The sequence below is a fragment of the Strix uralensis genome, chromosome 4, assembly GCF_047716275.1.
Source record: "Strix uralensis isolate ZFMK-TIS-50842 chromosome 4, bStrUra1, whole genome shotgun sequence".
NCBI classification, from domain to species: domain Eukaryota; kingdom Metazoa; phylum Chordata; class Aves; order Strigiformes; family Strigidae; genus Strix; species Strix uralensis.
In genome coordinates, this window is record NC_133975.1 from 10,124,628 (window position 1) to 10,329,557 (window position 204,930).

Below are 204,930 nucleotides of genomic sequence, written 5' to 3' on the forward strand. Positions count from 1 at the left end.
AAAGGAGGTATGACAGTCATCAAAAAGGCTCTGTGATTTCTGTTTGAACAAATGCTTATGAGGACACATTTTCTTATAGCTGTGGAGCTCTAATCCTCATCTATTCAGCACATTAGAGAATAATATCAAATTACATCCCCTATCACTGCATCTAATTTCAAATGAAATCAAATAAGCGTAATAAAGAGAATAAACACAAATAATTAGTGACAATGATAACATAGGAATTGGGCTGAAATAATATCTTTCCCTTGGAAAACACTGGAAAGCAGTGTCAGAGTTGTTGATTAATTTAACAGCCATTAAAACATCTTATTAACTCAAGTGCTAATTGAGTGCTTGGCAGGAATAACAGAGCAGTGCCAACCATACACATGCATAAAATTTGCTAAAATTTGAATTCCACGGCTTAATATTTTATTACTTTTATAACTTGCTTTTATAACATGTTTGGCTGGCTTAGGTGGCCTTACCTACCTCCTTTGTGCCTGTTTTGAAGATGCCGTGCTCTGATGGTACACAGTCCCAGCTGTCCTAAGAGAAAGGTAAGTCCATTTGCAGTCCTTTTGGTTTAGATCTTCCAGATCTGGCTGAAACATGTGCCTTGCAGTGATGCCTGAGCTTGCAGGCTGAAAGGTGCAAACCGCTGAGCTTTGGGAAGTCTCAGTGCCATGACTGCTGACGTGATGGGCACTGAAGGACGCAAGGTAGGCACTGAGGGAACAACTGCTCCAGCTGTTTCAGTAAAGGACCCATGACCATGCTGACCACCACCTTCCCAGGACTGGTGTTTGGTTTCCAGAGTACCAGATAATTTTTCTTTCTTGTACACGGACATCTACAGTTTTTAGGGAGAAGTTAGACTAACATTACTTCCTCTTCTACATTTGACCACCAGCTGTGATGGTTTGTGGTTGCCACACATTGCTTCCTGGCTCTTCTCTTCCTTTGCACCCATAGCCTGTGAAGGAGAGAGGACAGCCACATATTGCTGTACTTTGGTTTTGCAGAAGCACAGAAATCACTTCCACTCCCTTCCCCACCATCGCTCCCAGTGGGAGGAAAGCAACTAGTTTTTCCTGTTCAGGCAAAGCCGAGACATCATATTGCCTGAATTTTGCTCAGGGCCTCAAGGGAAGTATATCCCACTGCTGAAAGTGTTGCAGGGACACTCAGCTCCAGACCGTTCCCCTTGGTGACTACAAATGGAGGTGGGTGGTAGTGACCTCTCTCCTTTAGTGCAAGCCGAAACTTCAAGTCACATAGTCTAAATTTCTTGGGCACAGGCAGGAGATATTTTGAGCTCAGCACATCCTAAACACACTACAGATACTTTGAGACCAAGTGAGAGCCAGCGAAGTGGATGAAGAGTTATGGGTCATGAAGTTTGTCAAGCATAAAACGACCTTAAGTCTGTTTTCTAGCCCTCAGCAGAGACACACCCCAAGTGATTTGTCATTAGATACACAGAGAGCAATGGTTGAAGCCAGGATTTACAGTCAGACTATCACTGCCATCAGTGACCCAAGCTCCTGACTTGCATGTGGCTTCAACACGTGGTCCCATACGCTGGGAGTCTTTGCTTTTACTGCAGTATCTGCAGTGAGTGTGGCTTCCTCCAGCTCAGCAGCTGCAGCATTAACAGTTTTACACAAAGCTGCCTCCAGTCTGTGGTTAGGAGCCCCTGAAAGATTATTTAGCTATAGCTTAAAAGCTGCTAAACTGCCCTTGTTGGTTTGTTTGCAGCTCCAGTGAAGCATGGGTCAGCAAGCATGAACTACCAGGGCAAGGTTGGAAGCTGACAGTGTTTAGGCTGCCAGGCTCGCACAGCTACCCAGTAAAGGTTATAAAATGCTTTGAGTGGTCAAACCCACTGGGAACCTTGTTCAGAGGAGGGAGGGATGTTGTGCTGCATATATCATCTTCCCCAGCCACCTAGAAATGACCAGCCACCAAACAACTAGTGCTTATTAATAAACTTGCTTAAGGAAATTGGCTGGAGTCTTACTTTTCATTGTGCTGAATGAATGGAGCTAAATATAATCCAGAGCTCATTTTGCTGGATAACAATGCAAGAGAAACTTCCTGTTCTAGCAGAAATCCCTGCGTTTAGAAGTAGGAGTTTCTCTAGGCTGGGTGAAATTCTTCAAATCCCAAGAAACATTAAGGTCACTCTCTAAATTCCTCTCTCCTCCCAAATACAGATATTATTTTAATACTCTGTGTGAAGGGTAATGTCTTTATTAGAACCCAGCTGGAAGCACAAGATGTTTTAATCAATGAGCACTCAGAAACAAAGGTACTTCTTGGCTTAAGACCCAAATTCAATAATTATTTTTTCAGCTGAACTGGAATAAAGACATTACTTAAACATGTATCTGTCATCTCACACTGCCTGCGGCTTGCTGTTGCATATCTATTTCTCAGGAGCACTGTGGCAGCTCCTTATGTAAAGGGAAAAAAATATAACCATTTCCTCACATGACTTCATTCGGGATTATGTCTCCTCACATCTCCTTCAGTGGAGCACCATGTCAGGAGAGGGTTTCAGGTGCTAACAAAGCCCTTGGTGGGTGTGTAAGTGTACCCTGGTCTTTTCAAAAAGAGGCCTGTTTGTGTTGCAGATTTGCAAAACAAAGGGCCTCAGTGTTTGATTTTTCCCTCGGTGCTAAATAAATCACAGGCCAGCTGGGCTGCAGGAGAGTGGGGATCACTGGAGAACCAGGAGCTCGGCAGTGGCACTGCTGCCAGGACTGGGACTCTGGAGATTCAGCGAAGTAAAAACTCTTTAATCCTGTCAGGCTCCTCTCCTTCATTTTGCCATTGGTTACGCTATCAACCCATCAGCCTTTCTGATGAGTTCTCCAGGAACAGCTTCGATCCCTCAGTGCTGCCAGCATGAGCAACCTCCCTGCAAAGACCTTTGCTCTAGGAGAAAAACAAGGAGCTAATCTGTGAGTCCTTTCGAACTCTGCAGGTACAAAATCTGGTCTTTTCCCTTTGTGACAGTGCCATGCATAATGGACCTGAACCCAGTATTGCCAATAAATACCAATCATTCTACAGCTCAGGAGGCTCCTGTGTGCGTAGCTCCAAGATGATGTTGGGTTGCATTCAAGCCCCACTGGGCTGCGGCAGATTCCCCTTAGAAGAGGTGTTCAAGGAAGTCAGGAGAATCACAGTTGTTGTGGGTGGGGTGGACACTTAATGCCTAATGGGTGATGAAAGTTTTAAGAGGCTGCTAAAGCCAAAGTGAGAAGCTTTGGCAGAGATGAGGCCCCTGGGCAGAGCCAGCTCAGTCCTGTTGGGCTGCACACATCTGGGGCCAAGGTGCTGGGTCAAGGGATTCAAGCAAGGAGGAGGAAGAAGCCGTTGGGGTGTAAATGGAGGTATATGTTGGAGGTGAAGAGGAGAGAGGGCAGGAGGCCATGACCTTGGAGTAGGAGTGAGAGGAAGTGGAAAACAAGACACACGTTGGGTACCTGCTGGTGATCTCTTGGGTGTCTGCTGTGTAGAAGCACTCCTGCGAGGCCGTGGGCTTGCTGTCCTCCCGTGTCACATCTGTAGGGCTTGCATAGACAGATACTCGGGTCTGCAAGACTTTACCATGAGGGCAACAAACTATTTGCTAATCCTTTGCTTCTGAAGGGCTGCAGGTGTATACAGATGACAGACAGATCACCTTACCCTCCACCAGTGAGACCTGGGGTGCTGCTAGTCTTTTCAAGCCTGAGTGATAGCCACACTCTGATGCAGCACACCACTTAGGGGAAAAAACACCTTGGTGGCCTTCAACCCAAGGCAGCAGCACTCAGGTAGAAACTACTGCCTTTGCTGGCCCTTGAGCATAATTCCTGATAATGACCCGAACCTGCAAGAGAAACTCAACATTACCAGTTGCTCCTGCAACTCCAGTGAGCTGGATAGTTAGAAGCAGTTTTGAAAAACTACATGTGTGCTTTCTACATCACCTGTCCACCAAGTGGTGTTTGGCCTCTCAACCTGGCTCATACCATGGGCTCTCTCCTTCATGGTCCCATGGCTGTAGTTCTCCGCAGGGGACCTTCTATGCGACATGGCCCTGAGGAGCTCCTGGTATAGGGTATGGGGTGTTTTTCAGGGTGAGGGGCACGCTGTGGGACTACCTCTACCTGCTGGATGAGGAACACATCGGCTCGGGCTTGGGTTGTTCCCTCAGATGGAGGCTGAGATGTTCTGGCACAGCCACGGTCCCTGAGTATGGAGAGAGGGCTCAAGGAAGACTGGGTGTGCTTCTGTCCATGAGTAACTGAGATGACTTTTTGTACCTCAGATGGGCCCTGCAGAAACTGCCGAGCTGCAAGGAGGACACAGGGGCGGATTTCATGCTCTTGCCCTGTGCTTTGATGCTCTTGGCTAATGAGTTAATCAACTGCTTGTTGTCATGCCTGATGGGAAAATAACAACAAACACAACCAGAGGATGAACTGAAGAGAGCAAAACATTTTCTGGCATGTGCTCCTTTGACTGCAGCATGAAAGATCACATTAAGATTTTTCTAGAAGATTATTTATCTGGGTTTCTTTAGCTCTGAAATTATCAGGAATGTCAAACCCCATTTGCAGAAAGACCTTCTGGGGAGGAGGACACCGCTGAAAGGGTAGAGATGTTTAATATTTCACGAAGGGCATGCACAGACTAATGCACAGTTCTCAAAACATCCTCATTAAAATGATTTAATTAACATTGGTTCAAGTACTAGCAGACGTGGAGCTTCATATGTCTCAGATACATTGGGGGTGCTGGGCACCATTCAGGACCCCATGGGAGCATCATTTCCCTCTCCCATAGGAAGGATGCATCTTGAATCACCTCACAACCTCCTTTCAACACCAGATGAGTTCCTTCATCTCAAAGGACCAAGAGACTTTTTTTACTTGACCATATGCTGGCCCAGTACCATCTATGCAAAGCAAACAAAGTCAACAGTGTGAAGGGAGCAGCAGAGATGATCTTTTCCCTTTCAAAGGCTGTAATTTCAGTTCCCCAATGCCACAATCTCATTAACTGTGACCCAGCATCCAGACCAGGCACCCTCCTGCTTCCGTTCCGGCACCAGGAGCACTCATCTGTCCTCAGCCACCTTGTCAGGCTTTTGGAAAAGGGATGACTGCTTCAGACCAAGCCAGACAATGGAAAAGCAGGGGCACAACCTCATTTTGCCACAAGGTCATTTTTAAAAAGGAAAAAAGAGGCTTCTTTCCTAACCTAATAAGAGATAGAACACCTTATGTTTTCTGAAGAACTTGGCTGATGGAATAAAAAAACAATATAAGGAAAGGTGAGTGGGAAAATAGCCCCTGTATTTTTTTTTTTTTTTTTTTTTCTCCAGGAAGGGTTTTGGGGCTCTCTAAGGCAGTGCCCTGCCCTAGGGGTACACAGTTAGGCGAGGGCTGAACATCCAAGCAGCTGTGGGATACCTGGTGCTGCCCACCCCATTGAGGGTGCTCACTCCTGCCTGGAAGCTCCAGTCTGCCTCGATTTCTGCATCTGCACAGACCACAGGAAAGTTCAACAACTAAACGTGCTGCCAAGACTGCTTGAATTTGCCGACGGCAGCAGCTCACGAGGAAGTGCGTTTTGCCACTGACTGCTTGATTGGCATGGAGATAAGAGAAAGGGTCTGCTCTCTGGGCAGTGAGCTGCTGCCCTTCCCAACCACTGCTGCCACCCCACAGCAAAGCCACGGAGTAGGTGCATGGTAGCTCATTTTGCACAGCCTTTTGCTGTGATTATTAGCCTGCATTGGAGTCACACTCCCAGCAGCTTCCTTCGGTCAGCACTGACGTGGCAGCAAGCTATGGTGAGCCAGGTCTGCTGGAGCACGTGCACCGAGCAAGCAGCTGGAAGGCGGCATCTCAGCGTGCAGGTTGGCTGGACCACGGCATCCCAGCCACGAGCTTGCACTTCAACCTGCAATAGATATGAATCTCCATTCCAGAGAAAATGCATTTTAGTTATGCAAACTCTATGCGCATTTTTTAAATATAAGGAAAGAAAAACAGGACCCTGTCTTATCTTTTTGTGTAATCACTATTCGTTTTGAAATACATGGATAATTAACAACATTATCATACAAATTTAAGTGATTTGAGCTGGGTGAATTAAACTGACTTCACCTACCTAGCCATAAAAATTGCAACATGGAGCTGTTGCAATGAAGCTCTGAGCACTATTTTTAGTGCAGCGCTGTAAGAAAGGGCCTGTGGGAGGGCATCTTCCAATGGAATGCAGACAGTATCTTTTAGGAGGAATTAATTCCTAGGAAACTCTTACTGGCTCTCACGAATGACCAGAGGATATTTTTCTGACTCACTGGAGTTTATACACAGAGCGCCACATGCACTGAAAGAAAATCGTGAGTCATTGAATTTAAGGAACAATTTACTGAAGCCAAATTTTCAAGTGCTCCTCCCCTCGGCTCCTTCTCCCTCAGCTCTCTGTCCTTGGGGGACACCAGCCCTTTATCAGTGGTAAAAACAAAGTAAAAGATTCCTATTTATTTCCTCTGAACTGGAGCAGTCAATCTTTTTCAGTGTCGCAGCTCTGCAAAGCTCTCATGTCATACTTTTAGATGCATGAAAAATACCCACCTACTGAGATCAACTCATTTCCACTTCCTGTGATTTTACAGCATCACATCTTTGACCAGCAGGTTTCAGACATCCACACTTAAAGAGGACATGCACGAACATCTCCCCTCATCGAAAAAGACCATGTTAATGCTCCTTGGAAAACAACCATCCAAAACAGACCCTGAATGCTCCCGTGATTTTTCCATACATATTTTGGGGATTTTTTTTGACCTGTTCACATGTTAAGTTTGACGTCTGTAAGACAGTTACAGAACACGCTTAGGAAATACCTCAGCTCTTGTTCAGTTGCAGGTTGGTGTGGGGTAACCCTGTGTGGTCATCCCTCCTGGACACCGATGGGGATTTCTGGCACACTGGCATTGCAGAACGGTGCCAATCACTGGGACACAACATGTTGGCTGATTGAAGATGCTGTTTTAATGAACATTGTCCTTAGAGATTTGCAAACAGGTAAAACTGTCTATTTTTTTGCCCCAAATACCTATAAACACATAAATTGAGTGGAGGCCTATATAGGCTGAAATGTTTCATTAGTACTTCTAAAGCGTCAAAACCATTGTCATATAAACTAACATTTCACTGGTATATAAAGTACTTAGCAGTATCACCTTTGAAAAAGTAATAAATACCATATAAATTAACAATTTTAGATAAAGGTTTTGGGGTTTTTATAAACATCTCTCCCTCATTCTCCTCTCCCATATATATTTTAACTGAAAAACATTTGACCCCAGGTGCAGTGTTCAAGAATCTTTAGATGAAGAAGGAAATGATGTGCTTCTTCTTCCAGCAGCAAAGGGATCCAGGAATTCCCATCTCCCTGAAAGTCACTGGGACTTTGGTTACCCAAGTGACTTCAGAAAACATGACTTCAAAGCTTTCCAAAATTGTATGACTGAGAAAAATAAATAAATAAAGGCTATAACTAGGCTAAGTTTTTTAAACATTTAATGACTTTTCATGGAATGCATTTCCATTTATCGACCTTACCCAATGCTTCAAAGAGTGAGCAGTGGTGGACAGTTTGGCCAATTGTCCCTAGCATCAACCCTTTCTTTTAATTTTGTCTCCCGCTTGTTGAATCTTGCCTTTGATTGCACATCCACAGGGAAACACATTTTCCTACCCGTCTGCAAAATGCCTGTCACAATGCCTGAGCCCTCTAGATGCTACTATAATATAATAATAATTATTATTATTATGAGCATGATTCCCAGTGCATGCAGTGTGCAGTAAGGTGGCCAAGAGTCCTGCCATGAGCAGCTTTGCAGTCTGCTATCTGATTACCGGCGAAGAAGCGGGTGGAGAAAGACTGGCTATAGCAGGGGAAGAGGGAAAGGCTCTTGGGAGAAAACATGAGTGTTTTACAATGTAGACTTGCTCTCCTCACCTGTGCTTAATGAATATGCTGCACCTTTAAGGTATCACCCCAGAGAAAAACCTTTTTTTCCTGCTGGGAAAGTTTGTCTGGGTGGACTTTGAGATCCTTTTCTGCTGCCAAGGGATTTCCACAGGCTGGCTTAAGACCTCAAAATGCTCTGAAGCACCAGCAGAAATCACAGAGCAGCAAATGTACAGAGACTGCCATGCTGTCAGGAAAGGCCAGGCAGACCACAGAATCATAGAATAATTTGGGTTGGAAGGGACATTTAAAGGTCATCTAGTCCAACCCCCCTGCAATGAGCAGGGACATCTTCAGCCAGATCAGGTTACTCAGAGTCCTGCCCAACCTCGCTTTGAATGTTTCCAGCGATGGGGCATCTCCCACCTGTCCGGGCAACATGTTCCAGTGTTTCACCACCCTCATCATAAAAAATTTCTTCTTTGTATCTAGTCTGAATCTACCCTCTTTTAGTTTAAAATCATTGCCCCTTGTCTTATTGCAACAGGCCCTACTAAAAAGTCTGTCCTCATCTTTTTTATAAGCCCCCTTTAAGTACCTTTAAGAAGGCCACAATAAGGTCTCCCTGGAGCCTTCTCTTCTCCAGGCTGAAGGATCCCAACTCTCTCAACCTTTCCTCATAGCAGAGTGTTCCATCCCTCTGATCATTTTTGTGGCCTCGTCTGGACCCACTCCAACAGGTCCATGTCTTTCCTGTGCTGAGGACTCCAGAGCTGGACACAGTACTCCAGGTCGGGTCTTACCAGAGCAGAGTAGATGGGGAGAATCCCCTCCCTCGACCTGCTGGTCACACTTCTCTTGATGCAGCCCAGGATATGGTTGGCATTCTGGGCTGTGAGCACACATTGCTGCTCATGTCCAGCTTTTCATCCACCAGCACCCCCAAGACCTTCTCAATCCTTGCACCCCTCATCCTGTATTGATACCAGGGGTTGCCCTCACTCAGGTGCAGGACCTTGCACTTGGCCTTGCTGAACTTCATGAGGTTCACGTGGGCCCACTTCTTGAGCTTTTCCAGGTTCTCTGGACGGCATCCCATCCCTCTGGTGTGTCAACTGCACCACTCTGCTTGGTGTCATCTGCAAATTTGCTGAGGTTGCACTTGATCCCACTGTCTTACACATTCTTTCTGTGCATCCTGAGATGCACAGGGGGTAAGGGCAGGCGCAGGAGATCTGCCAGGTCCTGAAACCCTCCTATTTATCATGCTGGTGCAAAACATCTGCCCAGCACATGGCCAGTTGACCTGACACAGCTAAGAAATCCCACATGGAAATCCAGAAGCCTGAGACACAGGGTGAAAGGGACCATCCTGGTCATAAATATAGCTCTGTGTTTTTTCAGGGAACCGAGTTACATATTTCATTCAGAAGAGAGAGCTGGGAGGGAGCCAGGGGTGGGTTTTTTTGTTTTATGAGAAAAATCTGCAATTTTGGAATTTGTTTTCCACTTCAAAGCAGGTAATAAATTTGTCATGGATTGCAATTCCAAAATTGTTTAACTTCAGGTAGCTCAGAGTGTTTCTATCAAATCTGATGCAGACCTTTAAAATTATAGATTATCTTTTTCTATAAGACTGAAAGATGCTGAGCGTAAACTAAATTTGCTCTTTCTTGTTACTGTTTTTTCCTATTTAAAAGAAATCTTGTCCAATTCAAAGCATTTCTACAAGATAATTAATTTCTCAACACATCAGCATTTCCAAGCAGAGGAACACTGGTCCCAGAGTTTCCTATCCCTGGTGCTGTTATGGCACTGCTGCTAGAAAAGACCTAAAGAGTCTGAAGCTAGAGAAGCCGGGGACCTGCAACTGCTCGTGCTGGCAGCACCTTTCAGGGATGGTCCCTGTACACTGATGCGGGCTCTGGTTGGGACACACTGGGATCACCTGGGATACCTGGAGTGGACACCTAGGCATTCACCCTGTCAGTGAGGCACACGCAGCCAGCTGGTTTCTGTCACTGCAGGCAGAGCTGGAGGGTGCTGCACATGCAGCTGCCTCTGCACAGAACAGTATCCTGACAGGCATTTTCTTGTCTTAACAAATTACCCCAAAGTGCCCCTAACATATTCAGTTTGCTGGAAGGAATTGGAGAAACGTGAAGATGTAGGATGCTTCTTGCTGAGCTGACCAGAAAACTGGTTCTGCAAAATGGCACAGCATGACGTGGCACAGCAGCAAAGGGAAGGTGCGATGAAACAAATGTTTTGCAGTGACATGTTGCCCTGGAGTGTAAATTAGGAGCTGGAAGGGCTCAGTGACAGCCCAACACGTGCCGACAGCAGGGTCTGAGTGTGCATTGGGAGCTGGACGCAGCAGCCCAGCCTGCAGGACCAGCTGCTGAAGTGATGCTAAAAGGTATTCTAAAAATAAAGTGCTTATCAGGGCGAGAAGGGCCAAGTATTTCATCACTCTGCCTCGATCGATGACTAGCAAAGCACAGGCTAGGAGGATTTCTGTTTTGTTAGGAGATGTATTCTGATTCACAGTTTGCTGGGTTTGGACAAATATCTTCTGTTGACTTAAGCCTCGCGGGAACGTTGATGCAACCACTCGGCTGCACCATCCACCACCCGCCAGCGTCTCCACTCCTTGTGATGCAGGACAACAAAACACAGCATTTTGTAGAGAAAGCACAGAAAACCCACAGAGTCATGGCTGGCCCAACACCTGTAAGAAGCAACAGGTTTGGGGTTTGAAGCTCAGTTCCCCCTTGCCTACTCACCCCACAGGAAAATGCAAGAGAAACTTCCCCCACAAGGGAAAAGAAAAGCCTCAACCTCATCCGAGCAACTTGACTGACTCTGTCCCAGGCAGATAGGTTATTTAAGGGACATTTCATTGAGCACAGGGGTAGGTTTGATTCTTTGGGCCTTGCATCCCTGAGGGACAGGCTAAGAAAGGGCAAGGAGAGGTGCCTGGCAAGGGCAGAGCAGCAGCAGCAGGGCAGCACTGGTGGCAGTACTGGTGGCAATGCTGGTGGCAGTGCTGGTGGCCGCACCCGCTGCTCAACCCACCATCCCATGACCCCTCTCCGCAGGCAGGGCTGGCTGTGGGCAGGCTCCCCACCACACCGTGCAGCTTCACACCCGTGTCTGCACCAGGCTGGGACAACCTATATACACCTTGTGGCATCAAGCGACAGCAACTCCCGCAGCTCAGATCCTCTGGCTGCTTTTACAGAAGCTAAGCCAAAGAAGAGCTCTCCAGCCCAGCTGTGCTGGGGCGCACATGAACCCCAGGGGACGGCGCCGGCGTGGTGACACACTCACTGCTCGCCGCTACCGCACGAGGCATGTTGCCACTGTGCTGGGAGCCCTCGCCGTGGGAAAGCCTTTGATCTAACCAGATCTCCCAGGGATGCCTGCCGGACTCTGCTTCCACTTTGGTACCTGATTTTGTAAACATCGGTGCCGGTGCCGGCGCAGCTGCCGCGCACACAGAAGCCACATCCTGTCACCCCTTTTTGCAATCTGCAGGGCCATCTCCTTGGCCACAACACAGAGGGGTTGCGACACCCGGGGAGCAACACATCTGCATGGAGCAATGCAGGGCTGGTTCCCGTCAGGGCACGGCACCGGCTCTTTGCACCCGCACGCACCCGGGGTTTTATTTTTTCAAGTGACTGAAGCAGGCTACGTGCATCAGTAGATGATTTCTGCGTGTAATTCTCCTCTCCGCAGGAACATATATCTGACTTTATAATTCATGCATGCCTGGGAAGTTCAATCCAGTCCCACTGGAGTAGCAAGCTCAGTGGGAGTTTATTTATTTAAAAGAGTACATGCAGTAGCACGGAAAAAAAAAAATCAAATCTATCAGAAACCATAAGTCTTAATCCTAAATCAGCTTTACTTTTCTTAAAATATGGTCTAGGGAAACTGCTTTTAAAATGTGGCTTCCATGGAGCCTTGGCTTTAGCATTGCAATCCCTACAGAACAATATTATAGCATAATAATTAAAACATTTACAAAATGAAGATAATCTATGGCTGATCCAAGTTTCTATGGAAATTTGGAGGCTATGGTGTATGCAGCTGTTCTCATCTAATGCAACGGTTGGCTGTAGTTCTACTTCTGAGCCCATTTGTAACTTAGGGGATAATTTATCTGTTCTGTTTACACAGCTCCTAGCTTGCACAGCCTTTGAGTGTAACTTTTCTATGGTTCCCAAGAAAAAGGGTGTCTTAACCTCCCTGCTCAGCCTAAGCAATTAGTGTTCTCAAAGTTAATGACATGCCTCCGCTGAAAGGTGTGGGTGCTTCCGCCGGTGTCTCAGACGTTGCACTGCATGAGATGTATCAGAACATCAGACACACCAGCAGAGAAATGGAAACACTTGCTCACGCTGGCCTGCGGTACCCACAGATATGGCCCCATGAAGACTCACCCAGGTCGCTCTCCTTCACATCCGCAAGGCCTTTACCTCCATTTTGCTCCCCTTTGAGCTCCTGCATCCCTCACCTGGTGCTGCTGGCAGTGCCAGCCCGGAAAGGCTCATCCAGCTGTGGAAGGAGCTGGGAGCGGCTCAGCTGGCACCAGAGGTTCTGCCAGATGTTCGGCTGTGGGTATGGGTCCATCCCTGTGCCCTTGCTCCTGAGCTGATGGTTCCTGCTAACCCCGCTAACATGTTTTTGTGAGCCCACGCAGGATAAATACAGACCAGAGGAGGCTGAAGAGAAGGCAATTTCCCCATAGGATGAGGCTAGCACCTTAAGGACAGTTAAATATTTTTATCTAAAGCCTTGGGCATCTTTATATGAGTTGCCTTATTAACACTTTTACAGACACACACAGGTCAGGGGATGGTGTTGGGTGACAAAGTAAAAGGGTAGAAACACCCAAGAAAGGATCTTAAACACTATGATGAAGGGCTTTTTGGGCTGATACCACTATCTGGTACTTTATAAATCAGGCTGATAAAAAGCTGCACAACCTGCAACTGCTTATGGGGGAGCTGAAAGCAGACATTTGTTACCTGCTATTGTCGTGGCATGATGATGTTTTACATTCACAAACTTATCTCCAGTGAGTCCATGGCTGATGTAAGCAGTTTTCATTTTGCAATGTTAAATTGCTAATAAGGAAAGTATTAATAACCTCTAAGCAAAGAAAGTTTGCCAGTAGAGCAGAGCTCCAGCAGCTACGCAATGGCCCCAGGGGTGCAAAACCTTCAAGTCTCATTGAAACAACAGCATGAAAATCTGCTTTTTACAGAGGGAGAGGAAAACTCTGTCAGTCAGGAGTGCACAGAAGAAACTCTTCCAGCTGAAGCAGTGCTGGAGGTTCCCATCCTGAGCAAATATTTAGTAGCATTCACTGAATGATTCCCTTAGCATTAGTTTGAACTCAGAGACAGAAAGACATAAAGTCTCAGTGCCTCCCAGTAAGAATTAAAAAAAACCAAACCAAAAATACCCAAAACACACAAAAAACCCCAAACCCAGTATTTTCATTCCTGGTTGTATTTAACTGCTGCAGGACAGCTGAGGTACAGTTGGGATGGAGGTGGTGATGGCTTAAAAGTGTCATTGATTTTAGAGAACAGCTGTATCCAGAGGCCCTCAGTCATTTCTCAGTGAAAATTATTTGCAAATAAAGATACATATCCCAAGACACTAAAAAGCCAGTCAAAACACAAGGGAACTCAGAAGCTGAGATAAGTCTCACTTTATATGGCAGGCCTTCACTTAAGAAGAAATAATTTTGCTCTGTCATTGAAGGAGTCTGTGTCTCAGCCAGCTTCAGCTCGAGAGGCTCCTGCAACCATGCTGATGGACAATGGCCAGAAAGGGAAGGGCATGCAGGGACCCTGAAATCACAGAAGCAAGATCCTAGATCACCTCTTTCAGCGGAAAACAAGAAAAAGAAAGAGGCATAAAATGCCTGCAATTGCATGTCCCAGCCTTCAGCCAGGCTGCAGAAGAAGATCAGGAAAAACTGTTCCTTGTGCTCAGGGCTCAGCAGGGTCAGCTGCACCACCAGGGCCTGGCTGTTCACGGAAATACTTGGAGAAAAAAGCATTTCCTGCCATCTCAAGAATACTAATTTGGCTCATGTGTGATATCACAAAGGGTCATGCCAATGGAGAGAAAACTCTGCCGATAAATTTATGTGCAGGGCTTGTGGCGGGAGTGCTTATCTGTATCACTGCAAGGGAATGGTTGTGGCATTATTCATGGTAATTATGGGGTAGTTGTTTACTTTACACTGTTCTTCAGTGCTTATAAAAGACATCCTGAGCAGAGGAGGGGTGTAGTATTTTTTTTTGTAGACATCTGAGTATAGAAGATTTGAATATATGTATTTGGTAGTGCAAAAAGATGTAAGCCAGGCTGAGATTGACCTGAACTCCTCCACTTCCCTGAAGGGCAGGATCACAGCTTGGCTTAGCCCCAGCAGACATAGACACCCGGAGATGTTCTAATGGAGAGCAATGCCCCATTCACCCTCTGGCCTCCACTGACTTGTGGGATCAGGAGTAAGGAAGGGTTTTTGACGTGACAAAAGAGTGATTTCCTAGAAGACAAGGTTTGCCTAGCTGTCTGTGCTGAGGGGTTGTTTGCAGGAGTGCAGGTCTGTCTGTGTCCATGCCAGGGTTTGCAGCAATAAATCACTGGTTTGCTCACATGCATTCCTTATTCCCTGTGGGAACCCTGTTGCTAAGTCACACAACTATGTCACTGTGGAGCATCTATGAATTTTTGTAGTTTGTTGGGGTTTTTTGTCCCCAGCAGACCTTCTGAGCATACAGTTTTCCTTAAGTCAAAATCTTAAATTTCCAGTTGGATGTTAGCTGGATTTTGGTCATCGTCTTACTTGCAGCCCAGACACGCCATGAAAACATGTCTGCATATGCTTCTGCTGCTGGGTTATAACATCAGTCACATCCATCGGAGATGCTCCCTCTCCTTTTTGGGACAGGAGGGAGGACCGGACTTTCCACAAGGCTGCCATCCCTCCTGCACCTGGTCTGAGGGCAGGGGGAAAAAGCCCTATCCATAAGGGACAGTTGTGGACAGTTGCACAGATCTCTGGGCAGCAGGAGTGGGCTAAAAAAAGGGTAAGAGACTTTGCTGTCCTTCCTGCGCACCTAGTGCTCAGCTTGTGCCAAAATGCTGTGCTGAATCAGAGATTTACCCTGGTGTCAGTTCCTGCAAGAAGAGAACCAGGTCCTGACTGCAGCTCAGCTGTTAGTGTGCTGATCCTCTGCTTAGGCAAATCAAAGATAAAATATTACAGGTTTTAATAGCACTTTATCCGTTTCCAGCAGACCTACATCAGTTCCTGATCATCATCATCATCATAATAAACTGTAACAAAACAAGAATTAAACTTAGATTTAGCTTAGATTAACCAACAAGTCTCCTTCAACACTTTAAGAAATCCATTAGAAAGCAATTCACACAGTATGCTTTCTTTCTGGTTTGCAGGACACCACCTCTCTCGCCCGTATGGCCAATTTTGTTGCTCCTGTGATTAGACTGTTTTAAACCCAGAGCCTAAAAAGCTCCGTGCATGTTTACGTCTCTACCTATACATATAAAGGCTTCAGATTTTTTTTTTCCAAGTATTTAAATTCTGGTAGAGTATTTTCTTTGTAACTACTACTGCTACACGCATTAAACCGGCTCTGAAGTTAAACAGCAATTAGAGCAAATGTTAAGATCATCAGCCACTCAGGTCTATTAAAGCAGAAAACTATTTTTGAGGCAATCCAAGAAACACAGCCCCCCCGGCCAACGACAACACACCTTCCTCGTAAAGACGCAGGTTTTTGTGCAGTTAACGAGCAGCTGCATCTGACCGCTGAGCTCAGAAGAGCATGAGTGCCAACTAATAATGCAGCTGCAATGTAGACATATTCTGGGAGCAAACTGTGCTTCCATTTGCTTCCCCAAAAAAGAGATGGTGTGTGCAGCGTCAGACTGTACTGTGAGTGCATACACCCGTCCAGAGAAACGCAAGGGAAACATGCTTACAAAGAGCAAACTGGAGCCAGACCTGAAACTCTGTCAAGACGGGTGCGAGCCCAGATCCAGGAGTACATGGCCTTCTCTTGCAGAACGAGCCGGCCTCACACCATGTAGCTTTGGCTGGGATTTCCACTGAAAGAGAAGATCCTTTTCTGTCGTACACAGAAGACAGCACATCCTTCACCAGGCTGCGGCACTTGCAGTGCAGAATGTATTCCTGATTAGAAATAGCCACAAATTTCCAATTAATTTACAGTTAAAATTGAGTTTAAAGAGATCTTTAAGATGTCTTTTGTTTTTCTTCCTTTGGTCCCCTGGAAATTTAATAAAAGAAAAACCCAGTTTAAACTTCTAGGGTTTTTTAATTCACTTTAATTCTCAAATATATCCCAGACTTCTAAGAATAAGGGCAGTTGCCCGATGTTCATCTCAACTGAAAAGGCATCTTTCAGGCCATAATGCAAACTGCAAGGGGTCGTTAAGGAGAAGTCTACACGAAGAGCCCTTCTTCCACGTGGCCGCTCTTGCCTGGAGCTCCTGAGCAGCACAGCCATGGTGTTCCCGGGACCCAGCCCCAGCAGCCCCAGAGCAACAGGGTAGGAGGGCAGGAGCTACCTGGTGGGAGCTGCAAGGGAGCTCCATCAGCATGGCGGAAGCCTGTGGCCATTGTGAAATGAAGGAGGGTTTCTGGTATGAAAACTGACCTTTATGAATACTGCTGGTATTGTCTGCAGAACCTCACAAGATGCCTGTTGGGAAGGAGGAAGGAGCAGGACATGTGCATACATCCTGGGCACACTGGGAGGCAGAGGGGCTGAGGTTAATATAAACACAACGCTCCTGAACATATAGGTTTAACTGTATTTCAGCTTTGAAGCACCTGCCTTTAAATAATTCAAACCATGTTCTTTCAACGCTACCTCTATTTTAACATTTTTAAAATTAAGAAATACAAATGCGATACAGTGCAATATTTTAATTTATTTCTTTACCCGGACCCCTGGGTTTGCCTCCTCCTGCCTCAGGCAGGCCTCTGCTGTGCTGCCTGGCACCTGCACACCAGCTCCTTGGGGTTTAGTCCTGCAGTCTGCATCCATCTTCCCCTCTCCTGTTTAATCAACAATTTTTTAAAATGCTGATTCTGCAGCGATTTTTTCATTTTTCTCTAAAATGAAACTGTCATATGGAAAGGAGAACTCATGCGTTGTACCAATAGGTGAGATAAAAAGGATGCAGATTGCAGAATGGCAAAATAATAAAAAGCGAAGACACCAAACCCACCCTTAAAACAAAAGGGAGTAGTATTGGGTTGGGAAGAGATAAATACCTCTTCTAGATACTCCTCTAGTGCCTGTTCCTTTGGGGAGAAAAAAAAAAAAAGAGATCTGGATCTTAATATTCTCACGGGGATATTAGAAGATCATTACACTTGTAGACTTTCCGTCTTCCCCAGTCCATTAACGTCCCATCCCCACACCTCATGAAAGATTTCTCTCAAGATGTCACCTTCTTTCATCACATCTGATATCTAATAAAGACATAAGAGAATTTAATAACAGACTGCACAGGGGAGACTTCTGTTCAAACAGCCAAGGCTGCTGCTGATGTGCTGTTACTAGAGATGCTGAAGAAGGATAGGAGTGACCAGGAAACCATGGGGTGTTTAATTTTGGAGCTTGTGCTGGTGAAGCCATTGATATCACACCAGCCAGCCCAGACTTTGTATGAAATGAGGCATAAAAAGCTTTTCCAGCCTTTCCAGCTTCATCTGAACCAATCCAGTTCCCCATCACTTAGCTCTACACATTTACACAACTTTTTGGAGGGGGTATAGCTGCTTCGAAGGATTCTGAGACAGCAGAGCAAGTGAAGGAAACCAAAGTAGTCAAAGTGAACTTGCGCCCTTTTCAATCACACTTGCTGAATATAACATAATATTCCTAGATTGCTTTAAAAAAATCCCCTGCCCTGCTTGAGAAACCATCCCCAAAAGGTACCTGGTTGGTTTCCTACTGGAATAAGTACTTGCATGAAGAGCACAGTGCTTTTATGACCCCTCTCTCCCAGCCCTGATAGTTTTCACAGGCAAAATTTTCAAGAATGACCATTGGTTTTGGGTGCTTAAATTGAAACAGCTTGAGAAGCTAATTCTTTTTTTCATCTGGAGGTGAGCAAGCATTTTCACAGCAGTGGTCTTGTATAAAATTGTCTCAAATAAGAAACTGAAAAATGAAGGTTGCAAAAATACCACGTCACTTTTAAAAGTTGTGGCAAGATAAAATAAAGCACGCTGACCTGATTGCTGGGCCTTGAGGTTCTTGTGTGGCTTGTACCTGCCAGGTCCTCTGTCATTCAATTCTAGTTCATCTTTTACAAATCCACGTTCATGTATTCGTTTTGAAGAGACGTACTGGAACATTTTCTAGAAACGCTTTTATTGCTGGTGACGGGCAATTGGCTTCACTGCAAATTGTTTATGATTCTTCTCAGGTGTGTGTTTAAATAGAGAATGGAATAAGGAAAGTATAGAGAGATACTTGGTTACAAATCTATTAAATATACCATAAGGTAAATATAGATGAGAAATAGAAAATATTTATTTGCCGAGAGCTGAGCCAGGTACCCAAGGGTGATGCCAACTGTGACCTTTAGAGTTCAGCTCCCGATTTCGGTTCTAGTTTGCCGAGGAGCCATGACTCCCATGTTTCACAGTGACTGTGTGCCAGGTCTAAACAACAGCCACCTCTTGCTTTCCACAGCCTCCAAACCTCAGCCATGTAGGATGCAAACCTGAGGCTGCCAGGCTTTCTCCCCTGGGATGAGATCTTTTTTAGTAGTTTTAAATGCAGACAGAAGGGAAGGAGTAAAATCCTGCTTTCAGGATTTCAGGATTACTGCAGAAAATGCGACATCATTTAACATAAAGAGAAAATACACATTAAGGTACTAAACTGGGTTTTAAGAGATTTGGTCTAAGTTTTCTCCCTGATCGTGTCTGATGCGGGGTGAATCATTTAGCCTCAATGCTGATGTACATATGAAGCTCTGCAGCTCAGAAAAATTTTGTGGGTGCATGAATACTACCAGATGTTCCCACACCACTCTCATGATGAGCAGCATGAGAACAGAAATACCCCCTTTTTAGCAATCAAATAACATAGCGAAGCATGGGAACTGCAATTGCTGACCTCATGCAGGCGGGATGCGATGGCCCCTAGCACTCTCTGCAGGGCACAGCGCAATGCAAGGTGCTCAGATAAGGTTTTAGCCTCCATGGAGTTGCAGTCATTGCTATTTTTCTCTGGCTTAGAGAGAGTTTGTAAATGGTACTGTTACTTTTTAAATTCTTTGTTATTGAAGATTTTGGTAATAATCTGTTTGTCTGGGATACGTATTCAAGACATTGCTGGTAGCTGCACCAAGGTTATTGGTACGTAAAGGATTCAGGACCCTTTCAAACCCCTTTCTCACTAAATCTGTGAATTCAGTTTTTACTACACTAAAAACATCTCAACTTTTGCTTTTCAACTATTTAACATAAATTGCCAGCTTTTGTACGTGCTTCAGGAGATTCCTTCCAAAACAGAGGAGGGACGGGATTAATTTCCGAGCTGTTTTCTTCCAGCAATGTAACAGTATATTTCTTGTTCCCGCACAGTCGTGTTGCCTCCCTCATTCTGGGCTCCCTGCACTTGGTGTCCTTATTCTGCCTCTGGAGACCCGTCCTCAAGCCATATGGACCTGCTGCATCATCCAGTTCTGCAGCTCCAGGGAGTGCCCATCACTTTGCTGCCGGACCATTGAGCCACAGGGAAGAAGAGGTTTGCAAAATCCAGAAATAATCTTAGGGAGAAGAAAGGAAAAAGCCGAGTGTTGGCTACTTGGCAAAGGCTGTGTGTTTGCTGCTGATGTGGAAAATGCCTGGGAGGCACCATTAACTCATAAGCTTATTGCTATGGGCTGGCTTATGTCCACACCGCTAAGGACCAGCACTCTCTGAAGGGCACTGGCCACCTTCATGCTGTACAGCACTTGGCCTGGGTCTCCTCTGAGCTCTCTGCAGAGCTCCACAGACCCTGGGTCAATAATTCAGGGACTTTTAAAATTTATTTTAAAATTCTACAAATAATGAAAGGACTGGATGGCAGCCTGCCAGCATGATGTTTTTGCAGCAGGACATGAAGGTGTTTTGGGTTCTGCAGCATGACATGGAGGTCAGGGGACATGAGGTCTCCTGGGGTGGTTGGACCACTGTCCAGGGTAGAGTCTGGTCCAGCTCATGACAGGTTCTTCTGTCTGGCCAATGCTGGAAAAAAACACCGACAGTCATGTCGAGGTTTCTCCTTGGAGAAACCAGTTGGTTTGCTCCAGAGCAGAGACAGGAGGGAGCTCATATGCATGCCGTGGAGACAGCCGGTGAGCAGAGCCCGGGGGGGAACAGAGGCAGCCAAATTGGCTGTGCAGACAAAAGGTGCTTTCATACCCCCATCATGGTCTCACCGAGCAAGATGCTAAACACAGAACAAGCAATGCAATTTTTCCTCACCCATCACCCACAGGATCAGCATGGCTGGTCCCCGCTTGCCCGCTGCTGTCACAACCATTGGTCTGGAGGTGTCTCCAGCATGTGGCTTTTCAGCTGCCGTGAACAACTAGAGCTTTGCCAGTTGAAAATCTTCGTGCCTTGGCTCTGCAATTTTTAAAAGTTAATGTGACTAAACAGCAATTCTTTATCTCTTTCAATTGCCTTAGCCTTTGATTTTGGGCCTGCATAGGCGTTTAGACTCAGTTTTAACCTTAAGATGAAAGATACATAAAACTCCCATAAAAACAAATTAAATAGCACACAACTGACTGATTTCAATAGCTCCCCCATCCCATTTACAGTCCATGTTTTCAATAATGCAGCTCTGGCTGAAAAGCAGTATGAGACAGCATTATTCTCTATACATAGTCTATTTACAGCAATACATGAAAATGTTTACCTTAAAATATAAATGTAATTATAAAGGTATAATTACAGATAAGACTGTGCCTCTTTGAGCCACCTCAAATTATAGCTTCAAATTGTAACAATAAAACAGGATGAAATTAATGACCCTGATTAATTTCATTACGGAGCAAAGCAAACGCCAGTCAGCACGGGATAAGCTTATGTTGCCTGACCTCATTTCATCCGTCCTCTTCCCCTGCAACAGAGGAGCGCCCGATAACGCATCAGGTGAGCTGTTCCTCCCAAAGATGTTGCTAAGCAATCAGCTGCAGGGTTATAAATGTTGAGTGCTTAATATACAGTACATGGGAGTAGAGATTAACTTTATTTTTTTTCTTTCCAGGTATTAAGGAAACAAGGATGGCTCAACTGAACTGCACTGAAATAGTTTGGAAACAGAAATTAACCCAGATTTAAAGCAGTCATCAGCATTTGTGTACAGACTGAACTGATATCGTGTGTGCTATGTGCTGAATTGCAAAACCTTGCTATATTAGTAATTTAACAGGAGGAACAATTTGATTTGTCATTACTAATAGGGATGTAACTAAATTAGTCTCCCACATACTTTATGCTGATGAGGTCATGCTTAGATTTCCCTTTGTAGATTTACATTCTCACTAGCTTTAATCATAGCTAAGAAACATATCATATGAGTAACACTATTATGAAATACTGAAGTATTTTCAGAGGGGTTTAGAAACCCAAGAAAATAATGGAAGTCAAAATCAAAGATAAGCTTTAATATTCAGCCCTATGTTGTACATTTGATTAAATATTAATTCACAGCAATGTGTTGGGTACTTACAACCAAGCTCTCTTGACCCATTTGAAATGCACAGTCACGTATATAAACTTGGCATTTGAAAAAGGACAGGTCAACGCTGTAGATCCCACTTAAATCTTTCCTACAATTCTTGCGTAATTAGTAGCCTAACTCTACCCTTATAAGTTGTTGACTTGATTTCAGTTGTGGAGTTAGGAAAATATTGCCATAAGATAGATATGCAAGCTTTGAAAAATGCAGAGTCTCTCTGCAATATTTTATTTTTGTGATTTTTTTAGCAAAGCAACAAGGGATGAAAGGATGGTAACCAAATCTGGTTTATTCAAATAATTTGACTTTTACTACCAACAGCAGAACTGCCATCCAGATGGGAACATTGGGAATTGGGCTGCTTTCTAGTTAAAAAGAGAAAAAAAAGAAAAAGCCACTGGGTAGATCAGCTTCCTGAACTACTTAGTGGGATACAATGTGTGAAAAGAAGCAGGAGGCTTGTAGTGCAAGCTGGGAAGCTGAAACATCCAAACTACAGCAACACACCTCAGCATTTGTCTTCACTGAGGAACTTGGGAGAAGACGGTGCAGGTTAGCAGAGTACTGCCTCTGCTTCTGCCCTGCAACTTCTCAGATGGTACATTACATCCTTGACCATGGCCAATACATCCACAACTATCAGTGAATGGCTTGCTACCATCAGCCCCTGCTTCGACCGTCAGATAAAGTCAGCACTGGGAGGAAGCCACTTTTTCCCCATCCACAGCCATTCCTCTGTTTCAATGTCTTGCACTGAAATTTCTTGCAGATTTTTGCTTGTGCAAAATTGTTAATAGCATTTCATCTGGTATCAGTGCTTTGATCTCCCCACTTAAAAACCACATTAATTCAGAGCTCCCCTGGGTGGATGAGTTCACTGTATTAGTTAACCTCTTCTGTTGGCAGTCTCAAATATGATTTAGAAAGAATTCCGTGCATTGTGACAGAAACAAAAGCTCATCCTTAATTAAAAGTATAAATAAAAGGGATTTCTATCCTTAGACTAACCAGAATTCAGACACCAGCTCTTTGAACTGCTTTCTCACTGCATTAAAGCAAAATTTTGAATTCTGCATGATCAGCCTACAAGTCTCCTTTCTGGTCAGAAAACAGGGCATTTTCCTGAATACCATAAAGCACCTGTGAGCAATAAGCTAGCCAGGTCCTTAAAACACTTCGATTTTGATCCTTCTTTTGGGAATAGAAACTTGAGCTTCAAATTTTGGGAACACCCAAATTCCATTACTGCTGTCAACTTGTAAACTGTTTATTGCTATTTTCAACTCCTTTAAGAAGTCATTCAAGGTATTATTAATTGGATCCACAAAGGGATCAAGCTCAAGTTTTGCAAAGAGCCTCTCAGATGCTACCCATGGATTTCTGACTTCTTACCAAGAACATGCTTGTGGGTGCCTGACCATGTAAATCCCAGCAGTGCAGAGCTGGCTGGAGCATGAGCTTTCCACCTTTCTTCCCAATAGCTGTTAGGTATGCCCCAAGCACAAAAGGGGGTCGATGGTGACTTTACCACCCAGTACCAGAAGGCTTTTTGCTGGTGGTGGTGGTGACTTCTATGTAGGACTCCAGTCTGTACTTCCTGGCATTTTAATTTTTTTAAAAATCTAATTACATTTTAATGTTTTATTCCCAGTTTCCTATCTGTAACTAGTCAATCAAATGCTGCAATCACTAAGGCCTGTGCTTGGTTTCATGCTCGTCCTTCTGCCCCATCATTCTTGACAGCCTGGTCCCGGGCAGGACCAAGGTTGCTGTGGAGACTGCGGGGTCAGTCCTGCAATCCTCTCAGCCTATCTGTGAGCTGGCAGAGCCCAGAGTCCACATCTCGTTGGGATGAATCCTACAGGTGCTGGACCATTGTATGAAAGCAGGGAGCATCACCACTAGCACATACAGCATCGTCCTACCACCGTGACGCTAAGGTGGAGTGAATCCCAAGTTAATTCCACTACCGATGTCTCCTTATCATCTCAAGGGAAAAACAAACCCCTCTTTTGAGTGGACAGGGCTGCCACCTGGAGGCACCCCAGTTTTCCTACATAGTTTGTGAAGGAAGTGTCTGTGGGAGACAGACCGCAGGCTCCAGAGATGTCTGACCGGTCACGCAGGACCTGTACGCAGCCATGTTATGCAGTCAGGAGATGGAAATTTTGGCACCTCAGTTAAGTAGAGGCTTTATGCTAGAGGCTTCTCTGGGGTTAAGGATTTAATCAGGGAGCAGGGTGGTTATTTGCTCCCACACTCAGCCAAAGTACTCACAGGAGTTTTCTCTCTTAGGCCCAGGTTCAGGCAGGACCCTACATCTCAACTCCCCACTGATGTAAGAGTGTTAAATAAATGAGGACCTAAAGCACTTCCATCTTCCCCAGTGATCACAGGCACCTCACAAAACCCCTCATCCTTAACTGACTTTTCCCTGGTCAGTACCAGATGCTGGTTTCTTTTTCAGGACAAGTCTTGCAGAAGTCTCGGCATTACCCAACGGCGCCGGGTTCCCATGAGGACCAGCAATGAGCACGGCAGGGTTGCAACAGGGCTTGTGGCAGCGCGGTGCTGCGTCAGAGCCCACACTGGCCAACATCAGGTGGTTTGAGCAAGAGGAAGCAGCCTCAAAAACATTAAACTGCTGCAGATTTCTTGAGAAGTCAGTGACGACGCAGAAACGAAAGATGTAACCAAGTACCCAGAAATTCGCCCTGTCAGCATATAGCTACTACCTTCAGCCCAACACCCTTCTCCTGCCTGGGGACGATTAGTTCTGCCATACACAGAGCAGCTCTCTCTGTGCATGATGTTCTGGGCAGCAAAGTAGCAGAACAAGGAAGTGGAGGGGAGTTGTGGAGGGGAGTTGTGGTGGGGCTTGCTCCTGCCGCCTCACCTGGTGTGCTGGCCAGGGTGTTTTCTCCACCTCTGTGATTGCAGCTGTGTCCTGGTCCTTTTGTGATACCTGGAAGCACAGTTCAGCAGCGGTTAGGGGAGGGGCAAGGAGAGGAGGGACCCTCCCAGGGGAACACAGGAGGTCTGCGACAGGAACAAGAAACCCTTCAAATGTTCACATCTCACCAGAAAGTCACCACCAGCCTCTGCTGTTCAGAGGGCATCACTGGGGGATGCACCCTGCGCAGCCGCCTCTAAGAAAGGGCTGTTCCCACAGAAACGTGGCTCTGGGCTTTATTTTTCTTTCCTAAATAGCCCATGTGGGTAAAAGAAAAGCATGACTGTGGGATTTCCAGGGTTCATAGAAACAGCACCATTTTGGCATCCATTTCTGTTTCATACACAACATGGGGAAGATGGACCCTGATACCTTCACTCTTTTTGGGCTGTGCCTTACTCCACAGGTGACATTTTAGGCACTGTCTGTAAGGAGATGCTCCAAATGGCAGAGGTCTTTCAAGCCATCACCTGGAAAACAAATAAGCAGCTGCTTCTTTGTTTGCCCAAAGAACAGATTTATTCCCTCACATCCAAAATATTGAACGAACAAAAGGCTTCCCTCAAACCTCACTGTTAGCATGGCTCGACAGGGTTATATTCCCAGAGGAGAAGCTGTTTTAACCCATCTCCTCCTAGTCTGGCAGTAGGAAACCCTCCCAGCAGGAGGCCTAGGATAGACCACCATGATGTAAGCAAAAACAGAGAAAAAAAAAGAACTTTTTCCAAACCAGGCTTATTTTCATTTTTTAATAAAAATTATGAAGGATATTAATTTTTAGGCAGCCATCAAGTAAATTCACTAAACTGGTTATGGGACTCAAATCTGACTATATTACTTGACTTACCTAGAGGAAACCTTACCTTTCATCTCCCCTGCCCCTTGCCTTGCTCCTAGTTTTCTGTTGGCTCTAGTTTCACCAACCATGGGAAATTTTCCCTCTCCCTGGGTGGGTTTCCTCAGTTTGCCAAGGCTTCCGCTTCTTGTGCTCTGCACTTTTGTGCTAAAAAAATCATGTGGAGATACAGATCTGAACTCAAACCAACCAACCTCATGGAGCGGCTGAGGACTCCAAATCCAAATCTTCATTTGAACATTCACTGCCACATCTCTTCCCGCAGAAGCAAAGACCTTCTCAGCCAAGATTGCTTCTTGATGTCCACACTTTGCAAATCACCTGTGGAGGGTCAGAGCAGGGGTCAGTCTGACCCCCGCATTAAATGGGGGAACTTCAGCTGAAGCAGAGGACATCAAATCACAAGGTCAAACCAGATAACAGACTACCTCCATCTCAGTCTTAGCTCAAAGTGACAGCATTTCTCCATCCCCTGGAAATTAAAAGTAGAATGGTATTGCACCACAGAGCACTAAAGAGCCTGCTTTGCCCACCAAAATATCCTTTCTAACTGGTAATTCACTACCACCTTAACATATGTGCACAGTTCTGCTAAGCAATAATCTTACATACAGCCTTTAAGGCATGGTTCTAACCGTCTGTCCCAGGGTTTATGCAGCATTTCCACTGCTCGTACAGCTCTTGTTCAAACACACACCTCTTTCTTGCTCGCCTCAATGCCATCACAGTCCCTCTCACACCACGCAGCTGCGTCTCTATACCCGACAGCAGGCAGAATTTTATCACCTTATGTTCACAGACTGCTAATGTGCAAAAACCATTTTCTCCAGTTTGTATGAAAACATTCAGCATCTTTTTTTAAAATTTATTATTTCATGTGATTTGTCGCTCATTCCTCACAACTCAGCTCCAGCATCTCACTGGGGCTGGTTCCTCTCCCTTCACTGGCCAGCACCATCTTGGTAGCCAGGGTCTTAGTGGTAATGCTAAAGGAGAGGCAGTTTTAAATTCTCTTTCCACCTGTCCTGAAGACGGGAGATTATGGAGGTAAAGAAACATAAAGGGTAATACAGTCACCATGCAGGGATTTGAAAAGCAAGTATCAAAAGAAACCTTATTCTGAAATATATTTACTGAGTCCTTTTAAAATGAGTGAAGATTTCCCATCCCATAAGAGCTTTCATTCAGTGCAGACTGGCAGCAGTCCTCCAAGGGGAAATCAGAACATAAATGGCAAAATAAATCATATTTCTCTACTCAAAATAGGCCAAAGATAAGAAAGTTATCCTTTATCGCATTCATGTGGTAAAGGCAGGTGCCCAGCCAGTACAGACTTGTATGTTCAAGGGACAGTTGTGCCATTTAACTTGGCCGATCTGGAGGTTTGGTCGTTTCTCAGCAAATACAGTCGCTTGCATAAAATAAAATAAAACATTAAAACTGTCATTTTATTCCTGACTCGGGTTGAGGGATGGGTGATGCAACTCTGTCAAAACGTCCCCATTGGGTTTTGTCGAGAGACAGTTTCTTCATCCTTTCAGTGCACTGTGGGTGTCCCTGGGGCAATACAGCCACGTCAGGACAGCGCTTCGAGACAAAAACCCTGCTGCTATGCAAACACACTGTCTGGAGCTGGGGTTTTAACAGGCAGTTTTCCACCATTTTTAGCTTAGCCATATCCACAGGTGTTAGGAAAACCAGCATGAAACTGTCCTCCACAGGATGCTGCAGACTTAGGCCATATTAATTTCTCTGGCTGTGGAGATGTCCCTCTCACATTGACCTTGCAGAGGGTGGGCTCGCTGCTCCAGGTTTTGAGGAGGAAAAGGTGATACTCTCCCAGATGTGAGTTGGAGGTTTGCCTGAGGAAGAGCAGCTGCACTGTCCGTCAAAGACTATTCTTTTTAAAATAACACATCAAGATTATTTTTTTTGCAACTCTGTTCCCATTTTAAAGAGAAATCCCAGTGTAATTTCCATGCTAATCAGATGAAAGCTTGCAAAATACATTTCCTTCAAGATGTAGGGACATGTATTGTTAACTCTGGATGACCTGCCACTCTGTCAGTGACACACACCACTTAGATCCATGCAAATGAAAACCTTGCCCACACCACAGGCAAATTCTTTGCTTTTCCCATGCTGCTTACATGGAGCTAGAAATGTTCGATGAGCGAAGTCTTAGTGATGCATTTCAGCAATAATTCATACGCTATACATAATTTAGGACCTCGCTGCAGTCCCCCCCATAACACACATTGTACAGCGTGTACACACAGGGCCCAGACGGCAGCTTTAAGGAGGCTCCAGGCATAATCCACAGTAAGAAGAAGTTTGATCCATCTCCAATTTGCACCTGCCAGATCACGCAGGGAGCTAATTGGATTAAAATATTGTAATTATCATTTCATTTACGTGTGGTAAAACCTTAGGGAAACATTTTAAATGGCAGAAAATTTGAGGATGCAGTCTCTGAAGTCTACTTCTTAAAAGTCTAATGCTCTCTCCCTCCTTCATTGCCTGAGACCAGAGTTTTTATTCCTAGCAAAAGGTGATCTTGATGAGCAATGTGTGTGTGGCTGGCATAGCACGCAGACCACAAAACGCTGCTTGGTGTCATCATGGTCATATTTATCAAGGCTACTTGGATGCCTTTGATATCATCAGTCTGTGGTGACTGTGCTCAACTCTCCCTGCTGCCCCTACCCAGGCAAAATTAGCCTTAAAACATCTGTAAGGGACTTGATCCTGGAGTCCAAAGGACAGCCAATTTCAGGGGTGACTGAGTCCAGAGGAGGAGTGGAGAGACCATTTCTTGGGCTATAGTAGCAGCTCCTATTTCTTCTCCACAGGGAGACAGTCTCATATTTTGCGGCCAAGAAGCTGCCCCTGGATGCCCCAAGGAGGGTTAAACCAGGAGCAGCACCCAGCCCCACAGACCTACCTCACAAGTGGGACACACATCCCCAGATGGGGCTGGAAAAATGACCCATGTCCCAGTGCATCTCCCAGGAGGGTGTTCACCAGGTCCGCAGCAGTCCAGCACCGCCGTGCCCTCTGAAGCAGTAGGGAACAGGGATGATGTGCTGCATCTGTGCTGATGGCTGCCACCAAAGAGCAGGGAAACTACATACACATGGTGCCATGCAATCAATTTCAGGGACTAATGAAGCAGAATACAAGAAAGGCCAAAAATAAACCAAACCCAGGTCTCCTCGCACCTAGTGCATGCCCTTTAGAAGAGATAACTTTGTGTAAGGCAGAAGATTTGCTTGACAGATTTACAAGCCAGACCTGGGCTTTCCTCACTCCTGCATCAGCTGAATACCGCAGCCTGGATCAGGTATGAAGCCACTCCTCTCAGCTGGGTACTGAAGACCGAGTTCTGTGTCAGAAGACATCTAATTAACTTCTGTGACACTGATTCAGGAATAAACAGTCACAGCCATGATGAGAAATAACATATAATGTTGCACTGCTCCTGTGTTCACAATAGCCTTAGGGTCTGCTCTGGCCTCCTGGGGAGCTGACATTGAGCTACTGATCAAGAACAACTTCAAGCCTCAATGAATGGTCAGGCCTAAGTGTGTAGAAATTTTATGTGTTCATCAAGAGCAGAAAGGTGGTAACAGGAGAACAAATATTACCTTTACAAGGGAAAAAAAACAGAAGAAAACTCTATTTTAGGGCGTATATTAACCCTTTACATGAGGACACAAGGCTTTGAAAAGTCTAGTTTGTAATTCAGGCCCTGCTTATGTCAATGGTGAAGCATGGGAGCACACGAGGGCAGCTTTAGTAGCTGACTCAGCACCTTGCATGACTGTTGGAAGCCTGGAGCCTTCCGATGACACACTTACCTGATCTCAAGGTTACGGTTTCTTTTTTGGGGCAGCCAACTCAATACACAATACATGGATCTGATTTTCAAAGGGCAAGTACCCCACCCAGTCTGGAAACTGGAGACTTTGTAAGACATGTCCCATTAGGCAGAAATCAATGCCTGCTCGCTCATTAGTCACTCTGGAAACCTCCACCTCGGTGAGTCAGCCGAGGCGCCTGGCATACCTGGCAAGCTGGAAGGGAATCCGGTTTGGGGATTATTTCTTTTTCCACCACCCCAAAGTTTCCAACCTGAGCTGCACAGGCAGCAGTCAGTCTCCCTGGGAAACTGCCCCACAGGGAACATGACATGAAACCCATTTCTGGTCTTATCGTGTCACATCTAACATGTCTAAAGAATATTTGACTGATGAGTTCCTTCTCTCGAGAAAAAACAACAAACAAGCAAATCTCACCAAAGCAAATCATTTGACAATCTTCTGTTAAATGCGTAAGCCGAGGGGAAAGGATAAAACGACTGAAAAGTAGAATTTGCTGTTACCCATTTTTTGCTGGGATATCTCCAAGAGGGGCAGCACCAAGGACAGTTGTGCAGAACCACACCAAACACAGTTGGTTCAGTTGGAGCAGAAACAGCATTGCCATTCACGCAGTTCCTCCAAGCTTTACGTCAGCCACGACAGTTCTAGCCTGGATTTTTATTTTCCACCTGGCCATCCCACAAAATCATCAGGTCTGCCCATTTCCAACAAGCATAGCATGCTATGGACTGCAATGGAAAGATCAGCAGTGTAGTTGTTGTTACTAGAACCACCACAGCTGCTACAGACGTATGCAACATGTAAAGGTGTCTTACAACTGTCACTGCTTACTGTTGAATTTCCTTGCCCTAACTGGACACCATGCAAGAACTTTGGCCTTCCCAGGTTTAAGCCACCAACACACCTCTGTATGCAGCCAGTGCATCCTCCCCAGGGCTGGAGCATCCACACATTCACAACCATTTTACATCCCCAGTCAAGAGGCTTTTGCCTATTCTGTGTGTCACTTGTGCTACAAATGTATGTTTGGTCTTCCAGGTCTCCACACTTGAACAGTGTTGATATAAAACTGTCTTTGTAGCAAAGACAAAGCAGGTCAATGGAAATAAAACTTTCAACGTTTAGCTGTCAAACGCACGCTAATCGTGATTTGTAGCTGTTGTATTTCTGTGAACCAAGGGATATGACCTAGGTGCTTTGGAGTGGAGAGCAGCCCATCAGCACAGCTGTTGCCTTAGTTTCCTTGAGACACAACAGTAAGTGTCCATTTCCATAGTACAGGAGCTTCTGACTGTCCAGCAGAACTGCTTAAGTGAGCACCAAAGCTTACCAGCAAGCTGACAAAACCCTGAAAGGCAGGGAAGCTCAACACATCAGGGCTCTCCCAGCTCGGCTCAGCTTCACTACATTGGATGATCCAGTGGCAGAACTGGCTGGGAACCATGATACGGCTGACTCTCCCTGATCATGGATGGCTGAGGAGCCAAAGGCTGTAAAACTTCAATGCCGTGTTAATCTAGAGATCCCAGCACCAGTGGTGTTGGTCTCATGACCGTTGCACTCTATATATTGCACTGCTGTAAGGCAGCATCTGAGTTTTACGCCATGATAAGGTTTCCACCACTGCTGGCTATGGTGCCCTCCACAGCCCTACCACAGTCCCTACCAGGATCAAGGGATCATTTTTTTTGCAGATGTGATGATGCTGTTCAGGTCAGAGTTCTTAGCACGTGTTGCTTTGCCTCACCAATGACAAAGGCTTGCCTGCTGTGCTGGCTGCCAAGGGACACTTGAACAGCTCTTTAAATATCATTAAGTCTTTAGCACTGCTCAGAAGCAGCCCAACTCTTTTCTTTGTGCTGTAACGTAGCTCAATATATATATATTTTTTACAGTGCATAGCATTTAGTTGGCAATGTGACTTTCCTATCTCCTCTCCTCGGAGGGCAGTGGGGAGATCCCCAGGAGATTGCTTCCCCAGAGAAGTGTATTTATATGGTCACCCATGAAATGTGCCTTCCCTTCGTGATGAGACAGGGAAAGGAAGTGGCATGCAACTGGGATGTGAAAAGGATATTCTTTAACATAGGAAGGAAAACAGGGCAGCTAGAACAAGACTTACCTCAGCCTTCTCCTAGGGGTATGCCCAGCTCCAAGCTGCATCAGACTCTTGCTATTTCACAGCAAGAGACCAGCAGGAGGATGAAAAAGCCTGGTCAGAGGGACACAGATGGCCAACCCTGGTCCTCTGTGCTTCAGAAAGGACACAGACATGATGAGAGAGCCGCTGCCTGACACCCCACAGAGGAATTTCGCTTGCGACGTGAACTGTCTGCCTGAGCACTGCGGAATGGATCACTCAAGGTTAAATTGGATTAAAGAGTTACAGCTTCACTTTCCCACATGTGGTTTAATTTAAAGGCTATAAATTTCATGGTGAGTTATTAAAACCTTCTTGGCAAGGATAACTCATCTCTGAAAGAAAAAAAATTTTCTTCAAGTTTGCAAACCCACAGGGAGGCCTTAAGTCAAGTTAACAGTGAGATTTCCAAGTGGAGGGGAAGGAAGAACTGAGGTATTTGATCAGCGGCGTGTGGGAGAGGGAGCCTGTGGGGCAGCCTGGCTCTGCTCTGCCATGTCAGCTGCTCACCAGGTTTTCATGGTCAGCGCCTTGGTCCCACATGTTGTGCCCAGCGGCACAGATGCTTCTGGAGCAGAAGCCAAGCATCACGCCGTATGGCATATTTGGAGACAGCAGGATGTTCTGGGTTAGATGCGTGGAAACTTTTGTAAATACTTGTCAGCGTAAATTAACAAACAAGTAGTATGAGAGGCCTTGAAATGTCATTCTTCTGAGAAGTCTTGTCCTTACAATTCCTACTGGTATCATCCAGCCATGCAGTGATCTTTGCATGGGGAGGGTGTAAAATGTCACACCGAGTTTCAGTAGAAGCCACACAAAGATGATCACAAGTATGCACAGGGATGGCTGGTTCTGCGTGGCTGCTGCTCCCTGCCGGGCTGGGGAAGCCCTCCGAGAGGAACGTCTTGCCCTACTGCTCCCTGAACCTACTAACCAAAAGCCATAAAGCAGACCACTGGCGAGTGCAGTAAGAGAAACAAGTGGAGAACTATAAGGATAAAAAGGCCTAAACCAAGCGTTTGTGGCAGGGCAGCAGCAAAGCAGACCCTTCTCCTGCTCCCCGCCCCAGGGGAGGACATTAAAGGCTAGCCCCGGCAAGGACAGCACAGCAGACGCTCGCTCTGTGCTCTCCAGGCTCTACGCTGAGCCTCAGAAAACTGAGCTGCAAAATGTTCAGAGCCGGTTGCTGTTCTCAGCTGTCACAACTCAGCAGGAGCAGCACTGGCCCAGGCTGTCCTGCTCCACACGCTTCCAAAACCTGCCTCACACGTGCTGCTGTCAGAGCAGATGTTCACAAGCCGCTCGGGTATTTTTGGTGGCTGAGCGGTTTTCTGGCCTGAAGCCTCTGACAGGCTCCCACATCAGCCCAGGCGAGCATGGCCATCGCCTTTGAGAAAGTGACGTGCAAAGCTCCTGCCCTTGTCCTTACGCAGCCAGCGAGGAGATGAGGCAGCCCCACGTGCTGCTGGCTCCGCCATGGAACCCGAAGCGCAACCCACTTTGGGCACTGAGTCTTAGCTGAACAACCTCAACCGCTGATTTCCATTTCAAAACTTTTTGAGACTGAAAAAATACTAAACCGCCTCTCACCTCCAGCTGTAATTGCAGGGGGATCTGGAGGCCCGGCTGCTTGCGGGACTCGTTGCTGTTCTGCCTGTTAACCGCTGCAGCTGCCGCAGGGGACAGCAGGTTGAATGGTGCTGGAACCTCGGCGGATGGCGAGGCACCCACTCGTGGCTACGTGGGCTCGGGGGCTGTCAGAAGGACCCAGCTGAGGGCTGAGCTCTCAGATCTGGGCACTGGCACCCCTGCGTGACACGAGCCGTGATTATTTAGGGGACATCCATCCAGCCCTGGGGCCTGAATTCACCTAACAGAAAACGAGAGTTTGGTGTTTTGGTTTTGTTTGGTTTGCCTTTTTTTTTTTTTTTTTTTTTTTTTTTTTTAAATAAGGCTGGAAGATAACTGGACTGCAATGGGCTGAAAGCTGTATTATTTCGGAAATGTCACCCTCTGGCCTGTGTCCCCGGGGAGAGCAGCACCGCTCGCCCGCAGCCGGGCTGCCCCCCCCGCCCCGGCACTGCGCCTGCCGGCCGCACGGTGTCACACCGAGCCTGCGCCTGCCTGCCCGCTGCCTGCGCCTGCCTGCCCGCTGCCTGCCCCGCTCACCCGCCATCTCCACCCGCGGGGCTGACGGCCCCGGCCCGGGGCGATGCGGCGGCGTTGGCAGGGCCGGGCGGGGAGGGCAAACGTCGGCTGCATTTTGTCTCAGAGGAGTTAGAAATGAAAATCAGAACTGCTGCCTTTATCCCACCCGGGGAAGCTGCTCCCTCCCCAAAAGGCTCTGGTGGCTTCGCGCTGCAGCTTATGGTGTCCGGTGGGTTCAGGGAGCATTGAAAATCTGACTGAACTTCTCCCTGGAGCAGCAAGGCGGGAGCACGGCCAAGCCCCGCAGAGCCCCGGCATCCTTCGGTGGCACCGAGGGGGAGCGGAGGTCTCTGAGGCGCTGGGGCTCCTGCCAGGGCCCACAGCCACAGTGCTCCAGTGCCGCCAGGCCAGGGACGAGGGCTGGGGAGGGCCCAGAGAGGCTGGCGTGGTCCCTGTTCATGGGCGAGGTGGGAAAGCTTTCTGGACTCAAACTGCTTACATTTGACCCAAATATCATGCTTTGTGTTGGCAATACGGAGGTTTTAAGGCTCCTGTGTGGAAGTTAAGCAGAGAACAGGACTCGGCACTCACCCCCCCAATGCAATCAGCTTCCACGCAGCTCAAACACTTGACCTAAAAGTCTAATTGCCTTGGCACAGCCAAACCCTGGTGCTGTGATGGCAGGTAAAGCAGGCTCCTTCGTGAAAGCCCTGCTTTCTGCCTGCCCTGAGCTGCTGGGCCATTAAAGGAAGAGAAATTATGATTTGGCAGGAAGACTTGGAAAGAATAGCTTTGTTGCATTTTAAATATGAAATGTTTGTTTTGTTGGAAGATGACTTTGGGATGCCAGGCCAGGCCTTAAAAACATGCAAAGGCCCCAGTGGAGAAACCACGAAAGAAAAAGAAATAAACCTGGTAGCTGTTAGATGCAATGCAAGGTCATGCCCCAGCAGAATGGGGGCACAGGGGGCTGTCGGTGGAGGTGGGAGAGAGGGGAAACGCTTTAGCACGTGGCAGACTTGGAAGGGCTCGTGCAGATTGGTCAGGGCAGCGCAGAGCCTCTGCACACCCGAAACACCGTGAGGAGCCGTGGTGGGAATCACACACAACAAAAATATGCTGACTCGGCAGCACAACTGCCCGCTCCCGTGGGTATGGTGTCACCTGAGCACGGTGCTGTGTCAGCAGCTCCGGTGCCTAGGCGTCCCCAGGAGGAGCCCGTGCTGGCACAGGCACCTCTCGTGCTGTGAATCAGTGCGGTTAACATTTAACACGAGGAGATAAAACGTGTTTGAAAAGAACAAAACAAGCCAACAAGGGAGCTGGGGAAGCTGAGCAGCCCAGACAGCTCACATGTGCTTAAGTAGCCCAGGATCCTCAGGGCAAGCCTCTAAGATGCTTCCCCAAACAGCTGGGCAGAGCCAGCCATTACCAAGCGCAATTAACTGCTTCATTACCACCTAAGCAAAACAAACCAACCAATCTCTGCTGTGTTTACCCAGAGACTGACGTTGAGACACAAACATCATCCTCCAGACAGCAGCCGTGACCCACACCCTCCGGCCTGGCATGGCGGCCCTGCTCCCCAGCCAGTCCCTGGGCGCAGATTTTAGATGTCCTCCACTGTTTCAGATGTGCTGACACCACACCAGCGAGCCAGCCCTCAGCACCCTCATGAGCTGAGTCACCCCACAATGTTGATAAATACCTGCCAACATAGAGCTGTAGACCCAGATGGCTACGATGGAGAGAGCAGAATTTAGCCTTCAGAGGTCCACCTTGACCACCAGCACCTGTGCTTGATGCGTCCAGCAGGTCTGGGAAGTTTCAACAAGCCAAATGAAGGCCAGAGACCGCTTTTAGGATGCAAGCAGCCTGCCAAAGGGAAAGAGAACCTATGGCAGACCCATCACTTTCAGAGGACCAGGAGAAGCTGCAATTTTCAAGCTGGAGCCCAGAGCCACCACAGGCCTCAATTTACATGGCACAACACCCTTCTTTTACAGCAGCATAGAGGTTTCCCACAAGCTCTCTTCTTCCCAGCAGACACATCTCTAAATAAGGGTCCAGGTGACAGGCGGAGAGCAAAATGTCCCCTGGCATGCAGAAGGAACAGCGAAGATTGACTCTGAGATCCAAGGGTAAGCTTCAAAGGGCCACTAAAACATCAGAGTCTGGAGACTTCAGCATCTCTAAGACCTTCAGTCTACTGAGAAGATTAAGGTCTGAGTAAAGAAAACTGCACTTACCTCTGTGATGAGGTGCAAGTGATTTATGAAAGGGATTATTCACGGTTGTTTGAGATAGCAGGACAAGACAATCCGATCTTGTGTTCCCAAGTCTTTTAATAAGCTCTTCTGTAGGATGGAGATAACATACCTACAGCAGTGACATAAGCAGGACCCACACGATGCCACATTAACATGCTGGTATCGTAGTTAGCAGGGAAAGATAAGGTTGAGGAAGGAATTACTATACAATAACCTACAGACTCCACTATGGCACAGTACTGCAATGCTTCCGCTGTGGGGACGCCCAAACAAATGCTCACAACAGGCCCTTCGGCCTGAACGTCTCCGAAGGGAAGTGCCTGTGGGCTGGGATGGGGGCTCGGCAGAAGCGGTGGGGGGGCCAGCAGCCCGCTCTCCACGCTCAGGCAGGGGAAAGGCACGGTTCTCCCCTCCAGTCCTTCAGGGCTGATGTGCTCTTCTGGGCAAGGACACAGATAAATCCCTTTGGTGTATGGTATTTACTTACGTCCTCCGTTGTACCTCACCACAGCGTCTGTGCAGCATCAGCCGCTGTGATCCATGCCTGGTTCCTCGCGCAAACAAGCATCCCCCCTGCTCTGTGGTGGGGAAACCGAGGCACAGGAAGGATTTTGGGGTCTGATGCAGCATCCCCAGAAGTGGTTGCAAAGGCTTTGCCTGAATCCCAAGTCCCAGAGCAAGGACACGACTCCCAGCTCCCCAAATCCTAGCTCACTGCTTCCATCGCCCAGGGCCCAGCTACAAGGGCTAGCTCAGCTGAGCAGCAGTCACATCCATCAGTTAAAGGAAAACAAAGCAAAAGGATCATTCCTTCTTTAGCTGCAGGCTGGGTTTGGGAAGGCAGTGATTTTACACACCCAGCCCTGCTCGGCTCCTGTGTGTGGCACACTGATGGTACCCACACTGATGGTACCCACAGCCCAGCTTGGTCATTTGCAGGAGTGATGCTTTCAGCCCGATGCCAGTACTGATGAGCACTGTGGGAAATCACAGCCAGCTCACAGGACAGCACAACTACCATTGGCAAACTAGGAAGCAGTTCCTTTAGCTGATTATGAATTGCAAGTAAGGAAATTTTTGTGGTCAGGGATTTTCCTTCCCCTCCTTTAGACACTGAGCTCCCAAATGGCAGTGTATTTTCCCCTGCTTCCTTCTTTCTTGCATTTATCTATTACCTCTCTTCCCCTAATCGTTACGGTCCAATGACCCTGTGACTCCAGCCCCAGCCCAGGATTAACTCCAGGGTGAAACAAGGAAATGGGGAGCACCGAGTGGCTTTGCCTGTGCTACTGCATCCCTCCCACATGTGAGCCTGCAGCGAAATCCCTCTTCTTGGTAATTCCTGAATTGATATATAAACTTGAGACCACCATGACTAGCACCTCCCTTGACCTCTGGCCCAGAGCAGCCCCACTGAGTGTTCATTTCTGCCTTAGTCCCAGTAAAGGTGGCCACAGTGCTGTGGCTGTAGGAAGCCCCTGCTGTCGTGTTAAAAATTATAGCGATCATAAGTAGAGAGTTCACCACTATTAGTTCATTCTTCCAACAGTGATTATCCACACCAGAATTAGCCTCTTCTTTCTCGTGTGGATTTCTTCAAGTTGGCTCAACCTTTGGCTGTTGGTTCCCATTAGACACCCACCAGCTAGGCAGAGGAGCCCCGCTTATCAGATTTGTGCGCCCTGTGTAGGCATTTACAGGGTAGTCGATTGTGTGTGCAATTAGTCTTCTCTTTGATACATTCAATAGATTGCAAGCCTGAAGATTTCCAATCCCCTAGTCATTCCCATGGCTCTTCCCTCAAAGCAAAACACACCAGAAATGCTGTTTTTAGCAGTACGCTAGCTCAACACCTTCCCCCACTCAGCTACATCTTCCTTTTTGCCAGGTGCTTAAGTCATTTTATAAAATATCGCAAATAAAAGCAACCCTGCAGAGGCTCACAGAGCCATCAGTGCTAAACCCCAGCAGCACACAGAGCAGCAATGAAGATACGATTTGGCAAGAACCGATTTCCTCTGGCAGCTAACGCCCTGACAACATCTGAACCTTAGGAGGGCACTGGCAAGCCTCCAGGAGCAGCACGCCAGGCAGAGAGGGTTTTATCACACCACACTGGTATTCGCGATGGCTTCTGAGCTGGTTGTACTCAGAGGAAGTGCTTCTGTAATTGCTTGATTTGGGGTTAATGATTTTTCTGTTTAAAACCAAACTAATACTATTTAATGATTGGTATTCATTTGCACTATGCAATTAGATCATATTATGAGAATTATGTGTTGCACAAATGGGAATTTGAAATTTTTAAAAAGTGAACACTTTTTGTCTTTTAATTTCTTACTGCAGCAAGCAAGCAGAAAAAAGGATTAAAAAATATAATAAGCAAATGAAAAGACAACAGCCTCTCTCTGTCCCCCTCCACCTGCCAAGAAATAGCATTTCTGTTAGCACTGGGTGGGAATATCGAAGTAGCACACCTAATGCACTTGAGTGGATTTTTCTTCAAGCTGCTTGAAAATACCCTCAATGCAGTAGGTAAGACAATACCTCGAATTCCTCCTGGGATTTGATTTTAGCAAAACAATGGAAAAAAAAAAAAATCCCCTCGGGCTGTGTCCCTTGGGCTGGCCTCTCCTCCCCTCCTCCGTTGAGCCTGGCCAAGTCCCAGGTCCCCAGCCCAGGGCTGCAACACCTGCAGGCTCCTGCCCTTCGGTGACTGAGGGTGGCTCTCTACTTGGGTACTTTTAGCAAGCACCTTGCAGAATCTCTTTCTAAGAAGCCCTTATGCCTTCACACCGGCCTGATTTTGGTTTCTTGTCTGCAGTAACTACATTGCTCTTGGTCCAGTGTAAGACAAAAGTTGCACGGAGGCAGCATCTGAACGCAAATTCACATTCAAAACTTCAGCTTTTCACAATGTAAGTTTTTGAGATGGACACTAGTCCCAGAATACCAGACATGTTTCAAATGTTGCCTACAGGAAGCAAATACATAAGTATTTTCCCTGAGACTCTGTTTAGAGTCTAACTCCAATATTATTCCTTTAAAGAAAGAAAAAAAAAAAAAGAAAAAAGGCAAAAAGCAGAATGTGAGGAGCAAACATGATGGAGAAAACCTCCTTTTGGGAGTACAGATGGGCAAGATTTTCCTACCTTGTTCTCCAAGAAAGGCTGATGTCCTGTCCTGAAACAAACTCTCAAAAGCGTGGCAATTAGAGGCTATAAAATTGGTCACTGAATGATTTTGTGGCAGCTTTATATTCTGTTGCAACACACTTGGACTTTGAATCTTCTTGTTTGAATGGAGCTTCTTTACATGGAAAGTATAGCAACTTCCTTCATTATTTTAAAAAATTAGGGAAGAGTTATTTCTGGACAAAGATGAGTTACAATCACAGTCTCAAACCTCTCATTTTTGTTCCCCAGTAGAGACCATTTCCCCCAGAGATCATCCAGCCACATTACCCTTTCCAGTAGCTACAAGGAGTCCTAGACAAAAACAGACACTTCAGAGACTGACATTCAGACTTCTGAACTACTTGAGGTTCATTTTTTTCTGTACCATCTCTCAGTGTTTGAGAGGCAAGGGATCATAGGGTCATTCTCTTCTAAATATATTTATGAACTTGCAGAAGTGATTATTTTTCTGTTTTTATCAATTATTAATTTCCAGCTTTTTGCAGATAAGCCAAAGAAAGTGAAATCAATTTAAAAAACCAAACCAAAACAACCCCAAACCAGCAGGCTTTACTGCTGCATAATCAACTGAAAAGCTGCTAATGAAGCAACAATCACAAATGGTCTTGGCCAGAAAAAATTATTATCAACTGCCTCAAAATTTGATCACAGAGTCTCCCCAAGCATAAAGAAAGATGGCATGGTACAAGTCCTTTGCTAGTAAAGCCAGCACAGTCTCATTGCACTTAACGATCCTGACAGGCAACTTCAGGATCTCCATCTGGGACAGCCCAAGGTGGAGCCACCCTCCCAGCCCCTGAAGGTCGAGGGATGACTTTTTCCAAACCATCCAAAAAGGCTGAGGCACTTCAGCATCATTTTCAGACACATCTTTTAAGATAGATGGGTATTTTCAGCACGTTTTACAGGACATCATCAGAGAGAAGTTACCAGCACAAATGCCATTCAAGGCTACTTCTTCCCAGCATTTTCCCCTGTACTGACAAGCCCATGGGTACTGCAGACCAATTCCAGCTAAAAAACTGAAAGCTGGCCACTGCTGAAATACTGCGTAAAAAGCAGTCACCTTAAAAACCCTCCCTGCCGCTGTTTTATTTCTTATTATTAACTCAGCAAATAAAAAAAGTCATGACAGTAACAACATTTTATTGCCCTGTGAAGAACTACGTAAAACTGCAAAAATATGTAAATAAGACTTTCTAGAGTAAGACAGGTGTTTAGTACTTGCTTAAGCAGTATGAGTGCCTAGCCTGGGGTTACTTCCAGAAAATAAAATCTCTGTAATGTCTGAGGTAGTTGCAGCTAAATGTGGACTAGCTCTGCCGTTCCCAGGCACGGTGGCCCCTTGTGTCCCAGGCCGTGTCAGACATCTCGAGCTCATGAGAAAGAGCAGATGGCAGCATCACTCAGCAACTGGGCATGAGCAGCAGCCCCCTTTACAGTAGCCTGGTGGCCACAGCCCCAGCCAGCCACCCCTCACTGCTGCTCAGGAGTGGCCAGAGCAGGAGGCCGGGAGGCCCTGCTGTGGGCTGCATCGCTTTGGACGCAGAATTTTCTTTTGCAAACAAGCTCAGTCAGAGCCCTAACAGGATGGTGGTTGCTTGCAGAGAAAAATTGAGAAGACAAATCAACTTCATACCTTTGAGTGAAACATGAAGGAAAAATCATACTTTACACTTTTGGAGCCTTCAGATTTGGTGAAAACAAGGAAGGAGTTCATGAAAGACTGATTGCCCAGTTTGTTTTATGCATGAGCCCCAGCATTCCTAGCACGTGCAGTTACAGCTTGTTTTCAAAGAGACCAATTATTTCATTAAAACATCATCTTCACACTTCCACACATTTGCTATAACAAGTCTCCTCTTCATCCTTCTGGCCTGATAGTTTGCCGTTCTTTTTTGGTTTAAAAGCAATGAAAAGAGAGCCAAATGAAAAAAATCAGTCTTTGTAATATCTATAATTTACTAACAGCTAGTAAAATCTGGGATTTAGGATCTGTCCCTTCTCCTCTGCAAAGTAAAGGAATACTGCAGGACTTCAAACACCTTGGTACAAGACCCATGGCAGCTCAGGCAGCCAGGAAGGATCTGTGTGGCAGGATGCTCTTGCAGGTACAAGGACATCAAACAAGGGTTTGAAACAAGCCTGTGCCTGGGAACTTGAAGGGTAAGATGAGGAAGCAATAGGAGCAAAAGCTCCTTGAACTGTCTAATACTGCCTCTAATGTTTCACTATCTGTAAGACACCCAAGGAGGCTACATAAGATGTCTAGTTTATACACAGCAGAAACAGAAAGCTGGCTGATGGGGTGGGGTAAAGGGAGAAAGAGGGGAAGGGAAAATAGCTGAAGAACCCTCAAAAGTAGTCAAAAGAATGACTACAGAGAAGATTTCTTCCAGACAAGAAACATAAATAAAGCATAATACAGTAAAACGTTATAATCAGAAAATAGAGTTCAGAGTAAGCATCTCACTTTGCAGCATAAAACTTTGATACAAATAAAGATGTTTGAGCAATCACAATCCCTGTGACGAAGCAGAAAGCAGAAGCCTCGGTGCCTGCCTGTGCAGGAATGAAGTGCTGCAGTCTTGGCACTCGGTGGAGAGATGCTATCAGGGGTTGCCACGGAAACTGGAGGATGCAGACCCAGCAGCTTTGACTTTGCATATACTGACAGTGAGTTCAGCTGGAGACGAGACACCGAGAACACTGGTGGTTTCCTCCAGCTCCCAGGCAGGACTGAGATGGGGCTGTATTTGGAGCTTTCCTCCAGTCAAGCCTCCTGCCTCCACAGCCCACCTTCCGTGTGCTCCCATCCGTGTACTGGCACAACCGCCCGTGCATGCACCTCATTTTCCTCCTCCTTCCTTGCAGGTTAGACAATGCACTCATTTTCCCCTCCCGTTGGTTCCATCCAGGTTCCTCCTCACTGAGCTGCCATGTGACAGCTTTTAAGTAGTTTTGAGTTTTCTGGACAGGGGTATTCTCTGGAAGCAGAGCTAATTTCTAATTAAAGTTCCTTTCATGGCAGAGGGAGCCCTGATATCCCACCTCCCTTTACAAACCTGGAGAGAGCAAGAAATCAGATTTGTACAGATCTGGAAAGGATCACTTTAAGAGTTTGCTGTAATTTTTTTTTTTTTTTAATGAAAACAGCCTTGATTCAGAGGGAACATGTCATACAAAAGAGTCCACCACCAGGTGAATTACTGACACCTTTAGCAACATTGCTCTTACCTTATTATCTAATCTGCTACGGAACACATTGTTGTGGGTTGGAGAAGAGATCGCCTTTTTCCCCTCAAAACCCTGAAGCAATGTAAATTTAATTAAAAATGTCCCTTTAGGATAAATTTCTACTTATTCACTTATTTATACACACCTTAAGGCAGCACTATTTGCCCATAAATGTTATGCATATTAATCCAAATGCAATCTTAAAAAATTTGCGTGCAGGTTTTCCTGTTGTTGCACCACTGAAGCTGAGATCCTAATGTCACAGAGCTGTAACATAGTTTTCCTTCAGTGAAATGGCATTCCAAAGCCCTGCATTAGGTCCTCCAGAAAAATAAAATTAATTCTCATAAAACCTACAACAGTTATATCTCATACAAGGAGCAGAACAAATCAGCACTGGGCATTTATGCTGCATAAGAATAACTGTGCAGGCAGATCCCAGCAGCATTATTTTCATTGCAGATTTGCATCCCCCTCCCCCCCCGAAAAGATTATTCAGATGTGACACAGGCAGATCAAATATGCCTAATGTGTGAAGTGACCACCGACAAAAGATATTTCTGGAAGGGAGATTTTTAGCTGGTGGCAAGAGATAGCACAAGGCAATTTTAAGTGACAGGCTAGTACTCCTGCTTTGATTTACCACCCCTTCTCTGTACAGGTGACTTTCATTTTCAAATTTAGACTCATTTCTTTCATGTTATTTGCAAAGTGAGAAAGACTTAAGGCCAGTTTGTTTGACAGGATGGCAGCTGTCACTCCATGTAAGCAGACCCCGAAATGAAAGAGCAATCCAGCACATGGAAATAGAAAGTCCTGACACTTTAATTATCTGAAGAGATTACAAGATGAAAGTCTTCCTTGAGGCAAATGTATATTAGTATTGATATAGTCATTGTGCTTTTCAGTAAGAGAAATAGGAGTCTGTATTTACATAAGAAACTATAGTGTCTGAGATCTTTAAATATATTTATGGAAATGATTCTGAATTACAGCATTTACAAAATAAAAACAAGCTTGAATAAATATTCAGTCCATTAAATAAGATTTTTTTTTTCACAGAAGCAACTTTTTGTGCATATTTATTTCACAATTGAAGTTTGTTGTATCTTTATCCTATAAAAGAAGCATTAAATTTGTTGGTTTCTTTTCTAAAAATAAAACTGCAATAATCATTGCAATGTGAAGCCTGAGATTTAAGCCTGAATAAGTATCATTGCTTGCACCACATTACCCACCTCCCACCAATCGCCCAACCCCACGCCTTTCCAAACTCTGGTGATTCCATGGGAAGGATTTCAGGGAAATCATAATAATAAAAAAATATAAATAAGGTGAGGATAACACATCATAGCTGACATTGTCTACAGACAGCATCATAAGGCTTGTGCATTACACATAAACTAAGTGAAGCTGTTTCATCTGATTCAAAACGACAGTAGTGCCAAACTGTTCTACCCTTATATGGCTCATTAACACTGAATATTAAACCATTTAAAGGGAACGACCCCCCCCCTCCAATAAATTAAAAAAAAAATAAAAATCAACACTGGCCAGTTTTGCTTTATCATTTTGAATTACGACCTTTCTTGAGCATGGTACCGCAAACAACTTCCTTTTTTGTATTTATCACTTTGAAACACAGTGTGTAACACTGCGAGTCAGGAAAGGGGATACAGCAAAGAGCTCTTGATCTCGTTTCCTCTGTAACCACAGCACTCACTGTCTTGCTTTTCATGTGGCTAACTCAAAGCATGTCCAAATGCCTTTGAAACCTCAGTGCTCAGGGAGCTCTTACTGCAAATAGTTTGTGCAAGATCAGAGCATGAATCCATGTGAGTCTTACTTCTTTCCAAGTGGAGATAAAAATTAATCCCTGGTGTTTCAAATAAATACAAACATTTTCTGAGTTGTTAGCATGAGTGAAGTAACAGTATGCAATATTTTACACAGTTACTCTGCCAAATGTGGACAACAAGTACCCTTCTCTGGTTGACCATTCTGTAGGACCTTTTGAATATATCATTACATATTTGTCATTTTAAAAACCATTTTAAAAACTCAGTGTGGGAGAAATACTTTGTCACATCTACTGAATTTTGCTGCTAAGCTCTTTAAAAAATATGCATTTAAGTAGTAATTCATTCGGTAACCATTTCCTCTGAAGTTTAAGTTTTAAATGCTGATATAGAAACCAAAGCTCTGTGTTATACCTTTATTAACACAATATAGCATAAATGATGAAGATTATAAATACCTCCAAAACTCCAAAATATGGAACTGGAAGTTGTAAAACTTAATTTTTAGAAGACAACTTGGAGTTATTGCTTTGCTTGGTAAATGAAAGGCAACAGAAATATACTGCTTCAGGACCTTCAGTGCTTCCTATGTGATTCACAGAACATTTTGCCTTTGTAAATACAAATATGGATTTGAAATAGTTTTGCTTTAATTAATCCTAGCATAGGTAGCAAAAATCTAGTAATGGGAACGTTAAACCGCAGCAGGAGGGAGAGCGCTGACATCCACAGCCATGCTGGTATTCTAGTGAGCACAGAAGTGTCCGAGCTTTGGGACTAATTTGCTGGGATGGACTAGTTAACCGGCTACTCTGTTCCTAGCATGTAAGATAAGCAGCAATGCTTGTTCAATTCTGAGCCCTATTTCCTTCCACACAGTGCATTTGTTCTGCATATGGCATCGTAACATTAATGTTATAAATTTATGGAAGACTGTACTGTAGCCTTAGAGCTACAGACGCTTCATACTTCCCTTTAGCAGCTTAGTAAAATGCAATAAAAACTGTCTGTACAAAATTTATAATAATGGATGTCAAAGCCTACATGCCCTCACGAGGTCCCTCTTTCAAGATAATTCTTGGCTTAGGTCAAATATATCAGTCCGTGTAAGACTCCAGAAGACACACCAGTAGTTTAATATGTCAGATACCAGCTTTGTCACTATAGAAAGGAGTGACATGGAACATGTAACAGTGAGTGCAAACACGGACAGGCTTCATCTGACCATAACGAGGTAATGGAGCAGAGTGGGAGGAACAGCGGGAACAGAAGATCTGAAAAACAAGAGGGAAATTTCACCTTAGTTCCTCTGAAGAACTGAATGGGACAAAACTGATTTTAAAAGAGGGGAGAGAAGATTGTACCAGCTGGGCTTTTGTGCATTGGCAACACCACCCTCCTCAGCATAGCAAGTGAAAGCAGGCAATTCACAGCCTGCCCACCGATTAACCTGACTGTGCTTAGCCTCCCTGACGCTGGCGCCCAAGCACTGACATTAGCCAAGGCAGCTCCACCAGAGATGAAAAGATGCCTGTCTCTCCATTGGTTTTAAAGAAAGATTCAGGGAATATCTGTGAATATCTCCAGAGTTCCTACTTCTGCAAGTCCACTACAAAGTTAACAAAACCAGCTTCTCTACACTCTTCCTTTTTAACTTGTACAGCAGCAAGCAAGCGAAATGGAATTGCAGATTTTGGCTTCCACAGGCACATGATTGCTTTATTCTCCCTCGCTCCCTCTTCCTCCCCCACAAACTTGCAAAGCAGCAGCCCTACACACCACAGTCATCCTGCAAAGGTTTAGAAAGAAAGCAAAGGACACGTTGTCCCTGCAGCTGAGCTGCGCATCACCCCTCACAGTGCAGGCTGCTGCAGCTCGTTAAAGCTTAGAGCAGTAGCCCACAGTGACTCTGGATTTGGGGCATTCGTTCCAGGATCTCAACAGGGAGCTCTGCTTTTTAGCAGACAAATGCTCATTGCTGTATAAATGTCACCCCCCCCCCCCCCCTTCCTAAACATAAGCTCAGCAGTTGATAGCCAAGACATACAAAAACACTTGTGACTTGAAAACCCTGGCCAAGCACACACATTTTGCTGTGCAGCTGAGTTTCTGTGGTACGCATAAATTTTCTGTTCTCTTTGGAGGATAGTTTCTCACATGTTTGACTGAGTCATTACCTTGCCACAGCTCCGACAGTGGTGTTTCCTGCGAATGACTGTGAAAGGAGCCTTGCATGCAGTGCAGAAGCTGCAAACTTCATCTGGAACCCAGTCAGGAGGATCTGTCAGAAACAGAGCCACAAAAGGGAACATAAATCAAAAGGGAATAAACACAAACATGTGATTTCCAGATCCTCAAGAGAGTAGGGAGAATAAAATATAACAGCAGCTGCTTTCATCTGAGTTTCTCCAACTGCTTTGTGAACAGGCAGCTAGGTGAGTTTGGGATGCCCAGGAGGTCTTGACTCCCCCCTTCCTCTGCCAGGTGCCCACCTTTGGGCAGAGCACAGCAGGCACTGAAACAGCACACAGCAGCTTTGGACTCGAAATGAAATATATCCTGTTCAAATGAAAGTGACAGAGAGAAGGCAGTGAGCAAAATAAAGAATGAAGACAAGAGACTGTTAAAGCAGAGCTGGAACACAGGTGTTCGTCAACACAACCAGCCATCAAAACAAGCTTAGAGCTGAGATCATTCCCAGCCTCTTCAGCCCTCCCTACAGAAAGGCTGACAGCTTCTCTGCAATTAGGCAAGCAACTGTACAGATAATAAACTCGAAGCCTGATTACTATCTGCTAAACTATTAGGACTCTTACTGGAAGTCAGCAGTAACTACAGCAAAACCACAAAATCAAGTGTACGAGACGTAATAAAGGAAGATTTTGACCATTATCCCGAACAGCATGTTTCAGTTGTTTATTTCTTCTGCGAGCTCTCTAACCTCTCATAAAAGCCAAGCAGGGAAACGATTTGGTTTTGGCAAAGCAGAAGGTATTAGGCTCACTTCTGTTGAGCTGCTTCTGCTAGTGACAGGCTGACATGACCTCAGAGAGTCTAAAATTACAAGTGTAGAAATGATGTAGCCGATTGCTTAATTAAGTTGTTAAAAATCTAATGAAAGGCAAAGCAAGTTCTATCCAGAAGGAATCCATGGACACAGCAAACAACTGCTGGATGTATTTACCCAAGTTCCCTGTAAGCAACTTCTCTCTGAGTATTACTTACAGTATGCAACCCATGCAATTGCTGATTTATAAACCTGACAAGCAAGATCCCTGCCTCAAGGAGCATATTATCAAACAACAAAATATATGGTGCAGTTAATGCAGAGGTCAAGAGGGCTACAGGTACACACAGAAAGATAATTAAAAATCCATTGTATTGTTCAAATACAACCATGACCAGTTTTCATGTTTGTCACATGGCAACATTTGTCAAATTTGTTAAGTAAAAAGGATATAGCATTCAATGCAGTAAATGGTCAAAAAGCAGATTAATAAAAACAAAGAGAACTTTGAACCTTGACTCATCTTTTACAAGCTTCTCTCAACTATTTTGGAAGTCAAGCGAGTTTAAGGAAGCAGTCTTTCACTTCATGAACAAAACTAGTCTGATAAAGGTCACAACTATAGGGACAGCAACCAAAACCAAAGTCTGTGTGCAGAGAAATGACCAATGTGAAAAAAAGGAGATTGCACATAGCAGCCTTCACCTCAGGCCTGGGAACAGTTCACCAGAAAATGTTCTGTGGGGACACAAGGCTACAAATTCCCACTTCAAAAGCAGGATTCCCTTCAGCAGCAGAGATGCAGGACTGCCAGCTTAAGTCGAGGCATTAATACCAGTGAAACCAACACATTTTCTTTCCCAATTCTTTTTGTTCTCTGCAACCTCCCTACCTACTACATGTTACTTGCCCAGTGAAACTTACTCCTGTTACTCGTTTATGATGTCAATTTTGAAAACTCCCTATCAATTTCACAAGAATCTCTGATCAAAAACCATGGCAAGCCTGATGACCTTGGAGCAGCTCCATGTTCTCCATCCAGGAGGTCCCTTGGGTTATCACATATATTCCAAACAAAGCCAAAACCAATATTCCTGTTTAAAACTTGCCATTAGACTACATAGCCTTTATTACATTTTCAGGCATTTAACTATCCCATTGATTCTCACTAATTTTAAAGACAGCAAAATTTAGGAAGTTATTCAAGCTCCCAGGTCTCCTTCCCAAACGAACACAGAGCTGGTGGAAGCAGGTTTGGTGAGATGCCTATTTTGCTACCGATGCTTTATCAACTGCATTATAATGTGGGTTACCACGTTCATCTAGATACTAATTTTAAAATTCACAGAAAAGCCACAAAACACAGGCCCTTTTTGTACAAACTGCAGCATGCCAATATGAACCGCAACTTCTGCAGCAGCTAGTACCATAATCACTCCTTTCCTTAGATCATAATTAGTCCAGACACATTATGAGCTAAGCACAACCTCACCACAAAGACTCTGGAGCTCATCAACAGAAACCAGCTTTCTTATCAGGTGTTTAAGATTTGATTGTCTGTCCGTCCCCACCCCCCCCCCCCCCCTTGACCTTGAAGTGCAATGTTGAAAAAGCTATTTTTTAATTGACCATGTATGGATTTAATTTTCTCCAGTGATAAATAAAAATTGCACCACCACCATCCCCCCCCAAGAAACAGCAAATTTATTTTGGAAACAACCTTATAAACTCGTAATAGTCATAAATCCATAGTTCCTGGTAACAGCATTACTGGACTGCCAGATGAATTAACCTGCAAACTTTGTTTTTATAATTGCATTAAAAAAAAAAAAAAAATCACATCTTAGTGGTACTCTATGTATAGAAACCGTATAAGCCTCTCTACAGAATGTTCTCCCACATTAGAGGCACTCTCTTTACCTCCACATTGGTGTCATGGTCAGCTGATTCACCACATTAACACATCAGTAGAGTGAGCTAAAGGGCACATTTTCCCCCAGACAGTGACTCAACAACAGTAAGGCCCTCTGACGGGGCTACAAGGCCAGCCCTGTGTCCTGTTGATTCTGGGTTTTAGTGCCCTCCTAACATCCCAATTGCTCACACCAAGATCTGCTGCACTGCAGCACACCCCCAAATAGTAACACTTAGTTATGTAACAGCTTTTAACATTCAAAATGCTGTACAAACATTAATTGCTTTAATCCTCATCACCCAGCTACAGTCAGTAAGTGTGTGGGGAGAAATCAGGAGTGAAACATCTTGCCCAAAATCATATAGTGGTGCTGGCTTAAGATAACATTTGAAATAAGAAACTTTGGGCCATCAGCCCTATGCCTTTGCTTCCAGTTGTGACCAAGAAAGTCCTTACACTGAATACAAACACAGAGGCTCCATTTTGAGAGTATGCCCTTAGAAATTAAATGCAATCCCGGATGGGAGCCGCAGTGCTCACACTGGCAGGAAGGATGAAGCCCTGAATGACTCAGTCTCTCTGAGCCCATGCAAGCCCCAGTGGCAGTGGGATCACACCCCCAGGTCCCCTTCACAAGCCTCATCTCACTCAACCTTGGGAGCAGCCTCTCTGACTTACATATATTAATGATTGAGTCATCAGGCTTTTTATAGAAGAGGTTTTTGAAATATTCTCTGAACAGCAGTCTCATGAGGGGATACAGCTTCAATATGAGGAGCAGAGTGAGTTACACAAATTAAACCCCTAGCATTAGCCTGAAGATGTGCGGGAAGCAGGGCAGCAGCACTGCACCCATAGGCTTTTTATGTTATAGTCCTTCTCCAGGCTATGCTGCTCGATTAGCTCTGCATGCAGCAGCAAATGGAAACATCCAGCCTCTAAAGCACTATCTGCCTGTGCTTCAGGGATTTGTATAAGGAATGGAGGGAAAACCTTGTTCGTGGGATAATTGGCCAACTGCTTTATCATGCAATGAGAGGTAAGAGAAGTCTGTTGGGAAGCAGATGAAGACCACAGCACAAACATCAAAGAGGAGGAGAAAGGAAGGGAAGGGATTAACGAGACAGGAAAACTACAGAAATAACTTTTAGAAAACATTAAAAGCGTGTACGGAAAAAAAAAAAAATCAGAGAAAGAAAAAGAAACAAGTATTTAAATGAATAAGAAACAAGTTTAGGGAAAGGATAAGGCACAAGATAAAATTAAATAGCGTGAAGACTGAAAAAGACATTTAAAAAGGAAAAACAGTATTCCCAACTCTTAACTATTCAAAAATCTTGCACTACGGTATCTCTTAAATCATGAAATTTTATGGCCTTTTTAGTAGTTTTATGCTGTAGCTTTTAAAATTCACCTTTGCATGTCTATGCAACCTCATTAGCTAAAAGAGTTTTCTGCTTTTAAAAAAGTTAAGTCTCACATAAATCCAAGATGCTGCAGCTTTAAGAAAACCATAATCATGATAAAAAAATCATAGACATTGTAAACTGTCAAAAAGCACATGCGAATTAATTTTGCTTAAATATGTGCAACAGACCTACTGCAATTCCATCTAATCTTAGAAAATCAAGAAGAACATCTGTGTCCCAGAACACAAGAGGAAGAGAGCCTGGACCTGGACCCATCAACAGTGTTGACTGAAACAACATCAGACCAGAAAGGTTAAGTTCATTTGGTGATGCTGGGACACAAGAGACTGGGGCGGGGAGGGAAACAATCCCAAAGTTGTTGGAGCTTGCAGAAGGCCTAGTCTAACAAATCTATACTCTGGTAGAAAACAAAAATCAGAAAACATGCATACCATGACTCCCTGTTGAAGAGCAGCTACTAAACCCTAAGCTTGTGGTGGCTGCATTACAGCCAGGCAATTCAGAGAACAGACCCTTTCTGCATCTTTTGTTTTTATCAAAGATTCCTAATGCAGAACTCAAACTGGAAGTTCCTCCTGCATCAATGTGTATTAGATTTTAGAGCACATCATGCATAACCCTGATTATATTTTACCAAACTGACATTAAGAGGGCTGTTCCTACAGCAGCCTGTGGAACTTACACCGCTGCAGCCGTCAAAGCGCATTATCCTCACAGCTGCGAAAAAAGGTCAGATGGGCTTGCTGCAGCTCTTCTGATGAAAGCAGGAATTGTACATTCTCACAGTTTTAAGTATGGAAAGTAGAGAACTAAGGCAACATGACTTCACCCCTCACTTCAACTGCCACGGTAAGATGAGCCTTTTCGTCCCTTATCACAGATGATTTTCCGCATGTCATTCTGAGCAATCTCTGACTTTTATATAAGAGTCCTAGGAGGCAATCGTACCAAAGTAATCTTTACCTTTGCACAGTAGATTCAGTGTTGATTACAGCTGGCTTGACATTTTTCAATAAAAATAAATTTTCTGCTTCAACAATATTGTTTGATTAAAATTTCAGGGGTGAGGGAGAACACAGAGGTACAGACTTATTAGGTTCAAGTACAGCTCTTGTCAAACAGTTTTCTTAAGATGGAGTTTCCATGCAAATCTAGAAAGCTTTCACCAAAGCATGGAGCTTTGCAGTCTGGGGCTCAAGCCTCCGCTCTGCCTGACTCAGCACGACCTTGAACAATGACATCCTGTGTCCATTCTGTACAGGTACATGATCAGCAACTCATTCTTTGGCAAAATAATTATTTACATAAAATGGAACAACTCTGGTAGAAAACACTGACTTCCACTGGGATATAGTTCGAATCTTCACTTTAAATCAGATGGACCAGAGACTTGGATCTTCTGTATAACTGTTACTAGGAGTCTTTCTCTGTAAGAGCTACCAACCATTATAAACTTGAAGCAAGTTGATAATGTAGGTCTACATACTACATACCAGAAGAACACTCACTACATGTATTTTTAGGGCAAAAAAATTTCAAACCTAATCAAAATCCCAGCTATGTCACTGTGGACCTGAATAAGCCTGTGCTTTACAGTACCTTACAGGATATTTTCTCCTCCTGCAATGAAGTCTCAACAAGTTCCATGCGGTGCTGACAGAGAGGGAGTCTTCAAAGAGGTAAAAGGCTCTCAGCAAGTTCTTAAAATGTAAGTCAGATCAAATTATTGCAATACAACCTAAAACCTGTACAAAATCCTGTAATTTTACATGCGTGATTAAATATGTTCAGTTGATTATAAAACATTGCCTCAATATGGAAAACTTGATGCTAGATTATTCTCTTGCAGGGTAAGCAGAGCTGCTGAATAAGGAGAAAGCAAAAAGTTATGCAGACAGAGTATGTTTGGCCACTGAACTGTGCAACAATTTAACTTCTTTCATTTAGAAAGTGTTGCTGGTCATCATTATAAATAATAGAGTAGCCATAGGCGTGTAGAGGACAAAGGAAAAATTGAAGCATTCAGCTAGGGTTGACAGCTAATTCTGGACTCACGGTGATTAGATTCTGCACAGACAGTAGCATGGGTGGGTTTTCTTGACCTTGTGACTTCTTATTGCAACAAGAACAAGAGCCTGAGCCTTGGGACCATAAATTACTGAACTGTGGTCGTGCTGCTGGTTGGAGAGCAGGGAGGACTTGTGACTAGACAAGAGCTGGTGGGCTGGAATATTACAAGATGGAAAGGGACCAAGGAGAAGTAGCGTGCTGTTCGCAGCAAACAGATGCTAACACCATTTGGCACAGACAGATATTTGTACTGGCAGCCACAGCAAATCCATTACGGCTGGAGTTACAACTATGTGGTAGCAAGCAAGGCAGTTCTGTATAGATGCTAGAGGGATAAGGAGTGAAAATGAACGTATGGTTGCAGAGAGAGGTGCAATGCTATGGCAAATATTTTCATGGAACACAAACAGCTTCATAATGCTTTCTGTTTTTCCTTGAAAAAAATCTTCTGATATCTAGATGTCTCATGCTTATTTCCCAGACAAGAAGTGTAACTCACTTTTCTTAGCCAGCCTGCAGCTTCTTGACATTGACAATTAAAAATTTCACCTTCCCTCAATCACAACAAATCTTCCTGAGTAATAAATTGCCAAAAATTACATGTATGGTCAAAACTCAGATTTGCCAAAGTTCACTATTAAAATCATCAAGCCAACAAAGATAAACATAATGCTCCCAAATAGGGTGAGCAGGGGGACTTATGCTTGATCACATTCACAGATTGATAAAGAAATAAATACATAAAAATCCTTATCAAGACAAAAAAGAAGTTACTCTCTGTGTATACCTATGTATATATATGGGAACTCATTGGCAAATACAAAGCATTTTTTGTGTTGGGGCTAGAAATACCATCCCAGACATCTAAATGGCAGAAAGACATCAAACTTCTACTTCACTGATGTTTGGGGTTTTTTTTTAAAGCTGTAATACACATTAAGAACAACGCAGCTCTGTCCCAGCAAGGATACATTTATACTAGGTTACCTAACAGTAATTTTCTTACATTTTCAAATGTGGAGGTTTCCTTTAATTCGTGTGTGACCCACGCTACCCACTCTCAGCCCTGTGCAAACTTCGTGGCCAGCTTATTATCCAAGAGTGGTTTGTCCCAAACTGGAGCTCAGGAACTCTCCAATAACCTTCTCCCCATGCTGCCTCGTAGCTCACCAGGACACAGGGAGAAAGGCATTACCACAAAAGGTCCTGGAACACAGGCCCCTTCCGCTGTTACTGCAATTCAGAGCAAGCACCACTGGTAGCAAAGAGCCCAACCTGCTTTTTTCTGAGCAGCTGCCACTAAAATTTTCTCTGAGTTTATACACAGAATTTTGTCCCCACTGGCTGCCATCTCCATAATACAACCAGGGCACGAAATTTTACTATATTTAAAACTTATTTACGGAATATTGTATAAATTCATCTTACATTCTAGGAAAATATAAATGTATTTGTTTTACATTCTCTCCCTATAAAAATACAGCACTTGTTATACTCTATGAAGTATAAATATATATGCTTCCTTGGAAAAAAGTCCTAGACCATTAGGACAGCAAAGATGAACATATAGACCATAGGCTCATCTGTCCTTTCAAAAATGCTTTTGTTTTGGAATGCCAATTAATCTCTAGTTTACTGCATTTCAACCTTCAGAGGGTCACAGGATTTAACTCTTACGCCCTTTCCAATGTCAGTTTGCTCATAATAAACACTCATATTTGTTTTACAACCGAGACCAGCTGGTGGGTTTTATATACAGCAAGAATGAGAAATCTGACAAAAACAAGTGATTCATCTTCATAATCTGAGTAGAGGCTGGAACCTTCAGTAGAATCTTAAAACTACTCATTTATTTGTTCAGGTTGCTGGGCTTGCTTTCTTTTTTTTATTACCATTGATTGGATGCAATCTGAGACATTTGGTACTTTCAGTAAGAGGGATTTATTTGATAAATGGAAAAAGCTTTCCTGGCAGGTAGCTTGCTGGACTTTCTCAATTTGATACATGCTCATGTTCTGCCACAATGGCAGAAGGGAGGAGCTAGTGGTGTGCTCATTTGCTTTAAATTGTCTTCACTTTCAGTTGAAATCATTAAGAGTGACCCGAAGTATAGAAATGACGTACAAAAAAGGATGTAATTAATTTTGGTGCAATGCTGTCATATTGGTGCAACGTTCTCAGACATTGCATTGAACCCATTTACAGTGATAACTGCGGTATACTCCTGTTGGTGGCCTGTGGCCCAGATTTGGCCTGGAGGACAAACCCATCAGGCTTGCTGCAAGAAATAGGGCACAATGTTCATGCAACAAAGGTTGCCTTAACCACCATACATCTTCCACCTGCACTCAAACATCACCCAAAGCCAGAGGCTGTTGCTTCCACAGTGGCCAGCAAAAATGAGGTAGGTGGGAAGGGGTTGTAAGAGGGAAAAGGCACATGGCTGTTGAGATTAAAATATTGCTGTAAGTTTATGCCTCATGTTGGATGCCTTAGGGATAGCAAAACCATGTATCCTCTTAACTATCACTGCATACCTCAGTAGAAGAAAAATCTGTACAGCATTGCCAGCAATGACAACTTGTGACCTGAAGGGACAGGGGCCTGCAGTGTATTGGAGGTGAGGGGACAGAATGGGTGTTTCTACAGTTCCCACAGATTCAACAATTGACCCACTTAGATGCCCCTTTTTGTAGACCTTTTGTGGTTTGTTCTGGTTTGGAAGGTGGAGCTCATCTCCATGCTCCCCAGCACCCTCTGTCTCTTTGTGATACAGAAAATTCTTGCAAATGTGAAAGCCAAATAACAGCAGAATACACTTGTTAGTTCACATAGTGAGAGGAGCTGTGCTGATGTGTACAAGTACGTATTTACAGCATAACCACTTACAAGTCAAGTAAGACTCCCAGGGAGAGTCTGCAAGGAGATTGATTCCAACATGCCCAAGCGTTCCCAGTGAGCAAGCATGGGTATCAAAAGCAGAGTAACTGCAGGAGCACTGGCTAACTGGCTGTTTAGAGGATGTGCTAGCATGGGAAAACATTGTGCCAAGGCAGCCAAGTTCATTCTGGCATCCAAGTCTACTTATTCAAAAGGGACTTGGTTATCCCACAAGGCTCTGCTTGCCGTTATGCAGGCATATCTGAAGCACCTGCTATTTCTGAACAAAGATGCAGGCAAGAGGGCTGTTTTTGCTCTAGTTATCTGCATATGCTATTAATACTACACGTTGGGTTTTACCATTCACTTATGGCATGGACGTAACTGATTCACACTGCCCGGGTGCTGCAGGTGCCTCCGTAATTCCAAAGATTCCCCTTTACTGCACTCCTATGCAGCCATAACATCACCTAAGCACCCACACTGTTGTCTTCTATTTCAGTAAATAACATCCCAAGCCATAGGCTGTACTTCTCCAAACAGAAACCTTCCCTGTGCCAACAGAAGATGCCATGAAAAGCTGAAGAACCTTAAAAGCCGAGTAACATGCCAGGAAAGTGAAGTGACTTTGTTGTGACAAAATGTACATCCGCTGTGAGAAGGTTATTCAGCATCCTGCAGTTCAGAATAACCTGCTTTCAAGTTCTGTAAGTCATATTCAGAGTTATCAGGCATTGATTCAAAACAAAAGAATACGAACTGAAACGGGAGAGAATGAATAATCTCTTGCATTCTTTTCCAATACAGACTATACATGGTAAGGATTTAGCTTCAAGATTTGTTCTTTACTGCACCTTCTGTGACATTCTGAATTATGGCACAATAGAAAAATCAATTAAAATGACTACTAAATAGTTCCTTATTTGCCACCAAATCATCTTCCTCCAGAAGAGATAATATTTCTACAGTGCATTACACATGAATTAGCCTTACTGTTCTAAATAGATTCGAGATCCTTTAGCCAGCAGCTTCAGAAGAAGGGTGAGCAAGCAAACTATGGGTTTTATATAAGCACAAAATACCTTATAAATATGCAGCATTACTCTAAAACCTAATCTTTTAAGAGGTTTTCCCTCCCTCTGTGATGTCTGATCTTTACTACAAATGACATGAACCAACATTACTTTTCTGTTGGTCACCCCCCCTCTGCATACAAGCAGAGATGTACACTGCTTAGTTCTCAGTCATCCTGCATTCAGAACCTCTCACTGGAAGAACAGCTGTGTATGTGGACAAATAGAAACCACAGATCAAAGTTTTAAAGCACAGGGAAATTACTGCATACTTGAATTTCTGGGAAGCTCAGATACAGTTTCACAGTTGACTTGCATTTCTCACTTGACCAACAGAGATACCACCGCTCTGATAATTGGGCTCCTGGTGTGCTGAAACCACCACTTAGCCCTGAAGATCAAAGCTGATTGCCTTCTTGTTTGCTCCATCTCATACATTTACTTTCTCTTTTCTTATTCTCTGATTGCAAGTGCTCCAATATCTTTTAATCCTTTTTTTATACAACATTTACCATACCAGGGAAATAGTCCAGAACTGAGTCCTAAGCACTCCTGCAGCAGCTCAGATAAAAAAAGAAAAAAAAAAAAAAACACTTTTGAGCTCTCAGAATGCTCAAGTCCTGACCAAAACTTTTGAGATTTACATATGCACTTTCCTTCACTCTTACTACGTATGCAGTGAGATTTGAGTAACCTCAGCAGCCTTACCTAAAACTAACTTTTTCTTTGAAGTAATATGGTGAAGAATATGAAAATAACCACCAAAATTTTTTGATCAAAGACAAAAATCAAGAAAATACAAAAGGTACTTTTACCATGGGAAAAAGTAGCACCTCCACATATAGCAAACAACATAAAAGATCTCTTTAGATTTAGCTGAGACAACCTTACTTAAGGCTTTGCATTTTACACAGCCCTCTGAAACTTGTCAGATGTAATGTCATACACCATATTAAAGCCTTTACTATACAGAACCCTTCTCCACTGATACAAAGGAATTCATACTGATACAACAATTTGTAGACCAGCGCTTCATGAGGCTGTTAGAAAAAAAAATCTGAAAGAAATACGCTCAGTTTATCATCTGACTTTGACTCTGAACAACATTTTATATGACAACATTTTATAGTCACTTGCCAGAGCCAAATTTTAAGTTTCTTTTCATTTTAATGATTACTTTTTTCTACATCAGTGTTGTCTCATTTTACTTCTCAGAAGAAAAGAAAGTACCTTCAAAGTCCCCATCTCTGGCTTTTGCTGCAAGTTCTGAGGATGATATACTTTCTTGACATAAAGCACAGTCTTCCAATGCTGCATTCCTTAAACCCTGATTAACTGTAAAACAAACCAAAAAGTACTCAAACTCTCATTTTTCCAATTTGCACTTAAAATATTCATGTTTGGATTTCTGGGATTAGATTACAGTAGCATCTATATGTACCTTTTTAGACTTCTTGCTTTTTCTTTGCCCTGACACAAACAGTGTTTTAAAAGTCTCCTCTACTCTTTAGAATGACAACAGAAATGGAGGATGCTGCTATTACAGGACATACAGTCCTCTTCTAGCAGTTTAGCTGCATCCTGTCTTTTATTTCCCAATTCTTAACTTGGATCCTTTACAAAGAAGTAGATTATGAGAACAACCAGAGATTCCCATGGTGAATCACACACATCAAATCACAGATATCAAAGAGAGCCTTCATCCCAAAAGTCCCTGACTTATTTGCTCATTTTGTTTATGCTTACTTTTGTCAACACCTTTTAAAGTGTAATAGTTCATCCATAAGAAATTATTCCAACCAAGTACTGTTGACTAACATATATTTCCTAGTGATAATTTATTACAGCTCCAGTTTCTTTATTACTCTTATTTAAATGTTCAGGAGCTCTTTGATCCTCTCTTTAGCAAGTCTAACTCCATTTTTTTTTTCCCCAATTAAAAAAACCAGTCTCAACATTATGACATCCTGCCACCTTAAAAATGTTGTGGAACTTTCAACCAGAAGTAATAGAGGACTAATGCATGTTGTGCAGAGTTGGGTTGGAGGTTTTTCTGCTAACTTCAACCAATTTTTAACTTAGTGTTTCATATAAAATCTTCAGTGCTTTTAAATGAAACTGGGAGAAAGGTAAAGTGAAAGTTTTCAACCATGAGGAAAGGGAGAAAAAAACCCAGCTCTGATCACCTTCAGATGCTGATAGTTCTAATCATAACGAAGGACAAAGGTAATTGCAGTCTTGCTGGGATGACACGGTTATTTTTAGGTAAGTTAGAAGACTTGCCTCTTTGAAAAAAGAAATAATCAAAATGGTGACAGAACAAATGTCTTGCATTGGCTCATGATCTAGTTCTGGTTTGAATTCTAGATAAATAAGATAATGAAAAGTGAATATTTTTCTATTTTGAAGCCAAATTCAGCATTCTGCAATTTCTTCAGGACAGGCCAGATTTCAGCATCTTATTGAGCATTCTCATCTTATTGTCTGCTTTTTTTACATAGCTATGTAAACTTCAGAATCAAAACACAGGCATCTTGGTAAATTAAAACACGTCCAGTGTGAAACAATACCGGGGGGATATGTGTGTGTGTGTGGTGTGGGGGGGTGGTGTGTGTGGGAAAATCTATGGAGTCCAAACCCCGCATACATTATGTTATGACTATATGTGCTACAAACACTGTTCTGTTATTACATAGGAATATGGAAATGAGCAGATGCACTCTGAAGGCTCTAACTCTTTCAACATTTGCCTCAAGGCATACTCCTGTGTACCTATACTTCCAGTGACTTCAACCTGTTTACAGTCTGTTTCCATGACTATTTTTTAAAACTTAGGTCAAATCACTATACAGTGAGTCCTGTCAAGAAGTTCACAAAATGTTAAGGAAATTCTAGTCAAATAGTTCATGGATCCCCATGAGGTTACCAGCAGAAATACAGAACTATACAGAACAAATGTTTACATCTGTTTACCTTTCTTTTGTTTTTCCTTGTCTTCCGTTTCAGGTTTGGTTGCCATAACTTCAAACAAGGTCTTTAAGATACTTCTCAGATCACTAGCGTAGTTTGTCTGCAGTTGGTCAGCAACGCCTAGGAGTTTGAGAAAATGGGTAAACCATTACTAGACTATTACACCGCCCTTAAAAAGTATTTACATTTGCCCATTGCTACCAGTAATGGCCTCAAATTTATTTCTGAGGGGATCACTTGCTGCTCGTGTTAGGAATAAAAAAAATAAACATTTAAACTAATTTTCTATAATGGCTAAGTTACATTCTCATCCTTATGCTACCTGCAATTTCATACATATCTTCCTTGTTCTTTGGCAGGAAACAGAGATTCCTTTTGCATCAAAATACAACTGCTGCAACAAATTTCTTCCCTTGAGCACATAAGGGCATCACCAAGAAGAAAGAAGCACTTTGAAGTCAAACCTGTTGCATGCCCAACCTCTTCATCATTATAGGTTTAAGATGTCTGCATTGCTGATGCTGTAAGTTCCCATCAGGTAACAGGTCTTTCTAGACCAGTCTGCAGCTTAGGCCCCAAAACACAGCCTTCCTGCAACTTCATCTCTAGTTTGTTCTACCATAACTTTACGTGCACCAAAACAAAAGGATGAATAGTTTTTACGTTCAGAACAAAAGCCTACTCTCCTACCTGAGATACAGACAAAAAGGCGGTGAATAAGATCATTACTGCCATGAAATCTGGATCTGATCTTTTCTCGTGTCGCAATTTTAGCGGCCTGCAAAGCGAGTTGGATTTCTTCCTGATCGATGTCATCAGATGAGCAAGAACTTGTCATTAAACTGCTGTCAGACAAAAAAAAAAGTAATGTAAATCTTCACTCAGTTGTTCAGGATGTTCAGCAAATCCTAAAGGATTTATGACTCAGGCAAGACACTATAGCAAACCGGAACTAATTGCTGTAAATTCTTTTTGAAGTTAATCAACATGCATCTAATCACCATCACATTTGATTTTCCCTCTGTAGCATAGCTGCAAAAAACTTTTAAGCAGAAAATAATTTGTCTGTATTTTACTGCATTTTCTTTAGCTATCACAAAGTGCTCTGCCATTTTTCACATTAAATTCTTCTAGAAGTTCAGTCCTGAGAGCATAACTCCACCAAAAATCTGAAAGGGGAATATCAACCTGAAAATGAGAAGGTCAGTTCTGAAGTCAACTTAGAAATTTATTAATGGGAAACTTAATTTGAAAAAAAGAATTTCTGAATTATGTTACCTTAAAATAGTGAGAATAGAATCTAAATATAACCTGACATAAAAAAATAGAAAGAAGAGTTATAAAATATAATTTACACAGTAGAAAGGTAGATTAGTCCCCTTATATACTTAACTGTAGAAATTGCTGAAATGTCAAACTACTGTAAAAGAATGGCTCATCAACTCAAGAGATTAAAATGCATCACCAAATGTCCACTAGAGATTTAAATTTCCTTTTAAAAACAGATGCATGGTTGCCAGCATTTCTACCACCACACACTGCCTTTATGGAGAGGAAGCTTGAAACAACCTGAGACTGCAGGGACACTTTGGTGGGAATCCTGCTTCTTCAAATATCAGGAATTATGTAAACTATTTGTAAATCCAGCTGTATTTTGGAAAAAAAAAAAGTACTTGGGGAAAAAGTAGCCCTTTGCCAATGGAAAAACCCTTAACTGGGAGTAGAACGCAGGATGTAATTACATTGAAGTCCTAAGGATTCACTGTGTTGACTGAAGATGTGCCTTCTTACTCAACTACATATAGAGACAGAAACACTAAACCATTTTCACCACATATTGGAAAGAAATTAATTTCTCCAATGATACAAAAATTAGAATATTTTACTTAAAATCATACCTTGGCTGTCCAAAACTCCAGCACTTTCTACTATGCAGACAACTACTATGTTAAAAAAAGTTACTGACTGCATAAATAGCATGCATAATGAAGTAGTTTCTAACATATTCTGAGTTTAATCTGCTTTCATTAGGTGCTGAAACATTCACCACCTTGCAGATCCCATCCCTATGGCAATATGCATGAACAGTTATTGCAGGATAAGACATGTAGGTAACATTTATAATTATTTATAACAAAATTTTATAGGATAGAGTTTCGAAATTCTACCTGTAGACTATACAGGTAATCCTTTAAAATGTAAAAATGAATTTATTAGGTTATACAATCTTAAAAGCCCTAGTAAAAACAGAACTGGAAATAAATAAATACATACTGGAGATTAGTTATTGATCAAAATATCAACGGAAAATGTGTAGCGTGAGTACTTTAACCGGCTTCCCATCCTTTCAAAGACAGAGTAAAGAGCAGGCTTGCAAGACATTCATTTTGTTCATGTTATCTACTGCTATTAACAAAAGCAAATTCTTGTAAAAAGGTGTTAGTTCTATGTTTACAGTTCCATCTGCACCACAAGTAAGAAGGTTTATTAAGATACTGAGAACCAAGTGAGAATTATCTCTCTCAATTTTTCCTTTGCTTTTCCATAGGGAGTATAAAATATATATATAATAGCAAGCCTGTCAGTGTGGAAAGGTCTGTGTTCAAGACAATGAAAAGGTCATGTAAGAATGTGGTTTATGAAGGAGTAAACTGAAAGGTAGTAAGAGCCAGGAAGCAATTCCTGAATGGCAATGGTATACAGTTAGATGATTGTCTGTTCACACAAATGCTCACATACACAGATAAAGGAGTTGGTCTGCCTTGTAACTTGGCTAAATGAGGTCTACATTTTTTTTTTTTTTAAATTAATTGATCTTATAGTGCAAATGTGTGTTATCACTGTAAATTGATCTCCAAGGCAAGCACGGACCTCATGACAGACACAAATGCAGTCTGTGTGTGTAATTATGTAACCCCTATACAATGGCCTCTTGGAAACTCCCAGTAAGCAAAAACCTCAGTGCAGGGGAAAGCAGGGGTGCCGATTCAAGGATGACTCTTCGCTTCAAATCACAGTTGAAGAAATATTCCAAAGTAAGTTGTTAAGTGGGCAGAGAGCTATGAAGAGTGCTTTTCAAGAATATAAACTCCTTGGTCCTTACCTGTTTTGCAGAAAGGAAGAAAGGCTCATTCCACAATTCTGACCAAGCTCTGACCAATTTTAATAACAACATTTGCCTTTCCGAGTCTCCTCCAACTGGGAGGAATGAAGTTTTACCTATTTCCTAATTCCTCCAAGGAATGTGGTTTGACCTACTTCTGTTCCAGGCTATTCTGTGTTAGGTTTTGTGGTGTGTCATTAAGACTGGTCATGCCACACCACAAGACTGACTTTTTTGTCCTAAAAATCCCTAGCACAGAGCACATACAAATTGCTTCAGCACTGTGGAATGGAAGGTCAACATGTATGCACACTCACATTTATAACATACTTTTATATGTAGAGTCACATGTCAAGTACAATATCCACATAAAAGAGGTTCAGAATAGAAGATACTTTGCATTTGGGATTGCTTGTGCCACTGCAAAGAGAAAAGTGAATGTTCCAGAATAATTTAAAACTGGACCTAAGAAACACTACAGAGTTAGAAACAATTACTCTGCCTTTACCATCAGGACCAAGTTAGATTTAGACAAAAATGATTTTCAGAGAATGACTAATGACCATCTGTTTCTTACTTTAAAATGCATCTTGTTGTTAGAGAACATAGCCAGAAAATTAGTATTGTAGAGGCAGTCAGAAATACTGTTAAGAACAGAAACATTGCAATTGTTTCAGATAAACAGGAAAAGACAGCTTTTCTTGTAACAAGGTATCTCAAACAGCAGCACTTGCATCTATGCAAATATTGAAGATACTAATGATTTTTAAAAATGGATACTACAGAAAATAAACCTGAATTTTTATCTACAGAGTTCAGCTTGCTTGTTCTCCAAATTATTCTTTCAAATAAGTTATTTTTTTAGTTCAATAAGGAATACCTTTCCTACTTGGCTTATCTAACATGCATAATTTGGCTCAAAATTCTCAGCTGATACCAGATGTGTAGGAAGCATTTCATTAATATCAGACTACACTCAGATCTGGAATGTTTAACTGCTGATATGTACAGAATCAAGCATCACTGCAGAATACAAATAGCCATACTAAGATCCTCATTTTCTCAACTTCTTGGTTGAAGGGAACCCTGCATTACCCGAGAAATGAGGTTAAGAAGAGATAAGACCAAAATAAGCATGGAACTCCCCTTGCAAAATATTTATCATATAAACAATGCTCACATGTATTTGTTTTTCAGACTGTAAAAACATTGCAAAGTTAACATGTCTGAAGGTGAATATCAAGAAATAAGATGTTATGTCAAAGGTGGATTCCAAACAGGGAATCTGCTTATACATGATAAAAGAACAGATACCCTTTGGCAGATACAATTAATTAGCTTTTTACCTAACTTGGCTAGCATTTATCTAGCAATTTTAAAATTACTCTCCATTTGTCATGTTAGAAGAGTAGCAAGCTTCTCTCAACACTTCAAAGATGCATTTCTAGAGCAGTTACTGGTCTCAAGGTTTGACTGTAAAATTAGTCAAATATGTAAAAGCAAATAAAAGCCAATACAGTAATTGTACATAATGTCACCTTTTACCTGTAAAACCAATCTCTTCACAGCTTTTAAGTGCTAAAAGATACTTGTGAGCCAGGTTAAGCAGTAGTATCCATACAGAATGGAAAACAGGGCAGGAACAAGGTTATGACTGACAGTTTCAGAAGTAGCCAGCCATTTTAGGTAACCATCGGTGATACTGTAGGCTTTGAGGTGTATTGTTGGTCATTGACACTCATCCAAAAACAGTAAAAGCAGCAAAGGCTAAAACCGAACGAAGTCAAATGATACAAAGTTGGTCCAAATTTAGGTATTTTACATTTGTGCTCAAAAAATAGTCAACAGTGGTAGAAATCTATGACCACTCATAGATGTTTCCTTCCAAATTTGTCTGGAAGTCTTTGTTTCATTAAACCTAAATTCTGCTCTGAACTGAATGCAGAATGTATGAGATTCTCTGAAAGAATTTCTCATTATTCACAAACTCTCAGAATATCTTAAGTATCCATTAAATATACAGCAGTGGCAGATTAAAAAAATGTAAAAGCTCACTGTATCCCACGTAATGAATACAAAGAAATCAACTGAATTATGTTTTCAAAAGAATAATAGAAAACTTTTTAAGAAGTGGTTTGGTTTTGTTTCTTTGTCTTTAGAAATCTTATATCAAAAGCAGTAGGTGGTCACTACTTGCAAAGGAGAAAACCCAACACACCTATTCTACTATATATGATGCAATTATGGCACCGAATTTAAAAGGAAAGTAAGACCACCTTCTAAGTCTCTGAATTCAGGCAAGGTTTTTGATTACAACTATTTTTCAGGTATAGATTTCAGGAGATTGTCAGTGGTGCCTTTAAACTGAGAAGGTTCAAGTTCCAGCAAGACAAACTCATCCCAGCTAAATCTAAGAACACACTTAGAAGTCTGATGAACAACGCTACAAATGTTTACTAGAAAAGCGTTAACACATAATTCAGTGACCATCCTTACACCATTTATATTACACAAATACCTGTGACATCAGTGATTCCTATTCACTTGCTCTAGAAATCTCCAAACTACACAAGCATAGACAGAAGTAGGACACAACTATTTGCAACAAAACAGGTAACACCTTCCTGCTGTAGCATGAATTCAAAGCTTGTGAATCCACTTCACAGTGAATTAAAAATCCATGTATTAAATGGTACCATTCTGATGCAGGTGTTTACCCACTTTGCAAAAGGGGGGTACGCAGAGGGATGCATTTTGAGACAAAAGTTGCTCTTACAGTAGCAGCCGAGACCCCTTTCTATAATAGGGAAATGTGAAAACTTTGCAAAAGGTTTTCTATGATTTCACACATTCCTATTGACATAGAAGGCCACTGCAATTATAAACTATGCTGAAAGTTTTTACAAAGTGACAGTAGTCCAATTCTTAAATATCAATTATAGTTCATTAAAAAAATTGATGAGACACTGCCCACAAATGATAAAACAGTGTGGTTCTTTGGACTCAAATGACACCAATTCATTTGCACTAGTTGGCCTTAATGAATCTCTCATGTCCATTACTTAGAATGTCACACATTTTGAATAACTAAGATAAAGATATATACATGTATAGCTATATCATGTACATGAATTTCCCTATATATATATGTATGTATATTTTGAATATTCTAGTTCTTACAATATTTCTCAAAAAATATTATCATGAGCTCCCCGGCTTTCATTTTTGTTCATACAGATTTTAGCTAATGGCCACCTTATGCTCTGTGTACAATATCAACTTTTTATCCAACCTATATTTAAGATTTTCTTTCCCATTTGAATTTTTTCATACTTTAAGTAAATAAAAATTTCTAAACCAACTTCAGTAACAGGTACATTCATCCCACTGATATTTGTGTAGGCTGTAACTGGAAATCCCACCACTAACCTGTCAACCTGTTTTTCCCAAGCTGTTACTGTTACTTTTATACTTCATAAGGCTGTAGTCAACTCTGAGTTCCAATTTGAAAAAAAAGGATGAAATAGTTGCTCCAAAAGCCATCTAAAAGTTCAGACAATAGTTGGGAAAAGAGAAAGGTTGTATACATGAGGAATGACAAGAGGAAAGTGATAGGGATTTGGTAAGAGAAGTATGACTCCATGGCAGTAAAAAAAGTTACTACTTCCCATTCTGCTTTTTGTATACCTCTGGCATTTCTTTTTGGATAACCTCACAAGAAACACAATAAACAGCAGGTTAAAACCCTTTGGTTTCTAACACGTACTAGCTTTGATACAGTTCAGAGGAAAATGGTGAGATTAATGGTTTCCTGCAGTTATTTTAAGACAAGGGGGTGGCTACACACTCTATTTTAGAGTCATTTAAACCAAATCCAGAACGTCTTATTATTTCAGTAATAGCATATAATTATTTAGCTAAGGACTATATTTTAAGGAATGACCCCAGAAGCTACATTTAAAGCAGACTAAGAAAAGCTTTAATTCAGAACTTTATTTCTTGACTTTTTAATCCTAATATTTTAAGTCAAGAGGGTTTTAAAATGCAATCTCTTAGGTATTTTCTCCCTATTTTAAGAGAAAAGGCTACAGAGGGGAAAAAACCCCAACCTCTGAAGTGTTGACAAGGCTTCAGAACTTTGTCTTAAGAAACAAATAATACAACTGCATGCAAATCCCTCCACCAGTCTATGCGCCACCAGAAGGAGTGGTCTTGAGCAGCATTATCACATGTATTAGTGATACCCAGCGCCATACATGGTAGGACATATGCTAAAAGCCCCATCTGCTGTCAGCCTTCTGAATTCCACAGTAAATTATTTTTTATTCACTGCAAGATTTGCAGAAGCCCCTTCTTAGCTTCTTTTGCCCCAGTAGAGGTGGCCAATCCAAGGTCAGCTGATTAAAATAAGTAATTTGGCTAAGGGGATTAGCCATGCGTCCTAAATGATACCTTCCATCAGGAAAAATTCCTGAGCATTGAAGTCTACTGAATTTGAAATCAACAGCAACAACTTCTGCTCTGCACCCTGGCAGATTCTGCAGCTGCCTACTCGGTTGAAAGAACATCTTGAATCCTTCCTCAGCTCTTCAAACCTCAAACTGCAGAGCATTCTCACTGTACTTACCATGTTGGACTTCTCAAAGAACACAGCTGTGGAAGCAGCATCTTGCTAAAGAGATCCACCATAAGAGACTCTACCTAGACAACTGGTTTATTCAAATTCATTACCACTCTGGCCTGGGTTTTCAGAAGTATGCAAAGATACTGTATTTCAGATGGGAATTAAGATAAACAACATTGCTAGTGCAAGGTTTATCAACTTTAACAGTGCTCTCTCACAAATTGCTTTTTTGGTCATCATAGATAAAAATTCGTAAGAGTTCATATGAACAAATAACTTAAGAGCATTATCAACAGGCCTGCTTTCTAACCATCAAATTGGATGTCAAATCCTTGCAAGGTACTTCATTTACTGTTTTTCTTAGAACTGAAACCAAAAGGGATAAATCTTGCAAGATACAAGTACTGTAAAAGTCAATAAAAATCAGAACTGAAAATATAAAGTAGAATATTGTTTAGACTCTACTAAGATTTTCTCAACTCCACCATGACTTTTTTTTCCTAACACTTCCTTGTAATCAAACATTCATTTAAAGCTCTCAAACGTTCACTCACAGTGCAAAAGGACAAATTATGAGATTAGAGCACAGAAATACTTAAACTTCAAAAATAATCCTGAACTAGAAGAACTGTAAGTGAAAAACAGAAATTGTGTAGTACTTATGAAAAAATGGTATGTAGTACCAGCTCTGGTATCTGATACAGGGATAGAAATGCATCGGTCTCAGCTTCTACACCTTATCCAGAACTTGACACAGAACAAACAGAACCTGGATACAAATACTTCCAAGGGTAAAGAGTTTAATTTCATTTCATATAGCTCTTCAGCCATGTCCTCTGCAATATGCAAGCAACTACTGGCATAGTAAAAAGTGAATTAATTTAGCATCCCATTCCAGCAGATACTCTCGAGTTGCAGCTCGTGGCAGACAAAGATGGAGAAGCGGCACTGAAAAACATTTTCCACCAAGAGGAACTCTAAGGGATAAGGAAAGTTATTAGCACAGCATTTTCATATCACCTCCATCAATTCCCTCAAAAAATAATACAGAACAACCAGCTGAAGCATTAAAGTATCCTAGGGTCTAGGAGAATCCCACAGGAATGCCATATCCAGCTATGGAAGTCAAAGCTAATTAAAGTATTAGGTGGAGTCTTAAAATTTTAATTAGAATAGAAAGTTTTCTCTTCATTTTTCACCTTCAATGCAGCTGCAAGTATAAGGAAATCGGCTCTTTTTTCCTTCAACTGTGGTTTTACGACATGTCTTGGTTTTAGGCATTGCAAAAGCTCTGCAAAAACTGAGGTTACTATAGTGATTTTAGTTAATTACACATAATCTCAAAACTCCCAAACATGCTATTCTAAGGGTTTTTCTGGGGGAAAAAAACAATCTGTAAAATAAAATCTAATTTCTGAAAGCTAGTAATTTTTGTTCTATTAGTAGCATAGGGAACACCAAGTGACATTCAGCAACAGATTTTTACACATCATTAAAATGAACACGATTGTAAATGTGTTCAAATTACTATAAGTGAAAATTACAAGTGAACTATGTAGAAACAAGAACACAAACCCATTATTAACACTTTTGTCAGTCTCCAGGCAGATGATATGCCACCTGGAATACAGCCCCCAAATGGCAAATTTTGGGGTGTCTATCAATTTTGCTAGAACAGACTTATTTCCTCTGCCACTGATGCTAGTCAGCTTAAAATACTAACCTATTTCTTGATTTACACAGAGAGGAATATATTTTAGATTTAATTTACTTCAACCATATTGGATATTTTAACATTGCTAAAATATGAAGTTTACCATTTTAATAGGGAAAGATCAAAAAACTTCAAACAACTGAATTTTCACCTTCCAACTGTAATAAGCGCTTGTTAACAAGTACTTCACAGAAGCTCCCTGGGTTATTCCTTGAGAAAATAAAATCTGCATCAGTTACTTGTTACTGAAGACAAAGATATGCATAAAATATACCCAAAAATACCTTGTGGAATTTCCTAAAAGGGAACGTTATAGCAGAGAAAATGCTGCACCATTTGGAGATCTGATTTTTGTGTCTTGCAGGGTGAAGAACAAGATAGGCATGAAACATATCAAGAAGAATCCTGGCGGTGAAAAACTAGAGACATCTGCTTCATTCACATATGTCTCACTGACTAAAATCATAAGCAAAAGCTGACAGACCTCATCAATGCTGACTTTTTGTTTTACTGGTACTGCTCAGTGGTTATTGGGGCAAGTCATTTAGCAACAAAGCAAGAAGACTGTACACAGCAGCCTGTTTATGACTGTATTAATATGCATATTAATTTCCCTCACACCGCTTGAATGACACAGCTATACAAAACAGCACAGACTTACAGTGCCTAAAACATACAGTTTGCAGTTCAACATCATTAGGCAGGAACAGCATCTATTCTAGAAGTCATTCTGATTTGCTCAGGGTATAAACCCCTTTCTCTTCCCACAACTCTTCTCACTGAGCTCTTCATTTCTGTGATTCCAGTACAGTACATGTAAAGCCATTACCACCAGCCTTTTTCTGGTTATGAGCAGTTTTTCCATAAAGAATTTTACAGAAAAAAAGGGGAAAGAAAATCTACAGTAATGCATTGCTCAAAACAAAAATGTCAGTACCAAACATTAATGCAGAATTAATCTGTCATTTTACATAGCTTAAATATAACCTGTCCAAGTTAACAATGGTAAAACTGCAAGACAGGAGAACAAGAGACACAGCTGATCAGGTAGACTGTGACATACCAGTTAAAACACGTTGTTAAGGTATTTGTTGTCCTCCACCCTATCACCTACAGGATCCCCAGAGTAGTTGTGATCTCATTATTAAAACTTGTAGCTTTGATAGCACAGCTCTGGACCATGAGATGAAAGAACTGAATTCTCCTAGTATAATTCACAGTCTTGGTGAATGACCAAGTTATTACTCTTTCTTATTCCTCTTTGAGGCACTGAGTTCTACTGATGAAAAAGCACAGTATAAAAATCTGGTTTTGTAAGAAACTGTCCACCCACCAGAACTTCACTTGGCCTGCAAGATGGGCAAGGAACTGGCTCATAGGTCACACTCAGTGCTGATCACTGGATTTTACTCAGGCTGGCAGCCTGTCACAAGTGAGGTCCTCCAGGGATTGATACTGGGCCTCATGCTATTCAACATCATCATAAATTACGTGGACGATGGGATTGAGAGCACCATCAAGTTTGCTGATGACACCACAGTGGGTGGTGAGGTGGATGCGTCAGAAGGCAAAGCCATCTTACAGAGAGACCTGGACGGGCTGGAAGAGTGAGCTGGCAAGAACAGTATGGAGTTTAACAGAGACAAGTGCAAGGTCCTGCAGCTGGGATGACACAACCAAACAGGCCAGGGTCTACGTGGCTGGGGAGCTGCCTTGCTGAAAGGGACCTGGGGACCTGGTAGACAACAAGCTGAACAGGAGTCGGCAGCAACAGGCTGCTGCAGCCACGAAGGCAAATCGGATCCTGGGCTGCATCCACAGGGGCATCACTAGCAAAGAGAGAGACATGATCATCCCAACGCACCAAGCGCTTGTCAGGCCACACCTGGAGGACTACTGTGTGCAGTTCTGGTCTCCACAATTCAGGAAAGACACAGAGAGACCGAAAAGGGTCCAAAGAAGGGCCATGAAGATGATGGAGAACCTGCCCTACAAGGAGAGACTGAAGGAGTTAGGTCTTTTTTCCCCTCAGAGAAAAGAAGGCTCGGGGTGGGGGGAAACCTCATCACAGTATTCCAGTATGTAGAGTGGCTACAAAGAGGACAAAGGCTCTTTCTTCACAAGGAGCCACATGGAGAGGACAAGTTACACCAGGAGAGGTTTCATCTTGATATAAGAAAGAAATTTTTTACACTGAGAAAAATCAATCACTGGAACAAACTCCCCAGGGATGTGATAAGAGTCCCCATCGTTGGAGGTTTTCAAGCTGCAACTGGACAGGGTGCTAGAAAAATCTCATTTAGGCTCCCCTTCCCATGATAGTTTGGACCAAATGATCTTTTGAGGTCCCTTCCAACCTGGGCTATTCTATGACTCTGCTCTGACTGGCAAGGTAGCTTCCAACTGTCTCCTACAAAACACCCTCTATTTCTGAAGCAGGTAATCAAAATTTCATCTCATTTATATACTAAGATAACCTTCCCTGCCTTATTTCACAAGTGTGTTTATGCTAACAGGGATATACTCTAAATGTGTAATAAAGTAAGCAATATCCTTCAGCTATATCCAGCAAGCCAACGACCTTGGGCTCTCCTCACATGTATGTAAATACAGATACAGCTATATAAAATGTCCCACTCTACTTGCTGGCAGAGTCTTGCTGTTTTGGCATAGACTTGAGTCACAATACATTGCAGATACCTCCTTTTGCAGACTGTAAATAACAGCCTAAAACTTCACCACCAATTTTATAAATGCCTAAGTCTGTTGAAAAAATATACCACAAAACACCAATATTTAAGCCATAATGACATATCTAAAAAAAAAAAAGCGAGTGCTGACCAGGGAAGTCATCTACTATATCATTAAGGTTAGTTTTTATAGTTAGTATTTATATTTAAAGTTATCATTTATTGGCTTATCATAACCTTTAAATGAAGAAGTAGGCTTTACCATGTACTCTAGGCAGGTAAACACTTGAATACAGATTCATCAGTATTTCTTCCTCCCATGCACTGTCTTACACCAAAAACTCCAATGAAGCTTGAAATCATCTAATTATAACTACCTTGTTCTTCAGTTGTCTCACTTTCCCTCATCATTCCCAAAACACCACTTTTCTTCCATTTTCTAGCTCCAGTCTTTCAAAGAACTTAGGTTCATGCCTGACTTTAAGCATATCAAGTTATCTCATTCTGTAAGCTTATGAATAGCCTTCACTTATGTTTCCACTCAATTAATGGCTATATCAGGATTTTGCCCAATAATTCATGCATGATGAAAGCTGACAAAGTCCTGCAGTTTATTTTTAAAAAGCTACTGACTTTACTACTTCCAACACTGAAATGGATAAGATTCCAGCACTGTTTTTTATTAGCTGCCTATTTACAATTCAGTAAGTTATAGTTATATTAAAAATTGTTCTAAAAATTACATTTATGAAAAAAAATTAAAAAGGAAAAACTGGATGGATTGTTTCCTGGAGCTAAGATAAACAATGGACCAATTGCCACTTCCCTGCTGTAGTTAAACATCTCATTTTCACTCAAGTCAACAGCATTATTCAACAGTCAGACTGATTTAACAGAAAACTTCCGCATGCTCTTGCGAGTCTGCATAAAATCAGAGTTTCTCTGAAACCTTCTGAAATACATGGAATATCTTTATTCTTTGCTGAGAAAGCTGACTACCAATATGGGCATCTCAAGTCTGGATACTGCTTAATGAACGTTTTTCAAAAAAAACATCTTCTGAACTGGGCTGAACATTTAACTTCCTGACCATCAGACCTCTGAGACTTGAAGGAGGAACCTTTTACACAGATCAGGTACCTATGAAATAATAAACCTTTCCTTAACAAAATCATGAGAAGCATTCTGTACCTTTTTTTTTTTTTTCAATTTGTGCTCTAGAAACCTTGAGCAAGGTTTTAAAATGTTTTTCAAATTACTGCATGAGCACAGTCAGTAATCAGAGCATGCAATCACAGTTCTCATTTAAGACTGAAAATCTTTGGCCCAGATGGATTTCAACAAATTATACGCTTAACCGAGGTTTCCGCTTTTCTCCATTGACTAAACAGGAAACCTTCGGCAACAAGACTTCTAATTTAGGTATATCAGTTTGGTGCCTAAAATTAGGTGGGATGAATATAGCTCAAAAAATTACACAGCACTGGTTGATGATGGAAAAAGTCTAAGGCAGTAAATCACAGGCTGACTTGAAGCAGCCTCCTTTAACAGGTCTCAAATGGTTCCTACAGTGCTAGCAGCTTTTTTCTCCCAATAAAAACCACAATGGCAAACAATGACCCATAGGTTGAACAGTGTTCTGGGATCCAAGGAGTGGGAATTTTCTTCCTGATTCATCATTTGAAAAACAATAAATGTATACCTATATAGAATTCCATATATATAATATTGTTTCAAATCCATTCAGTCTACGCTATTTAATACGTTAGTAGTTCAGTTCAACACACTCTGCTACTCTGGCTAAGTTGGTTTTGCTACCAGACCCAAATTGTTTGAAGGCACTTGGGTATTTCCAAAACATGCTGCGATCTGACAACACAACTGTGAGCCTCAGTGTTGATTATTTAACATCACAAAGGAATTGTTTATGATTCACAGGAGGTTGAAAGGCCAAATAAATGCATTTCAAGAACTCTACATTTAGCTAATTATTTTTCAGATAAAATTGCAGATTTAAATTTCTAATTGTTGTTAAATGAAAACAGCAAGAAATTAAGTACATTAAAATGGCACCTTTCAGAGGAAAAAGAAACAATAAAAAAATCAATGCAGGTATTTTGGATATGCACATGACATCAGGAAGAACTCTAATTTCAGAAAAGCACATTTTGTAGAGGTTGTCTTTGCAAGGAACATGCTTGTTGTAGTAAACAAATGATACAAATCTAGACAAGTTCTTTAATAGCCAAATAACACTCAACAGGGGAGCCCCTTAAAAATAATATATAATACAAATAGATGTACTGAATATTACATTTCTATGCACACAGATCTAGGAACATACTACTGTGAAGCAGACTCCTGAGCGCTTTTTTTTTTCTTAAGTCATTGAAAGGAGTTTAAACTTTTTTTAAACTAAGTATTTCAAAAGAGGAAGTGCATATCAGTATAGTCAAGTGGGCACTTAGCTTTTTTTTTTTTTAATTGGATCATAAACTACAATAGCTACATCTCTAGCAATATCAATCAGATACAGAAAAACAGGCAACTTAGATTTCTTGCACGACACCCAGGGATGATATAATGCTGTAGTTCAGTGGACAAGACCACAAATGCATATGTACAATTACTGCCTTATAAATCAAACATCAAGCAAAACAAAATTTGAAAAAAGGGAAAAGAGAGATCTAATTTACCTAAGCATCGATACAGTGGCAGCTACAATACTAACTTACAAAGGCAGTCCAGTTAGGCCTTGAAAAGAGGAGGTGCATCTAAGGAATACTTACTTATTCTCACTGCTCCAGTTATCCCTGAAGAATAACTGAGGTTACTTCTATTGTCCACTCAGACATCCCTGTGTGAAATAGTCTTTGATGTATACAGTATTTAGAAGAGGGCAACTGTTGCATGCAGGTAAATTGTTTATTTTTGGAAGAACAGTCAAAAGGAAATGTGTTTCAAAATTAAACCACGAAAAACAGTTTTAGTTGCATCTTTCTGCCCTTATTTTAAAAATATGAAACTAAAAAAATTGAGCCTGAAAATGGATACATCCTAAAAAACCAAAATTATTATATGTACTATTTCCTCTATCACTATTAGAAAAGAAATTTCACCCCCTCTTTCTATCCCCAACCCTAGACAAAATTTGGAATTCCTGAAGTTCAAATGAAGTGCTGGGTAGAGATAAACAGATGAAAAAGGGAGGACAAGAAGCAGTGGAAGATGATCTACCTTCACTGAAATAGTGGTATTTCAGTCTGCCTGTACCAGACAAAAAAATGTTACTGCATACAAAGTATGCAATACATCACATACATGTATGTTATACAAATGCCGAAAAAAGCGAAAAATTAATATTTCTGCTTTAGTTACATTCTTCTGCCCTAAACTTTATTCCTCTATTATTCTCATTAAGTGCTCAGAACAAAACTAACTGAAGTTAAAACTCTCATGCAGTTTCAGAATATGAGAATACAAACTAGTATTCTTACCAGTTTTGGCCAACAACACTGTGGAAGTTAAGTTATTGTCAAGTGGAATTCTCCCCTCATTTTACTAGGTGAAACAAAATGGAAAAAAACATGTTTTCTAGAAAGCCAAGACCTAGCTAAGACAAACATTTGGTACTTTTCAAGCTAAAGCCTGAAGTCTCTCAAGAAATGCTATATGGGCAAATAAAAGGGAGATCATGGACATACATAATTCACTGCTGTATGGATTAAAACTTTTCTGTAAATAGTTGCCTTTCAACTGACACAGCACAGAAGAAAACTGCTAGGGGTAAAAAAAGCACCTGCTGTTCAAAAGGAAAAATACTCAGAAGTGTTGCTGTCACTTGATTGTAAATTCAATGAAAATTTTTAACCAAGCATAACCCAATACCATTTGTCAAATCTGACTGTGAAGTGATGTTATTACCTCAGAGCGTATATGCTGGAGAGACTACATGTAGTGACAGAAACACTCTCATAGTCACTGCTGGAGATGGAGCTGAGGGGGGAATCACATAAGCCATCCTGAGAACTGAAAAAACATATGGAAACAAAATGAACTGCTGAAGCGAACAAAGGTAAAAAAACAGAGCACTCTGACAACTCATGGCTTGTCATGGATTATACAGAAATAAGAGTAAACTGGCAGTTGTACTTTCTGGTCTTTGGAAATGATACAAACCTATTCTGTTTTCTTCCCAAAAAGGACAGACAATTTGGCAAAGTCAGCAGGTACACATATTATAAAAATCTTCAATTTAATTCATGCTATACAGTTAAACCAATCAGCAAAGAACCAAGGATCTTACATTTTCATAGGGTATAGGCTATGGAATAGCATGCCCATGCTTCCAAGTGTCATTTAACATTATAACACAGACATAACAAAACTGAGAGTTCTTAAAGTCACTGCATGTTTCAGGCCAAGACACCCTAAACAAGGAGCTTCAAAAACTTTTGAAATACTGTGTCAAGTTAGATCTATGTTTCCTTCCAACAGGAAGGAAAAAGTCTGTGAGAAAGCAGAAAGCTGACTCTTCAGTGAAGGACATGAAGATAACACACCTACCCCTAAATTTGGTCAGTCCCTGTAACTACCACATATGTACCTCAAATTTTGTGCTGGAAGGAGCAGTCCCATGGTAAACCACTAACACTTCATCAGGGGAAATCCACTAGCTACTAAGTAAAATGATATGAATAATTTAAATGAATGGTACACAACTTGTCTCTGACGTCCCTGGGCTAATGAAAAGCTTTTAAATAGTACATAATTTTACATTTTACATCATGTTATCAACATATATTAGGATTAGAAGATTAGAGTAGTTCCGTAGTGCTTATAAAACTGTCTCGGAAAGACCAGTTTTTTGTTTCAGTAGCAATTTACTGCTCACTGCTGGAAATTCCACAAGCTCAAAAAAATTAAATAACACTAGCAAAGAAAATATGTGGTCCTGAGCAGAGGTATCAAAGCTGTATTGGCTCTAGGCAGTGCAGAAGAATCATTCGAGCCTGCTGAACTCAAATGTTCAGTTCACAGAAATCTTTGGACAACGCAGAAAGAAACCTAAGAAATACCTTTAGTTAAAGGAGATGTAATTATATAGGTCAGGATTATTTTACCTCAATTCTTCACAACTACTAACAGGTTTTTTTTATGCTCTTTTGATTTGTAGGCGTATGCGGGGTACCTATTCAAACCAGCTACGTTCCAAAATCTCTTCTTCAATTAAATTTACTACTGTGGCTATTTTTGCAGCTAGAAGTCTGGAAGAAGGCTTAAGGGGAAAGCAGTGTACGGAAGGTATGTGCTCTAATCCCACTAAGAAATAATAGGATTTGTTTGCATACCTCCCACTAATCGCTTGGAAAATGTACCCCTTCATGTTCCTCATTTCTGATTGCCAATTTGAAAATAAATCCCAAGTGTACTACACTTTAGTTGAAAGGAAAGCAGTCACAACTGGAAAATAATTTTATCGGACTTGAACAAAAATCTATTTAACTTTCATTCGCTTTATATAATTTCCCTTGCTAATTCTGCTCATTATGAAGAGATAGATGCATTTAAACAAAGGCTTACTCTTTTATAGCTCATCACCTTTACCCATCCAATCTGACAATATGGTCATGCTACTAAAATGTACTTTTACTATCTGTTTTATGGCAGCCAGATGATATTAAAAAACCATTAGCATGTGATTTCCCAGCATGATTGAGCAGGAGAAACTGTCTTGCAAAGACGAAATATATTGTTATACACTTTTCGTAAGAACTGAACCTTCTCATACTTCTTTGGGGAGTTAAATGCTATGCTAAAACATAAACCAAAGCAACCACCACCCTAAGTACTATCTCTCTATTAGAAGCAGATTTTATTGTCATCATTGTCCCCAGTCATGAAATCACCTTCTATCCTGAGCTAACTTTGTGGAGTGGACAGTCCAAGCCAGAAGGCAAAACAATAAAGGCGGCACAAAGTGCTAGACCTTGATGGTAAGTAAACCTGATGAGTAACCTCTGAACATAATGGCCCACAACCAGCTTACATTATCAACGATCTCAATGCTATCTTTCATTTTCATCTTCACAGATGTTCTCTGACCAGCTTACAAGCCTCATCTCAGAGCTCTTCTCCATACTTCTTATCCCCTCATTTGAATCCTCTCCCACATCTAACCAGTCACTATCAGCATAACTTCTCATCAGCTCCACTATCTCATCTCTTTTTAAGCCTTGTCATAACACCGTTTGCCATTCTAAACTGCTTCATAAATGTCTTCATTTTCCATTACTCCATCTTTTAATCTGTGCGCAAACCTGGCCATGCTGAGCCATCCACTGATTTCAGGATTAGATATCCATCTGGTCAGTCATCCTTTGGCAATATAAAGTATTTGGACACACTTGACACAAATAATGCTCACAGAGGTTAGGTTTGTTGTAATAAAGGATGTGTAGCTTGGACTATTACCAAGTGTAAACATTTTTCTCACTCCTGTGTACCAATACAGACTGAATTTTTGTACCAGAAATAATATTTGCTATTTACAAAGCTTATTTCTGTTTCATATTCAGGCTGTAACTCTTCAGATAAGAAATTCTGTGTTTATTTAGTACCAAGAAATGGGACTCCAATAATAACTCTGTTTATACCTTCTCGGTGTTATACTAAATAACTTTTTTTTTTTTTTAAAGAAACCAACCAAAAAAAGAGACTCCTGACATACTCACTGCATTCCTTCTCAGTACACACAGACTCAGGATACCTCTTTGTAGAATTTTCTTCTCATTAGTATCTGACTGAAGATTTGCTCAGCTTTTCTAAGATGCTGGTAGATCCTGAGGTGAATTGACCTGCTTTTCCCAACTCATGATTCCTGTCATCAGCTGATGGTAGCTTGGCTCATGTGTTCATTAGCATAATTATAAGAAGAGAAGGTATGTGCACACAGACACATTTTGTAGCTGATAGCAGCTAACCCTTTCTTCCCACACCAGCCCACAGGCGACCTGAACTTCACCACATCTCATGCTCATTTGAAATTAATGCCATGTTGGATTGGGATCCACAGGACTGTTTAAACTGAGTAAGGTGGCACAAGTTTGTTTCATTTGTGAGGTCTTAAACGCCTACAGTGCTATTTTAAAGATTACATTCTAGCATGGGATAAAACAAGCATCCACGCTCAAAATAGTATTCTTCAGCACTTCCAATAAGAATACAGAAAATAAAGATTGGAGGCAACAGAGCAAAGTGACATGGGGTGATGTGGCTGCCTCTTTTCATGGAATACTGGCAGAATGAACTAACAAACCATTTATTTAAAGCTGTTGGACATTTTTTGTAACTATTTTAGGCAAAAAACAAACTGAAAGCCACCTTTATCCTGGGTTTGGGCACTTTTCTACTGGAATGTGTTTCCAGCCTCTTACATTAAATTAAATCTCTGGCTGTTTCAGGGGAAGGTTTCTTCATGAATGTTATTACTTGAGTTACAGTCACATTCCATGTTACTTTAGTTAATTGGCACAGATCTTCCCTATGCCACACTACGTGAGAGCTAACTCTAAAGCTTCATGTGTCACCTATATCAAATCCACTCAAATAAGTGGCTCTTAAAACTCTATTTTACCTCCTATACTCATTTCAGGAACCCATGTTGACAGTTAATACAGTTCACTGTTGCTGCATTTGATATATGGACCTAGTAAAAGGGAGCTGGTCAAAACACTGACACCTTTTATTTGCATGCTAAAGCTTCGTAACAGCAGTTGTATCAGATACTGCACAAAATCAGCATTCAACAGACAAGGTCAAACACTACCACTTTTGAGATGTGTATCGTTAAAAAGAAGGGGAGGAGGGATTGAAAAAATTCATTTATACTGAATCTGAATTTGGCCAATTGCACAAAGAAAAGAAACAGAATACTAGAAGGAGAACAGAAGAATTTCAGTCAAGAGCCAAAGGATTGCTTAAAGGAAATTTTGCCATTGGAAGGCTGATATTTTTTTCCAAATCTACTACTTCCTTCTTGCTGATTAGAAGTTTTCTTATACCTGAATAGCTAATCGATTCAAGACACTAAGCAGATATGTTTTTATTTATGTGAATATGCACAGCTGTCCATTAAATTTTATGGAAAAGGCCACTTGGTCATGTAAAGACACAATTTTCTTAACTCTTACTGTGATGGGAATATTATAGGGAAAGCATGAATTTAAGACATTTAATCAAGTTAATTTGCACTGCAATATCAATTAATCTAGTTTTGATAAAGAAACACTTATAGAATCAAATGCTATAAACCGAAAAACAAGCTAGAAAGGTAATTTGTGGTGTTTTGGGTTTTTTAAAATGTAAATGCTAGCCATGCCAAAAATATAAATGCTTCTTTTCCATGCATTTATAAAGGTGGAATGACTTATCTTATAGCTGTTGTACTGAAAACATGCACACGTCACATGTTGCTAAGGAGTGAACAAAATAAAATACAGACAAAAAACAAAATTAGAAACCAACTACATAAAACAGGTGTTCATCTTCTTTACAAAGTCATTCTAATATGTTGAGGAAGTAAAATTTTAAATATATTACAATATAGACTATTGTAATATGTATTACAATATATACAATTTTAGACTACAGAATTGCAACACTAAGAAACAGGACAGCTTGAGTACCAAGCTGGACAAGAAGAAATGATTCATTTTATTCTAGAACTGCAATACAGATCAGCAAACAGCAAAACATACTTTTCCAAGGATGCCTCATTCCTCCTCCTTACACTGCAAAAGCATATGGAAAAATAATCTATTTTTTAAGCCCCCACAAATAAATGCAAACAGCACCAGCATCTAACAGCCAATGGACACAGCTAGAGCTTGTAGAAAGTGTGAAGATAAGTTTTCCTCACTACCAATTTCAGCTTGATTTGCCAATTCTCAGGTGCAATGTAAAAGACTTCAAGACTACACTCGCCAAATAGATCAAGGAAGATGGGAAAAAAAACCAAGGGTATAATTTAAGCTATGCATAATAGACCTGCAGCAGAAAAGAGAGAAACTATGCTTCAGAAACCTTTTTTATATCAGACCTGTTTTAAGGTCAGTATGTAGATAAACAAGCATGCAACAGAACCAGGTATTTAAAACAAACATCAAAACACTAGCATTGTGTGACAATATGAAACAAGCTGCCAAAACTTCACAAAACATGTAGAAGAACGAGCAATTTTACAACAACCCTTCAAGTCTGGAAAGAACAGAAAGGCAAGTATTTCCAAAACACCAAAAAACCCATGATCTTCACTCTCTGTAATTTTCTTTCCCCTTGGAAAAAGCAGGCAGAATACTATGACAGAATGAGCACTTCAAAAATCTGCATAGCTTGCTTCCACTTGGAAAAAAGACATACTAGATACAGATCTAAAGATTGGTTTAGGGGTTAACTTATGTCCCTTTTTACCCCAAATGCTGCTTTGTCATAGGTTTATGATCTTCTGTGCTATTCTTAGATTATTTCCCCCCTTTAACAGTTTGTTTTGCATATAACAGCCTTTACTTATCACATTGTCCCTTCAGCAGATCAGATACTGTCTCATATTTGCATCTCAATGCTGCTCCCCAAGACTCTCAGTGTCCTTTGTGTTTTATGTCTTTGAGATACTGAGAAGCAAATAATGGAGAACGATATAACATCAGCTATGACTTCAAAACCGAAGTAGTAGACATGTCAATACCCAAATCTTAAGTAGAATAGTATTTAATCTGTATTTTAAACCTCACTGAATATTGAGGCTAGATAGAGAAGCCTGAAATACCAAGTATTTTAGGTTTAAGGATTACAGTAAACCTGACTGGACCATGGAAATTATACCTACAATGTCATATTGCATAGTATAAGAACTGATTTACTAAAAGAAACAGTTTGTATCAGAACACTTGACAGCTGTTTGATTCAGACAAGGGAAAGAAAATTTTCTTCTCCTAGTTGGTGACTTACAGTAACTAGAAAGTAAATACATTTATCAATTTGATGAATGAGCATATCCTGCAGCTATTTCATATATATTAGAGTGCTTATTGTTCTAGCTAATGGGTCCATCATTCTGAAAATAGTCTACTGTCTCCAACATTTCCCCTATGGTTAAGTTGGTATTCACAAGCATGTAATAGGGAGCAGTCGCAGAAGCCTAATGTGATCTTCCAATTTAAAAATACCATTGAAAAGCAGTGATTAGTCACTGCGCAGGCAGAATGAGTAAGAAAAGGTCCACAAAGTTCTGTTTTGTAACTGAATTATCTCTTTTACTGATGACATGACTAGTGATTCAGAGGCAAGAACCAAACCTATATATAGACATATGAGAAAACTAAGGATCTACACATGTATAATTTTTAATCTAGTCCTCAGTAGATCCCCAGCATCTCTGTCTCTCACAGAATATACTGAAAGAGTTAATATTAGAACATTTCTAAATAAAGGAGCAACAATCTAGTAACAAAATACCTCCATCCTTATTTCTCCACTTCTGGGAAGATGGAATATTTGCCAATTAGTAACAGATGTACTGTAGTCCAATAACAAATAGACAGAATTGGAAGTAATCAACAAAGTAGCAGTGGAAGACACAATGGTGAAAACAGACAAAACTCACTAATTTGTTAAAAAAATATTCAAAAATATTCACCCAAGAGTTTTAGAACTCAAGAATTAATTGGATGAATTAAGTTCTCATTTAAAACTTTGTTGATGCCTGGAGTTTAAAGGTGGCAATCTCTAAAAATTATAAAGACTCCAAGGGGATTCAAACAACTCTAGTTCTGTGAGCTGAAGTTCGTACCAAGCAACTTAGCAGAATATATCAAAAGCATAAATAGGTAGGCAATAATGAGGAAGTCTGCCTGGAAAGAAGTAACATGGCTTCTGCCGCAGGAACCTCTTGGGAGCTCTCTGAAGGGGTCAAGAAGCTTGTGAAGAACTGTGATTCAGCTGGTAGCCTCTGGATTTCCAAAAAGTTTCTGTCAAAATACCTCACTAAAGGCTTTTCAGAAAACTAAGGACCTATAGAATAAGAGAAAGGGGCCCAAAATGGAGAAATAATTCTTAACTATAAATAGGGAGGAGCTGTTACATGACCACTTCTCAGAAGAGCAAGATGTCACCGATGAAGTTCATTTGGGAGTTTGTTTTCACATATGATCTGCAAAAATGGGGATAGCAATGAGGTCTGAAAGGTTCCTACAGATGCAAAATTATTCAGGGTAATAACAACAAGAGCAGACTGAAAAACTGCACAGGATCTTAAAGTCTGAATAACAGGCAATACAGCAAGGTGATATTCAACTGGTAAACACAGGGAGAACAACTTTAGCATCAGATATAGAATGACAGCCTCTGAGCTCACAATCAGGATCTTGGGGCTTTGGCACACAACTTCAGAAAACCCATCAGCTCACCACCTGGCAAAATATCCGAAGTCAAATATTGGGAGCCATTGGAAAAACAACAGAAAATAATTATGCCACTGTGCAAGTCCATGGTTTGCTCATATCCTGAGTAAGCCTAGTTCCGATTCACTTATTGCTAAGAGGAAATAGTATAATTGAAAAAGGTTTAGAGCAAGACAAAAGGAATGATCAAAGCTATAGACAACTTCTGATCAAGTAGGCTGGGACTTTTCCAACCTGAAAAAGTAACCACATAGGTGAAGTGTGACTGAGATCTACAAAAATCACAACCGGCACGAAGAAGCCAAACAGGAACTAGGAGCCATTCAACGAAGCTGTAACAAGCCAGGTCCAGAACAAACAAAAGGACACAGAGGAACACAGACCTATAGAACTCTCTGTAAAAGGACAATTCTCATACAAAGTTTTTATATAATATTAACAGAGGCTGGACGAGTATGTGAAGAAAAGGTTATTACATCCACAAACCATGAGAGGCTGAAAAAAAGCTTATATATGTAATTTTATTTTAAAGACTTGATCTCACAAATTTCATGTAATATCCTATTCAAGGCAAAAATTAGTAAACAAACTGAGTTTTATAAACAACGTATGATTTATTAGGACACTAATTAAGCATAATTACTTTTAAGCAATATTCCACTTCAAGTGTTGCAAAAGCATGAAATGTCCAAAGGATTTGTGAATTACTTCTTAAAATGAAGTCCATTCAGGAACCATGTTGCAAGGCCTTGAATATGGTAAGACTTGCAAGCCTAAGATAGCAAATACACAGAATAATGAGGAAGATAAAACTACTTTCTCAAAAGTCAAGTTTTGTGCATCCTAAATTGTGTTTTGCTGTAAGACAAATTAACTCCAGTGCAAAAAATTCTAGATTCTATTTCCACTACCAGTAAAATGTTTCATAATTCAATTGGTATGTTACTAAAAAAAATGTTTATTTCTGTAGCCTTTATATTGTGGTAGTGCTTCACAGTTCAGTCTATCCCCACTGCATTGTCCTGAGCTCTATACACCTGTAACAGAACCTGCATCACACAATCTCCACAGAACTGACAGTGAGGCACAAAGGAAGCAAGCTGCCACAGAAATACAGAGAACAACAATAACTTCTACTTAATTTCTTCCCTCTGCTTTATAATATTAATACTTCAGGGAAACTGAGGACATTACTCACTACAAAACAAGTTATCACCTAAACAGTAAACCAAAATGAAGTCTGTTTCCTACTGATGTGTGTAGGATCCCTAATGTCTAATCAAAGTTGACCTGAAGCATGGCGTTTTCTTTAACACAACTATTGTTATGGTCTCTCCCTGTTATCTGGTTCCTTATTGTCATTAAAGATGTAGAACTGTAATCCATGACCTCTATTGTTCTATCAGCTTTGGTTGAAATGATTCAATAGGTTTAAAAGCTGCTTCTGCACTCTGTTAGGCTCCTTCAGCACCAAAACATTCACAAATACCCTTGTGCCCACAAGTAATATGATCAGATCAACCCCATTCTCTCAGAAGAAGATGTGTTTAGATCCCAATTTAATCCCATGCATTGATGCAAGTTAACTTTATAGTATCTCAGACACACTTTTCCTGCAAAACAGCAGAGTACAATAGTTAATGACCCCGATAGTGTTGAGCAGCAATGCACTCTTTGTTACATTGAACTACTAAGATTAGTGTACTTGATTTCAATGATATAGAGACATTATATGATTAAAATTCATGTGTTCTCCAAATGTTTTCCAAAAAAGCTGATTAAGTCCAACAAAAAGCTACTCATATTAAAAAAAGTATACTGAAAAATTCCTTAATCCTTCAAAACACTATTTTCTTTAAAAGCAACATTAATTATACACCAATCACTAAAGGATATAAGAACTTACATGCAAATTACTACCAAAACTTCAAGTTGCTCTTACCTTGAACTAGATCTTGACTTCACATCTTCCTTTGCTGTCCTTTCACTACTAGCATCTTCATTGTTGTCTAGTTTTTTCTCACATGGTTGTTTTCTCTTCTCCCACTTCTGCTGATTTGAGATGCTTTCTGCTTCTTGTGTGTCATTTTCTGCTCCTACCTGTGAACCTGAGGAATGTGCCAGGCACTTAGAGGAGATTGGCAGTTTTTGCTCTTCTCTGCCAAAGTCTCTTTCTGCTAACAAAGCAGAAGTTTCAGGTTTTAATGTTTCCTGTGCAGGGACTGAATTGTCCAAGTTATCTACATGGTCCATTTCTTTAGACTTTACTAATGCGTATGAAGCATTTACAACACCTCCTGCAGAATGTTTAGTCTTTAAACCTTCAACACTGTCCTCCCTGCTGTCTTCACAGCTGCCACAACACACACAGGAATTAATTAGACAGTTTGTGGCAGCTATACTGAGTTTATGGGATTCATCCTCCTCCTCATTTGCTAATGGATTAGCAGATCCAGGAACACAACTAATAGCTGCTTCTGGAGTTGTTACTGGGGATTCTGAGCTAGAGGGAGATTTAGGATTGAATATTACGGTAGCAGATATTTTCATTCCCCCTGTCCTGTGAGCTATCACTTCTGCCATTTCTGCATCATCAGCATATGCATCCCAGCCATTGAGGTATAACTGTGAGTCCGGACCTTCTAGACAGCTGCATGAATTCTGAACTGAAATGCCAGACATCTGTTTGCTATCTTCAATATTGTTATTATTGCTTAAGTCACTTGCAGCATCTTTTAAAAGCAAAGTTTCCTCTGTCTGATGGCTGTTCTCCGACAGCAAAGCATCTCTATATTGCAGGTTCTGTTTTGAATCATGGCAAGGGTTATTCACCCAAGCAAAAGTATCACTTACTGAATCCAACCCAGCAAGAGCTTCTCCTGCTCCATCTAGGTCATCCATAAAAAACACTCTGTCCTCTTCATCAGTTAAATTGTCAAGATGGTGTCTTGTTGGTGAAGCTTCTGTGCTAGAACTATTTCTTAGGCTAGGTCTGTGAGCTGGAGACTGACAGATGCTTGGAGGGGAAAGCAGAGAAGACATTTCATCTCCAACTCTGTGTACCATCCTATTCAGCTGTTCTAGCTCCTGTTCATCATACTGCATAGAACAAGCCAGCTCAGCCTCTGTGTTTTCAGCTTTTGCTGAAAGCTCCTTAGCAGGCAGAGTCGTAGTTATGCCCGGTGTAATGACAGAGGGTACTTCAGGATTCGCTCTGACAGGAAAGTCCACATCTTGAGAGATGCAGAGGTTACGTTCCAGTGTGTGCAGTTCATCCTCAGTTAATGTCTGAAGTAGATCCCTGAAAATTAAGAAATACACACATCACTTGGCATTTACAATCATCGGAGGCACTGATGTTACAGGTTTTAAAAAAGCTTTTACTGTTAGTACAGAAATCCGGAACTTGGGGGCACAGAGTACTTTCAGCTGTATAACTCAAGGTGCATTTGGTATTCATATTCAGAACACAATAGCTGATGCCTGAATCTGAGATTACTCATGCAAATACAAGGTACCAACTTATTTATCTCCTTGCAACGAAGCTCCAAAATAAATCAAAACACACCCAAAAATGGATCTTTCCCCCTCCCCATCTACTTATAGTGAAAGTGTTACCCACAATTAGATATAGTCATTTTTTTAATTCACAAATTTGACTTCGACTAACAAACCAATTTGCCATCCTTCATACTAGATTCTGAAAATTATTCTGCAAAAAAGTACTGCAGAAGTTTCATACCATTATATTGTCAGATAAAAAGAATTCATTAAAAATAGTAATATCGCTTATGCAACACTGACATCTTGGAAGCCTGTTCACTGAAACAGGGATTGGAAGTGGGTTCTCTCCCGCCTCAAACACTAACTCAGTCATTAGGGAGTTAAGCTCCTGCATGATGTTAAGAATCAGGCAGGCCTAAAAGCAAATGTTTAGGTATTTACTAAACTATATTTTCTTGAGGCATGCAGCATCTCCAGTGTTACCAAGTGTCATCAGTATTGCAGTTCAGGACTATGAGCACCTAGAAACAAAGTGTTATTTGAGGTTGTTTAAGTGCTGTACAACTTTAAAACAAATACACAGACACAGCAGCACTTAATTTTACCTCTGAATTTGATTTACACTGTGCTTCTCAACTAGAAACCACATATAAAAATATCCTCTGTCAAGAACTGTTGTCAACATTTTCAAAGGCCAGCAAGTATATTTTGGCATAAATGAATGGATGGGAAAAGCAAGATCCTCTACTTAAAGAGAGGCTAGGAGTCCATTATTCCTCATGTGGTTAGAAATCATTGGCTAGCAGGTGACGTAGAGCTGGCACATTGATAATAAGCTCATATTAAAAGAATTCCCTTAAAGCAGTAACTTCAGTCTAAACAAGAGGACCAAAAAAAACCCCTAAGAAACATTCAACACATCTCACATCTTGATTTCCAGTCAATGGCTTTCATTCTTAACTTGTTAACTCAAAGATTCAATATTTTTCCAAGTACTATCACTAAAAGATCAAATTGCCCCAAAAATAAGTCACTAGTATCTGACTTGTATATCAGCTACTCTACAATTTTTAAAAAAAGGTAACAGTTTAAATAAGCATGCTCAAGTCAGAATAAGTATAGAACACATTTTTATGGTTATATGCATTCCATACAATTAGCATCTTCATTTTTTTTAAAAAAATACACTTTTATATAGGAGTTATATGGCCCTGAAAAAAATTCTAGTACCTTGTAAGATCAATTGCACCATTCTATCCTCCTCTTTTCACTCGTTCCCATAGTCTCTAATAGAGAAGTCAGTATTTCTTTAAATCATTCCATATGTATCTTTGCGTGTGAAGTTGGACAATTTTTTCAATTATAAATGAGTAAGAAAGGGAAATAGCCAATCTGGTAGGCCCGCTTACCTAATAAAGCTGTAAACCAGTATTGCTATCTGGCACACTCGAACGTTTTAAAATACCTACACATTCCTTTCTTTTGTCTAAACAGTATATGACAATACCATCTCATTACTCAGATTTTTTATTTAAACAGTAATCAGTGTCTGTAAGAGATTAAGCATTTTAACATCACCATAAAAACAAACTGACAGAGAATGGTTTATGTTTTAATGTCAACATAAAAATAGCTGTGTTCTTGTTTATTTTTGAAAGAATGATACCAATATAGTAAATACAAACATGGAATAACATGATTTTTGCCATGAGGCTTTGTATTATGAATTTTCAGTTTGTCAGTTTTTACAGAAATGTTGTGATGTAAGTTTATATAAGCAGAAACAAATTAATGTGGGGTTTTTAGAAACAGTTGCGTTTTTAAACTTAAAAATCCACAACAGAGTAAGAACACAAACACAACAGTGGAGGGTTTAAGTTTGTCCCTCCCCTATGAAAAGCTATTAAAAACATAAGATATTTCTGGGTCAGGTCAGGGTCCATAAAGCAGAGAAGCCTTTCTCTGACAACAGATTCTAAGGAAGAGTGTAAGAATGGGACAAGCACACAGTGATCTCTGCTAAGTGCATCCTAACTGGCTTCCAGCAGCCTGTAGGTCAGGGATTTCTGAACTAAGGTGGCATTCTTGCATGGATAAAAATGTGCATGTCGAACTGATCAGAAGCCAACTGCTTAAACATCAGCTATGCTTCTCCATACACCACAGTCATACCCTCTTCTCAAAACAGAAGAATTAATGACTTCTACAAATATAGACTACACTAGCAACATTCAAAGGAATTTGCTTTCCATCCAAGCTCATTAGCATAACTGGGAATGAAATGGGCCCATCTAAAAATCTAAGATTGAATCTTCTGACTTTCAGCATCTGGCCTGGGGTTTTATTTAGTTTCCAGAACATTGCATGGCAGCACCAAGGATTCCTGAATGTCTGGGTGCTCAAAACTGCTCTGATTCCTTTCTGAAGGCACAGAGCGCCTGACTGCTCAGACGTATCTGATACAGGTTTCACACATTCACTGTAAAGTAAGGACTGGAAAATACACATTTGCTTTATGCTGGCTAGCTTCAGCGACTTGAGTAATGAACTCTTTGTCTCTGCCAATAACAGTACCTCAAAATTTAACAACAATTGCGTGCAGTTTTGAGGATAACTAAATAAAGCTGATAAAAATTTAAAAAGTCAATGAAATCAGCTGACCGTTCTCATGTCTTTCTAGGTGAGTCAGATCTATGCTGCCTTGCAAGAGTTGCTATACATAATCAGTTGGATTACATGTGGTAGTTCACCACCCCTGTTATTTCAGTAGAGAAATAATCCTGCTTTAAATTCAAAAGAAATACGCTCTTTTTCCCAAATCAAACCCCAGAAATCTTGCTGTTAACAAATACAGCTTGTTCTAAAATAGGTGCAGACAATTATCTTCACTTCTTTGCATAAAAACCCCTAGACTTACTGGGCTGTTCTAAATACAAGTTTCCTTGCAAGATGACAAATGTTTGATCAACAGTTATCTTTTGATACACTGTATATTAGATTATACAGGATTCACTGCCAACAGTGAACATTGGTATGTTTTAAAATGCTTATGTAGACATTGTGAATAAAAATTAACGTCAACCAGTATACAGAAAGAAATGTTAAATCTCACTACTGAAGGTTTAAAACTAAACATCAGGCATCATTACTGAACCATAAGGTTTAATTGGACTGTAGCTACTTCCACAGTTCACGTCCTTTCTGCTGAAGCATCTGTAACTCATCATTGGATCCAAGCAAGTGCTAGAAAAAAGAATTTCTCCCTCTGCTTTCATTATTTAGAAGCCGCAGGTAAAGAGAGCTTCTGCAATCCACCCTGACAGCAGCGGTGTGCTTCCTTCTCGCAGGTTTTAGAAAACACTGAATTTTAAAAAAGCATGTTGAGGTTTCACCTGCTTTTACTCTTTTTGGCATAACAACACAGGAAGGCAATCTAGCCTTTAAAATATGAAGAACATTTTTCTTCCAGTGGCTACAGCCACTGGCAGAAAACAAGGCAAGTTCTTGATATGTACTCTGCTTGTTACAAGCAGTAGCAGAAATTTACACTCCCTATTGCAAAACCAATAAACATATTTTATTCTACTGCCAATATTGAGGGTGCAGAAATTACTTATTCAAAGATCTGAGGCCAGAAGTCCATTTAAAGACAAATTTGGCTAAATAGATGACCGGGCCACAAAAACCCAAGTGCACTGATCTCACACATTCTCCAGGTCTCCTTCATTAACTTTGTTCCTATTCTAACTAGAATTTTAAACTGTCTGTTTCCAGAGAACAGCATCATAGTTATTGCCAGCCTGTGCTTCAGTTCATGCTCTGAATGGAGCATAAACAGCTGTCTATGGAGCTGCCATCATAAGAACACGATGCAGGTACAGGAATGCAATTTGCATCCTCCCGCTTCCGCAGTGCTGAGCACACCAAGGTCTGCAGATCTGCTCTGATACAGCAACACTGAGAAATCAACACTGACCAATATCACTGGTACTCCTTTACTGCAAAACTTTTAAAACCAACTCAAAGTCTTAAACACGGACATCTTGTAAAAACTAACCAGTTTCCCCTCAATCACTGTGCACACTTTAAAAGCATATGAGTTTCACACCCACCCCCTGCGAACATTCTTGAACACACCGACAACAGGTATACTGCATTTGATTTCTAGTCAATGATACAGAAAGCTTTCAGTGTACTTAAAATGGTACAATCCTCTGATTCTGCACGACTTGATCTGCAATCTGCTTGATTCTGCACCATCAAAATTCATAGGGACCCTACCATCAATTCTAATGGTCCAGAAACAAGCAGCAGGCAAGCAGAGGGCTCTGAAAAAAAGGGCAGAATGAAGGAGTACTGCAAAATCCCAGGTTTGCTCAGCTCTGAAAATCTCCATATAATAGCCTCAAATGTACATATAGCATAGGTATTTTTAATCACAAGAATGTTTAGTGTCACAGGCATCTAAATTAAATACCTACACATATACCAGATGACATGTTTTGTATACTTACTAGGCAGATTACAGTCATTTGGCAGAAATGGTTCAAATGGCTTAGTTTAAAAGAAACAGAGATAACACCACTATATTATTATGCATTGGTAGATATATAAAATACCAATGTTCATGTTTCACATCAAAAATAACAATCAACACAAGCACCTGCTTAGATTTTAATTAAAACATTCAAAGTCATCATCTGCTGCTCAACCTTACCAAAACCTAAACAAGAACCCATACTACTTTTGCTCAGAGAGTCTCTACAACCTCTATTGTTTCCAAAGTTGCCAGACACCAATAGGACACCAAAAATTTTCCTAGCCATTTGATATTTTTCTCTGCTAGTTCTGATTTAATTATGTGGATCCATATTAATACAGTACTTATCATTGCCTTTAACAGTAGGGATGTTTAAGGATAATACAGCTTACAAATTACCTGTAATCCTACAATGTAAACTGTATATTTGCTGTTACTCTAAGTTAAAATATTTAGTTGGCTAAAAAGTTATAGAACTTCAGAAAAATTCACTGGGAATCGATCGTATTCTGCAATAATATGCTGTTCTATTTTCTTACAACAGGCACACAACTACAATAGAATATACAACGACTTTAACAGAAGACTACTTGAATCTATTTTCACTCCTTAACTACTGGTGAGGGAGACTGAAGACTCCTGGAAAAAATGCTCCCCTTTTGCTGGAGAACAGAAATATCAAGTATCTCATTCCATCTTCCCTTATAGGTTTCTGTGAACATTCTCACTGAGTTGGAACTGCAGCCTTATAAGTTGAAAAAAAAAAATCTGTGATAACAAAACCAAGAAATAAATCTAGACAGCTTAGGTACTTTAACAGTAATTTAATTACCCTACATGAACCACACAGTTATTTGTAACTCACTGCTATTTTCATTCAATGTATTTTTCATTCAAGAATATTACTAAATGATCTTTTTGAGACCAGTTCTTCAAAATATTCAAGTTCCTTGACACTCCTTCAATTCAGAGATCTCACTGCCAGACATAAAATTTCACATTATGTCTTAACTTGCTTTAATTTTTGCTCTGATCGATGTTATCTCACTAAGAACACTTCGCAAACTTTGTCTCCTAGACATCTGAAATCACATTTCTTAATGCTCATTTAACAGAATAAATATGTCTAAAGTTTATCAGAACTTTTTCCAAAAACTAATCTGAAAGAGTCTTATCATTTTTTGAAGTCTGCATTGAAAATTGTAGTTATTGAACAAACAAGCATTTTACTAATGTGTTTTCAACCCAAGCATTAAGTTCAGAGTAACTGAAAATTAAATGGACTAAGCAATAAACTGACTTCATTGATTTTCATTTTCTGTGTTGTGAAATGTAAGGAGTAAGCAGAAAGAACAGATTATAAGTAGTATATTAGCTTTTAAGTATTCTTTTTGCTTTAGACAGCCATTGGAATGCTGGTGAAAATTTCCATGATAGCTATCTTTTGGGAGTAAGGTATTTTAATGTAAACTTCATGAACTTTTAAAGCTTCAGTACCATTAAAGGTTTTTTTTCCCCTCTAACTTAAGGTTTGCTCCTCAATTCATGTTGTTCTTTACTCAGTGTTTTATAAAACCGCAATCACTCAAAAAACCCCAAACATGTTGATTTGTCTGAGATTAATTCTGAGATTTCAATATGAATATCATTAATGTACCTAAAAATAAAACTGTATTCCTTCAAGACAGAAATATTAGGAAATCTTTAAGGGACACAAAAGGATGTGGTCTGGCTATTCATAAAACCTGACTTCAGAAACAGGCTCCTCTCTGAACCATCCCTGACAGATTGCATTCTCCCCCAGGAGATGCCCCACCTCTAACAGGTGAGAGGAAATTAATCGGGATAAACTTGTGTACATCAAAACTGTTCTTACATCAAACTGTCATCATAACATACAGGGAAGGCGATAAATAGGTGAAAATTGGACACACTAATGAAAAACTTCTGTCAAATTATCTCTAGAAATTTCTAGGAACAAAATTTGCAGTTGGCATATAAATTTGAATTCTAAGGAAATAATAGGGCTTAAGGATTTAAAAAACAGGTTTTTTGTTTTAACACTCGGATAAAGTATCTTAAGGGTGAATATAAAAAAACCTGAATATAAAGATCCTTTAAGGATACAGCTTCATTTCTCCAAAGTAATGGATCAGTCTTCTAAAGACCTCAACTATGAAAAAAATATTTTAATTCTCTTTATACTTGAGCCAAAGCCTACATATCTCCAATGGTTACCAAGACTGAAGCACTGTGAAAACAGGTATATATAAAATGATCCATCCTGTAAAAACAGACCCACAATATGAAAAACCAATAGTAACTTCTATTAAATTAAGAATCATCTGAGTACTGCATCACAATGTAATGAGAAAATGTCATAAGCATGGCTAAACAGAAACATTGATGCTAATTAGAAACAGGATCTCCAAAAATAAACTGCAACTTCAGTATTTCAGGCATCATCCAACCATAAGGAAAATCTGAAATGTAATAAAATAGTATTCAGAAAAAAATAAAACTATCAGAGATGAAAAGTTCAGAAAACTCCCATAAAATGAAAAACTACATTTAGTTATTTCATGGGTGTATCAGGCAGATGAGAGGAAAACACAGTTTATGGTTAACATAGCAAACAAACACTTTTCTAGGCATTTATGATTTATTTTTAAGCCTCTGATATTCACTTCAGAAGAGAAGCAGTTACAACTATCTTTTATTACTTGCCTTATTTTTCTTAGCAAAGTGTGAAAAGGTCTGAAGAGCTCAGACATATCTTCTGGTTTATGGTCCAAATTTAATGGTCCCTCGGAGTAGACAACAAGGCCACTGTAATTCAAAACACATGCATGAACACACACAAAAATGAAAATTTCATTATACAGAGCAACTACTAAGGAGTCAGAAAAGCAACTGTACATAAACATTAAAACTACACTCAAATTACATATTGTTATGTTGTTTTTTGTCATATTCACCCACAAGTAGAATTAAATGCTATTTAAAGCAACAGGAAAAAAATCCCCTTCCTTCTGTCCACCCTCCCTTAAATATGAGACAAAAAGCAATGGAAGCATAAGGGGAAGAACGTATATTTATTTCATTGCTACAGCTGACCCATTAAAAAAAAAAAACGACAAGAAACTGATTATCAAGTAAGTTGTGGAAAGTCCACTGAATTAAGAGAGATTGCAAATGGCTTTTTCTTTCCAGTCTAAATAATTTCTAGGTAAGATAGTTGACTCTTGTGCTCCTATTTTCTACCTCTAAGATAAATACAACCTGGCATTAACATGTGGTAAAAAAGAACACACATTTTCTAAATCACACAAAACACATTTTGATAATACCATGCTCCTAAATCAACGCAGGATTTGTAGAAATTTCCTTGGAAAGAGGTTAGTTCATGATCCTGAAAACATCCGTGTCCTTCACTGTAGATATCTCAATAGTTCCTCCTGACCAAATCACTACTGCCCAAACCTGTTTGTGCGTCAGGGATTAAACAAAATTCACCTTCTTCACCATATCTGCTGCATCGTACTGCATACTCATACTATGTCTGAGAAAGCGGATTCTACCCATACCAGGCACCACTGTGCTTAAAACTATTTAATCCTCTGCCCACTGCAAAAACAATGTATGTTTCTCAAAGGCAAATCCATCACCTGTTCTCACACTCGAGATAACACAGATTTTAGTTTTTCCAGGCCATTTTCCCCTTCTTGCCCTTACAGTCAGTGCTCAGTTACCCACAGTAGTTCAAAGGTATGCTCCTTTTCTTACACTCACATGTTGCTTCAGAGAGCTTTCTAGCCACTTCACATCCAAGTCATCCAGAGCAATGGGGCCTAACAAGATTGTTCGTATCTTTTGTTCACTGGCTGTTCGCTAGCAAGCACCCTGCATGACCACTGAAGGCTCTCTGAGACACAGTGGCAAAGCTGATGTCACAAGTTACACGAATCCCACTGAAGTATTTAAAAAAAAAAAAAAGGACCACTTACACTCTGTTTACCATCTGGGAAATACTGCTCTTTTTCTTCTGTTTATAAACCCAGAGCCTGGCTTATGCCCTGGTAGCAGTATAGTACCGTGGTCTCCCATCAGGCTGGAAGATGGCCACCAGAAAGTTCAGAATTGTCAAGGTAACAGAGGGTCCAAGAAATCTGACCATTAAACTTGATCAACACTGCTTTGGGGACTAGGGTTTTGAGGGCAGGAGCAGGGAAAGGGGAGAAGAGAAAGAGAAAAGTTGCTTCTTTTGCAAGTCACCTCTTTTTTCCAATGGCTTAAGAGAAATTATCCTGTTACCAAGGATACTTAACTTCGATTTATTTTTTTTTTTAAGCTTTCTGATCTTCAACAAGCAGGCTACCACAAAGCAAAGTAGTTATTGCTGACTCATGTCCTATGTTCTGCCCAAATAAATGTTACTTCTTTGTTTGGAAGCTTGAGGCTGCTCTCACTGAACTTCTAACTGATGCAAAATCACCATTCCTTTGGCTTTCAGGTACAGTTTGCTTTCCATAGGGTTTAACTCTCAGAAGAAATAAAAAAAAATTTAAGTGGGCTGGAGTGCTACAAAAAAACCTTATGAAATGTCCTTTGTATATGTATGACCTTTGAAAAAGTTCTGAATCAATGCTTGAATATAGTTGTAACACGGAAAGAACTAAAAATTGGAGAAAACTGTCTTAATATTTCCTACTAGGTTCAAAGTTCACCGACACCTGTTAACATACTAGGCAACATACACTATATTGTCTATTGTAAAGTGATGTCTGGAAAGAAACCTTAGACAAAAATGACTCTGAGAAGTACTCCTTAAAGCTTTGCTATTAGAGGACTGAGGGCATCCAGCACTTCTCCTTGCCCCAGACCCATCCTTCTCATTAAGACACGGAGCGACAGCATGACAACTTTGTGTTGCGTCTGTCTTGCATTTAAAGGCCTCTCCTTTCACAGTCCAAATAAAAGGCTTGCATTTCTTCCAGACAACACAGATCTGGATGGTGTAGTTTTTCTGTTGAACTTCACATGGCAATGATTTATTTTCAAATCACTGGATACTTTGGAGCAGTTAAACTTTTTTCTCTTCTCCCTCTCTGTCCTCCTCTAATTTGGGATAGACAGCATGTGTTTTTCAGACAGCCCTCGGTTTTCCAGTTAGTCATGATGTACTCTTCTTCACTGTGCCTTCCAGCAGCTTCAAACTGAGTTCTCACATTCCCGTTGTCTTTTTGATAATCAGATTATTACTGTTATTATTTTTAGAATGACAGTTACAGACAATAGCCTATTTAACAGGAACAATAAGCCACAGGGATTTCCTGAGGAGAAGCGTATTACACTCAGAATTTGAGGTTTCTTATTTCCCTCAATTATACTACTTATATTATCTGACTTTAAAACATTCACAATGGTAAAATATTAAAAATATGCTGGCTTTATTCCAGAGAAACTGCTGTCTTATTAAATCATGAAGACTCATTAGGAAAAATGCATCTGATTTGTTCAATACTGCAAAAACTGTATGAAGCAAGAACACTTGTTTTAATTTAGTTGTCTTGAGTTGTCAAATACAGGGTACAAATCTACACATAAGTTAATACTTTCCTTGCAAAAGACTTAAGCCTAACTCAGTGGTCACAATGCAGTTTGTCATGACAACTCTTTTTGAACCTAGAGTCATTAAGAAAAAACCACAATTCCTTTTGACAACTTTTGAAGACTTGTAACCTTAGGTCATATTATTTTTGAGTGTCACAAAATATGTGCTTTCAAAAAATATTTCTGACAAAGCAACATTTTAAAATTTCTTTCTGGAGGATGACTGATCAATTGTTCCAGATTCCTGTTTTCTATATTTTAAGTTCTACCTTCTCTTTTCTTTTTTTTCCTCTTGATATTCTACATAAAACCAGTAATGATTTAAACCAAAACATAATCCTCTTACTTGAGTTTAAAGAAAGTACAAGCAAACTCTGTGGAAAAAAAAAATACATCGGAATTCTGAACAAAATTTTTGAAATCTTCAGCAAATCTTTAAATCAGGCACAGTGGGGAGTAGTTAAAAAAATTACTTACCATACAATCGCTAATCTTGGAATTGTAAACATTAAAGCTGGTTCATAGTCATCTATCATATCTTGAGTGAGGTATCCAAGCCTTAAGGCTCTAAGCAGAAGAACAAGGTTATTTAGTAAGAGATCAAACTCTTGAAGAATACATTTCAACAGGAAAATTTTGAAAAAATTGTTCTAAGCCAAACCAAATTGATAGTATTTAACTCATGAACTACTTTTTGTACCAACTAAAACACTATTTATATAACTGACTGCTGTAGTCTCTGCCTCAAAAAAATATTAATATAAGAAAAAAAAATCTTCAAACACTTAAAACTTTTATAGCCATCCAAAACCAAAATATTTTTTATGCCATTTTCCCCTTTTCTTTATTATTTCATGCCAGACTTCAGCTTGTTACTGAAAACCACTGGTGCTTAGAATTTTTCAATTAAAAGAAACATTTTTCAAGTAATAGGAAAAAATATTTGGTTTCATTTTCAAATAAAATTTGCTATAATCATCTAGGTCAACCCCTCCTGAACTAATAAACCAGACTAAAAAAAACTAGTTCTGTACAGCGACTATTATTGAAGTGTAAGGATTTAATATTTGGGGGACACATCACAGTCCTCTAATAACTTTTCAAATATCTTAAGCCCCTTTTAGACTAAAACCCAGTTTGTTATGACTTGGCTATGCTTTTCAGGTTTCTTCACAATTTCTTAATTTCCTTCCAAGTTTTGTAACATCCTCAAATTTCTTCTCTGATTTGTCCATATCTGTGAGTAAGATAACACTCAAAACTGCACACTAGTCCCACTGAGATCTGACTGGTTCCAAAAAGAATAGAAATAACTTTTTCTTATTCCTTATCAGTACTTGTCTTGCCAATACTGCTGGTGGTGAACAGCAACACAACCACAAAGCACTGGTTTGTACTAACAGTGGATGGACTCAGTGTGTGGCCCGCTCAATTTGTTCCCACCCAACTCCTTGTTCCCTCCTACAGTCCACTGCCAGATTATCCAAAGCTGCAAATGAGAAACCACCTTTTTCCTCTTACTGAGCAAATATATGTATATATAGTAGCTCTCTGACTGATGGAAGGTAATTTCTCCTACTTGTGACCATTTTGAGTTGTAATCCTATCTTTTAAAATGCCTGAAACACCTCTGATCTTGGTGTCATCTAGAGACTGTGGCAGTGTGCTCCGTACTCCTTGATTTCTTAAGAAAAGTATCGACCACACCAGATCCAGGGTCCTACTTCACAAATTCTCCTAATACAACAGTAAAACCAACACTTACTCTAGAGTGTGTTTTACAGTCAATTGGTCTCTAACAATTCCACCCAGACTACAGTTCACTAGTTTCCTTCTGAGAACAGTGTTGCACTGCTCAAAACCTCACTAGAGCTGAGTATTTCGCATGCTGTTCCCCAGTACTGCCCACCTGCTAGTCTAGTTACTCTCACAGAGGGGGGGGAAAAAAAAAAAGAAAAAAAAAAGAGAAGTTCAACACAGTACATTACAAATTCACATCTTCTTTATCACATTATACTCCTAAAAGAACTTATGAATTGCTGGAGTGTTAGGGTTTTTTTTAACATCGTCTCTCCATTCATATAGAGTCAAGCTCCAGTCCTCTAAGATCCTCAAAGAGCCTTTACAAGTTCTTTATGAAAATCACCAGAGGTTCACAGATTATTTGAATCACATCCCCATGTATTCTTGCATGAAGTATTATTAAATCTTGATGCCTGAAACAGATTTAGCTTATTTAAATGCTGTCTTTGTTTACACATCTATAACTAGGCATACCAACAATATTGTTACTGTTGGATTATTAACTTTTGGGGTTTTTTTGTCTAGAAAACAAAAGCATAGGCTTGTGCCAGGTAAGCATCCTTAATGCTTTTTAACTTTGTACTTGGATACTTACTAGAAAAGCAAAATACCTGGTGTTTTATGATGCTTCTTAAGGACTACAGTTCAAAGTGTTTCTACAAAAAGCTCAAAGTAAACACAGAAATTAAAATCTAGTATGTAACTAAAATGCTTACCTCTCCACGGTTTCACAGAAAAGTACGATTACCTCTTGCTGTACATAATATTCTTTCGGAGACTTCACAGGTACCATGGCTGACACATAACTACAAAGATTATAAAATAACATACTACTATTTTACACGCTTTAATGATTCAGTTTATAAAAACAAACGCAGGACAAATTATATTAGAAACCTAACCTTTCCTGCAGCATTCTGAAAGCACTCACTATGGAAATTGTAGAGTCTAAGAATCAAAAGAAATGCAGCTGATTTACTGCAGATTGAGGCAGTGTAACTCAGTAGTAATTTAGAAATATAATTACACACAGTTAGCAATCAGAACTACATACTGTGTGGCACGGGTAGGTAGGTCCTAAAAGGATCTTTATTGCTGCATCAAAGAATAGCTTAGTCTTTCCTTAAGAAAAAAAAAAAACCACAAACAACTGACTAAAACACACATTTTATCTAGAAAAGTTTCACCTGAAATTATATTAGTGAATTTCAGTTACCCAGCAGAGACAATTTAGGAAACTTAAAAGTTGGCCTTGTTTCTGTGTGGAATTACATGCAAAAGCACTAATTCACAAGGTAAGAAACATTGCTAAAAGTGGTTTTCTGTAACTATATTACTTAGTCATTTGTAGACTACAGGTAACACAGGAAGCGAAAAAGTTCTTCGCAAAATAACGGCATAGAAGAATGCTGTATGTAGACAGTTGGTATGGACAGGCCAGAAACTGTGCGTAAGCACTACCAAGAACCAGTTGCTGATTGTCAACAGTGTCTGCACTCAAAAATCACACTTAAAAAACACATTTTTAGCCAATGCCTTCAAGTAAAATGTTTTTCAATGTAACAGCATAATGATGGTTTTTTGAATCAGAAAAAAATTGCTTACCTGAGTAAAGTAATACAAGAGAATATAAATACTGCAGAAGGACAAACAATAATGGGAAACAAGACAGTCTATGGATTATTCCCAAGAAAAATCTAACATACCACCCAATTCTAAAAAACCTGTTCTGCTGAGGGTAGGAATAGCTGTATTATATTGGATCCATAAACAAACTTGTCCAGTATCCTGTCTATAACTATGCCCAGCACCACAAACATCTACCAGACATGCAGGAAGCTGGCGTAAATTCTGAAGCACAATGCAAGACTTGGTCAATGTGACCTTTGATCCAACAAACAGTTACTTTACTCACCCCAAAAGCAGTTATTTTTATTTTTGCTATAAACCTCCAAGCCATTTTTCAATCACAAGTTTTTAAATCAGTGAGTTCCTGTGGTTAATTATGGCTTGTGTAAAAGCACTTCCTTCATCAGATTTCAATTTGCCTTATTAAATTGAGTAGGTACATCTTGCTTGTATCTCTAAGCACAAGAGAACAAAACCTCATAATCTCTAGACTATTTGTTATCATACTTTTTTTTTTTTAATGTCTCTTATTTGTCTCCTTTCCTCTGACAAAGAAAACATTAAGGGAAGCGATTTATGGCTTCCTTTTGTGTCTTGGAAAACCTTCCTCAAATGCCATATGCCAGTATGCAAATGGAAGATTATAGTTCAGTTGAAGAGAGCAAATGTTGATTGCTAAAAAGCTATTTAATTTTCTTTTCATTATTGCTACACTGGAAGGAAAAATCTAACAATATAACAAATTACTGAAGAATTCAAATACCATGATAAAAAAATCACATACTTTTTCCATATAAAAGAATACAGAACAAAACAGCCAACTTCCAAAAACCAACAAGCCCCACAACAGCTGTAGTAGCCAAGACAATGCTCACAACACATTTACTTTGGAACTTTTACCTTAATTCAAATTCAGCAAAAAGGACATCAAAATGCTTGAGTGAATCTTTCATTTTTTCTGTGTAGAGGTTCAAATCCCTTAAGGCCTGGTCACGAATGATATTTCTAACTTCCTCTAGGCTTCGGGTCAGATCCTTGGCCAAGGGCCTCATAGCCATACTCTCAATTTCACGATTCATAATAATTGAACCAGCAGCCAAACACTATGAAATACATTAAGAGAGAAAATATTGTTACAAAGTTACTTTTATGTTTTAAAAAACCCACAAGGTGTGATATTTACTACTTTGAACAAGGGCAGTACTTAGCCCCAATTTGTTGCAAATTATTAAACAAGTGAAGATTTAAGAATGGTATGCCAGGAGCCATTAAGTCTTCATGTAAAAGGTTAGGGAGCAGCTCAGTCAGAGACATAAGAACAGGGGGAGGTTCAAGTAGAAGAACCACAGAGCTGACAGAAGAACTTAAAAAAGCTCTTCTCCCACTAGTTAGGCAGTAAGTATTGGTAGGATATATACTCTATGTACACAAGGATTGCTTGCATAAGAGGGATGCGAATCCAGCTCAAGTACGAGCAAAGGACTGTTTTGATTCAGGCTAAACTGCTTGATTTTGTAAAATAAATCTATTCCTTACAAAAAGAACAGAAATTCTCTAACTATGATGCCTTTTGCAGCAAAACTGGTCACACTGGCTATCAGACCAGGGATCCAGGTAGACCAGTATCCTGCCTCCCACAGAAGCCATGAATATAACTTATAGGAAAGAACATAAAGTCCAGATCACATAGTGATTCTTCCCTTTCAGTTTCTGGAAATCAGCTATTTAAGACAATTATTTTGCCCCAGGAATTATACACTGAATTCTCCTGACCAGCTCACAAAGACATTAAAAGTAGATTTTAACTGTAACACATGAAAAAAACTTTAAAATACTGCTTTTAAAAACAAGCTATTTAACAACCTTTGCTGCTGGGTTTATTCCTTTATGGATACATGTGGAAGACAAGAAGTACTGATATAAATTATACTTTCTGTATTAATGGAAATATTTTTATTAACTGAAAATATACAAGGTTGTTCTAGTTTCAGAGTTATAATTTTCTGATTTTTTTCCCCCCATGTTCATTTGCAGCTCTGTGTCCCTTCCTTCTCCCTTGCACTCCCCTCAAGAGGAGGCATTTCTGCAGCTCTGTATGGGTGACATACAATCCCAGCCCTCGCTCAGCAGCCCAATGCACTAATTAGTGTTCTAAGGACACTCAGAAGATCATGTTCTTACCTCTTATCAGCCAAAGCACTATTTGTGGCCAAGTGTGGATAAGGCAGGTCTTACTGCTGATATGCATTCTTAGTCTGGTAATGATTGCACTGACAAGGACACATAAGTGTATATTCATAACAGTCAATACAGTTGTCTTTACTACATGAATTTACAGGAGAAAACTGTAGTATGAGTTACCATTACTTCATCACTGCATATATTACTTTCTCTGAAACCAACAGGTCTCTCTAACCTGTTGGTTTGATTTGGAGACAGTGAAAGTTTGATTTGGAAAGAGTAAAAGCATTAGTTTATGTAACACAAACAGTAAATAAAGGGAGACTTTTTTTTCCCCTCCTAGAAGATACTGGCTGTCTGTGATTCCCTCAAGCATTTTCCACAATGCAAGGAGAAGTTACTGCATTGGCTGGTGTTTTTCCTGTTTGTTTGCTGTAATCCCAGCTTTAGTCCCTTAGAGTAAGAAAGCATAATGGGATTCACAGGGATTCATTACAGATGGTTGTAGAAAGAATGACTCCATCTTCTCCTACTTAACTACCAAGGAAGTACCATTAAGGCAACATGTGAGGTTGTCAGCATTTTAAAACAGAGCACCGCATCACCTAGATGATGGCTGTGAAGGTCATATGATAATGAGAAGAAAAACTGCTGCTGTTTTTGCTGAGGACAGGATTATAAAGCACTGACATATCAAATTCATTTTGTAAATTCTATGCAGGACTTCCCTGACTCAGAGGAACCTACAATTAACAACTATCAAAAGAAAGTTTCAGAAACTCAACATATGGAGGCCTATTGGACTGAACAAGATAGGAACTATTGATGGAGAGCATACACTTCAAAAAGAAAAGAGGAACTGGTAGAGAAAAGAATGGACAATAACAGGAACCAAAAAACTGCTTCAGATACAGGAGAGGCAAAGCTGGAAACAATACTACAACATGTTGTTGTGCAGTGGGATGTCTAGACTACTCCCCCCTCGACTCTCAACAAATTCATGGTGCTTGAAGTCACCGTCAGTCCAGCAGACCTGAAGACACTAAGCTCATCATTAAAGATGCCACAGTGATTTTTTTTTTTAATTTTTTTTAGCCAGACATCAGTACTGATCAATAAGTATCTTCCATATGACATCCTTTTTTCTGACACTTCAGGCTTCCCTTGGTTAAAATAATTAAAGCTTATTCACTGCAAAAATCCCCTGTTCCTACAGGTTGCTGTAGACGCACATCTTTGAAAGAAACTAGGTAGGAGAAAAGTGGACTTTGGTGTTTTGCACAGAAACCATTGTATTTTTAGCATACACATGAAAAAAGTGAGTTACATGCAACAAATGTCAGCTCAAAGTTATGTATGTTTAGCATGAGTTATAGCATAATATAGCCATTAAAGTGACAGCATGCACTTATATTTATTGGAGATAAGTGAATTTTATTGGTATAGAATTCCCCTATATATCTTAATTTAAGATTTTCAAAGCATGAGATGCGAGATGGCCCATCAGGATTAAAAAAATAGAAATCAAGAATATTAATCAGATGCTAAATTCACAAAAGAATAGTTTTTAAGAAGGGGTCATAATGACAGCAGACAATTATGAAAATAAACTGGTATGCTGTTAGCCCAACCAATACCAATACCATAGTTAAAGAATCCCCTTCCACTGAGCATCCAGACGAAGTTCCCAAAGATGTTTGCTTGGCTATGTAATTATATGTACCATTTTCAGAAGTCTCCAGATGTAAACTTCTGGCTTTATGTCACAAAAAAACCTGTCCATTAACCCCAAGTAACAGAAATAGGAGAGACTTACTTCTGCTCCAAACCAAAGCTGTCCTGCGAGGTTGTCATGGCGTATTTCCTCTGGAAACTTAACACAAAAGTCTCTGTTGGCCCGTTCATGTGGAATGCATTCATCCATGATTTGATTTATGATGTTCAAAACATTATCCTGAAGCAAAATACACGATAGCATATATACTGTTCCCACAGAAATCCCACAAAGTATTTTCTAACTTTCAATAAAATTTATTAGTGAGGCACTAATTAAGATAGAAAATGCAGTATTTAGCTCTTATGGTTATCACACACAGAGAGAAAACAACGAGGAGAATATTGCATAGAAAGAAGAGTGGCCAACTTCACTGTTTTTAGTTTCCCTAGAGACTGTTTCTCAGATTCACTGCACTTTGACTACTTTAGTGGGACTTTTGATGAGGAGGCATGATTTGAAGAGCTCTTCACCTTCAACTATCTAACTATAAAATAACAGTAAATAAACAAGAAGTAAATTAGGCTTCTCTCATTTCCTCTCACCAGCCCGATGATACGCACTTCATTCTTCCCAAAAAGAACACATGACAGAGTACCCTGGAGACATTACAAAATTAGTTATATTGGCACCACTGGGGTTGAATAGACTTAAACTCATCCTGAGAATCTAAAGCAGGTAGTTTCCATACTTGAGTCCCCAGTGGGCAAGGGCTGGCCCTCCTGCCTGCCTTCTCACCCCCTGGACATCCAGGAGGATAAGGGGACACTGCACAAGTTAGAGAGTCTTAGTAACTGCTCATATCTATGTCTGCACCAGGACAAAGATCAAAGACCTATAACCAGCTTCTTGATATGCACTAAATAATCTGTATTTATTTATTTCAAAAAGACAATTTTCACATATCCCTGCTGGGAACTGCACAGAATTTGATTAACATAATAAAGGTAGGTTCAGAGCATGAAAAAGGCTGAGTGCTTTCATTAAAGATGTTTTGTCTGTCTCATCCTTCTTCCATTATTTACAGAATTCATATTCTATTTAAAATATATTTCAGACAAATAAAAACAAAACTGTCTGTATAGAACTGTTTAACAGACAGAACTGCTTTAAGTCTACATTTGACTGTTTTATTTTCCTCTGCATTTAAAAAATAATAGGAGACAGAAGTTTTGAAGAAACCTGCCCCTTTACTATGTTCCCCACTGAGAAGGACAAAACCTACTTTAGGTACAAAGAAAGATTTACATTCTCTGTAATTTCAGTGCAGACTGCTGTAACTGCTGTTGCCACAAAATAATCTTAACATTAATGCTATAATCACAGTTGTCTTCATCCAAAATAAATAAATTAACCATTGATAATGTTTATGACACATTGGTAGAAGGTACTTTATGCATTCACAATTAAAACATTTTTACATAAATGTATTTTTTGCAAGTCTGTCATAAGGAAGCACATTTCATTTCAATTAAGTTGTTAAAAACAAGCACACACCTCATGCATATAAAATACAATGGCACACAATATTCAACCATCTTCTCTAGTAACAAATCTGAAAACCAAATGTTCTGTAGCTCCTCCATGGCACCACGACACAGATGTGGCCAGCAGGTATGATAAGCGACAAGGAAACACAGCTAGATTCACTGACATAAAATAATTAGAGATGCACTCCCTCACTCTGCTGGGTATAACATACTGCCAGGATTAGTGGGACACTTGGACTCCTTGGAATCCAAAGAGATGCCCATTGTAGAAACTGAGTGAAAACACCACCTCACAATATCCCCTAGTGTAACTGCAAGGGGAACTGGAAGATGACAGACAGAGCAAAGATGCCCACACCCTGTTTCAGCACCACCATCCTGAACCACTGGCTGAAGAACAAACCAGACTGCCACCACCTCCCCTCTCCAGGATAAAGTGGAGACAGTCAAGGAATCATGTGCAAATTAGTACAATGCTTCAGTGTGAGAAAAAGCAGACTAAGAGCACGTTTCTTATTTTCCTTCCTCGCATGTCTTAATTCCTGTATTGAGTATACTCCTCTCATCATTATTTAACTAGATCTATCTGGGGATCCAAAATACTGTGAAAGTAGGTCCCATACAGAAATCAACTCCAAAACCACTTAGTTCCTACCCAAAGTTACAGAGCAAAGAATGAAACCAAGGATTAAAGCATTTACATTGTAGAAGAGCACAAGTCACTCTTGACATTTTAAATCAGTTATTACTGATCTCTTTTGAGATGAGGTGCTTTGCCTGTAGCTCCCACTTTATCACCAGAGTAATACAAGCTGGCACATTAGAATGAAAAAGTCAGATTTCTGTTTTCAGGGAATTAATAAGTGTTTGCAAAGATCTTTTAGCATTGGAGAGATACAGTGCTAAAAAGAAATCCTACCAGTTAAATTTTACAAAAGCTGCTGGAAATACAAAGAAATATTTAAGCAAGGAACTTTAAGAAGAATTATATGTGAATCTGATTCTATCAGATTTTAAATAATCCAATTCCATTTTATTTTAGGACATGATATTCCAACTTATTTTACTTGTCAAACTTGAATATGGGAAAACGCATTTTTCAATCTCCTGCTTTTTTTCGAATATGATGAGACCCATATTGAAAAGCTTTCCTCCCTAAAATTTATTTTTACTTTAATGCATTATTTTTCAAATACAATCTTATTTTACTGCAGCTACAAATCAGACTGAATCCCCTTTTTATAATCACCTATATATATATTCAAAATTCCTGATATATCAAAGAACCTTTTATGCAGGACTCATACCTGGCCAAGCAACTGCTCTGTATTTTTTTCCTGCTTTCCTAATCATTATACCTGTAAAAAAGTACTAAGATTCTGTCTAAATCATCTCAGCAGATGATTATTATAAGCATCATGAAATTTTGTACCTTTATGCACTTAAACATTGCAACAGGATATAATAGTTAAACTTTTTACAAAGCAAGTATAATACTGATTATTTCAGTATATAATTTGTTTACCACCTAAATGACATTTAACGTTCTTCCTCATTTCTGCAATATCCCTATAATCTCTAGATGCTTCTGCTACACAGCACTCAAGACCTACCAACACATCTCCACGTATGCCAAACTTCCTGGGTCACATTAAAAAAAAAGTTATTTTTAACTTGTACAATACTAGCAAGTTAAACCATAGGTAATTAGAGTTTTAATATAGACTTCCCAATGAAGATAAATCACAATAACTCAATCTCTGGTCTAGCACCAGTTGTTTGTAAAGTTACCTGGCTTCACGTAGGCAGCTGGTCATTTTGCAAAACGCTAAGTGAAAAAGCCAATTAAAAAGATGAGCATCTTTTCCTGAATAGTCTAGTGGTGATACTAGAAGATTAAGGAAAGAATAGTTGATGGAACTTCGCCATTTAGTGTATAAATGCTGAAAAATTTCTACAAAGTGAATTGGTTTTGCTGTTTCAAGATACAGAATTTCCGAAATTCTCTGATTTTCTATAGGGCTTATTTTATCCTACTACAGGGGAAAAAAAAAAAAAAAAACAAACCAACAAAACAGTTCTCCATCACTTTCCTTCTCTTCCATTCCTTCTTATGACACCCAGAGCAGAGTAACCTAAATAGGAAATCTGGAATACTTGCTCCCATAATGACTTCAAATCTCAGCTGCTTTGTAACTGGAAGGATGCCAGCCAATTCAGACAGACTATCCAATGCATTGTAAGCAAATTAGTCTTTTCTTTAAAAGAGCTTCAAGAAACATTCAATTTAGTTAATTACAGTATTCTGCTTTGTAAGCTAAGAACGAATGGGTTCGGATACATGGTAACATTAAGGTTTTGCTCTAATTTAAGCAACAGAAATCAATTAGTTGAAATTGAAGTAGTAAATCTTTCACTTGATCCATCTTTCTACATAAAAGCCTCTGGATTTTAATGTATCCTTTGGTGTATGTATCTGTTATCTTTTGGTTCATTTGCATACCAGGATGAGCACGGTTTTGTTTCAGCTGCTCTTTTTTAGGCTTTCCAGCAGCACAACAGGCAGCCACTGCAGACATTCTGCTTCGGGATTTACTCCAAGTTCCTCATTTCCTGGAAAACAGAGCTCAGTGTTTCACATAACAGAGAGCACTTATATTTTATTTTGATAGGAAAGATAATGAGTGGTAGTGAGACAATGTATGTAGTTAGCCACAGTAGAGGACAAAAAGTTGATCTATTTCTGGCCCAGCAGTAATTGGCCATATACTCAATAACCAGAGCATAAAGCTAACAGCAACTGCTGCATTAGCTTTCGCAATAGGTACAAAAAGAAAGCCAATGACTTCATCTTACTTATGCTCTAAAATGTATGTTTAGATCAACAAAAGGCAGACTTATCTACTCTTTCGTACATGTCCTTGATAAAATCTGTGCTGCTCTTACATGCTATTAAGTTTAACATGACCTTCCTGAGGTCTTTTGCAAGATTTCTTCAGAGGAAGATAACTTCCTGTTCAGTACCTCTTTAATATCCTTTTTTTTGAATTATTGGTAAAATCTAGCCAAGGTAACAGAGTCTGTGATAATATCACCATGAGCTTAAGAGATGGTATTTTAGCCTCTTCATTTAAATATATCCTTCACATTTTTCATTTCTTTTACTGGCTTGACATTCAGCTGCAAGACCTCCTTCAACATCACATTTATGGCAAACAGAAGCTATTGATGAACACAAATTAAGGCCAAACATAAAGGAAGATTTTGTTGTAACTAAAGCAATTAGCTCATATTCAGGTTTTTATGGGTTACTTACATTAACAGAAGAAACCAATAATAAGGTGACACACTCTTTGATGTAAGTAACAGGATTTCAAAGGACACCCAAAATTGTTGGCTTCAGAACCCAGCAGGGTACCTACAGACGGCTGTTTCAACCATCAGAGATCCAAAGTCTCTCTCCAAACAGCAACAAGTTCCACCACTTTCTCCCCATCCAGCCCATCTTGCACAGATCCCAAAGGCCGTGCTTTCAGTCTCTCTTTTGCCTCATCAGCTATTTGACTATTTCCCACTGTCAACTTCCAGATGCTCCACTTCCTAAAACTAACGTAGGTTTTTTCCATGTGTGAACTTTGGGCAGTAGTTCCTAGTTTAACCTAGCCCATTGTAGAGCAGTAACAAAATTCATCATAAATTAAAGGCCATTTGGGTCTCTAGCAATTTAAATTGCTCTATCTCCCCAGCCCAGCACCAATCATTGTTGCAGTTTGTGTTGAACTGCAACATCAAAGCTTCTCTTCCTGAACTCTCTTAATGGTGTACCCTGATGAGGGCACTAAACACTCCAAACATCACAGATTTATTAATGGAAATTTTGATCTTGCCTCCTGCATATATTCAAAATCTATTATGCATACACTGAATAATTACATCTCACTAAGTGGAGCGATTGTTAGATATGCAGTGGTGAACACTGGCACACCAATTTTCAAACAGAAGAGGTCACATATTTGAGCACAGCTTCCAATAAAAATGGTTCTTTAACAAAGATGTAGTACTTATTTAGTGGCTAAAATGACATTTTTCACTAAGCCAGTGTGTACTCCTTTGACAAATTACATTGAAATTGAACTTATATCTGTTCTGAACATCTCTGTTTCTGACACAAAGACCTAATCATGGAATTCATTTCCCTCTTTTCTTACTAGCCACACAAATATAGCTCAGTAAATAAAAGAGGAACCCCCATTTACAGAAGAGCTGTTTAAGACCAACTTGAGAGACCGCATTAAGTGCAGCATTGTTACAGGGCATCATCGTGTCTCTGCAGAAAAAAAGCATTTTCAGATCACAAAAATCTAAGTGCTCCTGACACTACCATAAGGGAAAAAAAAAAGCTGTTTTACTCCTCCACACCAAAAAGCCATTAACTAATATTAGACAGGGCTGTCTCTACTGAAATGAAGTACGCCCAAACTTGTACCGAAAGACTGTTCTCAGTACAGAGCTCTTCAACCAAGCCTCCCTTTTATCACTAAGAGACAACTTAAGAACTTTGTCCACAGTGAATCAAAATATTACTAGATAAATATCACATTCTGTGATTCTGTGAAAATAGTACTAGATAAATATCATGGATACAGACATGTTCCTACAGCAGTGTATACAAACTTATGCCTTTTCTATAAAGACTCTAAAATGCTTGTCTTATATTAAAAGACATTTGAAAAGAATCCAGCAAGTAACCTGGTATACTAACACCCTCTTTTACATAGTTTCATAGCAACAGAAGGATAAAAGACATTCACTTTGAACGTGGGTATCTGCTGCAATAAACATAAAACGGGCTTTCGCTTGTACCAGTACCAGGCAACTGCCTTCCTACCACGGCACAGTGATCCCAAAACGGCCCTAAAATGTACTTCAAGATTTCCCAAGCACAGAAGTATTTCAGCCTGGTACAGAGCTCACACCGCCCTCTTTGTACCACTCCAAAGCTGTGCCACAGCTGAGGCCATGACCAGAACAGAGTCAATCATGACTTACTGCCACCCTTGCTTGGCCTTCCCCTACTGCAGCGTGAAAGCATCATGCATCCCCAACACATTCAGTGCTGAGCTGGTGTGGAGCCAGCTTTCCTCCCTACAGTTCTCTACTGCAAATAAATTCCCTGACCTGCAGTGTACAGCATTTTCAATCCACTCTTCCCACAGTCTCGGTTAACAGGCAGTTTCTCCGAATGACCTATTTGATCCATATGAGCAAGTAGAAACACAGGAAAAGCTTGTTAACATGGGAAACCACAATTCAAGACTAGAGTAGTAAACATTATTACGACCCTTTTTTCAAAGAAAAAAATATCTTACAATATTAATCACTCCCTACATAAGATCAAATATGAATCCAAAATGCAGAAAGGAAATAAAATTCTTGTTAGTTGATAGAGTTGTACTGATGGCCCAACTTATGGTGAAGCATTTTATATTTTCTAGTCATCATGCTAATCATTCTATAGTGAAAAATAATACACATGACCAAAAGTATCCCAACAACAATGAAGAAAAGCTGTTAGACAAGATTTAAAAAGACACAATTTCTGTAATTTACTAATTAGAAATGTTTATTGCTGCATATTTGGTTTCTTCCTAGCTATACCATTCCACTGTGTGGTGGGCTGACCCTAGCTGGACACCAGGTGCCCAAAGCTGTTCTATCACTCCCCCTCCTCAACTGAAAAAGGGAGAAGAAAAGATAGCAAAAGGCTCATGAGTTGAAATCAGGACAGGGAGATATCACTCAACCATTACCATCACGGGCAGAAGAGACTTTACACTGATTGCTTAAGATTTCTGGGGAAAAAAGGTAAATTTGAAATCTGCTTTTGTGGCCTAAGTCCAACAGAAGAAAAATCAACTTCTGATACTTACAGACTATTTAGTGTATTTCGCACAAGTATACTCAAGTTCATTTTCTTAATTCACAGTGCTCTGAAGTATAGTAAAAACATATGAAAGGGTTGACAAACCTGCATGTTTTCAAAAGAAATGTTACAAGCTTTCACTCAGTTGCATACCCAAATAGCAAACAGGTACCTGACAACAACTGTCTGAAGATATCAGGCAACACAGATAAGACATCTGTTGGAACAATGCAACTCACACAAGTAATCATTACTAGGAGTAATCAAATGACAAATACTGTAATCACTTACAAAACAACTGAACTGAAGATGAAACTATAGGAAAACAACTTAAAGTTCTACTATCACAGATAAACAGTACAGCAGAAGTGTGCATTGTCCAGAATTTAAGGTTAATCTTGACATCATCACTTTAAAAATGCTTTCCTTCTCAGTTTCACTCACTTTTCCCCACTCAAATTAAATTGGAAGAGATTGTATGAGAGAGATTTTTGCTTTGAACAAGGCTTGGCTTACTCTCCAGTAGCCAACTGCCCAATCCTTCTGGCACGAATTTCTAGCTTTCCTACATCAAATCTCTTAAATACATTGCTTATGAGAAATTCTCTGGAGCCCACCAGCCCTGTTGTATTTTGGAAAAAGCCTCACAAAAAGAAAACAAGTATGATTCCCTCCTCACCACAGATCAATAAGTAACGCCCAGGAGTTCTGATACAACTGAACAGGCTGGACTGGATCTGCTTTCGGTTCCTACTTCATCCCTCTACTGTTAACAAATACCTTCCTCTACTACAGTTTCTAAACTTTGGGAACATGAAGGCTTCTTTCAATCAACCTCTTCCCTCAATCTCAATAATTATCCTGCTGTCTCCTTCATTGACCTCCACTAACATAACTAATATAATGTCTCAAGGGTTGCAAATTAAGCAGAGTAGAAAGACCTGGCCATTACTTTAGCTAAAAGTATTCCTGGCTCAATCCACACTGTTTAACCTTTGTATCAATTAACAAAATAACATCAGAAATAGATTCTTGCCAACTTCTAACCAATCATTAGATTTCAGAATCCAGCAGGGAGTTTCTAACAGCTTTAGTCTAACTTGTGTCGTTTAACGAGATCTATTTCTGCCTAATTCTACAAGAAAATGTTCCTGGACGGACAGACGCAATCAAACATGAAAACATCGCACCCCTGAACTGTTCATTGTTCACAGTGATTATGGTACATACTCCCAGTTTGCTCTTGTCAAGAATGTTAATGAATACAATTAGTATTTCTTAGATAACTTACTGCCAATCCACTATGACACCAGCATTGTCCTACGAGTTATTTAACAGCTCTTCACAGATACCTTCTTCATCAAGGGATTCTCATTAATGCTGACTTTTTTAAAAATTGCTTTCTCTTCAGCATGGATACAATTCAGATAAGGTACAGAATAAAACGGCTTTTTTTTCCCCCCCTAGAAACTCCTTATTCTCATACCACTTAAACTTATCAGAAAATACGAGACACCTTCAGATAAGTTTCTTTTACACCTGAAATAGAAAGCCACTTTTCATCAAAGACAGTCAGCAAACAGCATAAGGCCATTTTACAGTGTAGGCATCAGGCAGCAAGGCCAACTTGAGAAGTCAGGTCCTTATCTCACCTACTTTGCAGCTTTTGTTCCCGTCTCCAGGCTGTCACAGGCTGTCTCACCCGCACTCTCAGCTTACTCTACAGAGGGCATATGTGAATGGTTTCAGTGCACTGATCCATAGCAACCCAGCTCATTTCCTGTTAAAGTTCACAGAATGACCCTGAAAATACATGCATCAGTACAGCTAAAGACACGGTTTCCTAGAGGTCTAAAGCTGACCACAGCTTAAACTTGCTATGGATAAGGATCTACACACCCACCGCTCTTCTCTCCGCTTCTGTCTGCAGATACTCCTCCAGCTCTATGTCAGCACTTTCACGCCATCGTGCATCCACACACACAGTGAATCAACATGACCATTTGGCTGAGAGTATGACACCACCAAAGCCTCCTCTACAACCAGGTTCCCAGGTGATCCCACCCGTTCCATGGCTGTTCACCCACTGCTGGATCACAAGCCAGGCTCCTGGAGCACACGGACTGGTGCTGGAAGGAAGGACGGACAGACAAGGCTATCTCTTTTGGTAGTACCACAGTCTGAAATCAGTTTAAGCTAATGGGAAGCTGTGCACTTTGAGAGGGTGCCACGCTGAACTATGAGGATGGGAACAAGAATAGTGTAAATTTGAAATGAAAACCTTTAAATTGTCACTGCCAATGGACCATGGAATTATGCCTAAGGAACTGTGGCATACTATGTGTGATAACACAGAAATACACATTTGTGCAGATTTTTTTTATAAAATCAAAGTTTATCTTGTTTGCCCATACTCAACCATATATCCAAGCAATAAAGCTAAGGAATTTACTGAAACTGAAGTCTTTATAACATTTCTACTGAGTGCCCAAGGGATTGCTTGAATCAAAGACTGGGCAATCCGCATGCACAGCCACTGAAGTTATCATAGGACTCTGACCAAAACCACTCAAATTTACGTAAATATTTTTTGTGAAATCATTTTATGCATTTCCATTAATACAGTTATGAAACCTAGCAGTGTTAATCCAGTGCACTGGTAGATTTAAAAGCCTTTACCTGCTAAGAGAGAAAAAACACACTTTGCATTAAGAAACAGTGGAAAATCTGATCTCACTGAACAGAGCTAATTGAGAGAGTTATGTTGAATTTCTGCAGCTGTAAACAGCAAAGACAGACCAATGTGCTATTATACCGCCAATAAAGAGTTATATCCAACAACAGTTCAACTGAAAACGCAGAGCCCAAATCTTTGGGAGACCTCTACTCTAACACAGAGTGTTCAGGCCTAGGATCATTTCTACTAGCCGTATCTTTTAAATGAGTGATTTAAGGATCTCCTAAGAATTTATGCAAAGATAATACTGCCTTCCTGTTGAGAAATGCCCTCAAATTTTTCTTTTCTCAACTATAAAATATACTTTTAGACTCTTAATTGCATTGCAGAATAAGCCAGACAACCACAAATATGTTAATCAGATCTACTGAGAGAACTCTTCGCATTCCAGCTACAGGGTTAAATTTTCCAGTCAAATTTGCAAAACCCCTATGGAGGACAATAGTACAAATAATAAAGAGGGCTGACACTGAGGCCAGAGGTTTGAAAACAGAAAATATTTTTTAATCCCAGTTATCATGCAAGTCAAAAGTAGACATGACTCTGCAAGCCTGCTAGAATTCAGCCATGTTTATTTATGAGCCTACATCAGACCTAACCAGAAAAAAAACCAAAGACCTTCTCACAGTATCAGAACAATTCTAAAGCAAAAATTACAAGAGCTTACATCAATAAGACAGTTTATCTCAGCACCTCAGTTGCACAAATCAATTCAACAAGCTTTGCAGCCTGAAGATGATCACTTAAGCTTCTACATGAACTACTACATTGTTTTATTATAAGCACTATGTAAGTGGAACAACAACAACTTTAGCAATAGTTACAGATACCCTGGGGCAACTGAGAAATCAAAGAATACAAGTATCTGTTGCTTGGTATTTGTTTAAGTAATCTTCATGCACAGAAACCCTGAGAACTAAAAACGTATTCTCAGGGCAAAACCAGGAACTTACATTGTGTACGTCACAGTAGTATCAAGAACACTATAGCTTTTAAATTACTTTCTGGGCTTTTTTCTGAACTATGGAACAAGGAACAGTATTTGCCTATAAAGGAAGTTCGCTTTATTTACTTTGCAGTGGGAAGAACCATGTACTTGGGGTAATACTGCTGTTCATCTCAGCAATACTTTGACATGTTGAAAAAAATCATGCTACTCTGTAAAAACTGGAAATCCTGTAGGAGAAAGTAGATGGCATTAGCAAAAAGGTATGCATTCTTAACCAACACAGCACGCATTCTTCATAATTCATTTCACACAACTATTTATTTCCCAAAGCCTTTAAAATGGGAAGTTTTTATGTGTGCAAGCAGCGCAAAAGCATGTAGCAGCAAAGCCTAACATCTGACGCCTGCTCTCCAACATCAAACCTTTCCTTATCACAAGCTGTTTTCACATCAACCATTTAAACTTCTTTGAAGCAATACTAACTTGCTAATACAGGTAATTCTTTAAAAGAGTACTTTTTTAAATGACGGTCTTAAAGCCTGCGTTTTTTCTACCAAGAACATTGTGCTGCAATGAGCCCACACAAATTCTTTCCAAAGCATAAGTTTGAGGCAGAAAACAATCCCTGTATCTTTACACCACAAAAGCAACTCAGAGTTATGACTAAATTTAAGCTTCTCCTCCTCTCTAGTTATAGAATTACAATGACTGAACAAAGCTACCCTAATGGGTAAAGTTTATTTTCTTCCCATCACCTTGAACTGCAGCTGTTCAATTAGTAGTTTATTGTTAAAGTATACACTAACAGTAACAACAGGACCTATTGTTTCAAACTCCAAAATATTTTGTAATCCCTACTTCTAAAAGTCCTTGCTGTGCTCAATGCATAATATACGTAGATAAACATCTAAAGGCTTCTTTTTGTTTAATGAAAACTTATTTATGACAACCTGACACATAAGAAAACAAGGTTGCACAATATTCCACACACTATTCCTCATAATAATCCATTATTCATATTTGAAATATATACAAATAATGTTATAGTATTGGTGTTATATTCCTTGAAAATAGATTTAATAGTTAATGATTCATGAAGTATTTCATAATGAAAAAGCCAGCCTTTATTTTAACTGTCAAGTATGTTAAGGTTACAATAAAAATTCAATTTCACTACTAAGAACTGTCTTTAAAAAAATAATTTGCCCTCTAGTCTTTATCATATTTCTCCAGCATTAAAGAAAAATCAAATTAAAGTGGTTTTTTTCCTCATACAATTAAGTGAAAAAGCTTTTAATAAAAGAAAACAGACTTAATCCCCAAGAACAGAAATATCACCAAATAAATTATTTGCATGTATTGTTAATCTTGCTAACATGGTGCCACCACATGCATATGGAGGAAAGAAGGCAAATTGCAGCATATTTAAGTCATGAGACTACATAAACAATTCAGTGGCTGACACTAGAATTTATCCCTCTTTGCAACAGTAAAGAAAAAATTTGAAAAGGAGAAATACAGCAGAGCTGACAGTAATCCTCTGATGGCACTGTTGAAGAATGTGGGAGAAGTATAAAGCCCCTGATAGTCACACACGTCACATTACATTAATTCCTACAGAATTGGATCTGGTAGAGTCTCATACTTAACAAATGCTGAGAAAAGTCAGTTTTAAAATGACCTGGCTCCACCGTCCTCATTTAGCCTTCAAATGCTCTGGGAACTACACCAGTGTGTCTCAGGTCCACTGTGTCAATATTCAATCAAGATACCAACATGTTTGGTTTACTTAATATAAAAAGTATGATCTGGGGCAGATAATCATGCATTAAGAAATGAAATATCATCTTATCTTCTTAAATAAAATGTTAAAAGACTTCATAACCTCACAAATTAAGAGTGTTCTATAGCCAGGTTCTCTTTCACAAATAATAAAATACCGTTTTTTAAAGTTTGAACAAAACTGGTGACATCTGGACAAAAAAGAGAATACTGTTCTAAGTACAAATAAAATGTTAGTCTTGCTCTCCTGTTATCACCTCATGCTTTAAATGGATGACCACCTGTCCTGGTCTCGGCTGGGATAGAGTTTAATTTTCTCTTGAGCTGGGAGGGGGCAAAGCCAGAACACCAGACCTGGATTGGCCAATGGAGTATTCCACATGACGTGACGTTATGCTCAGAATATAGAGGAGGGAGGTTCCCTCTCGCTTCCGAGTTTACAACAGCAGGATCGTTGTTCTTTTGGGTATCAGTCAGCAGGTGGTGAGCAGCCACATTGTGCATTACCTGTTTGTATCTTATATTATTGTTATTTCTTTGTTTTAGTTCAATCACTAAACTGGTTTTTTATCTCAACCTATGAGTTTCCTTATGTGTCTCCAGTCCTGTCCCTCATTCACCAGGTGGGAGGAGAGTGAACAACCGGCTGTATGGTCTTTGGCTGCCGGCTGAGTTCAAACCACAACTCCTCCCCAAGGTGGGGCATGAACCCACAAACCTGAGGATTAAGAGGCTCATGCTCTACCAACTGACCTAGCTGGGCCACTGAAGAACATCAAAACAACCAAGAGGTGGATCAAGCTGCTAAGATTAAGGTGGCTTGAGCAGATCTGGACTGTCAACATAAGGGTCAAAAACTTACGGCTCACTGGGCCCATGACTCCTCAGGCCATCAGGGAAGAGATGCAATATATAGATGGGCTTGTGACCAAGGGGTGGACTTCACCATGGACACCATTGGACAGGTTATCCATGAATGGGAGACATGTGCTGCGATCAAGCCGAACGGTTAAAACTCCTTTGGTATGGAAGGCAATGGTCAAACTATAAATACGGGGAGACCTGGCAGATTGATTATATCATGCTCCCACAAACTCAGCACGGCAAATGCTATGTGCTCACAATGGTGGAATCAGCCACCAGATGGTTAGAAACACATGCTGTGCCCCATGCCACTGCCCAGAACACTATTTTAGGCCTTAAGAAGCAAGTCTTGTGGTGGCACCCTGAAAAGAATTGAATCAGATAATGGGATGCATTTCTGAAATAATCTCATAGACACTTGAGCCAAAGAACATGGCACTGAGTGGGTATCACATCCTCTATCACACACCAGCCTCTGGGAAAATTGAGCGGTACGATGGGTTGCTAAAAACTATACTGGGAGCGATGGGTGGTAGAACTTTCAAACATTGGGCATGCATTTAGCAAACATCACCTGGTTAGTCAATACTAGAGGATCTGCCAACCAGGCTGGCCCTGCTCAAACTTCTACGTCCTGTAGATGAGGATAAAGTCCCTGTAGTGCGTATTAAAAAGATGCTGGGGAAAACAGTCTGGGTTATTCCTGCGTTGGGTAAAGGTAAACCCATGTGTGGGATTACTTTTACTTGAGGAGATGGGTGCACTTGGTGGGTAATGCACATGAACGGGGAAGTCCAATGTATGCCTCAAGGGGATTTGATATTAAGTGAAAATAGCCAATAAATTGAAGTGTATTATGTTAATTGCCAAGTGACCCTGCTATTGCCTATCATCATCATTACTGTTGATACATATTATACTAATGGCATCGCATTAATAAAAAAGATGAACTTTGATAGGGTCAGGACTGATCTTTTAAAGTGTTTTTCCACAGGAGTTTGCATGCAATGAATGCTGTCATTGTGAGCAGATGGTGCAGTATAACCTCACATCAGAGCCCCTTCAATAACAACCTATGGCTTCCCCAGCATGCACTATTTAATATAATATGATCACATCCCTTTTTTCACTGATAAAAATTTAATTGTATTTTGTATACAAAGATAAGTTCCCTTTTCATTATTTAGCAACTTGTCAATCTAGCTTGAGTTTCACCCTTGTGCATTATTGATTGTCACCTGTGTGGTCATTCCATGCTACACCAACTTTTATTTATTTTTAAATATATATATAAAAAGAAAAAATTTTAAAAAATCACATTCTGAAGATCCTTTCCATTTCCCACTACAGAGAAATCCATGCATGCGCTATGACAGAGTTCACCACAGCTCAGTCATGACTCTCCCCCACTTGGGAAATTTTACTAGGCATTTTTCAAACCCAGCAACAACTTCAGCATTGGGGGTGGGGGGTGGTGGTGGTGTTTGGTTTCTTTTATATTAAAGAAAAAAGCAATCTAGAAATCTGCCCACGTACATGGTGCAAGCTGAGGTAAAAGGCAGCTGGACCGGTTTCCCTGTATCAGGCTGAAACTGGTAATCACCTCCTAGAGTGACCCATTATCAAACATCATCACTGCTTCAATAAGACACCAGAGTACCAGATGAAGAGCTTCCCCTACTTTTAGAATTGTCTTATCCATCCATCTCCAGCTTCAGAAAGCAAATGTTTTCAAGATTTTAAGATACACAAAAAGCATATTTCAAAGATGAAGAATAGGATACTTGGGTTTTTTAATTACAATTTTGATTTTGATTCAGCAAGGCCAAGTGCAAGGTCCTGCACCTGTGTCAGGGAAATCCCCAATATCAATACAGACTAGGGGATGAGTGGATTGAGAACAGCCCTGCAGAGAAGGACTTGGCGGGTATTAGTGGGTAGAAAACTGACTATGGCTGAGCCAGCAATGTGTGCTCGCAGCTCAGAAAGCCAACTGTATCCTGGGCTGCATCAAGAGAAGTGTGGCCAGCAGGACGAGGGAGGGGATTCTCCCTCTCTACTCCACTCTCGTGAGACCCCCCCTGCAGTGCTGTGTCCAGCTCTGAGGGCACCAACACAAGAAGGACATGGACCTGCTCGAATGGGTCCAGAGGAGGCCACAAAGATGATCAGGGGGCTGGAGCACCTCCCCTGTGAGGACAGGCTGAGGGAGTTGGGGATGTTCAGCCTGGAGAAGAGAAGGCTCCAGGGAGATCCTATAGTGGCCTTACAGTACTTAAAGGGGCTACAGGAAAGATGGGGAGGGACTCTTGATCAGGGGTGTAGGGATAGAGTGAGAGGTGATGATTTTAAACTGAAAGAGGATAGGATTTAGATCCAATGTAAGGGAGAAGTTCTTTACTGTGAGGGTGATGAGGCACAGGAACAGGTTTCCCAGAGAGGTTGTGGCTGCCCCCTCCCTGGCAGTGTTCAAGGCCAGGTTGGACGGGGCTTTGAGCAACCTGGTCTAGTGGAAGGTGTCCCTGCCCATGGCAGGGGGGTTGGAACTTTAAAGTCCCTTCCAACCCAAATCATTCTATGAATCCATGATTTTAACATGCCACTAAGAAAGGAGCCCAGATGGGCTCCCAGCAGCATTTTATCCTTTACTCATTGTTTCTTACAGGCCATTTTTACCCTCTTTACACACTCTACAGTAAGCTTCTTCAGCCTGCAGGTTTGAACCCCTCTGTAACAGGTATTCCTTTAAAATAAGGACAAAGCTTTGTTTTCATTGACACTTGAATCTCAACTCATCTCATACTGATGCTTTCAGTTGTTAAATTGAGCTGGAAGAAATACGGAGATAAGTCTGGTTGAAACACAGCATTTTTTATAACATTCATCACATTTTATATTGCTACAGAAATTGAGACAGACAAGTGATAACAACAGAACACTGAAATATGCTTCAGCTTTCTCTAAGAGCTCCGATTCCTCAGCAACATTAACTTACACTGTGATAGATAATGAGGTTGAGATTCATACGTCTCTGTTCCTCACTGACTATACGGAGGAGTGACCTACGCATGAAGGAGCCAACTAAAGGCTACATTTTAAAACCTAATGTTACAGCAAAGCCAAACAGCTGATAGCTGACTTTAAAATGCTGGATTGCCAATCGCAGTAACTCAAGAGGTGCTTCCCAAGCAGGCAAATATCAGGAAAAGAGTGAAGAGCCAGTATAATATGCTACCAGTCAACACAGCATCAATCACTCCTACTAGTGAGCCAGAAACAGTCATGTTTCACAAATATTATAAATTCCCTATTTTACTATTCTGTGGTACAGAAGAAGGGGTAACGCAGCCAGGCAAGTCTACAGTTTGCTTCAGGTCAGTGCCCTGACAGAGGCAAATTCCTTCCTAGTGTACTTTAGCAGATCAAATTACACATTGCTGAGACAGAAACTGCAGTTCAAGGAATAATTTTGACAAAACCATGCTGGGAACTGACTCATATGCTATTCTGAGACCTCGCTACTGTACGCAGAGAAATAATTCTCAGCATACTGAAACAGTAAGCAAGTACTATGATCCTGAAAACATTTTCACAGTGTAAAGTACTTGTGCACAGGTTCAACATTTACCTATCAAGTCCTAACAAAATCTCTGCGTTAGAAACAAAGGGGTTTTCCTGTCTGTACTCTTAAAAAACCAATGAAGTTCTGTAATATCAAACAATAAACCTAATTCCATTTAAATAGTAGGAAATGGTTTTAAACCAGTTTATCAACTCAAGTAACAAGCTATTCATCAATGTGAAAATAGCAATGATCAAGGCAAATTAATTTAGAGCATGATCACAAATGCATGAGTAATTAATTAAAGAGTGTACACAAAGTACCATTACTTCTTATGAAAGTCAATACCATGTGATATTGGAAGCAGCATAGAAAGGGACACCTTATTATACTACTAATATTAAAATACTTCAGCGAATTATCTGTCTTGCAGGGAAGAAACACTCAGATGAACCAGCACTACATATTACTCAAGATTCACTGATGCAAACGTGTTTTTAAGAAAAAAGTTCTTTCCCTCTATTACCACCAATCAAGTTCAACAAACCAAAGTATGTCATCCTACCCATCCTTTTTTCATTTAAGAAACACTTACATAGCTTTTCATCATGCATCTCTGCACACTTAAGTTACTGTTAATTTTAACAGAAACGAGTAGAGGAAGAAGCATTTTATTCTTTTGGATAGGTATTAACCACAATAAATGCAAGATCCTGTATTAATAAATATGTTCTTATAATATTCTACCACTCACATGCAAACACTGAAGCAAAGCGAGGGATGTCATTTTCATAATAGGCTACTATAGCTGGAATAAAGTGTTATATCACATTAATGTGAAAGTGAAAAGTGAAGCTTTCAAAACCATTACCTTGATCCTTACTCATAGCTATATGCTACTCAGCATCATGCTACACAGCCAACTCACAGCATTTGAAATCCAAGTCGCAGTATCTTCAGAAGTTTTGAAAAGCTAATTTACTGTAAAAAGTGTGATTTTGATCATCAAATGCTATTAAGGCAAAACAGTGTAAGACAACAGAGTTGCAGTTCTTTACTAAAGAAGAGTCAGCAGTCATGAAGACTGAAGTTCTCTGCATATCCATGGGAACACCACAATGCACCATACCTTCAACTTGCCTTAACTAATACTGCCAGTTTCATTAAGATAGAAAACATTAAGTCTGTCCACTATAAAGCACTACATCCTTTAGGCAGAGTACTTCTGTTTTGCCTGAATCTGTTCACACACTACAGCAAACCTGGAGCTCTTCAACAATAGTACCAGAAGTTAAAAATACAGACAAAAACATAAAACTTAGCATTTCAGATATGGTTAAGATCCAAGGGAATATAACCTCCCTCTAAAAAGGAATTGCAGTTTGCAAGACCTGTTGATCTTTCAGAAAAATCACACTAAAGATATTTCTCTAGATAATAAAACAAAATAAAATTTCAAAACATCATCTGTTAATCAAGCAGACAGTATCAGTAAATCATATGAAAATAGCAACCCAGGAACAATTAATTAATTTCAAAATCAGATGAAAAGGCGAAAAGTCAAGGGATTTGAGAAATCTCTGTCCCTATGAAACACTAAAATCTGATAGAAAGACTATGTCTCTGTATAGTTCATGGAGATAAAAACTGGGAATAATCTGGAAACCTTAATAATACATGGAAAAAAATGTATAAAATTGGAAAAAAGAAATCATGCAAAAAATGGGAGTTTGGTTAACTATGTTCTGGGTCACAAGTTCCTTTTCAAAAGCATTGCTTGATGAGTCAGAAAGACCACATACCTAAAAAAAAAAGTCTCAGAATTGTGTGATTGTTGTTGCAGATATAACAGAAGTATTGCACAATGTCGCTGTTACCCTACTTTCACATGCACAACGTTCCATTAGAAGCATTTTGACCTCAGGGCTAGCTCCTTGTTCTCCATCTTCCTCAAACTCCGCCATACCTTAGGACTAATCCACAATTTTCCTCTTGCCATGAAATATTTGATTAGCAAATACGTACATTCTGAATCCTTACTAAAATAGTGCTCTTTCTCTTTTTTGGCATTTACATGACAAATTCTTAAAAGGAAAAAACCAATAAATATTGCTTTCACACAAAGTACTACAAAATAATGTAAGTCCTAATTAGCAAAGCCATTTTTGACATGACATTTGATGATGATCTGACCTATTCTGCCGAACTTTGAAAATTAGAAATTACAAAAATAACTACATGAAAAAACCCAACTATCTCCATCTTTTCTTTCAGCTTTAGCAACAGATTGTTTTAGTAACAGCAATCTGTTTGACAAATGAAAAGAAATTACCAGGCATCAGAAGGTATTAAGAGTCACAAGGTGGTGAGTCACTATATAACAAGCCAAGCAACTGACCAAGGAGCTATCCGAGTCTTCATTTCTTGCATTCCTATAGGTGAAACATTCAGAGAAGCTACTGTTTGAACAGAACAGCTCCTCAAGTCTCCCTATACTACAAGTAACAAATTGGAAAGCCTGTGCACCTGCAGAGAAACAGGGAATAAATTGTCATCTCCAGGGATGCAACCACAAACACGATGATCCTGCACCATGATATTGCTCATCCTCACTTATTATCAGAAAACCTTTCTTAAAAAAAACCGCCTGGAAAGATTTTTGCCTACAATGTTTGTGGAATGTCCATTACTGGAGGTTTGATAAGTATTTGTGAAGAGTGATTTACATACAGCTGATCCATCACACAGAAGACTAAGGTCAGTGACCTTTCAAAATAACTCTCACCTCTATTTTTTACCCTCCAAATCACTGAATTTTGACAGTTATTAAGCTTACAGATTGGTAAACCCTTAAACTTCACAGTTTTCTCCAGGGACAATACAGTAGAAAACTGAAGATATTCAAAGCAGGCAGAAATATTCAAATTGTTTCTGACATAACAATACATTGACTGTCAACTCCTTCTCTGTAAGCGCCCTTCAAAAAACCTACACTTTTAAAATCCAGTTTTCTTGCAAGCAAGCACATAGTATCTGACTTTTTTCTTTTCAGACTCAGCTAACTTAATGTGAATACTTGCTATAATGATCAGGGCACTGTTCTTCAAACTCATCTTAACTTGATTAGTGATGAAACTTTTCCACATAACAAAGTTTGGTACATTTTATTGTTAGTAACAGTAAGAAATTCTACCAAGGGGTGAATCAAAATACAGCCTTTACACTTAACTGCCAGTTTTTACTTGGTGGAGATGTAAATGAATCTTTACTACTAAGGTCCTTCCACTTACAATTCTCCTAGGTCGACAGCAAGTGTTTACTTTTCATACAGAAATCCTCCTACCACCTGAGCATGGCGTATTCTGGACTTGAACACTTTGGTTTCAAGTGTTTTTGTCAGATATGACTGGGAGAAGTAGTACCAAAGCATTTGTGCAAGTACGAAGTATACCACAAAAGTAGTTTCTACCTCTAAAAATTTGAATTTTATTGTTGAAAAACTTGGTGTAGAATGGCATTCAGCATGACAGGGAGAGTTATATTTTTTCCATTGCTTTTCAATTTCTGAACTTTTTCTTCCGAATAAATCAAATCACAAAACCATCCAAGTTAGAGCTAGATTTGGATGAATTGGTCTTTCCAGTGTCTGGTTCTTCTCCCTTCAAAGTATCACTCAAAGTATAGCCATAGTTACAGCAAATCTCTCAGAAATCTTTGTCTAGGTGAACCAGATTATACAACAGGAACTTAGACACAGATTCATACTTTTGAAATAATTTACAGGTAAAGACCATCTTTCGCTTGGCTCCTCAGTAGCTCCTCTCATCTTCAGGACTATTCACATGAAGCAGGTAACATTCTTTCCAAAAAATCAGCAAAGCTACCAGCTGTCTTCACATAGTTCACTTACTAATGAAAAACTATCAGATTCATGAAGTATGAAAGCTGAGCAGCTACAAAAGAATGGCTACTTTATACTGCCTGAAATTTTCAAATATTTCTCAAGTTCTAATAAGCTCTGTAAGCTTATTTTATATAAAGGAAACAAAGTCTTTAATGTGTGTTCTTATTTAAGGGAAACCATCAACACTCTCAAATGAGATGCAGTAGATTTAATTTATCATGTTTTCAAAAATATACCCTTTAAATTAAGGCATGTATCTACCGACCAAAGGTTCGGTTTAAGGGGATTTGACAATAAAAACTACTTAATACAATAACATACACAAAAATGTCAGTGAAATCAGGAAGGTACCATCTTGATTACCTGACAAGAGCGAAACTGGTTGACTAGCAGTGTACATCTCTGTGGATCTTTTCTTCCATCCAAACTGTCCAGTTCAGCTGCTACTTGATTTAGTTCCTCATCAGCGTAGTAGAACTGAGCAAGGAGCTGCGGGTCTGTTCTCTGTATTGAAGACAGAGACATATACAATATCACATTACTTTTGCAACTAAAACCCCACTTCAGATAATTATATTTATTGTGATTTTTTTTTTTTTTGAAGTGTAAGACATAAGTAGCATGGCAGTAAGTAAAAGAATGATCTTGAGGTATTTACACACACAAATTTTTTTCTACTTTGAATAAAAAAAAAACTCTTGCAGAAGAACTTGGAGCATTACTCAGCTACTGTTATCTCCAAAACCAACCGGCATTCTCACTACTTGTGGCATAATTACCTGGTGAAGCAAACAACTGAATCACAAGTTTTGTTTATTAAACAAAAGTACACTTCAGTTCTACAAAAAACAAGACAAAATTGCTTTCCAAGTTAAAACAACCCCCCCCAAAATCTATCAAGCAATGTGATAATCTATCAAGCACTGTGGTAACCCCTACAACATGATGCACAGTGCTGCCTGGTCAGAATCCTCACTTTGAGGATCACAAGAATCAAGTCACAGAAGGGAGATGTACTGAAACTACCAGATGCATTAGCTGCACCAAATAGCGAAGACTTCACAAAGCAAATAATATGACTAAATGAAGCATTACAAAGAAAAAGTTACACCACAAGTCTTCCAAGTGGCAAAGAACAGAATTATCACAATGGATTTTTGGCCACATTAAAACAAAATAGCAACTATAATATGGAGAAGAGAATAATAAAGGAATGCATATCAAAAATATTGAGAAATATTAATAATAAAAGTTTATAAAAGGAAATATTTTAAAAATATTGGAAATTCTGACCCCTGTGAAAGCTTTCATCAAAATATTGGAAAAATAGCACAGATCAGTATGCGGAGAGAGGAGATAAGAATTTTGACTGTTAAAGGAGTGGAGATACAAGTGGGAGGGAGAAAATAGCTTTTTGTACATGCCAGCAACTTGGCATGGGCCAAGATTCATGGACTCAGATAAGCACAACCTCATATTCTAAAGTAGTCAGTAAAACATACAGAAAATTTGCAGATGATGTGTATAAAATGAAAACAGTGTTTTAATCACAGTGTAAGAAACATTAAAACTATACTAACTGTAGACTGGGAATTAGAATTAGTTGTCACTAGATGAAAGAAAAAATGCCTGATACTACAGAAAACAAACAGCTGCAAAGTATCTGAAATTGATTCTTAATGCACTAAAGAATGAAACAACGCAAAAATACTTTTAGAAGGACTAGGTTATGTATAAAATCAGTAAAAATAAAGACCAAGTTGCATGGAAGCAGACTCAAACATTGAAAGAAAAAAAATAACATAGGGAAGAACCTCCACGTAATGAAAATCTTTGGGTAAAAAAGAAAACATTGTTTTTATAAACTAAAAAAAAAGCAGAAGCATAGAAATTACCAAGCAGCAACACATTTTAAATGACAACTAATGAAGATGTACAAGATAAGTACAGAGCACAACATGTACCAACAGAAACAAGTGTAACAGTGAAGAAATTAGTCAACAGCAAAACAGAAGATAACATCACTTCAAAAGACAACATCACCAAATACAACAAATGGCAAAGGACAAAACCACTGAGGGTGTAATGAGGAAGCATATGTTGTGAACCATAACATTTTCTATCTGAAACACAAAACATTTACACTACTGTAAAAGGATAAAATACCGAAGTTCTTAAGGAATGAGCATGTGGATGCAGCGGCATCAGAAATGCTGCTGGTAGCAAACCACAGGTTTAGAGCACTAATAGACATGATAAAGGTCTACTGGAGAGCTGAATCTTGTGCTTCACATACACCCAGTCATGCAGCGTCAGTCCAGAAGACATGAGCTGTCTGCTTTCACACAGGAAGATTAGTAGCAAACCTCTGCCAACAGCAACGCAGGTTCAGAAGTGGTGAGAGCAAAATAAATGCTGTCAGGAATACTTAAAAAAAAAGGCAGTTTCATACTTAAAAAAAATATTTTCAATAGAAGGTCCCACAACATATTGTTAAACTCCCTATTTTAGTGTCCACAAGATACATATTCTGCAGAAGAATTCTTTCAGGCCTTCCTAGCACAACAGATTTAAAACCTGCACAGCTGATTAGTCCCTGAAAAGGAACAATGGAGTATTAACACCTTTTGAAGAGAACAGTATACATCCTCCACACTTGACAGGATCAAGGAGTTAACTGCTACAAGTATTTTATTGCCATAAGACTTAAGGGAAAAGATTTAGTCTTATAAGTGATGCCAAATATGCCCTCAGTGTTACATGCTGAATTGGTTCTCAGTCAGCAATTTAATGAGACAACAATCATCCCTGAAAACAGAAGCACCAACTCCTGTTCCTACACGCCTTATTTGTGCATGAAAATAGTGAATTTAAGGCTACCTTTAACATTGCTGTGAGCCATCACACTGCCCAGCGGCTTCCTACATCACCACAATCACCCAAATTCTGAGGCAAGACAGAAACAAAACATCTTTTCAGGCAGCTGAAATGTAGTAATGAAAGTGTTAAGGTTTTTTTTTCTTCTTTAAACAGCCACTTTCTATGAAATAGAGAGCCTTTCCAATCATAAGATTCTTCCTCTTATTCCTTTCAATGTTGTCTTTTATTAAGCAGTTTCAGTGCCCGAAGTGTAAGCTGTCAAAAATTTAGTCTTGAATAATGTCTTCACTATAGCCTTGACACAAAGGTGCCCAGGGAGAAATATAAAGCTTGCGATATATGGTCACAGAAACAAACAAAATTCAAAATGAATGCTAATAAGAGGGAGAGCCTATAATTGAGCTACTAAATTTAATTTTGTTTAGTTCTAAACTTCTGTATTTATAAAGCAAGGCTTAGTAAAGCATTTCTTTCAGCATTTCCCCATCCAATTATTTTTATTATTTCTGATTTTTACCTTTTCCTTTAGCATTTATCTACATCCATTAAAACTTTCTAGACAAAGTTGTTAACCAAAGATGCAGGAGTTTATGCGTAGAATTGCGGCAAAGCATGACTGCTGATTTGTAAGCATCTAAATTGCACTGAAGAAGCAAAATATAGCAATGTATTAAGACTGGTTCAAGTAAGACAAGTAAGGCCGTGATACTCAGCTCCCATATGGCTGATGTTTTAAACTGGAGGAACAGAAGTTTTAATTGAGTTCTCTCTACTGCGTTATGTTTGGCATGGATTAGTAGCATGATCTTTGATTAATTGTGTCAATCATATGTGGTCCCTGGCAAGCTGAAGCTGCATGAAACTAAATCTCTTAGCAGGGGGCCATTTAGAACAAATAACCACAACTTTCTAAATTCAATTTGTTCCAACTGGTACAGCAGAAAATAAGAGATAGCACCATGCTCAAAGCCAATTTTTACTTTCAATTTATGAAAATTATCATTCAAATAATTCCACCCAAATCACTTATCATTCTTTGGCAAAATAAGAATTAGTAATTCCAATACTCAGCTGCTTAAATTAACAGAATGACTTCATTTGAAAGCACCTAACAGAGAACCTACCACCTACCCTGGTAGCTTGTTTCAGTAATTAATCATTTACCATCAAATGAATGCATCTAATATCTTGTTTTAATTTGCTGGATTTCAACTTCTAGACACTGCTCATTTTGCCTCTTTCCACTAAAGCATCGAGTATTTACGTTACTTATATTTGCCTTTTTCTGTATCCACAGACTGCGATAGCCCCTTTAACCATATCACCACTGTAGGTTGCACATACAGTTTCAGGATTTGGGGGAGGGGAATTTTTGTTTGGTTGTTTTTCAAGGGGGTGTGTGTGTGGAAGGTTTTTTGTGTGTGGTGGTATTGTTGTTGTTTTAAATCTGTTATCATCCCACTCTCTGGAGTGTGAGCTATCAAGGTAGGAGTCTCATTCTATAAGTACACCCTGCATTCCTTCTGTCTAACACTTCTTTATATCCCACATGTAATATTCAAAAGGATTCAGCCCACCAAATGGTCCAGGTTATTCTGTGTAGCTATATTGCCAGTGCATAACCTACCATACCACTGGAGTACATTCTCCACAGATTTGAAATCATCACTTCATACATGGGTCATAACTTACTATCCCCATTTGTATGATACACATGGACCATCACTCCAGCCAGTACAAAGACAAGAATCAGCATACCATCGGTTACTTTTTAACATTTAGCCATGTCATGTAATAACACATAATCTTTTTAAATGAAAGATCAGTTACTGAATATTTATTTTAATGATTTTTACTTTTTATTATGTCCCACTCTCATTAGGTCAGAGATGAAAATCAGAAGACTGCCTACCATCCACAAGGTCAAAATAAAACTGTCCACATGAAAAAGCTCTATTAACTATTGAACTGGTTACACTTGGGTTTTGCCCATGAAGTCTTACCAATGAGTAGTGAATAGGCCTAGCGTTAGTTCAGTTTGTTACATAATGAATTCTGATTTGATTTTTCAAAGAGGATTTATATGGACTGTAAGAGAATGTTGAAAGGAAAATATCTTAAGAGACTTGTTAGCTACAGGTTATTAGATAAGTAACAGGTCTGTAAGGTTACTTATTGCATGTTATCAGATGAAAAGATGCTATTCTCACATCTTGTAAACAAGCTGGTCTATCTAAACCTTAAGCTGTCACTAAAAGAAGTGTCAACTGGGAAAGGAAGAAATTTTATCACAGACTTCTCAACACAGGACAAAAGTAAACAGCTAGACCAAAAAGTGATACTACAACAAGAAGCTAGGGTGCCAAGAGATCAATCGCAAACCATACAGTAATTCTGTAATTTAATAATCGCCTTGAAAACCACATTTCCATAAATAAGGGTTCTTCTTGGGGAGGATTTCCTCCTTTTGAAACAAACTTGCAAGCATCTTTCGCATGATTTTTAACAACAGTTCTCAAGTATCAATACTGCTTCTTTTTCAAGTAACACACAAAATATCTGTCATCTTATAAACATAACTGACAGCAGCACGTAATTTGAACATTAAAGGAAATGTTTCCCCCAAGTTCCCATGATCATTTGTAGGGAAGTAATGATATTCTTCAGGCTTTTTCTGTTATACTGACATCACAACAGGAACAGAGTCCCCCCACCACCACCACAGAAAGAGAGACAGAAGACATCATCATCATCCCAAAAGAGCCAATGAACCAAGGGAACCATGCAGACAAGCAAGATACCAGCTAGCAATATAACTATCTTCTGATGCCTGTCAGTTATCCTGTGGAAAATAATCCTCATTTTTGAATTGCTGATCTAAAGGCTTCAGAACAACAGCTAAACCCCAACCCTGCTTAAAATAAAACCCATGGACCTGAGATAAAAGGCTCAAGATCTCCCTAGTTCACTGGCACTTTTCCAGCACTAAGCATTTATGTCTCTCCCACACACTCAAAAACCCTGACTTGATCCCCATGGGAAGAAACTATTCGGAAAAGCATTAATTATGTTTTGCCGATGGTAAATCCAGATTGCTCTTTGACAAGAGAACAAAGCAAAGCTACATCCACCGGGGTAACTTTTCAAGTTGTACATGGTAATGGTAAAAAGTGCATTTTACACAAGTACATGTATTTTATTACGCATTGCAGTAACTGCATTCACAATGACAGGACAATATTGGGTGAGAGTCCATGTGTGGTACTTTTAACTGCTGTAGGAGCCACATGACACTACCCTTCCTTAGCCAGGAAGGTTAACAAACAACTGCCTGCTCAACAATTTCTATTCTGCTACAACTCTAACGGCTGAAGGGAAAAGTTTTAGAGAAAGGCCATGGCCTTCAGTAAGGGACAGGGTGGTATAAATGTCTCTATTACTGAGGGCCCAGTTGTTCTCAGTCTAAATCTGCTGTCGACTATATTTTCAGGGAAAGGAAAGGAGCACATTGTCACATAAAGAGGATCAACCTCAAACTTTCCATTCCCTGAAATAAATGCTGCTGTTATCAGACCGTGCCAAATACGAACAATTACTGCATAGCCCAGAAATCAGAAAAGGGACTTCGCAAGTGAAAGCACATTCCCTTTGAGATGGGAATTTGGAAAGGCTATAGGTTAAGAACTTGATCCTACTCTGTAGTGCACAGAAAACGCTGCCTAACATTTCGGAAAACAACTCATTGTATGAGTTGACAACGTGTTCTGTTCACAAGGCAGAATTAGGTCTTAAGCATTTTAAATATAGCCAGTGACGAGGCAATGTAGTATTTTTAAAGCTTACAACTGATGTTGCATGTAACTAGTTTTAAGCTAACTGAACTTAACTAAGACTTACGTAACATTACCAGAAGGGAAAAGTGTTTTGTTCTGAAATAATAGGATTTAGGTGCAAAGTCCTAAGTTTGTTCATTGCCAGTGTGAAAAATAACAGACTTACAGTGACAGTAATTTATCCCATTGAAAACTGACTACACCGGTCACAGTTGTACTAGTAGGCTTAACTGGTAGATGACAAGTTCCAAAGACTTAAGGTTTTTCTTCAGAAAAGGATACCAGCAAGTTGTTACATCAGTTCATTTTTCACCTCACAGGCAAGCAAATGTACTCGCATCCTTCCTTTGGACAGGTCCTTTGAATTTTTCATTGATTTCTAAATACTAATAAATAACAGTAGGAAACAATCATTCTCTAACAGGTAGGTGAGCCAAAATTTCTGATAGTTAAATTCAAATGGCAAATTCTAGTAGCAAAAATATTTCTTCATGTTAAATGAAGGAGGAACTCTGCTACTCCACATATACAGATGTTTTGGGGGCTTTTTTGTTTGGTTTTTGTTTATCTTATTTAATCTACTGACCATCTGAAGTGCTATCTGTTAAGGAAAAAAAGGGAAAAAATTCCCTCAACATTCATATTTTGTAGAATCTAATCAAGTCTTAAACTGTTGTTGCACATGCATAGAAAGAAAAAGGACTGAGGTTAATCAGCAATTTGTAAATGGTCATGAGGACATGTGAAAAACAAGCACTGTGAGGAACACTCCAGCCTGGTTAAAGCTTTTCCAGCTGCTCTGTATTTATCTACAGAATATCATTACACAAGCAAGAAAGACAGGTGAACAGCTTGTTAACACAATAAAATGCTAGCAGCACCTTGAGCAAAAAAACCCAGTGAGATAATGATTTATTGGACAACAAAAATCAGGTGGATAAGGTTTTGCAATACTAGCACACTCTCTTCAAACACATTTAAGTGCTTTGCTTCCCCTACAGAATAGTATACCACCAACCCTCCAAAAAAGAAAATCTGATAGTGGTCACACTGAACTAGAGTAGCAAATGTTTGAGACTGCCACGCAGTCGGTTTTCACTCATGATGGATTAAGTCACCATACGAAGTTTCTATTTTTGAGTGTTCATAATATTGATCTAGAAAAGCACGTGCTCAAATCCATATTTTCTGAGGGAAATACATAAGCATATGCTGAACACATATTACTTAAGCTTTCAGACATGCACTCTGCTGAATAGGAGTGCCAGGCTGCTGAACCGCAGCTTCAATTTCTAAGATAGACAGACTTCAGGAAGAAAAAAGATTTTGCCGTGGGGAAGCCCACATGCTAAGCAGGCGTGAGAAGTGATGGAGCAGCCACTTTTTGCATGTGAAGAGTGGGTAACCTGCAATGCTACCTTTTTTGCCTCCCAGATGTGCAGGTCCAATATTTTGCTTCTGCTTAGCAGACCTGGTAGAACACCAGTTTTGCCTTGCTGTTCAGTACCAACCTGTTTTGAACAATCTGCCATATACAGCGTTTTACTTCTGGATCATGAAATAAATGCCTTAGTTAACAAGGGCATAGACAAAACTCTAAGAAGAGGGAAACCTGACCCAGCAACGAGTTCAAGCCTGCTGACTATGAAAGAGTTACTCCGTAGTCTTTCTCAGGTAGTGACAGGCATAGCACATTCCTTAGGTTTCTTCATATTGAAAGTGCATCTTTATTTTTCTTTACCTCAGCAAACTTGCTTATGAGTCTGAGTTGTTCTGTATCATATTTTAGTAAGAGCACAGTCATCTGTGTAAAGTTGCTCATACATAACCTCATTTGCCTTGTAGGAGGCTTTCAACAAGCTCAGGTTGAACACCTTACCAGATGTTCAGGATTTAACTACCTTGGCATCATACCACTAGCACAATCAATCATTGCAACAAAAAGATTTAATCAGAACTTTGTTCCAAAACACATCTGTTCAAGCCCAGTGATGAAAGAAACTGCTCTTACAGCCCTCAGCACAGAAACTTTTCCCAGCTTCTGCCTTCTGACAAAAACGTCAAGTGAACATCTGTGTAAGTAAAGTGTAAGTAAATATTTTGATCTTATTTCTACTATTTCAGCTAAAATACATAAACAAGTAGCTTTGAGTGCCATCATCAAACTGGGTTTCCTATTCTGTTTTCCAGATAATAGCAAACTTCAGTTGATGTTCATCCGGTGCTCACTACAGCACCTATCTGTGGAGATTCATCCATGTCTAATAACGAATGGACTCAAGACGAAGTCCTTCAGTTGGAGCATTTAACACCATCACTCTTTGCAGAAAATGTCCACCTCCTTTTAGGTAGAGACCTACATAAAGTTTTAGGAAACTTTCAGGAACTTTCATTGCTTTTAAGGACTTGATACTGAGATTAGTATCCTTTTTCCAAGCATGCTTGAACATCAACAGTGGCTTTGAAAATTACCAGAAGATGGACAAGAAGAGTGACAAGAAAGGCACCACACAGACCAACAGCAGGACCACAGAGGACTTTAAACCATACTAAAAACTTTTGAAACGGTATTCAAATACACAAGAAGCATGTATTTGCTGGAAGACAGTAGACTGAGTGACAGTGCATGGGAGAAAACTCCCCTGCATCCCTGCTCCTACCTCCTGCTGAATCGAATCTTTTTGCTCAATTAAGCATTCCTGGGTCTTTTCAGACAATATCCTCAAGGTCTGTCCTTGGTCTCCTGGTCATGCAGAAAATCTCTCCTGGGAAACAAATGGGTTTGTACAGCTATTCCTGTTTTCTGTACTAGCTCAGCATACAATTTCAGTTTGGCCATTTCACCTCATCAGCATGCATGCTGGGTGAGCTGTATCAGTCTTCAGCTATTCCCCCCCCTGCCCCAGCCCTGCCCAAAGTGGTTCCTTTTAAATCAAGACACAGAATGCACGAAAACTAAACAGACATTAAATACAAATATGAATGCTTTTCTGTTATATATTTTCTTAAGATGGACAGTTCTATGTTCATTTATTGAGAGGAAAAATTAAAAAACAAATGAACAACAAAAACACAAAACACCCCCCCAAACCCTCTAGTCACTACATATTAGTGATTCATAGAAGGATTTAAAAATCACATATTGTCTTTTTTGGCAAGATCAAGTTTCTCAGACCTGTTGGCATCCTGCTTAGGTAAATACAAAAACCACAATTATGGTACTACCTATTTAATGAAAAGACGCTTTTCCCACATTCCCAAAAACAGCTTTCAGAGCAGCTGTAATACATAGAGCCTATTGCCTAATTCATCAGCAACATCACTTTCCCATTATAACTATACACATTCAGGTCCTCCCCAAATGCATTATGCAAACTTCTGGTTGCCAATTATTTTCTCTAGTATGCTAAATGACACCAAAAAGAGGTGCATTAATTACAGAACTGCCATTAAAAGCAAGGAAATGCATTACCAGTAATGCTTATTGTAATATTTACAATGCTTTGGCAAGAATACGATTCAAATTAGTTTTCCTTTGTTATATTTGATAATAGCATCAAAACACACCACATTGGAGACACCAAAAAAGAAAGAGAAATCTGATCTTTGAAAAATGAAGCATGTTTAAGTAATGCAAAAATATTAACTCATACATGTACAATTCATTTTGATGTAGACACCTACTGCAGGTCTTTATCAGCAGACAATAGTAGCCTTTATCTTCCACTGCAGCTGAACTTCCTTCTCTACAACCACTGCTCTATACAGGCTCTACACCCCAGTCAGACTCCAGAAATGAACACTAACGAGGGACACCATACCAAAATCGGAGCTAGACTCATGACTTCTCTTGGATGTAATGGGGCAAAGAATTCCATTGAGAACAGTGAATATTTTTCTCTGAAGAAAGTAATCAACGTTAAATCAACACGTCAAAAAAGTTTCCTGACATTTCTGAAATCAAAGTTCTTAATTATTCCCAGTAATTTCAAGACTACTCTGAAAATAGATACTAATACCTGCATCCAGACTTATACAGCTGTCAACCTAGTTACACGATCACATTATTTGCCTAGAACATGGGAACTTGCTCCAAAACAGGCAAAAATAACAGTTGTCATCTCCCATCCCTCAGATTTTTCCTGCTCAAGCCTTTCTGTTTTGTGTAACAAACCTAAAATGGACATCAGAACTTGGAAGTACTTTCCCACTGCGGTATCTGCTTGAACCAGACAAGTCTCCCTCCAGCTCAATCAATACTTTGTTGTTCCACTCAAAGGTTCAAAGATGAAAGCTGCAGAAGGACCCCTCCAGATTTGCCATGAGCATGGTGGTACAATTTCCTTCTGAAGGTAGGAGACATCTGTTCAAACCTATTGAACTAAAATCTCTTTCTTGCCCTTACTCACTACCTTAGAGACAAGCTTGCATCCGAATTCAGCTCCAGTACCTGTAAAGCCTTTTCAGTTTGCTCCCTCCAGCAGCGATTACTGTTGCACCAGCCCTGAGTCACAGCTCTGCTTTTATTTTCAACATGGGCAAGCCTGGAGACTGCAAATGCCTATAAAACTTCAGGGACTACCAATAATGATCTACAAAATCTCAAGGCATTATTAAACATAAAAAACTTGTTTTTAACCTATATATATATATAAAAAACACCCAAGGAACTGTGGAGAAATTCTTAAAGGAAACCCATATTTTGCACTTCTGTGGCAATTTGCAAACACACTCAAGCAATTAATTGAAAAGTCTTACAATAAAATGCTTTAGGCTATTCCTCCAAGCAGTTAGCTTCTCTAGTCAGGCAACACCTTCCTCATGTACTGAATATTTTACAACTTCTAAAGCTACACTGCTCTTCCTTATCAAAATATAGGTGAAATACAGCATTCCCTTTCAAAGAAAGTGTTGTAGGGACTGAGGGATATTTTGAAACTGCAAATAGACATGTCAATATAATTTAACTCAAGATTTTTTTGTATCTGCTATTTGTTTTCCTTGATATGATTTTTGTATTATTTGTAATTAACAATTCTATACATAGAAAATCATTACAAGATGGGCTAAATCAGAATATATCCAATAAAAGGCTCTGTTCAGGAAGACAAGTTAACTTCAGAGGATGATGTTATCACATGCCAAAATTGCACTGTGAACACAAACACCATTCAAAAATCATGACTAACATCCATAATCATAGTATGTGTTGAGAAACAATTTTTATTCATTTATTTCTTTGTTTATTTATTTGAGAAAAAAAGCAAGTCCAGAATTTATCAACTGGAGATGGCAGGCAGAAAAATATAGCCTGGAACTGATTAAGTTTGAGGATATACATACATTTTGGAGGGGTATCAAAGATTATTTATATTCAGCAAAACACAGTTATGTTTTTTGAAATTGAATGAAAACATGGCAAAGTAAATCAAGCTGGCATTATACTTCTACTCTACAAGCAGCTACTGCTCAATTGTTCATGTAACTACCTACAACAGTCTAAGGAGTAGTTAGGTCCCAATACAACCTAAGACAAAGTAAAGTGCATTAACTATAAGGGGGGTGTAATTACAGCAAGATGGTAAAAGTATCAACTGATTACAACATGACGACTCATTCTGGGGATATGCATTTATGTGTTTATTCCATATATAGCAGAATAATCTGTAAAAAAAAGGCAAAAATTAATTTCCAGGAGAGATATGAATGCAGATTGTTTCAAAAAGACCAGTTTGAGACAGGCTGTTTCTGCATTTAAATCACACAAAATCCACATGTGAAATATAGTAGTCATTGTTTAACATGTCACTGTATGCTTAAATACTGCAATGAGGAAGGCAAAAGTACAGGATACAAAAAAGCCCAAACTAAAGCACCCAGGTTAAGAGAAGCTAAACCCAGTATTAGTGTTGAGAACAGGACAAATGTAGGAAAGAAACATATAATTGAGAAGATGGATTTCTAAGCCCAACACAAACCTCAGCACTCTGAAAAGCATCAAGATCCACAGTAAGCCCAGCCCTTCTCACCCGTATCTTCTAGGCATCAAATCTCAAAGGTAACTTCTAAAGCTATGACAAATGCAGGCCTCCTAACAAGATAAATCCTAGAGTAAATGAGGCAACTTGAATTATGAAAACTGCATTAACAGCTCTTGTATATATCTAATTGTCTTTGTAAAAGACAATTTCAATAAAACTGTCCAAGTTACTTTATTCGATAAAGGAAAAACTACATTACCTGTGAAGTGAGACTTGCTAAATTACCAGAAGAGCCATTACAAACATCTTCATTTCCCAAGAAATAATTTCATTAGACAAAACATGAAAAAACAGGAGACTGATAGACTTCCTAATGATTATATGTTTCTTATCACAAAGATGTTAGCACTTGCGAAAAGCAAATGTGTACATAAAAAGCCCGTCTTATAGACCTGGAATTTCTACAAAGGAGCCTAATGAGTCTGTGGTCTGCCACCCCACCGTTATCAGGGTGCCATGCATTCCTCTTGTGTAGCACATGTGTGGCCATGTGTTACTGCCCCAGTTGGACCTGCACTCAGCCCAGTATGCCAGGTGGCCCAACAAAGCCTTGTTACTCCCAACAGAGAACAAATGACAGCACTTGCTCTTACACACTTAATTTCTCCCTGGACATATTGTTACATGAAAAACTTGTTGTACACCACTTAGAGCAAGATACAATGCATGAAAAAATTTGTAAAAGAAAAATCAAAATTTAAACAGAAAAGTTCCTTTTTTCGTCATTCTGCCCAGGCTAATACTGATTCAACATTCCTCCTAATGTATCCTCCTCTGCAACAGATGGGAAAACTCTCCAGCAGAGCACCATTACACATTTCAGCAATGAATTACAGAAGACAACATGACTCTCACACATTTTATTTCACATGCTGAGGAATTTATTCTGACTTGCAGTGGATGATGCCACAATAAAGCCTTGCCTTAGTGTACCTCACCACAACTGTCACTCAATACAGGAGACTGAAATTTGGAAAAAGACAATTGCCCTTACCAAACCCACTCAATCATGTCAGATTCCAAAAAAATAAAACAAACACTGGAGCAAGAATATTGTTATAAAAACTTACCACTTAACAGTAACACTATAGCAAAACAGGTGGAACTACACAAAGCAAGCTTTTCATGCATTCTCTGGAACACCCCAAAGTCTCTCTGTCTGCTAAAAGCCAGATGCACCTAGACCACCACATGCAGCTGCAGCACGTATTAATTTGTTTTGGCAATCTGGTCTTCCTCACTTGCTGAACAATCTCCGCGTGTATGAAGCACATCTGCCCGCACTGTACCTCCAAGTTTTTCTACAACACTCTTCCATTTTTCAACCTTCTTCACCCTGCCAATACATAACACATAGCTCCTCACCAAATAACTGAGGCATTAGTGCTGTAAAGGACTTGACAAAGTAAAATACAGAAGGATACCCCAGCGAGTATTTTTAGCTGGAGATAAGTTATTTAAAATCACTTCCTGAAAAACAGTACTTGCATTGAGAGCAACAGTTCATGAAAAGCAACATGCCAACTGAGGATGGGACCCAGAACATCAGATTTCTTTCAGAGGGAATAAGACAAAGCAAATACTTACAGCACTTCACACCAGAACTGTTTTCAAACATACTTCCTCAGTGCCTATTTTTAAAATCAGGCCAAAACCCAGAACTGTACTTAAGGCTAGTGTTCTGTACTCACAGTAATCTAGCCAAGTTTAGGATATTCAGCCCACAACCTGCTATTATCCCAAAGGCTGTTTTGTTGCTCGCATGTCTAGCCTAGACAGAAATAATTTACATTTATCTGAAGGAAAAGTTAAGGAATAAAACATGGTATGTATTCACTGTATCTGGTTATGAGAAATGTTTTTGTGCATAAGGTATTTACATATTAAGGACAACCCCCCTCCTTGCCAGCCCACAGCTGGGGCTGGAATTCCTACAGCAAACATACACACAAAGTCCAAATCTCTTGTAACGTGATTCTCTTCAGTAAAGACATATGAGTCTGGTATCATGGTAAGACCTCTGCTACAAGAGATTGTCTAAGGTTCTGGCAACATTTTACCTGGATGCAACGCCATAATTTGCAATTTAAAAAAACCCTAACCCAAGAAAACAGTATAGTTCTCTTCATTTTCTATTACATCTCACTATATATCGTTTTATCAAGCTTTGTACTATTCTCTCCAGTTATCTCAAATTTACTAGAAAGGCTCAAAGACAAACAAACAAACCAAAGAGATACGAATTAACCCCCAAGGGAGACACAACCCTAACCAGAGACAGCAGCTAGCACAATCCCAAAAATAAAATATAATCAGGAAGTTACATACTCAAAAAAACAACCTTCCACTAAATAAGTCTTGTACAGGAACTGATAAAATAAAAGAGATACATCATAAGTGTCAGACCATCACTGACATACAGAGATTAGTGGGCAGTGTACTGTTAAAATTTTAGTATCTGTACTTTGGTTGTTTAAAGAACATGAGGTGCCCCCTTCCCTTAAACCAAAAGGAAGTCTGGATTCAGTGCTCTACAAAGCTCTTAGCTCTCAATCACAAATTATCACAAATTTACCATCGCAGTCACTAATATTCTTGTATATACTTGGGAGAGATACGTGCTTGGTAGTGAGAAATTAAGTCTGTCTAGGTCTCCTAACTAAGCTCACATTCTATTGCCTCACATTCTCTTATTGAGTCCACACAGAGGTTTCTAGACCCTTATCCAGCCTAACCAGATATACCACCTAGACTGGGATAACACGCTCTGAAGATTTTCTCCCCATTCATAAAATCAACACAGTTCCTAGCTGGGAAGAGAGTCAAAAGTAGCAGTTTTTTCAGACTATTTCTTAGGTTCGTCTGTCAGCTTGTGCCAAGAAAAATCTCACTTAGGCATAAACAGCCACAGTATCCCAGGAAGAGAGAGGAAAAAGCACAACGCGGTCCAAAGGAAAAACAAAGTTTGGTACTTTCAAATCATGCCACATTCCCCTGAGAACTGAGCATTAAGGATCCGGTCTAGTTTTAGAGTTTCATATCCAAAGACACTACTACACCTCTGCAAGAGAAAGGCTGCCCAGGCCTACATGAGACCATGAACACAAAGTAAAAAGACCAATTCTGCAAGTGCAAAATATAGCCAGGAATCAACATACGCAGACACTGCCTTCAAAACCTCTCAGTTCTGTGCAGTGGATGGTTCAGCTACGACAAAATACTTCTGAAGTACTGGAAGCTCTGCTACTTGATTCCCCTGTTTGTCCTCTCAGGCCAGACTACTGAGGCAGCCCTCTGCAAACATGTCATTTCTCCTCAGTAAAATAATTATCAGGCTGAAGTGGAAAAGTTGACATCATACCTGATGGTTCCAAACTACACGTGGATTAGCAGCCTTGGCTTATGCCCAAAAAAGCTTACACAAGAAAACAGGTAAGAGGGAAAGAAATAAGTTAAATTCAAGAAAAATTAGTAGTCACTTCCTAAGGAGACAGATGTGCTGTTTTTGTTGGCCAATGCCATAAACTTGCCCTGATAGCTTTGCACCAAATACAAGAAAGATGCCTATGAACTGAGATCAAACCAATCAAGATGAAAACACCAGTAGGACAGTGATAGAGAAAATGGCACAACAAGAGAGAAGGGTCTCCTGGAAATGGCATCTACTATTGAGCTAAGGTAAGAATTATCTTTCAATTTTTTTTTCCTATGACTGATGGAAAAAACTTGGATTAAGCTCTGTTCTGCCTGTAATACAGCTCCACTGAATATACTAAACACATTCCAAAAAACCTAATCCTTACTTGTCTTGAAGGAGGTATTGTCAACGTACAATACCAATGCTCTTGCATCAAGCACAAAAAAAAACCCCAACAGGCCATGATTATTACCTTGGATTCATCAACAAACCAGCAATTACAACATATGTTGCTTTGATTATCAGGAAGCCAGAAGAGAAGAAGTGAAAATGACACTTTCCATCGAGGAAAGAAAAATACTCTAGTCAGTGGACTTTAATTACTTGTACTAAGTGCAAGTAGTTTTAGTGGTAACATATTGCAGGATGCGTTCAACTGTGGATTTATTTTTCCTAATGCCTTGAAATCACCAAGCATGATGGCATGATGGACATGATGGCAAAAGTTATTCAGAGGACTGAGAAGGAAAGACATGTGTGAGCTCTGTTTACAGGAAAGAACGTTTTCATATATGCTCAGGTTAATTCTTTTGATGATCCAAAATTTTTTTCCTTGAAACCAAATGCCTAGAAGATACTCATCAGAATGTACATGACCATAGAAAGCAGAAATATTTTAACATATACATTTCTAATATGATAGCGGCAAATCCATTTTAAAGTAGCAGATGACCCCCTAATCCTACAGAATTCACATCTGCACCAGCACAAGTTCAAATACCATTATTAGGGCATTCAGACATTTCCAAGAAACTTGATATCTAGTTTCTATACCCATAAAGGGCTGTTATGGTTATTTTGGCTCAGTTTAAAAACAAACTACTAAATCACTGCAGGACAAAAAAAAACCAAAAAAAAGTTTAAAGTTCGTTTATGTGTAAGAACATATTATAATGTAGAATTATACATAAGGTTCCACAGTGACCATTTGATTCACATAGGAAAGGTTAAACTGCTTAGATAAACCGTTTTGTAAGAAGCTAGAAAATGAACCGTATTCTGTTTTTTATTGTTAGCCATTGCCATTCAGACATCATACTACTCTGCACCAAGATAAATATAAACTTGTTTGCATATATCCAGGTGAAGTTTTGCACTGCGTAATAATAAACTACAAAGAAATTTCAAAAAAATGCTAAATAGCTTCCACATCCAGCATTCCAGAGCAGAATAAAATACTCCTGTCGAAGAAATAGCTGCATTCCCGTTCTTTCAGCATTCTGCAGCATATGGATGAACAGCCAGGCTGAAGGCAGACTTTGACAGATTTAGAGATTTATATACAAGGGGGAAAAAAAAAAATCTTTGCTGGTTGCCATTGGAAAAGTTCACATAAAGCACCGAAGTGACAGATTGAACTGGTTGCTGATAATGAACTGATGAAACAGAGTGCCTCTTCTTACACAGTTGAAATAAACTTTTTCTTAACTCTTTGCTTATCCTGTTTATCTCCCATACACAGAGCAATTATTTTGCAACATCTACTTTTTCAGTGGCATCTTGAGAATGACAAGTCACTGGCAATAAAACCAATTCTCTCAACACATTTATTAAGGTGGACATGCCAACAAATTCTTAATACCAAGAAGCGGGCATTCATGGGTTTTATGCCACTTCTCATACTTCCTATCTTCCATCTTGTGGTGATTAACAAAAAACCTAATCTCATTTTAGTTCTGCAATAAACCTCAGTAATTACAGTTTTCAAAAAACTGCTGTGTCCTTTTCTACAGTTTAATAACTAACATAAATATAATACTTACATTACTGTAGTTCTAAGCAGGCTTCATCATGACCTGGTTATGCTGCCATGTTCCCAAATCATTCTGAGAAACCATCTCTAGCCTCAAGACTTCAACTTCACAGCAAGTTTTAAAGAGAAAAACTGGAGGAAGAACCCCAACAGAAGGTAAGAAACAGACTGGCTTGGTAGATGTGTACAGGGCATTAGTTCCACGCTGCTTTTCCTCCCTTGCCTTTCTGTAATACTGGTTGAAGTCCTTGTCTACTCGCTCAGCTGTTCAGTTTTGCTCTTACCTCTTTTTCAGAAATACCTTTTTTTTCCTCCCCTGTATGACATATAAATGTAAGGTGTAAGAGCATATTTTGAGACCTAATAAGAGGTTTTGTTTTCAGAAGCTGGCTGCTGCTTATATGTGTAGCCTTCACAACCAATTCGTTGCAGTGCAATAAGTAATTATTTGGATCTGACTTCTATGTCAAGCGGCTACAGGCATGTTATTCTTCCAACATTCAACAGCAAAGCTAAACAAGCCAAAAAAGACAACCTAGAGTTAATCACCTCTTTTTACTCAGGCTTCTCCAGAAAACAAACCAAACAAAAAAACCCAACACTGTATTCCAGTTGCATTTAGCACATGCTTGATGTCAGGTTCATAGGTTCAATGATGAGCAAGTTACGGAATACAAGACAGCTTAAGTTGCTCCCCATTTTCTTTTAATCAGAAAAAAATCTAGCATTTTGCAAATCTAAAAAGTAGTGTTGTCACTATGGCACTACTATAACATTTATACAGAAGTGTTAGAATAGTAAACCTGAAGGTTATTCTTTAAATATGAAGAAACTGGTATTTAGATGTAACTGTGCCAGCAAACCAGACACACTTTTTCAGAGATGCTCTAACACAACCACCAAGCACACACATTAACCACATAATTCAGCTCACACAGCATGGGGAGAAAACATTCCCTGCTAACAGGCTCTGTCTACATTACTGCGAGCTACCCATGATGTGTACCCATCAGGTGCAACAGCTGAGAATTATTACAGTAAGAACTCTGCAAACAAGTTCAGCATCTTCTTACAGGTTCACTCAAACCTGTAAAGTGACAGATTTTTTTAAAGCACTGTAATGAGAACACAATGTGTTTCATGTGTATTCTATTCGTCCAGTTGCTTCCTGACAATACTGTGAACACTAGGCATCTGCAGCATCCTAGAGCTAGGTGCTCCACAAGTCAGTCATGTGCTGAAGGAAGAATGGTGAACCTTTTGTATGTACTGACCCTGCTTCATACAATGCCCCTTACCTTTCACACTATGAGAAGAAATACAAATCTCTTCCCTGCTCACCACAGTACTCTCACAAAAGCATCTATCATGTCACTTCTGTGTTCTGTATCAAATCTACAGCTAGTAATGAGCTAAGCGGATTAGCCTCATCTAGGTGTTCACATTGAGTTTGCCTGTTAACATACAGACCCTACAAGAAGGAACACTTCAAACTGCAACAGAGACAATGAGCACCAGAGGGGATGGGAGGAAGGTGCAGAAAGCAATGCTTGCTGAGGAAAATGCCTTATTTCAGTGACTAGTGATAGCCAAGAAGGCCCTCTGGCATGCTCAGGCTATCAGTGAACATCCTTGAGCATCAAGGTTTCCTCCAGAACTTTGTTACAAGTATTCTGTGAACATATACATACTGAAATACTGGGGAGGGGGGAACAGGGCAGGGGTGGCAATGATTGGCTCTCCCCAGCAAATAACAAGGAAAATTAAGAAAAATGGGAGTGTCTGTTTTAGCAACCAATCTTTACCAATGTCCTCTGCTAAGAGGACACTGCAAGGATGCTGCTGCATATTGTTTACATCACAGGCAGATGTAAATAGGAATATCTTCAAATACACACTGACACTTAGACAGGTTTTTACTTACAGACTAAATATTGGAAAAAGCCCAAGAAATCAAGGCAACAGACTGTAGTACACAAAGCATAGAACCCATTAAGATTTTTTTATGTGCATATAAGAAAGACTTCATGACTCAAAGGACCATCACATACAACAACTCTGACTTAAATCAAAAGCACACAATGCACAAATGTTGTTTAAGCAAGGACAAGTCTAATGAGTCCCTTAGCAGAGAAATTATGCCCATTCAGCCTAACTTCACTGAAGCCTTCAGAGCAGTCACAGCTGGACTGTTACCCCATAGAAAGACCTGGGCAAGGCCTGCATGAACCAACAGAAAGCACCACTGTGAACCTAACACCTTGGTTATTTTACCCCTGGAGCTGAGTAGCACTTACACAATTTATTAGCAATCATACTGAGTGTTTTGCAGCAGCATTTATTAGATGCTTCAAAGCACAAATTAAAACCATGGCTTAGGAAAATGAGGTAAGAAGTAGACTTTCACAGTTGATGTGTGGTAATTTAATGCACAATAATCTTGGTTCATGATCACATATCTGAATTGAAATGAAACTTCAGGACAATATTCTATGAAATTTGCATTTTTAGCACAGAAACCAGTGGAACTGAGAATTGCCACCAACTGCAGAATTGGAAAATCCCATTTTCCTCACTGTAGGCAAAAACAGGAAACAAAAACTTGGACTTGTTCTTAGGAATGTGACTATAAAGGAGGAATTAAGAAAAAGAAAATGCTTTGGGCAAAAAGGGTAAAAGAGAAGTCTGCATACACATTTGGAAAATAAGGTTTCAAGGCAGAAGAGGAACCAAACCCCAGACCTGGAAAAGGAAGTTATAATCCAAGCTGGGTTTTGCTATTTTTTTTATTAAGTTTGTTGTCATGTTATAAAACTTGCTTTCAGATTCGTCTAGAGGTGTCACTATCCAAAGTGAAAGTGTGGAACCAATCAAATACACAGTTCATCTTTACACCATTACATACAAGTTTCCTCAATTATTTACTCATAAAAGTAACAAAAAAAAAAGTATGCCAACTATGCAGGCAATCTGGATAAATTCAAGTTCCACAAGTAACTTTTTCTTCTTTGTAAAGTGAAAACAATCCAGGCTACCTAAGACCACACAGCACCTCCATCTGATTCTCAGAAAAAGATTTTCGATGTTTTGCAGCGTTGGCATGTCTTTCTCCTTTCTTGAAATCTTCACTAGAGTCAGTTTTACTTACAACAACTGTTTACAACAACTGTTGATGTAGCATGAAGACTAGAGAAAACACCACCAACACAATAAATGAGATACCCAAACAAGAAGTCTTCATATTTGTATTGGCTTTCCCTATTTGTATAGAAGTGCTCACATGCATTGAAGGAAAAGCAGAACCTTTCAACCAAGAAAATTGGATGAGAAGCCTCCTTATTTACCGCTGTCATAAAAGCTTGCTTATAAATTGCTGCATTTCAGTTTTCAGCTTTACCACACACAACCTCCCCTTTGCTGAAACCCTGTCTCCAAGAAACTTACTCTAATGATTTCTTATGTAAATAAAATTGTTTTTCTACCTAAGCTTGCCCAGTTTTGAAAAAAATATTATTAAAACACAGTAAATGTTTCCGTATCAAGTTCTCTGCTTTTTACAAATCCATTATAAATGGCCATGTTCAAGAGGTATGAAGGAAAACCAGCTACAGTTTTAGGCTGCTGATGCGATACAGATTGTAACCTGAAGCATTGCTGGGCTGGTGACATTTTGGTAAGGAACCATAAGATGAAGAAGCACTAAGCTGAAAACTATATTGATTAAATAAGACAAGGGAAAAAAGATAGAAAAAGAACTGAGGGCCCTAAGGAAACTGCAGGACTTGCATCCTCTTAACTCTTGCAGCTGAGATTTGTAGCCTCAGTCAATTAGTGTTTTCTCTTACTATGTTTCTTTCAGTTTTGTAGTATCTATTGAAGTGATTAAACACTGTAGCTCTTAAAAAGACATTTTACAAACTTTTTCATAATTCAGAAGCTGTGCAAAATACTATAAAAAAATCAAAATAAGATGAAAAAGCCAAATGAGTCAACAAATAGATTAAATAAGGAATGGAATTCTATTTTAACTTTCATGTTTTGTGAATGATGCAAAAACTATCAACTTTGGGCCTGGCAGTGCTGCTGACTGCTGTATGAGTATCTGTTACCAACATTAGCACTGAATCCCTCCAAGACTGTGGAGCAGTCCTAGCCTTTAACAATATGGTTACAGCCTTTAATTTTACCCTGCAACTGTATGATTAAATTGAATAAAACTGGTCTACCCTGTGACTCACACAAGAAGTAATCGTGAACATTTGTTGCACTAGACCCATAACATGCCTGTCTTGCACGTGGAAAATTAAGGTAATATTTCACTCACAGCACCACAGCACTCATTGCAAAGCATTGCGGCACAGAAGAACATTGTGAGAACAAAGCTATAAGTGTTTATAAAGCACTTGGCGATCTTGGATAAAAGATATTATAATTAAAAATTAAATTACTCTGAATTAGTGGAAGGCATTTTGCATCCTTCCCTAACAGAGCTCATACCCCCATGCATGGTACCACCACAACGCTCCCCACTTTCATGGAGCCTGCGGGGCCAGAATCCAAGTTAATTCCGAAGTTACACCTTGCCTGAAGTTACAAATCTGAAACTATTGTAGCTGAGGAAATTCAGCTTTTTTACTTAACTAGGGCTGAGACACAATGCAAAGTCTGAAACTTTTCAGTTTCACTTAGGTTAGTAATCAATACGATAACCCTTCAGTGAGCTCAAAAAGTACTGCTACCGTAACTTTTTATCATTTTATATAATCAATACTTGCAGAAAAAAATATCATGACTAATCAGTAAGGTTACTGAAACATTCAAATTAAAATTGTGAACACCTGTTCAGAGGATTTTTATTACTTGTGAGCCAAGTTAAAAAAGTCCAGCAAGCTTTGCTGAAATAATTTTTCATGTATACAGCAATCATTTCATACAACAGAAGACCTATATTTCACATTTTAAAGCCCACTACATCTGAAACTGTACAGACAACAGTGCAATGGTTTCCACAGTGAAAGAAAAATGGCTCTAAGGTGGCACTGACATCAGGAATTCACTGTACAACTATCCATATGTATATTATCTTTTGACCTAAAAAGACTACAACTCTGTTTAAGATGAGACTCTTGGTACTTCTGAATATGGCGAGGACAGTGATAACCATAAAAATAAGTTACACACATGAGCTATTGCATAATTTGGTGGCATCAAAAGTTATTCCTAACTTGCCTTTACCATCAAAAGAGGTGTCTGAAAAATAGCAGCTTCAGCGATCAGTTCGGTGAAGACATTACAAGAAACTGTGGAAATGAATGGAGAAGCAAGTTGATCTTCCACACTTTTACTAGAGGCTTGAAGATAGAGCAACAAGTTGGCAAAACGATAATATAATGCCTGGGAAGTGATGACTGTGTATGCCACACATTTAGCTAACTGCATTGGATACCTGGTTGTGAAGCATCCTTCAACAGCAACTGGATGGTTCAAGCAGTAAGTGTTCATAAGTGTGTTTGACATGAGCAAGCTAGATGCTAAAAATCAAAAAATCCACCAAAGACATAGGATACTGAATTACATCAGTCAGGTGGTAGGACTTGACCACATAAAACTGGTAGTTCTAACCAGTCTTATACTATAACTTTTTCCCCATCCCCCTCCCCTCAACTGAACATGGAAGACTTGCAGAACGACATTCAACTTTTACACAGCTGAGTTCAGGGCAGACAGTGTCCCTCACCACTTTTTTGGTTACCCAAAACAAGAGAACCGCTTGTCTTTATAATCTCTACTGACAAGAGAAAACTACCCTGCCAAAAGCTAAAGCGTCCCTTCCCACTAGCCTTCTAAATGTTGTACAAAACAGGGAAATTAAGTTGGCATGCTTAACACAGAACTACAAAAACCTGAGCAAACCAGAATATACAGGTCTATTACAGTTACATAAATTTACATTCAGATTCTGAAAAAAAATACTTCAGGTAAAAAGCTCGTAGATCTTAGAAATAACATCTTCCTCCTTTTGCCATCTAAATAGGAAAGGCAAGTAAGAAAGATACAACAATTGTTTTAAAACAGGTTGGGTTGGAAGAGACTTTTAAAGGGCATCTTCTCCAACTCCCCTGCTGTGGGCAGGGGCATCCTTCACTAGATCAGGTTGCTCAATAGATTTCCCTATTTAAAGCATTAAATTCTGTTCTAGCCTTGACTGAGCATCTCGTGCTTTTTCAGAACGTGTTATTGCTGCCAGTGGTTGCATAAGAGAATTACTGAGATTTTCAGAAATGCCACCAGAAGTAAAAAAACCCCATAACCCTAGGAACAAACTGGAAATTCAATTATCTGCAACTTTTCCCAGATACATTATTTTTCATAAGCAATAATCTGGAATTATGTTTAACATGCTCCCTCTAAAGCAAAAATCCATTTTTAAAAATTATGCATTTGTACAATTTCAATTATCTGTAAATACACAACTCAGTTTCTACAATGTCTGACAGATAAAAACCAGACAAGTAATATAAGGGGCCCGGCACATTTGGAAAGTTCCTTCCATCTTCAGCTAAAAAAGAAAAGATCAGTTAGGCTCCAAATTCAGAGTTCTGCTGTGAGTCTAATGCAGGCCCTCTAGCAGCGAGATTATGTGATTATTTCTGGATGCCGCAGTCATGTGGTTGCACAGCAAAGCTTTTGTCGGAAACATGACACAATCCCATTGCATTCAAACTGCCGGCAGCAACTTGCAGTTTTGCATTTTCCTAAAACACACCCACAGTGACAGTAAATACATACCAGCTTTTCAGTGCTAGGGTCTCAACTAGTCAGAGTTTATATTCCTTGCTGCAGTAAATCTAAAGGCTCATTTCTCTCTAGTTTTTTCTACTGTGTATCACTTCAGGTGCATGTTCACTGGGTCCCACTAAATCAGAGAGCATTAATATCCACCCCTCCCAAACCACCCCTGCTTGAGGAAGCCCAGCTAAAGACTGCAGAATAAGGAATTTTAAAAGTTTGGGTTGGTATTTACTCTTACAGGATCTTTCCCTCAGGTACAAACAGAACTCACAATAGTCAACCTACATAGTACTATAGAATATTTTGCACAGTACATGATTATCTTACCCCATAAGGCATCTATTTGGATATTGCATATATTCAATGTCACCCCTTCAGAGACAGATTTTTTTTTTTCCAAACATCATATAGTCTCTCATTGTACTTTTCAGAATAACACCAGACTTGCTAAAAATATTTCACATTATTACATCTTAAAGACCAACTCACTTGTTTAACTTGCTTTTACTACTTCTGCCTCTCAAACTGCCTTAACTCAGGGTATTTACACATTCAAGCGCTATATGTACTTTAAAACAAGGAAATAGTTAAAGCACATACAGAATACTAACCACTAGGTATACAATTGACAGCTTCTACAAAAACTGACTATGAAACTAAGTATGTTAGATGCTAAACAACAAAATATATTTGGAATAGAACATGCTATGGAAATACACATATTTAGCTCCTATCGCATGACTCATCACTTGTTTTCTTTTACCTATACTACATACTCACTGCTGGGCGCATGGAGTACTAGACAATACTTGATCTAATTACCTGATTTCAGGATAACTGGCATTCAGCCATAAAAAAAATCAAATCTTGTAGTTCAGTACTCACATGGTATATTTTTGCAGCACTTAGTTTTCTTTCTGAAAGCTCATAGAAGAAATGCTCAGCAAATAAAACCGATTCCCATCTAACAAAGTTTAGCGAAATGCTATTAAATACAAAACCTCTTATTAAGAGTCATAGAAACCTATGGACACTGAAGGAGTGCCCCAGAATATGTGAGAAAGGATTCTGTAAGGAAAAAAAACTCCTATTCCCACTTTCGAATCGACTGATTTAACAACCTTAGGGAGTGGGCTTTCCTGCATCTATTAACACAGCTTACTCATTTGCTATGCAAAGAGAATAGGTCAATCAGTAGTCACTGAAGCCCTCCTAGAAGAAAGCTCCTAAATTGTGGCTGTAACACCCACCAATAGGGCTCTTGGCTGGAAGTGGAGTCAGAAGTTATTTACCAACAGTAATTCTAACACAGAGTTCATACTTCAGCCTTTGCTAATTCCTGTAATAAGAGTGCAAGTTATGCTGGCAAAAAACGTTCTTTGCCCTGTTTCTGTTAGCCAGACTGAAGGCCATATGTTGTACCAGTGCAACTCTTCCCCTGAAACCCTCCCCAAACTCTTCAGCAGTTTCTTCTGATGTTTGTTCTAACAGCAAGGTGTGTGATTTCATCCCATTGCAGCCAACATCCCCAGGAGATCAAGGCTTTTCTGGCATACCTGGCTGAACTCAGCACATGTCTGCATGCAGAAGCTCAGAATAGCATACAGGGGGTGAGGCAGAGTTTAATGCACACTCAACTACAGCTGAATGCATGAGCAGCATTCCCTTTTTTTCCTTGGGAACACACTAAATGAGCCAAGCTGTAATGAGCTCTGTTTTAATTGGGTAATGACTTTAAAAGTTCTAAAAAACAACTCAGAAAATGAAGAGCATCTGCATAATGAAAGCTGGAAAAATAATATTTTGCACTTTTGGTATCTACAGGTCTGAGTTTAAAGAAAAAGTGGAGCTATCAAATTCTGACAAATAACAGCATACAATCATTAAGCATCCTGCTCACAGTCAGACAGCACAATTACAAGCTACAACAGGGAATACTGAGAGCTCACAAGCTATCTGAAGCTTCTGGGAGTTGTGTTAAACATGGGTGGATACAAGATAAAACACACCCCCAAGCTCGAACTGGACAGCCAAGACCAGTGCCTTCTTGATATCTTCTTGCATCCTTGTACAGCATCTACAAAACCATTCTATAGTTAGAAATTAGAAACCATTATTTAATTAGAAATTCAGCCGTAGAATACAGATGAATACCACCTTTTAAAGTTTTTAGTTACAAATATGCCACAAAAAGCATCTTATTTTTTAACCTGTTTACAATAAACCACAAAAATTAATAAAAATATTTTTAATGGCATGAAGTTTAGTGAAATACTGTTTTCTTAATAAGCTGAAATAATACTTCTGAGAGGAAGAGAAGAAACAGGTGGGAGCAAAAGCAAAGACTGCTGCATTTCAAGAAAAGTGATCATGTGTATTGATGCATCATTAAATGTAAAGGTTCCCTTACCATTTTCAGGATAGATTGTCTTCTTAAGCCTAAAAAGTTTCAGGTACTTTGCAACTGATTCCATTATCTTAAACCTTTTAAGATTTTTCTCCTACTATAATTATATGAACAAACTAAAACTTCTTTTTATCAGTTCCTGACTGTTATTGTTAGTATCTTCCTACGGCATCAAATAGAGTTCAGGTATTGACTGTGCATTTCAAAGGCTTTCAACTTCGAATAAAAACATCCAGACCTGTTGACATGATATTTCTCAAAACTAGTTCTGAACTGGAATACAAATCTGAAGATACAGCCTCTCAAGCAGGTCACCATGCAGTCTCACGTGGAACCCTTTGAGAGAGAGAACACTAATGCTGACTGATGGCATAAATACCGTTTTGAAAGAGAAAGACCAAGAAGACATGGGACAATCTTAATTCACAGTAAACATTTAAATTCTGTGTGCTACTAGGATGGGCAAAACAGTCCCAAGTCTGAATAAAAGCATCGCAAGACTCACTTAGGACTATGCTAAAGTAGTACCTATGACTGCAGCATCTAGTAAGATTTCTTCTTGGCTTTGTGAGTTAATTGTCACTAGAAAATTCCAGTTCATCATTCATGTCCATAACACAAACATCGTATTTTGAACATTGCACTTGAGTGCTGCTATTTTGTCAAGGCTATTAACATTCCACCCAGCATCGCAAGTTGACCTCATTATACACACCTTTAAAAAATAAAAATTACAGCATTAATAAACCTGCCAGAGATTACTGATTGCAAAGTCACTTTTTTCATCAATACGTAAAAGATATTGACAGTAAACAGCAGAAACACAAGAAAAATGTTTATGGTATTGTTTAGCTATTATGGACCCATTTGATGAGCAGATTTGTTCACTGTAACTCTCAGCCCTTCCCATGGCTAATCAGAATCTTTGTAACTGCCCTGTTTATCAATCAGTAACAGAATATAAGACTCAAGCAGTAAAACAAAATGTACTTCCGACTTCCTTTTCTCACTTTCAGTAATTTCTCTTGACTCTGCTTCTGTCATATTAATTCAGCTATTTAATTCCTGGACTTCATGACTATAGAACTGCATTTACATCTTGTAAATATGCAATTTTAACTTCACTGAGTGTACATCTCTAATTATGCTGATATGTAGCAATACGGTACCGTAACTCCCTCAAGTAAAAACCGCATCTGAAGTTGCATCTGGTTCATTTTAAAGGGAACTTGAACAGAGCACTAAAATGCATCAAGTACCCTATTTATCTCAGGAGATGCTAAGATACCAAATGATGATCTGCATTCTGCATTAAACATTTATCTGACAGTCTGGTATTTTTCTTTAGTATTGAACCTGCTCACCAACTTTAACTTTTAATTTTTCTCGTGTTAAAGTAGAAGCCCTGATACATCTCTGTTTATAGTTTAATGCACCTACTTATCCATGCAGAAAAACAGTTCCAAAGTCAAATTTTATTAATTTGCTCACGAGAGACTGTCTATAATTAATTATGTCCTCCACTGACAAATTCATACAGAATTCTTCCATTCTGTATCTCTCACTCTGTAAATACAGGCTACACAGACAGCATATTCCAAAGACACAAATTTCCAAATCCTCAAACATAGTCTCTCTGATAGTTTATCCATTCAGCTGAGCACAAGAACAGTCTGACAATAACAGAGAGGCATTAGCTCATTAAACAAACCTTTTCTAAAAAGCAACAGCAGACACCACTAGCATCAGCAGCCCATTTCCATAGTTGCTCTAAAAAAACCCCACACAGCCTCACTGTGGTTTTTCCCAGACAGGTCCTAAACTTCGTTTAAAAGCCTGTCTTGCACCTTCAACACCACCAGCTTGACCAGGACTAGGGCTAGAGAGCACAGAACAAGCTATCACACATACTGGCTTCTATCACGTGCATCCTCATCAGTTACACGAACCCCTTAAAAATGCTTAAGCATCCTTTACCTTGCAACTGCCTCGATAAATCCCTCCCTCTGAGAGCAGGAGACTAGGTCCTCTAGACTAGTAGGTTTGGCCTCACATTCATCCTCTATCTCCAATGGCTCTTTGAGCCTATCCAGTATCAGCTGCCCAGTGGAAGAGTTTGTAGGGGGTTGACTGCAGTCAGCAGCCAAACACCCACCCTGCCTTTTACCTGCGACCTTCTCCCAGGGGATGGCGTGAGAAATAGAAGGAAGACAAAAAGTCTCATGGATTGGATAATGACAGTTTCATAAGAAAAAAAGGAATTCATTCACTGCTACCCACCAGCAGGCAGATGTCCAGCAGCTTCCTGGGAAGTGGAGCCTAAGCACAGGTAATGCTTGCTTGTAAAGACAAATGCTGTAACCACAAGTATCCTCCCCCAACTCCCCCAGCTCCTCCCTTCCCTGAGCTTTCACTCCTGAGCAGTGTCATACAGCATAGAATATCCCTTGGTCACCTGGGGTCAGTTATCCTGGCTGTGTCCCCTGCCAACTTCTTGACAACCCCCAATGTAGTCACCTTCTTTGCTGTGTTACCAGCACTGTTTCAGCCACCAATGCAAAGCACAGCACTATACCTGCTGCTACTCAGAAAGTTAACTTGGTAACTCCATCCCAGCCAAAGTACCGAGTTATTACATGTCTCTGAAGTTCCAGGTATCAATGTAAAACTTGTTTCTTCAGTCCCAGAATCCTGACTGCAATATGCTTTTCCATCACTACCCTGAAAAATAGGAGGGGGGGATAAGGACCTCTAAAAGGGTCTCTCAATCTTTAAACAGGCATTTTCAGAATTTTTTTTTAACATTTTAATTGTGCATAACTTCCTTATCTAGAAGTCAGTGACAGTTTCTTGAAGTCACTTCACATCCTGCCTACCAGAGAGCAGAGGACCACAAATGGCAGAGGCAGGCCTGAGACAAAAAAGCAAGCTCACAGAAGTGACAGATATGCAATGGGTGTGTTTTGTTTTGCTGGAGGAGTTGTTGTTTGGTTAATTTAAAAAAACAAAAGAAAACCCAAAAAACTATAAAGCTAATTCATCACAAGATACTTAGGCACTGCTAGGCAGAAAGCAAGAGAGGAATGCAAGATACTCCTTAGTAAAGTTAACATTACTCATCCCTTCGAGTCCTACCACTTTTGTGCAAGTCAGTTGACACAACTCTGGGGTTGTATTTTGGGGTTTATACTATTGTTCCCTTGCTTTCCAAAGTTATGAAGCTGGAGACACTCTTTCTGGGGTTTTTGGGGTTTTGTTTGTTTGTTTGTTTTTTTGGTGGGGTTGGGCTTTTTCAGGGGTTTCAATATCCAAGTTAAACCACAACAATTACATTAACAACTTTGCAATCACTGGGCATATAGTTAATTCCCAGGATTTTTAATTAAAGTGGATTTGGAAGAGAATTCTTTAATCAAAACTATCAATTATCTGCTACACAAACTAACCAACTTTAGGCAGGTTTCACTATAATGAACATTAAAGATGAAGTACAAGGGGGGGGCCTTTTACTATTTTGAAAATGCATCTTTGTACCTTTTGTTTTCTTCCACAGATCTGTGAAACCCTAAAGATGACAAACTATAAGATGATGGGACATCTTCCTAAATAAACTTTGTCAGGATGCTTTCTCATTGTTAAATTCTGCTTAGCTAATGACAAGCTATTCTCCACAATTTCTTCCTTAAGCCATTACCATAATAAAACCTGGTGACATTTAGAGCCAAGGAAACCCATCTGCTAACACATGGACAGCTAGTATTTTTGACAGCCTAATTTTCATCAAGGACAGGAAAAGAAATGATCCTCTTGCTAACACCACATATATCATGAATGAGATCAGCCTGTGCTTTTCATTATTCTACATGAATTACATTTGGAAAGGAAAATGTACTGCTGCATTAATACATCTCATTGTGCGTCAGCATCATTTGTAATTGTACAAGTTTGAAGGCAGAAAGAAGTAAGGGAAAGGGATTTCTTAGGGGAAATCAGGAAATGAGTGGTGGATGACTCAAACTTATGTACTCAGATTTGTAACTATCTTCTTACGTATAAATTAAAAGAGACAATTCAAATTTAATTCATGTATTAGAAAATTTGGAAGAGATGATGATACACATTTTAGTCCATAACAACAGGTCCCCATCCTAGCACTGCCTACTTACAAACTCCAAAAGTACTATAAAGGTTATAGGCTGTATAGAAGAGACAAATCTTTGCATAACCAATAGCATAGCCTCAGGCCTGAGTTCGTATATTGAAAGATAAAAACTCTGTACATTCCATAAAGTACTGTAGAGAAACAAAGAAACATATTAAGTGAAACAAAGTAGATTTATTGAAGATTCTGTCATACCATCAGCACAGAAGGCTGAGTCCCCCCATAGTGTTTCACCCAGCTCTGGGGTAGAAGCAGTGCCAAACTCCCCTTCACACAGCCTGTGTATCCTGTGACTCCCACAAACACACCACGAGCATTTAAAAAACAAACAAACAAAACACACAACCAAAATGATTAAAAAATTAATGTCTCCCTCCTCAGGTCCATGTATAGATTCATGGGCATATCTACAAGGACATAGGCACGTCTACAAGGAACATGTTAACTGAGTAAGTTTATTCTGTTATCACAGAAATTAGAAAATACTAGTTATGAGATATGGAACAAAATCCTACTTCCTCTCATGCATCAACAGCATTGTTATCAGATTTCAATTACAAAAGTATCTGCATCACATTTCTAAGCCATCCAGTATACAGTATTTGAGAATACTGACCTAAGTCTTAGGTATAATGAAACTAACACAAATTAAATAAACCATGGTCATCTAGAAAGAGGCTAATTCAGTGCAAATCTGTGATTAACAGCTTATTTTGTCTGCAGGCTACTGTACATTGTGGTCTCTGCACAAGTTGCTCACCCAATCAAGCTGATCACCTGATCACCCCTTAGTAAATACACTAAGTTTAACCTTGCAATTCAACACATTGTGCCAGAACTTGCTACAAGGCGAGCAAAAATATTGTGCTGCTTTATAAATCACTTCTTCACAGGCAACAGCGGCAATAAAAGCGCACTAACAAAACTGCTGTGAGGATAAATGCATTTTAAAAAGCACAAACACCTTTAAATCCCCCTAAGGGGCCACAGACAGTACAAATTCATATTACTCAGTTTAATTCAACTTGAGGATCATTGCCTATTGTGTGCCTATTGACACACAAAAAGCTAAATAAAGGATGGTTGGGATCACTTCTACCTTCTCTTCCTGCAGCCTGCAGTGGACACTGAAGAACACACAGCCCATTCCAACAAAACCCCTGTACCTCCTACCATGACAAAAAAAAAAAGAGAAAGGGACAACTACAGAAAATAAGGTGTATTCAAGTAGCATACTGAGGGAAGAAAAACAAAAACAAGCTGTAACTTTTAATGAAATTATTTTCTGTTCTCCTGGAGCCTCCGCACTTACGTTAGCTTAAATGGTCTGGTCATTTCAATCTACAGCTTGACAAGAGCCTTGCTTTAGTGACTGACATGCAGCTACAAACCACCCCCAGAATAACACATGTATCAGGATGGTAAATGCCATTAAAGTAAAATAGAAGGATGAGAGAGATAGAACAGGAAAATATTTCTGAACAGTTTAGTACCAAAATTGGTTAAGTGAAGTTTTCCATTCTTTAAGCCAACTATTTTGAATTCCTCCTTATACATCTTATCGCTTCTCTCACACAGCAGTTTCTCTAAATGAGCAGAATACAAAGGGTTAAGAAAAAAATCGAGTGTCAAGCACACCTGTGTTCAACTTAGTGTCTTGAGAAAGTGTTTGATATAAAATAAAAAAAAACATTTGGTCCTATTTGGAATTTCTTTTAGCACAGTAATAAACAGAGTTTTTACTACTGGTTATAAATTCTCTTTATGCCTGTATGGTATAGAACAGTAGGCTCAAGCAATTTTTAAACAAATATACTCTAACCTTGCATTTCCAAAGTTATAATTACATGAAACACTGACAGCTTTCATGACTGACATGGCAGTCAGACTTGATTTATATTCCAAATTTCTCCTAGTAGTTATGGACATGCAAATCATTTTACTTTTTCAATTATAGACATGAATCTGAAATTATGTGAACTAGGCATAGTGAATCTATGACAATCACTTGCACGCTCAAAACATGAATATTCAAAGTTATATCTTACAGACACATTGCAAAGTAGAGCAACAAGCTCCACTCACTGAGTTATATATTCTCCTGTTTCATAATCTTATATAATTACTGGAGTTTATTGAATTTTTTTCCTAAGTATATTTTTAAACTAGCAAAGGTTGACACTGATTTTTTTTGTGTGCTCTCACTGAATAGCACGTCAAATATGCCATTTGAGATTTTAAATTTTTAGCTTTACAGTTTAAATTATTAGCCTTCAAAAGCCTGCATGTGGATTTATAAGTGCTGTCTGAAGAATTCACTTGAGCAGCTTTAAAATACTGAGAAGGAGACAGCACAACATCTGTCCATGACAAGCTGCTGAAAACCAGGCACCACGCCAAGCACTCCCCAAAGTTCCAGCCCAGCAAAATCAGACAATCTTGAACAGCTGTAAACAGTAAAGCAAGAACTGCTTTTAACATTAAATCAAAGAAACAAAATCTTGCAATAAGCATGTAGCAGTTGCTCCTTGAAGTTTACCAAAGAAATGAGGCACAACTTATCTAGTCCATATCACTGTATTACAGCTTATTACAGTTTTACTGATGAAGATATATTTGTGGGTTTTTTAAATTACATTAGATTTAAACTATGGGGAGGGCTTCATCACTTTGCAAAACTAAAGTGATCCTTCTCTGAAGAGTTCACTATGCAAATTTACAGGAGAAAAACTAGACAGAGCAAACCTGTAGAAGAAAAAAGGACAACAAAGTTAGACTTTAGGATGCTTTTGTCCATTAGCTTCGTATATCCCAAACCTTCCCAGAGATTTCAGCTGTCTTTTGGGGGTTTGTTTTTCTCTTAAGGAAACAAGAGTAAAAGTTATATTACAATGAAAACTACAGAATGGAGTGAAAAAGGCTTGTAAGATCAGAGGTAAGCAGAGGTGTAGGGACATGAAAGAAACAAAGGAAATTCTGAAAGTGGAGTTCTAAAAGGAAATTCTAAAAGATGCTTAACTCCTAGTGAAAGTAGAAGGAAAAAACTTAAGAAACAACAAAAATAGCGTTGGTTTTATTACGTAAAAGAAAGCCAGAATGTTTCAAGAAGAGAATGAAAGTATCACCTCCTTCAATACCAAAAAAACTCAAAAGGCTTTTTCTAGTAATAACAAGTACAAGTAAACTGGTTTTGAACATGTTGCATTAAAAACTAAAATCTCAAAACATGAATTCTTGAGCTACAAAATAAACTTTAAGTGAAATTTTACCTAAACATGCATAGTCCCATGTTTTCAGTACCTCAAAACGGTGTTCCACTATCAGGTTTTTTCTTCTGTATAATAATTTAACTAGATTTTTCTTTTCCTGCCAGAACGCTGTCAAACCATACGAGATCAAAGTCAAAGGAAAAAATAAATTTAAAAAAATAATCACACCATCTTCAATTGCCTTTTCTTTTAATGTGTGATATCATATGTTAAGACTGCATGACAGTCAAGGGATGACATGTGAAAGATCCAGAGTAAGCCTTTGGGATACCTGAGGGGGTGCCACAGTGCAACTGACTTTTCCATGCACTGTGGCCTTGTGTGTCAGGTGCACCGGTTGGCGTCACACGAGGTTTGAGAGAGGAACAGATATCGCAGCCCAGCCAAATGGGAATGCAGTGCAGAAGCCATCTGTGTGAACCTGATATTCAAAGCGCATGACACAAGAAGTCTGCAAGATACAAACCTGACTGTGGAAAAAGCTCAGTGCCATAAGATCTGGGAAGAGCTGATGATGGAACTGAAGGAGACCCCTGCAAGGCTGGATTGTCGACAAGTGCAGTTGAACAGGTCTGGCAACATTAATTAAAACAACTGTGTAATAAGGTACTTCTTAGATACACATCCTGACTTCCTATTTATTTCCTGGTGCTTTCAAAGCACTGACAGAGCCCTGTACCACTACTGCAGGAGGCTGCTACTGCTCTTGCACTGTGCTGCAGTAATAGGGTGAAGTGAGGTGTTCAAACGGAGCTTCCAAAATACAAATGCCTAGTGACAGGCAACATGCTCAGGAGGAACCTGCACACAGTAATTACCTTCCCTGTCAGTCTAAAACAAACCAACCATAATCTCTCAAAACCTGTACAAGCTCACTGACTTTTTTATTTTTTGTTATTATTACCTTTTATTTTTTAAGATTAGGTGGTATTTAAAAGGCTGCTCCCTTGTTGTTCTGAATATCCTTCCTTGGTTTTATTTTGGTCATGAAAGGGACAGTTTGTTATTGAAAACTTCATACATACTCTTGTCTTAGTATGTGAGTAAACGGTATAAATAAAGTTTAACTAGTTTTCATTTGAAATATAAAAGGAAAGGCTTATCTGAGCTGACTGACAGCTTGGAGGAAAGCAGAACTGCTAGTTTAATCAGAGGAACACAGGAGTGATGGGATGGAACTAAAATGGTGATTTCACATTAAAAATAAGATCTAATTTAACTCATGGCTGCCACGCAATGAAGTACTGGAGAATACTCTTCTGAATGTCATTCACCTTCAAGACAAACTATTTTTGTTAGAGTGTCATGAGAAACAATACAGCCTTGAAGTGCCACAGTAAAAATAAAACTAGCATCCCTAGACTTCCCCCTAATATAGCAGATATTGACAATTTTTTCCATTAATCTTCACAGGTTTGCACTGAATCTATTTTGTATCTTCTGCTGACCCAAGAACCAGGCCTACACCAACACTGAGAAATATCTAAGTTACAACGGGCAGTGTTCAGTCCTGCTCAGAGAAAACACAAGTTATCATCATCTTATAGACTTAATGAAAAGAAACCAGAATTCATACCACAAGCTTCTTTGGCAAAATAGGATTTAAATGGCACCTTTTCCCCTAATGGCAGCTACATGCAATATGACACTTCAATTGTATCTGTAATGTACAAGTTACAGTTGTCTGTCTTTTACACCTAACTTTATAAGATGCTTTAGAGAGTTAAAACTAAATTATTAAAATACCATCCCAAAGCAACATGAAATAATTTAAATAAACTCAACAAACCCAGTAATTATCACAAAACTCATCCAAGATTAGAAAAGGGGACTCTTCCTACAAACCATCGTGCTGCTGGTTTTAGAAATTATGTATTATTAGGTTACAGGGACTGGTGTCAGGAGTGGCTGGAGGAGCAAGCAGAAACCACCAAAAAATATCTGGAAGAGAAATTTCTCAAAAACACACAGGTGTGCCATAGACTAACTAGGGATAAGGATACTCAGAATAAGCAGTCTCCAATGTACACAAAGAGCTAATGCTCAGCCACCTTGCTGTGCTACCTTTCTATATGTTTACACATTATGAGCAAAATGCTGATGGGAACTTATGACTTGTATATTTATCCATTACAAGACCTAAATTCTTGTCTTTATGTGAAACATGACCATGAACAACTATCAGCATCTATCATCATGTCCCACCCTCCAAATCTTGGTACAAATCAATATATATTGGAGGTACTGCAAAGCAGTTCATTTGTTTTTTTGAAATGATATTAAACAAAATTGCTTGAACAATGTGTGTGCCTTCTAGGAACTACTATAATGGTAATATCTTAATACCAGTATTGATGGTACGATACATGATGCTACAGAATCTTACTGTTTCAATGAAAAAAAAAAACCCGAACCACAAAACTTCATAAATATTTGTAGCTAGACTGAGGGAGATGAGAAGGGCTAAGATGAAGTTTCTACTCAGACACCCGAGTGTTTATTTGAGGAAAAGAAAATACACAAAACAAGCATTACTCAAGAGATCAGCCAGCAACTGCAGCATCCCTTTTGCCCTGGACATTACTCAGGTGATGTTTTCATAACCTGTGTTACGAAACACAGAATAAATTCCCTCTCCCAGCTAACAGTACTTCTCATCGCCATGCTTGTGCTCATCACTCACCTCTCCAGAATCTCCTTTTCTCTCCCAACCTACCATACACCTCAGGGCTGTTACACCATGCTCTGAACTTCCTGAATATTTTGAGAGAGAAAGAGCTTTAGGATTTTCACTCATAAATAGGGGAACAAGATATGCCTAGCATGTTAATTAATCCCATAAGCAGGTCAGCTACAGCCAAGCTTTTTATGATTACATAGCAGGAGAAAAAAAAAAAAAACAAAAACAAACAAACAACCAGGAGTTCCCATCAGGGAGCAGCAGGGAGGAAAGCAAACAACACAAGCTGGGTATTACTGTCCTACTGCAGAGAGCTGACCTTTCAATATTAAACAAAACCTCCTACATATGCTCGAGTTCAGTGGCTCCAGCAGGAAAACAGAAAGAATGAAGTAGCTTATGTGTCTGCTACAACAGCAAAGAGGGAAGCAGTAGAAAACAGCACCAAATAAGTATACATGGTCACAGTAACCAATCAAGGTATTACTTTAGGTGACCATATGAATCTAAATGCAGAGGAGAAAAAAAAAGTATTACTTGGTACAGTCAATGAAAATACTGACTTAAGAGAAAAATATGACAGCAGTCCACTCAAACTGTTTTGTATCAGTGGATGTACAGGAAGGCTGTGTCATATTGATGCTATGCCAAAAGCATTTGCAAGAAGAGACACAGATTAAGAGGCAAAGTCTACTCAGTCTGAAATGGCACAGCAGAGAGAACTGAGGGAAAAAATCAGGATGGTGGGACTATCCAGAAAACAATCAAGAAACACGGTAAGCAAGAGCTAATGCAGAAAAACACTGCGAGGTGCTGGACATAGGTTGAACTTGAACTGAAATGCTCAAGAAACTTTTTTCAGTATAGTGAGCTTGTTCACTCATCCTCTTCACAGGACAGAAAAAGCTACAAACAACAGAGAACTAGAGCAAGGACATCCTCTTCTTTTCTAGGTCCTCTCCAGCATTTGCATTCAGCACAGTATCACCTTGTTGCAGCTACACAACACTTCTAGACATACCTCCTAAATCTGAGCTCTAGATCTTCCCAAGAGGGGCACAGCTGCCTATGTCACCTCTTTGTTAATGGTGCTCACATCTGCAGAAATCCTACCAGCAGGCACCAGGGGTGGATCTTGCCTCAACGTCCCTGGGCCAGCCAAAGCCCTGGACCAGAGGGGGCCGGCTACCGCCTTGGCCCTCTCTCCCAGCAGCTCAGAGCTTGGGGCAGGTGTGCTGGCACCACGTTCTCCTCCAGAAAAGGCTCTCCCCAGCACTTCACCTACAATCAAGTATCAAGCAATTGAACTGCATCTTTTCAGTGAATTGAGCTGTTAAATAAATATAAGAGTAAAAAGAAAAATGCTGTAAGACAAGATGGGTTTTTTTAATACAGTGAAATTTCCTCCTTATAGCTGAGTGTAGTGTGCCAAGTTTATTTTTAAAATGCCTTCAGGACTAAACCTCAGAAAATAGAGCTTTGCAGATGAGAGTACCACTAGTTCCTTTAAAGTTGCACACAACAATCTATATAGTATCAGGAGCCACAAACAGAAAAATCACAGAAGATAAAATTATTTTATATTGGTAGAGAAATTGGACTGTTCAAAAAGACTAACACTAACTTACACTACAGAGTACCTGCCACACTATCTGCTAGTGTTAAGGGAACGTCAGGAATATTTCCATTATAATACTGATGTTTTCAATTTATCACAACTCTCCAGAGCAAGCTCAGAAAGCATCTCTCACAGTAAGCAATCTCCCCCCGCCCCCCCCCCCCCCCCAAAGGTTTAAACAGGGGGAGTTCAGTTATGTTAAAGCAAGTGAAAGAAAAAATAACCTTCTCTCACAAAGAAAAATAATACTTGAAATGTAAAGCAATTACAAGCAGTTCTAGAAGTAATAATTCTGAACTCAAGAGATGAAGTCGGCACATTAATATCCACCTCTGGCAAAGCCAAGAGACAAGCAAATTGTTCCACAAACATCTCTAGCTTATTGCTAGCTGTGATGATTTTATGACAACTTACTGTAACTGTGTGCTTTTAAAAAGCACAGAGCAGAAGCTACTGTGAAGCTGAGCTTTATTTTACAGTAATATTTACAGTATTTCGCAACCTTCATAGTCACATTGTACCTGCAAGGGAAAACCTACCTGGTATGTGGACTTGATCAAAACAACCACATTTCAAGGTTCAATTTTAGGGTAGTGCTTCTGTTAAACATTCACGTTTCCTTACAGATATATATTTCCATGAAATTCAAACCCTTTAAACAATAACTAGGTTATTGTCACCGTACAAAAATCAACATATATCAGAATGAGAATGAACTCCTGAATACTTCAGAGAACCTTAATTAATAAAGGAATGAAGAAAAGTGGAAGCCTCATCACACTGAGTGAAGGTTTTCAGATGAGGTGACTTCGGAAACCTCTTCTTTTGGATGGTCAACTTTCGATGTCTTTAAAAGGACTTTATTTCAAATCAAGATGAACACTTACACCTAGAGAATAGAATTTTTAAGAGCAAGTCAGACATGCAATATATTAATATACCTGAATTGTCACAATCCTTTGTAGTCTCCTTGCCTATTCACTGGACCAAATATTTCCTTTCCAGACCCTCTCACAGTTATAAACCAAAGCAAAACATAAAAGCATTCAGAAATCTTCTCATTTCCCAATAAAACTGACCATTGACAGTTTTCGGAAAGCCAAGGACAAGAAAGAAGGACTTTCAAGCCATTCAGTATATTTTCTTAGAATGATTCTAAATACTATTTTATTAAGTACTTGCAATGGAACCATGACTCTATCTTTCTTTTTTCCTGAGGTCATAGTAATGTCAAGGACTTCATTAACTACTTTGAGTCTGGCAACTTTTACCAGCCCGCTTCCTAAAATGAAGGTCAATTTTTTGCACTTACCTCTTATTCAATATTCAAATGACTGCACATATTAAAAAGGTAGCCATAAAAATGGTCTCAGACACAATGAAAAACATCATATGGTACAGCGTTATTGTAAAGAGATTGCTGTAACTAATTTCCAGTGTGTATGTTCCACAGAAAGTTTAACGTTGTTCATAGAATTCATCATGAGATATGAACAAGAAATTCCAAGGCAAGAGCTTTTCTTATCGAACAAGACACAAGATTTCAGCCAGAGAAAGTTCTTCCATCAGTCAACCCACAGAGGAGGAGGTTAGATCACTAGTCAATTTACAAGAGTAACTACGGAGCAAGATTGGGTTAAGAGAAGCAGGTTACAGTCTCAGCTCAGCTTTTAACAAGCCCTTTATCCTCCATTTCAATTTTCCACTGGAGATTAGGTTTATCTTCACCTGTAGATATGAAAGCTCCTGAAAGGAGACATACTGCATAGTTTTTAATCAATAAGATGCAATTTAAAACTTAATTCCTCCAAAGTACATTAAGAAAGCACAAAAAAGGGGATTCAGTTCTTCAAATCTAATTGCATGCATCTGTACTCCAAACTCAAGTCTCAATACACAAAATAGAATTTTATAAAAAGATCACTGACTTCTCTTACCTAACAAGCAGAGCCTACTAAATCAGACCACTAACTAAGGAAAAAGAAGAATAAAGAACTACTTCATTCTTCTTTGAAGCACACACAAAAACAACTATGCCAGCAGGCTAACATCAACCCCAAAAAAGACCATTCAAGTTCAGGTATTTTGTATACCTGCTTATTTCTACTGCAGACTCATCTTTAAAAATGAGGTGGTTTACATATTCATTTCTCTTGAAAAAGATAAATCTTCCATTAAAAAAGACATTATGAGCAGTTTATATCAATAATAACAATTCTTTAATCCTTTGAATCCTTAACACAAAGGTAGCACAAGGCTTCAGTGGTGGCATGGAAGACAAAACCAGATCAAGACAGACCCTGATCCACACATTCTAAAATGCAAAGAAAAGCGTAAGATAATACCTCACATCATCTTCTCCCAAGCATCAGAGTTTAAATGCTTCTAAGAGTAATGATGGAAGGTCAGAAAAATACTCACAAAGTATATAATTTCTGATCAAAGCTTAAATACTGTTATAGCTATAATGCAATCCACTTTTATTTTAGAAGTTGTTCCTGGAAGTCCTTATGAACAATTACAACAACCAGATATGAAAGAAAGATGGGAAAAGTACAGGTATGAACATTATACCATAGCAAGTGGATTCCCTTTCAGGCCATACAACTCCTGCACTACCCTCCCACATCTGTTTGAGACTGGACAAGTTTCTTTATGGAATTCCTGAACACATCCAATAAACAGCTTCAAGATTCTAAAAGTGGTTTTTTTGTTCAATCTGTTGTGTTGTACTTTTTTTGCAGCACTGAAGTATTAGCCAACTTTGCAAATTTTTCCAGGGTGTTTTATTTTGTTTAGGTTTTTGTTTTACTTCAGGGGTTTTTTTGTCACAGCTATGTTGTTTCTTAATATTTAAAAAACAAAGTATATGAAGAGCTAAAATGAGAATGACAAAAAACACCCTTCTGATGATGCAGTATACTGATGATATCCAGATCTGCAGTATAGTTGGGGCTGTATCAACATTTCATTGGAGGCAACTCCACAATTTAAACGTTTGTCTTCTGTGTCTCGGCCTTACAGAGCACGTTTTTCCCAAACCAGCTCCAGCTGATGAAGCTTTATACTATTCATGTTATACAGAACCCTAAAGAAAAAGCTGGTCACTGTAACAGTCACGATAAATCCAATACAGAATCTGACATAACAAATAATCTCATAGACCATCATTTTGTACTTAAACCATCCCAAAATTATAATAATCATGAAAGTACAAATTGTTTATAATAGTCAAAGATGGAATAAACACGAAATCCCTATTCCTCTTGCTGCAAAGCTGCTTACTGAAGTTATAATGTGCATCATTCAAACTTCCAACTTGGGGTTTGTTCAAACATCACATTTGCTGTTTCTAAATGCAGTCTGCTTGTCTGAAATTTTTAACCAAGATACAAAAATCAATGTTATATAAAGCACTCTTTCCTGATACTGATGATGCATAATATGAGTCACCACTTCAAAGCCTCCAACACACCACACAAGCCACGTTCTTTTAAGTTGCAAATAAACCCTACAGTGGTTTCTCCTGTCTTGCTTCTAACCAAGCATCCTCAGTTCCCAACAGCAAATTGTAACTTTGCCAGTCAGGAGAAAATAAGATCTACAAGCAGAAATGAAAGCTTCTAAACAATACATACATTTTCTTTAACTCAAAATGCAAATATTTCCCAGACCTGTCATTTTTTAAGCTTTTAAAAAAAGGCTAGAAAAAAACCAAGTCACCAATGAAATGTTAATATTGTATCTTTTTTAATTTCTTTTTCTGGATTTTCACCATGAATTTGTGGTGTGGTTCCATGATCTGTAACACAAGCAGCAAGGGGCGGGGGGAACAAAGAAAAAGAAAGGTTCAAAGCATCTGAAAGTTTAGGCACACAAGTTACTGTCTGTCATCTGGCTTACAGCAACTGCTGTGCATGCTCTTCACCAGTGGCAAACACCAGGCAGAGTTAAGGATTCACTCAAGAGAAGAGAGTTAAGATAAAGTAACTTCACTGTTGCAAGAATTACTAGACATCTGATGATGTACAATAACCTGTTGGTATTACTTGGCCACAAAAAACTGAAAGAGGGGAAACCCTCTTATTTGAACAGGGGAAAAAAAAAAGTTATTCTTGCTCAGGAAATGATCATTCCTTCTTGGCTGGTGACAAATTCATCAATAAGAAATTCTCTCTCACTGGGTTTCAAGCACTGGCACACCCTATCCACCTGGGCTGTACACACACCTGCACATGATGTTTACTAGTGTCCAGCCAGGTATCTCCTTCAGCCCTGGCAACAGATGATGCAGATGTGGGTCATGAAGAGCCCAGCACTAAGAGGGCACTGCCGCAATAGTCCAGTTAGGCACCCACCAAGATTCGTATGTTTTCTTCACTTAACATTGACAAGAACTCCTTTAAAAAAAAAAATGTTTCCAAGAAGTCATACTGTCCACCTTTCAAAAAAGAAAAAATCACCACTAAGCAGTTAATATTACCAAGGCTTTTAATTTTCTCATTAACTTACCAGCTTAAGCTTCCTCAAAAATATGGACTCTGAAAACATACACTAGCAAGAGTGCAAGTACTGTAGCATAATGACATCTGATGGTAGTGCAACTGCTCTAGTTCAGCAGAAATCAAAAGTTCAATAACTACATTACATGTACAGATGTAAATTAAATAGCTTATTAGCTAAAAGTAAGGCTTGGAAAAATCTCCCAGTAGATAATCCTCTTCAAGTACACATCAGGATTTCTACTTTGTCATTACAACACTGTAACAACATAGTCAATATATGGGTATAGATAAATGTGTACACCTGCATAGACACACACATAAATTTATAAACAAATACACCCAAGGAAGTCACAAAAGAAAGGCAACACTTTGGATGGTATTTCCAAACAACAAGAAAGTGAAAGGATGGCCAGACTAACTGAAACAGCCCTGCCAGTGGAAAATGAGACAGATGCCATGGAACATCCCAAACCTACAGAACTGAGGGATACAGCACAAACGAGAGATGATGCTCCACTAGAAGTAGTAAATCTCATCAGAAAATAATGGAATTACCTTTCCTAGAGAACTATTTCTGTCATCTTTTGCCATAAGGACTAGTGTGCACAAAGAACATCTGTATGTCTAAGGACTTAGAACAGAGAAGCAGCACTAGTGAGGGGCTCACAACTGTCTGAATTGATTCCTCCCCAGGGTTCATCTTAGAAGAAAAAGTATATAGTAACAAACATCCAAATAACATATGTTCTAAAACATTTTCATCTTTTTCCTTCTTCAAGAGGAATTCCAACTGAAACAAGGTCACTGTTCCTCTTTTGCTTTCCAGTGTCACAATCCATAAGGTCTTGCTTTGTATCACTGAAGCAAAAAATGTTACCTATGTGTATTGGATCATCTCTGATGAATACTGATGGTGCTGTACGCTGTAGAAGTAGCTTTATTCTTGTTTCTACTTAGACTATTTTAAAAATTTACCAATTTCTCAGTTGTGTTCACATAATTTCTGGTAAGGCCATGATGAAAGTCATGTGAAATTCTAGGCTATTAAAAGAAATTGTTTCTTCAAGAAAGTGCTGTTTCGTGATGAAATACACTGTTGTTAACTAGTGTTAATCATTTAATTTGTAGTTTACAAGTATAAAATTCAAGGGTGGCTTTTTGGTCAAATATTATATTCTTTTTACATCCAAGCTTCTATTGCAGTTGAGCCAAAACCAGTGAAAAAACAGCAGGAGTTAGTACATATCACAGCTGAGTTCTGACAACAGTGTTAGCACCTTGTGAATAAAGCATGCTATCAGTTATGCAAAAGTAACCCCACCGAAAATAACAAGTTACGAATATATATAAAATTGCTGTGAATGGTAGTAATGGCAGTACTCAAGTACTTATCTTCAGTATGTTGACTGCACTGAATTTTACAAGATCCTCACACTTCCAGCCATAAAATGGTTTTTTGGGTTGTTGGGTTTTGGGCGGGTTTTTTTGGGTTGGGTTTTTTTTTGCCTTTTTTTTTTTAACTAAGACTTAAGCAGACATTATAATCTTTTCTTGTAACCAGAGGACAGGTGGAAAGCTAGCTGAGATGCCTAACATGTCTGTTGGCATTCTAATGTGATTTTATAATTTCAAAATTAGTAGCAGGTTAAGGAACTTTCCTGCTCACTATCTTCTCACTTGGTTTCTTCCTCAACCCCCACCCCCTTCTTTTCACTCCGCAACTTCAATTCCAGCACAGTTCAACTGCAACATCACTAGAGATGTGAGGTGCAGGGAAGATAAAAATACAAGGAGGTTAAAACGTCATGATTAACAGGAGACAGACCCTGATACTGCCTTAGGAACAGAAATTCTGAATATATTCTGAAGATATACTAATATCTGAACTAAAAAAAAACACCTTAGTTTGTAACTCTCCAACACTTTTCCACATAGCAGAAAGACCAACTCATTTTCCTATCCTGAACAACATCATGAGCATTAGCCAATATAACATCCTAAACTCGAACTTGCTGATACAAGAGTTCAGCTTCCTTCCACTAGGAAGCAGTGTTAAACCAACGAATAAATGGTTGGGATGAAGTGACCTAGCTCTAGACTAGATTCAGAGAAATTGGCAGTACTCATTCGATGTGTAGCAATCCAGCAAAAGTAGTATCATTTATCATCTAAACGACCAGTCACAGAAAGCATTGAACTCAAGTTCCTTGGTATACAAGAAGGAATCTGAGAGACTGGTAATCAACTGACCTCCTATTCACTAAAGAACAGGAGACAAAGTCTAGAAGGGGCAGATCTCAATCTACAGTCCATCAGCATTTAGAATTTGGTACTCCAGATCAAACTGAGAAAGCCATATGTAGACTTAAATAAACTACATACAGCTAGCATATTATGAATTCAAAATTCCAAGTTACACAATTTAGCATTATTACACTTTTTTAGAAGTTAGACTGTATCAGAAAAGCTACTCCAGAACTACACTGTAGTACTAATTTAAGTAAAAAAAAAAGATGACAATGCAATCAACTCCTATGAACATTACTTACTGGTTTTATTAACTTAGTTCCTGCATGGATTACTTTCTAGAATAAGTGAGTTTAGCATCAGCACGAAATTCAGCCTAAATTATTACTGCTCCTAAAATTAGAATTAACTAGGACAAAAACTGCCCACTCAGAGTAAGTCAGTACAACCTTGGTAAAAAAGTAAAAAATTCAGTACATGTTAAAATGGAAATGATACTGCATTAACCTCAAGGAATATCTGCAGCCAGAATTAAAGTTCACCCTGTACAACTAACCTTCTTCAGGTTCAGTCTACTTCTCTCTCAAAAAAAAAATAACGATTTCCCTGCACAACTACTTTCCCTTGCCTTCACTACTAATCCCACATTTATTCACAGTGATAAGATGGCAACAAGAAAACAAAGAATATAACATTTGCTTGTAGCATACTATTTAACAAGTGTCTCAGACCTGCTCTGTCATGATATATTAAATAAATGTTCTATTTTACCTTTTGAGAAAGTATGAAAAACAAGGTTTTTTTAATTAACATGTTAATAAATAACAACTAATTCCTCTGAAAGCCATCACATTTTTTAAAACAGATTATAATACTGCATGTGTCACATTATAACCTAAAAGATAGTAACACAGGGTTATGACAGCACACCACATTTTTCTGCTCTCCACTATTGGTACCAGGGTTTGACAGAACACATGCTTTAAGAAGTTGCTGTTTCAAACTTGTATCCATGGAGGAAAGAAATCACAAAGTTCAGCAGCTCTCAAGTTCTCAAACCATACAGATCAATGTTGTTTTAGTATGATTTTGTCAAACATCCTCTCTAGAGATAGCATGAGAAGTGTGGCTGTGACCCTACTCACCATCTCCCTTCCTGCCCACAGCTGTAGTGTGCAATGTGGCACTCAAGGTTCAGGACAAACTATTGCTTATCCGCACCCCCCCCCGACATAGGTCTATAGTTTGCATGTATTTCTTTCTACAAGTTCCATTTTTTCTTTTAAAAGTTTAAGAAAATGCAAAAAGAGCAAAGTGTTTTCAGATTAAACAGTTTATGGGCACAGATATTCTGCCATTTCTAACCCCTTTTTAACACAAGAAATCTGCTGAGCAGGACACACGTCTTGAAGTCAAGGTACGTACATTTCCCAGTGCTGTCACCCACTGAGCAAGCTTCAACAATCACCTCCACAGCTCTGAATGAAATCATCTTTCCCCCCCCGGCAATGATTAACATGTTGTCAACAGCTAAACTGAAAAGACTTACAATATTTAGCTAAGTACGTCAGCAAAATCTTCCATAAAACATCCCATCCAATCTTTCTTGCTCCAGAATGGACCTCCAGTGAGAGTCATAAAGCATCAAAGCATGCTACAGAGTCGGAACACACCAGCAATCAGAGGTTTCAACAAGCTAGTGAGACATGATACCTCCTCCTCCAGCAACAGAGCAGATGGAAATCACATCTCAAGCATCCGTGTCCGCACACACACACAGAGTTTCTCAAAGGCAGGGTCCCTCCCTGGGAAGCATGGCCTTCACATGCAGGAACTCTGCAGAGGAATCCATATCCCAGTGGCAACCAAGGAAAAAGGCTTAGGGAAGAAGCCACACAGCTTGGGCTCATGGGGCTTTGCAGAACTCTGAACGACACAGTCACACCCACAAAAAGCTTCCCATATCAAATGACAACCGTGGCTGTAGATTCCTGGTTTAGGGAATAGCTTTTCCACCACATCACTTCTTGCCATGAACACCAACTTGTACAAATGCAAGAAGGAAAAAGATCAGAAATTATATTACAGGATAAATGACCAACATATGCAAGTATTGCATCTTTCCCTACACTCTCTTCACCTTGAACAAAGCTAGAAGTGAGTAGAACAATGTAGAAACCGCTAAGTGTAAACGAAAAGAAGCTACAAAACATCTGACTCAAAAATAGCACAAACTGAAATAGAAGAAACATCTGATAACCAAGCAGTTATTTTCCTGAGCTTGGACTTGAGAGGACATACCTAATGGATCACCTGAACAGTGAGAGTCAAGAAAAAGAAGACAAGTTAGCCAAAGGCATTACATCAGCACACATAAATTAAAGCACATTAAACTCTTGTAAGGACATTCCCTCCAGGAAGATCAACCTGAAAATCAAAGGAAGGCCATCTTCTCTGCAAATGGGCATAATGCACTTTAACTTACAGGCATTAATTTCTCATCTGTAGTTAATTGTATAAACTCTCCTGAATGTGACTGGATAAGCAATCCCTTAAATATACTAAATGGCATAAAAGAAAAGACTGACCACTAACATCTCAAAAAAACTACCTAATAATTGGCAAAACTGTAGAAGATGTAAAAATACGAGATTTGAATAGAAGTTTCAGAACTTTTTTCTTCCAGGAAGAACAGCATTAAAAACCTCTAAGGCATAATGCAGCATCCTCCTCAAACGCCTGCAAGCAGGACATTGCCTGCTTGCAATGTCTCTGCACTGTCTTGCAATGTCTGCAAATGTCTTGCAATGCCTCTCCACTGGCTTTTGTTACACGTTATTCAAGAACTCCCTTCCCCCTAGAAGCCCCCACCCCACACCCTTTGCAGCATTGCAAAAATGCAGATGAACAACTGATACAAGACAAGCCTACAGTGCACCATATGGTGCATATTTCTAACAAAAACAGATTTGAAAATAAAGTTTAACCTCTTGGAGTATTCACAGGTTTCAGTTTTATAAAAAACTTACCTGGACTCATTTATTTCGCTTTGGGCAGCAGAATTATGACAATATATTTTTCTCTAACTAGTACAGAAGGCTTACCATCTTCTAGACTACTTGATTCAGTATTAACATACCAAAACTACCGCTTGCCTAAGGATAACACAGTGTCCTTGGTGCTTTCAGCCTTAAGCCAACTCGCATTGGTTTTAAAATCAGTTTATCCCTGACAGTTCTACACCATCTTTAAGTAAAGATAATTTCAGTGAGATGTCATGCCCTCCCCTTCATACATTTGAAACCTATCACACATTTTTAAGAAGTTAAATTCTAATACAGCTGACCAAAAACAATCAAATGAAGGCCACACTGAGATGCCTATTATCCTGACATTTGAAGTACAGAACTGAATAAACTAACACACCTAAAAAATTCAAACAATAGATTTTGTTAAGTTGCAGATAGCACTACAGTTACTTTGTTTTATGCTTCAGTGTACTTCAGAAATCACACGGAAATTTCACATAATCTCAGCTGGTGCCTTATGCACATGCTTTAATAAAGAAGAATAAAGTTTAACTAAGTTAATTCAGTGATGACATTTTCAAGAATAAGACCTAAAGTATTTATTAGTTACCTAGTCTACCTGTAAAGAAAAAATATCCCCATCCTTGCTCCATAATGCTATCTCCATAAGCAAAACTCAGAATGGCAAGATTCTTTTAGGCTACCCTTGCAAACTTTCATTGCATACGTTACCTTTCAACAAGCATATAACAGGTCTATTTCTGTTCTGCTGATTCCAAGATTTCTCTTGCAGAAGTCTGTCAAATTTATCAAACACTGAAAGCACAGAACATGCAGTAGCAGAAAAATTTGGAAGGTTCAAAACCTTTACAAGAAAACATTTAAGATAGTGTCAAGACTTATTTCAGAACTAAAGATTTATTTAAAGGCTTTAAGCTACTGCTGAACAAAGCAAAGGATCCTCTTCACAACATGAAAATGGTAGGTAATAGTTATTGCCAATGAACAACTGCATCTTCCTGCAAGGCTTGGATTTCATTGTTCAGTCACATTATGTGCTGGTTTGCAGTGTGTCACTGATGACAGCAGAAAGTTAGGACTAGGGTTGTTCATAAAGAATGCAGGTTCTGTACAGTTATTTCAAGTAATCTTTTGCAAAAAGCATTCCTTTGAAGAACCATTCACTGATTCAGTTTTGTCAGCTGATTCGTGCCAAGCATGGACAACCCTCTAAGAGATGGCTACGCAGAGTCAGTGCACCTCGCCATGTCAACAGCACTTCTGCAACTCTGAGCTCAATGTAGTTTAGTTTCCTGACTTACTTTTAGGATACATTTCTCTAGTGTCAAATGAGAGACAAACCCCACACTGAAGCTTTCTTTGCAGTTATGAACTGCAGCTACGGACTTTAAATAGTTACCAAATTTATTCTGCCACAGCCAGCGAGACAACAGCTCTAACTCCTCACAGCAGTCACACCTATTTTTTTTAAATCACTGCTACACTGTAAATACAAGAAATATGTTGCATGAGCAACATTAAAAAAGAGCAAGATAACATCAAAATTATTTACACAAAAGTAACTGTGTTAGTTATAATGACAACTTTCCTATTTACTCCATTTTAAACGCTTCATCTAAAACAGAATTTACAAAAACTTTTAAGCCATGAATCAAGCATGACAGCACTCAGGTTTATATTTGAACAATTTTTTTTGTTTTGTTTCTTTAAATAACCAGGAGAACTATTTCTCTCATAATCACTTCAAATCTCATCTCTTCCAGTTTTAAAATGCTGCCCAGTTTCTGTTCTTCCATGAACAGCCTAAAAGGCATATTTAAGATCTAAACTAAAAAAGCAGACCCTGTTAAAGGTCAGTATCCCCTTACACCACATGAAGATTTGGTCTCTTCCTAATCAAAGACAGTATTTGTTCTTCCATCACTTCCATACTAGAAATATCATGGCAAGGCAACTGCAATACAATGAAGGTTTTATGAAGTATGTCAGAAGAGCATAAGACAAGCAAGAAAAGGTAAGTTAGAATTTTCATACTGAATTCCTACCTGCAGTTTCAGACACTTTATTTAACAGCATTATTTCAAATGGTAGGATTCAAACTTGAGTTTTTTGTCAGTGAATTATCACACTTAACATGTACAAAAAAAATCCATCCCTTCTGAAAAACTAAATAAAGTCAAATTATACAGTGTAGCTAACTAAAACCACTTGTCTATTTCTAGACAGGAAAACACACCAATACACTGAAACAGTTGTCACGTAAAACATCACAAATTCTTTACTGGAATTATGTTAAAGTCCATATTTAATGTAATATTTGAAATTGCTCATAGAAGTTTAAGATTCAGAACAGGCTGTGGCTTATTTTGTAAAGCACTTTGCACTCTGGTCCCTTAATAATTTTTGTCATGTAGTCAATGATTTAACCACAGTAGTCTTATCATGGAGTTGCTAACTAGAACAGAAGAAAAAAAAGTTGTATCAAAAATCTCTGGCATTTTCCCTTAAAAAGATATTCAATGTTTCAAAAAATTTATAATAGGACACATAACTAGTCAAAATAATCTTCAAATCAGACATATTTACCATAGGTTTCTTGGTAGCCAAACTACCACAATAAATCCCCTATGAAGCTCTATTTTGTTCATGTATTCCTCAGATTACCAGATGCAAAAAACATCCCACCACCCTTCAGGATTTAAGAAGAAAATTGTTCAGAACACTGGAAAAAAGTAATAAATATCTTACAGCTACTTGGTTTCACTTCCCACATAGCCACAGTATTTTGAATTTGATTGACTGCTTTATTTCCTTTCTCCTCACATTTTGATGGGGATAATCCCTCCTTTAAAAGCATACAATATCTTAGTAAATATAAATAAATTTGAACTTCCACATTTCTCATTCTTTTGCCAACATCATTTCTAAATCTATCATTGTCTTATCAACTCCCCTATGTTAAAGTAAAAATCTACTTTCCAGATTAAAATCAAAATTAAGGAAGAAAACGCACATTTCAAGTAAATAATAACTTGGACATTTCCCAAATAAAGACCTGGTAAGTCTTAAAAACATGAAACTGTTCTAAAAGTTGGTCAAACACTCATGAAGCAGTTCTGCTAAGCACAGGCTCAATCAGGAGCTCCATTAGGTGCTTTGAAATACAAATTCCCACAAGCTGTTTCATGTGGCATACACAGCTCCTGTACACTGTACCAAAAAAACAGACCATTACTAAATTGCATTAAATTATCATCTTAATGCACTCCCCAAAGCACAGAAAGATAATCTGACCTTAAATTCAGAGGAAAACAGAAAATGAATGAGAATATTGTAATAATTTTCTTTGCTATTGGAAGTAAAATAGACATGACTTTCAATAGATTGCATGTGGGTTTGACTCCTCAAAACAAATGCCTAAGCTGAAATTGAACAGATTCAAAGAATAATGGCTTTAATAATGCTGTGAAAGCTTTCAGGGGTTCTCATTTAATATCATATTTTTTGTGCAACACTAACCATCAACTGACAGAAGCTTTAACTACTAATTAAGGATAGAGAATACCAAAAAGAACAAAGTCAGAAGGCAAAAAATAAATTGTGTCCCCGTATCTCAACATAACTCATATTTTTTTTTTCCTACTGAAACCTGTTCATTGGAAAAATTTCATTTAGAATTTACTCTGAGGTAGGATTCCCCCCCTATTCACTAGTACATATTTTGGAAAAGCAGATCGTACTTCTGGGGTTAATGTTGCTCAACAGAGACTTTTAGAATGTGTTAAGGAGAGAAGTCTAAACAACTCATCTTTTTGGGTTTTTAGTAAACAATCTTCTCAAAAGTGCTCGATCATCACTCCTGTACACAACTTAGTGATTTTGTATTATTCTCCTACAAGAAGTGAAATCTGTCTCAAGACCCAACACCAGAACTCCTGGTTTCTATGCCCATGTGCCAATTCAGTCATGTTTAAAAGCCTGCCACAACACTAGCTTTATTTAGCTCTTCGCTGGAGAAAACAAAAAAACATAAAAGACAGATATCAAAGAATGCACTCTAAAAAGCTAGAAATCCTTTTAATTGCTAAACCCATTACTCTAAACTATATGGCAACTCTAACAGTTACATACTCTACAGAAAAAGCTCTTGATGCCCTACCTTCTTGTAGCATTTTCCAGCTTGTTTTCAGAATGGCTGCCCACCTGTAGGTGCCAACAGCAATAAAACCCCATCCAGACATTAGCACAAAACAGTGAATGTTTCAACACTAGCTGCTAACCATATAAATAACACAAGACGTTTTCCACCAAAAAATTCATTGGCATTCAGTGGACAGGACCAAGTATTAGCAGCTTTTATTGCCTTTACTTCACTTGATACGTCTCACTGTGACCAAGTCACTTCTACTATGTGGCAAGAGTGATGCATCCTTCCTCTATCATCGTATCTGTTGCAGGTTACACATCGTCCGTGTGTTTAAAAATTGCAGGCATACCATGGTCCCTCAAACATCAGAATATAAGATGTAATTTCAGTCATTTGTGATCTTGCACATCTATCTGTAGTGGTAGCAGTTTTGGGGCTCAGGCCTATAATGAAGCTTTGTGGAGCCTGTCTGGAAAACTGAGGAGCTATCAACAAACTTCAAATTTATTTCTCCAAAGGAAAACAGTAAGGGAGAAAAGGGATTGCAATTGAAGGACTTAAGAGCAGGGGATGTTGATGTTTTGGTTTCTTTAATTTCACTATAAAAAACATCCTGCAGGATGAGAAAAAAAATGCATTCTACATAGACTAACCTTGCCAACAGCTGGCCTTTTACACTGCACATGTACCATGTCTTTGATCCTAACCAGCTATAAAAGTGTGTGCTGCTTAGACAGAAAAAAAACTAGCAAAAAAGGCAAAATTTATCTTTATGAGTACTCTTTATCTCCATCTGCTGCTCAGCTAAACTTTTCAAAGAGAAAGAAGAATTCCAAGAGAGATTAGTAGAAACCAGTTTCGTCATAAGTTTAAACATTTATGAAACTTAATTTACCTAACTCTTTCGTGAACTGTTTAAGCAAAGCAGTAAGCACTGTCATTTGATAGGTTATGCTGCTTATTCAGTTATCACTCACAGACACTTCTATAGCTGGGAACGAATAGTATTAAAACATATAACAAGAAATACCCCAAACCTGGTAAAGCCTGAGAGGCCAAATAAAAAAAACAAAAAACCCTCTATCTACTTCCCTGCAGTCTTTGCTACCTGTCCTAATTCCACACGAAAACAGCTTCACGCAGAGATTCATTTATCAAAAGTTGCTGGAAACATTTCAAACAAAACAACAAAAACCCACCCACCAAACACATTTGACTGATTTTCAGTGATGTTATTGTTTTAAAATTCTATGATAAGACTTCTGTTAAAACATTAAAGCAACATTTTAGTTTCTACCTTTTGTACTCTATTTGTATTAAGATGCATTCCTAAGGCCTGCTAAAATCTGTGCTTAAAATGCTAAATCGTAAGATTGGAAACAGTAGTTTAAGGTGACATTTTCAGCTGTTTTCAAAAGTTACCTGGTTCCCTTGTACTAAAGGGTTATATACGTTTGGATGTACACAGTTTCTTTCACTAATTCTGATAACCAAAAATTCATGTTAAAATCGACATATTGCAGCTAGAAAGCATTTTTGCTCTGTATATATTAAGATGCAGAACATGTAAATTTAAGTAAACTGTTGTTAGACATTCAAATGTTCTAGTTTTAAAAGTTATGGAAGTTCTTTGTAGAGAAAGTTGTTCAGACAACTGTTGATGAGCAACAGTGGTTTTCCGCTAGCAACTACATACTACAGATAGCAAGGAAACAGCATACTTAATTAAAAGTGTTGTTACTTGCTGAACTCTTTCAGAAGTATTTCATGTCCAGTTGTCAACACACACAGAGTAGCCTCCACTTCAGATGTGCATTCAGTTTATGTACTAAGTGATTTTATAGATTAATTACTATACTGAAGGCTAATTACCTAAGGAGATTTACATGGTCAGTTATTAGAAAACACCTCTGAGAATAACTTAAGCTGTTCAACCTCACTGCCACAGTCTGGAGAATCTGTTTCTGCACATCACAATGCTAGCTGATGCTATGAAATTGCTAAATTGTAAAATACTTCAACTGGCTGCACCAACATCTCCTGTAACTGCATGAGGGATGTCACATAAGAGACAGAAAGGCTACTGAAAGCTCAGTCACAGGGCAGGTAGATCACACTGTCCTGGTTTCAGCTGGAATAAAGTTAATTTTCTTCATAGTAGCTGGTATAGTGGTGTGTTTTGGACTTAGGGTGAGAATAACGTTGATAACACACTGATGTCTTAGTTGTTGCTAAGCAGTGTTTATCCTAAACCAAGGACTTTACAGCTTCTCATACTGCCCTGCCAGCAGAGGCTGGGGGTGAACAGCTGGGATGGCTGACCCGAACAAGCCAAAGAGCTATTCCATACCGTATGGTGTCATGCCCTGTATATAAACTGAGGGGAGCTGGCCAGGATTGGTGGTGAGCAATTGTATCATGCATCACTTGTTTTGTCTGTTCTACTATTATTAGTATTTTCTCTTCCTTTTCTGTCCTATTAAACTGCCTTTATCTCAACCCGTAAGTTTCAATTTTTTTTTTCTGACTCTCTCCCCCATCCCACTGAGGTAGGGGAGTGAGTGAGCAGCTGCATGGTGCTTAATTGCTAGCTGGGGTTAAACCACAACACACACAAATTTGGGTTTTATTATTTTCTTTTAATGAAGAAAGAAAACACTAGTTAGACATGCTTATGCCCAAATACAGGAAAACAAGTTATTACCACTGTGACTACATTTCCAAACATTATGTTCTATTAATGATCTTTTCCTAGTCACACTGTAAAAAGCTTAGTCAGGAAAAAAATAAAAAAAAAAATCTGTCTGAAAGTCTTAACCCAGATAATAACTTCCAAAAGCTGGGTAGGAAGTTGTCCTACCTCCAGTGAAGTAAATGAGAGAGTTCCCTTTGACTTGGAAGAGGACCAGGATATCACTCTGAATAAATACTTATTTTCAATAATTTAGCACAATTTAGTGCTAATCTAGTGCTAAACTAGGGCAAATCTAGTCTTGTTGAAAGAGAGGAATAGGCCATGATTCCTAAAGAAATTGAATTTATGAAGAAGGGGTGATCTGACTATTTTAAAGCAGTTCAGGAGAAAATTAAACTCGTGAACAATGTAGATAAACATCCCTAAAGCAAAAAACATAACTACATTTTACCCTAAATTTATTGAAGGGAAAAGACGAAGTGAAGCAACACCCATAAATATTCAAATTTGGGATTAGTACTCTAATCAGATTAATTCAGATCTAAGAGGCAATCTTCTGCCTTTTTCCTGTGACAAATTGAGAGCTCTGCTTTACCATACTGTTAATTCAAGCTGTTACCCAAGCTTTGGGTTCCATTCTCGTAAGACCTTTTGCTTCAGTTCACCAACTCTTTAGAAAAAGCTACTAAAAATACCAGTTAAAACTCAAACATTGCTGATGTTCAGATTAACAAGAGAGTGGAGATACAACATGGGCTAATCCAGCCACTTGGCGTAATTTCAGTTATTCCCCAAGGTGATTACCTCAAGGTATACAAGTTAAATACATGAATGCCAAGTACCGTAAAATACTGAAATCAAGACAACTTCGGGTTACTTTGTTTTTAGGAAAAGGCCTAAATTAGTCAGTCTTGAGCTAGCCATATCTAAATGTGCCTTTTACGTGACAATGATCAAAAGGGTGAATGTAATGTATTGGTAGACCCTTGCTAGCTTTAGCCAAATCAACTCAAGCAATGGAAATTAAGATATTGATGGTTACAAACTCCAGAAGCAGCCCATCAAAATCCTCATAACAACTTTAACCCACACCAACTCAACAGTCAAGCTATAATGTAAACCATACTAAAATCATCCCTTTCTTCTGCTGAGAGCTCTGGGAGATGACAATCAAGAGCATGCTGAATGGGGCCTGAGAACCCTAACTATCTTTCGCAAAGAAGTTATTTTGGCTAGTTCCTGGAATTAAGAAGAATCTGTCACAAATGTTTTTCATTTTATGATGGAGCAGCTAGTCCTGGAAACCATTTCCAGGAATACAAACACCAGGAAAATCACCACGGGTTCACCAAGGGGAAGTCAAGCTTGACCAACCTGATAAACTCCTGCAATGAAATGACTGGCCTGATCAACAAGTGGAAACTAACCTGGCCTTCAGTAAGGCCTTTGACGCTGTCTCCCATAAGATCCTCATAAATAAGCTGCCTGGGTGAGCAGACTGTGAGGTGGACTGAAAATTGGCTGAGCAGCTGGGCCCAGAGGGTGATCAGTGGCACAGTCTAGTTGAAGGCCAGTAACTAGAGATGTATTCCAGGGGTCAATACTGGGTCCAGTCTTGTTTAAACATCTTCATTAATGATCTGGATAATGGGAAGACTCAGTAAGTCTGATGATAATACAAAACTGCAAGGAGTGGCTGATATGCCAGAAGGACATGCTGCTATCCAGGACCACCTCAACAGGCTGGAGATGGGCTGAAAAGAACCTCATGAAGCTTAAAAAGAAGTGCAAAGTCCTGCACCATGGGAAAGAACAACCCCATGCACAAATATATGCTGGGGTTATAGCAGCCTGAAAGCAGAAAAGCAGCTAGAAAGCTTGGCAGAAAAGGACCTGGGGGTCCTGGTGGACAAGTTGAACATAAGCCAGCAGTGTGCCCTTGTGGCAAAGAAGGCTAATGGTAGCCTGAGCTGTAAGGGCAAAGAAGGCTAATGGTAGCCTGAGCTGCCTTAGACAAAGCGTTGCCAGCACTGGTGAGGCCACCCCTGGAGCGCTGTACCCAGTTGTGGGCTTCCCAGTACAAGAGAGACATGGACAGACTGGAGACAGTCCAGCAAATGGCCATGAAGATAATGAAGGGACTGGAGCATCTCTCCTATTAAGAAAGTCACAGAGCTGGGTCAGTTCAGCCTGGAGAAGACTCAGCGGGGGATCTTATCAATGTATATAAATATCTGATGAGAGTGTGCAAAGATGACAGAAACAGGCTCTTTCCAGTGCTGCCCAGTGAAAGGCCCAGAGGCAATGGGCACAAACTGAAACACAGGAGGTTCCCTCTGAACATCAGGAAACACTTTTTTACCATGAGTGTGATCGAGCACTGGCACAAGTTGCCCAGAGAGGTTGTGGAGTCTCCATCCTTGAGACATCCAAAAGCTGTCTGGACACAGTCCTGGGCAAGTGGTTCTGGATGGCCCCATTTGAGCAGGGGAGCATGAACAAGATGACCTCCAGAACTCCCTTCCAACCTCATCCATTCTGCAGTTCAGGTGAGAAGCAATGTATAGAGACACAAAACAAAGATAACGATCCTTTCTCGGCTGACTAAAATTATACCTAATACCTGCAAAATTAAATGCCAAAATATATCATGTTATGTTTAAAATAACAACATTCCAATCCTGGAAAGTTATTTTCTTCCAACAATCCAACTAAACCAGTAAGTTACCTTAAAATAGATGCATTATTTTCCAGTCCTCAAACAAAATAAGCCATAAAAAGTGTGAATTTTCTGAAATTGGATTTCACCTCGAGACAGTTGCTACCATTAGCAGCAATTACCAACAAAAATTACATTTACAAAAGCTCTATGAAAGCAGCTAAACATAAACCAAGTTGTGGCAAGTCTTACTTAAAAAGCTCTTCTAACAAGTCTTTTAATTTTATTCTCAGAAGCCATAATACCTTTAAAACAAAAATTCAGGGTAGCTGACACTGGTTTCATGACATAAAAGGACAAAGTGACAGGAAAAAAACAGAGTAACATAACATGATGAGCATTGTGATTGTCCTCCAGTGTCTTTCAGACTTATTTGAATTTTTTCTTACACAAGACTGACTTTAGGAAAGGTCAGAAACTGGAGGAATCCTATATAGCATATACAAATTGCTATTATTCATTTCCATTCTCCAACATCTCTAAAATCTTCAGTAAAATAATTATTTTACGTGCAAAACCCAAAAGTACTTCTTATGAAGAAAATAATACTACTTCAAATGCTGAGAGCAGACTCCTCGGCTCACTTCAGGAATTCCAAGAGGAGTATTCACAGAACCTAGACTTGCAGGAACGTGACTTGCCCTGCTTAGGAGGAGTCAGCAGAGAGAACAGGAGAGAAGAGCTCTTCTAGATGGCAAGTCACACTAAAAACTAACTACAGATGCTACAGACTGTCTCCCACAGAAGTGTCTTTCACTTCCTTGATGTGGGAAGCAGACTAGCTTCACTAGGCTAAAGTTAGCCTTTGAATAGCTTTGCAATACCTCTTCCCTTAGGAAAAGGAGGCAATATTTCTTCCTCCCTGCAACTCTTGTAAAGCCTACATAATTGCACCTATTCTCAGACTGTTTGCAAATGGAAAAGACAGAAAAAGTCAATATAGTTTTGTTCTAAAGCTCTGCAGTTTTCAGAAAATAAGGCTGTTCAAGGTGTGCTCTGTGGCAGTAGCACACAGACATTAAACACAAGACTGGCAGAGGCAGCAGCAACTCTGTCCTAGGCTCTCTTCACATGCAAATCTCTCTTAAGGAACTACCTACAAAAAGGCTGAATTCTTGTATTCCTTCTTCATCAACTTATAGGTACCTTCTGGAAGCCTCTACTGCAATAATTCATAAGAATAAATAGCTCCACTCTGGACGTAGGTTACTTTCATTACCGAAAACAAGCCATAACTTTCTCTGCAGGGAAAACTTTCTCATTACAAACTTTTCTAAAAATAGGCTAAAGCCTATGCAACTTCTCATGAAAAGAAAACCCCTGGATGCTGCAACAAGATATTTTAGAAGCCAAAGTAGACCACAAACTAAATCAGTAAATGCAGCTATATTCAGAGTATCCACAGTCAAAGCTTCTGAGTAAAAAAAGCTATTTTCCCAGAATTTCCCCCACCAAAACTGATGATTCCTCATGTTGATCATAAAAAACCCCACCAAAACCCACAAACCCACACCATGCACCCACGCATAAGCCTGGCAAGAAGATTTAGAATGAAACAGAATCAACACTTTTGCAAGGTGTATGGTCCAATAATCAAGTATCAGCCACTGAATATAAAAAGCTATCTGTCAAAACCTGTCCTTCCTCAATAAAGGATCTGAAAAAAACCAAACCATAATTGGCCTTCTTATTTTCTGACATTTCTGAAAAGAAAAAGAAAATACATTCATTTTACTGCCTCATTCAATAGCTTTGGTTACTTCATGTGTAATTAGGGTATCTCTCAGATCTTCGATCGGCTTCTGCTTTGGCCTGAGGGAATCTCATTCAATATGGAAGAAGGCGAAGGCTTTAATTGTGCTGTATAAGAAGTTCATGAATCCATAGGCTTGGAAATGTTAATTTCTCCAGTATTACAATGGAAGAGTACTAACAAGTTACCTCTAACAAGAAACTTGAAGTCCTAAAAAAGGTGCATTTCTGGTACTGAAATAAGCACATATCTATGAAATAAAGTGTTTAAAACTAAGTATCATTCATATAAGGAGTATCAAATAAGATTTCCCTTTGAATACCTAAGGAATGAGCCAATGACCACCTCACGGAAGAGTAGAGAACACTAGGAGAACCAAAAAAATCTGTTTTATGGAGATGAAGAAGCAAGGAGGATTCAGAGAAGCTTAGAAAGATACAGGGTAAAATACAATTATGCATAAATATGTAAGCTTGTAAAGGACAATAAGTTCATAAACTACCGACATTATTTTCTTCCATTAAGGACAGAAGTCCGGTCAACTCCCTTCTACCACAAGACTAGTCTAGTGAAGACAGCAGAACCACCTCTTCACCTCACTAAAACTCTTCACCCTGTCTCATGTGACATTCTTACTAGCAAACTGAAGGAACACAGTCTAGATAAAGTTGCCCTGAGATAAAGAGATTTAACTTCTTGGGGAAATTTAAAGTATACACTATTTGCTGTTCAAAGCTGGGCATGTTTCAAGTGCTGCCATGGGCCCATTTCTATACAGTTTTAAAAGATCAAGTGTGGATATAGTCCATTTATATGTCAATTAGATTAAGGCATGAGAAATGATTTGAAGAGCAGGAAAATAATTTACATTTGAATAAACTGACTCAATTTCAGTGATGAACTTAAATGACTTGCTCTAGCCAAAAGAGTAATCCATTACTCTGAATCCTCCTCCCCCATTCCTGCATACCTGGCTGGCTCCTATTCAGTTCTTGAAAGAGTCTACAGCTCATCTGGCCTTTCACTGTCAAACTGATTTAATCAGCCAATCTGGAGGGGAAAAAAAAAAAAACAACAACCAAAGACAACAAAAAAGTTTTCCAAGGGGCAGGAAGGAGTGTGGAAAGAGGTCAGAGTTCAGGTCTCCTTACACATCTCTGAACCGCTTTCTTCTCGCTGAGTCAGCTCAGCAAGGGCGCCAACAAATGCCAAAGTCAAAGCTGGGGAAGCAGTGGGGCCGAGGCAGAGGGTGAGAAATGGTCACTGCACACTGTATGACTGGGTCAACTGTGTCATCTCATCAAGTTCACTGTCTTAACAGACACGATCTGAAAAACAACAGGATGATATCTACAAAACTGCAAAGTGGAAAGTACTCATGAAGACCAGGTTCTAATGAGTGAGGAATGCAAAGACAGATCAGCTAATTACAACATGTCATCGACCACATGTCATAACACCAATAAAAACATGATAACATGTAAACTACCAGAGATGTACATTCTAGTCCATACTACAACTCTTGCAGTCTTAGTTGAAGCCCTGCCTATCAAGCTTTATGGAAGAACTACATCCCAAACTAGAGAAGGAGCAGGAAAGAAACAACAATAGGAGGTTTCAAACAACACAGCCTATAAAAGTATTTTTTTTAACAAGAGAGCTCATTTAGGACAGGGAGGTGGGAAAAAACCCCAAAAGCACACAAAACAAAAAACCACAAATACTGCCATTCCAGTAAAGAAAAAGTTAATAGAGTTTTTTCCATGTCTCTTTGGGATTAAGAGAGGAATAAACAAGATTCATTTGCAGGGAAAAAAAGTTATTGGTGTTGAGAGTTGAAAGGGAATTAATTATGAAAGAAAAGCAATAGATTGTCCAAAGAGATGGTGTAAACCATTTTTTGCCACATTTGAAGAACAGGACAGAAATGAGCCGTTGTAGCAGAGGCAGCCAAGAGCATCCAGGGGTGCATTATGTAGACAGTTGCCAGTGGGTCGAGGGAGGTGATCCTTTCCAGTCAGCACTGGTGATACATCTGAAGTGCTGGGTCCAGTTCTGGACTTCCCAGTACAAGACAGGCATGAACATACTGGAGAGAGTCCAACAAAGGGCCACAAAGATTCATGCCCTGGAACATTCGTCATACAGGGACAGAGCTGCAACTGTTTCAGCCTGGAGAAGAGAATGCTCAGAGTTGATCTTATGAATGTGTATAAATATCTGATGGGAGGGTGGAAAGAAGACTGAGACAGACTTACCTTAGTGATATCCAGTGAGAGCAAGAGGTAGTAGATACAAATTGAAATACAGGAAACACTTTTTCACTGTAAGGGTGATGGAGCACAGGTTGCCCAGAGGGGTTGTGGAGTCTCCATCCTTGGAGGCATTCACAACCTGACTAGACATGGTCCTGAGAAACTGGGATGGACTAGACCATCTCCACTGGTCCCTTCCAATCTCATCCTTTCTACAATTCTGTGATTTTTTGCACAGTTGTAAATTCATCTACCAAAAGCTATGATATTATAGTATCACCCAAAGCCAGGCAATTCTACACAGACACAGTAGAGAAAATTCCCATGTGCTTCATTAGTTATCATTACAGTATTCTGATCATTTAAAGATACTGAAGAAACACAAAGAAGGCTTGACATGATCCTGGTATATACAGTGTCATTGATTTAATAAGACATTATAGAAAAAAAGTTACTGTTGTATGTTAAGAACAGTATTCACCTATGAAAACAAATCGCAAGATGTCCATGGCTCAGTTGTGCGGTCTCGAACACCTTAGAACACACCATTCTGCAATCTAGTATGGCTCACAAATTAGGGAAGGTCATGCTGTTCAACAGCAGATTAGAAGAAACCCATATGTTTGCAAAAAGCCCATAGCCTTGGAAGTACACTAGGCCCCATGCTTTCTTAACCTGACCAGAATCTATGTCCCAGCATGGCACCAGTGATTAGTCTGTTGCTGAACATGGAGCTCTTAAATGACTCACAGGTGACCAAATCTTGGAAACTTGTCATCATAAGGCAGTAAACTGGCAGTTCAACAGGGGACATATTAAGCTTTTCTCCCCAGTTTATTAACTAGCATTATTTGCCCATCATACAGAACTAATTGTCACCCAATTCCCATTGGACATGCTTTTCTTTACTTTTCAGCCTGAACTGCACTGAACCTACAGCACTTGCTGAGAGTTTTCTGTGCAGGAGAGGTGCAGTAAGATAATAGACACAGAAGGTCTATAACATGCTAATTAATTATTTTCCCTAATGATCTACCATTGTACTCTGATGGGCCTGGAGAGCAGTATAAAGCACCTGGATACTTAATTTTCCTTTTGGGATATTCATACCACTAATCTATCACCAGAAATGTACAAAGCTCATTTAAATATTATTATGAGGCTGCAGAGGGTGCTCCAACACTGCTTATAGACAGTTTCTATTAAATCCCCACATTCCACAGCAAATCACTCATTGGTTTTTCAGAAGTAATCAGAATTTGAAAAAAAATTTAAGACAGATTAAGATGACATTTCCCCTAACATCTTGTTTTATCCAGGGAGAAAGTGATACGAATGAAATTCTTTTCCTCTCACCAACAGAAGGTGTTCTGAGTGGGAATAACATCTAGGAAGGCAGCACTTCTCCATAACATTGCCTTTTTCTTGCACCTAAGATATGAAATACCTAATTGCTCCACATGGACTGTGGAGTGGGGAAAGCAGGCACATAGACATGGAAGCACATACCATCAGCCATATTGCTCTCAAGTTGCTTAAGCAAATAACCTCCCTAGAAGAAACTTCTGTTGCTTTAAGAGTAACTCGTCAAAAACCACAAAGCTTTTAGCTCTTTTTGTGAGGAGTCAACACCACTATAAAGCGCCCTCAGCACAGAATGCAGTGGCTTGTGCAGACAGTGTTTTACTCTTGAGGGGCAGGAATTCACAAAATAAAAGTACCTCTACTTGGGTATCCCAGATCTTGCTTTTGTATTTAACACTGCAGAAATTTTATTTTCTAGCTTTCAAGGAAGCAAAGTTCAGACAAAAAACCAACACCTTCTTTTGGCTAAAATTAAATTTAACAAGAATTTTTACTTCTCCCCTTTCTCACAGTTTTTTTTTTTTTTTTTCAATCTCATTCCAGTTAAGCACACGGTGAAAAATGTTACATTGTCTGACAATACTGCCATTTAAATATATTAATTCTGAGCCAGCTGATGAAAATTAAATAGAGGAAAAGCTTTTAAAGACCTTGAAATTAATTTTTTTTAAATGTTGAAATAGCATAATTAGCTGATCCTTCACTTTACTGGCTTCAAGCCCCAAATTAGCAAATTCTAGGTTTGACAATTCATGTATTGAACTTGAAACCGAACAGATACGCCAAACACACAATGAAGCGTTAACCAAATACTTTAGTACCTTCACAATCCTTTTTGGAAAGGACAGCTTGCTCTAAGCATCAAGTAGTTCAAGAATGTGAAAAGCCTGCCCTTTCATAGCTCACTGCCTTCTCTCACTACTTCTACAGAGTTTCACTTCCAGCAAATGATATCTGTGCCTTTGTCACTGCAAGATTACTAGCATTAACATTTTATATAAAAAGTCTGCAGCTTAATGTTACCTAAAAATAACTTTGGGTGAACCTGTTTTACAGTAAAAACTGAATTAGAAGTCCAACTCTTAGTCCCACTTGACTTGACCTGGGTTTCAGACTGCTCTCTGCATTACAGGAATTCACATCTTTCATACATAAGAAAGAGTAATAGAATATGTGCAATTTGGATTAGGGTTTCATTTATATTATGAATGCAACATAAGACACAAGCACTGAAGATACAACTCCATAGTTGGTACAAGGTACCATGCTGCCACCAAAAGAGGAGTTAGTGCTGCCCCTCTCCACAATTAAGCTGATAACTAACTGCAAAATTATATAAACAAAGCAAGTAAGTTTATATTAAAAAGCTGATCCACTGCAAAACACAGCCACATACCTTCCAATACTAACAGTGGGGAATTAAGACAGGAGCACTTGGCCATATTTTGAAGCACCAGCAACGTTTCTGCACTGTCTTGGTTGCCGTAAAATCCGCAAGCAGAACACACAAAGATTCTTGATAGGAGTCATATATTGTGAACACTGGAGAAAAGGAAATACATCTCCCTTTGCTCTGAAGGAATCACTACTGCACTAATACATTTGACCATATCTTATAATACTTTACAGGAGATTTAGGTCATCATGATAGAAAAGTTGCCTAACAAGCAGTAAAAGAAGGGAGTCATAAACAGTATATAATAACAGAGTTAAGTAACCAGAGTTGTGATACGGAGTAACTATAAAAGACTCATGTTCTACCAGACAAGTTTGCCGCAAACAGGTTCAAAGGTTTAGTCATTACTGATAAAACTTTTATCCAACACTCTAAAACCTGGATACATCATAGATGTCAGCATTTAAGAGAGACTTCTAATTCCTATTTTATTATGCAGCATTTAGCACATCAACTTTATTTTACCTAAACCAAACAAAACATAACATCCTGTAAGCAAAATATCCCCCCCTCAATGAAATGGATTTTCTGTACTTTGCACTTAGGACTCATGGACAGCTGTCGACTTGGAAGACATGCCCCACCCACCAAATTACAGAAGCATTTCAGTAGAAACATTCCCCCCCTCCCCAGAAGCTTTGCATGTCAACATACAATAGTGATTTTACCACAAGGGGGAGATGAGAAAGACAGACAGAACTGACTGGAGGCATAGTGAGGCATTGGTTTCAACATGACTAATTAACAGTTGAAAATCACCATTACCTATCTCCCATATGCTGTCATTTGTAAGCAAGAGTTGGACAGTGAATCTTAACATATGGCAACAGTAAGTTGTTCTTCAATCTTTGAATAGCAAAGTACATACAATCTGGTCCACTGCTTCAGCTGTAAAATGTTATTGCAGGGTAACTTAAAAGGAAAAACAATCTCATAAAGTAGTGGGCAGGAAGAAGGGGAAAAGGAGAAAAAATGGTTACAAAACCCCCAAATTAAGCTTGTCTTGGCTACTGGCTTACATTTAAGGGCACTGAATAACCTTATCTCACCTTCATGGCTCAGTCCCCCATTTGAAAGCTAGGAAGAATGACTATTTGTATTTGAAAGATGCACAGATGATATACAAGTTCTGGACCACACACAACACACAGGCACACTCAGAGATATATATAGACAGAGAAATAACTATAAAAAGAGCTGGAACCAACCTCATAGCATTTTATTGCTTGACCTGACTGATAATAAATGACTCTGGACTTAAGCAAAAATTGTGCTTAGCTTTCTTAGATTAAAACTAATGTTTCCAGGAGAAAGGTTGTCACTGATTAACTCTTCAGGAGCACTCATGAAGTATTATTATGAAGCTTATTAAGCACTGATCAAGTCAACTGAATTTAAATAATGGACTACCTCTTTGTTTCAGGTAGGAAATAAAAGCAGCTAGGCACCTTCAATTCACCTACATTTATTTGTTAACATCAGAGCAGTAGATTATGTATCTGTGTGTAAATATATGTGTACATATAGATTGATATACACATATTACATCAATAAATTAACAGAACATTTCTAATTTAGAGCAAAAAATTCTTTTAATCTTTTTATACCGCAAAACCATGTCATGGCTTTTTAAAGATGCATTCATTCTTTTAAAAGTTGCATCCCAGTTCCATATGTAAAAATACTTTTAAATTCAGAGTTATGAGTTATTTTAACATGAACTTACTGGTTTCTTGTTATCAACTATACAGAGCACTGTCTACTATGAAAGCACCAAATAGTAACTCTCAAAGTTCAACAGGAAAAGAAGAAATCAACTGAAAAATAGATAAGGCTAAGGCTTTCTTAAAGAAACTGTCAAAGGAAATACTGTGGCCAATTAACTGAGAAAATATACCTATTAAAATAACTGGACAAAAAAAAGTAACAAAAACCACCCCAACGACAACAAAAAACTCCACATAAACAAAACCCCACAAAATCAAAAAACAGTTTTATTGAAACTTAGGACATTTTCTCTGGATATAATTTTTTGTCCTCAAATATACTCAATCAACTGCTTAGACAAAACAACTAGCAAAAAACTATCAAAATACAGTAAAACTACAAAAAACACCCTTCCATAAAATACCTCCTAAACACCCCCACGATATCTGAAACCAGATTCTCCAACAGGAACACATCCATTTTGAAGAAAATGCTCAATCATCACTGCAACATAAAGAAAATATTAGCCAAATTAACAATTACACCAGTGAACACCTGTCAGTAAACAATAAACACTTTTAAATGTAAGGCACATCAAATAACCTGCCCTGTTCCAATGATTTGCTGCTGATCATGACATTACATTCCTATACTCAATTTTACACAAAAATTATAAGATAACTATGAGGTGCACAGGAGAATCATTCCTTAAAAGAATCCACTGCTATCTATAGTCTTTAAAACAGATCTCCAGATCTGGCCAGACTTACCACCAGAAGCACACATATCAAAAACAACCAATGCAAAACCTTCTAATACCTCTTTACAAGCACCCAACGGAGCCTATGAGTACACTTGCAAGAATGCAATACATTCCACCCATGGTATCACATGTCCTTACAGGATCTACACTCATGTAACCACACAACTACCATGTTCAAGGATGAACCAGTCATCACCAAGGGACACAGAAAGACCTAATTACCATTTCCACTTCATCTCTTATGCCTCAGTGAGGACCTGCAAGATTCCTTAAAATACAACGTAAAATAAATCATGGGTTCAAGATGACATTTGTTTGACAGCCCTTTACATTTTTTCCTACTCAATAATATTAGAATAATATTATTCTTCCTTATTCTACAAGGGCTTCCATCCATCTTGCACCAAAAAATGACATAATTTCAATTGCATCAAGATATTTTCGTAAGGCTGTCAACTGGATCAGGTATACTGGTCCAGCTTTAAAAAAAAACAGTAAATAAAATGCTCAGCAGTGCAGGCACTCACATGAATGAATCTTGAAAATAAAGTAAAAGCAGACAGTGCTTTGAGAGGATTTGGAGGGTTGTATAGGAAGCATGCCAATATGTTCTCATTTGTATGGTAGGAGCACACAAACTCCAGCAACTGGACTAAGACAGCAAGGTGAAATTTCTGCCAAGAGTTTGGTGCTTACAGAAGGAGAATTAGAGAAAGAGGCACTGATATGAGAGCCCATACCATTCCTAAAAGAAATTCCTAGATGACAAACATCCAAAAAGCCACTTGTAGACAAGCATGTAATACCCCATTCATGCTCAGCTCCTTCATGGCCGGAAACAATAACCTGAATAAACTGGGTTTTTGAGTATCTGATGAACTTCAGAAAGTCAGGAAACATTTCCTACATTAAAAGGTTTACAAAGGAAGGTGAGAATTAGAAGAATGCAAAGCAGAAATGCAGAACACCCTGAGCATCCGGTTCGTTTAGCTTCAACCACCTATAATTCCAGAGATCAAAGTGCCAGTCGATGGCAGGAATTAACACATTCCAGCATAAACATCACCCCAATTTAAATTAACCTGTGTCCCATTTGAAAATTAAGAGCAGGCATTCTTAAAGAGTAGGAGAGCAACCCTCTCTTTTTCCTCCCTCAAACTATTTTTCTTACATTTTTGTGCCAAAGCATTTTCATCCACCCTACCTTCTTCACCTGTCCTTTTCCCCATTTGCCTTCCTTTCATTCATCCACCCAGCACGGTGTACATGGAACTGACAAGATGCTCACTCTTACGTTATTCATTCTGAATGACTATCAAGTATGAGCAAAGGCCCTGCAAGAAAAAAGTAAAAATGAGCTCATGGCTTCCAAAGACAAAGCAAAGTAGAGGCAGTCCCTACATGACGCTCCCAGAGGTCAGCTACCCTTGCTGTAGATTGTTACGCACTTCCATAGCCTCACAGCAGAATCCTATTTCCTTTCATAACTCAGTTTCTGACAATCAGCTTTTCAGGGCATCTTATTCCTGAACAGGATCAAAAGCAGTAATACTACACGGAGGAAAGGGTGGTGAATGTAGAGCAGAGTAAGAACCACCATTGATGGGATCAGAAAGATCAAGAAGAATTGCCAGGCTAGAGGCCTGAGGAAGCAATGCAAAAAAGTCACTGACTACTGGGGAGACAAAAAGGAAAATCCTACAGCCTGCAGGGTAGAACAGCAATACAAAGACAGGATGTAGTAAGTCTGACCCACATCATCAAAATAAATAAATAAGAGCAAGACCTTCCAGTTATAGCAGCAAGGTATACCAAGAGAGGAAGGCTGTATCTTTAAGCGGTTCAAACATTCTGTCTTCCCCCAAAATTAACTCTTCCCGATATCCTAAATCTAGACCTCTAAACATTGCATTACAACTTTTGTCACTCACTTGTTTTCAAACAGCAGGCAGCTGACACTGCCTCGGAGGAAAACCGTATTCTATTACACTGAGCTATCCATCAGACATATGTGCTCTGCTTTAGCTGACTTAGGGATAGGTTGAGTTTGTAGGATTCAACAAGTTCAGCTAGCAGGTAATGCAGCAGTTCACTTCCTGAATGCAAGCAGGGGGCATATGGCCATTATACTAACAATCCCCAGCTTGTGGTTTTAGATACAATAAAGAGTTGGAATAGTTTGTACTTTCAAGAGAAAACAAAGACTTGGCTGAGAACAGGTAAGACAGACTCCAATTCAGCAGCATCCTCCAATAAAACAACCAAGCTGGAAAAACCTGCTCTTTCACGTGCACTAAGGTTGGTCAGTCTTCAAACATGAGCCAAACTAACATATCCAGCCTTTAATTAATTTATTTTTAACATCATTATTTAAAAATAGTTTTAGTGAATTACTTTAAATGAATGTTGCTAGCACAACTGCCAGGAAAGTAGATCATCATAACTATTAAAGCAGTGAAATGAAGCATGTCAAAAGTTTTTGCACTGTTTATTTTTCAGTTAGTTCAGAAAAAATATTCTTCTGTGGTCCAACGCAAAGGGAACTTTTGGTGGTTTTTTTTTTTGTCATTCTTCTAAAGTAACTAGGAAGAACGCATTGTGATGTTTAAAAACTATTTTTTTCTAAATTCTTTTAAGAAGTAGCACATGGGGGGAGGAGAGGGACAGAATCTAAACATGCAAATCAAGTTTCCAAGAGAAAGAACAGAAGATAGTCTACAGGACAAGGGACACATTAGGTCACACCAATGGCTGGCTTGGAAAAGCTTATAAAGAAAATGCTTACCTCACACTAGAATGAAACTCAGCTCTAAGCACTGAGAAGACAGTAGTCATTATGGAGACAAGAAGTATAAATTAATTGAAAATTATTAGACATTTTAAGGAAAAATGTTCGTAAACTATTGAATTATAAGGGTACAATCTGCAGCTCAGCAAAATCCTATGCTGCAGACTACCATAAGTTTAAAAAAAAAAGCCCAGTGGAAATATCAGTTTCTATTCATCTCTTTTTTCCCCTAGGCATCTGTTACAGGACACAGAGGAAAAGATAACCACCAGACATCACACCAGGCTAGATGGACCTTTGATCTGATATACTATGACTTTGCTCAGAGTAATCCACATCAAAAATAATTTTGCAAGGTGTATGTATTTCTCTCGCACCAGAGTAATTAAGAACAGCTAAGCAATTATCTTAATAGACAACTGCAATAGTTACCTACTTCCCTTTTTCAGACACAGGTAAAATCAAGACTCAAAAACAATATGACTGCATGTGATTATTTTCAGTCAGCTGCAGAGCCAGAATAAAACAGTGAAGAATTAGTTTCCACACTTGTGTTCAAACCACTAGATGGTGCTTCTAAAATAAAGCAATTCAGTATGCAAAACTCTAAAACTGAATAATGTATGATGATTTAGAAGTTGCCTTCCTCAGGACTGTTATCAATAACACTGATTAATGTGGTTCAATAGCTGCAGCCTCTGATCAGACAGTAACAAGAATAATTAGGCAGATAATTGAGATCAAAAAGCTGATCATGAAAACAGAGATTTCCAAAAATCCAGTAACTGCTGTTTCCCCAAATAAGAAACACTCCTCATTCTTCTGTCTCTGAAAGTCATTAGATGTTATTTTATGCCATACTGACATTAACAAGTTTTGTTCACGAACTGCTGTGCCCAAAGGCTTTGATTACTGTATGGCACCAGTAAAAAGAAGCTTTATGCTACAAATAGGGTTTACCTTTTCTTTCATTCTTCATTTAAGTAGTTTTCTCTAAGACATTTTGCCCAAGACTGAACTCGCTCTAGTTCTCTTCCGTGAAGAGCAAACGTTTCACTTTTAAGATATGGAAATCATAGCCAAAATAAGATGCTAACTGCTTCCTACCTATGATTCTGTAACATCACTCTTCCTTTTTCATTCTCTCCTCCAAAACTAGTCTCAATAGTTGCTTAGCTACCCCAGTAGCCTCGTCCTTTTTCATTTCTGGCCATTTCTATCCATGAATACACCACTTAAAATAATTCTCCTTTTTCCTGCATCTCATTCTGCTGGCCCAACTTTAAAACCACTCTTTGCAGTATGCTAAAACACGTAGTTGACTGCGTAGTTTTTTTACTATCTTCTATTCTTCTAAAGTTCAAGCTTCAATTAATCTTTAAAGATCCCTTCCTCTTTTTCTACTTAGAATCAATTTTTTCCTACTAAAATTTCTAAAAACATGTTTCTTCTCTTATTTAAAAAAAAAAAATCACCTTTGACTATTTCCTATTGTCTTTCCCATCTTTAACTTCTGAGTCAGCTCTGCCACTAAGCAACCCTGACAATACTGCTGAGAAAGATTAACGTATGCGCAGCTTTTAATGTTCAACACTCACCTAGGACTTTTTTTTTTTTTAAACACTCCTCATTGTGCAAAGTAATGCAGAAGCTTCTAGAGGTTATTCAATTAATTTTGTCATTGGCTCTCACTTTTCTACTTTAGGGGATTGCTTTGGATCCCCTAGATATGCTCTCTTCCTCTTACTTACATGAGGTCTTCTTCCAAGATACCCATTTACTATCTCTTATTTCAAGCTTTTTTTAAAATTAGCATACTTATCTTTTGCTCAAAGTCCTTTAACAATTATTATCATCAACAATTACTACTAGCTGTGGCTTACTTTCGTAAAGTGCAGCTTAGTAAGACGACCTTAAGAAAGTTAAAGGCTCTATGCACAAACCCAGAAACAAGCCTTGTCCAAGTACCTGCCATTCCACGTATCCCTAAATGTTATTTCTGATTAGACAGCACCATTGCAGAAACATGCTAACAGGCAGCAAGAACGTCTTGTCTTGAAGATGTATCTGCTAACCCAGCTACAGAAAGTAATGATCAGATTTAAAAAAGAAACCAATGAAAAGTATTTCAAAACAAACACCCAGGAAGATAGCAACCACAATTCTCAGCATCTCCAAGCACTCCAGGGGGAGAAGATGCATAGCCTCTGAAGCATGTGAAAGAAGTCTGCTGAGTACCTACTTGTCAGTAAGTGTTCACTCCTAGCTACAAGTTGGGGCCATTTCCGTAAACCTATCTTCACATCTCCATGGGAGTTACGCAGCCTTTTATTTAAAAGGGACAATAACGGCACAGCTGTACCTTGGTCAATCTTAGAGGAGTGCTAAAAAAAAAAACCATCACACAAAACCTCCAGGCTTATGCAAGTCTTGTGAGCATCATTTAACTGGGACAAAGCATTCACAAAGCAGTATCTTTACTACCAATGACTATGAATTTTGTGTGAATTACGGGAACATCACAAATTCTTCAACATCTACCGCAAGAAGTTCGCATTCTTTTACTATGTAAAATAAACTAGCAAAAAACAAGTTAGGTTACTGAGTGCACAACTGAAATATCAAAAAAAGAAGGTAAGGTCTAATGAAAAAACATATTCCTGGCTTTTGTTCCCCAGGTAAAAACGTATTCTGAGTCACAAATGTAAACAAAATGAGCAGTATTTTTTAAAAAATAAAGACATGAAAAATAAACATGCACTGAAGGTGTCTCAGTTTGTTATGCTAAACAGATCAAAAACGTCTTGAAGTTGTTGTTAGACAAAATTCTTTTTCCCCTGTCAAACCCTAAATAGTTCTTTTAAAATATCAATAAACTTGAGCTCAATTCAAAAGAGCTACCCGGCGAGCTAGTTACCCATGCTTTTTTCAAGCTAGTCTCTAGATTTAAGCAGCAACATTCACAGAAATTATTCTGAATACTTTAGATACCAAAAGCATTTCAAAACTCTGCAAAACCAGTCCAGTTCCGTATTTTTGCTGGATGCTCAGATCTGCCTGGGAGCAGGTTCTGACCTGACACCTGTGGAATGCTCCAGCAGCAGAAAGTACAAGATAAGAAATTCCCTGAAGTGACGGGAAATATTTCTATTATACCTGTGCATACAGACAAGTATTTTGATTTAGAAGGAATCGCCCTTTGTCTCAGAAAGGTGGCAGTGCCTGGGAAGCCTGCAGTGTCCTGAAGAGGTCAAACAGAGTAACTATTGTTCCACCAGTGTGCTGCAATTCAAGAAAACTATTGCTTCAAATCACTCCTCTGCATTTTCTCCTGGTTCAAAAGCAAACACCAACCTCCCCTCCAAAACTCTAATGCATTGAACTGCAGTCCCCAAAAGGAAAACACATATTACAGACCACATTTGAAAAATTAAATAACAATCGATGTGGCACAGGAGGTTGGAACAAAATCTCATCTCTGCTCCGTCTCGAATACATCAGCTAAAAGTCTGCCTCCTACCAGCTATACAGATCATGTCAGTGCTATTTATTTCATCCTCTGGTTACCTCTGCCATCGGCATTTGATCCGGGTTATTAAAATCTGGTATATCAGCATACCTGAAGAATAGGGCTGGACAGGAAGAGCACTGACTGAACAAGGATTTAGGAAAATCGTGCTGTTCTCGTGACACGCTCATGACATTAGTCAAGACCTTCTACTTCCTACACCCACATTTTCTCTCCCATCCTTGGTATGTTCAGAGATGCAGCAGTTACCAAGTAAATAGCTCTGCCTAGATGCAGGTCCCTGCATCTTACAGTAACTTGATGATTATCCTGATAGTTTCGTAATGCCATCCTGTTAAGCAATATCTGTTCTATTCCATTTCCTTGTCGCCCCCATTTACAAAGATTAAGCTGAATTAATTTACATATTTGGGGGTTGGGGTTTTTTAGTAAGAATTATGAAATAGTTCCCCTGGGATTAAGCTAAACCATGTATTCAGGTTTCTGAACAGGCTGTACTGTGAATTTGCTGCACTCTGATGTCATCCCCCCACCTTCAAAATCATCTCTGAGCAGCAAGCAAAGTCGCAGGGCAAATGCCCGGTACCATCAAAATCCGCTGCCAGGCAGAATTCCAATTACATGATAGTAGGATCTGGAATACTTCAGAAGCAGCATGCCCCATCACTGGTAGCAAAATCGAACTGATAAAATGTAACTGGCATTCGTAGTACCTAACAGAGGATTATAACTAAGCAACCAACATATGTCACTAGTGGTGATAGCCCCCACCAGAATAAATATTCAGAAAAGTAATCTTCAAAATACATTCTACTCAAAACCACTTCAAAATAGACTGTGGAACCCACTAACCATACAGGAAGGAATCCTAGAGATTCCTTGGCAAAATAGAAAAGCAAGTAGTATAACCAGGAAAGTTACAGTCTCTAAATGTGACCTTACTTTCTACCAAAAAAAATGCTGTTCAGACTTCTGTGTGTTTAACTATATTACCCATACCAACTCAGTAGGCACATCAGAAAAAATGCTTGTTTCATCGAGGAAGCCACACTACTACAATTTGTCAGTAGCTCATTCTGAATACAAGTACAAAAATTATGTAGTAAGCCACTGAAACTAACAAAAACTATTCCCCCAAAAAATATAAATATACAACAAAAAGGACATGGTGCTGGTTTTAAACCAACAGCAGTAGGTGTTACTGATTTATGAGGCCCAGTGTCATGCGACAGGCTTGGAAAGTTCCTTTACCACAGAACAGTCCTACAGCAATATAAGCGTACACTGTTTGATACAGACCTTGGATGCTGAACATACAGCATACAACAACAGAGCGGTATATTAATAAGTAAGTTTTATCATAAAAAGATGAAATCTCCATTAGCAAGAAAATTAACATGAAATTTAATTAGTTTTGATAAAAAATAGTGATAAAAGCTACATTTACAATGATTTCTTCTGCATTTAAGGTTACCAATATTTCTTTTTGTTTATTAACTGTTTCTCTTAGTTGTTCCTTCGTGTAAAACATAAATAACAGAGTTTACTGACAGCTACCTGTAATTTGTTACTGTATTTTCAGTTGCTTAATCTCTAAATTATTTTCCTTTCAGTTATTAGCAGCAATATCACACAAGCATGTGTTCTTCAACAGTACTCACCACGCTTATGACTACGTACAAAATCCATAACACCAGAACAATCTGAACTTTCATTCTGCACTATCACCTGGAGCTTGTTTTTTTTTTTTTTAAACTCGAGTATACTGGCTGTAATCCGGACTGTGCGCATGGAAGGTTTACAAAAATGAGGCTTAACGCTATTACTGAAATTAAAATCAAGAAAAAAAAAGGGTGGCAGTGACAGACAGGGGCAAAAATTAAAACAAATACTTTATAAAGTGAGTAACTATACTGACTGCTGTAATGCCTGGACAAAAAAAGGATGCTGTAGATATAATGCCCTTCATAGGCGTTTTGAACATCACATGTGAGAGAAGATTACTCTCCAGACAGTTGTTATTTAACTCGTGCCAGAAAATAATTTCATTACAAAGCAAGCTATGATTCTTGGATTACTTCCAAGAATTTCAAAGCGAGCAGAAAAGGGCAGAAAATACACACCTACAGAGCACTATTCAACATTTTTTTAACTTAAAAAGTTCGCAGGTGCACGCAGATAGCATGAACAGCCGAACAGGAGCACCTGAACCGTCTCTCCCCGCGTTCAGGCTACACGCAAAGCACAGAAAACAGCCGCGGAGCGTCCAGCGGGGCAGGACTACCCGGGCAGAGCCGCCGCCGCGCTGCGGTGCCCAGCGCGGGGCGCGCCGGCAGGTCCGCAGGCCCTCCGGAGGCTCCGCGGGGCCAGCACCCGCCCGGGAGCAACACCGGCGCCGGGGAGAAGCCCCCGCCCGCCCCGGGCCGTGCTCTCTCCAGGTCCAACCGGCACCACGGCACACGCTCTGCTTTGTCATCTCCCCCCCCGCAGCGGGCCAGCCGCTCCGCGCACGCCGGGACGAGCCGCCGGCCCGCTCCGGTGCCTCGCACCGCCCAGCCCCTCCCGCCTCCCCCCCGCGGGCCGTGCCCGGCAGGACCCGTCCGAAAGCCGGCGGAGCCAGCCCCGCTCCGCGCCGACCTCCCGCCACCTCCGCGGCGGCTGCCGGAGGCACCAGCGCGAACCGACCCACGGCCGCCAGCGCCGCGGCTGCGCGCCCGGCTCCGCGTCCCCCCGCCGCGCCTCCGCTCCCAGCCGCGGGGTGAGGGTGACCCCGGGGCGAGGCCAGCGGAGGTACCGCCGGGCAGCGGCGCCCACCCGGAGCCAGCGGCCCCTCACAACTTACCTTGGGTTTGTAGAGCCACTTTCTGAACCTGTTCATCATCACCGCGGCCGCTGCCACCCCGCCGCCGCCGCCTGCCGCTGCTACAGGGGTTGCCGGCTCCCCGCCCGCGACGCTCGGGGGACCGGGGCGAGCCCTGCCCCTTGCCGGGAGGCTCCGCCGGGTCGCCGCCGCCGCCGCCGCCGCTATTGCTGCTGCCCCTCCTCCTCCTCCTCAGGGCAGAGGCCGCCAGCCGCTGCGGAGCGCGGGCGCCGTGCGCGCTGCCCTCAGCGCAGGGACCGGCCGCCGGCTCCGCGGGCTCCGCGCGCTGCTGACAGCCCCCGAACCATCGCGCGGCCGGCGGCAGCGCGCGCTCAACCCCCCCCTCCCGCTCCCCAACCCGGCGCACGCGCAAGGCCAGGCCCACGCTCGCCCTCCCCGCTGGCGCCCGCCACCAATCGGGTGGCGGCCCGAGGGCCTCGCCCCGCCCACCCGGCTGCTCATTTGCGTAACATGCGAAGCGGGCAGGGACGCGACGTGCCCCGGCACGGCCCGCCCCCGGCGGTGCGGTGCGGAGCGGAGCGGAGCGCCGCGGCCCGGTGGATGCCGGGACTCGTAACCTCCTCCGCGGGCTGCGCCGGCCGTGCCCGCTCCAGGACGGCAAACCTGCGCGTGTGGCAGCCTGACCGCAGGGCGGGGCAGCCGGCGGGCTGAGCGCCAGCCGCCCGTCAGCACAACGCTCGAGGAGGGGCGGAACGGGTTTCTTGGCAACGGCGCCAAACAATCGCCGCCATGTTTTTTCCCGGCCGGGTAGTTCTTCGCCGCCGATCGGGCCGTTCCGCAACACGAAGTCGGGCGCGGGGGAGAACTACAGCTCCCAGCAGACCCTGCGCCCCTTAGCAACGGCGCCGGGCCGCGCCGCCGGCGGTCGCAGCGCGGGGTCTGTGTGGCTGGAGGGTCCGCGCCGCCGCCGCCACCGCGCTGAGAGAGGGGACGGTCAGGTACGGGCCCGGGCGGCGCCGGGCTGAGGGGCCGCCCCGGGGGCAGGGGCCCGCTGCGCGCTCGCGCATTTACCTCAGGCGGCGCCGCCCGTCCTGGGGCCCGGGTTGTCTGTGCAGCAGGGTGGTTGTAGCCGTATATGACACCGCCGAAAACAAAAATGGGTAAAATGCTTGACGCCTGGAAGTGTTAGGTGCCCCGGGCAGGCTTATAACTGCTCCACTCGTTTATTATGTGTTTATAAATACAATAGAAAAGATCAAGGGGGCCTGTGTTATACTGTAGACAGAATCGTTGGGCTCTGCTCCCAGAGTTTTCATTAACTGTTGTGATTTCGGGCGAGCAGCCAGCCTCGGTGTCCTCTGGCTTACCTATCTCGTAAATATGGTACAAATATTGAATTGGAAAGTTCCACAAGATACTAGATAAAAAAATACTGTGTCGAGTCAAGTAAAATAGTTGTAGGTACACAAAACATAGAAATATATGCAAATTAAAAATAAACATAAGATCCAGGCTATAGGTGCTCGGGGTGAACATTTTCCATCTGGTGCTTTGCTGCCTTAGGGGAGGAATCTGCTGAAAAGAGGCTTTGTGCCCAGAACTGCTCCCTGCTACGCTCAGGTGACAGTCACTGATGCAGAAAAGTCCGGAGTAATAAGAATGGCAGGATGTAACCACTGGGACAACTGTCCTCTGAATTCAGTGGGTCTGCTTCTAGCGCACAGCTGAGAGAAACACCTATTCCATTTTGAGCAGTACCTACTTGATCTGATGGAATTTTGCAGCGAGGCTTAGTTCAGCCCTCTTTTTAAGAAGGACAGCTTTCATCAGAAAAAATGCAATTGCAGTCTTTCTAGTCTAGAAACATAGGAGCAAACGTAAAACCTATAGGAATCTTTCAGGTTATTGAAACCATCCCTGCTATTGTGGCCAGTCTTATCCGATGTAATTGCTTTCAAAATATCTCCAAGCTCCATTGTAAAAGAAGGCTAAATCAGGTTCTTTGAACTGAAATTCTGTATCTGATAATAGAAGAAAATTTCTACCATTTTGTACATAGTATAAATTTATATCATTTTTATACATAGCAATCAGGGTATTCTTTTAAATAGCTGTGTGGAAATAAGGGTGCATGTCATAATGCAAAGCATTTTATTCCTGTGTGTTTCAAAGCATTGTTGTTAATACTAGCAATTTGTTTAAATACAATCACAAGTGAAGTTCTTTCTATTAAGAACCCCTATATGTCCAGAGCTCTCAAGGCATTACTTTATGTCTTAGTTTGCATATTCCAGTTTTTGGTGTTAGTGATTGTTATTTGGAGGGGAGGGGTGAATATCAGCATGTACAGAGCATGAGAGCTCAAACTTGTTTCTACTATGCCAGAAGAAAAAATATTTGTCACTGGTAGACCTGTTGGAGCCTGAATTATGATTCAGCCTGAATGAGTACAGGGTTATTTCTCTCTTATCCAAAATCCCTTGTGAGTGTAAGAACC

At 39.7% G+C, this 204,930-nt stretch overlaps 1 protein-coding gene across 5 annotated transcripts; it reads right to left on the reverse strand.

The window, feature by feature from the left end:
• Positions 1 to 43,315: 43,315 nt before the first annotated feature.
• ZFYVE28 (zinc finger FYVE-type containing 28) lies at positions 43,316 to 202,775 on the reverse strand. 5 transcript variants are annotated; one of them, XM_074865608.1, is made up of 14 exons: positions 202,455 to 202,775; positions 125,865 to 126,005; positions 104,333 to 104,470; positions 101,236 to 101,438; positions 99,423 to 99,512; positions 97,381 to 97,470; positions 94,018 to 94,119; positions 85,189 to 86,547; positions 75,712 to 75,816; positions 60,347 to 60,501; positions 59,660 to 59,776; positions 57,917 to 58,021; positions 46,489 to 46,592; positions 43,316 to 45,585 (listed from the first exon to the last, which is right to left on the reverse strand). In XM_074865608.1, exons 1-14 carry the CDS (start codon positions 202,491 to 202,493, stop codon positions 45,454 to 45,456), a joined length of 2,880 nt encoding a protein of 959 aa, XP_074721709.1. In that variant the 5' UTR covers positions 202,494 to 202,775; the 3' UTR covers positions 43,316 to 45,453. The 5 variants fall into 5 exon arrangements, with proteins under 5 accessions (XP_074721709.1, XP_074721712.1, XP_074721711.1 ...); XM_074865611.1 differs by lacking the exon at positions 75,712 to 75,816 and having other exon boundaries at positions 60,347 to 60,498; XM_074865610.1 differs by lacking the exon at positions 75,712 to 75,816.
• Positions 202,776 to 204,930: the final 2,155 nt, after the last annotated feature.

What these genes read in the sequence shown, in the direction of transcription:
- ZFYVE28 (XM_074865608.1), bottom strand. Translation starts at nt 202,493, where the DNA reads ATGATGAACAGGTTCAGAAAGTGGCTCTACAAACCCAAG. An exon ending in TTCTGTGAAACCGTGGAGAG is followed by an intron (nt 97,471 to 99,422) that starts GTAAGCATTTTA and finishes TCTTCTGCTTAG; the next exon opens with AGCCTTAAGGCTTGGATACC. An exon ending in CAAGGAAAAACAAAAGAAAG is followed by an intron (nt 58,022 to 59,659) that starts GTAAACAGATGT and finishes TTTGTTTTACAG; the next exon opens with TTAATCAGGGTTTAAGGAAT.